The sequence below is a fragment of the Pipistrellus kuhlii genome, unplaced genomic scaffold (assembly GCF_014108245.1).
Source record: "Pipistrellus kuhlii isolate mPipKuh1 unplaced genomic scaffold, mPipKuh1.p scaffold_m20_p_1, whole genome shotgun sequence".
NCBI classification, from domain to species: Eukaryota; Metazoa; Chordata; class Mammalia; order Chiroptera; family Vespertilionidae; genus Pipistrellus; species Pipistrellus kuhlii.
This window is the reverse complement of record NW_023425404.1, coordinates 112,493,455-112,781,812: the sequence shown is the minus strand read 5'-3', so window position 1 is coordinate 112,781,812 and position 288,358 is coordinate 112,493,455. Positions and strand designations below refer to the sequence as shown.

General features: G+C 40.4%; 2 protein-coding genes across 2 annotated transcripts; one reads left to right on the top strand and one right to left on the bottom strand.

The window, feature by feature from the left end:
* Positions 1–50,599: 50,599 nt before the first annotated feature.
* On the bottom strand, positions 50,600–53,694 carry OTUD1 (OTU deubiquitinase 1). The gene has a single exon (XM_036459978.2). It carries the CDS (start codon positions 53,291–53,293, stop codon positions 51,842–51,844), a length of 1,452 nt encoding a protein of 483 aa, XP_036315871.1. The 5' UTR covers positions 53,294–53,694; the 3' UTR covers positions 50,600–51,841.
* An 82,398-nt stretch (positions 53,695–136,092) lies between these two features.
* On the top strand, positions 136,093–243,772 carry CUNH10orf67 (chromosome unknown C10orf67 homolog). The gene is made up of 14 exons (XM_045587761.1): positions 136,093–136,274; positions 149,269–149,389; positions 151,870–152,013; positions 153,880–153,954; positions 173,356–173,493; positions 182,979–183,111; positions 184,220–184,278; positions 189,357–189,422; positions 194,071–194,097; positions 213,589–213,668; positions 213,743–213,808; positions 221,335–221,422; positions 241,592–241,669; positions 243,689–243,772. Exons 1-14 carry the CDS (start codon positions 136,135–136,137, stop codon positions 243,770–243,772), a joined length of 1,299 nt encoding a protein of 432 aa, XP_045443717.1. The 5' UTR covers positions 136,093–136,134.
* Positions 243,773–288,358: the final 44,586 nt, after the last annotated feature.

Sequence of the window (288,358 nt, the reverse complement as noted above, 5' to 3'; positions counted from 1 at the left end):
TTTGTTTTGGGAATACTGAGAGGGAAACATCACATGCAGAATAACTCAGAATTTCTACTGCTCTTGCTCTGAATATACCCTTGGTCCCTGTAGGGGCTGGTTTGCTCCCAGCATTCTCCATGGAACCAGAACTGCTAATTTGTTGGAAAGGCCCTGGAATCCTGTTCTTCAGAGTTCAGTCACTACAGGTACTTTTGGTGTTAAAAACAGAAAAACCTCTTTCCTCACCTCAGCTTGCTGTCCAAGGTTCATGCTCCAGGATTGGCCACCTTTGACAGCAGGGCATCTATTTATTTCATGAAAAGCCATAACCTCAACAAAGATACCTGATTTACCAGATGTTTCTATAAAATAAAATCAACCAATAATCTCACTCATATGTGGAATCTAATGAACAAAATAAAATGAAAACAAAATAGGTCCAGAGACAAAGAAGCATGGACAGACTGATGGATCCCAGAGGGAAGGGAGGAGGAGGAGTATGAGAAGAGATTAACCAAAGAATTTCTATGCACAGGTGCATAACCCATGGACACAGATACTCATGTGGTGAAGGCCTTTGGTGGGAGCAGAATGGAAGGGGTCAATGAGGGGGGGAAAGGAGGACATCTGTAGTACTTTCAACAATAAAGATAATTTTTTAATCAACCAATAGTTGATCACCAACCAATCGCCTCACTTTAACATCAGTCCAGAGGATGCACCATCAATCGCCCAATGCAGGTCAGATATAAATCTTAGTTTAGTTTATTTCCAATTTTATCTCATCAAGGACTCAAAGTCTACTAGAGTTCAACATTGCATAGCAATCTGTTATTTGTAAGTTTAAAATAGTCTGAAAGAATGTGTACATATTTTTAGCAGTTGTGTCATCTGGCTGGTGAATTACAGGCATTTTTTGTCTTTCTTTTACATATCTGTATTTTTTAATCTTTTTACAATGAATAGTCATTTAGAGATAATAAAAAATTGTAAAAGAAAATAATATCAAAAAGAAAAAATTACTCTCTTGGCTTTACATAGGATCGTCTGGAGATGGTTGATGCTGGAAACAGGGCAAGTTAGTTAATAATAGAGAGAGAATGGGGACCTGAACTAAGACAACATGCAAGAGAATGGGATCATGAAAATGAAGGGAATGATGGCAGCCACTCTCACTTTGGGTGGGCAGGGTACTTATTTTACCCATGTTATCTGGACCATCCAACAATCCTGCATGGAGGAGATTGCTATGCTCCTTATAGAGAAGGAAACTGGCATTCCTAAAGGATAAGAAATTAGCCCAGTGTCACACAGCTATTACTCCAAACTTGGCCTTTCTGACTGAATTCCATGCCTGTCTTCACTGCCATGCTGCTTTATTAGAATACATTGTAAATGGCTATATCTGTCAACTGGCATAGATCAAGATAAAATTTAGAATCTTGGCACAGTTCTTCAAACAATAGAATGGATGAGTAGCCAGCTGGATCTTTTTGGCATAGTTACTCCACCTATTCCAGCCTCTCTCACAGGAACCCTGTCTTCCCAATCCAGCAATTTTCACCAGTTCTTAGACCAATGTCCTGTTCTTCTTGCTTGATACGCATAGACTCCAGTTATATATATATATTGTCCCTGCAAATGACTGAGTGAGCCAGCTAAACATTTACACACACACACACACACACACACACACACACACAGTATAAAACATTCACAGGAAACACCTCTAATTTCATAAAAATGATGTCTTTTGGGGAAAGTAGCTTTATTTTCTTACTTAAAAGATAAGAGTAATTAAAATTAAATTATAATTATTTTAGAGATTGTTTTAAGAGAATTACTTAAACAACCAAAGCAATATCAAAGGTACTTGATGTGTCAAGTAAGAATAGAGGCAAATACCTGCAAATGATTGAACAAGAGAGCACCAGTTAGAAATCACACAATTGGGCTACATAAAAGAAGCCAAGATCTTTAGACTTAAACATCATAGCTATTTTATGGAGCATAAAAAAATTAATAAAATGTTATGCTGGAAATAAAAAGAATTGAAGGATAGGTTTCTTGCCTGGTTTCTTAGACATTCTTCGAATTTCTCCATATTGGCAAATTGCAATGCAAGAAAAATCTCTGAAGTTTTTTATCTTTTAAGAGAGAGTAAATTTCCACTGGGGCAGTGGGGCTTACACAGGGTGGGAATGGCTTTTGGAGAGAGGGTGTCAATCGAGGAAAAAAGAGACATATGTAAAACTTTAGACAATAAAAAAAAACTATAGCAGCCGAAGCCGGTTTGGCTCAGTGGTAGAGTGTCGGTCTACGGACTGAAAGGTCCCAGGTTCGATTCCGGGCAAGGACATGTACCTTGTTTGCGGGCACATCCCTGGTAGAAGGTATGCAAGAGGCAGCTGGTCGATATTTCTCTCTCATTGTTGTTTCTAGCTCTCTATCTCTCTCTCCCTTCCTCTCTGTAAAAAAATCAATAATATATATTAAAAAAAAAACTACAGCAAAACAAAAAAGAGAGAGAAAATTTCAACATAAAGAGATTATGTAAAAAGTAAATTTCAGACATTTTTTTAAGACAATAAAGCGTTTTGAATGCAAATATGGTTATTTTTGGCTAAAAGTACAAAACCTGAATGCAAGATATTTAATTATCATATCCCCCTTAAACTGATGTATACCAATTTTCTTAGCTACTCTTTAATAAGATCGATATGGCCCTAACCGGTTTGGCTCAGTAGATAGAGCATCTGCCTGCTGACTGAGAGGTCCCGGTTCGATTCCAGTCAAGGGCATGTACCTTGGTTTCAGGCACATCACCTGTGGGAGGTGTGCAGGAGGCAGCTGATCAATGTTTCTCTCCCATCGATGTTTCTATTTATCTTTCTCCCTTTCTCTCTGTAACAAATCAATAAAATATATTTTTTTAAAAATAAGATTGATATGGGTGATTTACTATAGAAATTATGCAAATGAGACCATTGATTTTACTAACATCACAAGAAAGTGACTTAAAGATTGATTAAGAATCCTCACATCCTGGTTTATTTAGTTCTTTTCTGTATAAAAGTCATATAGTTACAAGGCATGTATAGTTTTTTAAAGAAATTAAATTATTGGCCTAGGAACCAGCCTCCTAAATAAATGTGAATATGACTAATGAAGGTATGTAAGAGAATGAGACTTTCAAAAACCAGAGATATTGAAATACCAAATAAACTTGGACCCAAACCACAATACAGTGTTGTTGCTTCTTTTTTCAAGAATTTTTTTTTTATCATCAATGAATCAAAAAACAAGTGTTGACAAGGATGTGGAGAAAGGGGAAACCTCTGCTGGGAATGTACATATGTGTAGCCACTGTGGAAAGCAATATGGAGTCACCTCAAAAAATTAAAAGTAGAACTGCCTTATGACCTAGCAATTCCACTTCTGAAATATATCCAGAGTAACCTGAAACACTAATTTGAAAGAATATATACACCCCTTTGTTCATTGCAGCGTTATTTACCAAAAGAGCACCACAAGCATCCATGAGCAGATGAGTAGATAAAAAAGCTGTGGTACATTTTTTAAAAAATATATATTTTATTGATTTTTTACAGAAAGGAAGAGAGAGGGATAGAGAGTTAGAAACATCGATGAGAGAGATCATTGATCAGCTGCCTCTTGCACACCCCCTTGGATGTGCCGGCAACCAATGTACATGCCCTTGACCAGAATAGAACCCGGGACCCTTCAGTCCGCAGGCTGACAACTCTATCCACTGAGCCAAACCGGTTTTGACAAGCTGTGGTACATTTTACAAAATAGGATACTACTTGGCCATAAAAAGATGGAAATGTTACCTTTTGCAACAGCATGGATGGATCTGGAGAGCATTATGCTTAGTGAAATAAGCCAGTCAGGCAAAAACAGGTACCATAAGATTTCGCTCATATGTGGAATCTAATGAACAAAACAAAGTAACAAATGAAATAAGAAACAGACTCATAGATAACAGAGAACTGACTGCTGTCAGTGGGGAAGGAGGTTGGGGCCTCAGTATAAAAGGTAGAGGGATTAAGTAAACAAACAAACACACAAAAACTCATAGACGCAGACAACAGTATGGTGATGACCAGAGGAAAGGGCGGTGGGAGGGAGGTAGAAGAGGGTAAAGGGAGGATAAATGGTGATGGAAGGAGACCTGACTTTGAATACAATACACAGTTGATGCGTTATAGAACTGCAACGCATCAACTGAATAGAATTTTGTCTGAAACCTATATAATTTTATTAACCAATGTCATCCCAAAATAAAAAGGTTTTTTTTATGGTACAATAAGACTCTAAGGAAAGTATTCACTGAAAATAAAAATAAAAAAGTGAATTTAGAGGTGGAAGAATAAGTGGCAGTATAGAGTATGATACTTTAAGTCACACAGGCCTGTGAGAGCAACAGGGCACATATATGCCAGGGATGTAGACAATTCACATTTCACTGCCACCATTTTATAACAAAATATTGAGAGAGAGACTAGGCAAGATTTGACAGATTAGATTAGGTATGCATTTTGTGTGTGTGTGTGTGTGTGTGTGTGTGTATGTGAGAGAGAGAGAGAGAGAGAGAGAGAGAGAGAGAGAGAGAGAGTGAGAGTGTGTGTGTGTTTTAAACCTCAAAGTAAAAATGAAAATATCCCAAGAGCTAAGTTCCATTACAAAATCAAGATGCATTCTTAAGGGAAGATATCACTATCAGCCCTTTGAAAAGTGAGGGATTGAAGAGCACTTCATGGGCATCAGTTCTGGACAGACAGGGGAATGCTGCACTTCTAGAATTCTACAACATACTTTCCCTGACTCTAAGATTTATCGTCCGTCATGTTCTTATTGGCTGACTCTTCTCACACCGCAAGAATTTGTTATTCTAAGACCGCTCCTGTCACCCTGTGCAGCTGGGAGAACCCGGCTCCCGCTGCCCCCAGAGGCTCTGTGCCATAGGCCTGTATGCTGGTTTGGCTCCAGGAAGGTTTCAGATTAGTGGGGAAAACCTGCATTTCATTGTTATTATAGAACCACGTGGAGACAAACCTAGTGTTTGATTATAAGAATAGTTTCTGTTAAGCTCTTAGAGTGACTAAATGCTTTTATTAAAATGAGATGTCACCAGCCCGGGTGGCGTGGCTCAGCAGTTGAGCATTGACCTATGAACCAGAAAATTGGATTTCCCGTCCAGGCACATGCCTGGGTTGTGGGCTCGATGCCCTGTGTGGGACATGCAGGAGGCAGGAGATAGATGACTCTCTCTCATCGTTTTAAAAGAGATGACACCAAATTAAATTCTGCATAAAAGTATTCAAGGTACATGTAAATTTACAAAGAAGATTAGCTAGCAAACTTCTATTAAACTGATATTTTATCATTTTTTTATATGTTCAATGCCAATTTTCCCAACTTTTATAAAATTATTTTTTAAAGGTCTGCCATTATCTGGTCTTTCAGAAATTTTCTCATAGCTATTTGTAGTCTAATTATGCTATAAATGGTGTTATAATTTATTAACAGTGTCTAAAACAGTGTTTCTCTTTCATGAATAATGTGGCCTCTTTTGTATTTATCTATGCAATAGGGGGAAAAAAATTCAATAAAAGGAAGTAAAAACTGACCCCGATTTCTCTACTCAGAAATAGAGCATCTTCACACTTAAAAACTCAAATTTTAAAAGTATTTTCATTTATATCACCAAACATCATAAAAATGTTTTATAGTATTTAACACACCAAGGACATTAGGCAGCCCCCTACCATCCATTTACTCAAATGAAGTAGCTATCTTTCCTTTCAATTATGGGCATCTTAGTGTGCTTCAGTGTGAAGCTCTTGAAATCGATATAGTTCCACTAAATTAAAAACAAGAGAAAACAAGGCAAGACCCAGTCATATTCCAGTATTTCCCTTGTTTCCTGAGCATTCGTTTGTTTTATCTAACATTCTAAAAGTGGAATCAGACAATGGCATATGTTCCACATATCAATTAGGAATTAATTTTAATATAATTTGAGAAGCAAACGGTAGCTTCTGGAATGCTACAAAAGAAGATCATTTTACAGAGAAGCTTTTGAAAACTGGTGAGATGTGATACAGAAAAAGAACGTGCAGGCTTTTCTTAGAGGAGCTCCAGCATCCTCTAGCCAAGCCCAGAACTCGCCTTAGTGCCATAGACTCTGGTCACGATCCCTATTCTGGGGAGCCAAATTTTAAATTTTAGAAGAAAACATTGCTGTTCTGGAAGACCTTTGGTCCGGCATCCCTATTTGAGTCTAGGAAACCTGATATTCCCAGACAGTTATTTCTTCCCCTATCTTAAAAAAAAAAAAAAAAAAAAAAAAGTGATTAACAGATCATGCCTACTGTTAAGCAACTTACCACAAGGCTCTGCAAGTCTTTTCCCAGAAGACAAATATTGCAACAATGGAAGAGTATGCTATGTTTGCAAAATGCTGGTAAAAATTTTCTCTCAGTCTAACATGTGGGCACCTCTTCAGTGAGGGTACTAATTAGAGAAAAGCTGCCTGGTGAACTTGCCTTTGATGGGGAGAGAGTGATGGCTGAATGTCTTCTCACCATCATTTCCTATTCAAGAGGAGGTGGGTAGTAAGGGGCTGGCCAACTGCCATCCTTTGCAGTAGAAATGCACTGATTGTCACAGAGCCGAGCTGTTTCTGCTGCAGACAAATTCCTTTGAATTCACTTTTGCCTACATAAATAAGAATTTAGGACTATACCAAGATTTTATGAAGAAATGTCTCATTTGTAAATGCCTGAAAACCAATCAGAGTAATGTCTAGATATTGCTTAACCTGGTTTGGGGTAGAAAACAGAGGGCAGTAGAAAAACTCTGATTTTTGGCTTTTGCTGCCCTAAGAGTTCCACTCCTTGCTAACTCTGAAGAATCAAATATATGATCTTTAAGAGAAGTCCTTCACCCCTGGTTTTTGTGTGTGTGTGTGTGTGTGTGTGTTTTTGTTGTTGTTGGGTTTTTTTGTTTGGTTTTTTTGCAAGGTCCCAAAGAAAATATATTTTAAGGTCAGATTACTTTGCAAAAACATAGTATGGTAACCAACCTCCAACCCATTAGATGCATTTATCTTGATCTTATATTCTCTGTGTCTTGAATTATGTTAATGCAAGTGAAATGAAAATAGAAGCCATACATGACTTGTCAAATACCATGTAGCTGTATTATGCACAAATTAATTTATGAGAATGTGTCAAGGGAATTTAATTATAAACCTTTATTTTTTTAATATATTTTATTGATTTTTTTACAGAGAGGAGGAGAGCTAGAAACATCAATGAGAGAGAAACATCGACCAGCTGCCTCCTGCACACCCCCTACTGGGGATGTGACCGCAACCAAGGTACATGCCCTTGACCGGAATTGAACCTGGGATTTTTCAGTCCGTAGGCCGACTCTCTATCCACTGAGCCAAACCAGTTTCAGCAACTATAAACCTTTAGTATGAACTAAAAATGGGAAGAGGAGGACACAAAAAGCAGGTGGGTAATGAGGAGGAGGAGGATGGGGAGAGGGACAAGGAGAGAAGAAAGATTTAAATAGTGCAAGTGCAGTCAATGAGGGGAAAGGACACATATGTACTACTGTTTGTAATATTTTAAACAATAAAATAAAATTAAAAAAAAAAAAAGTAAATAGTGAAGGTGATCATTACCAGTGGCTATATGGGTGTGTGCCCAGGAGGTCAAGGGCACTTAAGAAGTAAGAACTCGACCCATCCCAGACAATATTCCTGCTCACCATGACATCCAGGGATTCACAAATACCTCATGGGAGAAATGATTCCCAAAGGTAACTTAGGGCTGCCATTAAAACATGCAAAACATTTTGCAATTTAAATTAAACTTGGTGACAGTATCTTATACTGCTTCCTAAATTGTACCACTCAATGCCAAAAAATGTATGCTTATTTTATAATTAGGAACATTTTTGCCTTCTATTTAAATACTAGAGACCTGGTGCCTGGATTTGTGCATGTTGAAAGGAAATTAATTAGAAGGTGGCTGGCAGGGTAGGACTGGGCAAGAGGGCTTGACACTCCTGGAAGCCAACCTCCTGTGGTATCTCCCAGGCCAGCTACACCAGGGGTGGTGCTGGGGCTTGAAGAGTGTCTGCAGAGTGAGTGGGGTCCCTCCAGTAGGTGGGGTTCCTCCGCCTGGCCTGCAGGGATCAGTCTGAAATCGGCAGTCCGACATCCCTTTGAGGTGTCCTGGAATGTGAGAGGGCACTCTGCAAAGTTACTGTCACTCGGCAGCTCCTGCATTGAGCGTCTGCCCCCTGGTGGTCAGTGCATGTCATAGCTACCGGTCAGACAATCAGATGACTACTTAGGCTTTTATATATAGATTTAAAAAGCAACTCTACCTGAAATTATCATTGTACAGACATATACAAATTTCAAATGCCAAACCAGAAACAAAATTTTCTGCTCCATAAGGTGTGCTTATAGGTCACATAGCAAAGCATACTTAAAGGTCTTCATTGGTCCCTTGGTTTTTCTTGAATTATTATGGGAGGGGAGGGAGACAAAAGTTGGTTATAAAGTCTATTTTTTCTATATACTGATTAACATATTCTATTTTAGTTGAAGCCAAATTGGGGAACCAAGGGCACATTTAATATATCTAGTATATTGGGAAATCAGAATAGATCTTTTGTTGTTGTTGTTAATCCTCACCTAGGGTATTTTTTTCATTGATTTTTAAAGAGAGTGGAAGAGAGGGAGGGAAGAAGAAAGGACAGGGAGGAGAGGGAGAGAGAGAGAAATATGGATATGAGAGGGATACATCAATTACTTGCCTTCCACATGCACCCACTAATAGCACAGATCGATTGGGGCCAGCTCCAGCAGCAGGTGCAAGTGCTGGGTGGGACTGTGGCATGCTGGAGCAAAGAATTTTCAGTAACCATCAGAGGCTCACCCCGATGACAGCAACTGGTGTCCACCTTGGTCTGGCACACCCCCTCTCCTGCTCCACCATCTAGCCACAGTCAATGCCTGCCATGTTCTGCAATGCCCCCTGGTGGTCAGCTCCCGTTATAGTGACCAGTTGTTCCAATTGTTCCACTGTTTGGTCTATTTGCATATTAGCCATTTATTATATAAGTACTAGGTGCCTGTTGCAGGAAGATTCCTGCAAGTGGTCGCCTCTGCCACCCCGCCCCGCCCACACTTTCTCTCTGGCAGTGGCCTTGCTTTCCGCTTTTCCTCCCTCTTTCTTTTTGCTGTCTTAAGTCTTCACTCTTGCTCTGATTGGCTGTGGGCGTAGTGAAGGTACTGTCAATTAGAATTTTTCTCTTTTATTAGTGCAGATGATATATAATACTTGGAATTTTGAAAAAAGCCTTCTAAACCAAATCTCCATGAACTTTTTTTTGTGAACAAATGCAAATAGATGAGTCCACTGTATATTGGAAGTTCTCCAAATTAACTTCCATTATAATACAATGTGTAATACAGAATCAGTCATTTAGATGTGCTCACTTAAAGTTTATTCCTGATGGGGATCAGGGCAGGCCCCCCAGAATGTGCCACCTTGGCCTGTGGAATACTTTGAGCTGAAGATAATCACAGCCCAACAGACTCAAGAAGATCTTTTAACCTTGCCCTGCTGCCTAAAATAGTTTACATAGATAGAGGGTCTGTGCCAGAAGGGAGCGTTCATTACCAGAGATAGCTTTACCAGACCGCTCTTCCCATCTTCCTATCAATTGCCTTCATCCCCTTTGAAGTCCCAGATCTCCACTCCCTTCTCCTCAGCTCAAGATGGCATAAAAGCCTCAGTTGGCTTACTGAACAAGAGCCTCTCGTGCATTTGTGGAGCTCTCGTACATAAAAAATTCACTTTGTGTAGCTTTCTTTCCTGTTAATCTCTCTTATGTAACTTTTATTATACCTAACACTAGAAGAGAAGACAGAAAAATTTTTCCTCCCCTCCACTCCACAGTAACTATAGCATTTGTTCAGAACTGATTTTTTCAGAGGAGGTGTATTTTATCACTAATATTGTTTAGAATTGCCAGCACACTGAATTTTGGTTAGTCTGATTACTGTTTTTGAATCACACCCACCCCCTTGGTCTGCCACTGCAAGGATTGCTCGGCATCTGAAAACTTCTTTCACAACGTAATGGGTAAATGCCATGGCAGTTTATAAGCTAAACACAAAGTACTAATGCCTTTTTGCTTTTTAATATAAGTAAATAGCCCCTGAGAACTATACTAAGGACCTCACTCCAAATCTACTGATTAAAAATCTCAGCAGAGAAGGCTAGGAATCTGAATTTTAAGATTCCCACCTACCTCCCCTTCTCCCCCTCTTTCCTTCATGATTGTGATATTGGGAACCAGAGTTTGGGAATGGGTTACAAGAAGTCAGTGGCTCTGTTTAAGGGGACATTTATATCCAGTGGGATAAAGCCCTTTCACATCAATACTGATATCAAAATTACCTGGACTCTTGTAAGCATGCAGCTTCTTCACTCCTACTCTGGACTGTAAAGCTGGGGTATCCAGGTGACTCTAAAGTACTCAAACTTTGAAATCATTGCTTTTAGGTGATATTTTATTAGATATGACTAGAGGCTCATTGCAGGAAGATTCCTGCAATAGGGCTTCCTGCTACGGTCTTTCCGCCACCCTGCCTGCTTCTCTGCCTTCTCCCCTGCCCCACCTGCTTCGCTTCCTTCTCTGCCGCCCCGCTTGCTTGCTTCTCCTCAGCTTTGCTCCCTTCTGCAGCACTTGGCTTCTTTCTACACTGTCTTCAGTCTTCTTCTCTCTGCACCTAGATATGCAAATTAACCGCCATCTTGGTTGAGTTAATTTGCATACTCGCCCTGATTGGCTGGTGAACATGGCTTGTGGGCATAGCGAAGGTACAGTCAATTTGCATGTTTCTTTTTTATTAGATAGGATATGTGAGTTCCCTTCCTGGCACAGACCCTCTATCTATGTAAACTATTTTAGGCAGCAGGGCAAGGTTAAAAGATCTTCTTGAGACTGTTGGGCTGTGATTATCTTCAGCTCAAAGTATTCCACAAGCCAAGGTGGCACATTCTGGGGGGCCTGCCCTGATCCCCATCAGGAATAAACTTTAAGTGAGCACATTTAAATGCTGATTCTTTATTACAATTGTATTACAATGGAAGTTAATTTGGAGAACTTCCAATATATAATGGACTCACCTATTTGCATTTGTTTACAAAATAAGTTCAAGGAGATTTGGTGTCTTTGTAGCTAGTTTAGAAGGCTTTTTTTCAAAATTCCAAGTATTACATATCCTATATAATAAAAAGCTAACTGAGGTCTGATTAACATCTAACATTATATTAATTTCAAGTGTAGCATAATGATTCAATGTTTGTATCTATTGCAAAATGATTACCACAAAAAGTCTAGTTAACATCCTTCACCACATATAGTTTAAAAAATAATTTTTCTTGTGAGAACTTTTAAAATCTACTCTCTTCCCAACATTCAAAAATACAATACAGTATTATTAACTATAGTCACTATGCTGTACATTCCATCCCCAGGACTTATTTTATAACTAGGAGTTGTACCTTTTGATTAAGGTGGAATTTTCTAAACCTAACAAATCTAAAGAACTCTGAGACATTTGTTTAGCATACAGAATGTACTTCTTTCCACCTCTTCAAGACAATTGAAATTGAATCTTTGGGAAGGGATTTGGGAATATTTAAATTTAACAAGTGATTTTTGTTGTTAGGCAAATTAGGACACACTGCCTGAAGTCAATGCAAGGGAACAAAATTTGCCACTTTGGTAATTGATTGCTTTGAATTAAAGTTACTTGGGAAACAGTTGGAGGAAGAAGGACAATCACACACACACACCCGTCTCCCTTAAAACAGGAAGTAAATGTCACAAGTGAAAGGTACTCTTGTGGGCAGACATGGGAAATTCAGGGCCAACAAACAGTGTAAACTCTGCTTAGTTTCCTCTCTGTTACCGGAGCCTAAGTTTCTTTGTCTTGTCAGTTCTTTATAAATTTGTGTGTGTTTGTCTAAAAAGTATAAAAGTTGCCTGTTTTCATAATGTTTTTAGGTTCCATATCTATGAGACCTCCATCTATACAAATTTGATTTTCTCCTGTTAATGTGTCACATCAATTTAATTCTTTTTTTCCAAATTTTTATTTATTGACTTGAGAGAGAGAAATAGCAATTTATTGTTCCACTTATTTATGCCTTCATTGATTGATTCTTTTATGTGTCTGGACTGGGAATCAAATCCACAACGTTGGCGTATAGGATAACACTCTAACCACCTGAACTACCTGGCCAGGACTCAATTTAATTCTTAAACCAGCCAAAAGAACTCAAAGGTATAAGAAAAATTCTTCCTCCCTGACTTTAGTACAGCTCACACTGTGTGCTGGGTACAGGTTGTTGACATAACGCCCAAACCTGTGAAGAATTTTTATGAGTTTATTTGAGCCCAAACTGATGACAATTGCTGGAAGCAAAATTTCAAACGCTTTATAGAGTAAGAGTTTTGCTGTTTATTTTATGCATTTGAAACTAAGGAGGGAAGATAAGGATGAGTACATGAAGATGGAGAAAGCAAGGTGGGGATAGATTACAGAATAGTTGAGATTATGTGCTCTCTTGGGGTGGTCAGGCATAAAGAAAGGTCTTAAAAAAGGCATTTCAAAAGTGTGTTAACCTAGTTGCACAGAAACAATGGACATGGCTTACTTAGGGCAAAGCTAAGCTTTTTACAAAAAGTTATATGCCTGAGGTGTGACTATCCACCATGACATGACCAGTTAGAAATTTACAAGCAGATCACCCTGTGAGGTTACTTTCCATGGAATCCCTTTTTCATCTATGCATTCTAAGTGCTTTCATGTTTATTTACTCACTTAATCCAATAGCAACTCTACATAGTACTGTCTTAATTTCACAGAGTAGTTGTTCGTCTTCAATCCACTAACGGTGGATTTTTACCATTTAAATATCAGGGCAATCTCATTTCACATACCCTTAGTCATTTGAATTAACACCTGAGCTCTCTAATGCCTTGAGAGTAAGAACCCATTTATAGTTCATTTTACAAAGCATACCATAAGCTTCCTTGCATAAAATAGGAGCTCCAAACATATTGTTGCTTCTAAGGAACCAGAGTCATTCTGCCTTGTGTCCAGTGCATTTGGCAGTGTAAATCAGTCTACCTTGATTTTGAAGATGTGGAGACAGAGTTGGCAGTAGAGGCTGCTGCTAAAAGCAGAGAGAGACCTTTTGTGTTACTCTGGCTGGGAGTCAGAATCCTACAGAAACTGAACCAGGAAAAGAAAACAGAAATATCATCTGGTTTGGCTGGCTCTACTAGCCCGGATCCTGGCTGGGGAAGAGAATTTCAGTGCAGAAGAGAAAGGTAATAGATATTTCCAGCTTCCTGTCACACCCCTTCTCCCACATGCTTATCCACATTCTAATCAGCCTGCTGGGACTAATCGTTTCCAGTTTACTAAAAACCCACACTCATTTTCCCTTTCTAATTCTTTTTACACTTGCCTGTACTTCAAGATTGCACTTTCCCACCCCCTGCTTTTCTGGTCTCTGATTATTCAATAACAAAAATGCGAATACTTCCAAGATTTTCACCATTCATCTTCAACTTGGAGGCAATCAGAACAAGTGGTATGCTGTTTTCTGATCCAGTTATCCTAACTCCTCCAACTGTGAGGAAGCTTTTTCTTTCTCTGTAATTCAAAATCACTCTCCTGAAACTTAAAACATGCATTAAGTACCTATTACTGTTCAAGTTTTTCTTCTTTTTTTAAAAAATTTCCATTCAGGTTTTTCTTTTGAATCTTAACAAACTGGGGTAAAGAGGTGGGAGGGTGGGAAGTATTCATAGCTCCATTTTTTCCCCCTCAAATAAAACTAAAAAAGATTCAATGAGGTTAACAATTTGCCTAAAATCATGCAGCTGGTAGGAGAAAGAAGCAGAATTTGGAGGTAGGTCTGACTTTAAAGTCTATGTTCTTTCCACCACGTTGTGATTGTCAGCCTTCAAGCTTTTTCTGTTTGCTTGTTTCATATGCTTATGTGTTATCTTCTCAGATGAGAAGCATGCAGAAAGCATGGAGTGCTCCTCATACCGTGCTGTGCTGAGCACTCAGTAAGAATGCCATAAAAAGGAGTGATGGCTTCTCTCCTCAAACCAACCTCAATAACTCGTCTTCTGAAGCCTCCAAATCAAAAACTGCTCAACCAAATTGACTTTTCATTATTCTTCTACCAAAATCATAAATCCTTTGGGGATGTCACTAGAATAAGACAATCTCAACATCATTTGTTCTCTTAGCAGTGACAGGGCACCAGGTGTTACTGGCAGAGATGGACTGCACCTCAGTTCAACGACCTCGGTATTTGAGTTTGGCAAAGAAAGAATTCAGAGCCAAGAAATTCAAATCGAAGGAAAAAGTTTATTTAGAAAGTCATAGAGATAGAAATAAGTGGACCAGCTGGCTCAAGAAACAAGTTATAGGAACAAAAGAAGGGCCCTGGGAGCTTAAGAAAAAGAAAGAAAGAATGGACCTGGGAGAAGGATAGAGGGAAGGATAGGAGGAAGGGTCCAGGCATGCTCCCCTGGGTTCTCCATTCTGAAGCTTTTTCATCCACTCTCTAAAGATGGGAATCTTAGGGGAGATCCTGGGGGAGGATCCGGGTCGAATACCCATCAGCTTCCCAGGTGTGTTCTTTCAAGGTTGTGGTTTCTACTGATGGGTCAATCCAATGGCATGGGGTCATTAGACCATTGCAGCTGACCCTGATGTTGCCTGTTGGTCTGGTTTTGCTGCTTTTCTGGACCTGGAGCTGAAACACAACTGAGACCTAGATGTTACCTTTAGGGCTATAGATTGCTTTGGGTAGTATGAACATTTTAATGATGTTGATTCTACCAAACCATGAACATGGTATATTCTTCCACTTGTTTAATCTTCCTCTATTTCTTTTTTCAATGCCCTGTAGTTTTCTCAGTACAAGTCTTTTGCCTCCTTGATTAAGTTTATTCCTAAGTATCTTAATTTCATTTTGTTGTAATGATAAATAGGATTGTTTTTTAGTTTCTCTTTCTGAGAATTCATTATTGGTGTATAAAAATGCCATTGATTCCTGGGTGTTAATTTTGTACCCTACTACATTGCAGAATTCATTTATTAAACTAGAGGCCCAGTGCATGAAATTCATGCATGGGGGGTGGGGTGTTCCACAGCATCCCCCTTACAATCCAGGACTGCTGGCTCCCAACTGCTTGCCTGCCTGCCTTCCTGATTGCCCCTAACCACTCCACTGTCAGTCTGATTGATGCTTAACTGCTCCTGATTGGCTGGTGGGCATAGTTTGTGGGTGTAAGGGAGGTACAGTCAATTTGCATATTACTCATTTATTAGGTAGGATAGTTTTTTATGGAGTCTTTAGGGTTTTCTATGTACAGTATCATGTCATTTGCAAATAATGAGAGTTTTATTTCCTCCTTCCCAATTTGGATGCTTTTATTTTTTCTTCTTGTCTGATTGCATAGGATTTTCAGTACTATGTTAAATAAGAGTGGTGAAAATGAACATCCCTGTCTTGTTCCTGTTCTTAGGGGAAATGGTTTTAGTTTTTGCCCATTGAGTATGATGTTGGCTTTATTATTATATGTTGAAGTATGATCCCTCTATTCCAACTTTGTTGAGAATTTTTAACAAAAAATGGTGCTGGACTTTTGAATGCTCTTTCTGCATCAATTGATATGATCATGTGATTTTTGTCACCCAATCTGTTTATGTGATGTATCACATTTATTGATTTGTAAACATTCAGTACACTGCTATTGGGAATGCAAACTGGTGCAGCCACTGTAGAAAACAGTATGGAGTTTCCTCAAAAAAGAACTTCCATTTGACCAGTGATCCCACTTCGAGGAATATATCATAAGAAACCAGAAACACCAATCAGAAAGAATATATGCACCCTTAGGTTAATAGCTAAGATTTGGAAACAGCACAAGTGCCCATCAGCAAATGAATGGATAAAAAAGCTGTGGTACAGCCCCAGCCGGTAGGCTCAGTGGATAGAGTGTTGGCTTGCTGATCAAAAGGTTTGTGGACTTGATCCCCAGTGTAGAGTGTTCAGGAGGCACCTTATTGATGATTACCTCTCATCATTGATATTTCTATCTCTCTCTCCCTCTCCCTTTCCCTCTGAAATAAAAAAAAATCAAAAAATCTTGCCAAAACCGGTTTGGCTCAATGGATAGAGCGTTGGCTTGGGGACTGAAGGGTCCTGGGTTTGATTCCGGTCAAGGGCATGTACCTTGGTTGTGGGCACATCCCCAGTAGGGTTGTGCAAGAGGCAGCTGATCGATGACTCTCTCTCATCGATGTTTCTAACTCTCTATCTCTCTCCCTCCCTCTCTGTACAAAATCAATAAAATATATTTTTTAAAAAAAATCTGTGGTACACTTACAAAATGGAATACTATGCAGCCATAATAAAGAAAGAACTCTTACTATTTGCAACAGCATGGATGGACCTGGACAGTATTATACTAAGTGAAATAAGCCAGTCAGAGAAAGATAAATATCATATGATCTCACTCATATGTGGAATCTAATGAATAAAATAAACTGATGAACAAAATAGACCCAGACATATAGAAGCATGGAACAGACTGATGAATTTCAGAGGAAAGGCAGGGATAGGGCAGTGGGTGGGATAAGGCAGTGGGATTAAATGGGGAACTTATACGCATATATGGACACAGACAACAGAGTGGTGAAGTCCTGGGAGAGGCAGGTGTGGAGGGGGTCAATGGGGGAAAAAAAACAAAGGAGACATATGTAATACTTTCAACAATAAAGAAAAGAAAGTTCTGTCAGGCCCTGGCCAGTGTAGTTCAGTTGGCTGAAGCATCATCCCATGCACTGAACGGTTATGGATTCAATTTCTGGTCAGGGCACATACTCAAGTTGCAGTTTGTTCCTCAGTTAGGGTGCATGCAGAAGGCAACAGATCAATGTTTCTCTCTCATATCGATGTTTCCCTCTCTCTCTTTCTCCCTCTCCCCCTCCCTTTCCTCTCTCTCTAGAATTAATAAAAAACATCCTGGGTGAGGATTTTTTTACAAAGTTATTTCAGGACATCATTTTTAGTGTCTCATTGTCCTCTATGTTCTGTTGTATATTTTGCACACCCATAGTATACTTCTGTTCAATAACTTAACTATAGAATAGATGAGATGACATTGATTTGTACATCTTAAAAAAAAAAAAAAAAAAAAAAAAAAAAAAAAACTTTGGGTGAAAAATAAGAAGAGGTTAAAGCTTACCTTTCATGTAAGAAAAACAAACTAGGTATTAAGTGGAGTTCAAAATATCTGTTCACTCAACTGCTGATTTCCAGATTATAGAACCTAAATTATATAGGTGTACCTACTTATCTCCATGGCGTTGCCCTTACCCTAGTTCATGCTGCCACCCTTCCTTGCCTTGACTACTGCAATAACCCCCTAACTGTTACTACACTTTATTCTCTACTCAGTACAGTAATATTTTTAGAGAGTAAATTAAATATGTTGCTTACTTTCCTGTTCAAAATCCTTATATAGATTCCTTTTTTCTTACAATAAAGTCCAAACTCCTTGCCATAGTCTATGAGACTCTACAAGGCCTGGACCCTGCCTATATTTCCAACCTTCTCTATTATCTCATTGCACAAATATATGTTGAAAACATGAATACATGAATAATAATTTTCTAGAACTTTCATATATATGCCAGCTTCACAAAAACTGTAGCTCCAGAACATAACAAATTTACTGTACTTGCTCATCTGGATAGAAACTAATTTGGTAATTGATGCAAGTAAACATGTATTATCAATCTTTATTTCTTCTGTGTTCAAGAAAAGGGAGTTTAGCTCCACTCCCAACCCATCTGCACAGGTATCGTGCGAAAGGTTCTTACTTTTTTCTTTCTGGTTGACTGACACCTAACAAAGCAAAATTCTGCAACAATAACTATAATATATTAACCAAATTGTATGCTCTGTGGGAGCATCTTATTTATACTAAGGATCATCATGATATTCTAAGTTAAGATCAATCTAGTAGTAGCTGTTCTGGTAATGACAGATTTGATTGTTAATTCATCATTATGTCAATTCGAGGTTTTCTAAAATTTTTACAAATGGTACTTTTTAAAGAATTTGTTTTTTGTAGTTCTAGCAGACAACCATTGCAGAAATTTTTGCTAAGGTCTATACTCTTTGATCTATCTACAAACAACACCTAATGAGCCAATAGCTAGCAGTTAATCAAATTAAAAGACTAAGAAAGTGTCAATACAGTCCTGATCTGTGAATAGTTGACAAATATTAGGCAATTAATAGATTTCAAGTTCATGATGGGCAGGTTTATTAATATGCTGATTACATTCTTGGGATCTTCATTAGAAGATACTGCTGCTTCATCTTCAAGATGACAAACTTGCTTCCAGTGAGTAAATTTTCCTGATATAAAAATAATCTGCCCTGTATGACAGACCTACAGCCAAATTGTACTCAATGGGCAAAAACTAAAAGCATTTCCCTTAAGATCAAGAACAAAACACCACTTTCACCACTCTAATTCAACATAGTACTTGAAGTCCTAGCCACAGTGATCAGACAAGAAGAAAAAATAAAAGATATGAAAATTGGAAAGGAGGAAGTAAAATAGTCATTATTTGAAGATGACATGATATTAAACATAGAAAACCCTAAAGATTCCACAGACACTAACAGATTTAATAAATAAATATGGCAAAGTAGTAGGATAAAAAATTAAATCCAGAAATTGACAGAATTTTCTATATTAACTAGAGCCCTGATGCACAAAATTAGTGCAAGAGTAGGCCTTGCTTCCCGCAGCTGCCAGCACTAGCTTCCCTCTGGCACCCGGGACCCAGGCTTCCTTCTGGCCACTAGCAGACACCCAGGAGCTGGGCTTTGCTCTGGCCCCAGCTTCATCCAGAAGGAGGTCCAGATGACATCCAGAAAGATGTCCTGTCTAATTAGCATATTACACATTTATTATAGATAATGAACTCTCATATAGAGAAACTAAATAAATCCATTTACCATTGCAACAAAAAAGAAAAGGAAAGAAAGAAAGAAAGAAAGAAAGAAAGAAAGAAAGAAAGAAAGAAAGAAAGAAAGAAAGAGAAGAAGAAAGAAGAAAGGAAAGGAAAGGAAGGGAGGAAGAAGGAAGGAAGGAAAGGAGGAAGGGAGGAAGGAAGGAGGGGGAAGGAGGGAAGGAGGGAAGGAAGGAGTTAGTGTGAGGAAAGTGTCTTTCCTTGACGGACAGGGAAAAGAAACAAATCCTCACGACCCCAACCTCCCCGAAAAAGGCAAGCCATCCCTCCCTCCCCCCTCCTTAATCCATTCTGCCTTCCGTTCCTATCACTTCCATTCCTCCCTCCCTCCATCGTCCTTTCCTGCCTTCCTACCTCCCTATATTTCCTACACTTTAACAAGTCTCACCCCTCCCCTATCCTCTTCCCCTGTAGGCATTTAAAAAGAAATATAGCCCTCTAAATACCTGGAGTATATAGAGGTTCATGGATTGGAAGAATTAACATCATTAAAATGTTCATACTACCCAAAGTATTCTATAGATTCAATGCAATCTCTATTAAAATAGCAATGGCATATTTTACAGATCTAGAACAAATACTCCAAAAATATATTATATATGAAACCACAAAAACTCTGCATAGATGCAGCAATCTTGAGAAAGAAGAACAAAGTTGGAGGGATTACAATACAGGATATCAAGTTATACTACAAAGCCACTATTCTCAAAACTGCCTGGTACTGGCACAAGAACAGACATATAGACCAATGGAACAGAACAGAGAACCCAGAAATCAACCCAAGCCATTACACTCAATTAATATTTGACAAAGGAGGCAAGAGAATACAATGGAGTCAAGACAGTCTCTTCAATAAATGGTGTTGGCAAAATTAGACAGGTACATGCAAAAAATGAAACTAGACCACCAACTTACACCATACACAAGAATAAACTCAAAATGGATAAAATACTTAAATGTAAGTTGCAAAACTATAAAAATCCTAGAAGAAAACATAAGGCAGTACAATCAGATATATCATATAGCAATACTTTCCCTGATATATTTCTTAAGGCAAAAAAAAAAAAAAAATGGGACTACATCAAACTAAAATTTTTTTGTACAGCAAAAGAAACCATCAATAAAATTAAAAGATAGTCTACTATATGGGAGAACATATTCACCAATGACACATCTGAAAAGGGGTTAATTTTCAAAATATACAAAGAATTCATACAACTTAACACCGGGAAGAGGAACAATCCAATTAAAACATGGGCAAAGGACTTGAATAGACACTTCTCCAAAGAGGACATACCGATGGAAAATAGACACATGAAAAAATTATCATCACTAATCATCAGAGAGATCAAATTAAAATGATAGTAAGGTATTACCTCACACCTGTCAGAATGACTACCATCAATAAAACAATAAACAACAAATGCTGGCAAGGATGTGGAGAGAAGAGAACCCTAATACACTGCTTTTGGCTATGCAGACTGTAGCCACTGTGGAAAACAGTATGAGTTTCTTCAAAAAATTAAAAATGACACTGCCATTTAACCCAGTGACCCCACTTCTGGAAATATATCCTAAAAATCCAGAAACACTAATCAGAAAAAAATATATGCACACCTATGTTCAGCAGTGTTATTTACAACAGTTAAGATCTGAAAATAGCCAAGTGCCCATCAGTAGATGAGTGAATTAAAAAGCCGTGTTACATTTACACAGTGGAATACTATGTGGCTGTAAAAAAGGAGGATCTCTTACATTTTGTGACAGAATGGAGGGACCTATAGATTATTATGCTAAGTGAAATACCTCAGTTAGATAAAGACAAATATCACACGACCTCACTTATATATGTAAAATAAACTGATGAACATAAAAGGTCCAGAGGAATGAATGCATGGAATAGACTGATAGATCTCAGAGTCAGGGTGGGGGTGGGGGTGGGGCAGGAAGAGATTAATCAAAGAACATATCTGTATGTGCCTAGCCCATGATCAGAGACAATAGTGTGGAGAAGGCCTGAGGTGGGGTGGAGACTGGGTGGAGGGAGGGAGGAGGGAAATGGGGACATCTCTAATACTATAAACAATAAATAAGTATAAATATAAACATAATTATATTGTAAATAAACTACCCTCAATTTTACTCAGGAAATTCTAAGAATAAAGTAACCCATATTGTTACTTAAACTTATATTTAAAAGCTAAAAGATTGCAAGTAAGAATATTAAATTAGTTCAAAACACAGAATATTTTTCTAGATTCTGATTTTTTTTTAACATATCTTCTAACAAATACTTATTTACTCTAGATAAGGCAGGTGAAAGAGCTACCTGGCTTTTAGAAGTACTCTTGAAATCATATTTAAATCAAATTGAACTCTTACTCCATTAGACCAGTGATACACGTTCAAAATCCAGTAAGAGGCATGATCTACAACATCTGTCCTTCATTCCCATTTTGTTTACTAGATTAGCCCAAATCTCATTATGTCCCACTCAGCCAGATACTTCACTTCTACATGTAAGTCAGCTAAATTATATCTCAAAGGCAATAAATAAATAAATAAATAAAAATATGCAGAGTTCTACTTCCCAGAGATCTTCAATGGAGACTGAAAGTAAATCCAGACTGAAAGTGCTTAAATCTCTTAACATAATTAGAAAGGATCATTTCATTTGTACTTTCAAAATATAATCTTTTCAATCTAGATCTGAATAACTCAAGTGTGAAGAATTGGCAAGCACATGGAGAACAAGAAACAAATTTACATTAACAGGTTTTACTATATCAGCTGAGAGTCACAAGAGCCTCACATGCTCTAAAAAGCCCAAGGAATGCAGAAGAGCCAACCATGCCAAGGACAAATTAAAAGGGAAGTTCAGAGGTCAGATTTGGTTCATTGACATTTTTGGAAATACGAGTAGCTTATTTTCATGTTAAAAACCTGTCTTGAAGATAAATCTTAGCATTATTGAAAGGGAATTTTAAAAAATAATCACTAGCATAAGAAATGTCTTTGTTTTAACAAAAACTAAAGCCTAATGCTAACTCCAAAAAAAAAGAAAGAAAGAAATTAAAAAATGGAATATATTCTATAGTCAACAAAAAATTCAGGCACAAATTAAGTAGTTCTTATAAACTAAGGCAATAGACTGCTCAAATATAATATTTTCTCATATGGGAAAAAATTGCTCTACTACATATTCTTTACTTCATTGGTTCACAGTACAGCTTGGGCAAGAAGGAGAAATTTGTGTCAATTAACTTACATTAATATTACAATTTCCCTTCCATCAAAATCCATTCTATATTGTGTTTAAAAGTTAATATGATGAGTCTGGATGATGTGGCTCAGAGGTTGAGTGTCAACCTATAAACCAGGTCAGGGCATATGCCCTGTGTGAGGGCTCAATCCCTAATGGGGGGCATGGAGGAGCAACTGACCAAAGATTCTCTCTCATCATTCATGTTCCTATCTCTCCCTCTCCCTTCCTCTCTGAAACCAATAAAAATACATTTCTTTAAAAAGTCAGTATGATGACTTATTTCACTTAGGATAATGCTCTCACGTGATCACTCATTTGTGTGTTATAATGAACAACATAAACCAATGAACAAACACAGATCTAGAGACAGCAAAGCATCAATCAGATGCTCAAACCTCAGAGGGAAGGAAGGGGAGGGTGGGGGTAAGGGGGAGAGATCAGCCAAAGGACTTGTATGCATGCGTATAAGCATAAGCAATGGATGCAGAAAAGGGTGTGAGGGTGAGGGTAGGACTGGGAGGATGAGGGGACCATGGGGGGATAAAGACACATTTGTCTTTATTTGTAATACCTTAATCAGTAAAAAAGACATAATAAAAATTAAAATAAAAAAGTTAGTTTGATGAAATGTAAAGAAAAGTTAATCAGGTATCCAAAGTGAATTAAGAGAATCTTTCCTTCCAATTTAATTTAGTGAATTTGAAAAAATAAACAGGAATAAACTATTAAAACCTAACAAAATTGCATGCTGGCTCCTGCTGTTTTTACTCAAGCCAATATCTTTAATATAATTTTATATTTTAAATTAAACATTAATTATTTTTAAACACAACTTACAACTTAACATATTTTAACATAAATTGCTATAAAGAATCTTTTACTAAGAATTATTCTAAATCAAAAGAAAATAACCCCTATGTTGAAAAGGGAATTTGCTGTTGTTATTCATTTTATTTTCTCTAAGAATCATCATCCTACTTGATTTTTTTATAAAGTGTTTTCATTTGACAAAAATCCATATTTATACAGCACTATATCTCCCCTCCCCTTTTCTAGATTCTGAATAACCCAGAAGCAACTAGAGATTTGGCTAGAAAGCTCCCATGCAATCCAGTCCTTACTTATGACCAATCCAGAGAAACATGTTACCTAGGTCACTCTTGAGTAGCAAGGTTCATCTTGCATTAGTTGTAATTTATTTCATTGCAAACATCCCAACCAAAGAAATGTATCCCTGAGACGTACAGTTTTTCACAACACCAAAATGAGTGTGGACTTTATAAGCTTCTTACTGTTTTCTTTATTTTTATTCTAATCTCAAGCTGGAAAAATTCATATTCCTTAAAAAACATTATGTACTGCTTGGTGGTTGGTATGCGGGTAATTTTTTAACAGCAGATCTGAAAAAGACAAGGAGGAAAAAGTAATGGCTCTGATTGCCCCACTGCCAAATACCAGGTGTTAATACTCCCTCACGGCTGATTCCAGCCACCAGTGTGACAGCAGCCAAAGCAGTCAGGAATAGATGCTCAGGTGGACACCATACCTAGTCCTTCCTCCAATAAGAATCAATAGCCATAAATAAACTCAGGAGCATATATAAGAGTGAAGTGAGGTAAAATAATTAGGATGTGATGACTTAAATTCTTACCGTGTTTCCCCGAAAATAAGACATCCTCTGAAAATAAGACCTAGGGCAACTTTGAGAGAAAAAATTAATATAAGACACTGTCTTATTTTCGGGGAAACAGGGTATTACTTTTGATTTTTTTAATATTGATAGTTTGCTTATATAATGTAATTTTTAACAATGACTGTGTTTAACAACTTGAACTAATTCCTGAAAATTGGGTGAGCAGCTCTCATGAGCCAGTGATAGCAGGCACCAGTATACCTCTGTTCTCTTAGTAGTCTCTTTCCTTAAGTCTGTTTTTGCTCTTTACTCTAAACTCTTTTAAAATATATATATTTTATTGATTTTTTACAGAGAAGAAGGGAGAGAGAAACATCGATCAGCTGCCTCCTGCACACCCCTACTGGGGATGTGCCCGCAACCAAGGTACATGCCTTTGACGGGAATTGAACCTGGGACCTTTCAGTGCATAGGCCTACGCTCTATCCACTGAGCCAAACTGGTTCCGGCTACTCTAAACTCTTAAATAAATTACTCACCTTATGTATTTTTCTTTCCATGTTTATCAAGACCACTAAGGAATTTAATCCTGTGAACAGTTTTGGTTACATACCATGGAGATGTTTAAATATTACTGTTAAATTTCTACTTATTTTGTAAATTCCCTGTTGTTTGTATTATTAACCAAATGCTATTTAGAAAGGCTAGTGGGTTTTGCCTTTTGATTTTTTTTTTTATTTCCATCAGTTTAATGTCTTAAAGCTTGTTGATTTCTAGTTTTGCAGCATTGTGACTTGAGAATATGACCTTATTATTTCTATTTTTAAAGCTCATTAAGATTTAAGCAAAGGCACAGTGGTCACATGGACCCCAGTTTCGTGGCCCTTACATGAGTCACTGGGGAAACAAAGCTGGTGTTTAATCTCAATGCTCCTTGACGGTGAGTTTTCATACCACTTTAACGGTGTTCAATACTCCCTCCTTAATCCAAATAAACTGGAAGTCAGATTCTCTGCACAGAGGAATAAACGATTAACTTAATAAAATGATTAACTTTTCTTTTTAAATCTTTGTGATTACTTATGACTTAACTAACAGACCACTGAATGGGGCTCTCAAGGCCTCGGGCCTTAGTTTCTCTGTAAAGTGAGGGATAAACTATGACCTCTCAGGTCTCTTCCAGCACAACCAGCCAGTGGTTGTTACAACTGCTGGACATTGCCACATTCCAGATTAGGTTACGGGGCCCTTTGACCAGCTGCTGGAGAAGCCAGAGCCTGTGGCCCATGATTCAGTGCTTCCTTGGAGTCCAGGAGAGGTGGCAGGAGCTGTAACTTCCGGGATTCCAATCCCCAGTCACAGCTCCCGCCAGAATGGTGTGATGGGTACCACGCTGAAAGCTACTTTACAGAGGAGATGGAAGCAGCAGGTGAAAGGCGATGAGTTGATGACTGCGATTTCCATCAAGCAAGGACTGAAGTCCAAGTTTGGAGGTAGGGCCAAGTAATATGGGGCAGTATACTATTAATTGTACAGTTAGCTAGTATTACCCTCTGTGAATTAAGACTCTCAATTTGTAAGTAATGAAAAATAACTTGAATTATCTTAAGTAAGGAAAGATTAATGTATTATAAGGATGCAGGAAGGCAGCTGGGTGTAAAAAAGAAATCAATGCTGGAAAATGAAAATATCAGAATTTTCTTTCCATCTATCATTCAGATCTCTCAGCATACTTACTTCATTCTCTCTTTCTGAAAATCAGCTACTTTTCTGCTTCTGCAAAGCTCTGTGGAATAGATCACACATACAGTCTCTTAAATTCAGAAGTTACCATTCCAGGCCCACAAATATGTCAAATTTAAAATAAAAAATTTAAAAAAAGATGATGATTAGTCCAGCGTCAGTCAGTTGTATACCCAAAAAGCAATCAGCCATCAGCAGTGGGGCTGTCTGGCTTCCAACTGACTGATCCCTTGAATGGGAACAAGGGAAATTTTCTGGAGAAGGGGGGTGAGAACTGAGAAAACTCAAAGGGTGTGTACCATATCTGCCCGATTTAAGAGATAAAAAAATCAATCCAAGTTCAAGGAGAATAGGAACTTGCATCCTGTCATGGTGACACAGACTACCAGTATCAAGGTCATGACCTTAATTCGGGTCTAGTCTCAAGCTCTTTAATGCCTAACATAACTGTCCTATAGGACATACCAGAATATATCTAAGATACTTGCATTTTCTATAATTAGTATTTTCATTCTATATTAAGAAAAAAGAAACCTAAGTTATATTGAAGCCAAGTTACATCAAGAAAAATCACTCAGTTGTTTTAAAGTTTACCACCTTCATCACATCAAACACAAACTCTCCTTCCTGGCTTTTAGTATCTTCTACCCAACACTTGCCTCAGTGCTCCACAAGAACGCCCTAAGGCAATCCAGGCTTTTTTTTTTTTTTTTTTTTTTTTTACTGATGTGAATACACCATACTCATTGCCACCTCTGTGTGTGCACAGGTGTGGTCCCTCTCCTGGTCCTCCTACTATCCTATCCCATCCCTTCAAAGTCTGCTATGAGTCCTGCCTCCTCCATGAAGCTCTTTTGACAACTCAAATCTCACCAAATTTCCACTTTTCTGAATTTCAAAGGTCAACGAATTTAACCCATTTGTGTTCTCATAATTTCCTTTCTTATTTTATGCTCCCACTAGACTATTAATTCCTGAAAGGGCGCGGGGGGGAGAGGGAGATGATATCTTAGTGTGCAACTCCAGGGAAGCACTGAATCAAGCAAGGTCTGATGAAAGGGCATGAGTTTTCTAACCACCAGCTCTCAGATGCCTCAATGATTAACCAGTTTCTACCACTGCAGGAGCTTAATGACTCCAGCATGAAACTAACCTGCTGGACATGCTAGTCTCCCTTGGCTACCATTTCTCCTGTGAATTGCAGTCACTCTTATGCCCTGAGCTTATTTTTTATCTCTGCAGAACAGATTTGAATCTAGCTTCATTTAGAGACTGAACATAACTCTGTTCACTGCTTTCCCTCCTACCACACAGATCATTTATGCCATTTAAAGTCTTACACATTAGTTCCAGAATTAAAGTCTTAATCATCATACCATAGCAATAAGAATAGCAATGAACAACTAAAGAGGAACCAGAGCTTACAGGAATGTGAAATGTGTTGAATTTATTCTGTGATCATTACTTTTGTTAAATCCTATATATTTATAATTTTAAAGTCAAATAGTGCAGCACAGTTTAAAATGAAAAACAATAGTCCCCACCCAAAACTCTCCCCAGAGGTAACTAGTTTCATGCTTTTAACCTTTATCTTGATAGTAGAGGCCCAGAGCACAAAATTCATGCATAGGGATGGGGGATGGTCCCTCAGCCTAGCCTGTACCCTCTCCAATCTGGGATCCCTTGGGGATGTCCTACTGCCCATTTAGGCCTGATTCCACAATCCAAGACTGCTGGCCGCCAACTGCTCACTTGCCTGCCTGCCTGATTGCCCCTAACGGCCCTCCCCTGCTGGCCTAGACACCCTTAACTGCCCTCCCCTGCCAGCCTGGTTGCCCCAACTATCTTCCCCTGCAGGCCTGGTCCCCTCCCCCACCAACTGCCCTTCTCTGCAGACCTGGTCTCCCCCAACTGCCCTCCCCTGCCAGCCTGGGTCCCCCTCTGTAAGCCTGGTCACTCTCAACTGCACTCTTCTGCTGGCCTGGTCACCCCCAACTGCCCTCCCTTGCAAACCTGGTCACCCCTAACTTCCCTCCTCTGCCAGCCTGGTCATCTTGAACTGCCGTGCCCTGAAGACCATCTTGTGGCAGCCATCTTGTGTCCACATGGAAATGGCCATCTTGTGTGTGATGGTCAATTTGCATATTATCTCTTTTTATATAGTGTTTTCCTCCATATTTTAAAATAATGTGTTTACAGCCCAGCTAGTGTGGCTCAAGGGATGAGCATATCCACGCATGAACCAGGAGGTCACCAGTTCTAGTCTCAGTCGGGGCACATGCCCAGGATGTGCAGCAGGCAGCCAATCAATGTTTCTCTCTCATCTTATCAATGTTTTTATCTCTCTATCCCTCTCCCTTCCTCTCTCTCTAAAATCAATAAAAACATATTAAAATAAGAATGTGCTTATATTATTATTATAGTTATGTGAATTAATATAAATGTAATTTCTATTCATATTAAATACATTATAGTTATATTTTAAAATATTTTAAGCTTTTAATTTTAACTTTTAAATAATATATATTTATTTTTTTATTACATAAAATAAGAATTTAACTCTCTTACACACATGCATATACTTTCCTTCCCTTATCTTCCCAATATAACTAAATACTTCATTTTTGATAAATCAATATTCAGGCTATCCGTTATACTATTCTTGTGTAACTTGTTTGTTCCCTAAAACTAATAATAATCTTCTTTTCCTGTTTGTGTAGCTTTCTATATTCTTATCACTGATCTGTCTTAAAACTACTCAACAGTAGTGCCAGTGCCTTCACTATATCCCCCCGCGTCTGCACAGCCAGCACTCCGGAGGCCCAGAGGTCACCTGCTCCAGGCTGGGCTGGCTGCTTCCCGATCTGCTGCCAGCCCTCAACCTGGGGGTTCCTTCCATCATGAGGTTCCGTTGGTCTGGTCTAAGATGGACACCTGTTTCCTGAATCCCCTGTCTTCGTTTTCTTTGGTTCACTCCCTCATATAGATAGGAGAACTTCTTCCAGTAATTTCTGAGAAAGGTTAAGAGGGTGGTGCATTTTTTGAAACTTGAATGCCTGAAAATGGTTGTTTTACCCTCACTCAGTTTGGCTAGTTTGGTAAATATTGTTTATTTGGGGGGTCACCTAGTAATTTTTGATTACCTTTCCCTTAGTAAAGTTCCCACATCTCCACTTTTCCGAAGTCAAATCTAGAGCGTGCTCTTTGTTGCTGGGAGTGGGGGAAGGAGGCATGTTATCTAAACTTCCAGTGACTCATACCTTGTACGAGGCTTCAGTTGGGAAGTAAGCAATGTGAGAGAGAGGCTGTTTGTAGAATCCATTTTTTGTGGTAGATAACGGAGCCTCTCTTTAACATTGCTGCCAATGTGGAGTCTGTGCCAAGTGTCTTAGTGGAAATGTTTTCTCAGGTGTAGCCCCATAGTGGTTTTGAATGTGGATCCTGGCAATGAGGCATAACAGCCTGCATTCTCTCCCTTCCCAGAAAAGTTCGTGAACAACCTAAACAATGTGAGGTCAGTAAATGTATCTGCTTAAACTAACATTTTAGATTGTGCTGCTGACAATCAAGAATATTGGTAACACTGATGGTAGAATTGTAGCTTGGAAATAATTTTCCCCTGGAATTTACAAAGCATCCTTCCATGGTCTCCTGGTCCTGATGTTTCTGTTGAAAAGGCTGATACCATTCTTGTTCTGGATATGACTTATTCTTTCCCTCTGAGAGCTTGAGACTATTCCTTTTATCACTAACAGTCTGACCTGTCTATTTGAAAGGCCGCGGCGTGGGTCTCGGTGCATTCACTGGGCTGCCATGCTCGGCTGTACATGCTGCGCACAGGGCACAGGGCACAGGGCGCAGGGCGCTGGGCGCTGGGCACTCTAGGGAGCACTGCCCCCGTTTTCCTCCATGGGACACAGCCCGTGTCTGTCCACGATGGCCCTGTGCACATTATGTGGGACCTTACAATCTGGAGGCTACTGGAGTTCTGGGAAACCTTTCTTCTCAATCATTGTCTTTGTTCTATCTCTGGAACACCTATTCGTCAAATATGTGCCTTCCTAGATTAATCCCACATTTTCTTACTTTGTCGCATTTTCAATTCCATGTCTCCTTGTTCTACTTTCTGAGAGATTTCTTCCACTTTATCCTCCCAACTTCTACTGAATATTTAACTTCAACCATGCTATTTTTAATCTATAAGAGTTCTTTTCTTTTTTTTTTAATTAGCATTCTGTTCTCCAGGATCCAAGATCTGGTATCTCCGAAGATATCCGTTATAGATATACAGTTTTTTATTTTTTTGCTTTTTTGGAGTTTTCTTCCTTTGCTGCGTTGTTTTCTTTCTTTTTAACTTGCTATTTCTTTTTCTGTTCTGTTGTCATTTGTTGGTGTCTCTCTTTTGTCTTGGAGATTATGTAAAATGCCTCCTGACCCATGGCACTGACATTTCCATGGGGAAAACTGATTGGAATGTGTGCAGGCGGTATTTCTTGAGCGGTGTTTTTATTCTAGACCTTAAGCACCTATTTTACTGCCCATCCCAACTCAGAGTCTCTGTGGGTTGCTTCTCTCAGTCTAGTCTACTTCCTCAGAAAGAACCATATCTGAGGGTGGATGTGTGGAGGGGGGGGGGGGGGGGGCTTAAGCCCAGCAACCAGTATTCTCAGATCTAAGTGGGCAGAGAGTCCGGGGCTGTATCCCCAAATACCCTGTATTTTGTGTTTGTTTGCTTGTTTTTTAATCCTCACCCAATGACTTGTTCCCACTGAGGAGAGAGAGAGAGGAGAGAGAGAGAGAGAGAGAGAGAGAGAGAGAGAGAGAGAGAGAGAGAGAGAGAGAAACATGCATTGGTGTCTCTCCTACATGCCTTTCTGGGGATCAAACCTACCACCTTTTGGTATGAGGCTCCAACCAACTGAGCCACCCAAATGCACAGTTTTAACCCCACCTGTACTGTGACCACACAGGTGACTCCAATTCTTTCCTTCTCTGGGATTCTGCAGAGTGAAGCTGCTTTCCTGGAAGTTTTCAGCTCTCAAATCATCTAAACCATTTACCACCCTTCTTCTTTCAGTCTCCCACTGTGTTTTATTATTATCACCTCCTTTCCCATTTTCTTTGTCCTTATGAGATTATGAATTTTTTTCATCATTTTTCAGAAAGTATTTTAAGAGGGAGAAGTGGAAAAAATATGCTGAAGATACTATCTTTTAAACTTAGTATTTCCTCTATACTCCAAAAAACTTATGGAAGGCCAACTATATACCAGACACTTACTTCTCCTCTTCCTCAATTATAGGTAACAACAATATAGTACCTATTTCATGGAATATCCTGAGGAGTAAATGAAAAAAGCCAGGTAAATACTATAGTCATAATAAAGTATGACTATTATAGTTGTTAAAACCATGAGAACCAAGCAACACATGCCAAAGCCATGTGTGCAAAGCCAGAGGAAAGAAAAAGTTCTTCTCTGGGATTGATATACAGACCTGTGGTCCTGGGGCCAGCACATCAGTATCACCGGAAAACTTGTTAGGAACACAAATGCCAAGTCCCCACCCCAGACCTTGTGAATCAGAAACTCTGGAGGTAGCCTGCCTCTGTCCTTCATTTATTTTTTTCCTCTTTTTTAAAATTTATTTTATTATTATTTTAAATTTTTTATTTTATTGTTTAAAGTATTACAAATAGCAGTACATATGTCTCCTTTTTTTGCCCATTAACCTTCCCTCGGCCTCCCCTACCCCCGGCACATGCCCTCCTCTGCTCTTTAAACAAGCAATTCAGTGATCCCGGTGCCCATTCAAGTTTAGGACTCACTGATACAAAGGCAAGGAAATGGATTCCCTGGATCCATTGGAGGTACTACCTGGAGTCCCTGGATATGTCTCAGGTGCCAGGTAGAATGAGGCTAACATTTAAATAAAAGCAGAGACTTGTGATAAGAAAGCCAAAAGAAAAGGACAGACTTGCATATGAAAGACTGATTCAGAGCCCTGAGGACCTACTGGTCCTGCAGCTTCTCTCCTCAACTCTGAGCTCTGCCAGGATCTTGCTCAGCAACATGGATCAATGCATCCCATCCTCCTTTGTTTTTCTGAAACCAATTTGACTCAAATTTCTGGCATTTGCAACCCAAACAATCCAGACTAGTAGAAGACCCTTTCTCTTTAAGACAAGCATGTCAAACTCGCAGGCCACAATGAATATTTTTGCAGCCCAGCCAATATAACAGATGTAAGAAATGTTTTAATAAAAATTTTATAACTTAACTTTTATAATATCCTGTTATACATAACCTCACTAATAAAAGAGAAATATGTAAATTAAACATCACTTCGCAACTCCCACAGCCAATCAGGAGTAAGTATGCAAATTATCAACGCGACAAAGATAGCGGTGGTCCCCCCCAACAGCTGCTCTGAGCCTCTGGGCAGTGCACCTCCTCAGGGCCTCCCTGCCATGCTCTGCTCACACCTGTCAACCTCCCTTACAGTTTCCCTGTGGCATAGCTCCCAGCCTCAGAGGCAATCCTTTGGTGCCTGAGGTCATAGCTCCTGATGTCTGGCATCTCCCTCTACCTCACCCCTGCCCTGCTGCTCTGGTAAACAAAATCCTAGCGTTGGAGCAGCCTTCTGAGCACAGACGCATGTGGGAGCTCACTCAGTGCACATTTAGCGCTCCCAGGAGCCCCGGGCCAGCCAAGGGGCAATGGTAGCGGCTGATGGTAGAGGCCAGTGGCCGGACAGCAGTGGCAGACTGCTCAGCTTTGTTTCGAATAGAGAAAGAGGCCACCTACACAGTAACACAAATTATCAGATCTCCTCCTCCCTATCTTGCCAAATCAAGAGGGGAGGGGCAATGGGCATGGAGGGAGGGTGGGCACTCAGGAGGTGGAGGGCCACAGAGGCAGAGGATGAGGAAGGGGGCCAGTTGCACCCCTCTTTCACACTGGGAAAGTGAAATGCACTAGTGCACCAACCTCTCCAGTCCTCCCCACCTACCTCGCTCCCCCCACCTTTTCCCCTTCAAGCCTCCCAGGGAGCAGGAGCGCCAGAGCTGCACAGACGAACTCTCTGGAGAAAGAGGGCGAAGAGGAAGTGATGCAGGAGCACGTAGGGATTGCCACCGCTGCAGCCACTGCACAGGCTGCTGGAGCGAGCCCACCACCGCCAGGGGAAGGAAAGCCTATACTTGCACAAATCTTTGTGCATTGGGCTTCTATTTATTAATAACGAACTACAATGTTCACTAATGACTGATTACTATAAACGTGTTGCATTCATTTCCCTTACACGCATTGCTGGCAGGCACACCATTTCTCCCCACTAATACTAGCAGCAAATATTTTAGCGGCAGACTGCCATGTTCTTAGTCTTGGACTGACTTGCTTGGTGTGCCCAACAGAAAACATTTTGCTTTTGGAAAACAAGAAAGATAGGTTTATTTTCGTTATGCTTATTAATTTATGCAGTTATTCAGTGTCTGGTAAGTTAATGTTCAAGAAAAACTTAATAAAAATTAAATTTTTATTAAAATGTTCTATTATTTTATGTCAATGATTACTCATTTCAGCTCTTTGTGTTTAGCATGTATCTATTGAAATAAACCTACATTTCTATTAAAATTGAAGCTTTTGTTTTTTTGCAGCCCACATATACTTATACCTTGTTTATTTGGTCCGTGTTAGCCTTTGAATTTGACATGCTTGTGTGGATGAAAGGGGCCACATGCTGACCTGACAGGCTCAGGGGAAGCATGCAGGGCAGTCTTGCAAACTCAAAGACCTAAAAATACCACAAAGGATGGTCTGAAATTAAACTTTAACTAAAAGCAGTTATGGAGGGCAGTTACGCTCTAGGCCGGTATCTTCAATGACAAGGTCAACCTTTACCTTAACTGAGCATGTCTGTCTTTTTGCATCTAGGATAACATACCCTTGAAGTGTCTAGATAGCTTGTAACTTCCCTTTTTCTAAACCTCTTGGGGCACAACCAAATGTGTTGGGTGCCAGGACAGATACTACAAATTCCTTCATTATCATGATAATTGTTCCTGATAGGACCTCCATCATTTTACTTTTTATCCAATCCCAAGGGTCCCCCCCCCCCCCCGGCCTTTGCTTTATCCCACCTCCTTAATCTATCACCAATGGATTTCATATAACCCACCTTTGTCCCTCTTTTGACTACAATGTATAAATACAGATGTAACCCGTCATTCTTCATTGAGGTTCTGCTTCCTGGCATATGTGGACAGTTTGGCTGAAATAAACTTACAAAAAAGTTTTACAGGTTTGAATGGTTTTTTATGTTAACCATTAAATGGTTTTTGAATGTTTTGTTTGTTTGTTGGGTTTTTTTTTACATTAACACTTGCTTTAAGAAGCAATGGAAACCTGACCATTTTCTGTTGACCACCTACACTCTCCGAGGACTGGCAAAGGGCAGTTCCCGGAGGAAGCCAGGTCTGAGAACCTGCCAACCGTCTCTATCATTGACAAGTTCCACCATGCTCTGAATTCAGGGTCTTCTCTGCTTACCTAAGGTGGACAAATAGAGTCCATTTACATGTTCAAAAATCAAATTCTTAGTGTGGTAAAGAATTTGTCCATCCTGTTCAGAACATTCATGGTCTTATGAATTTTCATCATACTCCTTATTCTTTATCTTGTCTCTCCTAATCTTACTAAATTTCATAGAGCTCATTCACTGAGTGATTCATAAGATCTTTCTGTAGTTCAAGGGCTCCTAAACCTTTGCTGATCATCAAAATCACCTATGGAGACTTTTCAACATATAATACCCATACTCTACTACAGACCTACTGAATCTCTCTGGGCCATTTTTTACACACACACACACACACACACACACACACACAATAAAGACATATATACATCTGCATTCATATTTAAATATATATATATATATATATATATATATATATATATATATGAATACATACACACAAATCCCCTGCTGAAACTAATTTTCCCCATTTTTGTAGCTTTGCAATGCCCTGAAATTGTTTTCTGAACATTAAGAATTTTATCGTAACAGTGAAATTTGAAGCACAGAGTTTTTTGCTAAGAGTTATAAAATTAAATCTCAATTTTCCTAGGAAATCATTATAAAGCTCTCCCCAACTATGCAAAGCATTCATATAAAGGGCATGTAGACAACATGTTCTAACAACAAACAACAAATATGTGTCACATGATTTACCACTTCCTTCTGCTCCCATGGACTATGGACTCTGCTACCAAGTCTGGGCATGACTCTCAAATACAGGGCTGCTGGCAGGCACTGCAATCCACTGGGGAAAACTCATTTGCTGTAACCTAAAACTTCTGGATTTAAAATAAAGAGGCCCCACTTGGCCCTTGTGGTTCAGTCGTCTTGGGCACCTAGTAGTTGCTGGTTCAATTCCCAGTGACAGCACATGCTCCAGTTGTGGGATCAATCTCTGGTGGGGGCTGTGCAGGAAGCAGACGATCCTCTCATCTGCTGATGGGCACTTGGGCTGTTGCCAGATCTTAGCTATTGTAAATTGTGCTGCAATGAACATAGAGGTGCATACATTTTTTCTGATTAGTGTTTCAGGTTTCTTAGGATATATTCCTAGAAGTAGGATCACTGGATCAAATGACAATTCCATATTTAATTTTTTTAGGACACTCCATACTGTTTTCCATAGTGGCTGCACCAATTTGCATTCTCATCAGCAATGTACTAAGGTTCCCTTTTCTTCACATCCTCGTCAGCACTTTTCATTTGTTGATTTATTGATGGTAGACATTTTGACAAGTGTGAGATGATACCCCATTGTTGTTTTAATTTTCATCTCTCTGATGATCAGTGACACTGATAATTTTTTCATATGTATATTTGCCATCTGTATGTTGCCTTTGGAGAAGTGTCTATTTAGGTACTTAGCCCATTTTTTAATTGGATTGTTTGTCTTCCTTTAATTAAATTGTGAGTTCCTTCTATATTTTGGATATTATTTATCAGATGTATCATTGTCAAATATGTTCTACCATACTGTGGGCTCTGTTTTCATTTTGTTAATGGTTTCTTTTGCTGTGCAGAAGCTTTTTATTTTGATGTAGTCCATTTATTTATTTTCTCCTTAGTTTTCTTTGCTATAGGAGATGTATATGTAAAAATATTGCCATGAGAGATGTCTGAGATTTTACTGCTTTGGTTTCTTCTAGGATTTTTATGGTTTTGTGACTTACATTTAAGTATTTTATCCATTTTGAATTTATTCTTGTGTATGATGTAAGTTGATGGTCTAGTTTAATCATTTTGCATTTTTCTGTCCAATTTTCCTAACACCATTTATTGAAGAGACTGTCTTGACTCCATTGTATGCTCTTGCCTCCTTTGTCAAATATTAATTCAGTGTAATGGCTTGTGTTGATTTCTGGGGTCTCTGTTCTGTGCCATTGACCTATATGCCTGTTCTTGTGCTAGTACCAGGCTGTTTTGATTACAGTGGCTTTGTAATATAGTTTTATATATGGTATTGTATTCCTCCGACTTTGTTCTTCTTTCTCAAGATTGCTGCAGCTACTTGGGTTCTTATTTGGTTCCATATAAATTTTTGGAGTATTTGTTCTAGATCTGGGAAATATACTGTTGGTATTTTAATAGGGATTGCATTGAATCTGTAGATTGCTTTGGGATAATATGGACATTTTAATGATGTTAATTCTACCAAAATATGAACCCCGTATATTCTTCCACTTGTTTATATCTTCCTCTATCTCTTTTTTTAAATTCCTGTATTTTCCCAAATACAAGAGTTTTACTTCCTTTGTTAAGTTTATTCCTAAGCCTCTTTATTTTTTGTTGTTGTTGTTGTTGTTGGAATGGTAAATGGGATTGTTTGTTTAGTTTCTCTTCCTGAGAATTCATTATTGGTGTATATAAATGCCATTGATTTCTAGGTATTAATTTTATATCCTGCTACATTGCCAAATTCATTTATTAAATCTGGTAGTTTTTGGTAGAGTCTTTAGGGTTTCTAGTACAATATCATTTCATTCTCAATTAATGACAGTTTTATTTTGTCCTTTCCAAATTGGATACCTTTTATATTTTCTTCTTGTCTCATCCAGTACTATGTTGAATACAAGTAGTAAAAATGGACCATCCTGTCTTGTTCCTGTTCTTAGGAGATATGGTCTTAATTTTTGCCATTGAGTACAATGCTGTCATATATGGCTTTAATTTTGTTGAGGTATGATTCCTCTATTCCCACTTTGCTGAAAGTTTTTATCAAAAATTGGGGTTGGATTTTGTCTAATGCTTTTCCTGCATCTATTGATATGATTATGTAATTTTTGCCTTTCAATTTGTTTATGTGATATATCACATTTATTGATTTGTGAATATTGTACCAGTCTTGCATCCCTTGAATAAATATCATGTTTTGTTACCTTTTTAATATAGTGCTAGATTGGATTTGCTAATTTTTGTTGAGGATTTTAGTATCTATGTTAATCAAGGATATTGTCCTGTAATTTTTTTTTTTTCTATGTAGTTTATCTGGTTTTGGAGTTAGGATAATAATGGCCTCATAAAAAGAGCTTGGAGGTGCTCCCTCCTCTTGGGTTTTTGGGAATAGCTCGAGGATAGGTGTTAGTTTTCTTGAATGTTTGGTAAAACGCCCTTATAAAGCTATCAGGACCTTTTGTTTGCTGGGAGTTTTATTATTATTATTATCATCATCATTATTATTTCTATTTCATCAGTTATTGGCCTATTTAGGTTTTCTGATTATTCCTAATTCAGTTTTGGCAAATTGCATTTTTCTAGGAATTTGTCCATTTTATCTATATTGTCCAGAGTGTTGGCATATAGTTGCCCATAGTATTTTCTTATAACTCTTTGTATTTCTGTGGTGTCAGTTGTTACTCTCTGCTTTCATTTATGATTTATTTATTTGGGTTCTTTCTCTTCCTTTTTTGATAAGCCTGGCTAACTGTTCACCAATCTTCTTTATCTTTTCAAAGAACCAGCTCTTGATTTTACTAATTTTTTGGATTTTTCTTAGTCTCTCTGTTATTTATTTTTGCTCTAATCTTTATTATTTTCTTCCTTCTACTTATTTTGGGCTTTTCTTGTTGTTCTATTTTTAATTCTTGAAGTTGTAGGGTTAAATAGTTTGTTATTCATTTTTCATGTTTCTCTAGAGAGGATGTAGTGCTATGGACTTCTCTCTCATGACTGCTTTTGTTGTGTCCCAGAGACTTGGGATTGTTGTGTATTGATTCATTTGTTTCCAGAAAATTATTTATTTATTTATTTTATCTCATTGGTAATCCATTCATTGTTTAATAACATGCTATTTAGCCTCCATTTGTTTGCATGCTTTTTAATGTTTTTAGAGTAGTTGATTTCTAATTTAATTCCATTGTGATCTGAGAAGATGATTTCAATCTTCTTGAACTCATAGAGATTTGTTTTGTATTCCAACATGTGGTCTATCTTTGAAAGTGACACATGTGCACTTGAGAAAACTTTATAGTCTGCAGCTTTGGAGTGAAATGTTCTATAAATGTCAATTAAAGCCATCTGATCCAGTGTGTCATTTAGAGTCACTGTTTCCTTGTTAATTTTTTTTCTGAAAGATCTGCCTAGTGAAGTTATCAGGTGTTAAGCCCCCTCCTATAACTGTATTGCTGTTGATTTCTCCCTTAAAGTATTCTAGAAGTGTTTTAATATGTTTAAGTGTCCTATATTGGATGCATATATATTTACCAGGGTTATATCCTTTTGTTGGATCTGTCACTTTAGTATTAGGTAGTGACCTTTGTTGGCTCTTGTGGTAGCCTTCATTTTGAAGTCTATTCTGTTGGATATGAGTATTGCTACCCCAGCTTATTTTTCATTTCCATTTGCATGGAAATTTTTTTCCCATCGCTTCACTCTCATCCTGTGTGTATCTTTTGTTCTGTAGTGGATCTCTTGTGGACAGCATATAAAAATTGGTTCATGTTTTTGTATCTAATCAGCTAAGCTATGCCTTTTGATTGGAGCATTTAATCCATTTACATTCAAGATTATTATTGATAGGTACTTATTTATTGCCATTTTAATTCTGTATTGTCTATGTTTCTCTCATATATATTTTTTCTTCTCATTGCAGTAGTCTCTTTAACATTTCTTGCAACACTGGTTTGGTGGTGATATATTCCTTTGGCCTTTTTGTGTGTGTATTTGGGGGGAAACTCCTTATTTATTTGTATTTTATTTATTTTTTAAAATAGATTTTTATTGATTTCAGATAGGAAGGGAGAGGGAGAGAGATAGAAACATCAATGATGAAAGAGAATAATTTATCGACTGCCTCCTGCACATCCCCTACTGGGGACCACGCCTACAACATGGGGTATGTACCTTTGACTGGAATCGAACCTGTGACCCTTCAGTCTGCAGGCCGAGGCTCTATCCACTGAACCAAACCAGCTATGGCAGGAAGTTCTTTATTTTACCATCTACTTTAAATGATAGCCTTGCTGGATATAGTAATCATGGTTCCAGATCCTTGCTTTTCATTACCTTGAATACTTCATGTGTAGAGAGCCCCTGGGAAGGCACATGAGCATTTCTTTAATTATTGTCAGCTGAGTCCAGCGGCATTGGCAAAGCCATATCCTGGAAACATGCTTTGCCAGAGGCAGGAGTGTTGTCAGCTTGACCTTCAGCCCAGGTACCAGGGGGTGGGTTTTGTTATTTAAATCTAGCCAAGCACCAGAAATGAATATGACTCAGGCCTACCCAAGAATGTGCATAATCTCCTTTGTCTTGACTTGTAGTAAAACTTCCTGTTTTTTGCTGTATAAAATAAACACACTGTATTGGCTCTGGGTCCCTGTCCCTGTTCCTGTCCCTATCAGAGGACAGCGGTCCAACCTGGCCCCAGCTTTTTCCTAATTTGTCCATGTCAGTCTCTTTCTTTCATTTGCTCAATACCCAGCAGCTCCTACTCAGGAATCGCTGGCTGGCAGACAGCAACCCTGCTGCTTTTCACAGCCAGATGTTCTGTGGGCTCCTTTCTTAGTTCTGGTTCTTTGGGCTGGGGAGCCCACCCTGCTGTTGTTTGTGGGAGCCCTTTCGCTCATCCTCATTTCCTATCAATCTCTATGTAATCTCCACTTTCCACCTTTGTCATCATGGTTCTCTCTAACTTGTCTTCAGTTGATTTTTCAGGGTGGTTTTTCTGTATTTTAGTTGTAGTTCCAGTTTGGTCCTGGCAGAATGTCTGTGTAGCTTACACTTATTCTGCTGCTATTTGTAATCTCCCCATTTGTGATTATCTTTTTAACTGTAACTTCAAAGAGTAAGCCCCACCCTTAAGTTCTAAATATGACCCTTGTTGGTAGATCCTCTACCCACTATATACCCATTAAAAATGTTACCCATTAAAAATGGTGGGGTGAGGTACAGATATTTTTCTTTAAAAATAAGAATTTAGTAAAACTTAGTAAGGATCACCTAATTTTATGCAGATCAGACACATAAACTATTCTAAAAGAAAACCAAGTAGAACGATGAAAAGAAAAATAATTAGAAAATAAAGATGGAAAAATAAAACTAGCAATATCCTAAAAAAAGCATGTTGTATACTAGTAAAAATCTAAAAATAAAAATGTTTTCTATATTCTTCTTTCTGAAGAAAATGCAGGCTTGTATTGATGGCTAGATTTTCAAGATATTTCTGATACATTAAAGAGCAATTAAGCATGGAAAGAAACTTAAAAAATGGCTGCCTTCTCAAAACATGGAAGGATTAGAATATGTATATATTTAACTTGTGGCAAATACATTTTTGAGGCACTAAAAACTAACCCTATATTATGGTAACTATTAATTCTACTTTTATATTTTTGTAATGAGAATTAAGTTAATATATATTTTACTCACTTTATTCTCATATATTTCATTATAATTTTATTTTTAAAATATTTTAATCCTGAACCATTTCTAAAAAATAAAGATGGGGGCGGGGAGGGAATTGCTATAGTTTTGCCATAATCCACTTATCTTACTTCATGGGAACAGTCTGGATAATATTAGCCTGTTAAATGGGCCCATGTTGAGGCAGGGTAGTAAGAAGCCATGAAAATTCCTTGGCAATGGAGTGGGGAAACTTATACAAGATAATTAAATAAGGCCAAACAATTTGAACAATTCACAGACAGCTACTGAATCACAAGTCTTTATCTCCACTAACAAAGGACACTTGAGAGCAAATGGTTTATACCTCTCTTCCCTCGCCAGAGAATAAATAGCTTGAGTCACCTTGGTCAGGGAGATAGGTAACAGAGACCCGATTAGTGCCATTTGTCAGCCAAACCCAAGGACAGATGAAGTCATGGGAACAAATAACAGAAAACGTGATTAGAGCCAGACAGACCTATGATAAAAATAAAGTAGTGAAACTGACTTATAAAGTAGATTAAACTCCCTGATAAGCTTATTTTGACAAAACATATTTAGGGACACACTTGGAAAACTAATGACTATTCTGTTAAGACCCACTCCTGAGATCTCACCTAGGATTCCTACCCACAGAAAAGACATAAAGCCCTCAAGACAAAGGATGTAAACATGGGCTCTCTGGAGCATGCCCACACCTTTCTTTCCTCTCAGGTGTGCATCTTTACTTTTCTCTTCTAAATTCTAAGGATCCCCACAAGACTTGCAAGCAGGGGAGCAGCAGGCAGCAGTAGCTCATCCCAGGCTCACCCCCTGAACCTGTCTCCACGGCCCTTTTGCTCTGACTTTCCGTAAGCTGACAGCAGCCCTGATTTAGCTCCTTCCTGTCCCTGTGACTTTTACTTCTCAATGAATTCATGCTGCTCAGTGTGGCTCACTTCTTCCCTGTAACATTTCTAGAGCCAAAGCAGCCATGCCTAAGCTCTCTCCTGTTTCTTCTTCTACCCTAAGTCCTTCCTTTGTTTCACTGTCCCCAGCTTTAATAAGTGTACTCTCAAAATCACCTAGACTCATATTTTGAAATCTTTCCTGCACAAAGGCAAGAACCCACACACTACAGGTTGGCCAGAGGCAGACCTGCTCCAGCCAGGTCCCTTTCCAGTGAGAAGGTGAAGAAGTTTTTCAAACAGACAGCTGAAGTGAAGTATAGCACCTCAGGTGTACTTCACTTTTTTAGTCTTCCCTTTCTGTTCAGCTACAATTCAGACATGGTGATGACTCAGCTTAGATCCTGCACCTAATAAGTGTCCTGGTGAATGACTGTGGGAGCAGAGCTGCCCTTCCAACCTGAGCCATTCCCTTTGGAACACATGAGTGAGGAGAAATAAACTTCTTTTTGTTACAACAGTTTAACTATCTAAACTGTACTGTCTATTCTTGTAAGGGCAAGTTGACTTCTAAGTCAATATAGCCATCTCTTTCCAAATTACCACAATTGTGAGTAGTGTGGTCTCTGCCAACAGCCACTATCAAGAAAATGAAAAGGTGTGCCATGCCAGCACGGCCAGGGTCGGTGAGCCTGAGGAGGGGCAGTGAAGGATTAAAGAAGAAGGACAAGAGAACACAGCTGGGGCTCGGTGGATCTCCCATGCCCACATGAGAACAAAGAGAGACCCACCCTGAAAGCTGAGGCTTTATTTTATAGACAGATCAAAATAAGGGTGGTCGTTAACATGTTTACAATGTTCTTCTGCGTTTCACTTGTTTTGGCAGCAGTTGCACCTCCCACAGCCCATTAGCTACCTGGGAAGGAACTAGGGAGGACTATAAGGTGAAGCTTAATTATGCTGAGCGGGCTCTGCCCTCCACGCTGGGACTTGTCTGTGGCCCTGCCACAGGTCAGTCTGAGGCTTGGCCCTATAGCTGCTCCCTACAGAAAGGTAATGAAAAATCTATTCAGGAACTATTTTATATTGAAAAGTTTGACATACATCTGAAATCTCTTTCTTTTTTGTCTTGAAATTCTGTATAAGCAATTACTGAAGTTTCTATTTCAGTGTCTGCTGTTTGAGAGACATAAGCATTGCTTAAATGAGACATGGAAGCATGGAGCAGACTGTCAGATCTCCCTGGGCAGGGAGAAAGGAGTTGGGATGAGATTTACCAAAGAACTTATATGTCTATATGCATAGCTCATGGACACAGACTATAGTGAGGTGAAGACCTAGGGTGGGGTGGGAGCCAGGCAGAGAGGGGCAATGGGGAAAACTTGGGGACATCTGTAATACTCTGAACAATATTAAGTAATTAATTAATAAGTAAAACATAATTGTGTCCTAGGTTTGGCATTTTTCAGCAAGATGGTAAAGGCAGTGAAGTGACAGCTAAGAATTTCCTGACCAAATTCTTTCACTTCTTTCATTCCTATTACATCACCAGTAGAGCTCATATTTCACTGTAAGAAACAAAAAGTAAATGTTTCCTAATTGTCATTAAACTGAAAGCCTTATTTGAGTTTATTTTGGCTGCACACTTGTTACATGACACATTGGTATGAATTTCCTTTACAGTTACTGTTCTGTATACTACTGTTTTGTACCTTAATAATCTAAGAAATACAGCCACATTGTCCAGTCCTAAATTATTCAGATAACTTCTAAGTGGAACATTTGTGTAAATGTGATTATTACTGCATGCATACGTCACTGAGGCTACCTCTATATATATTACCAACCTACTTGGCCTCAACACTTGCTAAAATCATTCCAGTTAAAGTTAAAAGTATAAAATGCTGGGGGAGGGAGGTTCTACTTTAACTGCTTTTTTAAAATATAAAATGCACGAATACCAAGGGAATTATTTTAAGTTATTGTCTATTTGACGGCATATTAATGCAGGGTGTCTACAAACTCTATTCAACTACTCTAATCAATATGAGGGGAAAATACTCTTCTTTCATGGATAAAGAAGGGAAAGCCAGGATAAAGATGATAAACTTATTTACCCCATGTAGATGTAATACACATTCATTAAAGAAGTATGAGGTAGAAGAAATTCAAAAGAGCAGTAAAATTTGTACTGAAACTGTCTGTGTGCACTATAATTTGGAGTCTTCAATGAAAACCAGATATTTGAATTACCTCATAATTAGCACATGTTGGTGAACCAGAAAACTAACTAAAAAAATGCATAAGCAAAAGGAAAACAGTGGCAGGCACATCCTATCTAATAAAAGAGTAATATGCAAATTGAGCATCACTCAATAAACAATATGGCTGCCCCCATGTGGTCAAAGATCCTGCCCATATGTGGACACAAGATGGCCACCACAAGATGGCCAGCAGGGGAGGACAGTTGGGGGAGACCAGGCCAGAAGGGAAAGGCAGTTGGGGGTGACCAGGCTGGCAGGGAAAGGCAGTTAGGGGCAACCAGGCTGCCAGGGAAAGGCAGTTAGGGGCAACCAGGCTGCCAGGGGAGGGCAGTTAAGGGCAATCAGGTTGGCAGGGGAGCAATTAGGCATCAATCAGGCTGTAGGAGAGTGGTTTGGGATGATCAGGCTGGCAGGCAGAATTGGTTAGAGACAATCAGGCAGCCAAGCAGTCAAGCTGTTGAGAGCAAGCCATTGGATTGTGAAACGGATGTATGACTGCCCTCGAGGGGTCCCAAACTGGAGAGGGTGCAGGATGGTCTGAGGGACATACACACACACACACACACACACACACACACACACACACAAACGCACACACACACACCATGCACAAATTTCATGCACCAAGCCTCTAGTACTTGCTATAAAGGTTACAAATGGCAGAAAAGAAGCAAAACATTAACCAGACAATGACAAATCAACCCCAATTTTGACATTGTTTTGATTTAATATACCAATACACACATTCAAAGATCCCTTAATCAGACAAATTCAATATTTCCAGGAAGAGGAAAAAAATCTATACTAATAAAAGGGTAATATACTAATTAGACCAGATCGACCAGACATCTCCTGGGACCAACTTCCTTCCAGACAGTTAGGGGGTGACCAGGCCAGGAGGAGGGCAATTAGGGGGCAACCAAATTGGTAGGGGGGCAGTTAGGGGTTAATCAAGCCAGCAGGGGACCAGTTAGGGGGTGATCAGGCAGGCAGGTAGAGTGGTTAGGGACAATCAGGCAGGCCAGCAGGGGAGCAGTTAGGGGGGTGGCCAGGCTGGCAGAGGGGCAGTTAGGGTGTGACCAGGCCAGCAAGCAGAGGCAGTTAGAGGTGATCAGGCAGGCAGGCAGGCAGGCAAGCAGTTAGGAGCCAGTGGTCCTGGATTATGAGAGGGATGGGGCCTAAACCAGCAGTCGGACATCCCCCAAGGAGTCCCAGATAGAAGAGGGTGTACCAGGCCTCTAGTAAAAAATAAAGATGAAGGGAAAAAAGTTCTCAGGGTGACCAAAAATTACAGCTGAAACACTCACTGCAGGGCATTCTGAAAACCCATTCCCTTGTCAATTCTGACAAGCATGTCTGTTGGTGTCTCTAATTCAACATAGGAATTCATATGTGAATCGGGGCTAGAAAGTGACAATGAGAAAAAAAAATCAGAATGTGAAGGAGAGACAGGAAAGTATAAAATACAAAGATAAAAGTCTTAGCACTCCAAGATCCTTTAAAGTACATAGGGACTGTCACATCTCAGCAATCTACTAAGGCTTCAAGGCCCTATACCCATGTCATCAGGAGAACCCCAAGTTAGTAAGGGAACATTCAATTATATTCAGTTATGTAAAAAGGCAAATAAGTGTACCATAGATTGCTTCTTAAATAATTTTATCAAAACTATCATAGAATAATTGTCACTGACCTATTTACAGTAAGAGGAAATGCACTGATTTTCCCCCCTAATAGTTCTGTTTTGACCTGATCCATGGTACTTGTCAAAGCATATTAACTGTATAAACATGTAACCAGTACTATTAAACAAGAGTCCTAAAATATGCTTAAAATCTATACACTTTCTTCCCAACCAGGTTATAGAAAGATAACATAGCAAAACTAGGAATGGAGTAGAATGGACTTGGAATGGATGTAACCCCCTAAGCAAGTCAGAGCAACACCTTCAAAACCACTTCAGATTAATAGTATTAATACTCTTAAATAATTTTTCTTGGTTCAGTTCTTAAGATTTCTGCAAGATAACACAAAAATAAAATCAGTAAATTCTAATTTTTGGTTTCAAAACCTAGTTTTCTATTATAGAACTCAATATTTTAATATCTTTTAATTTCAGTTTAAAATGCTCAGAATTTGTCAGTTATAATCCCCAGTAATTTTATAGTAAAATCATTTTTATTTAATTTCCCATTGACCAACTAAGTATTTCCAAAGCTCTCCCTTATTTTCCTTTAACTTATTCCTTCATTCAGCAAATATTTACTAAGCATCTACTCTGCTAGGTACTGTGTTGGAACCCATGTATTCAACAGGAGACATAATAAAGTCTATACCTAGTGAGCTTAGTTTATTTGGGGAATTAAGCAACTAAATACCATCTAGTTTCTCTAATACGATTATCTGTTGTCATTCTCATTATTACCAGTGGCCTGGTTCATGGATTCATGCACATTGAAAGAAAATTAATTAGAAAAAATATTTTCATATCACTATTTGCCCTTTCTTACAATAGAAGTGTCAGAGATGAAAGAAAATTACTAAAATGTATATGAAATCTTCCCCTTGTCAGAGTCTGGGGCAAGCCGAGGGACCCAGAGTCAAGTCCCTGCCCACTCGCATGCATCTCAAAATCCTGTGAGACCCAGACTCGCTGGCCCCACCCCCATTGGGAAAGATCTAGACCTAGCTGGCCCCACCCCCCATCAAGCCCCGCTGGCTGGGGACATAGCCTAAGGTCCCCCAGCCTGGTGCTGGGTGGGGGGCACAGCCTCAGGTCCCCTGACACACCCTCAGTCCCCCAGCCTGGCACTGGGACAGGTGGTACAGCCCAAGGTCCCCAGTCAAGCCCCACCAGAAAAGGGGTGCCAGCCCTGGCCTGGCACCATGCAGCCTCAGATTCCTGCTGATCACTCGTTATGGCTCCTTACAGGAACCCTGCCTCCACTGTGGGCATAGTCATGATGGAGAGTCAATTTGCATATTACCTCTTAATTATATAGGATAAACTTGCTTATATTAGAACTGCTTTCTGATTTAGCTAAACTTTTTCCAGCCCAGTGAAGCACCCCAACTTCTCTTTCAGGTAATTTTCAGCAACACAGCAGTAAATATCAACACGAAAGATTATTATTGTAGATCACCCAGGGAGAACAGAGGGTAAAATATTTAACTGCAGCAGTGTTTGACTATATTCTATTATACATAGTGAGAAAACCTGAAGTCATTTTCAAGGTCCACCATTTCTTACTTCTTTTCAGTTGGGTCAAGTTTCTAAACTTTCTAAATCTCCATTTTTCCGGCCAATGAAAAGAAAATAGGATTCGACCAAATCTCCTATCTACCTACTCCAGGACTCCTGTGAGGATCAAATGAGATGAGGGATGGGAAAAAACTTCATATACATTTAGTTAAAGCATGAAATGTTTGCACCTGGCTATAAAGCAAGTTGTGTTCCTGGGTTGAAGAAACTCCAAGGCTGCTAGTTGCTAGGGGGAGGAAGCTGGGTGTTGCTATGTGGCATCAGTACCTAGTGCCCACAGTCATCTTTCCCAGGCTGATACGGGCTGTGGGCCACATTTTGTGCCATGGGGTCTTGGCAGCGTTGGCTGCGATTTGGTGAGGTGTCATCCTAGGGTGGTGGTGGGGCCTGTGTCCCACATGGAAAAAGCTGAGTGTTGCTTTGAGGGTGCCAGGTCCACGGTGCCATTTCTTTGTAAATGGCCAGTGCACATCATGGCAGCTCCTGCATTGAGTGTCTGCTCCCTGGTGGTCAGTGGGTGTCATAGCGACGGGTCAGATGGCCAGAGTTAGCATATTAGCCTTTTATATACATACATATATATATATATATATATATATATATATATATATATATATATATATGTGTGTGTGTGTGTGTGTGTGTGTGTGTGTTCCCAAGTATACTGTTCCCATCAACTAACAGATTAATAAAGCCACTGAGACAGTTACAGACATTCTAGAGATGTCCAAAACAATTTCATGACAAATAACTTAAATATGAACATTACACATTTGAAGTACATATATTCTTGAATTTATTCAATACATTTACCTATCAAATTATCATATATCCAAAGATTTGAAATTTTTCTTCTCTAAAGCTTTTCCTCCATATGAAAACCATGATAGAATTTACTTTTCTCATTTATTAGGAAAAATATGTAAAATAAAATTACTAAAGTAATGGGATTGAAACTGAAACGTGGGGTATTGAGTCCATTCATTGTCTTACAAAGTCAAAGAATGTGTAGTAGACAAAACCCATTAGCAGCACCAAGGCGCAGAGAGAAGCTAGTCCTGGAAAAGGGGCATCTGAGGTTCCAGAAACAAGCCAGTGTTCAAAACTTCCTTTCCATCCTACAGTTGAGAGTTCAGCATTCAAGCTAATTAAAGTCTATTAGCCCATGTGTGGAGGCCCACATGGCCATAAGCCAGGTGAGCAAGGGGGAGCATATCTCCTGCCATTAACCCAAGAATCTAGCACTCTGGGAGAGAGGAGCACCAAGCTTTGTTGTATATATGCTTGTTAGTTGCTAATTGATCCTTTCAAACAATTTTGAATTAGCAACATCCTTGGGATTAGTTTCTTTCTGTGACTGGTAATCTGCAAGCTGCCTATTTTAGCAACATTCACACATTTTAAATCTCATGTCTCCCAGGTGCACCCTTCCATCCTCGCCCAGTTGGGGTATCTTAGTAACTCCACCTAGTTAGGTTCCTGGTTTTACTTCGTTTCCTCTCTTCCCTCCCCCCCCCCCCCCCCCCCCCCCCCCGCCCAGTACAGAAATTATGAAGAAAACATTGCAACAAAAATATTTACCCAAGTTGAGGCTAATTCTGATGTTCAAGGGATATTAAGGCATTTCCTCTCTATAAAATGTGGCTTCTGATAAAAGGTTTTGTGCCTAGACCAAGCATATGAATTACAAGTACATATCACATGTATATGTCCACTTACCAATTAGTGGTTTACTGATCAATTAAATGACTAAAATGAGTAATTTTATCTTAGAGAAAAAAATTTGAGTGAAAAATGAACAAGATTCAAGAAATTAGGTTTTTGCCAAAATGTTGGAAGTACTAAGCCATTTTAGTTTTTAAATGTGAGCTATTTACTTTTAGCAAACAGAATACTTCTCTGGTAGCTAAAAGGAATAGCTCACATTTCCACCTCTTTGCTCAAGTCTTCAGTGACCCAAGACTGCTACTGCTAAAAATGTAAAACCAGTATAGCAGTAGAGAATACATATTATTCTCTACTGCTATACTGGTTTTACATTTTTCTAAGTATAAGGGAATAATGCATAGATTTCTTTTTTTTAAGTATAAGGGAATAATGCATAGATTTCTTTTTTTTAATTTATTTTTTATTTCAGAGAGGAAGAGATGGAGACAAAAACATCAATGATGAAAATCATGGATCAGCTGCTTTCCGAATGCTCCCCTTACCTCTCCCTGGCCAGGAACTGAGCCCCTACTTGGAATCAAACCATCTCCTGGCTCACTGGTCCATGAACCATGGGGCCACACCAGCCAGGCCAGGCTCATACTACATTTTTTCTTCAAAAAAATTAAGCCATAGAAAGAGGAAGGGAAAGACCATTTAGGAAAGACAACTAAAAGAACAACTAAAAGTCCATACAATATGAACTTAGGACCCATTTAATTTTATTTAAAAACATCACCTTGAGAATATAAATCAAGGACGGAGGATCCTAATTTTAAAATGAAAAAGAACAAAGTAACCTATTTAAAATACTAATGCTCTTTAGGAAATTATACCTAATTAATCTCTGGAATTTTGAAAAGTCTTGATAGACCCAGTAGTGCTGACTTTATATAGCTCTAAATAAAGTGGAGAAAAGTGTAAGAACCGTAATTAGCCAGATGACTCATGTAAAATAATTTTTCTTATTAAGTTACATAATTAGTGAAGCCATGAAGTAAACTTTATCTTCCCTAAAAAACCAAAAATGCATGATCAGTTAACATTTAAACCTTCGACAAATTATCTTCCCTTGATGATCAATGGCATCATTCCAAAAATGTGGTTAAGCAATGAACTCCAACTCTATTCAATTGTGTCTGTTACCATGACACCTAAACAATCAACTGAAAAGTAAAAACATCACAAGCTGTTTTTATTCTGCAATAACATACCCAGGATTATGTATACAGGTGCACTTCTCAACTAAATCTGATAACGTATCTTAAATTTGTAGATTCCCATGGTCTCAGAAGGCCAGACTAAATAGATTAGGGCACTGCTTTAGCTACCCTTTCAAACATTAAAACCTATGCTAAGAGTGAATGGAACACAAAACCATAATTAAACACTGTGCTGGTTAAGAATACTTGCACTTCCCTGTTCATTACTCAATAGGTACACCTAAAGTTTTAGACAGGAATTATAATTAGAAATAATGAGAGCATTTTTTTTAGTTACTGTACCTTTAAATTGTTAGACTTATTCTTTGAAATTACTAATGATTATCCTATCCTGTTTATGTGAGAACTTAAAAAAACCTCTCTTGTATCTGTGACATCTTTACACATAAAAAAAACTGTGTAGATACAAAAAAGTTTCCTACAGATATGACTTTATATAAAAACAACTGGCCAAACATTTAAGTAAAACTATGCATTTTATTCATTCATTCCACCCAGCTGAGAATTGCTCTATTGAACAAATACAGTATTGTACAAAAAAATCACAAAATGTTACAAAATAAAAAAGTACAAACTGCATTATTTAATAAATATGACTAAAAGTAGTTAAGTGGAAATGAGATAGATTTTAGTTTGGAAACATTGTTTGACCCAGCAAACTGTACAAGCTCTGTTTACAGGCATTTTTATTTGTACATAATACAGGGCAATTCTATTTTTCCTTTTGAAAGAATTTAAAGACTTAATATTCAGAATACTAAAACAACAGTCTCCTGCTATAAAATAACTGCAAAGGTTGGTTCGAGGCATCCATCCTATTGGTTTTCAAATCACAGTTGAATCCAAAAGCTATAAAAAGCAGGAGGCTTATCACAAAGTTTTACACCATGTTAAAATTCTTTTACAACAAAATGACAAATATAAATAAAAACGACTGAGAGCACCAATCTACTCTAAACATTAATCAGAATAATTTACCACTCTGCCTTCAGCAAATATCAGACTTTCATTCAAGTAAGAGCTGGCACTATCTCTTAAAGAAAAAAAGAAGGAAAAAAAAAGTCTTCCCATAATTTCCCCTTACATATTATTTCTCTTTAAAAGGTTGACCATTTCTATAAAAATAATGATTTCAAAAACAAATGTTTCATCAAAATGGAATGGGCCAATCATCTGATAACATGAACACATCAATCTCCATTTGAAAAAGTATCTAAGAATTGTAAAATTCATCAACATAAAATTACTAAATCACAAACTTGATTCGAATAAGCTTCATATAAAGCACTTTTCTGGGTTTATGCCAGAAAGCTGTCAAAACGGAACACGTCATAGATGAAGTTACACCAAATTTTTTTAAATGTTGTGCAAAAATACCTTTTTATAGAAAATAGATTACCAGGAATGAACAAATATATACACTGTGAGAAATTAGCTTGCAAATTAAGTAGTGCTGACTTTATACAGCAAATTATAAATAGCAGTAGGATCGTACAAAGCTATCATGAAGCATCATTTCGGTGCCCAGCAACCTTCAGCTCTGAGAAAACATTCAAAATTTTAAAAAAGGTTAAGGCATTTACACCTACAGTAACCTACTATTAACTTTAAAAGTGCTATTACCCTGATTAGAGTTCATGTAATTCTCCAAACACAAATCGTGTGTGCACTTTTCCCAGGGTGTAGGTTCTCAGACACTTCAAGAGCATGCGTTTTGTTCGATATACATTTTGGAGAGGGAGATGGCCATGGACTTGGCGAGTTCTTCGTCGCGTTTCCTCTGCACTTGAGTCTGTTTGCACCAGTTGTCATACTCCGGGTTGGGATAGGAGTGATCAAACACCGCATCATAATGTCCGTTGCTGAGCCAACTGAGCCAAATGCTGGGCCTGAGAGAATCCTCGGGGCCCAGGTAGTGGATCATGGTGGACACCGTGGGGCTCTCCAGCCTCCCGCCAGTCGTTAGGTGGATGTTCACGTTCAGCATCTGCCCCATGGCCAGCAGCTCGGGGTAGCCGGCCCAGGCCCCGTCCTGCGCGGCGGCGATGATGAACTCGCCCACGTCGCCCTCGATGAGGGGCCCGAAGTGGTCCAGGTGGTCGGCGATGTAGTGCACCGTCTGCTCCCGCAGCTCCTGGTGCAGGCTCTGGTGCCCGTACATGGTCTTGCTGACGGCGCGGTAGAGGCAGTTGCCGTCGGGGATGATGTGGAAGCGGTACTTGTTCCTCTGCCGCAGGTACTTGTCCTGCCGCTCCACCTCCGCCAGGTACAGGGCCAGCTTCTCGTCCCGGGCGTCCGGCCGGGAGGCGAGGGCCGCGGCCGCCTCGGGGGCGCCGTTCTGGGCGGCCTCTCCGCTCCGGGCCGCGGCGGCGGGGGTCTCGGGCTCGGGGGCCGGCCGCCGCCGCGCCTCGTCCGCGCCGGGAGGGTCGCTGCGGTCGCCGGGCCGGTCCCAGCCCCGAAGAAGACTCCTGTCCGCCGGGTGCTCCTCGCCCCACGGGCCGGGGCCGGGCTCCGCCGGGCTCCCCGGGGGCGGCGCGGCTCCACGGTGCTTGGCGGCGGCCAGGGCCTGGCGGTGCTCGCTCAGTCGGAAGTTTCGGTCCGGGGGGACCTCCCGGGCTGCGTCCGGGGGGCCCGCGGACTCGGGGCCGTCGGGCCGCAGCAGCTCCTCCAGGAGCCAAGCCGAGGAGCCGCGCCGCGGCGGGGCCGGGGCGGTGGGCGCCGGGGCCAGCAGGAGGCAGCGGCCGCGCGGGGCGGGCGCGGCGGCGGGCTCGGGCCCGGGCAGCAGGCGGCGGTCGGCGGCGCCCAGGGCCCGCACGGTGATCTGCTCCGTGGACGTGAAGTGCGGGGGCAGCGGCGGCTTGCAGGACCCGCCGGGCGGGCCGGCGGCGGCGGCGGAGGAGGGCGCGGCGGCCCCGGACACCATTTCGAAGCAGGAGAAGGCGGGCATCTTGGCGGCGGCTTCTCGGGGCTCGGCGGCCGCGGCGGGCTGGCACTCACCGGTCTCGGGCTCGGGCGCGCCGCCGGCGGGCCCCGGGGGCGGCTGCACGGAGACCCTGAAGGGGGCGGCGGCGGGCGGCGGCGCGGGCGCGGCGGCCGTGGGACCCGGGCCCCCGGCGGGGTAGTGGGTGCAGACGCTGCTGTAGAGCTGCATGTCCCTGCCCGCCGCGCCGCGGCCCCTTATAGGCGCGGCGAGCCCGGGTGCGGGGGACACACCCTCCAGGCCCGGGGGAGGGGGCCGGCCGGGCGCGATGACCCAGAGCCCCTAGAATAGAAATGATCCGAGAAGAGCCGCCGGACGCCCGCGGAGAGCCGCAAATAGCGCCCGGGTCCCCGCCAAATTCCTGCTGCGCCACAGACAGCGCGCGGTGGGGGCGGGGAGGGAACGCGCGCCCGACCCCTGCCGGTGTGCTGGGCCAGCAGGCTCGGGGCGCCGCGCCCGCTGCCGCTGCTCCGGCCCCGGCGGCCGCTGGGGACTCGGAGGAAGCCGCCCGCCCCGCAGGAGCGCGTCCCGCCCGCGAAGAGGAGCCGTGCAGGGCGCGCGGAGGGGCGGGGAGGCGGGGCCGCGGTTGTTTACCTCAGGCCGCGCGGCCGCGTCACGTGGGCCACGCTGGAATGCGCGACGGGTCCCGGCGCCCATTCAGCCGCGCGCGCTCGCCCCGCCCCCCGATCAAGCCCCGCCCCGTTTGGGCGTAGTCTGGGGCTTGGGCCGCGGCGCTAGAGAAAGCGCGTGGGCGGGGCGCCCCGGGGAGAGCGGGGAGGGAGGCTCGGGCGCCTGCGCAGTCAAGGAATTCCCGGCCCTGGCCGGCGCGCCTCCGGGTCCGCTTCCGGTTCCTCAGCCACAGGTGTCCGCTCCGCGCTGCAGCAGGGCGGGTGGCAGTCTGAGACGAGCTAGAACGCTTTGCAAGCTTGAGTTTCGGAGGAAACTTTCGGGCGCCCTAGGCCTATGGAGTCGCGGCGCTGCCTCAAAACCTGCCCGACCCACCCTTCCCTCTTGCCACCGCTGTCTTCATTTCCATTGTTAGGATCAGAAGGTTCAAGTTCTGTGACACCACCCATTGTCCCCAGCACCTTGCTGCCCTGCTAAACCGAAACTTTTGCACCCCCTAGTCTGTGTGACTGGCATACAGATGACATGGGAGGAAGCAAGCCTTTCAAACAGCCTTTAGAAATACCAAGTGTCTAACGACCTCCAGCCTTTTGAGAATAGGTTGCGGTTGTAACCTTAAATGTCATTGGCAATGTCGAGGGAGGGAGTCACAGGGTCCTGCTGCAGGCCAAGGCTTGGTCCAACTGTATTAACTGCACCTTACTGGTAAGGGAAAACCGGACTATTCATATGATCAACCATGTGTCGACTATATAGAATCGAGCAGCTTTTGTGCGGTGATCAAATGCCAAATTAGCAGGTCTTATCCTACCATGTTAGAGGTGGAGACATGGCTGTACTGTACGTCATGGCATACTCCTTTCTCCGCCCTTCAGCTGAAATGTAAATTCCACGGATTAAAAGATTTTGTCTTGTCCCCTATTATAGTTACATCTCCAAGCACAGTGCCTGGCACACATAGCTGGAGCTAATTACTATTTACTGAATGAATTAACGGAAAATGAGTTCCCAAGGTTTCTCAGACTGTGGTAGAGAAGCCAGAATGATGAATCCCAGTCTCCTGATCCTAACCAGGGCTTTTGTTTGCCTGAGGGGTGGGGTGTGAATGGCAGGATCCCACCAGCAGCCCCTTGCATAAATCACTCCAACCTGTTAGGTAAGTCAACTAAGAAGATAAAACAACTGTTATATCAACTTCTGGTGACTACCCTGTTGGGAGCTTTTTAGCCCCCTTGGCTAACTAGATAGGAATATTAGATTTCATCACTGCATTTTTGGGGGCATCTGTGGCTCTGTGATTAAGCACTGAAACGTAATTCTTTCTTTACTCTTTCTGTACCTGGTGTTCTGAAACAGAAAACAAGACAATTAACAATAAAATAATCCTCAAATATTTACTGAGTATCCATTGTGTGCCCAGCAGAGCTAGCATAACAGGAGCCTGGAAGCATAACAGGAGCCTGGAGAGAGATAAAGAAACGATTATAAATATTTAAAATCTAAAGTAAGAAGTCATTTTAACAGGAATCATCACAGAAAAAAAATTAGCATTAAATGCACATAGGACAGACTAGGTGTAATGTAAGCAATGGGTAACACAGATATAAACAAAAACGTAAAGATTCAAAACTTTAACATACTGTAAGGCTTCCCGTGCTTTTAGATTGTGTGGGGGACGTGGACTATGTAAAACTGCACGTTCACTATGAGAATCAGTGTCTACCCTATATCTTAATCTGAAGTGTCTTTCTGGAGGAAATGATAGTTCAGGAAACTCAAAGGAATGTGTCTCCATCCTTGGACATGGGAGTTGTGTCCCGCCCTTGGAGTCTAAAAGAAGACAAGACTTTACCCAGGAGAGCGAAGAGATTAGAATGAGAAAGCAAGAGAGGAAATCCGATTCTTTCATTCTCCATCTGAAAAGAATTACTAATGATCCCATTCTGGAAAATCATCTGTCCAGCATATTTTGGTGGTGTGCAGAAATCTGGCAGAACTTTAGAAAAACAGGATTCTAAACCAAAGTTGCAGTTATTGAATAGGCTAGAAAAACAGGAAATTCAGCAGTTATCAAACAAACAATAGGGCAAGACAACCAATGTTTAAAACAAAAAGGATGGCCTAGCCAGTGTGGGCCAGTGGTTGCGCCTCTACCCAGGAACCAAAAGGTCACTAGTTTGATTTCCAGTCAGGGCAGATGCCTGGATTGCAGGCTCAATCCCCAATAGGGGGCAGGATCCAATGAAGTTTTTATCCCATCAATATTTTCTATCTCTCTATCCCTAATCCTTCCTCTCTCTCTAAAACAGATTTTTTTAAAAGGACAGGCATTTGATGTATGAATATTTATTGAATAGCTGCTATGCTCCCAGCATAGTGCCTATTATAGAAAATTCAGAAGCAGATTCTGTCCTGCAGCCCAGACAGCAGAAACCTAAGACATCTTTATAAAAGACCAGCCAAGCCAGTGTTGCCCAGTGGTTAGCATAGACTTATGAACCAGGAAGTCATGGTTTGATTCCTGGTGAGGGCACATGCAAGCTCAATCCCCAGTGAGGGCTGTGCAGGCGGCATCTGATCAATGATTCTCTCTCATCATTGATGTTTCTATTGTTACGCCCAGACTTCGTGATCCCCAAGGACCACCAGGGAGCCGAGTCCGATGCAATAAACAAAAGAGCCTTCTCCATGCTAGCATGGGCACCATGGCGGAAGAGAGCGAATTTCTCCCAGTCCAGGGGTTTTACTCCGGTCAGTGGTGATGTCACTGCCTCGGCTAACCCTGATTGGTTGGGTGAGGGCTAGGGATAACTCCGCCCTGTGGGACGGAGTTGGGAGCTCATCCTCGCCCTGCCCTGCCCTCTCACTATCTCTCTTTTCCTCTCTGAAATCAATAAGAATATATTTTAAGATTGGATCAATTCTAGTATGTTTTTTGAAGGTACATTTGTCTAAATACTACTTTCTCTTTCTCTTATTTACCATCCCTTTTAAGATACTAAAATTCCAACCTTCTCACCTCTCCCAAAATAAAACTTTAAAAAATACAAACATTTCGCCAAAACCGGTTTGGCTCAGTGGATAGAGCATCAGCCTGCAGACTGAAAGGTCCTGGGTTCTATTCCGGTCAAGGGCATGTACATTGGTTGCGGGCACATCTACAGTGGGGGTGTGCAAGAGGCAGCTGATCAATGATTCTCTCTCATTAATGTTTCTAACTCTCTATCCATCTCTTTTCCTCTCTGTAAAAAATCAATAAAATATATTTTTAAAAAATACAAGCATTTATCCATATATCCATTAATTAAAGAATCATTTTCATATAAACCTAATATGAAAAACAATATTGAAAAAGAAGTATGGAGAACTCATTCTTCACAATTTCAAAACTTACTATAAAACTACAGTCATCAAGACCATGTGATACTGGCATAAAGATAAACAAAGTCAGTAGGATAGAATTGAGAGCCAAGAAATTAATCCATACAGTTATGGTCTGTTGACTTTGATAGAGTGCTGAGACAATTCAGTGGGGGAAAAGAAAAGTCTCTTCACAAATGGTGCTGGGGCAACTATATGTCTGCATACAAAAGAATGAAATATTTATACAAAATATTTCACAATTTATACAAAAACTAACTCAAAATGAGCTAAAAATTATCAAATCCTTAGAAGAAATTAGAGACAGAAATCTCAGTGCCCATGGATTAGGCAATGATTTCTTAGTTGTGACACAAAAAGCACAAATGACAAAAGAAAAAAAAGTAGATAAATTGGACTTGACTAAAATTAAAAAATTGGTGCTTCAAAGGACACTGTAAAGTGAAAAGACAAACTGAAGATTGAGAGACTATATTTAAAAATTGTGTGTGTGTGTATATATATATATATATATACACATATATATACATATATATGTATATATATATATGTTTAGGGACTTCAAAATATATAAAGACTTCATAAAGAAATCTTACAGTTAAATATAAAAAGACAACCCAATTTATAAAATGAGCAAATAATTTGAATTGACATTTCTCCAAAGAAGATATAAAAATAACCAATAAGCACAGGAAAAGATACTCAAGATCATTAGTCATTAGGGAAATGCAAATCAAAACTCATAGTGAGATACATTAGAATGGCTATAATAAAAAAGACAGACAATAGCAAGTGCTAATGAAAACCGAGATAAATTAAAAGCCTTGGACATTGCTATGGGATTTTTAAGTGATACAGATACTTTGTAAAACAATTTAGTAATTTCTCAAAAGATTGCCCTTATACTTACCATATGATCTGGCAATTCTACTCATCCTATCTAATAAAATAGTAATATGCAAATTAACCATCACTCCACTTTACGTATAAGCCATGCTCACCAGCCAATCAGGAGCAAGTATGCAAATTAACCCAAGATGGCTGCAGCCACAGAGAGAGTAGAAGGGTGCCTTGGGTTTCCCCAGCGATGGAGGAAGCCAAGCTTTCTGCACACCCTGGCTGGCCCAGGCCTCTGCTTAAGGCTACAAAGTTTCCAATTGTAGAAGATAAGTAAATCCCAGATACCAGGGCCTCCGCTTGGGTCGCTGAGGAGGCGTGGCTGGCTTGCAAACCACCACAGGCCCCTTGCCCAGGCTATCCCATGCCCCAAGGGAATTCCCCATCCTGATCTGGGACACCCTTCAGGCCCAGCTGGCCCCCACCCATACACCAGGCCTCTATTCTATCTAATCAATGAAAATTATGCAAATTGACCATCACTCCAACACACAAGATAGGTGCCCCCGTGTGGTCAAAGATCCTGCCACCATGTGGACACAAGATGGCCACCACAAGATGGCCAGCAGGGGAGGGCAGTTGTGAGGGACTAGGCCTGCAGGGGAGCAGTTAGGCATCAATCAGTCTGGCAGGGGTGTGGTTAGGGAGTGATCAGGCTGGCAGGCAGAAGCAGTGAGGGGCAATCAGGAAGGGAAGCACTTGGAAGCCAGCAGTCCTGGATTGTCTAACTGCCCAATTAGGCGCAATCCCACCAGCAGTTGGACATCCTTTGAGGGGTCCCAGATTGGAGAAGTGCAGGCTGGGCTGAGGGACACCCCCCTCCCCAGTGCATGAATTTTGTGCATCGGGCCTCTTGTAGGTATATAATCAGGAGATATTAAAGCCATGGCCATACAAAAACTTATACATCAATGTTCATAGTAGCACTATTCATAATAGTCAAAAAGGGAAACAAACAGGCTACCCTTCAATTGGTGAATGAATAAACAAATATGTGATATATCTACACAATGAAATATTAGCCATTAAAAGAATGAGGCACTGACACATTCTACATGGATGAACCTTGAAAACATTAGCCTAAGTGAAAGAAAGCAGAACCTTACTAAAAGCAAATTATTAATACCAGATGAAAGGGATATTTAAAGAGTGGGGCTAGTGAAATCTTTTTAAATTTATTATGTAATTACTTAAACTTTTTGTATAATTATAATGATATAAAAATAATTTGACATTCTGTTCAGCAAACATTTATTGAGTAAAACTATACTAAAAGCATATAAGAATGTGTTCCAGCTTAAACATATATAGAACCAACCAAATTTAAATATATAATATGTTTTGGAAAAAGGATTCTGAAAAAGGCCTCAAACATGGCAGACTCTCAATAAATATTTTCTGAATTTTACCAAGTAAAATTGAAATATAAGTAATAAAGGCAAAAATCTTGGTTAGCATTGTGGATTGACTGCTATTTAGTCTACTAAATTGACAATTTTAAGTGAACAAAATAAATAAATAAAGGCCACCACATTATGCAAACAATTCAATATTCTTTCTCTGGTACATTTACCACACTGCTGACACGTCACTGACTGGAAGTGAAATTTCCAGGCAGCAGTGAAAGCTCCTCTTAATTATTTAAATCTTATGAAAATCCTATTTTCTAAAGGTCTCTTAATTCTGGGAAATCTAAATTAATTTATGATAACCAAATCAAATAACCAGTAGTTGTAGTATTTTGTTGTTGTTTTTTGTTGTTGTTTGTTTTTTGTTTGTTTGGCTTTTGCTTTTTGTAGGAAAAAAAATAGGACAAAGAATGGAGAAAAGCCTGGGAAATAATGTGTAATCATTGACTCCTAAATGTAGGCTTAGAAAATGTTCAAATCCTTTTGATGACAAGCCTTACGGTTTCCCTAGTGACTAGAATATGATTCAAGTTCCTGCTCAAGCAATGGCATTTTTCATCGTAAGATTTAATGAACGGAGAGTAAGGAATTAAAGCTAGCGCTGCTATTCACTGGGAGGTTCAGACGACCTGATCTGAACAGAATAACCCATTCCCATACACAATTTTGAATCATTCTAGCATGAAGGGCAGGAGCCTGAAAACCTCACATGTTCCCTGAATTCTGTTCATCAGATTTGCATTATATTGAAAAAAGAGTGTGGGCAGACCAGAAACATTTTGTGCTCTGTTGCCTGCTTCTGGTTGCCTTACCAATGTGATGGATGGTCAGGTCTACTAATAAATAACTAGGCCTGCTCCTTTGCAAAGGAGCATTGAAATATAGCCTACAGCCCCTGCTATAATTTGAATGTTTGTGTCTCCCCCAAATTCAAGTATTAAAATCCTAATCTTCAACGATGATGGTATTAAGAGATGGGGGCTTTTTGAGAAGTGCTTAAGTCACAGGGGTGGGGCCCTCATGAATGGAATAGATCTCTTGCCCTCCCACCAGGTGAGATCACAAGGAGATGTCTGCAACCCCTGAGAGGGCTCCCACCAAACCCAACCCTACTGCACCCAGAGCTTGGTCTTCCAGCCTCCAGAACTGTGACAAATACATTTCTAAGCTTCCCGGTCTGTGTATTTTGTCACAGCAGCCATAATGGACTAAAACAGCCCCTGTTTATAAAGTAGGAAAATCAAAACACGCCACAGCACACACAGTCTGCCTCTCACACTAACAATGCAGTCAATGTAGTAATCTGTTGCCATGGGTGGGTCTCACGTGATTCAGCTGTCTGTGTGCCAGCATTTTAAATATCCATAATCTTCAAACATTGACATAGTAGTTAAATATCTTCAAATAAGTAAACATAACAACACAGTTACGCCTCCTAGAGACAGATAGGGTGGGAGGAGGCACTTCACCTCCTCCCCCTCTATATGGGGTAGAAGGCCAGGCCCAGAGACACACCCTTAATGACTAAAGTGTAAAAATGCCCAGCCATTATATAAATGTTTTGCCAATACTTAAGAACACCGGAAGATGGGGAATAGACATTAAGTTACTTCAAAGTCCCCCCCCGCCACGCTTTTTTTTTTAATGTGTTTTGGAAAATATTAAAGCAATGCAAACATAAAAATAAAAGTGAAATTTCCTTTCATCTCATTTCCCCATCTCTCACTTCAGAGGTAAGCCCCGTTAACAATTTATTATAAATAGTTCTAGAACTTTTATAAATATATACATTATCTATACATTATATATTTCCTGTGCATATGTGTGTATAAAAACTTTTATAATATTATACCGTGCATCTTGTCTTTGCTCTATGCTTTTTTCCTTTACTAGTATAAACTGAAATATTTTGATGTCACACTATATTGCTTAACCTCATTCTTTCAATGTCTACAAAAGAATAATACATTTTAATGAGATTTAGATTGTTTAAACTTCACTAGTCAAGCAATGTTGCAGCAAGCATCTTTGTACACATATTTTCACCTTTATGTGAGAGTACCCAAGACAATTTTTTCCAAACATTTTAGAAGATGATCTATGAAAAAGCTTACCAACTTGAGGAAGTTTTGAATACTAATGAACCTGATTTGTTTTGCAAATAGTGCATTTACAAATATCAGTGTGTTCCCCCCAAAAATGTATACACTAACAGCCAATAGCTGTAGACTCTATTATATTTTGAAATTGAAATGTATTTTAATGAACATTGCCTTCAAAGTATGCATACATTTTGGGGGACACCCTGTATTTAATCTTTTATTTATTTATTTATTTATTTATTTATTTATTTATTTTGCTGACTCCTATCCATTTCTCTATCATACCCATGAAAATCTAGCATCTCTTATATTTGACATATGAATCTTACAATTTACTAATACTAATATATGCTAGAATCAGGAGCTCTGGATTCTACTCTGAATTCCAAAACTAAATGATTGCCTTTGAGCAAATCTTTATATCTTCCTTCCTTTAATTGCTTCAACTGTAAAACGTGTTCGATCATTATAATTCTTTAAAATTTGTATTTATTGATTGATTTTAGAGAGAGAAAATAAGGCAGAGAGAGAGAGAGAGAGAGAGAGAGAGAGAGAGAGAGAGATTAGTTGTTCCACTTATTTACACAATCATTGATTTTTGTATGTGCCCTCACTGGGGATCGAACCTGCAACCTTGGTGCATTGGGACTATGCTCAACCAGCCGGGGCATACAATTTATTTCAAAATTTAAAATTATAGCCCTAGCTGGTTTGGCTCAGTGGATAGAGCATGGACTGCGGAGTGAAGGGTCCCAGGTTCGGTTCCAGTCAGGGGCACATGCCTAGGTTGTGGGCTCCATCCCCAGTTGGGGGTGTGCAGGAGGCAGCCAATCCATGATTCTCTCTCATCATTGATGTTTCTATCTTCTGTCTCTCTCTCCCTCCTTTCTTCTCTGGAATAAAAAAATAAATTAAACACACACACACACACACACACACACAAAAAAAAAAACAACCTTAAAATCATATGGCTTTATTTCATAGGAGGGAAGATGCAAAAAAAGCCTTTAAAACCTTACAGTATAAATGTAATTAAATTTATTAAAATTTAATAATTAAATTAAAATTTATAATACCCTAGCCTCCCCCCAAAATACAGTTTCTTAGACCATTTCAATACAAATGCCTGAATAGAAATGTCAGACCTGGGCTCAAAGAGTGATTAGCAAATCCATAACAGACTCGGAGGTCTCCAGAAGTGCCCTTCTGGCCTGGCCGACAAGGCTCAGTGGTTGAGCGTCCACCTATTATCCAGGAGGTCACGAATGAATTCCCAGTCAGGGCATGTGCCTGGGTTGTGGGTTTGATCTTGGTGGGGATGTGCAGGAGGCAGCCGATCAATAATTCTCTCTCATCATTGATGTCTCTATCTCTCTCCCTCTCCCTTCCTCTCTGAAATCAATGAAAATATATCTTTTAAATAAAGAAGTGCCATTCTTCTATCCACCCAGCCACAATTCCAAAAAAGATAAGGTGATTAGATAAGAGTAAGTTTCTCAGAGGAACACAGAAGACATAGAGAGAGAGAAAGGGCCTGGGATTGAAGACTATGCTAAGAGGTTAAGTGAGAGGTTAAAAACCACACTTTTGCTAACAGTTTCTGTTTAATAACATGGTTGCAAAATATGTTAATATTCATAAGTTTACTCAAGTTGAATGAAACAGCACACATTGTTTTAAGAGTTACTGACTATGGAGGGCAGGTTTCATGTTTTTCACTGCCCAGAATCTTTTAAACACCCTTTCCCTCCATGAAAAGTCCTTCCTTCCTAGCTGGAAACCTGGATTCATTCTCCCAGCCTCCCTTGAAATGAGGTCCAGGATTTGACCTAGGCTCCAGATATCAAACACTCCCACAGCCCACGACTTAAATTCTGACGAAGGCCAAAGGAACAAGCACGTGCAGAGGGAAGCCGCCATCCGCCAGGGTCCCCAGCATGTCATGCAGGCTGTGATGTTCGGTGTGAGCGCCGGTGGGGATTGACATCCTCCCCGGAAAAGCAACCCATAACAACGTCGATTATTCCAGCTCAATCTGACCCTCCTCAGGTGTTCGCTAACCCTCTTAGGCTAGTTAATGTATTTTTAAACTACTGCAAAAGCTGTTGTTTGCAACTAAGAACAGAGGGACACCAGATGTGGCGTCTACTTGCTCAAGTGAAGTTTTGTTAAGGTGATAAGGGTTAATTTTGTCTGAGACCAGGAAGACCCTATTCCGGATGTGAAATAGGGCGGAAGCGGGAGAGTTAAGGGGCTTACCGTGGGGGAAGTGGCCACTGCAGACACAGAGCAGTGAGAGGGGGCCGCCAGTGTAAGACTTTGCAACTGAAGTCTAAACACGTTTGTGATTTGGAGAGAAAAAATGAATCATTGTAGAGATTTTCTTAAATGTGAAGAGGTTAGAGTGGATTTTAGCAGCAAAGACTTGCACATTTCCACGACTGAGTTTAAACGCTTAACTTCAGTGGTCTTAACATTATCATTTCATTAGAATTCCAGAAGGATGTAGCTAGAAGGAAATAAAATAAATAATATTTTGGGAATAAAGAGGATGTTGGGAAGAAAAGCAAAAGAATTTTTAGAAATTCAGATATAGGCTATGGCATTGTGCAATTAGATCTGTGTGTAAAACTATCATGACCAAGCTGATTATTTGACTGTGTTAATAACATGTGTCATCAAATGATTATTTCAACTCTATAACTGATGTTTATGATATTACTAGGATGCCTACAACCTGGTTTACTGATCTTATACACATACTATCCATGCATGATGACTCATTATGGATGGAAAAGATAAAAGGCATACAGGAGAAAATACGTTTTGTATGCAAAATTTAATCTATTTGTTCTGAGAATGAGTTCTCAATCACAACTATCTATCAATCTATCTATCTTGGCTTATGTAACTTTCACAAGTGTTACACTCCCAGATTTATACTGAAACTTTTTTTGGGGGGAGGGGTGGAGATGTGAGGAAGTAAAACATGAACATAAACTTTTTATCCTAATAACTATTAATGATGCACCTAAAGCTGTTCTTGTTGACCAGGTAGAACACAGCTCAAGAGGACTCTGTCTGCAGCCTGTAACAAGGGTTCTTTCCCTCCCATTTATAAAAGCAAATTGGGATGAATTAAGGAAATTATGACTAACTTTTATTTTTTTAATATATTTTATTTGTTTGTTTGTTTGTTTGTTTTTACAGAGGAGGGAAGAGAGATAGAGAGTTAGAAACATCAATGAGAGAGAAACATCGATCAGCTGCCTCTTGCACAGTCCTTACTGGGTATGTGCCCGCAACCAAGGTACATGCCTTTAACCGGAATCAAACCTGGGACCCTTGAGTCCACAGGCTGACACACTATCTGCTGAGCCAAACTAGTTAGGGCTATATGACTAACTTTTAATTCACTCTAATTTATATTTTAAAATAAATAATTCCTAAGCTAAAACAATGTAATAGTATTAACAGGTGAATACAATACATCAGTGTGTATCATCTGTCAGTTGAGAACTGCTATGCACTCCACTCACCCTGACTGAAGAATAATAATGATTCACTCAAGAAAATGCATGACAGCCCTAACTGGTTTGGCTCAGTGGATAGAGCATCAGCCTGTGGACTCAAGGATCTCAGGTTTGATTCTGATCAAGGGCATGTACCTTGGTTGCGGGCACAAAACCAGTAGAGAGTTTGCAGGAGGCAGCTGATCCATGTTTCTCTCTCATCAATGTTTCTAAATCTCTATCCCTCTCCTTCCTCTCTGTAAAAAAAATAAATAAATAAAAATCAATAAAATATATATCTTTTAAAAGAAAATGCATGACAAATATAGTGAGAAAAGATTTGAGAAGAGAAATGCATTACAATCCCCCAAAATATAAAGTTCTATTGCTGTATAAAAAATGACCCCAAAACATAATGGTTTAAACCAACATTTATTGGGCCTTAAAGTGTATACAGATCATAAATTCACACACACACTAAAAAAGAAAGACAGACAACAAATAAAAAATAGATAATAAATTCAGAAATAGCTTGCTTGGCTTAGTGGTTCACGAGGTCAGAGTCAGATGTCAGTGGGGGCTGTGGTCATCTGAAGAGTGGGTTTGGAGGGTCGGCTTCTGAGTAGGCTCAACTCACAGGAGTGGCAATTGTTGCTGGCTGTTGCCACATGGGCTTTTCCCAAAAGGCTTCTGCATGTCTTTATGACACGATGGCTTGTGTCCCCCAGAGTAAGGAATCCAAAAAGAAGCAAAGCAAACACCTCAGTGCCCTTTATTACATAGCCTTGATGTCACTCACCATGACCTTTACCCTCTGGGATCACACGGATCAGCCCTGACTGACTGTGACAGTGGACTAGAGACTGAGTGCCATTAGGTAAGGATTTTGGGGGCCATCTTGAAGTCTACACACTATAAAAATAAAAGAGACAACATTGAGGTAGGCGCAGTAATTCTCCTTTAAGGCATGAGAGATGACAGAATCTTTAAGACTGGTATATTGAGACTGTTAGGAAGAGTGGAAAAATAATTATAAAGAATGTGTATCAGGAATCTACGACCTAAGTCTGGGTAGAAGAGAAAGGACGATGGCCAAAGTAGAGCCTAGCTCCTTTAAATATAATTTAGAAAAGTAGGCTGGAGTAGAAATAGCTGAAGGGCAGTAATGTAGGATTGTATTAGACTCTTGCTCAGAGCTTAGAGCCCAAAGGGACCCTTCACATTTCTTAGAGATGCTTTCTTTATGTCATTAAGCTCATTTCATTAAAATAGAAAGAGAACCAGGGGCTCAAGGAAGATACTATTTAATAGCAAAACTTGTGAACACATCTTCTTGGCTGTGGCACAGGATGAAGAGCAGTAATTGGACTGGCCCCACATGACTATTTCTTATACAGGTCTGCATTGTTACCCAGTTGGGTTCTCTATAAATAAGAATCCTGTGAACTACCCGGGCCACCACCACAATGACGACAGGGAGGGCAGAAACTAATTACTGTTGAGCATTTAACATGTGCCAGACACCAGGTGAGGTATTTACTACACATTGATCATCTAATACAATTCTCCACGTTTCACAAAAGTGAAACTGAGGCTCTCCTAATTCCCCCAAATATCCATTTTCTCCTTTTTCTCTTTTATCCTAGAACTTCCATTGTTTTTAGATGGGTGCATGGCTGGCTAAACTAGAGGCTACAATTTTCAGCTTCCCTTGCAGCTAAGTATGGCCAAGTGATTCAATAATCATCAATGGAATGTACCTAAAATTGATATGTGCAACTTGTAAGTCATACCTTTTAAAGGAGTGCCTTCTACTGCCCTATATTTTCCCCATTCCCAGCAGGCAGGAGTATAGTTGTAGTGTTGAGTCAGCTGCTACAATGCAGATAAGACAATACCTCATGGCACGGCAAAACTCAAATCATCAGGTGATCAGTGACGCTGTCTACCAGCACAGACTGCCTACCAGCTTGGACTTTTAAGTGCGAGAGAAATAAAGCAATGTATTTTATTTAAGCCCACTGTTATTTTTATCTCTGCTAAAATGATTAAACCAGTATTCTTACATGTTAATTTGTCAGAGAACATCCAGCAGCAAGTGGTAAACTTGAAAGAGCCTCACTTTCCAGCTTCCACTCTATCACCTCCCGTCATAGACTTTGACAAGGAAGATTCCTTATTAAAGGAGAATGTTATTTTTATCCTCGATGCTCTTGTGTATTCTAGGAGTTCAACTATTCAAATATTTTTTTTAAATGGCAGTTCATTCTGACAATCTTGTTCTTATTCAGTGAAGAGCCAAAACTATGGATCCCCCAATGTTGAGTACAATCTATCTCCATTATGATGAATATAATACGTTTAGTGTTGGGTTTTGTTTATGTTCTATCTTGAGGTTCTGACTCATTTTCTTTGGAACATATGGCTATTTGAGGGAAGTTAAATTTGCATTGTTTTCCAATCCAGTGTTCTCTGAACATGTTATTCCTGTACCTTATACAGATGCGAACCATCTTGCCATCTTTATATAGCTCTTCCTATATTCAGACTATAGTCTGAATATATATATATTCAGACTGAATAGGAAGAGCTATATATATATATATATAATTAAACCAGTATCTATTGGTAAGGTCATAGTGGTTGGTAATAAAATACAGAAATAGTTTCGTATTCTTTGGTAAACAGCCAACACCATATGGCCCCTGCCATCTCCTAGCGGGTCTAGCACCTGTGGTCCCTCCATTAGCATCCCTGCCTATCCCCACGGCCAGGAAACTGCTGAGGAAGCTTTCACCTCTAAGGCCTGTGCTTGTATCTTCCAGAAGCATGTCCAGCCTAGGGCTTTCAAAGTAGCTTAGTGATAGTTTATATAGCAATGCCATTGAGAAACCTATCAGTATAAATGTGCTATCCTCCTGATAGTTTTATGTCTTTTCAAAAACTTTACCTACACTTCCATAATTCAAGGCTCACATTTGTAACATTCTTTCAAGGCCTTTCCACCAAATTCCCACTTACCTCAGTATACACAAAGTATTCACACACACACACACACACACACACACACACACACACACACTTATTAAGCTAATACAAAACTGTGCTGTGGGGAAATAAATGTAATTCAAACTTTTTATTCAAAACTACTCTGCAGCTTAACCACTTCCCCAAAAAATTCTATGTTCTCTGAGTGAAAAGTATCTTGTTATTCTGCCAGATTATGTTCTCTAAAGCTGGGGTCCACATTATACACAAAGCTAGCCTTGCACTGGCAATTATGGATCAAAGCCTTGTTTAAGTAAATTAAAATGTTTTTCCTTTCCATTTTCTGACCGTCCTAACATAACGTATGTAGCTTTGATTGTCAGCTACAGTAATCATACTTGTAAAATATATTGGAAAGTGGATGATAAAAAAACATTTATAATGCTGTCTGCTGTGTTAGCAATACAATAAATATTTGAAATCAGGAGTATTATTATTATTATCAGTCTGCAAGTTATCATTCTGTTCACTTCCTCTGCTTAAGATCCTGTGTGGCTCCCATTGCTTTTCTTCACACAGTTTAGTGGGCTTGGTCGTCAGGCTTTTCTGCCCTCATCTCCCAGCACTCATGATTGGCTTCCCCTTTGTGTTCCAGTCATAGGGAACTATGCTAAGTCCCTCCCTGGACTCTGCCTCTCTAATCTCTAGGCTAGTTCCTATAATTGTTGATTAAATCTACGTTTAAAGAGGAACAAGAGGCTTGTGCACATATTGCTCCCTTTGTTTGAACACTCCCCCTAGCTAACTCTTATTCAGCCATGAGGTCTCAGTTTAGAGGATGCTTCTCCCATGCAAGTCTGAGTTCAGTGCCTCTCCCCTATGCATTCACAGTAGCCTGGGCCCCATTGCACTAATGTACTTTGTGGTTATTTACACATTTCCTGGTTTACTAGCTTTGTGAAGGTAAGGAAATAATAGGACCCTTTCCCTGTTGAATATCCATTTAGACTATTAATACTATGATTGTTGATTAAATCAATGTTTAAAGAGGAACATGGGCTTTCCTCATAAAAATGACCAATTCTTTTAGGTTGAGGAATTCACATACATCTAAAAAGACTAAAATAAAAACAGAAATCTGTACTTATATTTAATTATTATGTATAAACATATGCATGCCTCTGCATCTTAGACTACAGCCTATGTTTTAATTTCATGGCCTATAAAATGGGGAAATGATATTTATTCAACTGTAATGACTCTTAGGATTGTGGAATAAAAACGAGACTATAAATACTGTGTTATTATAATTAATTTTAATACTAGGTTTATAGGCATCTAGTTATATAAATTTTATGTCCTTTCTCTAATTAAGCACATCTTCAACAAATGTTTTTAAGATTAAAAAATACCCAAAATAGCCTGGCTGGTGTGGCTCAGTGGTTGAGCTTCAGAACATGAACCAGGAGATGGCAGTTCAATTCTGGTCTGGGCATATGCCCTGGTTTTGAGCTCAATCTCAAGTAGGGGGCATGCAGGAAACTCCTCTCATCAGTGATGTTTCTATCTCTCTCTCTCTCTCCCTTTCCTCTGAAATCAATAAAACTTATTTTTTTAAATGCCCAAAATATGACTAAATTATATTTAAAAAATGATCTCGCCGACACCGGTTTGGCTCAGTGGATAGAGCGTCTTCCTGCGGACTGAAGGGTCCCAGGTTCGATTCTGGTTAAGGGCATGTACCATGGCTGTGGGCACATCCCCAGTAGGGGGTGTGCAGGAGGCGGCTGATCGATGATTCTCTCTCATCGATGTTTTTAACTCTCTATTCCTCTCTATTCCCCTCTGTAAAGAATCAATAAAACATTGGGGGAAAAAATGATCTAGCCCTAGGCTTAGTGAATAGAATGTCAATCTGTAGACCGAAGGGTCTCTGGGTTTGATTTCAGTCAAGGGCATGTACCTCCATTGCAGGCTTCTCCCTGCCATGGCCCTGGTCAGGACTCATGAAGGAGGCAACCAATCGATGTTTCTTTCTCCCATCGATATTCCTCTCTTGTCTTTCCCTCTCTCTTCCACTCTCCCTAAAAATCAATGGAAAAAACATCCTCAGGTGAGGATTAACAAAAACAAAATAAAAGATCCATATGTAATTTACCTCTTTCCTAAATGTTATAATTATAATATACTTAATTAATTTTGATGTAGATTTTTTTAAACCAAGGAACCTATAATCAAATCTATCTTGTCATAAGAGACACATTCATATGTACATTTAGAACTAAAAGGAGCAAATGAATCTTAAATCTTAAAATAAATTCTAATAACTACATAATTAATCATGGTATATTATGTTTAATTAGAGATCTTCTTTGAATTAACTCATATATACCATACATAGAATTAGATTTCTACTTTAGAATGGTAAATATTATTGTGAATTCTTGATGAAAACAGTGTTAAAAGCACTCAAATAATGACTTATCTCGAAATTAAAGCTTGAAAAGGAGAAAGGGGCCCTCAGCCTTCTAAAAATATTTTGAACCAACATTTGGAACCCTTTCCCAAGCAGGAAGTTGAATGAATTCCTTGTTACAAATAAAGAAGTGTGTTGCCTTTAGATTATGTTTCACACTTTGATCTGAGATTACATTTTCTGAAGGAAGCTATGGTTTAGAGCAGGCAAACTGACCAGAACCACTTTCTCCTTACCTCTTTTAGTGGGGGAAAATAGGTATGGGAATGGATTATTTGACTTTCTACTTGAAAAAAAAAAAATGTGAAGGGTTGCAAGTAAAGGTGATGGAGTTAGATGAAGGAAGTGGAGTCAGGTCTACAGATGTAGTCTCAAACTGGATTGAAGACACGGAGTTTTCAGGAAGAAGGTGTGGACAAAAAAATAAGTTACTAAGTGAAAAGACAACTCACAGAATGGGAGGAAATGTTTGCAAATCACATATCTAAGAAGAGACTTACCCAGAATGTGCAAAGAACTCCTAAAACTCAACAACAAAAAAGACAACACAATTTTTTAAATAGACAAAGGAGTTTAATAACCATTTATCCAAAGGAAATAAAGGAGTGGTTAATAAACACCTGAAAAGATATCAACCCCCTTGGTCTTCAGGGAAATGTAAGTTAAAACCACAGTTAGATAAAACTTCTCACTGCCGGACAGTCTTTAATAAAAATAAACACATGTAGAGAGACAGAAAGCAGATTAGATCTGGGATCTTGGGATGAAGGGGAATGAGGAAGTGGGAGTGGCTGCTAATGAGTACAAAGTTTCCTTTGGGGATGATGAAAATATTCCAAAATGAAGTGATGGTGATGGATGCACAACTCTAAATATATTTTTAAACATTGAATGTATGCTTTAAGCTGGTGAACTTGTGGATTTATACCTCAGTAAAGCTGCTACAAAAGAATGAATTACTAGGCATATTATCAACATTGAGTTTTTATCCTCTTTACTTTTCTCTTTCAGAATGCGTTTTTATTCCTTTAATGGTTCATATTTCTTGAATAAAATGTGTTGTAGGTGGCGGGTATAGCACCTGGTGTTAGACCAGTGGGGTCATACTGAACCTGAGTTCAGCAACCTCGGTTCTTGGGTTCTGTTCAAGAAAGAATTCAGAGCCAAGACTCCAACTATAAGAGAACATTTATTTATAAAATCACAGAGGTAGACAAAGTAAACCCTAGCAGAAATGGGCTTAGGAGTTTATAGGCCAATGAAGGACCCTTGGAGCTTGGGAGTGAGGAAGCTAATGGTAACAATATGGGAGGGGGTGGGTGGAGGGGGAGGGCAGGGAGAGAAGGGAAAGGGAAAAGAACAGGGACAGGGGCAAGGACAGGGAAAGGGAAAAGGAAAGGCTCAGGCATGCTCCCACAAGGGAGAGCATGCTGAGCCCTCCATCCTAAGGGTTTTAAGGGTGGAGATTTTAGGGAAGGTCTCAGCGGAAGATCTCAATAGAATAGTCAGCAGTTTTCCAGGCAAGTTCTTTTAGGGTCTAGGTCTCCACTGATTGATTGGCTGCCCCCAGGGCAGGGGGGTCATTATTCAATGGAGCTGGTCCTAAGATCAGCCATGGGGTCACTGATCTGGTTGTGCTGCTTATCTGGACCTGGTGCTGAAACACAACTGAGGCCTGCATGTCATCTCTAGGGAGGAGAGGTCAGGGGGTCCAAACCTATGACACAGCATGGTAGAGGAGGAAAAGTCACCCTGAGGCGAGATCCTACCCTACAACTGTCCTTTGCTAGGCACCTGGGCTTTCTACCCTGGGCCTTCTGGACCTGGCCCATCATCCTTGCTCTGCTCATGTGTGTCTGCCTACCACAGTATGAACCTCATACCTGAATAAATTGAACATTTTCTATTTTTTTTTTTATCATAAAAACCAAATAACTAAATTGTCATGCTACTTCTTCCTCTTTCTGGTATCAGGAATTACCATTTTAAAATTTCACATCTAAAGGAAGCAATCTCCAGCGAGAATTTTAAGTAATCCCCCAAATATGGAGAAGTTATTCTTATGATCATTTCATAAGACTCCTTAATGTACGCTGGATTAAACTTGCTTGCACTTCAAAACTTCTGTTGTCCTTCTGTAAATCTCCCCAATGTAAGGATTTACCACTCATTAAAATAACTTCTGGTTAAACGTTTTTGGGTTGCTAAGCCTATTTTTTTAAAAGTCTGATCTCTACTTCTCATTTCCACTCATGCTCCTCCTGAGCTAAGCATAGAAGACAAAAGAACACCAGGTTAAGGAAACTGCACAATCTCAAAATAGTCGGTGGAAAATAGCAACTTCTCTTTTTCCAGAGGGCTGTGTTTAACTGTACCTTTCCTTTTTCTTTCTCTTATTTATTTATTTATTTATTTATTTATTTATTTATTTATTTTTCCAGAGAGAAAGTTTCTCTATCTCTGGCTTTTGAAGCAAGATCAGAGCCTCAAAAACTATCATTTATTTGGACATTTCCTCAGGAGAGAATTAACTTGGGGAACAGTTTGGTTGGTTACAAATGAGTTAGAGAAATAACAGATGAGCCAATTGCTAACACTGTGGGGCCTTCACTACAACCTGGATATTGGATTTCTTTGCAACTTGGCAACCATACCATACACTAATGGATTCTTTCTGAGTATGATAGTAAAAACATAGGCAGAATGTTCTTATTATAGTATATCAATAAAGTCTATCCATTATTATTTGATTTGTGCATAAAATACTAGACTCAGGAAATAAAATTTTAGACACATAGCAATTTTTGCACTACTGAAAAACCTTGTAGGAACAAGGGCACTCTTGGTTGGATCTCTGTTTACTCAATAATACACTGAAATCAAATGGTCTTTATTTTAAAAACAAACAAATTTTATAAAAACTTGGTGGGTATGAAGGCCAGTGAATTCACCTCTTCTCAAGCCACTGCTTGAGAACTTATCTGATTACCTAAACCTCACAAAACATTTTTAACAATACTTTTGAATCAAACCACATAGTAATGACTAATACTATTGGTCCTATAGTGCATTCCAGACACTATCGGGTCTAGTAATAATTAATGTCGTTTTTAAACATTCGTTTAAAATCTTGCTTGGCGTTGACTTGTATTGACATAACCTTCAAACACGTGGTATCTACAGAACGTGTGAAGTGCAATTAACAAGTTTTGCTTGAAACAGTTTGTGTTTGGTTTGGTTTTTGTTGCAAAACCAGGGCTAAGAAGATGGCAGATGAAGAGCATATTCTGCACTGCATGCTTTACGAGTTCCAATTAGGAAGAAAAGCAAGTGAGGCTGCAAAAAACATCTGTAGTGCTCTTGGTCAAGATGCAGTTAGCGCCAGAAAATGCCAGCGTTGGTTTGAGAAATTTCGCGAGGGAAATTTTTCATTAGATGACAAAGTGGTCGAGGCCGTGTGTCCAATTTTAATCAAGAAGCTCTTCAAGCTCTTTTGGTGCAAAATCCTCAAATTACCCAACAAGAGCTTGTGACAACTTTAAATTGTTCACAAAAAACAATTTTCAATCAATTGCGTGCATTTTGCAAAGTCCAAAAGTTTGGAAAATGGGTTCCTCATGAGTTGACCAACAACAACAGTAATCAAAGAGTCACAATTTGCAGTTCGCTCCTCTCTCGTCAAAACTGTTTGCCGTTTTTAGAGCAAATTGTTACCGGAGATGAAAAATGGGTGCTGTATGTTAATTTGAAAAGGCGGCCTCAATGTTGGACAAAAATGAGGCTCCGCAGCCCACGCCAAAACCTGACTTGCATGCGATAAAAGTGATGTTGTGTGTTTGGTGGAATTTTAAAGGAATTCTTCATTAAGAACTTTTACCATCTAACCCACGTGTCAAACACAAGGCCCGCGGGCCAAATCCGTCCCACCAGGCCTTGCAATGTGGCCCGCACCGCACTGTCATCACTGCACTCCGCTGCGTTTCCATCACAATGACAGTTTATGACTGTTCAGTAAACCATTTGGCCCTCGATTTAGGCTGGATTTTAGATTTTGGCCCCTTCTCTGATTGAGTTCGACACCCCTAATCTAACCAAACCATTACAAGTGCAGTGTATAGTGCCCAATTGGAAAGGTTAGCCCAAGCTTTAAGAGAAAAAGAACCCGTAATTCTTCACCACGATAACGCACGACCGCATACTGCAAGAATCACTGCTGAAAAACTGCGCCAGTTGGAATGGGAAGTTCTCCCTCAACCTGCATATTCTCCTGATATTGCCCCTTCCGATTACCATGGATTTTTAAATGTATTTGTCCATTTCAACCTCACAGTCATTTTATGAGATAGGCATATCATTTAAACCACTTTACAGGTGAGGAAATCAAGGCAGAATATACAGGGCAGAAACTTGATCCCAAGGCAGTCCCACTCCAGAGCAAACACTGCTGCTGAACCTGTTGCCTTTTAGGTCCGAAGTCATTCCTGGGGAAAAGGAAATGCCATTTGGTTCCATGAATCAATCTTTGTGACGAAGATGAATCTATTTAGTGCTGATACTGAAGTTCTTTTTTGTGCTTTTATTTATTTATTTTTATTGAAGTTCTAGGACCAGATCAACCATGACTTGATTTTGTAAGACAAAAAAAGAGACATAGAATTGAAACAAATGTTCTCCCAATGTATATGTTTAAGCAAGATGAACTCATCCAAAGGATTGCAATTCATTGGGAAAGATAATGAAAGGAATTATCAAGAGTGGAAAAGGAATCTTTGGTGGTGAAAGGTGGTAAAAATTCTGGGATGGAAATAAATAACTATACATTTATATATTATTATATATATTTATATATATAATATATATATTTATGACATAAATATATATATATTTATAAAAATATTTATAAATATTTATAAAAATATTTATAAATATTTATAAATATATTTATATGACATAAATATATATATATTTATGACATAAATATATTTATGTCAGTAAGTATATTATTAAATAGATTTATCTGTGAAATATATTTATATTCTTAAATAAATATATTTTATAATACATAATATACACTGAGTGGCCAGATTATTATGATCTCTGAATGCATGTCTCCTCTCCCTGGCCAGGCTGGCCGCGCCCCACCCATGCATGAATTCATGCATCAGGCCACTAATATATACACTAAGTAGCCAGATTATTGTAATCTCTGAATGTATAATAATCTGGCCACTCAGTGTGTGTGTATATATATGTATGTATAGATGTATGTATATATATATGTATATATATATATATATATATATATATATATATAGAGAGAGAGAGAGAGAGAGAGAGAGAGAGAGAGAGAGAGAGAGAGAGTGTTTATAAATATAAGCATATATTTCTGAGCCTGCTGGTCATCGATAACTGTTCTGAACTATAAGGCTGGTCCCAAGACTTGGAGCAAAGCCAGAGAGAGGAAGCACGGCCCACCTCCTCCTCCTCCCCTCCACCACCATTCTTGTCCCCCTCATCCCTGCACTCCTAACTGCACACTCAAACCCAGCTTTATCCAGTTTCTTCAGAGTTTAGATCCAGTAATAAAGAGAAAGCTTGTTTCCTATGGCCAATATTAAGAGTGGAAATGTTCCTGCTGTAACTAGGTGGTTAATATTAATTATAGGAAAGGAGCAAAAGGGAGGCCAGACAGTATAAACATCTGGGCTGCCTCACCAGGAAGCTGCAGCTTTTCACTCCCCAGGGAGCCACCGGCCCATTCCCTGCTGGGGGAGGGGGGGGCGGGGAAGATGGACGCATCCCAGGGAAGTCAGGGTGACACAGGGGAGATAGTAGACTGTCACTCTAGCCTGAAACAAAGATAATTGGCTAAAGGGGGTGGAGCCATTGCAAGCACAGGAAATCTTAGAAGGTTAAAATCCCCAGACAAAAGAATTTTCTCTCTTTTCCTCTGGCTTTGTTCCTGCTTCCTTGCAGACACCAGTGTTCCCTCCATGGCTGTGTGGACCTCTAAGCTGCATCATGTAGACCCCACCTGCAATGGACGGATGGACTGCAGCTGGGAACACAAGCTGACCTAGCCAGATGCTGGACGGGACTATGTAAATATGGAGTAGAGGCTGTGGGTAGTTCCTTTAATCCTAGCTCTGCTGAAGATAAAGCTGGACTTCTTCATGGCAGGATGAAGGGAGAGGGGTCTTAGAAAGTCAGGGGTTTAATTCCACGTGAATAAATGCCACTCATTCTCCCATTTGAGTCTCAGAAAATTCCTTTTCTCATGACATCCCATCGCAAGAAGCCCACTTCCACCAGCAACAGATGGGGACACAGGAGCTCCTCACCAATAAGGGGATGAGCAGAAAAGGTGATGGGCTGATTGGCAGGGCAGGACTCTGGCATTCCTGGGTCCTTTCACTAAATTTCCTTCTTAAAAAAATTCCTTTCTTTACCATCTTACATTCCCTAACTTGTATTCTCTTTAAATCACTAAATCCTTGAATATTGAGTTTCAATCTCCAAACCATGAGGTGATATAAACTGAAATTTGGGGGAAGAGAACCTGCTTGGAGAACAGGACATGGGCTTATTTTCTTCTTTGTATTTATCTACATTTTCCAAAGTTTCAAAATACCAAATTCCGTATACTGACATAGAGAGGTGTTACTTTTGTAATTAGAGAACAAAACAATACATCATTAAAAAGAAATAGACTAGAGAAGGAAGAGTAAGCAAATATCTTCATAGCAGTTCTGAGGAACAGACGAAATCCAAACTTTGGAAGATTTTCATTACCACTAAGAGTAATATTATGATAAGTATCATTTACAAAGTGCTTTTACATGCATTTTCCAGCTATGCTAGCCATTAAGAAAGGCCAGCTCCTCCCCACAGGTTTCCACCTAAATGTTGACTTCCTTGGTAAGAGAGGTCTGAGAAATCCAGGACGTCAGTCCCAATCTTCATCCATATTCATTTATTTGTTCAGCAAATACTGAGCATCTATTACATTTCAGATAAATACCAAGTACTTTGAATATACAAGAGGACAGAATAGACTCAGTTTCTGTTCCCTGGAATCCTAAAGTCTAGTGGAAGAGATAGGAGAAAAGTAAACATATAAAATAAAACAGTCCAAGCTATGGGTGGGTAGGGGGCAGGGGCGGAGGGAGTTCCAAGTCTCTCCAGCCCAAAACCACCAGGAACAGTTATTTTATTACTAATTGCAGCGAGAACACACACCACATGGAATTGTGGGCATCTCCACGAGAAGGTGTTAGGATGAGCTTGATTGGGCATTTGGAGGAGGACCTACAGAAGTGGGGTTTGCTCCATGTTGGACACTGTCAGCAAGGAGGAGGGGCAATTCTATGATCCAGTTAGGAAGCAGTAGTCACTCATTTAGTACCAGACGGGAAAGTTTGGTGCTTTGTGGCTTGTAGGTGGCCTGATTTTGTCTGTGCTTAGACAAAATGATGAAGTGGCCTTGCTTTGATTCATTTTATCATGGTCTCAGAGTAATCTTGTCTTAGTTTGATTTTTTTAATAAATATATTTTTATTGATTTCAGAGAGGAAGAGAGACTGTTAGAGAAATAGAAACAACAATGATGAGAAAGAATCATCGATCAGCTGCATCCTGTGCACCCCCTACTGGGAATCAATCCCACAATTTGGGCATGTGACCTGATTGGGAATGGAACCATTTCCTCCTGGTTTATAGGTCAATACTCAACCACTAAGCCACACTGACTGGGCTGAATTTGATGTTCTATGAAATTATTTATGTCTCAAGCAAATAACAGTCTAGCTGTGAGTGCCAGCACACCTTGTGAATGTCAGTGGCTTCTCTCTCTCACTCTTCATTTTTTCTTTTCTCAAGGAAAACAAAGAAAATACTGCAACAGCAAACAACAGGAGAGAAATCTGTATTTATTGGGAGTATTCAGAAGTTGCTATTATCTTCCTCAGAACTGTATCATGAGGAATGTGTAGAGGGGCTTCTAAAGAGACAAATTAGTCAGTGATACAATTGGGTATCTCTTCACGTGTTGTAGAAAGAGGCATTGTGTGTGTGTGTGTGTGTGTGTGTGTGTGTGTGTGTTGAAGGATCTGGGCTAGGTGATTTGAAAGTCCTTTTAGCTCAGCTAATCTGTAGTATTCTCTTCTGGGTCCTTGACAAGACAACATATGCCTCTTCAGTGACCAAGTTGTGGCCCTGTGTAACTAATCAATAAACCGTTTTAAGGTTCATCTATTAAAGCTCCCAGTAATACAGGCCTAATTAAACAGAAACAATGCCAATAGTATGACTGCCTATGATGACTGCTGTGATAATGACTGGAGTTTAAACAATGGCATTGAAGACAGTAAAAAAAAAAATGCCATGAAGTATGTTTTATTTTCTCAATATCCTACCCTGCTTAAGTTCACTGCTCTCTCAGCTTTTTTCTTTTCTTTTTATGAGAAAAACTATATTAAGATGTTTGTGTGCCGTGAATGCTGTCTTGACTGCCATGGCAACGATTTGTTCTTAGTCACAAGTTTGGATGTCTAGATTATACATTTACTAGATTTTAAAATAATGCTTAACATGATGTGTCTATCTCTAAAGTAATAAGTTTAGACATAAAATTCTTGCTCTGAGAGCAAAATTAAAAGTTAGTGAGAGATAAAGAAATGAAGATGCTTTGAAAAATAGCCGTGTCTTTCACCAGAAAAAAAAAGGTTTACAAACATCTCCTGTCACTGTCCACCGCCACCACCCCAATGTCTACAGCATACAGACGAATGGGAAACACTGGCCTGTGGGTCTGGAAACCCTGGTTCCATCCTCTAGCTCAGCTACTAAACATGTGACTAAGTGTTGTGTGCCTCAGCTTCCTGTCTGGACAGTGCGAAGGCTGGTCTAGAGATAGCTGAGGTCAATGCTCACCACTGAGCATACTGGCTGAGCTGAGTTTGACATTCTGTAAAATATCAAGCTTCATGCTTCTGTGATTAGGGAGTTTTCCTTTTTGAGGCTGTTCTCTAAGAACCTTTCCTTTGTATTTCTTCATACCAGTAGATACAGCAGCATGGCTAAGAGTTCAAGCTCAGAATGTAAACAAACCTGAGTCCAAACCCTGGCTCTGCCCACTTGCTGTGTGCTCTTGGGAAGGCTTCTTACTTGTGAAATGGATCTTATAATAGTAACTGCATCATGGGATTGTTGGAAGATTGACATGAGTTTAATATTAGCATCTACCTCATATGTTATGTGGATAATATGAGATAATATACATAAAACTTACTTAGTATTATACCCTACCCATCAAAAACAAACAGTAAATGTTAATGAATATCAATAACTCTTCAGCATTTAGAGTATCCTTCAGGCGCAGTCTGCCAGCCATGTAGAATTAAAAATATACAAACAGAAAAGCATTAGGATAAAATAATAATGTCTTGAGTTACAGAGCACTTGCAAAATTATGATGCATATTTGAATTCCTGGGACTATCTTGAAACAACTTAGCATCCATTTCCTCAAGCTAACTGATTCGTACATCTAAGCCCACCATTGGGATGATGCAGGCCCGGGTTTCAGGGTCAAATGGCTGTCTGCATAGCCACTTGACAAAACTGCTCTCTGTGCTGTATCCAAGGTCTATGCCTTTTCAAGCTAAGTCGTAAGTGAAGGTTTACCTGCCAGGCTCACCCATTCTTACTCGATATCTTAATCTTCCTGAATAGTTTTTTAAGAGCGTCCTCCTGTCTGCATCACTCTCCTGCACTAAGTTAGCTGCACACATGGATGAAGTCATACTATTTGTTTTGACCTCATTTGTATATTGCCTGTCAATCAGTTACTAGTATAACAGCACTCTGTGTTAAACTCATATTAATATCATGATTACTTTTGATCCCTCTGAATTTAATTTAAGAAGACAATTTAAAAATCTACATTAAACATATTATTTATCAAGTCACAAAATTATAAGTAATCATTTAAATTCAAAAAGTGTAGTGCTAAAGAAAAAATGTTTCATGCCACTTGTTTCATGAGATTGTAAGGCAGACTTTTTTCAAGGAGGGGGTTACTAAGATGGGACTTTATAGTAGGGAAGACTCCACTCCAACAAAGATAAGGTGGAGATTTATATGCAAGGAGCAAGCTGGTTGGAAAATTAGTAAGAGGGAACATCTAGGGTGAGGGGAATTCTTATTAGACCCAACAGAATACTTAGTGAAGACAGGACAGAATGATAAGATATTGAGGATGGTACATGAAGAATTTGATCTGATAACCAAGGGTGGATACTTTTTTAAAAAACTAACTTTAACTTTAGCCTGGCTGGTGTGGCTCAGTGCTTGAGCATCAGCCCAGGAACCAAGAGGTCACAGGTTCTATTCCCTGTCAGGGCACATGTCCTAGTTGCTGCTCAATGCCCAGTAGGAGATGTGCAGGAGGCAGCTGATTAATGATTTTCTCTCGTCGTTGATGTTTTATCTCCCTCTCCCTTCCTTTCTGCAATCATTAAAAAAATATATATATATTTTAAAATTAAATAAATAAATAAATAAATAACCTCATCAGGGTTCTTATTCAAACTGGATTCTGCAAGGACAGAGAGGAAAACCCAAGATCAGGCTTAGGTGAACAGAGGCTTAGAGGAGGCCGGATTAAATTTAAGCCAAGGAGAGGACCTTTGATAGGAGAAGTAAACATTCTAAAGTAACAGACTCCCCCCAGGGGCAAAGTCTCTGTTAATGCAGTGTACAGTCTTCTGAATTTGCTCTATGAATATTCTAACTTCATTTGGATAAAGATTAAAAAGGGCTGCTACAAAGGGATTGAGTGACTATAAAAGCACAAAAGCTTATTTTGCTCTCATCTAAAAATGCTAATGTGATAAAAGACTATCTGCTGCATGATTTCAATTACATGACATTCTGTTTAAAGAAACGAGTCAGTTGATTATATCTAACTACAAGAAAGCTGAAAAATATCTACAAAGCTGCCCAGGAAATAGGTAATAATAGGTTATGGTGAACAGTCAGCCATACACAAATACACACATATTCATATTTTATATTTTATTATGTATTATATATAACTAGAGGCCCAGTGTATAAATTTGTGCACCTCGAAAGGAACTATGGGCCGCAAGGCTACAGTGGGCACAGAATTAAGTCTTGCACCACCCTCCACACCACCACTCCCCTTCAGTAAATTGACTGTATGTACAGTAGTAATAGTAGTAATATGTTTTTTATATTAATGCTAGTGGCCCCGTGCATGAAATTTGTGTATGGGGCATGGGGGGCGGGGGTTGTCCCTCAGCCCGGCCTGCACCCTCTCCAATCTGAGACCTTTCAGGGATCAGGCCTAAACCGGCAGTTGGACATCCCTCTCACAATCTGGGACTGCTGGCTCCTAACTGCTCACCTGCCTGCCTGACTGATTGCCCCTAACCACTCTACATGCCAGCCTGATCGTCCCAAACTGCCTTCCCTTCCTGCCTGATCACCCTAACTGCCTCACCACTCCCCCCACCCCCTGCCGACCTGCTCACCCCCAACTGCCTCTGCCTCAGCTCTCCCACCATTGCTTTGTCTGGAAGGTCTCTTTGTCTAATTAGCATATTACCCTTTCATTAGTATAGATATTTAAAATACATTTGTATCTATCTACATATATTACTGTACTGGGGTTCATACTGAAGTTTTCTCCTGAATTTCCTTCATTGTTACACTGTGTACTTTAAAGACAGGTCAATAGAGACAAATAGATCTATCACGTCATGCATGGTTAAAATTAAAGTCACTGATTATCCTGCACATTCCTAGAGTTTTCCAGGTAATGAGTGCTGAAACCCAACTACGCAAGTTGTGGAAACAGCTGAGGACTCTATGTGACATGCGGTGACGCAGGATGATTCAGGTCCATGGGCTATTATTAGAGCAAGCAAATGTTAGACGTATAAACAGACTATTAAGTAATCCCCTTGGAAGAGGACGGAGAAAAGGAAAAGTGAATTGCAGTCCCTGGCACTTTCTCTCTCCAAACTGTACTAGTCACAATCCAAATGTAGTGTCAGCTGGTGTCCCCGTAGCTTCGATTCTTGGAATCTGTGTGTCTGCGGCTTGGTGCTTGGGCAGAATTCCTATGGGCTGAGTCACCCTTTGAGTGAACTCAGGATCCCTGCTCTTCAACTCTGATTGCTATCCTCTCAGGCTTTTAAAAAGTGCCAGAAATGATAACGGCATTTTTGTTTGAGTGATAGTTATCTTATGTTTGAAGGCCCAAGTATGAAAGATAAGTATCTGTCAGCAGTGTAAGTGGAATCAACGCAAAAGCTAATACCACTCTTCAGTAAAAATAAAACCAATTATATAACAACGACAAATTTAGAAAATAAGTGTCCTAAATGTCCCAAATGGTTACACACAAATTTGATTTTTCATTTGGCAAACCTTATCAGTATTCAAAATATATAAGTAACTTAGAGACATTTCCTATGAATAAAATTCAATAAAGTAATATTATGTTAATGAAATCAATATGTTTGAGGTTTGACTTTAAGAAGGTAACTTATTATGTGACAGCATTTTTTCTTTTATTTTTATTTATAGTGGGGGACACTGAGTGTCAAAGAGAGGACTTGCTCTCAATTCCATACCTGGTAGAGAGTAAGGAGACCAGAACTTAGGTCTGTTTGTCTCCCAAGGTTGCTCTCCTACATATTAGGTTCTATAAAATGATTACACAGTCTTCCAGCTCAATTATTCTACAGCCTTTGGCCCTAAAAATAGGTCAAAGACATCTGTGGACTTACAAGCCATTTGTCCCACCGCTTTCACTCTTCGTTATGTAACAGGCACAAGGCAAAACACTTTTCATGGATGCTCCTGTCTAGTTCTGTGTAGACCAGTTTCCAGGTGTGGCTTAGAGAGGTTGAGAAGCTTACCCAAGGTCAAGCAGGTAAGGGATGCTACAGTGGGGTTTGAACCCAGAATGCCAGTCTGACTCCAGACCATATGGCTTCTAAAAATGGATTTTTATGCAGATGAAGTACATCCCTCAAATGATGCCCCATCTGTCTACTTAGATGATACGTCTTTACGACAATCTAGAAGTCCAGGTTTCATTTCAGATTCTCTGGTACCTTAGTACCAGAAGCCGGAGGATGATTGCACAGTGGCTGACGCTTGCCCCTCCTGACGCACACAGTGAAGGCTCTAGTGCTGTGTTTCTGACCCCCTGGAGCGCTGTGGGCTCTGCCTCACCCACCGCGGCCCAGGAGCACACCTGGCTCACAATCTGTTCCTGAGAAATGGGACCCAAAGATGAAGCTGGGACAAGTTCTCTAAGTCAACCTGGGGCCACTTGGGCAGAGAAATCTGGAGTTCTGAGTACTTTGGAGCATGATGGAGGAGGAGGCATGGATGGGCATGTCTCTGGCCCCATCTCTTCTAGAGGCTGTAGCTGGAGATCAGAGCCAATCCCCCAATGCCTGGGACCCCTCCTGCTGGGGCCTCTGGGCAGGAGGTGCTGCTGGTTTTCAGAGCCATGTACAAAGAAGCAGCCTTCAAAGAGCCAACATTTACTTTTACAATAAATTTCAGTCATTTAACCTTATCTAAGTTCTAAAGCATTAAGGGCCACCAGTGCATAGCAATAGCTCTTTGTTTTCTCGCCATTGCAATTTTCTACCTCCTCACACTAGGCCAAGTCCCACCCACCTTCCATCCACCCAAGAAAAAAAGAAAGACAATGGCACCCCAAAACCCAACTCCATTTCTCTGGCCTCCCATCCTCTTTTCTTCCTTCCCTCTTTTCTTTTGCCCCATGCTGCCTTCTTTTTTCTTTCTTGATTCCCTTTTAACTCCCAGCTATTTATTATGTAAACTCTTAGCTTTTCTTAAGAAACATTTCTTCCTCCTTTTCCAGGTCAGGTTCCACACATTTCCAGATTTTACATCACAGATGTAAAAGAGAGGACCACTTAGTGGGGAGAGGATATGAAAAGAACGTGAGTGGACAAAAAGCAAATTCCCTGGGATAGTGAGGCTCAGAGTTAATAAGGAAAAGAAGACCAACTTTCTTGACTGGGACCTAAAAAGAAACCTGAAAGTGAGACTCGGGTATGTTTTAATTAAATTGAATATATTTTGGGTTATTTTTGGTTTGTTTTTTTTTTTTGAGGGGAAAACCCCTAACGAGTACACTGAAAATCTGATTTACAACATTAAAACTCAAGTAGACTATTAAAGATGTACAATGAGTTTCAAGTATTCTTATTTTTTTTATAGCTCAATTTGATCTCTTGTCAACTGTGTGTTTTAAAATGACATCAGATTTGTTGATGATAGCCATTTTGACAGTTGTGAGATGGTATCTCATTGTTGTTTTGATTTGCCTCTCTCGGATGATTAGTGACTTTGAGCATGTTTTCATATGTCTTTGGACTTTCTGTATGTCCTCTTTTGAAAAGTGTCTATTTAGATCCTTAGACCATTTTTTGATTGTATCTTTTATTTTCCTTTTGTTAAGTTGTATGAATTCTCTGTAAATTTTGGAAATTAAACCCTTATTGGAAATATCATTGGCAAATATGTTCTTCCATGCAGTGGGCTTTCTTTTTGTTTTGTTGATGGTTTCTTTTGCTGTGCAGAAAGATTTTATTTTGATGTAGTCCCATTTGTTTATTTTCTGCTTAGTCTCTATTGCCCTAGGAGGTGTATCTGTAAAGATATTGTTACGACATATGTCTGCAATTTTGCTGCCTATGGAGTATTGTAGGATTTTTATAGTTTCCTGTCTTACATTCAATCAACAAATGACAAGAGCTGGCAAGGATATGGAGAAAAAGGAACCCTCCTGCACTGTTGGTGGAAATGCAGACTGGTGCATCCACTGTGGGGAACAGTATATAGTTTCCTCAAAAAGTTAAAAATGGAACTCCCATTTGACCCAGTAATCCCACTTTTAGGAACATATCCCAAGAAAACAGAAACACCAATCAGAAGGGATATATGCACCCTTAGGCTAATAGCAGAACAATTTACAATAGCTAAGATTTGGAAACAGCCTAAGTGCCCATCAGCATATGAATGAATTAAAAAACCGTGGTACATCTATCGGGTCTAGTAATACTTAATGTCGTTTTTTAACATTCGTTTAAAATCTTGCTTGGCGTTGACTTGTATTGACATAACCTTCAAACACGTGGTATCTACAGAACGTGTGAAGTGCAATTAACAAGTTTTGCTTGAAAAAGTTTGTGTTTGGTTTGGTTTTTGTTGCAAAACTAGGGCTAAGAAGATGGCTGATGAAGAGCATATTTGGCACTGCATGCTTTACGAGTTCCAATTAGGAAGAAAAGCAAGTGAGGCTGCAAAAAACATCTGTAGTGCTCTTGGTCAAGATGCAGTTAGCACCAGAAAATGCCAGCGTTGGTTTGAGAAATTTCGCGAGGGAAATTTTTCGTTAGATGACAAGAGTGGTCGAGGCCGTGTGTCCAATTTTGATCAAGAAGCTCTTCAAGCTCTTTTGGTGCAAAATCCTCAAATTACCCAACAAGAGCTTGCGACAACTTTAAATTGTTCACAGAAAACAATTTCCAATCAATTGCGTGCACTTGGCAAAGTCCAAAAGTTTGGAAAATGGGTTCCTCATGAGTTGACCGACAACAACTGTAATCAAAGAGTCACAATTTGCAGTTCGCTCCTCTCTCGTCAAAACCGTTTGCCGTTTTTAGAGCAAATTGTTACTGGAGATGAAGAATGGGTGCTGTATGTTAATTTGAAAAGGCGGCCTCAATGGTTGGACAAAAATGAGGCTCCACAGCCCACGCCAAAACCTGACTTGCATGCGAAAAAAGTGATGTTGTGTGTTTGGTGGAATTTTAAAGGAATTCTTCATTATGAACTTTTACCATCTAACCAAACCATTACAAGTGCAGTGTATAGTGCCCAATTGGAAAGGTTAGCCCAAGCTTTAAGAGAAAAAGAACCCGCGCTGATTAATCGGAAGGGCGTAATTCTTCACCACGATAAGATAACGCACGACCGCATACTGCAAGAATCACTGCTGAAAAACTGCGCCAGTTGGAATGGGAAGTTCTCCCTCAACCTGCATATTCTCCTGATATTGCCCCTTCCGATTACCATTTGTTTCGTTCTTTGCAAAACTTTCTTCTTGGAAAAAAATTTAATAATGAAGAATGCCTCAAAAATGCATTGACCGAATTTTTTGCATCAAAATCACAAGAATTTTACAACAGAGGGATTAAAATGCTTCCTGAGCTTTGGGCACAAGTAGTAGAAAACAACGGCAACTATATTGTTGATTAAATTTTGTTGTATTGTTTAAATAAATTCGATTTTAAAAAGTATTAGGAAACGACATTAATTATTACTAGACCTAATACACAATGGAATACTATGCTGCTATTAAAAAGAAGGAACTTTTACCATTTGCAACAGCCTGGATGGAACTGGAGAGCATTATGTTAAGCAAAATAATCCAGTCAGTGAAAGATAAATACCACATGATATCACTCATATGTGGGATATAATGATCAACATAACTTGATGAATAAGAATAGATCAATCTAGAGACAAATGGAGGAGGAGGGGGGTAGAGAGCAACCAAAGGACTTATATGCATGCATATTATCATAACCAATGGACAAAGGCCATGGGGCAGAGGGGGTTGCCCAGGCAGGGAAAGGATGGGGGAAAGGGTCAACTGGGGGAAAAGGAGATATATGTAAAACTTTAGACAATTAAAAAAAAATAATAAAAATAATAAATAAATAAATAAACAAACAAAATAACATCAGAAAAATCATTTTCGAAAGCCAGATGTACCCCTAATTCTTCATAATGCAACACCTGGGCAACTGATGTACATATTACCAGCTACACAACAGGGAGAGAAGAAAGGTGACTAGAGGACAATAAGGTATTTTAAGAGAGACAAACCACATTCACATAACTTTTATTGTAGAATACATTGTTATAATTGTTCTATTTTATTGTTGCTATTGTTGTTAATCTCTTACTATACCAAAATTATAAATTGAACTTTATCATAGGTATGTAGGTATAGGAAAAAACAAAAACATAGTAACTATAGGGTTCAATATTATCTGTGGTTTCAGGCATCCACTGGGCAGTCTTAGAACATTTCCCCTAATATAAGAAGAGACTACTATAAAGTGACTTAAATATATATATTTTTTAATTCTCCCATAAGAGTTCCAGGTTTGTGGGGAGGGAAGGAAGGACACAGCTTCAGCCTTCATGAAGTTATTTAAGGACTTGGGCTGATAGTTGTTGCAACAGTTGAACTCCAAGGTCACCTGAGTATAGTTCCCAGCCAGTCAGCAGGGAGAAGAGCTTGGACAGGAGGGCAAATGTCACTTCAGCCCTTTTGCACCAGTGAGAGCTTAGTCACATGGCCAAAGTTAACTGTAGGAAAGGCTGCTTAATGCAAGCCTAAGAAAAAGGGGAGGAAAAGGGGAGGCGAGGTTTGGTCAGTATACTGCTGTGTCATCACATAGAGTTCTAAGTGCTACAGAGCAATGGTTTTTAAGCAAAGGTTTTTAATGGTTCCTGGCTCAGGAATCTATCTAAAAATACTGGTTCTTTCTTCTGACTTACATGTGAATGCTATACATCTTCAGAGCTTCATTTTAGAATAAAGATGAGTTCTACTTTTATAAACTATAAGATTGCTGAAATTTATTTTTTTCCATTTTTTTTATTAAGGTATTATATGTATACATATCTTACCATTGTGGCCCCCCATCCCCACCCACTCCCATACATGCCCTCAGCTCCCAGAGGTTTGTGTCCATTGGTTATGGTTATATGCATGCATACAAGTCCTTCGGTTGATCTCTTATCTCCCCCATATCTCCCTACCCTTCCCACTGTAATTTGACAGTCTGTTGCTTTACTGTCTCTGTATCTTTCTTTTTGTTCATCAATTTATAATGTTTTTTATTATCTATAAATGAGTGAGATTATGTGGTATTTTTCTTTCGTTGATTGACTTATTTCACTCAGCATAATGTTCTCCAATTCCATCCAGGTTGCTGCAAATGGTGAGAATTCCTTCTTTTTTTATGGCAGCATAGTATTCCATTGTGTAGCTGTACCATGGTTTTCTGATCCAATCATCTGCTGACAGGTACCTAGGCTGTTTCCAAATCTTAGCTGTTGTAAATTGTTCTGCTATTAGCCTAAGGGTGCATATATCCCTTCTGATTGGTGTTTCTAGTTTCTTGGGATATATTCCTAGGAGTGGGATTACTGGGTCAACTGGGTCCATTTTGAGTTTTTTGAGGAAACTCCATACTATTCTCCACAGTGGTTGCACCAGTCTGTATTCCCACCAGCAGTGCATGAGGGTTCCTTTTTCTCTGCATCCTCGCCAACACTTGTCGTTTGTTGATTTGTTAATGTTTGCCATTCTAACAGGTATGAGATGGTACCATTGTTGTTTTGATTTGCATCTCTCAGATAATTAGTGACTTTGAGCATGTTTTCATGTGTCTCTTGGCCTTCCTTCTGTCTTCTTTTGAAAATATTCTATTTAGGTCCATTTCCCATTTTTTAATTGGCTCATTTATCTTTTTTTTATTAAGTTGTATAAGCTGTCTGTAGATGTTGGAGATTAAACCTTTATCAGTGATAACATTTGCAAATATGTTCTGCCATACAGTGGGCTTTCTTGTTGTTTTGTTGAAGGTTTATTTTGCTGTGCAAAGCTTTTTATTTTGATGTAGTCCCATTTGTTTATTTTCTCTTAGCTTCCATTGCCCTAGGGGCAGTATCAGTGAAGAAGTTCTTTTGGCTTATGTCTGAGATTTTGCTGCCTGCTGATTATTATAGTATTTTTATGGTTTCCAATTGTATGTTTAATTCCTGTATCCATCTTGAGTTTATTTTTTGTATGGTGTAAGTTGGTGGTCTAGTTCATTTTTTTGCATGTATCTGTCCAATTTTCCCAACACCATTTATTGAAGAGACTCTTGACTCCATTGTATGCTCATGCCTCCTTTGTCAAATATTAAGTATAGTGGCTTGGGTCGATATCTGGATTCCCTATTTTATTCCATTGATCTATATGTCTGTTCTTGTACCAGTACCAGGCTATTTTGACAATAGTAGCTTTGTAATACAGCCTGAAATCTGGTATTGAGATCTCTCCTACTTTATTCTTCTTTCTCAGGATTGCTGTAGCTGTTTGGGGTCTTTTTTTATTCCATATGAATTCTTGGAGAGTTCTTTCTAGGTCTGTGAAATATGCCATTGGTATTTTAATGGGGAGTGCATTAAACCTGTAGATTGCTTTGGGTAGTATGGGCATTTTAATGATGTTGATTCTACCAATCCATGAACATGGTATGTTCTTCCATCTGTTTACATCTTCCTCTCTCTTTTTTCAGTGTCCTGCAGTTTTCTGCACATAGGTCTTTTACCTCCTCAGTTAAGTTTATTCCTACCATGTTTCCCCGAAAATAAAACATCCTCCGAAAATAAGACCTACTTACAGGTTTTCTTTTGCGTGAAATATAAGGCATCTCCCTGAAAATAAGGACTCCCCCCCCGCCCTTAGGCTCTGTCTCAGAATGAAAATTAATTTACCGTAAACTGGTCGCTAGGGCCACCCCAATTGGCGTCTAGCAACCAGTGACATTATGCAGAGTCCTGACGTCACTGCTGTGTGTAGGCGGAGTAGTCAGAGTGAGCAGTGAGCGCGGGGTGGGAGAGAGGAAAAGACTTTTGCAGATGTGTGTAGAAGAACAGGAGTATTAGAACAGACAGGATGCGGCAAAGGTGGTGAGTGCTGGTCTGGCTCTGGTGACACTAACTCCAGGCCGCCCTCATGATGACTGAAGGTTCTCAGTCAGTGGCAGACCCTGCTCCAGCCCAGATCCAGGCCCCAGCAAGCCTAGTGACAGTCCCCGGGCAGGCCCCAGGGGGTAAATGTCTGACAAAGGGGTAGGGGGGATGTCTGGTGAAGGTGTTCAGTGGCACAGGGGTGGGGAGAGGGGGAGTCACTTAAAATGACACAGGAGGATCAGAGGAGGCAATCAAAATGACACAGGAGGATCAAAAGGGGTTACTAAGATGGTAATCCCCCCTCTGATTCTCGTGCCATTTTGATTCCCCCTCTGATCCCCCCTGTGTCATTTTAAGTGATCCTCCTCCCCCCACCTTGATACCCCAATTCATTTTTTTTACTCCTAGAAATGAGCACAAAAAGAAAAAGCTACTCCATGGAGTACAAAAAAGGAATTGTGGAAGACTCTTGGGGCCAAAATCTTACTGCTTTCTGCAGAGAAGATGTTGAGTATCTGATTGGTCCAAAAATGGCGAGCAGAGTATGGTAACCTCATTAAACAAGTGGACAAGGGAAATGCTAAAAAGCACAAGTGTGGATCAGGTCGGCAACCATTATTTTCTGAGCTGGAAGACCTGATCTGTGAATGGGTTATTGACAGGAGAGCAGAGGCTTTGGTTGTGAATAAGGCTCAGATTCAAGAATTTGCAATGGCACCACAGTTTGACATAGCCCCTGAAGACTTCAAAGCATCACAACACTGGCTGGATAATTTCCATCAGCGAAGTGAACTGTCTTTAAGAAGATCTACAACATTGTTTAGGTTGGAAGATACTCAAGTTATTAAGCGAGCACTTGCATTCAAGTCCTTTATTGATGATGCTGACTTCTCTAAATACAATCTTTCCAACATGATTGCTGTGGATGAAACTGCAGTGTTTCTGGGCCAATCATCTCAAACAACAATTGAACAGCGGGGTGCCTCCTTAGTGTACATTCCCTCCACTGCTTACAAAAGTGCAAGTGTTTCCTGTATTTTGTTAATTCGTCTGGATGGCACTAAAATCCCACCTTTAATCATTTCTAAGAGCAAGAAGGAAAAGATTGAACGTGTTTTGGGTGTTTTTATTCTTGAAACTGAAAAAGCCTGGGCCACACAAGCAGTTATAAGGAAGTGGGTCGATTTAATGCTGCCACTTGTTATGCGAGGGAGCCAAAGAGGTCTGCTAATCTGGGATTCAGCCAGCACTCAACATGCTAAAGACATGAAGACATTTCTTCATGAAAGCAAAATAGATCAGATAATGATTCCCACAGGAATGACAGCTTATCTCCATTTTCTTGATATTGCAATAAACAAGCCATTCAAAGACAATTTTTGCATGGAAATTAATGACTACATTGAAAATACAATAGAATGTAGAATGAAAATACAATAGAATAGCGTGGAAACTTTGTAAAACCTAAACTGCAAGAAGTTGTGACTTGGGTGGAGAATTCATGGGAGAAAATCACTGACAGTGGCATTGCAAATGCACTGCGAGCAGGCTACCTTGACAAGAAGTACTCATTTAAAGACAGTGCTATTGCTAAACATGAGAGATTTGGTTCACTGATTCTGAAAGAAATGGAGTCACAAGAAATTAACCAGGAAATTCAGGAATTGGATTGTTATGATGATGTTCCAGTAGATGATAACATGATTGTCATGGTATAAATGAGTAAATCCACAGTTTGTCTGGTTTGTATTGACAACTACCGTACTACCATACCATATACAGGTAATAAATTTCCTTTATTTTCATTTAACAATAAATGTGTACCATATTCTTCTTCATGGAAAAATAAGACATCCCCTGAAAATAAGACCTAGCACATCTTTGGGAGCAAAAATTAATATAAGACACTGTCTTATTTTCGAGGAAACAGGGTAGGTATCTTAATTTTTTTGGTGCAATGGTAATTGGGATTGTTTTTTAAGTCTCTGTTTCTGTAATTACAATAGATTGCTGAAATTTAATATTTATAAGTCAGTATAACATAGTAGTAACACTTGGTCAAAAATACTTGGGTGTGAATCTTCACTCTGCCACTCACTAACCACATAATTTTGGATCTCATCGGTAAATTTGCTAAAATTATAACATGTCCCTCTCAAAGTTGATACCAATCAAAGGAGGAAATCTGTAGAGAGTGCAAAGTTGACTACCTGGCACATAGTAAGCACTCAATAAACGATAGGTTGGCTAATATTATTACAAGGAAGATTAATATAATGTTAGAGTTTTCCAAAGAAAGTCCTCAGTTAACCATGCTATGAAATGCATGGCTATGATGCAAAAGTTTCCACTGCAATATTTACTTGCAGGTAATTGGAATTTTCATGATTTTTAGATGAATTTGTTCTAAGCCATGATCAGAATTAGGAGTTACTGTGATGTTTACTTTCTCGTAATTTTCCTTCTGAATATAAAATAGTTTAGTGTAGCTTCATCAGAATAAGTGCTGTTTTTGTGGGTTGTTTGGGTAACTCTCAAGTAAGCAGAAATGTAAATTTCCATCAAATATTTTGGGCCATTACTTTGTAATAACTAAACCTGAAGACATGAATGAGAGTGACTGGATCGTATGCGGAGTCTGCGCCATCTTGAAGGGGAAAGTGGATGATGTCAGAAGCCTGAAAATTTACAACAGCTGTGGAGAATAGTATGGAGTTTCCTCAAAAAACTAAAAATGGAACTCCATTTGACCCAGTGATCCCACTCCTAGGAATGTATCCCAAGAAACCAGAAACACCAATCAGAAAGGATATATGCACCCCTATGTTCATAGCAGCACAATTCACCATAGCTAAAATTTGGAAACTGTCCAAATGCCCATCAGCAGATGAATATGAATAGAAAACTATGGTACATCTACACAATGGAATAAAATGCTACTGTAAAAAAAAGAAGGATCTTTTACCATTTGCAGCAACATGGATGGACCTGGAGATTATTATGTTAAGTGAAATAAACCAGGCAATTAAAGAAAAATACCACATGATCCCACTCATTTATATAGAAAATAAAGAACATTATAACTGATGAACAAAAAGATGGATACAGAGGCAGTAAAGCACTGAACAGACTGTCAAATTACAGCGGGAAGGCTGGGGAGAGGGGGAAAGAGATCAACTGAAGGATTTGTATGCATGCATATAAGCACAATCAATGGACATAAGACACTGAGGGGGTGGGATGAGGACAGGCGATAGGAGATAGGGGGGGCTGGGAGAAGGTGAAATGGGGTGGGGAGGAGATATATGTACTACTATATGTAACACTTTAAACAATAAAAAAAAAAAGAAAAGAAAAAAGACATGAATGCATTGTGGTTCAAATATATAATAAATTCCCTACATTTTTTTTTCTAAGCTGTTTCTGCAGTTTTGAGAACATATCCCACTAAAAGTGAGACTAGGTGAGCTTTGAGGTCTTTGTGCCTCAAGTTGACCAGTGAAAAAGAGTTTTAAAACATGAAGAGAATTATATTCAACTACGCAGAATATAATACTCAGAATCTTTGGGTTTGTTTTTTTAAGTAATAATTCTTTTTAACTATTAAATCTTAGAGTACAGAAAGTAGAAACTATGCAGCAATTGTCCTCTAAATTTGATACTAGGCATATCTCTTTAACTATTATATTTAATTTGGGGCTTTGTACTTAAAAGGAGTCTTGGAGAGAGTTTAAAGGAAATCCATACAAATGATTAAGAGCTTGGGAAACAAGGCCCATGAGGAAAGGTTGAAGAGACAGCTCTTTCTGCCCACAACACAGAGCTTGAGCCCAAAGTTGAGAAAAGATTTTCACTGAAGGACAACTACTGCCTCTAATTTACCTTACAGAAAGAACTTAAGTTAAAGGTGAAATACCCTGACACTAGAAAGGCAAAGGTAAGGTCACAAGGTCATAGAAAACCCCTGTGCAAAGGGATATTGCAAGTAGGCTATATTTTCAATTGCCAGATGGGTGAGTTTGGGCATACTAGTGATAAGAAATGTATACAACATCCTTTGGAAATTTCTTCCTGTCTCATGATCCTAGGATCATTTCTATTTCTGTAAGCAAACAGGTAGTGTTAAGTTACGGATGGTGAGATGCCAACCTTAAAATTATTTTTAAGATCTCAATCAGACCCTAATGATCTGGATGAATAATAAACTTCTTGGTAAATCAGGAAATGGGACTCAATAATTGTAATAACATTATTGATGAAGGTAGGAATCCAATTCTGTTGATGTGTAGACCAATTCATTAAGTATTAGAAGATTTAATGTTTCCAACTACAGCCTTGCTTCATTGATAACTCTAAAAATGTGTGTGTGGGGGGAGGGGGAGAGGGATCATAGAAAATTTTGCTTATTTTATATTAGGCTTAATTGTTAAGACATAACTCAAATGCACTCGCATGGCAGTTTTAATAATTGAGAAAAAATGGTTAAGATCAGAATGCCATAAGCAAACATGTACCATTATCTGTAGAGTTCTTTTTTTAAAATATTTTATTTATTGATTTGAGAGAAGGAGAGAGAAATTTCAATTTAGTATATCAGGACGACACTCTAACAAACTGAGCTACCAGCAGTGCTATAGAGTTCTTTACATGATATTTATTTTGACCTTGGACGCTCTCAAGAACTTTGTAAACTGACCCAGGTACTGATGATAAGCTGTATAAATATGCCCACAAGTATTAGGAACTATGTACACTGAGCATTTGCTTTGTATTAGGAAGGTTTAAAATGAAAGTTTGCAAGACACATCCCTTATCCTCACAAAAACAAAATATACTAAAGAAACATATGCTGTGTTGGCTAGTAAAATCATGTTATTTATTACATAAAATAATTTTTTAAACCTAACTGGTTTAAAGTATTTATACACCAGAATTTTGGAGACTTCATGATATCAAGTAAACTTAAGATTTTTTATTTTAAATATTGCTTTGACAGCAACTTAAGTATATTTGCCAAACTTCATTAGCCTAAATATAATAATGAAAAAACAAGTAAAGAAGGTGGAATATTGTTCAAGATTAATGGGGGAAAGTCATTTTTCTTTAAGGCAAGGAAATTGCTCTAAATTAAGAGCTAAAGGAGGACAACCAAATGTAATGTACAAATCTCGGTTAGAATGCAGATTAGGAAAACAAAAACCCAGCTTTAAGACATTTTTTTAAACAATTGAGGAAATTCAAATATGAACTGTATATTAAATATATGTATTTAATATATATCTTTAATATATATTTATTATATTATATTTATAATATTATATTTATATATTAAATATTATAAATATTAAAATTAAATATAATCTTATATTTATAATATAATATATTTAATATATTTAATATATAAAATATTATATATTTAATATATAAACTGTATATATTATACAGTTCATTTTCTTAAATGTGATCCTATTGTGATTAATTATATAAAAGAAGGCCTTATTCTTTTTTTAAAATTTCTTTACTGATTAAGGTATCACATTTTTTTCCTTATCCCCCCACCCCCATCCCAAACTCCTCCCCACGCATGCCCCCACTTCCCTCTTATCTGTGACCACTGGTTAGGCTTATATGCATGTATACAAATGTCATAGACTGATGAACAAGAACAGATCCAAAGATTGAGAAATATCAATCAGAACCTCAAACTTCAGGGAAGGAAGGGGTCGGTGGGAGTAAGGGGGAGAATCAACCAAGGGACTTGTGTGCATGCATATGAGCCCAATCAATGGACACAGACACCAGGGAGGTGGGATCATAGTGGGGGGTAAGGAGTAATGGAGGATAAGGACACATATGTAAAAAAATAAGGCCAAGGCCTTATTCTTTTGAGAATCTTCCTCCCTCTCTTTCACTTCATATGTGTACATATGTATGAATAGCCACCTAAAGACTTTTTTTTAGCTAAACATTAAACAAAGAATTTAATTAACAAAATAAGTTTAAAATATTCCAGATATATATTTGCAGGTATACATAGATAGATAGATTAAGCACATGTGACAAAATATTAAAAAGTGGTAAATTTAAGTAAAGAATATATATGTTTATTGCCCCATTCTTTCAACCTTTCTGTAGCTGGTTTTTTAAAAATTTGTTTTTATTTATTTCAGAGAGGAAGAGAGATAGAAACATCAATGAGAGGGAGAATTATGATCAGCTGCCTCCTGCATGTCCCCTACTGAAACCCAGGCATGTGCCCTGACGGGAATCAAATTCTGACCTGGTTCATAACTCAATGCTCCACACTGGAAGGGCAGGTTTTTTTTTTTAATTAAATTTTCAAAATAAAAATAGTGGGGAGAAGAATGGAATTGCTTCAAAACAGTGCAGTTAACTGTAGGGAGCAGCTATAGGGTCAAGCCTCAGACTGACCGGTGGCAGAGCCACATACAAGTCCCAGCTTGACCTTATAGTCCTCCCTCGTTTCTAGGTAGATAATGGGCTGTGGGAGGTGCAGCAAGTGCTGCAAAACAAAGCTTGAATAATGAAACAGATTTGAAACTCACAAGAACATTGTAAACATGTTGACCACTCCCCTTGCTTTGCTTTGTGTGCTCTGGCTATAAAATAAAACTTCAGCTTACTGGCTGGGTCACTGTTTCCTCATCCAGGCACAGTGATCCTACCTGGCCCCAACTGTATTCTCTTGTCTGTCTACTTTAATTCTTCACCGGCCCTCCTCAGGTTCACCCCTGGCCATGCTGGATGTGGTTCAGTTAACAAACCCCATTATATTTAACCCCACATAGTATTTGAAATAAAAAGAGGAAGTGAATTTTTGGTGGTCATTATTTTTTGTAGCCTCTCAATTTAATGATTGCCATTCAAGAAGTATTTGCTTTAGCTCAACCAACATGGTTCAGTGGTTGAGCATCAATCTATGAACCAGGAGATCAAGTTTGATTACCAGTCAGGGCATTTGCCCAGATTGCAGGCCTGATCTCCAGTAGAGGGTGTGCAAAAGGCAGCCCATCCATGATTCTCTCTCATCATTGATATTTCGATCTCTCTCTCTCTCCTTCTCTCTTCTTCTCTGAAATCAATAAAAAGTTAAAAAAACAAAATAGAAGTATTTGTTTTAGCCCTGGCTGGTGGTTAGAGCATCAGCCCATCACCAAAGGGTCTCAGGTTCGATTCCCAGTCAAGGGCACATATCTGGTTGCAACTTGATCCCTGGCTCCTTATCAGGGTGGGTATGGAAGGCAATTGATTGAAGTGTCTCTTTCACATCAATGATTTCTCTCTCCCTCTTCCTCCCCTCCCTTCCACTCTTTCTAAAAATCAATAAAAGTATCCTTGGATGATGATTAACAAAAATAAATAAGTAAAATAAGGTCTAAATTCGTATATAAACAAAGAAGTAGTTGATTTAGATATAAAAACTTACACAGCTAAGTAATTAAGTGTTGTAGAAATTAAATACCAAACAATAAGTACTAAATTATTTCATAATATATGTATGTCATCATTATGTGGCCTATATTCAACTTATACAGAGCTGTCAATCAATTATATCTTAATAAAATTGGAAAAAATAAGTACTATAGAAATTAAAATGTATAACCATTGTCTTGTGATTCACAATTTTCCCTATCGCCGAGTTTTCAGAAATTCCACCTGTGTTTGCCTTTGTAATCATATCTTATAGTGAAAAAAGTGAGTAATGGCATAATTATAAAAATGTTTTGAATTCCTATTCTTCAAGATATTAGACTATAGACCATAGGCTATAATTTTCTTTAATAACCTTAATGGTGCATGAAGTTTACTTAAGAAAATTATCCATTGAGTTGATTCTATTATTCTAAACTATCACAATTTTTAAATATCTTTATGTTCTGATTTTGTGAAGTATAAATAATTGATGAAACTGTAGCAAATTTGATTCAATTTGCCAACGTTAGCCTCGGTCTATTACTATATTCCCTATGTTCACTTGTGATCTGCCAGATTAGTTGTAACTTGCATATTTGATATTTTAGATGAGAAAATTCTTCTGGAATGCTACAGACATGTTTTGCTTTGCTGATTGAATTCTTTGTTGAATGTCTTGCAAAAAAAGGATTCTGCTGGATCATAAAGGGCTACACCCAGTAAATGCTTCAGAAACACAGGGTGGATGGAGCATTTTGTTTTCTGCTTTGGTAGTTGCCTGAGTCATCAGATGACTTGTTGAATCTTGAGAGCCTGGTTAAGTAGAACAGGCTTGAGGCATGAATCAGAGCAACTGTGGTGTGCTTATCTTACATCAGGCTGAATAAATGGGCTGTTGACTTTTTCCTTGTAATATTTATGTTACAAGATTTCTAATTGAAGCAATTATTATTAAAACAATTATCCAATTATTTTGTGTTATACTATAGGTTTTAAACATTTTTTAAAAATATTTTATTGATATTTTACAGAGAGGAAGAGAGAGGGATAGAGAGCTAGAAAAGTCGATGAGAGAGAAACATCGACCAGCTGCCTCTTGCACACCCCTACCAGGGATGTGCCCGCAACCAAGGTACATGCCCTTGACCAGAATCGAACCAGGGACCTTTCAGTCCACAGACCGACGCTCTACCACTGAGCCAAACCGGTTTCGGCGGTTTTAAACATTTTGAGGCATGCAACCTATTCTTGTAACAAGAGGCAAGACATTCTACAATGGCATGGAAGTGTCCTATGTTTTCTGCAAGGCAAGTTCAAAGGTCTCAGATTAATCACCAAAGAAAAACCTAGTAATTATAATGTACTTTCTTTCTGGATAAAATCAAGGTTTGTGCCATGGATATATTTGTAGCTAATCATTTGTTACATAATATATGTAATATATGATAATATGTGGCAATATCTTAATATATAAAAACCCTGGGTTATAAGGACCAGTAACAACTGAGGCTTGACCAACCAGAAGTCAGTTCTGTAGTCAGTGCTAGGTTGCCATAGTACTAAATTATTTCATAATATATGTATGTCATCATTATGTGGTCTATATTAAACTTATACAGAGCTTTCAATCAATTATTACTGCAGGCACGGTGCCCCAGCACTGACTGCTGAGAAGGTTGCCAATCAGGGCCAGAGAGAGGCCTAATGAGAGAATTAGGGACTGATCCATTGCCTCTGTGACAGCTTTTGATCAGCATTTGCCTCTCTCATTCTCTCCCAGTCTGGCCTGCAGCTGTGCCTCCATTTCTCTCCAGGCCTCCACCAGGACTGCTGATCAGCCCCACCTTTCTGATCAGGCCCAGTTGATAGATTCAGAGATGCTGACTGGCATAGAAACTGACCAATCAGAAACAAATCTGGTTCAACTGTGAGGAGCCAATGGCTGCCTAGGAGGCGGTTGATGCTGACTGGCATAGAAACCAACCAATCAGAACCAAATTGGCTGGCAGAGGAGAGCAGTTGGGGGCAAGATCAGGCTGGCTGGGGAGGGCAGTTGGGGGCGAGATCAGACCAGCAGGGGAGAGCAGTTAAAGGTGATTAGGCAGTCAGGCAGAGGCAATTAGGGGTGATCAGGCAGGCAGGCAGGTGAGCTGTTAGGAGCCAGCAGTCCCAGATTGTGAGAGGGATGCCTGATTGGAGATGGTTCAGGCTGGGCTGAGGGAACCCTCCCTCTGTATACAAATTTTGTGCACCAGGCCACTAGTATGTAATAAATGATATAAATCAGAACAATTTTGTACAGAAATATGTTCAGAAAGGGCCACTCTTGCCCACATCAGGTTTTGTTATTGCATTGAAAGTTCATTCATTTATCATTTCCCCACAAGAGTCAATTTCACAGTAGTTAAGAATAACTCAGAAGGATTCATAGCACTTGTATTTTCCCAAATTTAAGGTACATCCTCTTGTCATGTTTTATGCAATACTAGGGGCCCAGTGCATAAATTTGTGTGCCTTGAAAGGAACTGTGGGCTGCCAGGCTGCAGTAGGCACGGGCAGGTCTCAGCCCATCCTCCACACCCCTGCCCTGCCCCTCCTACAACCACCCCCGACATGGCCCCCAGTCTCCTGTCTGCTGGCAGTCCCACTCCCACCACCTGCTGCCACTGCTCCCATGTGCTGACAGCACCAGCCCTATTTGCACTTGCTGATGGCCCAGAGCGATTGGGGTCGGTGCCAACAGCAGGTGCGAGTAGGGCCAGCAGCATCAGTGGGTGCAAGCAGCAGCAGCTGCCCTAATTGCCCCTCAGAAGCAGGGGTAGGTGATGAACCTTTGAGGGGCAATCAGGGCCAGCTGCTGCCACTCGCACCTGCTGACATTGCTGAGCGTTTGGGGCCAGCACCAGGCACTGTCAGCAGGTGCAAGCACCAGGCAGTACTGCAGTGCACAGGAGCAAAGAATTTTCAGTATCCACCAGAGGCTTGCCCCAATGACAGCAACCAGTGCTCCACCTTGGTCTGGTGCCCTTGCTTACCTGCTTTACCATCCCATTGTGGCCAATGCCTGCCATATTCCGCACTCTGCTGCCTGCAGCCGACACCTGTAATGTTCCACATGCACCCCCTGGTGGTCAGCGCACATCATAGTGACCAATTGTTCAGTTGTTTGGTTGTTCTGCCATTCGGTCTATTTGCACATTAGGGTTTATATATATGTAGTCTTTATCAGAAAATCTTATACACTACCTTGTATATAGAAAGTCCTCAATAAATGTTATTGATTATTAATTATTAGGAGGAGAGGGAATGAGTGAAAGACAATTGAATTCCAAGTAAAATGTGTTGCCTGGACAACCGAGACGAAGGTAGAGCAGGATACACCCCCGGAACCACTTTCGTTTCATTGTGATTATTTATGAACAAGTGAAACACTCCTTCCTTCCCTTGCTCCCTTCACTTAGAACTTTGTATCCTGTGAAAACAGTTGGCTACTGAGTTTCTGAGGCTGCAGGAAATGCTCAGAAGTGACTCTACTGGCAATCCAAATGGGCCCACTGGAAGGCCTCTGGAGGAAATTTTTTGTCTATGTTCTTAAAAACGGGTTGTTTTCTATTTAATCAGAATTCTAAACTATGTTTTGAAACACTCTGAGCCGGATTTCTAACACAAAAACTTGCTAAAGGCATTATTGCCCCAATTCGAGTCCCCTGGTCCTGAAGCGTTTCCTGAGTGTCAGCCCTGGCCCTCTGTCTGGTTTCCTTGTGGAGTCAGGGATGAATCCAGAAAAAGGATGTAAATGAACAGAAAAGTTTCTTCCTCCTCTTCACACCTGTTCTTCCACCTTCCACCTGGATTTGCAAGAGGCCTTTTTCTGAGTCCTCAAACATTTCCCCCACACTACCACTATTGGCCCCAGACAATCCACTAAAACCTCAAGTAACCACACGCATTTTAAGATGTTATTTTTAAAAAAATAGATTTTATTGATTTTTTTTCAGAGAAGAAAGAAGAGGGATAGAGAGTTAGAAACATCAATGAGAGAGAGACATCGATCAGCTGCCTCCTGCACACCTCCTACTGGGGATGTGCCCGCAACCACGGTACATGCCCTTGACTGGAATCGAACCTGGGACCTTTCAGTCCGCAAGCTGATGCTCTATCCACTGAGCCAGTCTCGGCAAGATGTTATTTTTTTAAAACAATACCTGCCACTTAGATTAACTTTTTGGAATCAGAGGCAACATTTTACACATAAATGTAATTCATCAGGTTCCCAGAGCACCTCCAGATAATTATTAGAACAGTGCTGTTCCTCTCTTATTCTAGGACCATTCAGAGAATAATAATAATTCCAGGTTTTTTTTAAAGTATCATTTCCAAGCACTGGGGTATAGTGGATGCCACGGTGTCCTGCCCACCGTCTCAGGACTGAGTCATTTCTGGACATTGTCCTTGGTGGAAGAAAGAGAGACCTGCCCTGGAGAAGTAGTTCAGTTGTTAGAGTGTCATTCCAATATGCTAAGGTTGCAGGTTTGATCCCTGGTCAGGGCCCATACTGGTAAATAAGTGGAACAATAAATTGATCTCTCTCTCTCTCTTTTGATCTCGTTCTTGCTTTCTCCTTCTTCCTCCCTTTCTGAAATTGGAGAGCATTATGCTAAGTGAAATAAGCCAGTCAATGAAAGGAAATACCACATGATCTCACTCATTTATGGAAAATAAAAAATATTATTACCTGATTAACAAAAAGATAGATACAGAGGCAGTAAAGCATTGAACATACTGTCAAACTATAGCAGGAAGGCTGGAGAGTGTTGGGGATGGGGGGGTGGGAAGAATCAACCGAAGGACTTGTATGCATGCATATAAGCACAACCAATGGACACAAGACACTGTGGGGGTGAGATAAGGCCATGTGTCAGGAGTTAGGGGAGGCTGGGGGAAGGTCAATTGGGGGGGGGGAGGAGATATATGTACTACTATATTTAATACTTTAAACAATAAAATAAAATTTGAAAGAAAGAAAGAAAGAAAGAAAGAAAGAAAGAAAGAAAGAGAAAGAAAGGAGAAAGAAAGAACAAAGGAAAGACTAAGAGCTCAGGCCCTGATGCCAGGCTGTCTGGATTTGAATCCCATTTTCATTTTCTTATACAACTGTGTGCCTCAGTTTCCTCATCTGTTAAATGGGAATACTAAGTCTTGACCAGAAAGGGTTTTTGTAAGGATTAAGGGTCTCTATATGTAGAGCACTTGGAATCTTGTCTAATAGCATTGTTTGTCATTTTTGTTTCCCCTAAAATGTAAAGATCTTTTGTTATTAAAAAGAAAAAGTAATACAAAGTATCTTTACCTAAAAATCTGGCACACACAAAAAAATTACCTGTAATCCTAGAGATGACTGTCACTACCTTCCACTCTTTTTGTCTCTCCTAGGCATACATATGGTTCTCTTTTTTTACAAAACTGGAACTAAATATACATTTTACTGTGTAGCCTCATTTACTTTAACTCTATGATATGTGAAAGGTTAAAATTGGTCATGTGTGGGTAGGCTAAATAGCAATTTTAAATGATGAATAAAGGAAAATTGAATTTTTTGAAGAAAAGGACATGAGGACGGAGTTATCTAAAGAGAAGGGGTACATGGCACTGAGCCAAGGAGTATTAGGTCAATGATGGCAGCTCCTAGGAACTGGCGTCTTATCCTTTTCTGCAGCTCCTGTGGGAAGTTTTTGTCGTAGGTGGATTTGGGGGCTTGGTTGGTGGGCTTGACCAGATAGGGCTGTTGTAAGGATTAAGGGGTTGGATCAACAGGAAGGCAGATGTGCAACCAGGTGCTTCTTGGCAGTTTTAGTTCCTTATATGGTTTGATTTCCTGTCTGACAAGTCTCTCTTGGTCTTTGTTCCCATGTGGCAGGGCAGCTTACAAAATGGCCATTAACAATTATATTCTCTTGTAAGTCCTAACACTATGAATACTGTTTCACTGTAACAAAATCATTGTAATACATATATGTTATTCATGGGCAAGAAGTACAATGCAATTTCATTTTTTAAAACAATTGGGATTCTATGCCGAAACCAGTCTGGCTCAGTGGTAGAGCGTCAGTCTGCAGAATGAAAGGTCCCAGGTTCGATTCCGGTCAGGGGCATGTACATTGGTTGCGGACACATCCCCAGTAGGGGGTGTGCAAGAGGCAGCTGGTAGGTGTTTCTCTCTCATCGATGTTTCTAGCTCTCTATCTCTCTCCCTTCCTCTCTGTAAAAAATCAATAAAACAAAACAAAACAAAACAAAAAAACAATTGGGATTCTAGTTTTTTAATCTTATAAACAATACGCATGTAAACATCCAATTATATATGTATTTCTAATATATTAGAACTAGAGGCCCATTGCATGAAATTCATGCACAGGGAAGGGGGTCTGTGTCCCTCAGCCCAGCCTGCACCCTCTCCAATCTGGGACCCCTTGAGGGATGTCTGCCTGTCCATATAAGCCCAATCTTGAGCCTAAACGGGCAAGTGGGATCGGGCCTAAACGGGCAGTCGGACATCCCCTCTCACAATCCAGGATTTCTGGCTCCCAACTACTTGCCTGTCTCTGTCTGATTGTCCCTAATCACTTCTGCCTGCCATCCTGATCACCCCTAACCACTGCCCTGCCAGCCTGATTGATGCCTAACTGCTCCCTGGCTGGCCTGATTGCCCCCAACTGCCCTCCCCTCTTGGCCTGGTCAACCCTAACTGCCCTCCCTTGCCAGTCTCATCACCCCTAACTGTCCTACTCTGCAGGCCTGGTCACCTCCAACTGCCCTCCCCTACTGGCCCAGTCACCCCTAACTGCCCTCCCTTGCTGGCTGGTCACTCCTAACTGTCGTCCCCTGCAGGTTTGGTACCCCACCCCCAAATGCCATCCTTTGCAGGCCTGGGCACCCCTAATTGCACTCCCTGTAGTCCTGGGTTCCCCCACTCCTCTGCTGCAGGCCTGATATCCCAACTGTTTTCCCCTGCTGGCCTGGTCCCCCCAACTGCCCTCCCCTTCAGGCTTGGGTCCCTCACCAACTGCCCTCCCTTCCTGGCCTAGTATTCCCCAACTGCCCTCCCCTGCTGGCCATCTTGTGGTGGCCATCTTGTGTCCACATGGGGGCAGGATCTTTGACCACATGGGGATGACGATCTTGTGTCTTGGAGTGATGGTCAATTTTCATATAACTCTTTTATTGGATAAGATATATTAAAATATATCTAATAGATTTTCACACAATTTTCTCTATATTCTATAAAATATAGAGAATATCTTTTTTTTGTGCCTATGTTAATGTTTAATCTTTCTCCCAGGTTGTATCTGATAGCTCAAAATTTGTCAGTTTATAGACTTATGTTGAATTCTTTTCCTCTAATTGTATTACTTGTCATTTGCCCTTAATAAAGGTGATCTGTCACTTTTCTGCCTACAAATGTGTCCTTCAAAGTTTCTCCCTTTATTGATTTGTTAATTCTCTGCTCAGTGAGTTTACTATGCCCACAAACTTCAAATATACTTGCTCTTTCAAAGTATACTTGCTCTTTCAAATCCGCTATAACACTATTGAAGTTTTTAGCTAAAGAACTGAAGCGGTAGATTATTTTCTATGGCCTCTATTGAGTAAGTGCTTTCTAAAACACAAAATCCTCTGTGATGAATCCTATAGCGATAAGGCACTCTAGCTTAAGGGATTCTTACAGATCTTATCATAGGCTCCTTACTAGAGGCCCCTGGGATTTAGACAAAAGATAAATTATCTCTATCATTTCTCCTTTGTCCACACTTACTTACCATCTCAAAGAACTGCTTTAAATTATTAAGACCTGATTTTCCCTTATCTTTGCTTCAAGAGGCCAAATGCCCCTTTCCCATTTCTCAAAGTGGAGTTATCTCTGAGGACGTGACTGTGTGTGTGTGTGTGTGTGTGTGTGTGTGTGTGTGTGTGTATTTGATGTAACAAGTGGCATAAAGCATTTGCATTTCTTAAGTACTTGGAAATTCATATTTTAAACAATAAAAATATATTAATATGCCGTGATATTGTCACAGGATCTGGCTCCAAACTCAGAAGTCAGATAGACTAGTTCCTCTTCAAGTTTGTCTACCGAGGACCCTGGACTAGTTCTGTTCCCTGGGTCATAGAGAAGCTGATAAACTCACACAAAACTGTGAGCGATTCAGTATGAGGGAAGGTGTGTCAGAAAGCATGACCTCATACAAATGATGAATTGCTATACTAGAAATTGGGTCATTGGCTAGAGTAGGAGGTATTTCCAAGTTTCACATCAGTCATTAATTCAATAAGCGTTTATTGATTACCTTTATGGCTAGACACTCTACTAACTGTTGAGGATACCCAGAAGCCCTTTCATTCAAGGAACTTGTGATTTAGTAGTATTAGAGTAGGTAGCTAGCAAGACATGAGCCTGATGAAGGGACAGATAGGAAAAGGAAATATTAATATTAAACATAACTGAGGGGACAGACAGGGAAAGCAAATACCAACCTTAAACATACCGTCAGCTGACAACCAGATGGCTGATTGTGGTTTCAAGTTCCTGATATGGTCTAGGGCAGTTACACACCCATGAGGAGCATGAGGCCTAGAGGCTAACAAATAGGGTAATGACCACCATCTGACCTAACACTGGGGACGCTAGATATAAAGGGGCAAAAATGTTAAACATGCACAGGACCTCAAAACATGAATAGCCCAACCACATGACTGCCCACTACTGGCAAAGACGTTCATATTCAATGGGCAGGAACACAGGTGAGGTTAGGGGGGTAAGGAGCCAAGAGGTTGATGGGAAGTTCAAGCAAGCAGAAAACCATGCTTGTAATCCCTCTCAGTCCTCCTCTTGGAAATCTCCCAAGTGTACTTTCTCTTTGCCAATAAACCACTGCCTGCTTTGCCATCTGTGTCTCTGGTCTGAAAGTTTTCTTTCCAGAAGACAAGAGCCAGGGTCCTCAGAATACTACTGCTGTTCCAGTGACAGTAGGGCAGACAGCAAAAAGACAATTATTCTATCTAATAAAAGAGTAATATGCAAATTAAGCATTACTCTACTACACTTACAAGCCAGGCCCACCAGCCAATCAGATGCAAGTACTCAAATTAACTCAACCAAGATGGCTGTGGCCAAGAAGCAAGCAGGAGGCTTGGGTTTTCCCAGCAATGGAGGAAGCCAAGCTTTCTGCAACACCGTGGCTGGACAAGGCCTCCACTAAAGACTACAAAATTTTAATTATAGAAGATAAATAAATACCAGATACCAGGGCCTCTGCTTGGGTCACTGGGGGGCGTGGCTGGCCTGCAAACCTCAAGCCCCTCACCAGGCCACCTTATGCCCCAAGGAAACCTCAACCCTGATCCGGGACATCCTTCAGAGCAAACCAGCTGGCCCCCACCCATGCACCAGGCCTCTATCCTATCTAATAAAAGAGTAATATGCAAATTGACCATCACTTCAACACACAAGATGGCTACCCCCATGTGGTCAAAGATCCTGCCCCCATGTGGACATAAGATGGCCACCACAAGATGGCCAGCAGGGGAGGGACCAGGCCTGCAGGGGAGGGCAGTTAGGGGTCACGAGCTGGCAGAGGAGGGAAGTTAGGGGTGATCAGGCTGGCAGGGAGAAGCGGTTAGGGGCAATCAGGAAGGCAGGCAGGCGAGCAGTTGGGAGCCAACAGGCCTGGTCGGATCGGGCCTAAACAGACAGTTGGACATCCCTTCAGGGGTTCCAAATTGGAGAGAGTGCAGGTTGAGCTGAGGGACACTACCCTGTGCATGAATTTTGTGCACTGGGCCTTTAGTATATACTATCCTAGGAAAAAATCAGGTAAAAAAAAAAAAATAGGCCTAAGATATGAGATGTCAAGAAAAAAGAAGCTCAAGAATCGAAATTTTTGTAAATTGAATTTATGGCAGTGACATTGGTTAATAAAAATTATATAGGTTCTAGATATAAACTCTATAATATATAATCTGTATACTGTATTGGGTATTTACCACCTCAAATCAAGTCTTCATCCCCATTTATTCCCCCCTTACTTTCATCCACCTCCTCCACCCCAACCCTCTGGAATCACCAAACTTGTCTATGTTCTTGAGTCTTCTTTTTCTTTGCTTAATTCCTTCACACTTCTCACTCAGCCACGAACCCCCACCCCTTTAACATCTGTCAGTCAGTTCTCAGTATCCATGAGTCTGTCTCCACTTTGCTAGTTTATTTTTTTTGTTGAATTATACATAAAAATGAAATTATATGGTATTTATCTTTCTCTGACTAGCTTATTGTATTATTAGCATAATTAGAAGCTCGGTGCATGAAATTCATGCATGGGGGGGTCGTGTCCCTCAGCCCAGACTGCACCCTCTCCAATTTGGGACCCCTTGAGGGATGTCCGACTGCCTGTTTAGGCCCAATCCCAACTTTCACAATCCAGGATTACTGGCTCCCAACTGCTCGCCTGCCTGCTTTCCTGATTGCTCCTAACTGCTCTGCCTGCCAATCTGCCTCCATTAAAGACTACTAAGTTTCAATTATAGAAGATAAATAAATCCCAACAAAAATGGTTGTGGCCATGGAGTGAACAGGAGGTTTAGCTCCACTCAAGGCTACAAAGTTTCAACCACTCCCCTCCCAGCTTGATTGATGCCTAACTGCTCCTCTGCCAGCTTATTTTCCCCTAACTGCCTTCCCCTGCAAACCTGGTCCTCCCCAACTGCTCTCCCCTGCAGGCTTGGGTCCCCCCTACCCCTCCTAACTGCCCTTCCCAACAGGCCTGGTCACCCCCAACTTCCCTCCCTTGCAGGCCTGTTCCCTTCCAATTGCCCTCCCCTGCTGCCATCTTGTGTCCACATGAGGGCAGGATCTTTGACCACATGGGGACAGCCATCTTGTGTGTTGGAGTGATGGTCAATCTACATATTACTCTTTTATTAGATAGGATAAAGGCCTAATGGGTAGGAGCTGGCTGGTTAGCACACAAGACGATGTTCAACCAACTGAGCCACACCAGCCAGGTCTGAGCTATTTGTCTTTTAATTGTTGAGTTGTAAGAGTTCTTTATATATTATGGATCCCAGACCTATGATTTGAAAATGTTCTCCCCCGTCTGTGGGTTATCAGTGCTCTTTTGAGAGAACTCTTGCATGTGGCCCCCTCTCCCTCTGCTTGTGATATAACTGAGGCAGCAAGGCTATGGTCATCTTGCCACTGGCCTGAGCATGAGCTGAGAGAACTGCAGAGACATGGAGCTGGGACTACTGGATGGAGCCAGTCCTGGGAGCTCTTTGTATTTTATTTCTCAGTTCTCAAACTCATGAGCCAGGGCATTTATTTGTGATTTAATTGTGATGGTCAGTTACCTCATACTGAAAGTTTCCTAAATGACACAGGTAACAGGTACCAAATCCAGCAGAAGTCTTGGTCATTTTCTCCTCCTTCAGTCAAACCACAGACTTCAAGAATTAACCTTCAACAACAGCATCTGCCTCAAATGTCTCTACAGCTTACTTATGTATATCCACAGAATGACGAGAAGAACACTGGAATATTAATGATACTGTTGTTTATATTTGGAAAAATAATGGGTGGTTTTTATTTTCTTTCTTGAATTTTTCTGTATTTCACAAATTTTCTATGATAAATATGTGACATTATTGTCATCAAAAAAGTTTGTTTTTCAAATGTTCTATTAAATTTGATGAGGGAGACCAGAGAATAACAGCAACATCTGAGAGTTTATTCAAACATGACAAGAGTTGTGAGCAGTGTCGCCTCAGAGACGGGGAGAAGATGTTTTCTCCGAGGCAGGGTTTGTAGACGTTACTCTTCTTTTGCTCGTTAAGTATTAGCTTAATAAACTTTTACCTCTGCATCCAGTTTTCTGAGATAAAATCTGTATTTTAATGGTCTTTGGGCAGATCCATAGGGGAAAGACTGAATGGGTAATTTACCTCCCCAGTCAGGAAATCATTCTGACTGAATGGCTTTCTGAATAAAGCACAGGGCCCTAGCCAACCTCTACTTCCTTTCCCTCTGCACAAAGGAAATGCTCAGCTGCTTTGTTTCCAAAAACCTCAAATTGTATCAGTTAGCCAGTATCCTGAATGTGGCCTTACTGGTTTGTATAGTACTAGTAAACGAATCACAAAAGGAAAAAAAGAAAGAGAACGCAAAGCAACAACAAACAAACAAAGTTAAGGAGTGGAGAGAAGTGATCACAATAAAGGGACTCAAAGCACCAATGGGTGCGTTTCATTCTTATTTAGAAACTAGTGAGCGCAGAGGTCACTCAACACCTACTCAAGCTTTTCTCTTTTTCTTAAAAGAGAGCACCTCTGCTTTAGGAATCAAAACACATAATTAGTCTCACCACAGCTGTGGTCTGTGGATCTTTCTCAGTCCTTTTTCTCACAAGGATTTAGTAACAAAAGTGCTAGTTAGAGAACACATTCCCCAGACTTTGCTCTTAAAGTTGGATGATCTAAGAGCTGTTCCTGCCCCAGGGCAGCAGTGGGACCTCTAAGGGAGAGAGATGCACAGATCCTTCAGGCAAAGTGCCTGCTCAGTGAGCCTTTGCACCAAACACTAAAATAAAATAAATAAAATAAAATAATAAAATAATAAAGAAAAGAAAAGAAATAAAAGCACATTTCTTGCCAAGTCACAGGGAAAAAGAAAGCACATGAGTTGATCTGGGTGTGCATAAAATATTATATTCTATTTTTATTTTTTAATGAGTCACAGGTGCACGTAGATAGTGACACTGTATACTTTGGTTGCTGCTGCTTCTCCCCTCCTTACCCCCCTCCCCAACCACGCAGCAGGGGCTAAAGTAAGAGCAGGGCGTCTTCCGGGCTAACTTACCTCAGTGACTCCAAAGTTTACAACCACCACCATTTTGCTGTGTGAAATGACCTCCATGGTCTTTTGCTGCCTTCTCCAAGCCTGGGCTTGTAAGAAGCTTTAATAAATGCTTACTTTGAATTTTTTTCTGCTCATATCCTTTGAATTTAATTATTTAATAACTGGTGCCGAGAGCACAAATTTGTAAGGAAATTATTTAATAACTAGTGCCCAGAGCACACATTGAAAGGAAATTAATTAGAAGAAATATTTTAATATTGCTGTTTGTCCTTTCTCCATAATAGAAGTGTCAACCAAATTCACAATCGACAATGACAGATGAAAACACATGTGTGTGATTAGTGCCAGTGAGAGCTTTATATGTATTGGGCATGCATGAGGCAACTTAGCCTTTTATATATAAAGAATAAACGTGCTTATATTAGACCTGCTTTCTGATGTAACTAAACTTTTTCCAGCCCAGTGAAGCACCCTAACTTCTATTTCAGGTAATTTTCAGCACACAGCAATAAATATCAACATGAAGTGGATTATTATTGTAGATCACGCAGGAAGAACAAAGGGTAAAATATTTAACTGCAGCAGTGTTTGACTATATCCTATCAGTGAGAAAACCTGAAGTCATTTTCAAGGTCCACCATTTCTTACTTCTTTTCAGTTGGGTCAAGTTTCTAAACTTTCTAGATCTCCATTTTCAACTAAAAAAAGAAAATAGGATTCCACTGAGTTTCCTATCTACCTACTCCAGGACTTCTGTGAAGATCAAATGAGATGAGGCATGGGAAAATGCTTCACAGACATTTGGGTAAAATGTAAAATGTTTGAACCTGGCTCCTGACTGCAGCAGCATTACTGAGCGTTAACAGCACTGCTCCTCCCTGGCTGCCTGCCACTTGGCCCACTGCTATATCCCCCAAGGGGCCCCAGATTTCGGATTTTGAGAGGGCACAGGCCAGGCTGAGGGATCCGTCCCCCACTTCCACCCCCACTCCCGGCATCTATAAATCAGAGGTTCCGGCACCCCAAATAATTTGCTAAAGCAGTTCACAAAACTCAGAACAAAAAATTACTGATTTATTATCGAAGGTTATAACAGCCAGACGGAGTAGAGAGGGTAAAGCATGGGGAAAGGGATGTGGAGGCCTCATGCCCTCTTCACAATCACCCTCCTCCCGGCATCTGCACAGGTTCACCAACTCGGAAGCTCTGTACACCTTTTTCTGAGCATCTCTGAAGGCTTCATTACATGGATGTGATGGATAAGGTCAATAGAACCAAAAATTTTAAAATCAAAATATTGAGTCCTCACTTCTACCCTCTCCATGCTAAACACCCTCCTTTTTAACAAAGTCCCTTAATCCGACCACTGCTCCAACATGCAATACCCAAATCCACATTGCTATGGCAATCCCCTATGTTCCTTGACCTCTCTGTCTTGATTTCTTATTCCTACTGATCCGCAGGCCACCTTTCACTCCCTCCTGAAAGCCTCCACCATGATAACCTACTCCTTACTCAGCCACTTTCCTCTCAATATTTCCAGTTAGTCCAGCCAGCGTCCCCGTTCATGGAGCAGCTCTGACAGCTTTGATACTGTACTTCTGACCATGTTGGAAGTTGTGGGACAGTGTGTATAGAGCCGACAGTAGTGTACAGGGATGCACTGAGCCTTCACATTCTCTTACCACTCACTCACTGACTCACCCAAAGCAATTTTCGGTCCCATAAACTCCATTTACAGTAAGTGCCCCATAAAGGCACTCCAATTCCCGTCTCTTAACAGTATTTTCAGTGCTTTCTTTCTATGTTTAGAAAGATATATTTACATACACAAGTACAGGATGGGGCCAAAGTACAGTTGGTAAGTCTGTGAGACACAGTTTATTCTTGTATTACTGTTTATTAATTATTGTATTATTTTTCATATGAACAACTGTAAACCTACTTTGGCCCAGGCTGTACTTAAACATTGTGTTACAGTTGCCTGCAGTATTCAGCACAGTAACAAGCTGTGCAGGCTTGTGTCCTAGAAAAAATAGCCTCTTCCATATACTAGTAGCCTAGGTGAATGGCAGTATACACATTATAGGTTTGTGTGAGTGCATTCTGGGAGTTTCACCCAATGGAATCCCCTAACAACCCATTTCTCAGAATATATTCCTATCATTAGTCGACATCGTATTTAATAAAGAGGGAATATACAAATTGACCATCACACTGTAACAAAGATGGCTGTGCCCACAGTGGAGGCAGAGTTCTGTAGCAAGCCTTAACGAGCAATCAGCAGGGACCTGAGGCTGTACCCCCACCTGGTGGGACTTTTTAGGGACCTCAGACTGCGCCCCCTGCCTCGCAGTGCTCAACGGGAGACCTCAGGCTTCACTCCTGCCCCAGCACCTGGCAGGGGGACCTCAAATCGTGCCACCTGCCCTGGCAATGGGCCAGGGGACCTCAGGCCATGCCCAGTGGGGCTTGATGGGGGACCTCAGAGCGCACCCTTCCCTCTCCCATGTCCCCATGCACCCACCCAGCAGGAATTGACAGGGGACCTCAGCACTGGGCCCGAGGACCTTAGGCTGTGCTCCCTGCCCCAGTGCCAGGTTGGGGGACCTGAGACCGTGCCCCCCACCATGTGGGTCTTGACAGGACCTCAAGGCATGCCTCCTGCTTTGGCCAGGGCTGGGGGACCCCAGGCTGAGCACTCCACCTGGCGCTGGCCGGGGGACCTGAGGCTGCACCCCCTGGCCCAGGCCAGGAGATATCAAGGCGCGCCCCCCAGCCTAGTGCTGGGCCAGGGGACCTGAGGCCTCACCTCCCATCTGGGGAGGCCTGATGGGAGTGAAGCCAGTTGTGTCGGGATCTAGCCCAATGAGGTGGGGCCAACTGGGTCTGGGTCTCATGAAATTTTGAGGAGGACTTGGGAGGATGGGGACTTGACTCTGGATTCCACAGTGCGCCCCAGACTCTGTCAGGAGGACGATTTTCATATACATTTCACTAATTTTCTTTCATCTTTGACACTTCTATTATAGAGAAAGGGCAAATACGTAGCAATATTAAAATATTTCCTCTAATTAATTCCCTTTTAATGTGCACAAATTCCATGCACTGGGCCACTAGTGTGACTAAAAAGGCTAATGGCCCTTTGTCAGAAAGGCAAGTCCATGGAGTGGAGAAGTCAGTAGTTGTACATCATCCCTTCAATTTACCTATCACTTCAGCCATATTGAGGCAGGATAGAAAGAAGTTAGAAAAACCTGGCATGGCAACTCAGGTTGCAGGTTCAATCCCCAGTCAGGACACATACAGGGATCAACCAATAAATGTATAAAAAAGTGGAACAACAAATTGATATTATTCTCTCTTCTCTCTCTCTCTCTCTCTCTCTCTCTCTCTCTCTCTCTCTCTCTCTCTCTCTCTCTCTCTCTCTCTCTCTCTTTCCCTCTCTCTTCTCTTTCTTTCTAAAAAATCGGAGGAGGAGGAGAAGTTAGGAAAAAATCCGGACAAGTGGAATGAGGAAGTAGGAGCTGACATCCTACTTCCAGGAATGATCAAAGGGAAAGAGTTAATGGCAGGATACTCCTGCTTGGACTAGAGTGGACAACAACAATGCCCCCTCCCAAAGAGAAGGCGGAGCCAGAATTTGACACCATGTTTGGAGACCATCCCCCACCCACACCCTTGGAAACAAACTGCCTATAACTAACTGACCAGGAGCCAACTCACTCTCAGGTTGGCGCACACCCACCCTGACAGACACTCGCTGTGCTTTCCGCTCCGCTCCGTTCATAGGGTGCCCATGCCCTTGCCTCTTTCTTTTCCTCTACTTGAACAACTTGCTTTGTTCTCACTCAGATTCGTCCTTGAAATATCTTTCCTGGGTGAGTCAAGCACCTGCAGGACACCTGTCTCCCAAAAGGCCCCTGAGCAGAAGCCCTCAGTAACAACAAGGTCATTTATTTAAGGACATTTAGAGATGGGAGGTCGGAGGTCTATAGGAAAAACACACTTCTGTGTCTCCTCCATTCTCAGAACTGCCAAAGAGCACTTCCCTTCCGACACAAGTTGTGTGGATTTTCAATACATCAAACCGTTCTGCAGCTCCAGCTGTATGTCCTATGGTTTAACTCAATTCTCACACTAGGCACCCTGAGCGGGCATCAGAGCGCAGGGTGAGAGCTCAGCCCCACAGGACTACTCCCCTTCGAACGCCAAGCTTAAGACCAGGCTGCCACCTGGGCTCCTGACCAACCAACCCGTATAGATCTAAGGTTCCTGCGACCCCCACATAATTTGCTAAAGCGGTTCACAAAACTCAGAACAACAATTTATTTAGTGGATTTCTGACTTACTAGAGAAGGTTCTAACAGCCAGACGGAGTAGAGAGGACAAAGCACAGGGAAAGGGTGTGTGGAGGCCCCACACCCTCTTCACAAGCACTGTCCTCCCAGCATCTCCACAGATTCACCAGCCCGAATCTCTACACATCTTTTTCTGGGCATCTGTGAAGGCTTCCTTCCAGAGGTGTGATGGATTCATTCCCTGGCCTCGGTGATTAATTGGACCTCCAGCCCTTCTCCGCTCCTTGGAAGTTAGGGGTTGGGGCTGAGAGTTCCAGCCTTCTAATCTTGATTTGTTCCCCTGGCAACAAGCCCCCATCCTTGGGGCTTTCCAAAATCACCTCAGTCACAAACACTGGTGTGGTGGAAAGGGGCTCATTACAAATAACAAAAGGTACCTTTATGATTATCACTTAGGGAATTCCATGGGTTTTAGAAATTGCCAAAAAAAGGAGGTGAAGACCAAAATATATATATATTGACAATATCTTGGAGGTTCAGAGGGGTAGTCTGTGGCCAAGGAAGAGAGAAAGCAGCACAAACTAAGCTCATGATCTTGAACACATTTGTCTTGTTAGCTTATTCACTGAACTAAGCAGTCTGAAAAGACAAAACATAAAACAAAACTACATGCCCGGTCAGGTAGCTCAGTTGGTTGAAGCATTGCCCTGTCAATGTAAAAAACAAAAGACATAAAACAAACAAACAAAGCAGTGAAACCTGTAAAGAATTTTTGAGAGTTTATTTGAGACAAACTGTCAACATATGCCAGGAAGCAAAACCTCAACAGATTGAGATAATGCTCTGGAGATTGGTGGGTTACATCTGTATTTATACATTGCAGTCAAAGGAAGGGACGTAGGTGGGTTACATGAAATCCATTGCTGATAGCCTACAGAGGCGGGAGAAAGCAAAGCTGGGAAACCCCTGGGATTGCATAAAAAGTAAAATGATGGATACATACTTAGGTGGGTGCAGGAACAATTAACATGATAATGAAGGAATTTGTGGTATCTGTCCTGGTCCCCACCACATTTGGTTGTGCCCCAAGAGGTCCAGAAAAAGGGAAGTTACAAGCTATCTAGACACTTCAAGGGTATGTTATCCTAGATGCAAAAAGACAGACAGGCTCAGTTAAGGTAAAGGTTGGCCTTGCCAGTGAAGATACCGGCCTAGGACGTATCTGCCCTCCATGACTGCTTTTAGTTAAAGTTTAATTTCAGACCATCCTTTGTGGTTCCTTTAGGTCTCTGAGTTTGCAAGACTGCCATGCATGCCTCCCCTGAGCCTGTCAGGTTATCATGTGGCTCCTTTCGTCCACAATCCTCATACAAAAGGTTGCGGGTTCGATCCCTATGGCACATACAAGAAGCAATCAATGAGTGCTATAGGAAGTAAAACAACAAGTTAATCTTTCTCTCCCTTTCTCTCTCTAAAAAACAAAAAGGATGAAAATAAAAAAATAAAAAGGCTGAAATATTACTAAAAGCAATCAAAATACAGTAATAAAAAGGACAGTGTGGTATCAAGATAGGGAGGGATACAATTAAAATTCATTAAGACACAATAAGAAACACTTGTCCAGACTGTTGTGAGTAAAAGGGACTGTGCCGGCGCATCATTCACGGAGAAATGAGGGAATACGGTTATCCTCTCTTAATGTGGCGATAGTTCAGACTTAGTTAAAATGTTCTCCCCAGGTAATAGTGTAACAAAAAGTAACAAAGCATGTTCAGTTTTTACCTGAGTACTTACTTGCCTGCAGTACAAATGCTGGGTAACCTTAGCCCTTCTATTACAGTCTGTATCACTCATCGTGAGGCCTAGGAAAAAGAACATTAGGAATGTAATCTTTGTTTTAAAATGAATAACAAAGAGTAACAAAGAGGTTCAAGAGGAACCAATGGACACAAAACTCTGGGGAGGGGGGTATGTATGGGTGGGGGGTGGGGGCAATGTTAAATTATGTACACAGATAATAAATGAATAAAAAAAATGGGAATAAAATAAAATGAATAACAAAAAGGTTCAAGAAGAATCCTGTAGGTATTTTTTTTTCCTACTATTCTAAGCAAAAATGTTAAACTCTATCAGCTGAACAGTTTTAAGGAGCTCTTCTGTGCCAAATGCAATCAATGTCTGCTCCGCTTATACGAAGAAAAAAATAAGGCCCTTTCCTGGAGAGGACTGATAGATCCTTCCTTCCCCCAACTGGTGGGCGGAGTATGAAGTAACCTGCAGCCTGGAAATACCTGAGTGGCTATTCATGTAGCATATATGGACTATACATTGAACCACCCATCAGAACCTGCCCAATACCCTAAGCCCTTGTCCCTAAGTACCCGAGTGCCTACCTTATATGGACCATCCATTAAGCCACCAATCAGCGGGTGGAGTACCCTAAGCCCCCATTCCTTCCCATTTCTCCTCTCAAAACGAGTGCTCACCTCTGCACCAGATGCTGCTCTCCCCATGCGGGACAGCCTGGCAGGTCTCTTTCCCCTAATAAAGCCAGTAATCCTGGTTTTGGGCTCCCGACTGTTCTTTCAATGATTATGACCTGATGGGAAGGAGATACACAGCACAACTAAGGCTAATGCAGCTGGTGTGCCACAACCAGGGCGGCGCTTTTCCAGACCACAGCACACCCAGCCTCTACTCAGGCTGCTTCTGAAACGGACTCTTTCCTCTCCGTTTATCCAGATCACATTCAGGCTTCCAGTCCAGGCTCAGCTTTTTGCATGAAATATTCACTGGCTATTCCTCCTTCAGTTGCCTCCCCACTTCCTTCCGGTCTTCACATTTCCAACATCATTTGAAGTTTTCATTACAAAAAAAAATAGCTCTTTAGACAGTTTTGCAAGAACCTGTCATTTTACATTCGTTTGTTTTGTCTTCTCGACTGATGCATGTTTCCAGGAGACCAAACCATTTGATACCATTATAATAACCTGGTCATTAATGAGTAACTGGAAAGGAGCAAAGGGAAGTGCCATTCAGACACATGCCCAGTACAGTCTGGGTGACGTGGGAAGGTGCTTTTAAGTCAGTCACACCTGGGAACAAGCCAGTGGCCAGCATAGGCGTGGCCACTGCAAGCAAGGGAAGACTTGATGCTTAAACTCCTAAATGACGGGAGTTCTCTCTCTTGGCTCTCTTGCTCCCTTGGGACCCTTGTTGCAAGGGGTGTGCTCTCACGCTCTGCACTTGCCCACATGGCCTACTCAATGGAATCACGGACTACAACCAGCCTCATGCTGTGCCAGACTTGGCTCCACCACGGAATGGAAACTCTGGACACTGGCCTTGCTTTTGGCTCTGTTGAGTCCCCAGCTGCACATTTTCCCAGCCTGGGTTCGGACTTTGGAAACTGAGGGATATAATTTCATGCAAATAAAAACCATTCATGTTCCCCTGTGAGTCTTAGAAAATTCTTTTTCTCAAGGTAGCACAGGAATCCAACCCACAGCTCCTGGTGGGAAAGGGATACCCCGCTCACACTAGCATCAGAGGAGTTCCTCCATAGCACTTGCATTTGATTTCTGTCCTGCGCCTGATTTAACACGAAACACTTCTTGTGTGATTGGGTCTGCCATTCTCGTTTGGTTACCTTGTTTCTGAAATCCTAATTAATAAGTTATCCCAGACAGGGTCAACTTATCACATGATTGTCATTTATTTTTTCACATATAGATGCCTTAAATTTCTAGCCCATATATGATCATTCAAATACATACCACCTAAGACATTCTGTGAGGAACATGTGGTGTTTACATTGTTTTTACATTAATACTGTTGCCATAAGAAATGTCCAAACGTGGAGGGAACTTCTATACCAGTTTATTTGAGCCAAATTGATGAACTACTAGTATGCTGTGGGGCAAGATCTCAAAATGCTCTGCAAAGTAAGTTTTGCGGCTTCTTTTATGCATTTGAAATTAAGGAGAAATTACATGGAGGTGGGGAAAAGCAAGGTGGAGGTTGGATGACTGGAGAGCTAACAAGGTGTGCTTTCTTGAGAGTGGTTATTTCAAAGTTGTGTTATCCTAAAACCACAGAAACAATGGACAGGGCTTGTGGAAGGCCAAGATAAAGTCTTTACTAAATAGTTACATGGCTGGGCCATGACTACCTACTATGACCTGCCCAGTTAGGAATTTCTGATCAAACCCCTCTGTGAGGTTACCTTCCACAGAACTCCCCTTCCCCCCATCCACAATACAGTATCTATACTTCATGCACCAACCATGTTTTGTTGTAAAATAAAGCATGTATTTGGAATCACAACTAGAAACCAGTTGCACTGTTTTCTTTACTTTTATTAACCCTTATGCTTTAAAGCCCTTTTGCAGTGAATTCTGAGAATAGCTTTCTTATGTTGGACTGTCCCTGGGTTAGATTCCTATTTTACTTTTCTCCTCAGGTCCTCTTCAGCTGTGACTAGACTTTCAGTATCATCTCCTAGCAGAAGGGCAAGTGGCAACTGACATGACAAAGCCAAATCTCAGACCAGGACAGGGAAAAACCCAAGAAGCAAAATGGTTGTGACAGAGAGCTTGAAAAAGTTCAGGAGTTGGCAGAGCAGAGGAGGTGGGAGTGAGGAGGACAATGCTGAACATTCATTTCAGAAGCAGTTAGACCTCCAAATCTTCTGTGCTAGGCCATACCTATGGGACGTTGGCAGTTCATACTTTGTCAGAAACTGGAGATTAATTCTTGGGGAAGGTAAAAGAATGTCTGACCCAGAGGACTCCAGGCATAGTTGGGTGGTTCTTGTATTAAAAAAAATAAATAAAGGAGACTGCCATAGTGTAATGAAGGTCTGGGGAGGAGGCAGGGTGGAGAGAAGAGGGTCAATGGGGGGGTCAATAAGAGGGGGGAAATGGGGAACATCTATAATATTTTCAACAATAAAAAAAAAAACAAGGCTGTCTACACGTTTACCATACAGACTGACTAACCCTCTCCGAAGTAAGTGTTTGCATCTCCAGCGCTGCCCTGCAGCTTGGCTCTTAGCGTGCAGGCTGCTGGACTTAGAGAGAGACTCATTTGTGCAAATCACTCCATTCAATTGAACTTTCCTTGAGCTTAATTTTCTCATATAAAGAATGAAGATAATATTATTGTGCAAAGTGGAGTTCATCGTGTATATGAGAGAACGTTTTTGGACCTTAGGGACCTGTGCAGAGTTCAGATGTCATTGTTGTCATCATTGTTACTATCTACAGAGAATGGGCCTAAACCAGCAGTCGGACATCCCTCTTGTAATCCAGGACTGCTGGCTCCTAACTGCTCACCTGCCTGCCTGCCTGATCGTCCCCTGTGCCAGTGTGCTTGTCCCCAACTGCTCCCCCTGCTGGCCTGCTGGCCCCCACTTTCCCTCCCCACTAGCCTGCTCACCCCCAACTGCCCTCATGCTGGCCTGCTCACTCCAAACTGCCCCCCCTCCAGACCTGATTACCCCCAAATGACCCCCCCTGATGCCCTTCTCATCTCAGCTGGGCCCCCTGCTGGTCTGTTCATCTCCAACTGCCCTCCCCACAGGCTTGATCACCCAGAACTACCATTCCATCCTGGCCTGATCACCCACAACTGCCCTCCCCTCTTGGCCTCTAACTGGGCCCCGCCACCATGGCTTTGTCCAGAAGAACAACTGGAAGGTCTTTTGAAAGGTATCCCAGGCTAATTAGCATATTACTCTTTTATTAGTATAGATGGAGGCCTGGTGCAAGGTTGGGGGCCCGCTGGTTTGCCCTGAATGGTGTCCCAGATCAGGGTGGGGATTCCCTTGGGGCATGAAGCACTTGGGTGAAGGGCCTGTGGTGGTTTGCAGGCCAGCAATACCCACATGGGGTGAGGGTCCCCACTGGGGGACATGGCCAGCCTGGGTGAGGGGCTGAGGGTCGTTTTCAGGCTGGCCATGACCCCCAGCAACCCAGGCTCCCAGCCCCTCCTTTTTTTGCTTCAGCCCCTCCTTGAATTGCAGCCAGGGCTGGCAGGAAGCTTGGCTTTTTCCACTCAGGGGCAACCCAAGACTCCTGCTCATTCCAGCTCCATGGCTGCCACTATTTTTTGTTGGGTTAATTTGAGTACTCACTCCTGATTGGCTGGTGGGTGTAGTAGAGGGATGGTCAATTTGCATGTTTTTCTTTTATTGGTGTAGATTAACAGGTTATATTTTGCTATTAATTCACTGTTATTTTTAACAAATTTTAGCAACTAGGCCATATGTTGGAAAAAACACTGCAGTAATTTTGCTGACCTAAATATTAGATATCTACAACTGTAGCCTATTTATTTAAATGCATCATGGCTCATAAACAATGTTTGGTGAATAATTAGCATAGCCCACATGCACTAAGCCTCACCCTAGCCGTGTGCATTTGTTTACCACAGGGACTGGTGAATGCATACATTTACTAGATCTATTCAGTATAAACATAAAGTTACAGTAATACATATAGAAACCTTATCTGTGAAATTAAATTTTTCATACATACTTAATTTTAATTATACAAATGTGTCTGCAAAAGAATAAAGAGATAAACTAATTTGTCAATTTTTTGGCATACCCATTTGGAAAACCTACTTTATTATATAACAGAATTTTGGCTTTAATGGATACCCCTCACCTGAATTAGTCCATTATATCAAAGCTTTACTATATAATCATGATAAGGATATATAGGGTCCAGGTAAGAGGTTAAGAAACTTCCCTAAGATTAAAACAAATAGAGTGTAGCTATGAACTGTGTAGCTTCTGTGGGTACATATCTTTTTGCTTAATTTCTTGTTCTCACAAATGTTGCATAAAGATGAATATCCCTGATAATTGGGCTCTGTTTAGATAGTGTGGTAATGTGTTTAATTTGGTACAGCAACCACACCAATACAAATTCATAATTAAGTTGTTAATAAGTACCTGATAACTTTAAAATACTTCTTAGGCCATTGCCATAACTAACTGCAGTTTGTCTCATGACAGTTTGCTGAGGCGATGCAGTATAATGATTAAGTGTGTAGGCTCTGGCATAATAGCATGTTCTGAACCCAGTTTTATCCCTTGCCATCTGTGTGAACTTGGACACATAAGTCAATTTCTTGGTATCTGTATTTTCTCATTTGCCTAGGAATTTGTCCATTTCATCCAAATTGTCCAGCTTGTTGGCATAAAGATGTTCTTAGTATTTTCCAACAAGTACCTGCACAGGGGATGTCCAACTGCCTCTCACAATCTGAGACCACTGGCTACTAACTGCTTGCCTGTCTGCCTGCCTGACCACCCCAACCCCTCTGCCTGCCTGCCTGCCTGATACATATTAGAAGGCCTGCACACTCTTTTTATTTCTGTGGTGCTAATTGTTACTTCTCCCCTTTCATTTCTGATTTTATTTATTTGGGTCCTTGCTCCTTGTTTCTTGATGAGTCTGGATAACATTTCATCATTCTTGTTTATCTTTTTAAAGAACCAGCTCTTCGTTTCATTGATATTTTGTTTTTGTTTTTGTTTTTTAGTCTCTGTGTCATTTATTTCTACTCTAATCTTTACTATTTCCTTCCTTCTATTTACTCTGGGCTTTTATTATTGTTCTCTTTCTAATTGTTTAAGGTGAAGGGGTAGGTATTTTATTATCAATTTTTCTTGGGTTCTCCCCTCCCCCCCTCCCCCAGTACACCTGTAGTGCTATGAACTTCCGTCCCAGGACTGCTTTTGCTATGTCCCAAAGATTTTGGATTGTTGTGTGTTCATTGTCATTTGTTCCCAGGAAGTTTTGATTACTTTCTTGATCTTATTGGTAACCCATTCATTGTATAATAGCATGCTATTTAGTCTCCATGTGTTTGAATGTTTTGGGGTGTTTTTACTGAACTTTATTTCTAATTTCATTCCATTGAGGTTTGAGAAAATGCTTGATATGATTTTAATCTCCTTAAACTTATAGAGACTTATTTTGTGTCCTAACATGTGGTCTATCTTTGATAATGATCCATGTGCATTTGAGAAGAATGTATATTCTGCAGCTTTGGGGTGAAATGTTTTATAAATGTCAATTAAATCCATCTGGTCCAGGGTGTCCTTTACAGCCACTGTTTCCTTGTTAAGTTTTTGTCTGGAAGATCTACCCAGTGAAGTCAGCAGGGTGTTAAAGTCCCCTATTATGACTGTATTGCCGATCTCTCCCTTAAAGTCCTCTAGAAGCTTTATTATATTTAGGTGCTCCTGTATTGGGGATATATATATATATATATATATATACAGACACACACACACACACACACACACACACACACATATATATATATATTTACCAGGATTATAATTATATTATAATCCTTTCAGTATTATGTAGTGACCTTTGTTAGCTCTTGTGATGACCTTCATTTTTAAGTCTGTTTTATCAGATATGAGTATTGCTACTCCAGCTTATTTTGCTTTTCCATTTGTATGGGGGGGGGGGGGGAAATTCCCATCACTTCACTCTCATCCTCTGTGAGGCTTTTATTCTGAGGTGGGTCTCTTGTAGAAATTCGTGTATGGTGGGGCTGGAAGGGGAGAAGGTCTCTCAGCCTGGCCTGCACCCTCTTCAATCTGGGATCCCTCAAGGGATGTCCAACTGCCTCTCGCAATCTGGGACCACTGGCTCCTAACTGCTTGCCTGCTTGCCTGCCTGCCTGATCACCCCAACACCTCTGCCTGCCTGCCTAATTTCCCCTAACTGCTCCCATACCAGCCTGATTGCCCCTAACTGCTCCCCTGCTGATCACCCCTAAGTGCCTCTGCCTCACCCTGCACCCAGAACCCAGGCTTCCCTCCCTCTGGCAGGACCCAGGACACAGGCCAGCTTCACCCAGGCCACAACGTAGGGGACCATGGGCAGGCAGCTTTGCCCAGGCCATAGCCACAGGCGCTTAGGACTGTGGGGAGGGTGGCTTGTCCCTCTCCCAGACTGCAGTCACAGGCACAGCCGCTGTTATCCGGGACCACGGGGCAAGCAGCTTGTCACTCTCCTGGGCTGCAACCTGGCTGGTTCCCATCCCTCTCTCGCAAGCTCATCTGCGCCTGGCTGGTCCTCATACCTCTCTTCCCAGTGTTGAGCTCTACCTTGGCTCACTTCTGTCACTCTGACTTATTTTTCAGTGAGCCAAAGCAGCCCCACCTAGGCTCCCTCCTGTTGCTTCTTCTCTCCTAAGCCCTTTTCTTGTTTCATTGATTCCAACTTTAATAAACATACTCTCAAAATCACCTGGATTCAAGTTGTAAAATCTTTGCTGCATGAAGTCAAGATCCCACACACAACCAGCCAGCCCAAAGCAGACCCAGACTGGGCCAATCCCTGTCTAGTAGCATGCTTGAATGAAGAAAAGTCAAGAGAAAAGGAAACTGAAGAAGAAAAATAACTCCCAAGAAAATACATAGTGAAGGGTTTAGCAGCAACTTTGGAAATCTTAACAAGGTCTTTGAAAAATTAGAAAACATGGACCCTCAATACAGAAAGCTTTACATTAACAGAGAGAAATATTCACGGTGCATCTGCTTACAAGCACATCTATGATTTTTTGGAAGAAAAGAAGAAAAGGAAGGAAGGAAGGAAGGAAGGAAGGAAGGAAGGAAGGAAGGAAGGAAGGAAGGAAGGAAGGAAGGAGGGAGGAAGGGAGGGAAAAAGGGAGGGAGGGAGGGAGAGAGGAGGGAGGAACAAGTCAAGCAAATCATGTGACATATTTCTGAAAGGAGTGACACCTCCTCAGGGCCTCAGGCAGGTCTGTGAGGAGGTATTCTGGAAGAAGGCATTGTTATCATGGGACACGACAGCTTCATGTGTGTTACTACCCTTGAATACTTTCCAATGGGAAAAATATGGATGTGAAAGGCCACAATGATATTGACCACCCTCACCCTGTGTAGGCTTAGGCTAATGTGTGTATTTTTGTCCTTGATTGTAACAAAAACGAAACAAAACAAAAAACATTATAAACAATTTTTAATGGGAAAAAATGTTATAGAATAAAGATATAAAGAAAAGTAATATTTATGTACAGCTTTACAAGGTCTTTGTGTCGTAACTAGTTGGTATTACAAGACTCAAAAGTTTTTAGAGCTGGGACCGGTTTGGCTCAGTGAATAGAGCGTCAGCCTGCTTACTGAAAGGTCCCGGGTTCGATTCCGGGCAAGGGCATGTACCTTGGTTGCAGGCACATCCCCAGTAGGGGGTGTTCAAGAGGCAGCTGATCGATGATTCTCTTTCATCAATGTTTCTAACTCTCTAACCCTCTCTCTTCCTTTCTGTGAAAAATCAATAAAATATATTTTTTAAAATGTTTTTAGTTAGAAAATTAAAAAGTTTATAAGTTAAATTCTAGTAAGCTAAGGTCAAATTATTGAAGAAATAAACTTTAAAATAAATTTAGTGAAACCTAAGTGTACAGTGTGTATAAAATCTATAGTAGTGAATGATAATATCCTTGGCCTTCACGGTCACTTCCAACTCACTCACTGATTCACTCAATACAATTTCCAGTCCTGCCGGTTCCATTTTTGGTAAATGTCCTCCCCATACATGTGTACCATTAAAAAAAAATATTTTAAAAATATATATATTTTATTAATTTTTTACAGAGAGGAAGAGAGAGGGATAGAGAGTTACAAACATCGATAAGAGAGAATCATCGACCAGTTGCCTCTTGCATATCCCCACTGGGGATGTGCCCGCAACCAAGGTACATGCCTTTGACCTGAGTCTAACCTGGGACCTTTCAGTCTGCAGGCTGACGCTCTACCCACTGAGCCAAACCGGTTTCGGCTAAAAAATCTTTTAACAGTATTTATACTATACCTTTTCTATGTTTAGATGTGTTTAGATACACAAGTACTTACCATTGTGTTGCAAATGCCTACAGTATGCACTACAGCAACATGCTGTACAGGTTTACAACCTTAGAGTCGTACAGGCTCCTCTCATAGACACCAGGCAGTCAGTAACCTGAGTCAGAGGGAAATGACAACCCCACAAATCTTGTCTTCTCATGCAAATGAATTCAAATGAATGGCTCCAGATGACTGTTGTGGTAAAGCCAATTTATTTAAACAAAAAACAAAAAACTGAAGCATGCACATTTATTAAAGAAGCAAAGCGAGGAACTTTATCATCTGGCATAACATGCGGATGGGCTCTCTTGGCTAATCTGAGAAGCAAGTGGAGTAGGGTTGTAGCTAGCATTTATATACTTTTCTGTCTATACATTTAAAAATTCCTTTGCAAGATATCCTGGTACAGGTTAACTCTGAAGGTCTCTCTCCCTCTTACTTTGTTACGGCCTTTCCAGAATTTCTGAGAAACACATGGCAATTAAATCGCTAGACTGCTGGCTTCTCTGTTTAAACAGTGGGATGAGATAGACTCCTCCTTGCCCCTCCTCCCTCCTCTCTGCTGTCTTTTAGTTTTAGGGTGGTTTATGCTATGTATTCTCTAGTTGCATTAAGATTCCTTTTCCCCTTTCTCCTCCTCTCCTGCTGTCTTTGGAGAGACATTAACCATTTGCTCTCAAGTGACCTTGGCTGGGGGAATTGGGGGTTCCTATATATGAACTGGCTGCAGTCTGCCAAACTGACCTTGTTTAATTTTCTTATCTCAGTTTCCCTTATTCTCCTGCCCTGGAATTTTTCCTAGCATCTTACTATCCTATAACAGGACCAATAGACTAGACCAGTGGTGGGCAAACTCATTTAGTCAACAGAGCCAAATATCAACAGTACAATGATTGAAATTTCTTTTTGAGAGCCAAATTTTTTAAACGTAAACTTCTTCTAACTCCACTTCTTCAAAATAGACTCTCTCAGGCTGTGGTGTTTTGTGGAAGAGCCACATTCAAGGGGCCAAAGAGCCACAGTTTGCCGACCACTGGACTATACCATATAATCAATCTGTGTACTAGGCTACACATCTAGGTTTGGGTAATGACATTTCCATACTGATGAAATTGCCTAATTATGCCTTTTTACAGAGTATGTTTCTGTCCTTAAGCAGTGCTATTACTGTATAGCATTCAACAGATTGGAAGAGGCTCATTCACATTATAGATGGTTATCTGCTTTACTCAGAATTCACCCATTGAAAAGTTAATCCTGCTTTCTTTCTCCACCATCATGGTGCATGAGGTTGACTCTTCTTAACCATGTCTCTTCACAAGGCTTTCAGGATCAAGAGGTTCCTGGACAACCTGGCTGAACAGGTCAGTTGGTTAGACCTTCTTCCCTATATGCTAGGGCTGCGGGTTTGATCCTCCAGTTAGGGCACCTACAAGATCAGCCAATGGCCCTGGCCAGAGTAGTTCAGTGGCCAGAGTGTCAGTTCATGCTCCAAAGGGTCATCCATAGATTTGATTATGTACTTGGGTTGTAGGTTAGATCCTCAACCCCAATTGGGTCTTGTTCAGGAGGCAACCAATCGATATGACTCTCTCATATAAATGTTTCTCTCTCTTTCTCCCCCCTCTTCCTCCTCCTCCTTCCTTCCCTTCCATTCTCTCTAAAAATCAATGGAAAATATATCCTTGGGCAAGGATTTAAAAAAAATTTTTAAAGGAATATACCAATGAATGCATAAATAGGTGAAACAAAAAATAATCATGTTTTCCCAAAATTAATCAATCAATAATAAAAAAGAAGAAGAAGAAGAAACAAGGCCGACTAGTGTGGCTCAGTGACTGAACTTTGACCTATAAGCCAGGAGGTCATGGTTTGATTCTCAGTCAGGGCACAAGGCTGGATTGTGGGCTCAGTTCTGATGGGGGATGTGCAGGAGGCAGCTGATCAATGATTCTCTCTCATCTTTGATGTTTCTATCTCTCTCTCCCCCATAACTCTCTGAAATCAATAAAAATATATTTAAAAAAATAAAAATTGAAACAAGTGCAGAATCAGCCCATTCCCCAATGGATTTGGATGAAAACAAGTAATAAAGTCAGAGGAGACATTGGAGAAGCATAAGCTGGGTCAGAAATCACACATGAAATGGCTCACATATTAATGCAGTATCTTGGTTTCCTGCATCTTATATCACAGAAAATATCACTATCTGGACAGTTGGATTTTTTTAATTTGTAAATTATTGAAAGAATTATTTTTGTAAATATTTTTTATTGATTCAGAGAGGAAGGGAAAGAGATAGATAGATAGAAACATCAATGATGAGAGAGAATCATTGATTGGCTGCCTCCTGCATGCCCTCTACTGGGGGGGATCGAGCTCACAACCTGGGCATGTGCTGTTGGCCAGAGTTGAACCTAGGATCCTTTAGTCCGAAGGCTGACCCTCTATCCACTAAGCCAAACTGGCTAGGGCTGATTTTTATCTTTGTAGATATTTTTCTACAGTAGTAGGTTAGTTCAGTAATAAGTAAGTGAGGCCTTTTAAAAATAAACAAAAGTTAATCTGAACCAAAAAAAATACTCCCACAGAAACATCTAGACTAACATTTGCTCACATGTCTGGGCACCATGGTCCAGCCTAGTTGACACATAAAATTAGCCACCTCAGGCACATAAACTTCCTAACTAGGTAAATATCTTCTTCGGTTGGTGGCTTGAAACTAGATCCAGAATATCCTAATGGGAAATTCTTACATGTACTCCTTCTCACTTCATTGATGGAAGATTCCTTCTTCAGAAATAATGTGACAGCAGAGCATTAAAGTCTGAAATATCTGCCTCTTCCCTGGAAGACATGGTTTCCCGAAGCATCAAGTAATGACAGCATGGATTACTCTCTCAGTCTCCCCTCTAGTAAACACACAGAATTTTCTTTCGTAGTTCTCTAGTTCTAACTGCTGAGGCCCACGGCTCCTTAGGAATAGCTCTTTTAAAGAACTTATTTAAGGCTAGTCGTTGACTCACTTGATAATTATTTATTGAACACCTACTATGTGGGTGACATGAGTGGGGCTGGGGATACACGGATTAATAAAACAGATACAGATTTTGTACATCCAAGTCAGTTATTATTATGGAAGCTTTTATTATTTATTCTGGCTTCTCAGAAAACTGACCTAATTGGCCAAACACAATTCTTAGGTTTCTTTGAATCAATGTTGTATCCTTTAAAGAAGTTTGATGAAGATGGAGATGAGCTATTTCCCCCACAATCTTGCTCTCAGCTTATAATGAAAGCAAGTCTCAGACATTTATTTTAAAAAATACTCATTAGCAAGCAGGCCCCATTTTATGCAGCCTATTCAGTGAGGTAGACAAGATCCCACCTCTCTATCTTTTCAGGTGTCTGACTACCAGCAGGAGTGAGAGGTTCTTTTAAAGCAGATGTAATAACATGTCAGAAGCCAGACCCTAGGTCCTTTCAGTAGGCATCAGGCAACTATAAAGCAAAAAACTGAACAGAGGAGTGTTAGGGGTCAAGTCCCAAGCCCTGTCCCTCGAGGTTTATGTTACAGCCATTATGGGAATTTTTACTGTTTCTGCAATGGTGGGAGGATTTCTGAGCTAATTTAGATGACCAACTTATCTTTTAAAAAATATATTTTTAAGTTGATTTTTAAGAGAGAGGAAGGGAGAGGGATAGCCAGAGAGAAATGTCCATGAGAGAGAAACATCATCTATCAGCTGTCTCCTGCATGCCCCCTGCTCAGGATCGAGCCTGCAACTGGGCATGTGCCCCGACTGGGAATGGAACCAGGGACCCCTTGGTTCATGAGTTGATGCTCAAGCACTGATCCACATCGGCCAGGCTGATTTACATGTATTGAACAGCTTTAAATGTACCCATTCGAGTCCATGTCTAATACTGAGTCAACAGGCCACTACATTCACCAATAAAAACTCATTGCTAACATTCAGTATATTAACTGACACAGTGTGGCTGTTGACCTAGAACCATTAACAGCAGAGATTGGAGTAAGTAGCCTCTCCTGTGTTTGGACTTTGATTTGAGCAATGAGGGGGGACCATCTCTGGACTGTGTACTCCTGATCAGCACCTTGGCCATATGCTTGGTTCTCGTATAAGCTCTGAAACATACCCGTAATAATTCTCAGTGTACACTGAGGTAATACCACGTAAATAAACCTAATACCAATAAACCTAGTTTTCACACTACCATATTCCCCTATGTGGAATACTCCCCATTAGTTCTCCAAATGGCTACAGTAGAATATTTTTGTCTCACATTTCCAGGATCAGATTTGAAGCTGAAGGACAATGAAAGCTGCCTAATATTTCAGCTACAGAATATTAAAGAGAGCTGAGCTGTCTGCCCAGGCCAAGCCTGAGTTGGTGACTCTGTGGGGAATACCTTGCCTCTCAGTCTAGTCCTCTACAGGCAGGTCTAAATGTTGTATTTATTAATTTGTTTACATAAGGCTGCAGGATAATTCTCACACTAACCAAAGCCTCACATTTGCTGTCTATCGTAGATCAAGACTTACTTGGGGATCTGTAAACCTGAGAATTTGAATTAGTTATTGACAATCTGCCTTGCGACACTGGAAAAAGAACAAAGAGAGTCAGATGGTCCTATGTGAGCACTTTGTGCAAGTTATGGAAAAGCCTAAGATATCTCTATGGTCTGATGAAATGGAAAACCCCCGAAAAGGTTTTTGTCTGATAATTTTTTTTTTTTTTTTTTTTTTTTTTACCCTCACCTGAGAATATGAGAGAGAGAAACATTGGTTGCCTCCCCCACAAACTCCAACGGGGGATCAAGCCCCAAACCCAGAGCATTTGAACCAGCACCTTTCAGGGCATGGGACAATATCCAACCAACCACACTGGCCAGGGCTAATTAATTCTTATTATCTACCTTATTTCACTGATCGTTAGATTCACATTTTTAACATTATTGGATGAAATCTTAGATGGCGTGAAATATGGTAATTGCCCTTTTATTACTGTCAGGGCTGTGTTTTTCCTGAGCCACCTCACTATGCATTGAAATGTATGTGTTACAGATTTCCTATGTATGTGTTTCATGTTCCCCGCATGAAGATTCATTCTGGTCACTTGACCGGACCTGGGAAGTTCCCAAATTTCCCTTAGCAGCAGGCTCATAAGCCTTCCCCTGGTGGACTCACTTTTGCACATGGGTAAGCTGTACCATTTTCTTCCCATTTTTACTGTCTCCCTTTTAAAGATCTAAAATTCAATTCCAAATAGATGAAACCCCCTATTACAGCATTCAAAGACATTTGGCAGTAAGACTCAAATTCTATATCAAGGGTGCTCCTGACCAAATTCCCTGTTGAGCTTATCTTGATTTTCAGCTTTAGCCGAGTGACAAATACTTGCAGATGGACTTTTCTTTTCTTTCTTTTTCTTTTCTTCTTCTCCTTTTTTTTTTTTTTTCTTACAAGAATGGATACGTAATCTCATTGCAGCAAAATGTAAGATATTAAAATAATCTAATCTCAGGAGTTTTTCCATAAAGGATTTAGTAATGTAATATTGTCCTGTCTAAGGGCCTTGCATCTCCTTTTCCAACCCTTTATTTAGGAACTTTGGTTATGGATAAAGTATGGCATAAAACAAGTTTACATAACAGAGCCTGCACCACATAATCATAGATTACAGCTGGTGATAAAATAAAAATAAGCACTTTACATATGATGACTCTAAAAAGAATTTAAATTACAAACCTAAACGGAAACCTCTTGGCTTTTATTAGACTACAGAACTGATAATATCCAAGTGGGATATATAAATTACTGTTTAGAGTCATCACTTGACTCTTAATCAAATCTTCATGCTATTTAATCTAAGATGTTATCATTTTTTAATAATTGGTAGGTGATATTTTCATGTAAACACATACTACACACCACACACACACACACACACACACACACACACACACGAGTGGTTTCAGAGAAGCATTTGAAATTTTAAAATTGTGCCCTAAGTCCTATTAATTTACCCAGTAAAAAACATTTTAGCTTCTGAAATATTTGAATTTTTTAAAATAGAAAATTTCCAACAATGTATTCTTTAGTGGAGGTTTAGAAGTGAGGAACACAGTCCTCGAAGGCCTGGTTAGTATGTGTCTCCAGTATGCTGCTTGCTGTTCTCACAGTGTAGCGTGCTCCTCCCAACCGCCCTGAAAGGTTCATTATCCAGTGTTTACTGGTGAGAAAAGAGAAGCTCAGAAATGTTTCCCCAAAGTTCTAAAGCAGCGATTTGCAACCGGTGTGCCACAAGAATTTTTACAACATGCAGTACCTGACTATTTAGTCAGGGTTCTGACCTGTTTAACCTTAGATTGTCAAATAAAAAATAAAAAAAAATGGAAACTGCCAACAATAGCCATCCAGTGTGAATGAATCAAAATTATACCTATTTTTTTGTCATATAAACTAATGACTGTATGTGCCATGAGATGAAAAAGTTTGAAAATTGCTGTTCTAAAGTAAGCAAGTTTCAAAGTAAGCTGTGTTTTTTTATTGTTGTTGTTTTTTTAAATTAACTCCAGCCAGGACCGGTTTGGCTCAGTGGATAGAGCGTCGGCCAGCAGACTGAAAGGTCCCAGGTTTGATTCCGGTCAAGGGCATGTACCTTGGTTGCCGGCACATCCCCAGTAGGGGGTGTGCAAGAGGCAGCTGATCAATGATTCTCTCTCATTGATGTTTCTAACTCTCTATCCCTCTCTCTTCCTCTCTGTGAAAAATCAATAAAATATATTTTTTTAAAAATTAACTCTAAAGCTCATGAGGTTACCACTAAAAACCACCAATTTATTCAACATGTCATACGAGATGCTTGGATGGAAATACTCTGACAAATGCTTTGGCAGTGCCAACCCCACTTTTTATAGCTGACAATATGATCTGAAATGAACAAGTTTATAAGGAATATACCTGAGCAATAACTATAGGTAACTGACAAAAAGAGAAGAATTATGGAGTTAATACTCTCAAAAACAGGTATGCCCTGCCTCCCCCTTTCCCCCACCCTGCCTAGATATTCTCTCTCTTTCTCTCTCTCTCTCTCTCTCTCTCTCTCTCTCTCTCTCTCTCTCTCTCTCTCCTTTCCCCCCTCTCCTTCTCTATGGCAGGTTTTCCTTGTTTTTCTTTCTTCTAAGCTACAAAGGCCCTTCTTTTGCCTCTGTAACTTGTTTTCTGAGCCCAAAAAGCACAACTGGCTCAGTTTCTACTTCTGTAAATAAACTTTTGCAAAACAACAACAACAAAACAATCATCCTCATTACGTGGTCTCCTAGACACTGAAATCTGACCTTCTTGATATGCTATAGCAAGGTTTCAAACAAAGAGGCTTTGTTCAGTACCTGTTTTTGTGGGATGGTGTAACTATGCAGTCCATACCGGTCAACAAACACCGCACAGCGCTGACCAATGACTCATGAAACATACTGTGAGATCTTCCTGCTCAGTTTCAAAAAATTCATTTATTGATAGCATTGCATTAGTAAAATATCACAGTCTTTTCACTATCTTGGCATGATTCTAAACAGGTCAGATTTTTAATTTTAACTTGGAATGTTACTCTTTAAATTTAAAATTTTATCGCCAAAACCAATATGGCTCAGTGGATAGTCAGCCTGCGGACTGAAAGGTCCCAGGTACGATTCCGGTCAAGGGCATGTACCTTGGTTGCGGGCACATCCCCAGTAGAGGGTGTGCAAGAGGCAACTGATCAATGATTCTCTCTCCTCGATGTTTCTAACTCTCTATCCCTCTCTCTTCCTCTCTGTAAAAAAATCAATAAAATATTTTAAAATAAATAAATAAATAAATAAATAAATAAAATTTTATCTGCATTGTTGTATAAAAAAAGCACTTATGGAAAGACAATGCCTGGCTGATGTGCTCAGTGGTTGAGCATTGACCTATGAACCAGGAAGTCACTGTTCCATTCCTGGTCAGGGCACATGCCTGGATTTCAGGCTAAATCCCCAGTAGGGGGCATGGAGGAGGCAGCCGGTCAATGATTCTCTTATCATGATGTTTCTCTGAAGTCAATAAAAATATATTTTTAAAAAAGAAAATAATATATTATAGGTATATTCATTTTCTTTTTAAAAATATCCCTTTTAAAAATATTTTTAAAAATTTATTTCAGAGAGGGTGGGAGAGTGAAACATCAATAATGAGAGAAAATTATTGATTGGCTACCTCCTACATGCTCCTCACAGGGGATCCAGCCCAGAACCCAGGCATCAAACCAGAATTGATCCTGGGACACTTATTTGCAGTTTGGCGCTCTATCCACTGGGCTTAAATATACTTTCTGATTAAATAATAAAATTTTCCAAAGTAATTTTAGAAGTTAGATTTAAAAAATAAAAACCTCTGTGGAGTGGAAGTAACTTCTCTGTTCATCTCTTTAAAGGAAAACAATTCTTCAGAAAGATTATTTAGATATTGATTATAATTTTTGTTTGCTACTTGTGGCTTTTTCTCTCTGTATTTAAATGTGAATGGTGATGATTGCTTCAATGATTTCCTTTTTCTACTTTGGGCTTCTCATATAAAAATAACTTCTTTTTCATATATATATATATATATATATATATATATATATATACACACACACACACACATATATAAAAGCCTAAGTAACCATGGCAACCAAACAGACAACTGAACAGGCTGCCTGGGAGGACGAGGCTGGCAGAGGGGTTAGTAAGGGATGACCAGACAACTGAGCAGCAGGCTGTGTGGGGCAACTGGCCAGCAGGGGGATCAGTGAAGGGTGACCAAATGACCAAGCAGCAGCTGCGTGGGGGCAGTTGGGGGTGACCAGGTCAGTGTGGAGAGACAGTTGGGGGTGACCAGGCCAGCATGGGGGAGGGGGCAGTAAGGGACGACCAGGCCAGCGGGAGGGGGCATTTGGGGCTACCAGGCTGGCTGGGGTGGAGCAGTTGGGGGCAACTAGGCCAGCATGGGGAGGGCAGTAAAGAGCGATCAGGCAGGCAGGCAGGTGAGCAGTTAGGAGCAGTGGTTCCGGATTGTGAGAGGAATGTAGGACTGCAGGCTAGGCTGAGGGGACTCCTCCTCCTTGCCCTGTGCATGAATTTCGTGCACCAGGCCTCTAGTGGATATTATAAGGAAGAAAATATTTTGTTTTCCTATAGACAGCATACTGAAATGGAAGTGCAGTATACTTAGTTCTAAAACCAGGCAATGATATTAGGTTCAATGTCTCTTATTATCTGTCAATGAGTGATACATAATTTAAATCAAAGATACTAGCCCCAGTGGTGTGGTTCAGTGATTGGGCTCTATCTATGAACCAGGTGGTCGCAGTTGATTCTGGTGGACACATGTCTGGGTTGTGGCCCAGTCCCCAGTGGAGCATGCAGGAGTAAGCCAATCAAGGATTCTCTCTCATCATTGATGTTTCTGTCTCTTCCTCTCCCTTCCTTTCCTGAATCAATAAAACTTAAAAAAAAGGCTTACCAATAGTTTTCCGTTTTAAAATATCTCTTATTGTACACACAGTAAAAAATGAATTACACACTGCACACGGTACTGCTTAAAACCTATCATTTTAGTTCCAACCTTAATGTTTAGGAATGTAGGCCTATTTAATCTCTGCAAATAATTTTTTTTTGGTCCACAGACACTTATGTCTGTGGTCCAGTGGCAAGTGTAGGCAATTCAGCAGACATCCTGCTTCCTTCTTAAGAGGGCCTTGATCTGAGAGCCCAGGGCCCAGTATGGCATGAGCATCCTTACTAGATGGGTGCACTATTTTCCATTCTCCCAGAGGGTGACTTTTAGCCGAGGGCAGGGGCCAGAAAAGCAAGGGCCAACCAACTATAGGTGTTGTAGAAAGACAGCAGGAATCCACACCCGCCCAGAGGCTGAGCTCCCAGCCTCAGGGGGAGAGAAGGCAAGGAGAGTTGGGGAGGTGAGATTATATTTCCGCGATGGCCTGGCTCGGGGCGTCCACGGAAGGCAGCGCCTTGTGGGAAAGCCCTGAGGGTGGCGGGCAGCGGAGGCGACTCCAGAGGCCGCCCAGCCGCCCCCTCCACACCTCGCCCCCCGCCCCCCCGCCCAACAATTCCCACGCCCGCCGGTTGCCTAGGAGTCGCCATGGCAACGGACGCCGGCTCTGGCCTCCCAGACCCTCCAGCGGGAATGGCGCAGGAGGCGCGCCCCCCAACGGCAAGCTCCTGGGCTCTGATGGAGAACTGGGTGGACACGTCCGAGGTCGAGGAGTGCTGGAAGAACCTGGAGAACCTCGAGTCCGCCATCCAGCAATTCCAGACCAACCCCAGGTGACTGCGCCCCGCCGCCCTCCCCGCCGCCGGGGCCGCGGCCGCTGCCCCGCCCCGCCCCGCCCCGCCCCGCCCCGCCCCGCCCCGCCCGCCTCGGGGCTGTGTGTTGGTTTCTTAAATCTATCGCGGGCTGCGGAGCCGGAACGCCTGGCTTCAATCCTGACGACCCTCCCGCAGGGCCCGGGGGTTGGGCCAATGACTCCCCTGAGCCTCGGTCCCCCATGGGAAGGAGCGCCGCCTGGTGGCGATGAGCGGGGTCTGTCTGCTGCCTGGCTCACGGTGAGCGTGTAATGAGCCCACCTGGTGAATGTATTTAGACGAGCACCTTATATATAGATAGCTCCATCTGTTATTCTTTGATCCTTTTTTTTTTTTTTTTTTTTTTTTTTTTTTAGTTTTGATCCTTCACATCTTTTTGCCTCCTCTCATAACAGTTTCGTTTGTTTGGATGATGCAGAGCTGATGTTTCTGGGGAAATATATATATATATTTTTCTCTTTTTAAATCGGCAGGTGGCCATCAATAGGTTACCCTCTATGTGAATACCTACAATTCTCTAAGACAAGGGCCACATGGTGTCAGATACAAAAGGGAGAGAGAAAGAGAGAGAGAGATGAGAGAGAGAGAGAGAGAGAGAGAGAGAGAGAGAGAGGGGGGGGGGCACTGTACTGGCCACCCAAACCTGGGGGCTGATCCAGTGAGGAGGACGGCGCTGCCAGGTCAGTCCTCCCAGCTCAGCTGTGTAAGTGGGTGCGCTTGTTTGGATGAGTCAGGCTGCAGGCGGGACCTGGTTTATGGGTGGTTGCGAAAGGCTCAGGTAGGCGGTAGTGCTGTAAGCACCCTCGGCTCACAGTGTCTAACCTGTTCCAGCTGTTCACTGATAGGAATGACACCCTGCCCTGGACTCCCTGGCATTCTGTGGTGGGTAGTTCTCCCACAAAACGCACCTGCTGGGCTCGGTGGACAGACGGACGATGCCAGGTGCTCAGTGAGTGCATGTTGCCTGAACAAAGGAGCCACTGATGGGCATGTTCGTTTCCCGTCACCCACAGCGCTAGGGACACGGTGCCCGTGCCCTGGTTGGTATGAGTGTGTGAGTGAGCTAGGCTCCGGTACTGACTGCAGTCCTGGGATTAAGGCAGAGTTAGGCCCTGGGAGACAGCAGTCTACCCATGGACAAAAGGCCTGCCTTTGTGAAGTTCACACTCCATTCAGGAAACCAATGACAAACAAGCAAACTATATAACGAGTAAGTTAGATAAGAGTGGTAACTGCTAAGGAAGAAACAGCTGAAGGGAGCGGAGGGAATTGAGTGTAGAGTGTACTCTCAGATACGTGGTCAAGGAAGATTTGGCGGAGATGACATTGAGGTGAAGACTGCTGGTTTGGGAGGGAACCAGGCGGATATATTGGGACAGAGTGTTCCAGACAGAGGGCAGGAAGTGGGAAGGCTTGGGCCTGGGTATTCCGGGACCATCGAGGAGGTCAGTGTGGCTGGAGCAGAGGGAGAGGGGAGAGCAGTGGCGGTGAGGGCAGAGGTAAGAGGCTGGGACCAGATGGTGTGGATCCCAGATTACTGAAAGGACTTCAGCTTTGACTTTGAATGAGATGATTCTGTTTTCAGTGGGGGGCTCCCCGTGTCCCACCGGTTGCCGGAGGAGGTGGGCTTCTTGTGATGTCAGGGGAAAAGGAATTTTGTGAAACTCGCACAGGACAATGAGTGGTATTTATTTGCATGGGATGAAATCCCTGAGTTTCCAAGGTCCCCTCTCCGTCCTATTAATAGGAGAATCATTTCCTATTAATAATAACTAGCCAATTATAACCATGGAAGAAGCCCAGATGTGGCTTCAGCAGAGCGAGGATTAGAACTGTTGCCCAGAGTTTCTGTTCCATATTCCCACAGTCCAGTCCAGCATCAGACTATCTTAGCTCGTGTTCCCAGCTACAGTCCATTACATGCGGGGGTTTCTAGGGCCACGTGGCTATGGAGGGAACACGGGCAAGTGCAAGGAAACAGGAGCAAAGCCAGGAGAACAAGAGAGAGAAATTTTTTTTTTTTTTGTCTGAGAATTTTAACTCTCTCAAATTCCATGTGCTTGCAGGGCTCCACCCCCTCTTGTCAATTGTCTTTGTTCCAGGCTAGACTGACAGGCAAGCATTTTCCCTACCTCACCCCAACTTACTGCCCATGTGTTCGTCTTTCCTTTGTTGGGCCCCTCCCCGTAGTGATCTGCAGGGCATGGGCCAGTGGTTCCCTGGCGAGGGTGAAGTTGCAGCTTTCTAGTAAAGCTGCCCTGATGGCCATGCTTATAATGTCTGGCCTTTTGCCCCTTTCTTGTTAATAATAACTAGCCAATTATAACAGTAACAATACAATGTGTTTTTTCAATACCACCAAGCAATTCTCCAAATTCTCAGTGGACCCTGACTGGGTGTTCTACAGGTTAGTTCAATCCTGACACTGGCTACCTGGAGGTGGCATCAGATCCCACAGGTGAGGGTCTCAATCCCACAGGACTGTCTTTCTTCTTCGTCTTCAGATGCCAATTGCAAGCCCAGGTTGTCAGCTATGCTTCTGACCACCAGCTATAAATTGGAGGTTTCCACGACCCCTTCCACAGGTTTGATTAACGTGCTGGAACAGCTCCCATAAATCAGGAAACAAGTTTTCTTACTGGGTTATTTGCTTATCAGAAAGAATACTAAAGGATACATAGGAATAGCCAGATGAAAAGACACATAGGGCGAGGTCGAGAAGGTTCCCTGACACAGGAGCTTCTGTCCCTGTGGAGTTTGAGGTGTACCACCCTCTCTGCACATGAATACGTTCTTTTTTTTTTAATTTTAAAAATATATTTTTATTTATTTCAAAGAGAAAGGGAGAGAGAGAGATAGAAACATCGAAGATGAGAGAATCATTTATTGGTTGCCTCCTGCGCACCCTCTACTGGGGATCGAGCCCACAACCTTGACTGAAATTGAACTTGGGACCTTTCAGTCTGCAGGCTGACGCTCTATCCACTGAGCCAAATCGGCTAGGGCATGGATATGTTCTTGTTGACCAATCTGTAAGCTCTCTAAACTCCTTACATTAGAGATTCTATGGAAGCTTCATTATGTAGGCAAGATTGAGTAAATCATTCCCTCTTGGTGATTAATTCATCCTCTACCGCCTTTCTGGAAGTGAAAGTGGGGCATGGGATTGAAAGGTTCACCCTTCTTATGGTGGCTGGTTCCTCTGATAATTGCCCCCATCCTCAAGGTCTTTCCAAAAGTCACCTCACTAACAAGCTCAGGTGAGTTGAAGAGAGTTTGTTATGAACGACAAAAAAACTCGTTCACCTTTTCCATGCTGACACTATTTAGGAACTGAGGACCAACGTACATGCTCAGTGGTAGAGCATCAGATATTAAGTGAAAGAAGGCAGTTAGAACAGATCACATTTTTGAATGTTTGTACATGTGCATGCACACATATATGTACATATATGTATACATATAATTTGTTTTTCTTGATGCTTTTAACATTTTTTCTTTAAAAACTTTTTTTAAAAGAGACATGGAAGACATCTCAGTGCAGGAACACGAGCACCTTCCAGCCCATCTTTTGTTGGTTCATGAGAACCTTTCTGGAGTCTTCCCCAAGCAACAGGGCTCCAAGCTATAGTAGTTTTGATGTAACATGGAACGCAGTGCAGCCTGCTCCATCTAAAAATAGGCAGAAGAAGTAAATAAATAAATAAATAAATAAATAAATAAATAAATAAATTTAATTAAATAAAAGGAAGTAAGATGGTAAAAGAAGACTTACTCAGTATTGTAGTTTGCAAATGCAGAATGTAGTTGTGACCCCAAGAAGCTGAGATTAAGACCTCTTGAAAGAGTGTTACCAGGCAGAGGACCTAACCTTGAGTGGGTCTGTCTACAGGACTGGTAGTGTGTGGGTTCCTGACTTTGTGCAGGAAAAATTTCACAACAAGAGTCCAGGTGACTATGAGGAAAAGTTTATTAAAACCAGAGCCAGCCGAAACCGGTTTGGCTCAGTGGTAGAGCATCGGTCTGCGGACTGAAGGGTCCCAGGTTCGATTCCGGTCAGGGGCATGTACGTTGGTTGTGGGCACATCCCCTGTAGGGGGTGTGCAAGAGGCAGCTAGCTGGTCGGTGTTTCTCTCCCATCGACGTTTCTTGCTCTCTATCTGTCTCCCTTCCTCTCTGTAAAAAAATCAATAAAAATATATATTTAAAAAAAAAACAGAGCCAGCAAAACAAGGAATTGTTAGCATGGAAGAAGCACCAGGAGAGCCTATGCTGGGCAGCCCTACCTCTTCGGGAAGTCTTAGGAACAAGTTCAGGGGATTCGCCTGGGACAAGCTGCCGAGCTGCCGCTGACCATTGTTCCCCTCATTGCAAATGTCCTGGGGATTCTTAGAGTTTAGGAGATGTATGCCTGTGAGGGAAGAAGGGAGGGAAGAAGAAAAGGGGGATGGAGTGGGCTGCTCCCCAGAGGGAGAGCACATGCTGGGAACTTTGTCTGAGGCTTTTATCTCTTGTTAGCTGGTGGGGGTCTTATGGGAGGTCTTAGGGGAAGGTTGACCAGAATATTCATCAGTTTTCTAGGTGTGTTTCTTCTGGATCATGGTCTCCACTGATCGGTCAGAATCAGGGGGTTGTTAGTCCTTGGAACTGGTCCTGGTGTCACATGCTTTTCTGGGCTTGGGGCTGAAATACAACTGAGGCCCAGATGTTATTTCTAGGAAGGTGACCTTCTGTATCTGCTGTAAGTTGCTCTGCTTAAGTTCCTGTTGTTTGAAAAAAAATTTAAAACATATATACCTTCTCTATACTGGTACATGGGCAATACTCAGGAAAACTAAGTAATTCCTGAAAATAGTTCAACTCAACACCTTCAATTCCATTTGCAGCTAAAGACTAAAGAAGATGTTGGGGGAAGTGGGGAGCCAGTTATGGGAGGTAATTAGGTATGGTGGTTTTTCAGATTTTAGCCTGAGGCTTTTCTATTGGTGAGTTTCTAGATATTGAATCACCCTTTTCCACGTGGTATCTAGAAATACCCTGGTGGATTGAGATTTTCTAACAAATGCAAATGTCCTTTACAAAAGGGCAACTTCTACCCAGTTAGCAGAGCTTCTCCTGTGCCTGCTGTTTCTTAAAACAACTAACTCAAGATAATGCCCAACAGTTATGCCTAAGAGTCATATTTGGGGGGCAGAACATTGTGTTTCCCTTCAGCATGGACATGACTGGAGGCATTCCAGAGTCTATCCTGGGTTCCCAGCATCCTTCCCTGACTCTCCTGGCTACCAGCCACCCACTGGCCCCTGGGTAAGAGGAAGCACTCACTTCAGCCCTTTGAGTGACCACTTTCTCTGCCTTTGGTTAAGTGTTTCTGAGAGGAAGCATTCTTCCCTCGAGAATTAAGGCCTCCAAACCAGCAGACCATAAAGATGCCGGGACAGAAACACCTGCTCTGATTACTGGGACCTATAATGTGGGTCCATGAATCATTTATTGGCTACCTCCTGCATGCCCCACACTAGGGATCGAGTCTACAACAAGGTAGGTGCCTTGAACATTAATTGAAACTTGGCCTCCAGTTTATAGACTGATGCTCAACCACTGAGACACAATGTCACGTCTAGCTGACATTTTAGAAACTGATAGCTATGGTAAGTTTGACCAACCTCTAAAAGAGAGGTTGCATCCAGAATATTGGCCTTCTGGTTATTGTTTGAGATGCCTGTTGTTACAGCTCTGTAGGAGGAGTGTACAAATACTTGCTTCTGCCCTGCTCAGATTTTTCAAGAATTGAGTTTGAAAATCAAATACAGTACAGTAACTTGATCATTGCAAAGAAGCAGTTCTCAAAGTTTTGGTTTCAGGACCTCTTTATGATCTTAAAAATTATTAGGGACCTCGAAGAGCTTTAAAATGTAGGTTCTTTCTTTTCAGTTATCATATTACACATCTAAAAGGAGAAATTTATTTAAAATAATGATAAGTCAATTCTGTGTTAATAAAGTAACACATTTTATTTTTTATTTTTTTATTTAATAAATCTTTATTGTTCAGATTATTACAATTGTCCCTCTTTTTTTTTTTACCACCACCCCCCATAGCTCTTCTCCACCAGGTTCTTACCCCACCTTCTGCCCTTACCTGCCCCCCACTGTGCTCATCCATAGGTGTCCAATTTTTAAAAAAATATATTTTATTGATTTTTTACAGAGAGAAAGGGAGAGAGATAGAGAGCTAGAAACGTCGATGAGTAAGAAACATCAACCAGCTGCCTCTTGCACACCTCCTACTGGGGATGTGCCCGCAACCAATGTACATGCCCTTGACCAGAATTGAACCTGGGACCTTTCAGTCCACAGACGGATGCTCTACCGCTGAGTCAAACCGGTTTCGGCGATAGGTGTCCAATTTTTATCCAGTCTCTTCCTGCACCACCCTTACTCCCCCCCATCCCCAAGAATTGTCAGTCTACTCCCTTTCTATGACCCTGATTCTATTATATTCACCAGTTTATTCAGATTTTTAATTCACTTGACTTTTAGTTTCACTTGTTGATAGATATGTATTTGTTGTTGATAATTCTTAATAAATTTTTATTGTTCATATTATTTAAAAAGTTCCTCATTTTTTCCCCCCCTCGACCAGGTTCCCACCCCACCCTGTGTCCTTTCCCCACCCCCCATTGTCCTCATCCATAGGTGCACAGTTTATGTTCAGTCTCTTCCCACACCCCCCACTACTCTTTTCCCCGAGAATCATCAGTCCACTTCCCTTCCAAACCTCTGAATCTATTATATTCACCAGTTAGTATTGTTCATCAGGTTTTTTAATTCCTTGGGTTTTTAGATTCACTTGTTGATAGTTACATATTTGTTGTTCATAATTTTTATCTTTATTTTCTTCCTCTTCCTAAAGAACCCCCTTCAGCAATTCATATAATTCTGGTTTGGCAGTGATGAACTCCTTTAGCTTTTTTTTTTATTTGTGAAGCTCTTTATCTGGCCTTTGATTCTGAGTGATAGCTTTGATGGGTGGAGTATTTTTGGCTGTAGGTTCTTGTTATTCATCACCTTAAATATTTCTTTCCATTTCCGTCTGGCCTGCATGGTTTCTGTTGAGAAATCAGCTGACAATCGTATGGGTGCTCCTTTATAGGTAACCTGCTTTTCTCTTTTTGCTTTAATATTCTCTCTTTGTCTTTTGCTCTTGGAATTTTGATTATGATGTGTCTTGGTGTGGTCCTCTTTGGGTTCCTTTTGTTTGGGGTTCTGTGTGCTTCCTGGACTTGTAAGTCTATTTCTTTCCCCAGATGGGGGAAATTTTCTTTCACTATTTCTTTCAATATGTTTTCGGTATCTTGCTCTCTCTCATCTTCTGGGACCCCCATAATTCTGATGTTGGTTTGCTTGAAGTTGTCCCAGAGGTTTCTTATACTATCTTCAACTTTCTGGATTCTCTTATCTTCTTGCTTCTGCGGAGGAGTGTCCTCTGGCTCTTTGTGTTCCAAATCTTTGACTTGATTCTTGCAATCTTCCATTCTGTTTTTAGGACTCTGTATAATATTTTTTATTTCAGACAATGTATTCTAGTTGATCCCTTTTCATATCCTCATAGGTCTCATTTATTTTATTGGCCTTTTCTAGGAAATTCTTGAAAAGCCTTATAAGCATGGTTTTGAACTCTATATCCAGCTGCTTTTTGTCCTCCATTACTTTCATTTGTGATCTGTTTCCTTTTCTTGGCATTTTCGCTGCTTTCCTAAGTTGGTAGGGTGGCTTTGTGTGTTAAGGTGTCCTATATGGTTCAGTGGGTCAGCCTCCCAGTTATCTTGGTGCATCCCTTTGAGGACTATGTGTACAGCCTTTTGTAGTTAAGTCTTAATTGTTGTTGGTATCACTGGGAGGAATTGACCTCCAGGCCAATTGGCTGTGAGGATCAGTTGTGTCTATGCCGAGAGACAGCCTTATTCAAGAGCCTCTGTGCTCAGCTTGGATGAGGCGGAGTTTCAGGGTGGAGCCTATAGCCTTGGCTTTCTGTCAGCCCCGCCCTATGAGGTTTTTTCTCAGTGTTCCTCAGTGTCCTTTGGTACTCACTGCTTTGGTACTCACTGCAAGCACCTCTGAGAGAAAGGTGCCCTTGAGTTTCACCCACCACCAGACAGTCTAGTCTCTCCCCCAATGAGCCCGGAACTGGGATTCAGTGCAGTTGGAAGTGGGGTTCAGTGCAGTCCAGAGCTTTTGTCTACTTCCTGCTAGGGCAATCCAGCGGCACAGTCAACAGACCATCCTCAGAGCGCAATGTGCGTGACTCCGGGGCTCTGCTTTTCGCCGCTCTCCTGAGTTTCCACCTTACAGCTTAGAATCCTGTATGAGCCTGGGACCCCAGGGTCTCACCCAGAACTGGGGTTCAATGCAGTCGGAACTGGGGCTCAGCACAGTCCGGAGCTTTTATCTCCTTCCCACTAGGGAATGCCAACCAGGCACTCAGCCGCCCCTCCTCTCTGGCTCCGTCCTCTCCCCACGTGTGCACCGTGTCTTCGAACCTTAGGCTTTTACAGCTCCTCTGATTTTCCTTCTGGTATTCTCTTTCTTTCTAGTTGTAGAATTTCCAGTCAGTCAACTTTCCTGTAGTTCTGGATGATGTCCACTTTATATTTTAGTTGTATATTTTGAAATTGTTGTGTGAGGCTGCAGTTAGGCGTTTACCTATGCTGCCATCTTGGTTTCTCTCCTCTCTTTCTGTTGTTGATAATTTTTATTTTTACCTTTTTGTTCTTCTTCCTCTTCTTAAAGAATAGCTTTCAGCATCCTAACTAATAATAGAGTAATATGCAAATTAACCATCACTCTGCTACACTCACAAGCCACAACCACCAGCCAATCAGAGTGAGTTTGCAAATTAACCCAACATAGGTGGCAGTTAATTTGCATACACGGAGGGAGGGAGGAGTGTAGACTGAAGACAGCATAGAAGGAAGAGAGAGGGAAAGTGGAAAGCAAGGTGGCTGTGGCTGCTGGAGGAAAAGCACTGGCAGTGCTTGTGGGGCGGGGTGTGGTGAGGCATGCAGAGGTGGGCATGCAGCTGAGGAGGTGACAGTGGTGGTGGGCAGGTCAGGTGGGAGGGGTGGGGCGTGCAGCAGCAGTGGCGGCAGTAGTTCCAGGGCATCAGGGACTGCAGTGGCGGTGGTGGGTGTGGCAAGTCTGGCGTGTGGGGAGAGGTGCACAGCAGAGGTGGCAGCAGTGAACACGGACCTGTCCCAGCCCACCCCACCCAGCCCTGCCGGCCGCAGCCAGAGAAGTGGGGGGGACGGGAGAGGTGGCAATGGCTGGAGGGAAGCCCACTGGAAGTCTTGCAAGAATATTTCTGCAGCAGGTCCCTAGTTTCATATAATTCTGGTTTGGTGGTGATGAACTCTAGCTTTTTCTTATCTATGAAACTCTTCATCTGACCTTCAACTCTGAATGATAGCTTTGCTCGGTCGAGTAATCTTGGTTGTAGTTTCTTGCTATTCATCACTTTGAATATTTTTGCCATTCTCGTCTGTCTGCATGGTTTCTGTTGAGAAATCAGCTGACAATCGTATGGGTGCTCCCTTGTAGGTAGGTAACTGTTTTTCTCTTGCTGCTTTTAATATTCTCTCTTTGTCTTTTGCTCTTGGCATTTTAATTATGATGTGTCTTGGTGTGGTCTTCTTTGGATTTCTTTTGTTTGGGGTTCTGTGCACTTCCTGGACTTGTAAGTATATTTCTTTCACCAGGTGGGGAGAAGTTTTCTGTCACTATTTCTTCAAATAAGTTTTCAGTATCTTGCTCTTTCTCTTTTTCCGGGACCCCCATAATTCTGATGTTGGTATGGTTGAAGATGTCCCAGAGGCTCCTTACACTGTCTTCACATTTTTTTTAATTCTTTTTTCTTTTTCCTTTTCCAGTTGAGTGTTTTTTGCTTCTTTGTATTCCAAATATTTGACTTGATTCTTGCGATCCTCTCATCTGCTTTTAGGTCTCAATATAATATTTTTTATTTTAGTCAGTGTATGCTTAATTTCTAGTTGATCCTTTTTCGAATCCTCAAGGGTCTCATTAAATTTATCATCTTTTTCTAGGAAATTCTTGAAAAACCTGTAACTGTGGTTTTGAACTCTATATCCATTCATTTTCTTTCCTCCATTTCCTTAATTTGTGACCTGCCTGTTTGTCTCTGCATTTCAGCTGCTTCCCAGAGTTGATAGAGTAGCTTTGTGTGCTAGATTTCCTAGCAGGGCCCAGTGGCTTAGCCTCCCCAATTACCTGAGGTGGACACTATTGGTGTGCCCTTTTGTGGGCTGTGTGTGCAATCTTATTGTAGGTAAGCCTAGATTGTTGTTAGTATCAGTAGGAGGAATTGACCTCCAGGCCGATTGGCTGTGAGGATCACCTGTGTCTCTGCTGGGAGAGCTTCTGTGCTCAGCAGAATCTAAGGGCGGAGCAGACAGCCTTGGATGTGGGACACAAGACAAATTGTCAAAAATCAGGACTGTCCTGCCAAAAGCGGGACGTCTGGTCACCTTAAGAGGCCCCTGGCAATGGCTGCACACACCTCTGAGAGAAGGCTGCTCTTGAATTTTGCCCGTTGATAGACAGTCGAGTTTCTCCCCCAATGAGTCTGAGTATCCAAAAATCTCACCTGGAACTGGATTTCAGTGCAGTCGGGAGGTTTTGTTTTCCTCCCAAACAAGAAAGCTAGCCATGCACTTGCTGCACGCCCTCTCCGCATGCCGCGAGTAAGGCAGTTGCGTATTCAGCCGCCTGCCCTTTTCTCGTGCGGTCTCTGCATCTCTGTCCTCCACAGCTCCTGAGTCTCAGTGTCATTTTCTCTTTCCTTCTAGTTGTAGAATTTTCACTCAGCCAGCTTTCTGGTGATGCTGGACAATGTTCGATTTGTCTTCCAGTTGCAGTTTTGAAATTGTTATGCGAGGCAGCAGTATAGGTGTTTACCTATGCCACCATCTTCATTTCTCGGCCTAAATATGATAACACATTTTGAAGGAAAACAAACTGTATTTTTCAAAACAAGACTTTAATGAAACTAGTGTCAGTTTTTTTTTGTTTTTTACATTTTTGCAAGTCTTTTCAATATCTGGCTTAAGGAAAGATTGCTTAATTCATCATTCAATCTGCCATGCAGTCACATAACCTATAGTCTGGGAAACTCCAACCACCACTTGTGAGAGAATAAAAGTGGAAGAAGCAAACAAAATCTTAATGTTTTTTATGAAAATAATTTTGAACTTATGCATTCTCTGAGTGTATTGGAGCCTCGGGGGACTTTAGACCACAGAACCACTGCCCTAAAGTATTTTCACTTGATATTCCTGTGCATAATTTATAATTACTTCAAGTGGTAGCACACACAAAACAGTAGATGATATACTAAAATGGGGCTTTTAAATCGAAATTGTTATCATTGGAAGTGGAGTTCTTAGAGTGCTGCAAATAAAATACTGTCCTGAGGCTGCCACAACAGGATGGGGTTTCATGTAAAGCTTTACTGATGATGTAAAGTTAAGGGGTTCCCTTCCAAGGTCCTATCTCAGTCCCTCTCACCATGGAGGAAGTCCAACTGTGTCTTTAGCAGGGCTGGAATAAAGGCCACTGCCCATAGTTTCTGCTCCATATTAAAGTCCAGTCCAGTGCAGCATTCTTTGGGTGGGGTCTGCATGGCCCTGGGTCATGTGGCTACATAAGGCCACATGGCTATGGAGGAACAACGGGCGAGCCAATGGAAAGTACAGGTCACAGAGCAAGCAAGAACAAGAACCAACCCAAGAGAGAGGGAATTCTTTGGGGATTTTAACTAGTTTTCATAACTTCTTATGGGGTCTACCCCCTAGCCAATTCATTGTTCCTCAGGCTAGACTAACAAACAAGCCCCTTTGCTGGACCCCTTTCCCCAGTGATCTGCAAGGAGTGGACCAGGGGGTTCCCTGGGGAGTGTGAAGCCACAGCTTCCTGGTGAAGCTGCCCAGATGGCCATGTTTATAATTCTAGCCTCCCCTTTGCTCTGTTCCTATTATTAATATTAATAAACTAGAAACCCAGTGCATGAAATTCGTGCACAGAGGGGTGGGTCTCCTCAGCCCAGCCTGCACCCTCTCCAATCCTGGGGATTGAGCCTAAACCAGCAGCCAGACATCCCTCTCATAATCCTGGACTGCTGGCTCCTAATCACTCACATGCCTGCCTTCCTGGTTGCCCCTAACTGCCCCCCCCCCCCCAACTCCTGCTAGCCTGATCACCCCTCACTGGCTCTGCATTCCAGCCTGGTCACTCCTAACTGCTTTTTGCTGACAGCCAGGTCGCCCCCAACTGCCCCCCTGACATTCAGTTGTTTCTCACTGCCCCCCTGCCAGCCTAATTGCCCCCAACTGCCTCTCCTGCTGGCCTGGTCACCCCTAACTGCTTCCCCCCCACTGGCCTGGTCACCTCTTACTGTGCTCACTGTTGGCCTGGTTGCCCCCAACTACCCCCATCTGCCAGCCTGATCACCCCTAACTGCCCCCCACCCCTGCTGGCCTGGTCACCCCAATGCAGCCTGCTGTTGTTCAGTTATTTGGTCAACCCTCACTAACCACCCTGCTGGCCTGGTTGTAGGCAGCCATCTTGTGAGAGTGTGAGAGTCAATTTGCATATTACCTCTTATTATATAGGATTAGTTAATTACAATTATAACAATATCTCAGAAAATAAAAATTAGTATCAGTGGAGCAAAATGCCACAGTCCAGAGAATTGGATAATCCAGCAGAGTCCTGGTGAAACCTCAAATTTTCAATAGATAATTCAGAGGTTTCCTCACTTTATCAACCCTTTGAATCTTTAAAACATAATGTGATTTATACAAAAATATACTCACTAATATATGTTTTAAGCAAATATCTACTACATAAAACAGATTTAATATTCTTTCTTTTTTTTTCAGACGTAACATATCAGATGATTTGAACGTTGGCTTTTTTAGCACAGACCATGCTACTCAGACGGATTACAGTGAAATTTTGCCATTAAAAGAGCTAAGCTTATCTACACAAAAACTAGTGCAGGTAATATGGATTAATTCTAAACTAGAGGGAAGAAGAGTTACATGCCAGTCCTGGGTGACCTGCCAGCCACCCCACCAGATAGAAGCAGCCGTGCTCCTTTACCCCTTCTGCCTTGTCCACGTTGGAGACACAGCAGCTGAGTGTGGGAGGAGAGGCGAGGGAGAGCTCAAGACTGAATCACACTCTTCTCCTTGAAGACAGGCAGCTGCCAATGACTGTTTAGCTTGGAGTACAGGGAGAAAGAAGCCTTACCTATGAGTGAAGTTGAAGTGGTCATGTTAACTCATAGTGGTCATATTCCAAAAGCTTCTTCGAGACTGTGATTTGGGTGAAGGTAGGACTTTCTGTCCCCAAGGATGAACAAAAAGTCATGGACTTGCCTAAAGTTTTCATTCAGGGGCAGGTAACCTAGGAATATATTTAAATGGATGGTGGAAAACAAAAATACATTGTGTTTTGATGATTACATATCAAAATTAGCCATAACTGGTTTTGCGCAGTGGTAAGAACATCGTCTGTCCCCCTTTCCCTCAGTCACATATCTGGGTTGCAGTTTCAATCCCTGGCCCCATCAGGGCAGGATGCAGCCAATCAATGTTTCTCTTTGTATGTCTCTCCCCTTTTCCCCACTCTCTCTAAAAAAGAAATCAATGGGAAAAAATATCCTCGGGTGAGGATTAACAGTCAAACACCCAAACAACAACAACAACAAAACCCAAATGGAAACTAATCAATATACTGGTTATATATTTAAGTAGTTGGCTAGTGAATTCATAACAAATGTGGTTTTCTAATACAAAAATCACATAGTGAGAATTATACCTTTGAGGTATATTCTGTATGAGAGTAAATTACTAGTGTTACCTGTGGGACATGAAGACTTTTGTCCTAGTCTTTTTATTTTTCTGTTAATCCTCACCCAAGGATATTTTTCCATTGATTTTTAGAGAGAGTGAAAGGGAAAGACAGAAACATGGAGATACTTTGATTGGTTGCCTCCCACTAATGCCCAGAACAGGACTAGAGCCAGGGATTGAGCCTGCAACTGAGGAAGGACCCCTCAGTCCACAGTTCTATCCACTGAGCTAAACTGGCTAGAGGGGTTCTAGCCTTCTAGCTACATACAAATACTGAAGGAAAGATTTCAATTAAGAGACAAAGTATAGAAAAGCAAGCATGAATTTACTGACCACAGCAAAAATACACTTAAGACAGTGAAAGAAGGAAGGACTATAGGAGAGCCTAGGCTAGGCTGCCTTGGCTCACTGGGAAGTCTGAGAAAAGGGCACCTTGGAAACAGGTTCAGTGGATTAGTGTGGGATGAGCTGCTGCTGCCCATTGCTCCTCTGACTGCAAGTCTTGTGGGGTCCCTTGGAGTTTAGGAGATACATGCCTGTGGGGGAAGGAGAGGGGAAGGTTGCCAGAAGCCAATTTCAGCATGTCAAAACTGCAAGAGTTTCATTGAATAGTTGATGGAACTTGGGGACTCAACAAGGGCTGAGTCACATATGTTATTGACTGCTGGGATGGCTAAAGGCATTTCCCCAAACCTGAAAATGATGCATTAAATTGATTGTTTGCTGCCAGACAGCTCAGGGCATCTTAATCTACATGTTATTGTCTCCTGTTGGCCAAACACCTGAACAGCCACAGGTAATTCTTCCAATCTGACAGTAGATTCTGTAGATGAAACCCTACCCTTTAAAGTGTATATCTCCACCTTGCCTTAGAACAAATTGTGTTAATAAAAAGCTAGGGGTCCTGAGACAAGGAGAACTTAGTTTCTTTAGCTAGGCTCCTCTGACCCCCTATGTCTTTCAAAATTTTCTTTCATCTCTGGACTCTTAAGTTACACATAGCCTTTCTACAGATTCCTGAACCCTTCTGGATGTCAAAATAAGAACCCCAGCAGGAGGGGAATGACACAGAGTATTCTCCTGAGAGAGAGCACACTGGGACCTTCATTTTCAGGGATTTGAAAGGCTGTGTTTAGGGGAGGTCCTAGGGGTGGAGCAATGTAACATTCATCAGCTTTATGCTATTGTACCAATAGGAGATTTATTCTCTTAATTTGCTTGTCCTTGGTGTGGGTGACAAATGGCACTTAATTGGATTTCTGTTATTGAGTTTCCCTGAGTAGGGTGATTTGACCCTCTGGTTGGGGAGAAGTATCCTTGGTTTAGGGAAGATAGGATTTACTAGGTGGCTGCAAACTGCTGTTTAATTATCTTAGTTTCCCTATTCCACTTGTCCCAGAATTTTCCTAGTCTCTTATTATAACACTAGGAACTTCTTCTAGTTTATTCCATTAGTTTATATTCCTTTAGCAGATTAATTGGAATTCCCGATATAAGGAGTATTTGACAGATAATCTTAAAATGCAGGACAATCTCCTGACCAGATCAGATACCCAGGTTATATGCCCAGAACCCGGCATGGTGTCACAATCTCTATGATAATGTATGTTTTTCTATTTTTAGACTATTAGATCTCTTCAGGTAGATTTTGGGTTCCTAAAAGAATTGCTTCAGTTGAAGTTTGAGGACCGGATTAAAGAGGAGTCTTTCAATCTCTTTGCTGTTCTACATGACAGGATTCTAACAGTTGAAAGACATTATCAACAGGTAGTATGTCTCTAATTTTCTTTGTGGGTTTTTTTGTTGTTGTTTGTTTCATTACCTTTGTTTTGTGTGTAGACTGATCTTGTGCTTAGACACATATGTACTACAAGTTTGAACTTAGCAATTTTTGACAGCAACATAATTTGTATATGTTGTGTCCCATATAACAGCTTCATACATGTAGCTTTACCATGTGTTTGGAACTTTTCTAAGCACTCTGAATACAAATTTATTTAATCCTCACATTAATATTATGAAATAGGTATTATTATTATTATTATTATTATTCATTTTTTATAGATGAGGAAACTGAGGCACAGAAATGTTAATTAACTTGCTCAGATCACCAGTCTGGATTCTAGGACAGAAAGCTTGATGATTGAGATTTGACTCTTAGACACAATTTTATATGATCTTGTTTGTGCTTTAATGGCTCGTTTGGAGGTAAAGGCATGGAAACTCTGCTGCTTTGAGGAATTTCTTAAAACCTATGGTCAGATTCATCTGCATACTTATCTATCATTATCAATAGGCATTCCTCTTATTTATCTGTTATAAAACAAAAATTCCATCTCCATCTATTGTTTTGTGGTGTGTTATTTAAATTTTCTGATAATAATTTTATTTACTTTTTAAATTTTTTATCTTTATTGTTGAAATTATTACAGATGTTCTCCTTTATACCCCCTCTACCCCCTCCCTCTAACCTCTCAGGCCTTCACTCACTGCTCTCCATCTATTGGTGACCACACCATTCTAAGTTCCATACTAAGCCTTTTCAGCACAAGTCCCTTAACAATCCTAACATGGAAATACTTTTATCCCTGATCTATTGTACAAATATGGAAACTGGGCTACCAAGGTGAAGTAACTTGCTTAAGGGCAGACAGATAATAGTAAATGGCACAATGATAGTGAAATCTAAATCTGCCCGATTCTAAACTCTATTGTTGTTTACATTCCATGCTGGAATCAGAGTTGATATCTTTCATTGTTATCCTAAAAAGATCTGTTAAACTATTTGATCAGAAAATAAGTAGTTTATGAGTTAGCGTCTCTAGATTTTATTTTCATGAGTTTTTTATCATTCAAAAAGTAGAAGGAGCAAAAGAGGATATGAATTGATAATAGATTTCACTACTTTTAAAAAGTGCTTTTTATTGATTTTTAGAGAGAGAGAGGGAGAGGAATAGAGAGATAAAACATCGTGAGGTGAGACACATCATCATTCAGTTGCCTCCAGGGAATAGAGCCTGCATCTTGGCTTGTGCCCTGACAGGTAATCAAATCCATGACCTCTTGCTTCCTGGTTCAAGGCTCAACTGCTGACTCACACTGGCTGGGCAGATTTCACTACTTTTTTTTTTTTTTTTTTTTTTTTTTTTTTTTAAGAGAGGAAGGGAGAGAGATAGAGAGTTAGAAACATCGATGAGAGAGAGTCATTGATCAGCTGCCTCTTGCACACCCCCTACTGGGGATGTGCCCGCAACCAAGGTACATGCCCTTGACCGGGATCGAACCCGGGACCCTTCAGTCCCCAAGCAGACACTCTATCCATTGAGCCAAACTGGTCCCGGCAGATTTCACTACTTTTAAAAGCAGTTCCAGGAAGATAAGAAAAAGACTTTGATATGTAAAATGAAATAAAATCTTCAAATTATCCAGAGGGACACTATTGCTTTTGGTTAAGTGTAAGTAAAAATGGAATGTGCTGTAAGAGCTATACCATAAGAGAAATAATAATAAAATGAATTTCTCAAGAGATTGTGGTGATTTGAATGATTTTCTACTGAGCTCCTCCCTAGTAGGTGTGAGAGTTGTTTTTGGAAATACATTATGATGCTCCTTGTGCTTATTTCTGGCTTGCAGAATGAAGAATTAATAAGAAAATGCTGCCATCAGCAGTTGGCAGATGCCATAGCTGTAGTCCGAGGAATGTACAAGGTGGGTCTTAGTGCTATCCTGGGCAAGACCAGCTTCATAACCAGCTTTATATCTTGGAAGTGCATAGAGTGGGGCTCACTTTGGCTTCCTAGCCTGAATTATGTCAACGTAAAAAAGTTCAAGCCTAGAGATAGTTTTTATAAGGGTTTATTTGAGCAAAATTGATGACATATGCTGGTGAGCAAGATCTAAAATGCTCTGCAGCATAATAGTTTTGCAACTTCATTTGTGCATTTATTGGAGGTGGGGAAAAGCAAGGTGGAGATGAATTGCAGTATAGTTAACGAGATCATGTGCTTTCTTGAGGGTGATTAAAGTTTACTTGAAAGGAGTGTTAACCAAGATGCATAGAAACAATGGACAGGGCAAAGATAAACACTTTACTAAAAAGTTATAAAAGCCTGGGTCATGACTACCCCTATGACCTGCCCAGTTAGGAATTTATGATTAGATCACCCTTTGAGGTTACTTTCCATAAAACCCCTTTTGTTGTTCAGTTTTTACCTTTGAAGATCTGTTTTCTCAGTTTTCAGGCCCCTGAAGAGGAATTAGGCCTAAGATTGTTCATGCTCACATTAAATTTAACTAAACAACACTTTATGGTAGCAGATAAAACTTTTCAGAGACTGGAGAATCCCAACCTGTTATCCAAAGTGCCAGGACAGCTGATGAAGTAATCCAGATTGCATGGTGAGCATGCAGTTGGATCGAAGCAGGTCAGATGGTCTTAAGAGAGAGTTCATCTGTTCATAGTAAATCCCAGTGAACAGTCTCTGACTCTTGATAGAGTGACTTTTCTAATGACAAGGACACTGTCTGCCACACTAATGCTTCACTCCCCTGCGTAATGGAAAAATCATGATCTTCAGTGATTACTCTTTAGGCTTAATAAAGATCTTGTTCCTCTTATAGTAGTTATTAATCTTTTCTTTCATTTCAATATGATTCTATAAAGAAACATTTATTTACAGCAAAGTGGGCATTTCTTATAGCACAACACATTTGTGTTTAACTATATAATTGCTTGTTATAAATCTCTTTTCTGTTCCAGGCTGTAAGCCCTATGAGGGCCAGATGTTGTCTATCTTATTCACTGCTATGCCCTGCCTCTTAGCAGTGTGCTTGGTACATAATTAGCAATCAGCTCAAAATGGCATATAAGCCTTAATTACCGAATTTGCCCTCTGGTCTCATACTCTTATGGAACTTCCATATGTACATATATAATAAACCTGGCTATTTTCTCTTAAATAACTTAAGAAGAACTGCACAATGTATGTACAGGTGCCTATATTTGTGACAGATGCTGGTCACTCAATAGTCATTTTCCCTCCTCCATATATATATTTATATATTTATTTATTTATTTATTTATTATTAATTCACTTAAATCTTTATTGTTGAAAATAATACATATGTCCCCCATTTCTCCCCATTGATCCCCCCTCATCCCCCCTCAGGCCTTCACCACTCTATTCTCTGTGTCCCTGGGTTATGCATATATGCATACAAGTTCTTTATCCCCCCTCCCCTCTTTCCCTCTTAGATTCTGCACTCTGAATCTCCTTTTTTTTTTTTTACTTAGCAGAAGCCCTTCTTCCTGTATAAGACAAAATGCTAAATAATTTCTTTCTCAACTTCCTTTTCAGCTATGGTATGCGCATGGACGAGGTCGCTTTTCCACATCATCTGAACAATGGGACCTGACGGTAAGTTGGCTGTGACATTTGGGAGCAGGTTTTCTCTCATTAAAGGGGACTCATGGAAGGAAATACCTTTCTTTTTTCTTTGTGTGACCTTGTTACATCTCCTTCTGATGCTTGGAATGGATGCAGCCAACCTAAAACCAAGGACTGAGACACTCACACCAACAAGCAATTTCTTTTTATTTATTTATTTATTTATTATTTATTTATTATTTATTTTTTTAAATAAGTTTTTATTGTTCATATTATTACAAATGTTCCTTCCCCCACCACCACCATTGCTCTCCTCCACCAGGTTCCCACCCTACCCTCTGCCCTTTCCCCACCCCCCATTGTGCTCATCCATAGGTGCACAGTTTATGTTCAGTCTCTTCCCCCTCTCCCCTTTTCCCCAAGAATCGTCAGTTCACTTCCCTTCCATACCTCTGATTCTATTATATTCAACAGTTACTATTGTTCATCAGATTTATTTTTTAATTTCCTTGGTTTTTAGATTCACTTGTTGATAGCTACGTATTTGTTGTTCATAATTTTTATCTTTGTTTACTTTCTCTTCTGAAAGAACCCCCTTTAGCAATTCATATAATTCTGGTTTGGTGGTGATGAACTCCTTTAGCTTTTTTTTATTAGTGAAGCTCTTTATCTGACCTTCGATTCTGAGTGATAGCTTTGCTGGATAGACTATCTTTGGCTGTAGGTTCTTACTATTCATCACCTTGAATATTTCTTGCCATTCCCTTCTGGCCTGCATGGTTTCTGTTGAGAAGTCAGCTGACAATCGTATTCAGGGGTCCTCAGACTTTTTAAAGTGGGGGCCAGATCACGGTCCCTCAGAGAGCTGGGGGGCCGGACTATATGAACTACTAATTCCTACTGTAACACCTCGGCTGCGCTCACTGCCCAAAAAACCTGGCGGGCCGGATCAGACTCCTCTGCAGGCCGCATGTGGCCCGAGGGCCGTAGTTTGAAGACGCCTGGTAGGTGCTCCTTTATAGGTAACTACCTGCTTTGCTCTTGCTGCTTTTAATATTCTCTCTTTGTCTTTTGCTCTTGGAATTTTAACTATGATGTGTCTTGGTGTGGTCCTCTTTGGATTCCTTTTGTTTGGAGTTCTGTGCGCTTCCTGGACTTGTAAGTCTAATTTTTTCACCAGGTGGGGGAAGTTTTCTGTCACTATTTCTTTCAGTATGTTTTCCATATTTTGCTCTCTCTCATCTTCTGGGACCCCCATAATTCTGATGTTGGTTCGCTTGAAGTTGTCCCAGAGGTTTCTTACATTATCTTCAATTTTCTGGATTCTCTTGCCTTCTAGCTTCTGTGGAGAAGTGTCTTCTGGCTCTTTATGTTCCAAATCTTTGACTTGATTCTTGCAATCTTCCCTTCTGTTTTTAGGACTCTGTAAAATATTTTTTATTTCAGACAGTGTATTCTTTATTTCTTGTTGATCCCTTATCATTTCTTGATGACTCCTTATTAATTCTAGTTGATCTCTTTTCATATCCTCATAGGTCTTATCCATCTTTTCTAGAAAATTCTTGAAAAACCTTATAAGCGTAGATTTGAACTCTATATCCAGACGCTTTTTGTCCTCCATTTCTTTTGTTTGTGATCTATTTTGTTGTCGCATTTCTCAGTTACAAATGGGACGGGGTTTCAGGGTGGAGCCTGCAGCTTTGGCTTCCGTCAGCCCCGCCCTATGCGGGTCCTTCAGTGCTTGCTGCCGGCACTTCTGAGAGAAAGGTGCCCTCGATTTTCGCCTGCTGCCAAACAATCTATGCTCTCCCACAATGAGCCCAGTATTGGGGTTCAGTTCAGTTGGAAGTGGAGTTGGAGGTAGCGTTCAGAGCAGTCTGGAGCCCCAGTCTCCTTCCCGTCAGGGCAATTCCGCGGCACAGCCGACCGTCCCTTCTCTGCGCGCAGTGTGCGCGCCTCCGGGACCTCCTTTCGCTGCTCCCCGGGGTTCCGCCTTACAGCCCGGCTCCCTATGGCTGAGCCTGAGTCTCCGGGGTCTGGCCTAGAACTGGGGTTCAGAGCAGTCGGGGGCCCAGCACAGTCGGAGTTTTATCTCCTTTCCGCTAGGGAACGCCTGCCAGGCACTCCGCCTCCCCCTCCTCTCTGGCTCCGTCCTCTCTGCGCGTGCCGCGTCTCCGTACCTTGGGCTTTTCCAGCTCCTCCGCGCCTCCTTCTGGTTTTCTCCTTGCTTCTCGCTGTAGAATTTCCAGTCAGTCAACCTTCCTGTAGTTCTGGGCAATATCCATTTTATATTTTAGTTGTATTTTATTGAAATTGTTGTGTGTGGCTGCGGCTAGGTGTTCACCTGGGCGCAGCCATCTTGGATTCTCCTCAAGCAATTTCTTAAATACATTTGTGGGATAGATTACTTCTCTGGCTGTGCTAAGGATGGCAGAGTGGAAGACTGCTCTGTCAACATTCTCTGAGTCCATGCCCAAATGTGTTTCCAAAGATGGCCTTGACACTATCTTCCAGCACCTGCTCTTCTGCAATGCTACCTCGCTCCTCTCCCACCAGAGGTGGGGCATAATTCCCCTCCCCAGAATCCCGCTGGTCCCAGTGACTTGCCATAAGCACAGAGAGTGGAGAAAGTGATGCTGCCTGACTCCGAGGCCAGGTTGCAAGAAGCCTTGCAAATGCATCCTTATACCTTCGGAATGTTTGCTCTCTGGATTCCCCTCTCTGATTCCAGCTGCCATGGTGTGAGAATCTCTAGCTGTGTTGAAGGTCTACATGGGGTACTGGGTGCACAGGCCTAGCTGAGTCCAGCCTTTAAGTCATCCAGTCTCCAACCATTCATTCTTCCCATCCAGACATTATGAATCAGGGAGAAGCCATCTGCGATGCCTGCCCTAATCCCCTGACCCACAGTGTTCATGAACATAATGAATAGTTGCTGTTTAAGCTGATGGGTTTGTGGAAATGTGTTATGCAGCACTAAATAGATAGTTGGAACAGTATCCCTATACTCATACCAACAAGCAATGTCTTAAGTACATTTGTTGGGTAGGTTATTCTCTAATGATTCTGGCAGAACAGTTACAGCATGGTTTAAGTTTTAGAGAAAGAACTCCAGAGTCAGACCATATGGGTTCAAATCCTGGCACTGCACTTAATTGCTATGTGACCTCAGGCAAAGTATTGACTCTCTGCCTCAGTTTCTTTATCTGTCAAATGAGGATCACACAAGTACCTGCCACATAGGCCTGTTCTGAGGATGAAATTAATTGATCTTTGTGAAGCGCTTAAAGAGTGCCTGGCACAGGATATTGCAATTATTAGCGCTTGTTAAATAAACATTTTCACCTATTCATAGTACTTCTTGGTGTTGGTAACTTTTTCTGTCCCTTAATTATCTTATCTTAGTATTTAAGTGTATAGCTTTCTGTCTCTTGATTTCAGATTTCAGATATGATAAAGTGCCCTAAGACATCTGTCATTATTATCAAATTTTATTATGTTGAACCTTATGATATTGACAATTTGGGAGCCGAAAAGGTCAAATGTTAGCAATTTCATAAAAGTGATGACAGCAAGCACACTTATTTTATATCTACTCTTACAGGGGATGAATACAATGTTTCAACATTATGCATAGTACTTGCTGTAGATACTCTGGCTATTTCTTTTGTTAAGAGAATTTTAAAGAAAAATCACGACTACATTTCTGTTTTATAAAATGTGAGTTTTATGCATCTACTGAATGGCCATATGATTTTTTAAACCTATTTATAATTAATAATGTGGTGAAATGAATTGGTTTTTTAATGTTAAATCAACCTTTCTTTGTATAAGCCCAACTTGGTCATAATATGCCTATTGTATTAATTTTTAAAATTGATTTTAAAGGGAGAGGAAATAAAGGGAGAGGAAGAGAGAGAGAAAAACATCAGTTTGGTGTGCCACTTATTTATGCATTCATTGGTTGCTAATTGTAGGTGCCCTGACTCCAAAACCTTGGTGTATGGGCACAGTGCTCTAACTAACTGAGCTACCTGGCCAGGGCTTCGCGCGCGCGCGCGCACACACACACACACACACACACACACACACACACACACCTTTGTCGTTGCTTAGGATAATTTTAATCTACATTTATCAGTGAGGTCACCTCACTCTCCCCACCCCCACCCCCGCCCCCACTGTCTTTATTGGGTTTGTTGTCAGGGTTCTGGAAGCTTCACAAATGAGTTGGGAATGTTGTTCTTTAGGAGCATTTTGTCCCTTAGGAGCATTTGTGTAAGATTAGAAATTTTTCTGCCAGAGGAGCCAGCTGGGCCTGGAGAGATTGATTGATTGACATATTTTGGACTTATTCAATTTCCTTAAAGGTTATAAGACTATTTGGGTTTTCTATTCCTTTTGATTTAGATATAGTGAGACATTTGTCCAGGGCCTTGTCTGTTTCATTTAAACTCAAGAATTTGTTGGAATAAAGGCTTAATAATATATGCCTTGTTGCTGTCCTGTATTTTATTTTATTTTATTTATTTATTTTTTAGGTCTTTTTTTTATTTCTTTATTGATTAAGGTGTCACATATTTGTCCTCATTCCCCCATTCCCATCCCCCACCCCTACCCACTGATGTTCCCATCCCCCTGTTGTCTTTGACCACTGGTTAGGCTCATATGTATGCACACAGTCCTTTGGCTGATCTCTCCCTTTTATCCCCACTCTCCCTCTGAGGTCCAACAGTCTGATCCATGCCTCCTTGTCTCTGGGTCTGTTCTTGTTCATCAGTCTATGTTGTTCACCATTTCCCCTAGATGAGTGAGATCATGTCCTACTGGAAATACATTTATAAGAACCGAAAATGAGACAAGCAATAATGGTTACGCTGAAAGGCAAATGAATCGGTCTGTAGTGAAGTTCTTTCTGGGCCAACAGTTCTTTTGAGGCCCAATTTCAATGTCAAATAGTTCCTTATGTGTATATGTCAGCAATGATATTTTAGTTCTGGATGGTGGGCAAATGGTGGTAATGTTGGTCCTGGTTTGGTCCTGGGTAACCTATAGTGATGCAATTATGGCAAGGCGATGTCAGTTGTTTTCCATCTCTGGACTGCTTCTCTTCTGTCTTCGTGGCTGGAGTAGTCCTGTCAATTCCTCTCTGTTGCCAGAATCCACATGGTCGGAATTGTTTTCTGAAAATATACAAACATATTCTCGACCAAAAGTTAATAAAGGAATATTTTCTATAAATTTGACTTGGGATCCTTTTTCATTTTTTTCCCAAATGATTTTCCTCTGGCTTGTTTTGACATCATGTGTATTTTTCATGGGTATCTTGCTGTTAGCATTATAATTAATTTTCTAAAGTACAAATCTTCTAGATGTAATTTACTTACAGGATATTTTTCCTTATATGATATTCTTCTATGACCTATATTTTAAACCCACTTCATATTTTTATTACTATAATATCTTATCCATTTTCACTGAGTTTTTAAATATCACTTATGTTTTTTATGACTAGGAATTCTATTTGACTCTCTGTGCTTAGTTGTTTAATTTTTGTTTTTATGACTCATATTCTTTGCTCATAATTTCAGTGTGGTTATTTCTACAAACATTTTTAAATATTTTTATTTATATTCTGTGTTTCACAATTTCCATAACTTCCATCTTTGAGTGTCTGATAAGTGCTGGCTGTCATTCATATGTCTTTTACTTTTGGGTTTCATGATTTTTGTGAACTCATATTTTTGTGGAAATTTCTTGGAGGCCTGGAATAGAAGTGAGTTATAGTTTAGAGAATATTTATATTTGCCTTTGTGAGACTCCTGAATCTGTAACCATTTTAATCTAATCCTCAGCCTGAGGTATTTTAAACCACCTAGAGGTATGAAGTTGAACTGCAAAACTGTGTGGACCATCTTATGTTTATAAAACACAAGAGATTTTTTTCCTCCCTATATTTGGACCCAAGTTTCCAAAAGAGGCAATTTCACTTTCAGTGGAGGAGGAGGGGTACAGCATTCAAAGTGGTTACTTCTAGTTAGTTTTTATCTCAAAGAATAGCCTTTAGGTGTCTCAATCTTACTTAGAACTGACATGCTGAGGAGGACCTGGGTAATTTATCTTCCCTGTGCCTGTAAAGAGGTGTAAACCAAAGTTGAAATTTACCTAGTTTAGCAATGCTCTAGAGCAGTGTTTCCCAAAATGTGGTACGCGTACCCCCAAGGGTACGGGAAGAGTTTGGTGGGGGTACACGTTGCACCAGAGTTTGGTGGGGATATGCACTGCACTGTTCTTAGCTGCACCTAATTCTACATTCTCATGAGTACGAGGGGTATTCAGCGTTACAGAAATTATAGAAGGGGTACACATATGTCAAAAGTTTGGGTAACACTGCTCTAGAGTGAAGGCCAGTTTCTGTCAATGTTGTTCATACTTCCCTAGATTTCTACATTCACTTAATTTTGGCCCAAGCATCCCTTACTTTGTCAGCTTCTAGGTGCATTTTACTTATCTTATCCAGAAGTTTTGTTGTTTACAGTTGGAGGGTAAGTTAGAGTTCCATGAATTTTTGAACATGCTTTCATAATCTTTTGCCTTCAACAATTTCTGAGATACTGATATACTTCTAATGTGAATGAAATGTTCTAAAAATGTGGCTACATGACTTTGGTTCTTTATTTATACTTATAGGAGTAGAAAGTCCTAAAATGATGTAAGTGCTTTATAGTCATCAGTTTTTCATACTAATGTGTGCTGGTTAAGCATGCTTAGCCAACAGTATATTAGTTATGGTTAGTAGGCTTATCTACTTTAAGAATTGGTTTAATGACACAAAAGTGATTATTTGAATCTTTGCTTTGGCTTTTTGGCATGACCTCAGACAACCTTCCTAATCCTGGCCACCCAGTGTGTTAATTAAGGCTTAGTCATAAGAAAGAGCAGAAGAGCATTGAAAAGAATAACCAAAGTGTACATTTTTGGTTAAGATGCAGCTTTGGGGTGCAGGCTAGAAAAGGTCAATGTGGGGAAAGGAGGGACGTCTGTAATACTTTCAACAATAAAGGTAAGTTTTTTTTAAAAAAAAGATGTACCTTTTGATTGTGTGAATAAATCTCTGCTGCCCCCTAGTGTCCAGTTATGGCTACAAGTACGCTTTTTTTCAGCTAGGGAGCAAGTATCTAAATATATTTATTTAATTTTAAAAGCAATTTCTTGTGTGGTGTTATAATATTTACACTTACAGATAAAAGAAGATATTTGCCTAGAAAGGTATTAATTTAGATTCAAATAAGAAAACAGGAAATACTCCAAGTATTTCAAACAAGGATTTAATAAAGGGATTTAAGAGCTTATAAAAATCTCTTGGAAAGAAGGAGTAAAAGTCAGGGAAAACGTTGCTAGCTTTCAAATTAGTAACCAACTTTCCAACATCATTTAGTGAATATATTTTCGTTTTTTGTTGATTTATGATGTTTTTCTCACTCTTAAAGACAAGTTGAGTTGGGCATATTAAAACTTTTAAGAGTTCACTAAGCACAAAGCTATCTGAATGTGGCAGTGCCCAGTGGGAAGTGGCTAGAAGTGCTCCACAAATAGGAGCGATGGGAAGGACCTGCATAGAGAAAAGGCGGGAGCAAGTCAAGGGAACTTTGTCAAGAACGTGAGTATTTGTCTTATTTGGAAAAGCCTAGTTGCCTGTTTGTGACTGGTTGCCCTTAGTTTTTTATTTCTTAACTTTAAGGTATTTGCTGTCTTTGGTTTGGTTAGGCTGCTAAGGTACTAGAACCACCTCAGTCTAATGGCCTCCTCATCATATATCAACAATAAGGTCTATCTCCAGGCTACGTGTGCTATTTTGTTGCTCTATATTAACATTATCTATGCAGTGTTTTGACCCTCCATTGCATTTTTGTATTTAATATTTTCAAAATTATCTTTTTCTATAGAATTATTACATTTTAATATCTAATAAGTTTTTTTATGTCTCTCAAAAATATCTTTGCTATATATATATATATATATATATATATATATATATATATATATATATATATATAGATTGATTTCAGAGAGGAAGGGAAAAGGAGAATCATTGAACGACTGCCTCCTGCACAACAACTACTGGATATTGAGTCCACAACCTGAACATGTTCTCTGACCAGGAATCAAATTGTGACCTCCTGGTTCATAGGTCAAAACACAGCCACTGAGCCACACCAGCCTGGCATATCTTTGCTCTTTTATTCTTCCAGATAAAATTTATCTTGTTACTTCTACTTAAAATATCCCTTCCTTGGCATTATATATAAATAGACCCAGTGCATGAAATTCATGCATTGGGGGGGGGGGGTGGCCCTCAGCCTGGCCTGCACCCTCTCCAATGTGGGGCCCCTCGGGGGATAATTGGCAGTCAGACATCCCTCTCACAATCCAGAACTGCTGACTTCTAATCACTCGCCTTCCTGCCTATTGCCTATCTGATTCTGCCTGCCAGCCTGATTGACCCTAACTGCTCCCTTGCTGGCTTGATTGCCCCTAACCACCTTTGCCTCGGCTCGACACCCGGGACCCGGGATTTCCTCCCTCTGGTCAGCCATAGGTGTCCAAGCCAACTGCAGCCACAGGGGATGGTGGGCAGGTGGCTTCACCTGGGCTGCAGCTGCAAGTGCTGGCTCCCAGGCCATGGGGTGGGAGGCATCTCCACCTCCTAGCCACAGCCAGCCCCAGGTACTGGTGCTTGGGACTGTGGAGTGGGCTGCTTCTCCATCTACCGGGCTGTAGCCAGCTGTAGGTGCTGGCACCCGGACTGCAGGTGGGAAGCTTCTCTGTCTTCCCTGGGATGCAGTGTGAGTGACTTCTCTGGCTGGCTTGTGGCCTGGGATCATGGGTAGGCTGCTTCTTCATCTCTCGGGCTACAGCCAGCCTCAAGCGCTGGGGCCCAGTTTGTCTGTCTTCCCCAGGAAGGGGCGGAAGTTTCTCCAGCGGCTGCAGCCTGGGATCACGGGAAAGGCAGCTTCTTGGTCTCCCTGGCCACAGCCAGCCTAAGGTGCTGGCTCTGGACTTCTCCAACTCCCACAGGCTCCAAGCGGCTGGGGTGCAGTGCCGATGCCTTCTTTTCAGGTTAATTTGCATACTCACTCCTGATTGGCTGGTGGGTGGAGCATATGGTCAATTTGCATCTATCTCTTTTATTAGTGTAGGTTAATTTCTTAGAGAGAGAGGAAGGCAGATGAATATTTGGTGAGCTGAAGGAAGATGGGAGGAAGATAAGAAAGTGTCCTATTTGACAGTATAGAGAGGCATAAAATGCAAGGTCAAGTCAGGCAACTGTAAATGGTTGGGTATGTTTGGAAGACGAGAGGGCTGGAGAAAGTGGTGAGAAGTGACACAGGAACATGAAGCTAAGGAATTAATATTTTATCTTGAAGACATCAAAAACTTCTAAGCAGCTTTCACAACATGCTCAGATTTACAAACTTGAAAGATAAATATTTGGAGAGGTGATGACACTTGATAAATTACTCCCCGCTTTCCCACCCAGGTCCTGGGCCAGTTGAAAAATAAAATCTATATATATAACAACCTAAGCAATTGAATGGACGATTGAACAGGCTGCTTGGGGCAACCAGGCCCACAGGGAGGGGAGTTGGGGGCAACCAGGCAGGCGGCAGGGGATGGGAGGGAGCATTTAGGGGTGACCAAACCAGTGGGGAAGGCAGTTGAGGGCCACCAGGCTGGCAGAGGGGGCAGTAAGGGGTGGCCAGGCTGGTGGAGGGTTGGCAATTGGGGGCAAGTAGGCCAGCAGGGGGTGCAGTTAGGGGCAATCAGGCAGGCAGGCAGGTGAGCAGTTAGGAGCCAGTGGTCCCAGATTGTGAGAGGGATGTCTAAATGTTGGTTTAGGCCCTATCCACAGAATCAGAATAAAACTAGCAGTCGGAAATCTCCTGAGGGGTCCCAGATTGGAGAGGGTGTGGGCGGGGCTGAGGGACCCCTCCTCCCCTGGGCACAAAGTTCATGCACCAGGCCTCTGATAAAATAAATAAAGATCATCTGTTTCACTGATAAAACAGGCTCCCGGTACTCAGTGCCAAACCCCACAATCGGGCTGACTTTGCTCCCATCACAGGCAGCAGTGGCTGGGTAGATCTCCTGCCAGTGCAGGGCGTATGCTCCTGCAATGCTTATTCCAAAGAGAAGGGAAAAGAAGGGGATGACCAGTATGTGACCAACTTTCTTCTTTCAAGATCATAATCAGATAATTGAGTGAAAGATATCACTCCACATGGAAGAAAAATAGTATTCCTGGATTTTTCTTTTTCTCTTAATTCACTGACTTTAACCATTTAGCCTATGATCAACTATGTGTGTGTCTGAGGGAAAGGAAGCCTGCTTGTACCTTCATGATGTAGCCCTCAAAAACCAACCACTTCTCTGGTAATCCTTGGTGCCCCAGAGGGCTCAGCCTGGGGTTAAGAGTATGGTATTGACATTTAACAACTGTCACTTTGAATCCAACACAGAATTTACTTCCTAGTCGATTTCTCACCTCATGTCCAGCTATGTTGTCTGATATTATACCAAGAATATTTCCTAGTAGAATGAGATGGTCCAAAATAACTGTGGTTTGTGGGTTGTTTTTTTCAATCAGGAGGGATATCTCAGCTGGAGGCAAGGAATCGCAGTCCCACTCCAGATCCCCAGCCCAGGGTTCCAGAACTGGGAAGAGAAATCCCTGAAACTCTGGGCTGTAAAAACCTGCAGGGATATTGGCTGAGTGACACAGAGGCTGCTGGAGACTCAGGAAGTCCCTCTTAAAGGTCCAGCTCCCGCTGAATTTCAGTCAGCACTGGAGGCACTAGGGGAATCAGGGACTTATGAGGAAAAACTGGATTGTCTGACATCGGGGCAGGAACTCAGGGGAGGCTTTCTCCCAGATGCAGGTGCTTGCAGATGTCTTGTTCCTGTGCTGAAACCTCCTCTGTCCCAGAGCTGACCGGCAGCCATACCTGAGTTTACATCAGTGTGCCTCATACTGTTTGCTCTATCCTGGTGATTCCTTGAGACCTTACCCCATCCAACTTTCAGTCCTACCCAAGCTGCTTGCAGCTACTTTTCCATATGAATGGCCTCTCCTGACTCAGGCTTCAGACTTTTCTAAAATGTCTTAAACAAGCAGCAGCTGGCATCAGCATGCCATATACCTATTAATAAGAGGCCCAAGACCCAGCGCTAGATCCAGCCTGCCTTGCTTCACAGCTTGGCCTTGCTGGGCACTTCTAAGCCCAATATATATAGCAGCCATCTGCAGATAACTTGGCATCTCCTGACAGGTGGCCCCAAGCAGTGGCTGACTTTGTATCTCTCTCAGGAGGCCCCAGAGCCAGTGCACCTGGTAGACAGTTTCAGAACATACCAGATTACAACTCTGCACATTCACAAGTGACACTCTCAAGGGGAAGACTCAGTGAGCACCAAAGCCCCACTGAAACAAGTCCTGCTCTATAGGGGTATCTCCTGCACAGCCACTCTTCCAATGTATTCACAGCTGGTCCTCACAGCCAATTGGCCTGTAGGTCAACTCCTCCCAGTGGAACCAACAGCAATCAAAGCTCAACTATAACAAGATGATGCACATAACCTACATAGGGGTGCACCTAGAGTGCCCAGATCAGGTGACTGGGAAGGCTGAGTCCCTGGGCCCTACTACATAAGGCCACTCTACTAATTCCAGGAGACATAACAGCTCTACATAATATATGGGAACAAACACAGGGAAGCAGCAAAAATGCAGACACAAAGAAACATGTCACAAATGAAAGAACAGAAGAAATCTCCAGAAAGAGATAAATGAAATGGAAGCAAGCAAGCTACTGGATACAGAGTTCAAAACAATGGTTATAAGAATGCTTAAGGAACTTAATAAGAGCTCCAAGGGACTCAAAGTGAGCTTCAAGGGACTTTGTGAGACTTTTAAGGATCTTAGAATTTCAAAGACATAAAAAAGGACCAGTCAGAAATTAAGTATACACTAACTGAAATAAATAATATTTTACAGAGATTCAACAGTACAGTAGAGGATTCCAAGAATTAAATCAACAATATAGAATATGAGGAAGCAAAAAATATCCAATCTTTAACAGCAAAAAGAAACAATATAACAAAAATATGAAAATAGTGTAAGGAGCCTTTGGGACATGTTCGAGGGTACCAGCATTCACATTATGGGGGTGCCAGAAGGAGAAGAGAGAAAGCAAGATATTGAAAACCTCTTTGAATAAATAATAACAGCAAATTTTTCCCCTACCTGATGAAAGAAATAGTCTCATAAGTTCAGGAAGCACGGAGAGTCCCAAACACAAGGAACCCAAAGAGGCTACACCAAGACACATCATAATTATAATACCAAGAATTAAAGACAAAGATAGAAACTTAAAAGCAGCAAGAGAAAAGCAGTTAGTAACCTATAAAGGAGTACCCATACCAATGTCAGCTCATTTCTCAACAGAAACTTTAAAGGCCAGAAGGGATTGGCAAGAAATATTTAAAGTGATGAGTAGCAAGGACCTACAACCAAGATTACTCGACCCAGCAAAGCTATCATTAAAAATTGAAGGTCATATAAAGAGCTACACAGATAAAAAAAAAAAAAAAAAGTTAAAGGAGTTGACCACCACCAAATCAGTATTACATGAAATGTTAAAGGGTATTTTTTTTTTTATATATTTTCCCCCTTTATTTTATTTATTTATTTTTTAAATCAATCTTTATTATTCATATTATTACAAAGGTTCCTCATTTCTTCCCCCCTCCACCAGGTTCCCATCCCACCCACCCTACCCCCCCCTCCCCACCCCCATTGTCCTCATCCATAGGTGCACAGTTTATGTTCAGTCTCTTCCCGCATCCACCACTCCCCCTTTCCCCGAGAATTATCAGTCCACTCCCCTCCCGTATTCCCGACTCTACTACAATCAACAGCTAATATTGTTCATCAGGTTTTTCAATCTCCTTTGTTGTTGTTGTTGTTGTTTTTTAATTAATAAACTTTTACACTTCTAAGAATAAATTTTAAAATCTAATAATTTTAAACCTTGTTTTTTTCTGCCCTGGGAATTGAGAAGCAAACTTGTTTACATGTAAACTTGCCCTTAGGCTATCAAAAGGTGTAGCCATTCAAATGTAAATGAACATATTGTTTAAAGATAGCTGCTGGTTGGAATTGGATTACCTGTTCTGGCTGGGAAGGGCTTGTCTTCCAAAGGGTATTTTTTTAAAAAAGCTTTAGGCAGATCCCCACAGGCCAGGCTGAGGGACCCCACCAGTGAATGAATCCATCTGCTCCCTGGTGGTCTCAACTACCTGTCGAAAATTCGGACAGTTGAACAGTCAGACTCTTAACATATTAGGCTTTTATATATACAGATATGCATTACATATGGACACAGGTAATACGGTGGTGAAGGCCTGGGGTGGGATGGGAACTGAGTGGAGGGAGGCAATGGGGAGGAAAGGGGTTTATCTGTAATACTTTCAACAATAAATATTTTTTTAAAGAGATTTTGCCCATAATATCAAAAGACAGCCCAAAATTATTATAATAAAAAAAAGTTGACAGTTATGCAGCAGATGGGGATATTAACCCCTTCTCATTTTGAAATGCCAAAGGCAAAAATTAAAAGATAAATATTAATTCTTCTTGCAAGACTAAAGGAATTGAAGTCCAAGATAAATATTCTTGCTATTGTGAATGAAAAGACCAAAGATATGCTCATGCCTCCTTTCTCTTCTCCTGTATTCTAGCCATGCTGTCAGTAGCAGAGTGTGGTCAAGAGATCAGTTACATGAAGGCGTTGAGCATAACAGGAGCCAGTTTACTATGGAAAGGAGATAGGCCATACTAAACACTATGGCCAGCCATGTGGCTCAGTGGTTGAGTGTTGACCTATGAACCAAGAGGTCACTGTTCAATTCCTGGTTAGGGCATATGCTCAGTTCCCAGTGTGGAGTGTGCAGGTGGCAGCCAATCAATTATTCTCTCTCATTATTGATGTTTCTATCTCTCTCTCCCCCTTTCTCCCTGAAATCAATAAAAATATATTTTTAAAATCCTATATAATAAAAGCCCAATATGCTAAATGTCTGGTTGTCCATTCAACCAAATCAAAGCATGATATGCTAATGATATGCTAAGGTAGATCAACTGCTCATTATGACGAGCACTGACCACCAAGGGGCAGATGCTCCACCTGGCAGGTTAGATTGCTCCTGGGACTGAGTGAGACAGGGCTGGAACCTTCCCATGGTCCCTTCCCAGCTGGCCAACCTCCTGTGTCCCTCCCCAGCCCTGATTGTGCACCAGTGGGGTCCTTTGACCTGGCCTAATCCCTCTCACAATCAGGGACCCCTCAGGGGGGCACATTGACTGTCAGGTAGTTCCATCCTATATAATAAAAGTCTAATATGCAAATCAAATGGCAGAACAACTGGTTGCTGTGATACACACTGTCCATCAGAGGGCAGATGCTCAACACAGGAGATAGCCTCTGGTGGTCTGTGCACTCCCACATGGTGAGGCTCACTCAGCCAGAAGCCCTGAGCTGGGCTTACGACTGGTGAGTGCAGAGGTGGTGGCAGGAGCCTCTCCCACCTCCGAGGCAGTGCTAACGATGTCTGATTGCTAGCTTAGGCCTGCTCCCCGCTAGGCCTCCTGGACAGCAAGAGGGCGCAGGCTGGACTGAGAGACCAACCCTCCTGCCCCCAAGTACAAGAATTTCGTGCACAGGGCTTCTAGTAAGTAAGTAAACACTGTGGTCTTGGCTTGGAATTGAAAGTATAGGTGTGAATTTAGGATATTTAGATATAGGTATTGTTAGTTAGGATTCTCCAAAGAAACAGAACCAAAAGGACAGGAGAGATAGAGAGACAGAGAAAGAGAGAGAGAGGGAAATTTTAATAAATTGGCTCATGTGATTCTAGGGGCTGACAAATCAGAAATCTGTAAGGTAGGCCAGCAGGCTAAAGACTAATGAAAGAGTTGATGGTTACCGCTCAAATTTGCTGACAGCAACCCCTCTTCCTCTGGGGAACTAAGTCTCTCTCTGAAGGCTTTAAACCGATTGATTGAGGCCCCCCACTCCCACCCCATTATGGAAGGTAATCTGCTTTAGTCAGTCTACTCATTTAAATGTTTATTTCATATTAAAACAAACAAACAAACAAACAAACAAACAAAAAAACCTTCACAGCCACATTTAGATTTAACCAAATTTCTGGATACTAGAAAAACCAGGCTCAACCCCTTATCTCCTCCCAGAGGCTGCCAACTAATTGTAAGGGAGGCCAGAGCTGGGTAAAGCCAGGAGCTTTTATGGGTAGGAGTAAGCTGGATAGGGATTTTTTGTTTGTTTTTGTTTCTGCTTGTGCTTTCTTTCCATCTTCATTTCCTTTATAAATTTATTTGTTGTTGTTGTCTAAAAGTTATAAAAAAAATTAAAAAAAAAAAAAAAAAAAAAAAAAAAAAAGGAAAAAAAGCCAGAGCACATTCCTGAGAATTTTTTGAAGAGTTAAGGGACAGGAGACTGGCCACCTGATTTGAAGAGGTGGGAAGGAAAATAGAACTGTTTTCCATTCATCTTGTCTTGAGTCCAGATGGTTGCATAAACACCAGTACAGCATCAGAAACATTCCTGGAGAGGAAGCGAAATGAAGCCAATGTGTCTGGGCCTTACAGTTACTTTATGAAATGTCAGAAGTAAAACTCTTTGTTCTGAAGAACTGTGACCCTCTCTGTCCTGAAGTCCACAGAGGCCGGGCACAGCCGAAAGGCAGGCTGGCTGAGCTGAGCAGTAGCTCCTGGTGGGATTTTAAATGCGCTCCCCGGGGTGGTGTGTGCTGCGTTTTGAAAATGACTCGGCCAGCCTGTCGGAACACCGCGGAGGAAGGCTGATGGGCAGGAGAGAGGTGTTAAGGTTTTCCAGAGCAGGTAACATCTGGGTTGGAATGATAAACAATAACAAAATGCTAAGGTATAAAACTTATTGGGAGCTGAGTGTGTTATAGACACTGTTCATTACCTTTTAAAATTCTTAATGATTCAGGTACTATTAATATTACAAATGATAACACCGAGATAAAGAGAGTCTGAGAAACTTGTTCAGGGTCACAAAGCTGCTAAGTGACTGCAGAGCTGGTCTGCAGACTCAGGCTAGCCTACTCTAATGTATTTCTGTTTGATTGACAAGTAGAAATTGTTGAGTGGGTTAAGACCTCCAAGAGCAAGGGCATGGAGACCTGGCAGCATGGTGTGCATGAGAACTTGCATGCTGAGTATCGGTACTGGTAAAACGCCCAGTTTGGATGGGAGAGAGGGAAGAGAAGACTCACATGAGTTAGTGGCCCGGTAAGCTGGCAGCAGATCGTGCAATGGGAGTTGGATTTTAGCCTGTTGGAGATGGGGAATTGCAATTTAGAAATATCATTTTGATCACAGTGTGGAGATTGGTTGGAGAGCACAAAAGGGGAGGGAGGGAGGCACGTTAACAGGCTATTACAATAGCCCAGGCAAGCAAGGGAGTGGGACAGAGAAGGAGAGGGCAGGCTTAGGAGACATTTAGGAGTGGACTGAATAGATTTGGTAAAATGGTGAGGGAGCAGAAGGGCTTAAAATGACAGAAAATAAGTTTCAGGTTTGTGCTGCTGTTAGTGGGGGAGACAGAATGGGAGACTGTGAAGATGGAGAACTGTGGAATTTGAGATGCCTTTGTAACACCCAGGGCATATGGGGGTAATGTGTTGTGGCCTCTGCAGAGTATTTTATTTGTAGGCTTAGCTACGAATAGATGGGAAGAATAGATTACAAAATCAATGCTGTTCTTTAAAAGTCACCAATTTAGTCCTGGACAGTGTTTCTCAGTAATTAGAGCGTCAGCCCACACACAGAAGGGTTGCAGGTTCAATTTTTGGGATGCAGATTAGCTCCTTACCCAGAGTTGGGGTGAGTGTGGGAGGTGGCCAGTTGTGTGTGTGTGTCTCTCACATCCATGTTTCTGTCTCTCCCTCCTCCCCTCCCTTCTACTCTCTCTGAAAAGCAATGGAAAAAATATCCTCAGGTGGAGATTAAAAAAAAAATCGCCTAATTAAAAAAGCTGTTATTACCATATAGGTTATTGTTTTTACTTTTTTTTTTTTAAATGTCTACTGCATATTTATATACTGATTTTTTTTTATTTTTATTAGTGGCTGTATAGACTATGTCAGTGTTTTGTTCCTGGCAGGACTCTTAATTCCACCTCAAAATATTCTTCTTATCAGTCTACTGGTATTCATAATATAGAGCAATTTATTTATTTATTTGTTTCAATCCTCACCCAATGACATGTTCTTATTGTTTTCAGGGAGAGGGAAGGAAGGAGGAAGGAAAGAAGAGAGAGAGGGAAGAAGGAAGAGAGATATGTGAGAGAGAAAAATCAATTACTTGCCTTCCATACATACCTGACTGGGGATTGAACCCACAACCTGGGTATGTGCCCTGACCAGAATAATACTCTGCTATAGGCCACGATACTTCAGCATATCAATCAATATAAATATTGTTACTAAAAATTGTGTAAACATTACAAAAATAAAATAACTTACAAGGAAGTAACTTAAATAAAACATAAAATAGTTTCTGGTGGTAGATGTCTGATTTTTAATTTCTGCTTATTCCCCTTTCTCCCTGCAGCAATTCTTTGAAGCAGAAGAAGAGTATCATCCTTCTATGCAAGACTTAACTACTGACAAAGTAAATATTTTGGCACTAAAACTGAAGGACCAGGAAGAAGTGATTAAGAAATTAAAAAAACAATTGCAAGATTATGAAGTAAGTTTCAAAGCAAAAAATAATTAATTTAAATATATGTAAGTAAAGTTATAACTTTCTAAAAGCTAGGCTTAACAATCAAGGAAAGACAGGTAATGTATCTTGGGCATCTCTCCACAACATAAGCCAGTCCAACCCTTTTCTGCTCAATGACACATTCTAGAAAACCCATAATAGTTATAAATAAGAGCAATAAGATTGTTCTCGATTTTTAAAATAATGGTAATAAAATAGATTGTCTCCCACTGCAGAAAAACAAAACACAAAAACAAAAACAAAAAAAACTATCTCCCAAGTCAGAGGCTTCCAGGAAGCCAGCTAGGAACGGGATGACCTTAGGGAGAAAGGTCGAGAACAAACTTCTCCGAGGGTTTCCCCCCAGTTCTTTCTGTCCAAGTGGGAACCAAGAGCTGCTTTACTGCTCAAAAGACTGATGGGAACAAACAGGAAAGAGAGAGCGAGCAGAAAAAGATAGACTATTTTCCTGTCAAGGAGAAGACATTTAAGGGCTGTGGAAAAGTGTGGACCCTGAAGATGAATTCATTTTCATCTCAAGTCAGCTCTGAGCCACTGGGTTATCCTGGCTCAACCACAGTCCAGGCCATAGAGAGGTTTTATTCTTACGTCTAAGAGCAAGAAGCTGATCAGATGGGTAGGAGAGGCTTGCAGGGAGGCTGGAGGAATCACAATCTATTTATTTATTTATTTATTTGTTTGTTTGTTTGTTTGTTTATTTATTTTTGGAATAACAATCTCTTGATTATCAACTAGCAGATGCTAGATGCCTCATTCATGGTACCTCTTTTTTTTTTTTTTCCCAATTGAATTTGTTGGGATGAATTGATTCACAAAATCATACAAGGCTTCAAGTGTACAACTCAACAAAGCATCATGTGCACAGGGAATCATGTGCCCATGGCCCCAAGCAAACTCTTTTTCTGTCCCAATTCCCATCCCCCTTTTCACACCTCCACCTGCCGAGCCTCCTTCCCCACTGGCTATCACCACACTGTTGTCTGTGTCTATGTGTTATATTTTGCTTAATCCTTTCTCCTTTCATCCAGTTCCCCAAACCCCTTCCCCTCTGATAGCTGTCACTCTGTTCCATGTGTCCTCGCTTCTGTTTCTATTTTGTTCATTATTTTATTTTGTTTATTATGTCTTTCTCTGACTGGCTTATTTCACTTAGCATAATAATCTCCAGGTGTATCCATGCTGTCACAAAAGGTAAGATTTTTTTTTTTTTTTTTTTTTTTTTTTTTACAGCTCAGTAGTATTTTATTGAATAAATGTACCACAGTTTTCCTATCCACTCATCTATTGATAGGCACTTGGGCTGTTGCCATATCTTGGCTATCCTATATAATAAAAAGCTAATATGCAAATTGTCCCCTTGACTGATAGGGGTGGGCTGGCTGGACCCCACCCATGCACAAATTCATGCACCAGGCCTCTAGTTATACTAAATAATGCTGCTAAGAACATAGGGGGAGATATATTCTTTTAAATTAATATTTTGGGTTACTTTGGGTATTTTTCAGAAGTGGGATCACTGGATCAAAAGGCAATTCCATTTTTAGATTTTTGAGCTAACACCATACTGTTTTCCTCAGTGGCTGCACCAGTCTGCATTCCCACTAATAATGTACAAGGGTTCCCTTTTCTTCACATCATTGCAGCACTTGTTTGTTGATTTATTGATAGGCATTATGACAGGTGTGAGGAGATGTCTTACTGTATTGTGGTTTCAATTTGCTTCTCTCTGATGATAGTGATGTTGAGCACTTTTTTTCATATGTCTCTTGGCCATCTGTATGTCCTCTTTAGAGAAGTGTCTATTCAGGTCCCTTGCTCATTTTTTAATTGGGTTGTTTGTCCACTTGGTGTTGAGTTGTATAGTTTATTATACATTTTGGAAATTAACTGCCTTATTGATCTGCCATTAGTAAATATGGTCTCCCATTTAGTGGGATTCCTTTTCATTTTGTTGATTGTTTCTTCTGCTATACAAAAGCTTTTTAGCTTGATATAGTACTGTTGTTTATTTTTTCTTTTGTTTTTCTTGCCTAAGGAAATATATCTGCAAAAATATTGCTACTAGAAATTTCTGAGATTTTACTGCCTCTGGCTTCTTCTAGATTTTTATGGTTTTGTGACTTACATTTCACTCTTTAGTCCAATTTGAGTTTATTCTTATGTATGTTATAAGTTGGTGGTCTAGTTTCATTTTTTTTTTTTTGCATGTATTTGTCTGATTTTTCCAATACCATTTATTGAAGAGACTGAGATTCCACCAAGAATTACTAAACCTAATAAATGAATTTGGCAAAGTAGTAAGATATAAAGTTAATATTCAGAAATTGGGAGGAGTAAGCTGGGAGAGATCAATAGCAGAAAAGGAGATATATGTAATACTTTCAACAATAAAGAATTAAAAAAAAATCAGTGGCATTTTTATACATCAATAATAAACTATTACAGAGAGAAATTAAGAAAACAATCTCATTTACTATTGCAACAACAACAACAAAAATGGTACCTCCGAATAAATTTAGCCAAGGAGGTAAAAGATCTGTACTTGGAAAATTATAAGATACTGAAGAAAGAAATTGAGAAAGATACAAATAAGTTGAAGCATATACCATATTCATGGATAGGAAAAATTAACACCATTAAAATTTCCAGACTATCTAACAAAATCTACAAATTTAACACAATTGCTATTAAAATACCAATGGCACAGCTCACAGATCTAGAACAAATATTTCAAAAATTTATACAGAACAGCAAAAACCCCCAAATTGCCTCAGTAGTCTTGAGAAAGAAAAACAAAGTTGGAGGTATCACACTACCTGATAATCAAACTATACTACAAAGCCATAGTACTCAAAACAACATGGTACTGGCATAACAACAGACATATAGATCAATGGAACAGAATATAGAACAGAGGAATAAACCCATGCTTTTTTGGTCAATTAATATTTGACAAGGGAGGCAGGAACATGGAGTGGGGTAAACTGGTATCTCTTCTTATCTCACAGATCAGTTTACAAATGAAGCAGAGGCAGGTGGTTAAGTAACTTCCCACTAGACATACAGATAGTAAATGGTAAGGATGGCGTATGAGCCTGAGGTCCAGCTGAATACTCAGCCTACAGAAGGAATTGGAGCTCTGTGCTCTACAGTAAGGATTAAAGGTTGTTTTATATATACATATATCTCTCTATATAAAAGCCTATACAAATTGTCCCTTCGGGAGTTCGACTGGGAGACCGATCCCTCACTATGACATCTGCTGACCACCACGGAATGAAGGAAGGCCCCAGCCGGCACCTGAAAAGACCCAAACAGCCCTGACCTGCCAGGCCTAGGGACCCTACCCATGCACAAATTTCATGCACGGGGCCTCTAGTATAAACACATACTAGTGTGATTATATTATTACTAGAGGCTTGGTGCAAGAATTTGTGCACAGGTGGGGTCTGGCCATCCAGCCCCACTCTGGGTCGATCAGATCAGGCTGGCCCAAAGGAGGAGATGCAGGAGGTTGGCTGGCCAGCCCCACCCCCGATCAGGGTGGGGGGACCAATCGAGGGCAGGGCCAGCTGGTGGGAGGAGCCACAGGCAGTTGGCAAGTTGGCCCTGCCCCCTGGTCGAACTCCCAGTCAAGGGGACAATTTGCATATTAGCCTTTTATTATATAGGATAATGTATATTTTTATTATAATGTATATTATTATAATTAATATGTCACATGTGTATATACATGTAAATATTAACACAATGATAAAAATATGAGAAGTTACAAATAAAATCACTAGGGAGAAACACTTATGAGCTGGTGGTCCCTTTAGGTATAATCTTAAATTCCACACTTAAAACTTTGAAGTTAGAAGAGACAAGGAATTGAACATGTATCCTTCTAAAGGACTTTCCTTACTAACTGGCTCAGGTTGATGAAGAAATGTTTGCTTTATTTAATCTATTAGAGTTAATGCTCTAAAACGAAAATAAAAATGAAAGTCTTCTAGGTAACGCAGTGTTGTTAATTAACACAGATCAAATAAAATTGAATATTAAGTCTTTTTACATGTTCTGATGGCCTTGCAGGTGAAGGAAGATCCAGTTTTTGCATTTACTTTTCTGAACCTTTTAATGGGTTTATATTACCCCTATTTTTTAGGTAAAATTATTCAATATAAAAGGCTAAAAAAAAAATGTTTGGGTTTTGGCTTTTAGTTTTGCCTTGGCCAAAGAAATGCAGCATCAATTAGCAAGGCCATTTTGTTTCATTTATTTTCCACTTGTGAACTGGAAAGTGATACCTGCCTGGCTAAGAGACAGTTATGAGAAGGTTGTAATAATTAATATCCTGTTGTACTGGATATGAATTGCTTTGAGTTCTTTGAACAAAGATAAGCCCATGAATTCTAGTTATCATTATTAGGAAGCTCTAAGTTTGTATGTCCTTTTGTTTGACCTTTCTTGAAATGCACTGAACAGGCTTCTGGACTGTTGATAAGGTCCCAACTTGCTAATTGAACTCATTCCACTAAAACATGAGGTCTAACTGGGAGTGTTTGCATCTCTGAGTGTTGTCAGCTGGTTGCCTGGTGTGTCTGGATGTCCTGGACAAGGATGGACAAGGATGGAGGTGGCTTTGTGAGCGCAGGAGGTGGGAGTTTCCACCCTGCTGCCCTATAAGCAGGGTGTTCTTTGGCTCAGGTTGGCATCCCCAGGACCTGGCTAATCTTCTGCAGTTTTCCCTCAAGGAGGCCACATCCATTTTCAGGTAAACAGCCTAAGATTTGAGGAAGATGAGATAAATCTGATTAACGGGGTCCATACATTTCTCCCAGCTTCACCAGGACTAGTGTGCATTTCAAGAACACAGAATAAATGCCATTAAAAAATCACATACTATGGAACATAACTCTCTGGAAAAATACTTTTCAAGTAATCCTCTAAAAACTACATTTCCTAAAACTCCACGCCACTTAAATTCTGGATGATACATCTTTTTATTTAAAATTTCATCTTATACACCTGCTCCCTCTAGTGGTATAAAAAAGTTTGAGTTGCCAAGGATCTGAAAATAGATTTGGAAAACAGAATTAAGAGAAACAATTAGAAAGTTCCAAAGTGGCAATGGAAATATCTTGGGGGGCGGGGGGGACGACTTGAAACAAAGAAATTGAATAAACAGTGGGAAAACATTCTAATTAATTCTTACTGATAGTCAAATCACATAGATAGCTTGCTTTACAGTTAATAAGTAGTCCTAATCTCTCTCCAGGGATGTTTTTGAGAGACATCTATCCAAAAATGTAGTATTAGGACCTTAGAAGAGTGAAAAATGAAAGTTTAATAAACAGTTTTACATATATATATATATATATATATATATATATATATATATATATATATATATAATGAAAATTAGAAAAGGAAGCTCTTCAAGTTACAGAAGCCTCTTTTCTCCAGGTCACACGTCCTTAATGTTGAATTTTCCTGAGAACAACTTCACTCAAGAACTGAGCTTCTTTTCAGGTTTAGTTCTGTAGGAAACCATTGTGACAACTGCATGCCTTTGGTGTTACCAGGTTGCCAAGCTGTACATTGATAAATCCCCTTGAAAACTACAGCAGGCCAGTTTGTCAAAGTATTTGTGCAGGTGCATGGATATGTGTGCATGCGCACATATGTTTTAAAAAATATATTTTTATTAAAAACTGTGGTACATTAACACAATGGAATACTATGCTGCTGTAAAAAAAAAAAAAAAAAGAATGAACTCCTACCATTTGCAACAGCATGAATGGAGCTAGAGAGCATTATGCTAAGTGAAATAAGCCAATCAAAGAAAGATAAATACCACACGATCTCATTCATTTGTGGATTATTCATTTGTGGATTATAATGAACAACATAAACTGATGAACAAAAACAGATCCAGAGACAGAAAAGCATCGATCAGATGCTCAAACCTCAGAGGGAAGGTAAGGGAGGGTGGGGGTAAGGAGGAGAGATCAACCAAAGGAATTATATGCATGCATATAAGCCTAACCAGTGGATGCAGACAACAGGGGAAGAGGGTGAGGCTGAGGGCAGGATTAGGGAGGGGGGGGGGGGCAATGGGAGGATATGGACACATATGTAATACCTTAATCAATAACAAAAATATTTTTTTATTGATTTCAGAGAGGAAGAGAGAGGTAGAGAGATAGAAACATCAATGATGAGAGAGAATGATTGATCGGCTGCACCTGCACACCCCCCACTAGGGATGGAACCCGCAACCCGGGCATATGGACTGACTGAGAATTTAACCCTGACTTCCTAGTTCATAGGTCGTTGCTCAACCACTGAGCCACCCCAGCCCAGCCACATATGTGTTTTAATTGCAATTGAGTTTCCTTTTTTTTCTCTTATTCTAACACATATGAGCTGTGCAACCACCACTCAGGCACCACCACCACCACCCTGACTCCCGTAGGTGAACATAACTGCTTGTTGCTGACAGTTCTGAAACAGCTGTCACTCAAGAGTGGCAGCTCAGCAGGGCCTCGCTGCCCCAGCATGCCACTTTCCGGCTGTCACTCACCGGGAAAGCACCTGCTTTGCTCTGTGGCTGTCATGCAGCCTGGGCGTGCATCAGAGCGTACTCCACCCCCAGCACAAATTGAGATGTCCAGGTAGTGTATATGGATCCTGCAGAATCGAGGCACCAACATGGCAAAAGGGAGATTGCTGCGAAGGTACAGGCGGTGCTCTAAACAGCGCTTCCCAGACTTCATTGTGCATATGGATCGCCTGCAGCAATTGTTAGCATACAGCTTCCAATAGTCGGGCTGGGCTGGGGCCTGAGATTCTGCATTTCCAATAAGCTCTCGGATAATGTTTCAGCTCCTGGTCCATGGACTACACTCTGAGTAGCAAGGCACTAGAGTATACCAGTTTTCAGAAACTATTCTTTCAGAAAATAGTTTGGAATTAAAAAACCTGGGAACAGTGAATCTGCACATCTTGCGACTGTTTACAAGCAAAATAGTGCATAAGCCACCACCAGAAGTCCTGCTTTTCACATGATAGGAACATTTTAAATTGGCGAGTTCCTGTATAAACTTAAAATTTCAGGATGGTCATGAGTCACAATTTCTCATCTATTACCATATGGCTTTAAATTAGCAACATCTAGTTAACCACCTTTTAATGATCTTCCTAACCCTGGTTTATTAATGGAGTATATTTTAAATAAGTCTCATGGTTTAAGAAACCAAAACTAGTGGTGTGGGCAGATGGTAGAAGGAACACCATCACAAAACCTGCCACTCAGTGTAACAGATGAGCGGTGCAGCCCAGAACTATCCCTTTGTTCATTTTGCTAATGAGTGTCCTCATTGCTGTGAGAGTCTGAATAGTTAATTACTTGCAGTTCCTACAGCTAACAGATGGTGGGGACAGAGCTAAAGGTGAACCTTCTAAGAACAGGAGCTGTGGATGGCCATGTGGAGAAAACAAGTCTGAGTTAAATGTGTTTCCTACTTTTAAACAAGATTTTTTAGAAAATGAATTTAGTTATTAGCTGCTACTAGTTACAAATTTTAGATGTCACCTGATTAATTCAAATAGTTCTTGTTTATTTAAAGGTAGCGGCACTCGTAATCCACTGTGGATGTTCATATTTTGTCACTGTATGCGTAAACCTAGCAAGGCAAATATTGTTTGTTATTTAAATGCCTTTTCAGTCAAATAAATAAATAATAAATAAGTAAATAAATGCCTTTTTAGCCTATAAATACATTCTGTAATCATTTCAAATTTAACCCTGTGGGACAAGACATTAATAACTGGATTTCTTAGCTAATAAAACATAGTAACTATTAGATATGTTAATTAAGAATTAATTGAGCTCAAATAATTTAAATGAAATGGTGACTCAAACTCATGAAAATTTGTAAGTGTGCTTAGGGAAAAAGTTAACATTATTTTAAATATTAACTCTGACCTAACTACTTTACTAAGTCGCTTGATTTTTAAGAAATTATTGTTATGCAAAACATTATATCCACTTATTCTTCTTTTAGGCCATTATGATCACAGAGGAAAATATTTTTTGAAACTATTTTAATAATTTACTTCCAGATATCTCTAAAGCCAAGTCAAAATACAATTGCAAAAGGAAAGCAGCACATTGGAAGGGATGATTTTGGTTTTGAGGGGAAACTTTATTCTTGTGTATCTGCAACCATGACATTGCTACGGAAAGATAGGTTAGGATTCATCTAAAGATTACTTTAAAGTTCAAAAGTCTTTCTAGTGTCTATCAATTTTGAAGCAAAGCATACAGGAACTTCTGTCTCTTTTAGCCTGATATAATGACCTTTAAGCATACTCTTTAACATTTTGAGATGGCACAATCAGTTTAATGTTTTACCACCGTGAAGCATAAAGTTCTGCACCAACTTCCCCAATCCATCCCATCTTAATTTTTAAAATAACGTGTGGCAGTAAAATGTAATAGACACAATCCACAGTGGATTACGAGTATGTTCAGATGTTTCCAGTAGCTTTGAAACAGACACGAAGAAGAAGAAAAGAAGAGTCGCTGTCCCAATAAGCTTCTATTGCGTAAGAAAAAGACTCTCCCACAATGGACGTGGCAAGATTTAAACAAAAGGCTCACATAATAAAAATGTAAATGAGTTTGCTTTGCTAAAACTATAACTTTAAAGTCTTTTGTTGTACATTATCCTGAAACCTTCTTACAAGGTAATCACTGTTTGCATAGAGATTTAAACCGAGGTCTACAATAGCATTAACCGCCTGCACAGCCCCAGTGTGACAGGCATGCAAAGCCACGTTAATGTTCAGAATATGAATTGCCTCTGGGTGGCTCCTCCACCAAGCAGAGAACCAACTGTGTGGATATCCGAGAGCCTGATGGACGCCATGCGGCTCCCAGCCTGAAAACGTCACCGCTTTGACATGTGATGTGCTCCTCATGACACTGGCGGCACTGACACTGGGAAACGCCACAAAGGCAGCGAGCCCCCTCCTCCTCGGTGCACGTTGCCACCCCCTGCCGCTGCCCGTCCACGGTCCCCCCAGCCTGCCTAGTTACAGGCAGACAGCACTTCAGACACACACAGGGGGAAATGTGGGTGAGGGGCCCCAGCTGCCTCCCCGGACATAGCCTCCGTAATGAATTGACCTGAATGATGAGGGCACACAAACAGTATGATATGCATTATTCCTGTCAATAAAATGTCCCCATGTGCCGTGGTCTTTGTACAGAATGTACTGCAGCCTTTCTTCCAGCAAGCTCTATTTAATCCCCTTCCTTTTTTGCTATTCATATTGTAAGTGTGTAATAGAATTCAGAAAATTATATGATAGCCCTTCTGTATCTGTCTTGTCTTGTGTTGCATATTTAAATTCTTGGCTCCCTGCTTAGAAATGTGGACTTGCCCATCTTTCAGGAAGCTTTGGTATTAGAGGCCGGCCCTGAAAAGGAATGTTTGGAGTCCAAAGTGGAAAATGAGAGGCTGCTTCAAGTCATTGCAGATCTCGAAGAAGCAGCCCAACTCAGTCAAAAAGAAAATGCATTATTAGGTAATATTTTAAAGTCATTTTGGAGGGAAATCTATATATTGGGCACTTTGTAAAATTCATAGCTATGTTTGTCTTTTCCAAACACACATTTGTCTGGTTGGTTACATTTTAAAGATAGCCATCTTCGATTTTCATTTAAAATGGCATTTCTTGCTTGGGACAGGGAATATACGTAAGTATTATAAGTATACTCCTGAGCCATATCATTTTAACTCAGGGGTTTTATAAGTTTTTCCTTTCAAGCCAAGCATTGACCTTGGGGGGGGGGGGGGAGTGCTAATCCATGCCCTATTTTACTTAGAAATATTATAAAACAAACTGTTGCCAATTTCTGTTTCTTAAGCTTAATTAGTTATGTAAAATTTATAACCTTTACCACTTGTAAATGCATATTGAGATATGGTTTGTGGAGAAACAGGGTTAGCCCTTGAGTAACATATGCTCTGACTTACTACTTAATTATCTTCAATTTTTGGTACAGATTTTAAGTACAAACATTCATTTGTATTCCCCTTTTTTACATACCGTAAACATTGGTAAGAGTTTCATTTTAATCTCCAAAGTTATATTGCCGTAACTATTTTTTTCACTTACTGTTATCTTTGTATTCATGTTCATTATGTAATGTTGCTCTTAATCTGCAGTATGAAGGGTAACAAGTAAGCAATCAGGAATTCACAAAATACTGACAACATCATTTCTCTTACACTGTCCCTTGAATATGCAGTTTGGCTTTTCTCCTGATGTGGTATAATGGTGCCCTTTCAGGGTTTGGTAGTTCTGACCGAGTCAGAAAGTGCCACCTGCTGAAGACCTTGTATGGGCTGTGCTTCACAGCAGAGTGTCCATTGCGAGTATTGATGCAAAGCTTTCAGCCCTTGGCCACACTTGGGTCTTGAACTTAGTTCTTAATCCCTATCTGACCAGCCTTCTTAACAGCAGGAAGAAGGCTGTGAATGTCAAGGGCAGTTGTGAAGGTCACAGTCCTGCTAGGACTTGCGCCCACTATGCCTGCCAGTGGTGCACAGCCTGCCTGGAAGCAGGAAGCTTGAATGCAGGGCATAAACTCGTAATTTCATGGTTGGTCTCTCTCCCCTTTTGTTTATAGAAGAAGAAGTTATGAATCTGAAAGAGATGGCAGAAAAGGATCGTAGCACCATTCAAAGGGTACTGTAACTTTTTCACATTGATGAATGACTCTTTTAAATTAAAATATCAGCCCAATTGGTGAAATAACGCTGTGCCCCGCTTGTCCTGTGATGCCAGGTCCACTTCTCATTATTTGGGTAAGGTCTTAGCGATGCATAAGGATTCTGTCTTGGAATTGAATTAATGTATAGGTACTTCTTTTATCTGAGATAACGAAGAGCCTCTCTTGTTGATTGTAAGGAATTGAAAACTTACATGACAGGGAGGGCAGAGGTGTGTCTGTGGAAAAACTTTAGAGTGAGCAGGCGTATTCTCAGGTCAGATGGTGGTTTATGTTCATTTTTCTGTACGAGAATTAACTGGGCTTATGTTACCCAGGAAATTTGCATTGGAACAGGGAACTTTTTGGTGTCACAAAGATCAAGATTTCCTAGTGCATTCAATGCAGCAGGACCCGGGTCAGGGGCTCTGCTCAGGGCTTTCTTAGCCCAATTACCGCCCCTACTGCAGCTCCCGAAACACCTTTCTGTGAGGTCCGTCCTCCCTGTGGTTCCATGGCCCCACGCGGGCAGAGACTGTGGGCGCTCATCGCTGGCACAGTCCCGGTGCTGAGCACAGCGCATGGCACACTTACAAATACTCCTGGGGCCATTCATTCATAGAGTGAGAATGTACTTAGAATCCATACAATTTACAGAATTTACAGGTGAAAAGCGGGTTTACCTCCCTGAATTATTCTAAATAAACATACCTGCTTTCTATGAACCAAATCAAGCATCAGTTTCTAATTAAAAATTAATTAAAATTAGATAAAGTTAAAACTCAGTTCTTCAATCACATTAACCCCATTTCCAGGGCTCATGGGCCTACATTTATTTATTTTAAAAAATATATATTTTATTGATTTTTTACAGAGAGGAAGAGAGAGGGATAGAGAGTTAGAAACATCGATGAGAGAGAAACATCGATCAGCTGCCTCCTGCACACCTCCTACTGGGGATGTGCCCCAAACAAAGGTACATGCCCTTGACCGGAATTGAACCCGGGACCTTTCCGTCCGCAGACCGACACTCTATCCACTGAGCCAAACCGGTGCCGGCACATGGGCCCCCATTTAGATTCAGATTTCAATCTGATTTTGTGGTTTATGGTATTCTTATGTTTTAGGTTCAATTACTTCAAAGAACTCTATTTTAAAGACCTGGCTGCCCTGACAGGTCAGATTTGGGAGTTGTTTTCTCTGATAACTGAATGTGTCAGGCCTTTTCACACAGTGCTTTCCTGTTCTTGTGCTTCACTGGTGAAATCCCCTTCTTACAGAGAGAGCAGACACAGACCACTCTAATCTTAGCATCAGGCTCGGAGAATAAAATCTCAGCTTGCCACTGTCCCCTAAGAACCTGCAAGGGAACCATCCCAGGTCATTTAAATGTTCCCCAAAGCTGTTCCGTCCGCCTGTCCCGTAGAGATAGGGACTGTACTAGAAGTCTGCATGTGGAGAAGGGATGCCTGGGAGGTTGTAGGAAGGGTTTGCAAACAGCTCCACAGCCATCTCACTCTCTTTTACTTGAGCTGGATTTTCCAGGAGGTAAGAGGGTAGAAGAACTGGGTACAGAGTGTGATTACATCACAGGTGAGAGGAGTTTGTGGGCCTGTCTGTGATTCGCCTGGGCTAGGTATGAGGTGGGAATCTGGTGAGAATTTGTGTTGGGGCAGGAAGAGGGGAAACTGGAGTGTGGGGGAGAGATACGCAGGGAATGGAAAAATGGGAAAAACTGGACAAGTCACATGACCCCTTTTTCATCACGGTTGCAGCTAAATGCAAGTTGAAAATGGATGTTGGGAGGCTGACCTCTTACCATCTGTCTGAGCAAAAAATGATCAATGATGTAGCTTCTCTGTTTTGGTTCCAATACTCTAATAACAGCTGGAGCTGTGTTCCAGCTATGGCCACAATAAGGACTGCATTCTGGGAGGGAGACAGACCAGCAGTCACGGCCCAGGGTGTGATCAGCTTCAGGAGGCAGGCGGCACAGAGTGCTGAGTGGGCACTCCCAGCCTGAGGAGGAAGGGCCAGGGAAGGTTGGGGGAAGGGCACTGACTCCTGAAAGAGAGGTTAGAATTCCAGGGGGAGAAGGGAGAGAAGCAGGCGGGGCAACAGAGACTGCAGCAGGAAAGCCTTATTGCAGGAATCTTCCTGCAAGGGGCCTTTAGTCTTTAAATAATGTCAATGGAAAGGAGAAGGAGGGTAAAAATACAATAAACAGGAGATCATTGATGAGGAGAGATCAAGGGGTTAGGCAGGATTGGGGTTAATGTCTTTGATGTTGGCTGGTAATTGATACCCACTGGAAACTTGATGGCTAAGTTATGAAGACTCAACACAATCTTTGCCTTCCATCCTTCTCCTTCTTTTATTTTCTCTAAATCTGCTGTCAACCCCCACATCTTCAACTGCACCTCTCACCTCCCTCCTGAGCCGCTCATCGAGCCAGTCCCCAGTGTTCTCCAGCTCTGTCTGGGGACCGCCCTGTGCTACTGGAGACAACCGGATCCTTGCCTTTGGGCGACATTACAAATAGATGAGGCTTTAATCCAGAGTAGCTGCACCCTTCCTCTGTCTGTCATTTCACATGGATCTGATTAGTACCCTTTCTTACTACCTACCTACTTCAGCTCTTGCAATTTTCACCACTTTTCTCAATTCCAGTTAAAAGAAAATCTGCCTCTTCTCCCCTTCCCCACTGCTATTTTTCCTGTTGATCAGGTCACAATGAGATCCTATTGCCTTTAATACTTTCCTATCTTTTTCTTCCTTAAATTTTCTACTGTATGTGATGGGACTATGCCTCACGTCACAGGTGTCTTCTGCAGTAATGCTGTTTGTTGGCTGTTTCCTCCACCTTCCTCCTCCTCCAGCTTGATGATTTCTGCATCTTCTTCAAGACCTTTGTCAGTGGTACTACTCCTGTGAAGTTACAACCTGGAATGACAGGCCTTGTTATAATTACAGTTGCTGTGTTGTGTGGATTTTTATGCTTTTAGACTACCTGAAGGTTGCTGTAACATTTGTCCTTATGTTCTAGAGGGGTTCACATCACTCTTCTACCATACTGGATGCTGCAGGAGAAGGGATCTGCTCTAGCTCATTTTCATACTTCCATAGCCAAATGAAATGTTAGGCATCTAAAGGGTGTTCCCTACATGTTTATTAAATTAGTGGATATATGAATTAATTGAATTGAATGGATATCAAAACCAGTGGTCAGCCTGCACAATGAAGGGTTTCAGGTTCAATCTCAGACTCGGTCCAGGCTCATGGGGGAGGCAACGAATTTATCTTTCACATTAATGTTTCTTGCTTTCTTGCTTTTTTGTTTTTAATATATTTTTATTGATTTCAGAGAGGAAGGGAGAGGGAGAGAGAGATAGGAGCATCAATGATGGGAGAGAATCATTGATTGGCTGCCTTTGCTTGCCCCACACTGGGGATCAAACCCACAATCCGGGCATGTGCTTGGATCCTTAATCAAACCGTGCCCTTCTGGTTCATAGGTTGGTACTCAACCACTGAGCCACACTGGCTGTTTTTAATTGGTATGAAATATGGCTATATATGTCTATAATCATAAAAGCACAATGTGGTAATTAGATCATACATGTGGTAATTAGATCATACATATATGATGATGTGTGATCATACATGTGGTAATTAGATCATACATCCTTCTGAATGTCCTTCCAGATGAAGCCAGGGCTTCGAGGGAAACTTGGGTTCCAGGTGCTGGCAGCCGGGGGAAGAAAGGTCTACTCTTGCATGAATTTTGTGCATTGGGCCTCTACTACACATATATATCACAAAAACTTAAAATAAGAAATGGGTTATAGAAAGAGTAAATGGCTTTTTGACTAATTAAGACTTGCTTTATTATGTATTGATATTACATTTTTGGAGATGAAGAAGGTTGTAACTAAACTGATATTTCCTCTGTATATTTTGCTTGCTTATATAATAGATATCTATACTAATAAAAGGGTAATATGCTAATTAGACTGGGCATCTTCCGGATAACCTTCTGGATGTTCTTCTGAACAAAGCCATGGTGGCAGGGTCAGGCAGAGGTCGTTAGGTTTGATCAGGTCTGTAAGAGGAACTGTTAGGGGGATCAGATAGCAAGGGAGAGCAGTTAGGGGTGATTAGGCAGGCCGGCAGAGGCAGTTAAGTACAATCAGGCAGGCAGGGGAGCAGTTAGGGGCATCAGCAGGCAGAGTGGTTAGGCAGACAGGCAGGTGAGTGGTTAGGCATCAGCAGTCCCAGATTGCATGAGGGATGTCCGACTGACAGTTTAGGCCCAATCCCACAATGATAAGGCCTAAACTGGCAGTTGGACATCCCTGAGTTATACAGGATTGGAGAGAGTGCAGGCCTCCACTGAGGGACTCCCACCTTCCCCAGTGCAGATTTTTGTGCACGGGGCTTCTAGTAATAATTATATGGTAATATGTTATTAGTACATGGTAATCTATAGACATTTAATTTTTTATTGAACTTATAGGGGTTATATTGGTTAATAAAATTATATTAACCAATCTAAATAAAAGTATATAGATTTCAGGTGTACAATTCTATAATACATCATATATATTATGTAGTATGTTCACCACACCAAGTTATATCTCTTCCCATCACCATTTATCCCCCCTTTTACCCTCTTCTGCCTCTCCCACCCCCATTTCCGTCTGGTCATCACCATACTGTTATCTGTCTATGAGGTTGTATTTTTTTTTTTTTCTTAATTCCTTCACCTTTCTCACCCAGGCCTCCTATGCTCTTCTCTCCGACATCTATGAATATGTTTCTATTTTGTTTGTTAGTTTATTTTGTTCATTAGATTCCACATATAAGTGAAATCATATGGTGTTTGTCTTTCTCTGATTGACTTATTTCACTTAGCATTAGACATTTAATTTTTTTCTTTAATTATATTAGGGTCTGTTTTTCTCATATTCAGAAACAAAATATATTTCACTAAATTCTTTTGAGGATTAAATTCAGGTGTTCTGTTTTATAATAAAAATGTAATGTTCTCTTTCAGTTAACTGAGGGTAGAGATAAATTAAAGGCTGACCTTGATGCTGAAAAAGTGTTAGTTCAAGAAATGGTAAGGTGATTTATATTATTTCCTAATAAATTTGAATTCAGGAATTTTATTTAATCATGAAAGTTTTATAAACTGTCTTTGTACCTGTTTATTGTGAACTATTCATTTTCCCTTTATCAATAATTTAAGTGCATGCATAATTATAAACATTTTAAAATGATCATTAGAGTAGTATTATAACAAATACACTTATTATGTAGAAGAGTTTTACATAAGAAATAGTATTATAATTTAAAGTAGGGTATGAAATTTTTGAATTTTATTATGGAGAGCTCAGTGTTTTTAAGAATTTTCTATTTTTAGTTACAAATTGCCCTAAGTGACAACAACAACAAAAGAGAACTCAGCTAGATATTTTGGCATTCTGTGTTAGTTCCATAAGAAAACACTGCCTTTTTATGTTCTTTTAAGAGAACTTTCCAGACGGCTGGTCTTTTATTTTATCAGTTGACTACCCACCCCCAGGTCCCCCCATTCTACCCCCCGCCCAGCTTATGGGGTTGTATTTTGGCTTTCAACGGATCACCACTAGTATGTCTTTGTTATAGTAAACTGACTGTGTTTATTATAATCAAAAATAAAACACAGCTTGACTTGCGTTCTAAATGTGCCTGAAAAGAATATGATACTGTTTAGAAGAGAAAAGGTTGTTCATAGGAAATCCACACCACTTCAGATATTGAAACATTCCCCTTTTTACAGCTTGTCACACTTTGTGCCAAGTCATGACTGTTTTCCTAACTCCGTTTTGTTACTCTCGGCACCATGTGTTTTGGGTTCCTTGTCATAGAAATTAATGCAAAACAATGCTCCCGGACTACAATAAAGCCTTCTATGAAACCAACTTGTGAATGCAGGCAAGGAAAAAAAAAAAAAATGATGGTTAGCTAGTCACAGAAACCATGTGTTAACAAATATGTTATCCTGAACTCTTTACCTTTAAATACCTGCGTATAAAAAGTGGCTTAGTTATTTGCGTATACCAGTACTTGGTGAATCTCTTCTTGCCCCACCCCACCCTCTTCTTTCCAAAGTCCAGGAGTTGCTTCTGAAAACAACTAAACGTGCATGTTGCCATTGAAACGGAAAGTGCCATTGTAGAGTGGGAAGCAGAGGTTATAGTGCCCGTTTGTTAGCAACGTTAGACAAGAAATTAAACTGCTCAATCAGGAAGTTTATGTTTATATTAAGAACAGACCCCATCGTTTTTGAATCACTTTTCCTCTTTATTTGAACTGTATGCCGTTAACCGGTGCTATTCTGCTGCCCACGGGGGAACCAATCACCTTTTATTTCGTTGTTTAGAAGTTTGTTGAGCACCCGCTTGTTGCCAAGCAGCAAGATTTTTTTTTTTTTTTTTTTTTTTATCACAAACCCCACAACTGCACAAGAGCCTCAGTCCCTCAGAACTGGTTTGAGGATCCATGTCTGCAGGGAAGCAGGGAGCTTGCAGTTCTGGTGACCAAGCTTTCCCTGGCACACCGCTGGGCCCAGCAAGGCCACTGTTCCGGCACCCTCACCCCCTCCAGGCGTTCTGTTATTCCCTGGGAGTGAGGCTGGCTCTGTGGCTCCTTGGGCTTCCTTTGTTTCTTGCCAGAGTGCTTCTTTTCCAGAAATGAAGATTTGTGATTGCGCCCAGGTGGAAGAGAGGGAGAAGGTAGAGGGACCAGAGTCAATTTGTAAAACTTAGAAAACCTTCTCACTGAAGGGTTTGGTTCCATGCGTTGCCTGTACAGTTTATTTTCTGGCCTATTAAAAAACCCCATTTAAAAAGTCATAGAGCTGGTAGTGAAAAGGCCTGATCAGTAAGTCTAAGCAATAAAATATGGAGTGATAGTATCCTTAGATTGGCTTTAAGGAAAGCATATGAAAAAATGTTATATTTTTCCTGTAATGCCTACACTTAGTGGCATTCTTTCACTTTTATTTTTAGACGTAATTGTCCTGTAACATTGCAGTTTGGGTGTACAACAAATGATTCAATACATGTATATATTGCAAAATATTACCAGGATGAGTTTAGTTAACATCTATCGCCACACAGTTATAAACTTCATTTCATGATGAGAACTTTTAAGATTTATTCTCTTAGCAGCTTTAAATATATAATGCACTGTCGTTAACTGTAATCACCATGCTGTACATCACACCCCCAGCACTGAAGCGCTGAAGTTGTTTCATAACTGATGTTTGTCCCTGTTGGCCGCCCTCACCATTTCGCCTCTCCATTCCTTGCCTCTGGCAACCAGCAATCTGCTCCTTGTATCGATGAGGTCTTTTCTTTTTCTTTAAAAATATATATTTATTGACTTCAGAGAGGAAGGGAAAGGGAGAGAAAGAAATCAATGGTGAGAGGAAATCATTGATTGGCTGTCTCCTGCAAGCCCCCCACCGGACATCAAGCCTGATCCCGGGCATGTGCCCTGAAGGGTAATTGAACTGTGACCTCCTGGTTCATAGGCAGACACTCAACCACTGTGCCACGCTTGCTGGGCTATGGAGTATGGGCTTTCTTTTGTTTTTTTAAACATTTTACTATAAATAAGATGATATGCATGGGGTTTTTTTTCTACCTGACTTACTTCACTTGGCATACTGCCCTTAAATTTCATCCATGTTGTCACAAATAGCAAGATTTCATTCCTTTATATGGCTGAGTAATATTCCATTGCATATGTATATACCATCTCATCTTTATCCATTTGTCTATTGATGCTCCAACCAACTGAGCCACCCGGCCAGGCAATATGAATGTGATTTTATATAATAACTTAGTAATTAGTAACTTATTACTTATATCTTGGCTGTTGTAACTAATGCTGCAGTGAACATGGTAGTGCACATATCTTTTCAAGTGAGTGCTTTTTTATTTCTTTAGATAAATACCCAGAGATGGAATTGCTGGGTCACATTGCAGTTCTATTTTTAACTTTTTGAGGAATCTCCGTAGTGTGTCCAGTAGTGACGGCACCAATTTACATTCCCACCAACAGTGTGCAACAGTTCCCTTTTCTTCACATCCATGTCAACAGTTGTTATCACTTGTTCCTTCCTGGTGATAGCCATTCTAACAAGTGTGGTTCGGTGCACATTTCCCTGGGGATGTGTGATGTTGAGAACCGTTGGCCATTTGAATATCTTCTGGGAAAATGTCAGATCATCTGCCTATTTTTAATTGGACTGATAGTTGTTTTTTTTGCTATTGAGCTGTTGTTTGTTGATTGTTTTTGTTTTTTGCTGTTGAGCTGTGTATTTTGGTTATTAACTCCTTATGAAATATATAATTTCCAAGTATTTTCTCCTAGTCTATAGGTGCTTTTTCATTCTGTTGCAGAAGCTTTTTAGTTTGATATAGTCCTACTTGTTTATTTTTGCTTTTGTTGTGTTTTGAGCATTATATTAAAAAAATATATTACTAGCACCCATGTCAAAAAGATTTTTCTTAATGTCTTCTTCTAGGAGTTTTATGGTTTCAGGTGTTACATTTAAGTCTTTAATTCATTCAATTTAATTTTTTGTGTGGTATAAAGCAGGGGTTTAGTTTCATTCTTTTAAAATTAAAATCACATTCATATGGCCTGGCCAGGTGGCTCAGTGGGTTGGAATGTCATCCACTACACCTACAGGTTGCAGGCTCAATTCCTGGTCAGGGCACATACCTAGGTTTCAGGTTTGACTCCTGGTCATGGTGCACGTGGGAGGCAACTGATCCATGTTTCTCTCTCACATGAACATTTCTCCCCCCCATCCCCCTCTCTCTCTAAAATCAATAAACATATCCTCAGGTGAGGATTAAAAAGAAGAATAATTAAAATAAATAAAATTACATTCATTACATTATTGAAGTTTGACTACTAAATTATCTGAATTTTCTCAAAAAAATCTTATAAGGCTTGAGATCTATAGCTAGTTTAATAACATATGAAACAAATTATGACCACACCAGCAAACAGTGCATGCTTCTATATAATCTCTGTTATGCTTAAAGCCATAGATAAATGCTAATGATTATAAATATTTACAATTTTATCTATTTCTGTTCACTTTTTAAAATGTTTTTCTTTCTAGGTACAACTTTATTTTCTCTTCTAATTCATATTCAACATTTTAACTTTATTTTCCCATAATAGTTTTGGCAGTCAAATGGTTTATGATGCTACTCTTTCATTGCTAAAGGTAGTTTTATAGAAAATTCTCCGTTTTAATCTTTGCAAACAATAACAAATGACATGGGCCTTTAATTTCACAGGTTAGTAAACATAAAGAAGAAAAGGAAATGAGAAGGCTTGACATAAGTGGCAAGGTTTGCATTTAAGTCCTTTCCCCCACTCCCACCCCCTCTTTTATTCTGTGCTTCTCTTGTTTTGGCATCTTGAGTTTGAAGGAGAAGATGCTTATCAGTGAGGCAAGAAGTGTGAATGGGAGTCCTGGAGACTGACGTGGAGAGAGGTGAGAAGGGAAGATTGAGTGTGAGCCTTGGAGAAAGCAAGCCTGGCGTAAGGAGAGTGCAAGGTGTCGTCCTGGCATACTGATGCGCAGTCTCAATGCCTTGTCTCCTCATCCCTGTCCCTTCACTCCTACCTTCTATTCCCCTGCCTTCCTACTACGTACAATCCTCCAGCTGTACCATGCCCCACTCCTTTTCCAGGTGCCTTCAGAAGGCTTTGACCTGAAGGTATGTTTTTCTTCGTGCAACAGCATCAATGGGGGGGGGGGGGGGGGGGGGGAGTCCAACTTGCAAATTAAATTAGGCCTGAGCAGGGGTTGTGCAAGAACAGGTCCAGGTCCTCAGGGACTGAACACTTGAGCTCTGCTATCTCAGCTCAGGGCGAGGGAGGGAAGTAAAGGGACATGATTCTGAAGAAGGAAGTGAGAATAACAAAGTTGGTTCTTTCTGTATGCCAGACCTCGAGGTCAGCGAAGGGGAAAGAGTCGCCATGGACCCCACAACACAGGAGGGAGCAATCTTCCCTCTCCTCCATTGGGTCTAAGCCAAGAAAAGGGAAGACAAGGAGGTCTTTAAAGCAAAAGCACGCTGAGGTAAGCACCGCTCAAATGGCCACACTCTGTGACACCTTCATCTGCACAGGGGCTCCTGTGTTGTTAGCAATATCGAAACCACAATCATACCTCACAACCCTGCACCAACAAGGTTGCTGGTCTCATTGATTCTCCTGACTCCCTGCGCACAACTGGACAGGGGCTCTGGCACTTTTCTCAGCACCAGTATGTCTTTGTTAGGTCCCTTAACTTACCCAAGAAGATGCCACCGCTGCCCCCAGCTCAATGGTTTATATAGCTTAGTCCGTAAGCCTTGGTAGATCTCTATTAAGTTAGCAAGATAGAGAATCCATATTCCAAGTACTTTCTAGGCTGTATAATCGCTAACTCATTACTGCCCAATAGCTATCAGTAGCTTTACCGAAGCTTCCCTACAGGACACGCAAGTCTACAGAGCATTTGCTGGTAGTATTCTCAGTAGACACCTGGACTAACTCACACTATCAGAAGCGTGCACGCAGGGATTATCTGCTTTTGCTGTCTGTTTCCGCAGCCTCCTTCCCCAATGATCAGAATCATTTTGCTGGATCTGCAGCAGCACAATTCATCTACATAAAGGGCATGTCCAGAAGTAGCTCTGTGATGTTCAGTTCGACGTTGGCTTGTTATGTGAACATTGCTGAGGCACTTGCTCATGGCATTACACAATGCCTCCCTTTGTGTGGTCTCCTGGGGAACTTTCTTCTGCCCTTCGTTATGGGGCTGGTTGTATTTCTCCGAGCGATTGGTCTTTTCCTATGTGCACTGTGAATTGTGTAACTAGTCAAGGCTCAGGAAACTTAGAAGTCACTTGGTGAGTCACCTAGCCAGCGCATAGCGCTTCATGAAGAGTCTCTCCCCGTGTTCTCCCTCCTCCTCCCACAGGGCTGCTTCCCCGGCACTCAAGGCCCGGAGGCACAGAGCAGAACCCTGCTCCTGCGTCATCCTTGCTCCACTGGGCACAGAAAGATCTGGGCATCTCATGCCAACTCCCAGGCAGATGGCTTCCTGCTTGTGGCCAGCAGAGGAGTGAGACAACAGGTAGAGAGAGACGAGGGGTTGAGAAAAAGCATTGTCTTTTAAAAATATTTTCACTTTGCAGAAAGTTAGGAAATCTAGTCAGCTGGAAAACAATGTAATTTCTCAAGGAGGAGAATGACATTTGGGGGGAAATTTGACACATGACTGGCCAGTGTTTGGGTTCCAGAAGTAAGATTTTTAGAATCCAGGTCTTGGGAAGCTTTTGATTTTTGAGTCACAAAAGAGCAACAAAACAAAGACACAAACAAGAAAGAACGCTGCCTGAGTAGGAGATGCTGCCTGCTGACTGGGCAGGAAGACCAGCCATCCTGGGTGAGGGGCTCAAGTCCACGCCTTGGACTTAGTCAGCCTGTGGTCAAGCCAGTATCGCGTTCCAGAAGGCTCTGCCAGCTGCCAGAAATCAGGCTGAAGGGCCGGCTCTGTGCGTCAAGGCACTGAGATGAATGCGGACAGGGCTGCCCAGCAGAGTTAGCAGCTGGACAGAGTGACGGGTCCGGAGCCAGGGATGACAGCAGCAGGGGGAGCTGCTCCCATTCCCACAGCAAGCCCAGGCTGTCAGTCAGCCCCAGAATTCCAGCTTAGAAACTCCTCACTTTACAGATCAAAATTGAGCTTCCAAAATCGCAGCCACAAGGGACAGGCATGCTGTCCTCACAGAACATACACAGTGAAGGCGAGACAGAGGTAGACAGGATCTCTGAGAAGGCATTTCAATAGGATTTTCTCTCAGTGTGACAGTTTTTCCTTCTGGCTGCTAGTACGGTTATCTTGCTGCTGCCAACCCATAACAGTACGTTTTGTTAGCTGGATAGACTCTGAAGTTAATGTGTAACAATAAGTGAAAACTGGACCGGGGGAGGGGAGAGATGGCGTAACCTGGTATTCCATCTTTATATTAATTAACTTGATTTTACAGCGTAATGTAGTTTTCTAGTTCACCGTTATTACTAGCATATGTACTTTTGTTGTTAATAATAATTCTGTTATTATAAGGGCTCCCTTATATCACCTTCCCATGTGGTCTATTCTTCACCATAGGTTAACTATAGGCACTCTGGTTATAATTTTTCTGTTTCTCTCTTTTAAATATTTTATTAGGTTGAGATAGTTGGACACCTTAACAATGACCTCTAAAGGTTTGATAATACTACCACGTGTAAACGGCCAAACGCAGAGCTTGCTGCAGGAACTTTTAAATCAGTCATTTCACTTATCCAATTAATCATACTTATTTTTGAAATCTGTGTCATTCGGTGGGAACAGCACACATGTTTCACTCTGGAGTACACAGCGATAAACTGAGTGTTTAGCCAGTCTGAAAAACGCGATATGAACATCGCTGTCTGATTTCTATTTATGAGCGATTTCACAACTTAAAATTTGTATTTGTACAGTGTTTTGTGCAAAGTTTATTTTTTGATAGCTGTAAAGCATTTCAAATATTAAGGTTTCTCAGAACAAGGTTAAATTGGATTTCCAGGTCCCCCTTCCCCACCCCCACAGCCAGGGTAATTCGTTAATTGAGGTTGCGCCCAGTGAATGCTTCCCTGGAAGATTTCTGAGCGTCCGTGGGGTAACCTGGTCTATGCTGGCGGAACATATGGTGTGTGCTCCGATCCGCAGAAAGCAGTAGGAGCCTTCTGTGTGGGAAATGGGACATGGGACAAGGTCAGTTATGTTCCCGTTCTTAAAGTGCGTGCAACACAAAGCAATTTGTACTTGATCCAAGACTTTAATTAAAACTCTAGAACATTCTTCTTTTCATTCCAGAATCGTTCAGTGAAACATTTTTTTGCAATAGTTTTGCAATTGTGACCATAGTCAGCCTTCAGGCTAGTATTTTTTAAAAGGTTATTATTATAGATATAGAATTACTGTTATTATAGGTATATATTACCACAGGCGATATGGGTGAAGGAAAAATCTTTCTTTCTGAAACTTCCCATTCCTTCCCTCTACAACCTGTTTATTTCACTCATTTGCACATGAAGTTTAAAATAAATGCCATCTGAGAAGAAAATTGTTTCATTATTTTATTCTTTTTCCCCCCTTGGCTTGGTTTGATAAAGTAGACATTTAATAGTTCGCAGAGCATTGCCGCAAAGTCAGCATTTTGCTCATTGTTGATCTGGCCCCAGAGGCTGGTGCAGAAATACATACAGAGTTAGGGACACAGAGATAGGGCAATTCTGGACACGTGTGTGGTCTTCAGATGTTGTCAAAGAATATTCACTGTATTTTGATAGGTTGTGTTGACACAGAACTCCCCTTATGCTGTATCTTTATCTCATATTATGAATCACTTTAAAATATTGAGGTACTTGAAGTAATATACTACAATTACTTGCTTTATTTAAAAAAAAAATTCATTTACCATTAAAATGAGTTCAACTTTAGGTTCTGTTCTCAGAGAACTGAAATAGAAAAATCTCCTATTTAAAATTCAACTGAAAGGTGGCTATTACTTTCTACAGCATTTTAAAGGGATTATAACTTTATTAGGTCATCTGGAAAACCAGATGGGCTAAGCTCCAAAATGGCACCAACACCTACAGCATTTTATTCTGAATAGTTTGGTGACAAATTGAATACTTTTCCATTTGTATTTGTAACTAAAATATTTTAGTGAAAATAATATTTAATACTTGTTGCACAAATAAGAAATTTTATTGCTAAAATCACTTGAGGGGTTTTATGCTTTGTCTCTTCTTGGGTATTTGTTGGGAAATGCTTATAAAATTTTATTTGTAGAATTTGTATTTCAGTATCATTTGACTTATGGACCTAAGATATTACCATGAAGATCAGGAAAAGATGAATTTGATATTTGCATCAATTTCTAGTCTTCCTTAGACATTTTCAGTTCTGGGGTCAGATGGTAGGTCCTGACCATGTGTAACATCATCCTTGACTTTGGGAGCACACAAAGCAGCCATCGTACTCCCGACTGCTTGGTGTTGCTTCCATCTGCCTGGCTTTAGCTGTGGTCTTCTCTCCAGTTCCCATTGGAAGCTGAGGCCAGTCTGGAGTACCACGTAATTCGGCCAGTGTCCTGACACTCCCCAGACCTGGGTCTTACTCCCGGAAGACTGAACAATTTGAACTGCTGTCACTCATCCTAATTGCCATTATTAATTCTGTTGCTTGGTGCTATGAGTTATATTATAGTACTACTGCTTCAGTACTGATACTCAAGGCCAAAATCAAACCCAAGGTACCTACACTCTTTTGGACACTAGCATTGAACTGTTATCTACCCTTTTTGGATCCAACACTAGCACCTTGTTAGTTTCTCCAGCCCTGGTTTCTTTGTATCCTGGTAATAGGTTCTTCTCTCCCTTTTTGTGTGTCTCATAATTTTTTTTGAATGCCAGACATCATGTGTAGACTAGTAGAGCCTGAATAGTGAATAGTGTTCATACCTAGAAATGGCATGCCTCTTCTCTTTTTTCTTTTCTTTTTTATCCTCACCCAAGGATATGTTTATTGATTATAGAGACAAAAAAAAAAAAAAACATGTGAGAGAGAAACATCAATAAATTGACTCCCATATGCTCTCCAACTGGGCTCAAACCCATAACCTAGCTGTGTGCCTCTCCAGAATCAAACCCACAACCTTTTGGTGTACAGGATGATGCTCTGACCCACTGAGCCATCTAACAAGGATGGCACACCTCTTCTTATATCAGGCTATAAAGAACTGAGCCATTTAGTCAGAAGTTGTGTTAAGTTTGGTGGTTGCTGTGGTTCATTTTAGGGGACCACTGCCTAGATATTCCTTTTGTGATAGGCAAGTGTTTAGAGTGGGAGTGTGTGCTCTTCCACCTTTAGCTTTCAGCAGAACCTGTCCACCTGTGCCATAGCGTTGTTCTCTCTTTGTGTATCTATTCCTTCCTTGGTAATGGACTGCTATTGCCTGGTACTTCATGAGTGAGGGTAGAGATGTTTTTTCCTTGTTCTAATCACAGTCTCTGGGAAGTGTTATATGCTTGACCCTTAGAGGTGATCTTTCTCGGGATTCCTGTCCCACTTCTCAGTGGCAGTCAGCCTTGGTCTTGTGCATAAACTTGACGTTGGTTAGGTGTTCCTGTCCTTGCTGCAATGATAGGAAACGCCATTTGGTGTTAGTACCAAAGGCATAAGACCAACCCCTCACCCAGAGGAGGAGAGTGTTTCTTTTGCTTTGCCTTTGCCATAGGTGTTCATCTGCTCTGTGTAAGTAAGAGCTCTGATGTTTTCCCAGCCTTTTGTGAATTGGATAGGGCTTGGTGCCCAACACGTCTCCACTGATCACCTTCTTTGAGTCTGATTGGCCAGAGAGTTTGCTTTCCCTCTTCCAGGAACTTCGGTCTTTTGTTTCCTAGGATAAAAGGGCTTGGGAAGATACTTTTCTCTTAGCAGCAGCTGATCCCCTCCCCAAGCCTGCACCATCATAAGTCTCCTGCCCTGCCCTCAGTTTTTCTCAAGAGCATCTTGTAGGAGACGGTGAATAAAGCTGTGGACTCTTCTACAGCATGTACCCCCAGCTACTTCAGACTGCTCTGTTAACCCATAATGCTCTTCGGTAGTTCTTTATATTGTAGCTTGTTATTTTTGTATCTGCTTGTGTTACTACTGGCATGGTAGTGCTTCTGCTATAGGTAAGACTGTTCATAGATCATAACTCTCCTTGGAAAGACTCACTCTTCTGGAATGCAGGTTACCTGGTTGTGACTTCAATTCTCTGATAGGTTCAAGAAAAGTTGCCATTTTGTAGTCTATCTGAATTTTTCTTGTTGTTAATCTTGGGATGGCATTTTTTTTTCATCCCATGTGAAAGCAAGAAGTCTGGATTTGTTATATAAAACAGGTTTATACTTATACAAAATTTGCTCAATAGAGTAAGAAAGAATCTGCCACCTTGAGGTAATCATTGAAATCTTTTGTGAACAAGATCAGACAAAACTTGATGAAGATTTGCATGTACAACAAGATATGGGAGCTTCATTCAATGACACTGAATATATATATTCACTCATGTTCAGTATTTCACTCCATAGAAGTAGCACAATTCAGTTAACCAATTTCTATCAATGTGCTGGTGCCTTCCTGAAATATTGTTTCTCTTCTATTGTTGTTATAAACAATGGCTTCGTAACCTTTAATAGAGGCATTTCCATCACGGAAGTGTTTTGATTACAAATTTTTTATATTGAATAATTTCATAGAAGATGTGAAGCTGCTTCTATATACTGATTTCCTGCAGTGGACATAAAGTCTGGGATAATCTGGAGCCAGGTGAAGAGGCCAAGCCCCACATTGACTTTGATGGGCTTCGAGGCCTTTGAGAAGATACGCCTGAAGTTTGCATATGGCCTGGATCAACCTGGATTCCATAAGGCTTCATAGCTCAGGCACCTGCCAAAATGTTTCTGAGGCCCTGGGCAGGCATGGAGTGGCACCCATGGGGCACATCAAATGAGGAAAGTCTTGTCCTATTTTTTTTATTTTATTTTTTTAGGTTCTCTAGCTTAATGTTCTTGTTAGAAGCAAATTTACTAGTGTTACATGTAGACAAATACTTCATTTTGACTTTTGGCCTACACAATGCTTAGTGCTTGCTTGCATAAAGCCTATGTTTTAGTCTCAATGTTCCTAGTTCTCAAGTCTCTTCTCTCCAGGCTATAAGGCGTAAGTCTGGTTCTCCTCTCTTCATGTGGCTTTGTCACTTCCTTCGCCCACTAACCACCACCCACTGGCACAATACTGGTGTTCAAAAAGAGTTGTTTGCTTAGGGATTGAAAATTTTAAAAATATGTTAGTTAAAAGTCAAGCTAAATGAAGTTTTAGAGACAAGATCACCTTCAGAATGCATTAGGAAGATTGTTTTAATAGTAACATAATTGATGATTTGAAGGAGAAAGAGGCATTTAGGCCAGAAAGAATGGTCCAAGTTTAAGAAGAGGTATGTTTGCGGAAATTAGAAGAAATTACAGAAGGTAATGACTCTTTCATTGACAAGGAAAAGGAGAAAGAAGACATCATAAAGAATGTGGTTTCTCTGTGTTAGTTAATATGCATCATTGTACTTCTTTTGTTATTACAAACCGTCGCTGTTCATTCCTAATTTATACGATTATATTTATGAAATGTTTCCTTTTAAAACAATTTTAAGTGCTTAAAATGGAAAACAAGTTTAAGAATTATAACTTCTGTTATAAAGAAATGTCATTTCTTAATTTTATGAATTTTTTAGTTATAAATATATATAAATTTAAAAGAAAGCGAGAAATATTTGTAAGAAATTATTTCTAATCACAGCTTTTGATTACCTTTATAATTGTTAATTTACATTTCCCTACTTAGAAAGCTATCTACTTTTATATTAATATTACCATTCATTTTCACCTCTAGCTATTGTTCAGCAATCCAATATTTGTACCTGTCAATGCAGTAACCACATAAAGACCAGCATGTGTATTCCAGAGAAAGTGGAATGTCAGCAGCTGACAAAACAGAAGGACAGTTTAATGTGGACAGAGCCACTATCCAATATAACATGCTGTAGCAAAGTTGAAAGTTCAAGTCAAACTAGAGAGCAAACACCCTAGTCTACTATGGTGCTTTTTTTTTTTTTTTCCCCCCCTGAAAAGAGAAGCTATCTTTGTCACTATCACTATCAAGAGTGTTGTCTTTTGGAGAGATTGAATAATTGTTTGCTTTACAGAAAATATGCTTTAGCACAGTCTTATCTCTAGCATAGCAGCCACCATTTTATGAGAGTCAGGAAAAGCGAGCCTTGAAATTTTTTACTATATGTGAATTTAAACACAGAGTCGTTTTTGATAAACTTTCAATTGCTGATAGGGCTTTGGATATAGTGAAATAAATAAATATAAATGTCTTTCCACATGGAAGCTTATTTTGCTTTACCAATTTGTTTTTCTAACTTTCCATGGATTAATTTTTAAAATTTGAGGTTTTTTTTTCTCTCTGTTACCATATTGGCAAATGCCCTCCAAAGCTTGTGGCTCTTTACCCAGTGATTTCCTAGGTTCAGATTAACCAAGTGAACTCACTCTCAGCTTGTGCCCTGGGAGAGAGGCATGTGAAGTGGATCATGCCCTTAGGTGGAATGACCCCCAAAAGCACATGTCTTCAGTGACCTTGGTGACCCCACGTTTTTGAAGCCAACAAAGGCTATTTCTATTATTTTTTCTTAACATAGTGAATAATACCATTCTCCATCTAGTTGCTCAAATAAAAATTATAGGCAGTTCTCTTCTCACTAAAAGGTGCCCTAAATTTCACCTTTTTCATAATTTCTCTCAAATATATTTTCACTGTTTCAGTCCTGTTTTGTTTTCTATTGTATCTTCAGTACTTCGAATGTTTCCTGGCACAAAGTAGGAATTCAGCAAATATTTAGTGAGTTGAAGAACAAAGAAAATAAAGCCATTAGCCCTGTAGGAAACAGTTAATTTAGGAAGCAGGTACAACCTTAAGAGACATTTTAAAATAAATATATTTTGGGAAACATTCAAGGGAAACTTTTATCCATTAATCAGGACAGGCTGCTATGATAAAATAACAACAATCTGAGGAAAATAATAATTTATTTGAAATAACAATTTTTAAAAAATGACAATGGGCAGGGTGAATAAGAAAACTGACACAGCTGAAGATCTAATTAATTAAAGTGGGGGAAAAGTCTCAGAAATAGTGTAAAATAACAGACATAAATTATGAGAAAAGTTAAACAGTAGTTGGTACAAGAAAATAAAGCAAAGTATTCAAAAGAAAAAAAATGGTTGAACCCTGATTCTTATATTCATCTAAAATCTCAATTGAGTATTTAAAAAAATAAGATATGCAGGATGATATGGACACAATAAAAATGAGAAACTAGTTATTTCTCAGAAGTGAGGGAAGCTAGAAAAAAATTAAAAGTTGAAACATTAAACTAACACTTGGAAGAGACTTTTTTCAGTGGCAAAGTTTAGTAACAGGTTTAAGCTTTCTTCTCTATGGATAGTTACAAGTTCTTAGGCCTGTAATAACTGGTATCTGCATAAACACACTGTTAATGTTATTTACTAGATCTCAGTTTTTTAGAGTCAGTGTGTAGAAGAAGCATGGAGGACTTAATTATAGTTAGGGAACAATCTTACAGACATTGACAATATAAAAATAACATTCCTTCTAAAAGCTTGGAAATCAGGTGAGTAAATATGTTGGAAAACATAAAAGTCTAAATAAATTTTCCGTTTGTCATAGGGTGGAATTAATATACCAAGTATACAAGTTTAGATATATTGAAATCATAACCAAAGCAACAACAGGCAGGTGGGGGAGAAGGTGGAAGATAATGTGAATGCTCTAAAATCTTAATATTTATTTGTGGGGACCCCAAATCAATAAAGGCTATTTTCCTATATAATAAAAGCCTAATATGCTAAGTGCCTTACCATTTGTTCAACCATTTGACCAGTTGCTATGATGTGCACTGACCATCAAAGGGCAGATGCTCCAACTGGTAGGTTAGCTTGCTGCTGGGATCCAGCCAATTGGGACTGGGCCAGATGGGCCTGACATGCCATGGAGCCCTCCTATGGTCCCTCCCCAGTCCCAATCGTGCATCAGTGAGGTCCCTCAGCTTGGCCTGTGCCCACTCGCAATCTGTGACCCTTTGGGGGATGTCAGAGAGCCGGCTTCAGCCCGATCCCTGCAGATCAGGCTGAAGGATCGCACTGGTGCACGAATTTGTGCACCAGGCCTCTAGTTTATTTATAATGATAATGATAAGGAAAAACAACAACAATAACAACAATACCTTAGGTTCTGGGAAATAATAGTTATATATTCATGTATACTATTCTATTTGCAGTTTGTTTTTTAATACGTGCATACATTACCATTTAAAAATCTAAGGTAATATGGAGGGGAAACGAAGATGGTGGCATAGGGTAGACAGCCGAATGCAGCCTACCACAACAAATTTGACTTTAGAACTGGAAAACAGCCGAGACCGGTTTGGCTCAATGGATAGAGCATTGGCTTGGGGACTGAAGGGTCTCGGGTTTGATTCCGGTAAAGGGTATGTACCTTGGTTGCGGGCACATCCCCAGTAGGGGGTGTGCAAGAGGCAGCTGATTGATGTTTCTCTCTCATTAATGTTTCTAACTCTCTACCCCTCTCTCTTCCTCTCTGTAAAAAATCAATAAAATATATATATTTTTTAAAAAGATATAATGGTAAAATTTGACCACTATATAATGGCAGAGTAATGTATTGTTAAAAAACTATAGTGGGAAAGTTGGTTTTAATGGACTATAATTGCCCAATTGCAAATCTATATATATAAAAGCCTAAGTGACTGAACAACCAATTGGCCGGCTGCTGTGATGCACACTGACTGCAAGGGGGCAGACGCTCAACGCAGGAGCTGCCCCTGGTGGTCAGTGTGCTCCCGCAATGGAAGCACCACTCAGCAGTGGCCCACCAGCCTTGCAGCAGCCACTTACTCACTCAGTAGGCCTGCAGGTCCAGTCTTCAGAGAATGGTCCAGGCACTGATGGACCAGCACTACTGGCATGATCCTGACAGTGCCACAGTTCTCCTGGAAGCCGGCCTTGGGCATCACTGCCATTTCCCCTCTCTAGATGCTTCACAATGAAGAAACGATATAAAAGTGGCTGCCAGGTGGATCCCAACAAACTGTGCAAACGTCAGCAGCACAGATCTGAACCCCAGGCTGGCAAGGGCACCCCACCGCCCACCCAGAGGGCCAATTGTTTCCCAGCTCCCCTCTCTCCCCCAAATGAGCACCAGATGCAAGGCTTATGGCTGGCGAGTACTGCTGATGCAGTGCAAGCCTCTCCCAATTGGGACTGACTGAGTGCAAGTCCATAGCAGGCACAGCGGGGCTGGGATGAGTGGGAGTGGCAGGCAGGAGCAGCAAGCAGGAGCGGCAGGCAGCATTGGAGTGCTGGTTTCAGCTTGATCCCTGCAGGCCACCCCAAAGGAACCCACCTGTGCACGAATTCGTGCACCAGGCTTCTAGTGCAATATTTAAACACCAAACTTAATAAATTGGATAAGGCAGAGAAGATCCCTGTGGGACTCTGGTTGACATATTTGTCTGTTTCCTTTCTCTAAGCTGCAGAGAAGCCACATCTTTATGCATTATTTTAAAATGTTATACAGGGTAGTGCAAAGATAGGTTTATAGTTCATATAGAAAGTAATAAAATCATTAATAAGTAATAACGTAAGAATAAACTTTCATGTACTCACAACTATAAATCTGCTTTGTCCCTCTCTATATTTATTTCCTTTCCAGTATGTACGTGACACGTCTATTGAGCCACATGATCATGAAGAGGTAAAAATGTCAGATGACCAGGTATAAGATGACTATTATGACCGTTATTATTACTCTAATTCTTCATATTGATGCTGGCTATTCTTAGAAAGTAGCAATGACTTTGATAGAGAATTAGTTTTATTTGCTGTTTTTCCTCTTTAAAAAAAAATCTTCATTGTTGAGAGTATTACAAATTTCCCCCTCATTGTCCCCCTCCACCCACTTCCCCCTCTACCTCAGGCCTTCACCATCCTACTGCCTATGTTTATAGGTAAGATCTTTGGTTAATCTCCTTCTGACCCCCCTACACCCTTCCCTCTGAGATTTGTCAGTCTGTGCCATGCCTCTAATTCTACTTTACTCACCAGTTTATTTTGTTTATTATATTTCTTGTTCACTTATATTGATTTTTAGATTCAATTATTGATAGATATGTATTTATTGTCATTTTACTCATATTTTTATCTTTTTTTCTTCTTCTTCTCCTTCTTCTCCTCCTCCTCCTCCTCCTCCTCCTCCTCCTTCTTCTCTTCTTCTCTTTTTAAAGAGTGCCCTTCAACATTTTATGTAATACTGGGTTGGTAGTGATGAACTCCTTTAGCTTTTTCCTGTTTGTGAAGCTCTTTATATGACCCTCAATTCTAAATGAGATCTTTGCTGGGTAGAGTAATCTTGGTTAGAGGCCTTTGCTATTCACCATTTTGAATATTTCTTGCCACTCCCTTCTGGCCTTCAAAAGTTTCTGTTTGAGAAATCAGCTGACAGTCATATGGGTACATAGTAGGTAACTAACTGCTTTTCTCTTGCTTCTTTTAAGATTCTCTCTTTATCTTTAATCCTTGGCATTTTAATTATGATGTGTCCTGGTGTGGGCCTCTTTGGGTTCCTCTTCTTTAAGGTTCCCTGTGCTTCCTGGACTTGTAAGTCTATTTCTTTCACCAGGCAGGGGAAGTTTTTTGTAATTATTTCTTCAAATAGATTTTCTTGCTCTCTCTCTGTCTTCTTGTCTGATACCCCATAATGTAAATATTGGATTGCTTGAAGTTATCCCAGAGGCTTCTTATACTATCTTCATATTTTTTTAATTCTTTTTTCTTTTTGCTCTTTTGCTTGAGTGTTTTTTGCTTTCTCATATTCCAAATCATTGATTTGATTCTCTGAATCCTCTATTGTTGATTCCCTACAAATTATTCTTTTTTTTTTTTTTTAATAATTCTTTCTTGTAGAAAGTCCCACTATTTCCCCATTGCCCCTACTCCTACACCCCCCCTCCCCTTACCACCCCATTGTCTGTGTCCATGGGCCATGCATACATGCATACAAATCCTTTGGTTGGTTACCACCCAACCTTCTCTCCCTCCTTCCCTCCAAGTTTCCACACTTTGATCCATGCTTCCATATCTCTGGATCCATTCCATTCATCAGTTTATTTTGTGACTTAGATTCCACATATGAGTGAGATCATGTGATACTTATTTTTCTCTGATTAACTTATTTCACTTAGCATGATACTCTCCAGGTCCCTCCATGCTATCTCAAAGAGTAAGATATTGTTTTTTACTGCTGCATAGTAATCCAGGGTATAAATGTACCACAACATTTTTATCTACTCATCTATTGATAGGCACTTGGCTGTTTCAAGATCTTTGCTGTTGTGAATTGTGCTGCTATGAACATAGTGGTGCATACAGTCTTTCTGATTAGTATTTCATGTTTCTTAGGATATATGGCAGTTCCATATTTAATTTTTTGAGGAAACTCCATATTGTTTTCTATAATGAATGTACCAGTCTGCATTTCCACTAACAGTGTATTAGGGTTCCCTTTTCTTCATATCCTCTCCAACACTTGTCATTTATTGATTTGATAGTAAATATTTTGACAGGTCTGAGGTGATATGTCATTGTCATTTTACTATACACCTCTCTGATGATCAGTGAATTTGAACATTTTTTTTTATATTTCTCTTGGCCATCTGTATGTCCTCTTTGGAGAAGTGTCTATTTAGATCCTTTGCCCATTTTTAATTAGATTGTTTGTCTTCTTTCTGTTAAGTTATATGAGGTCCTTATATATTTTGGATATTAATCCTTTATCAGATGTATCATTGCCAAATACGTTCTCCCATACAGGACTCCCTTATGGTTTTGTTGATGGTTTCTTTTGCTGTACAGAAACTTTTTATTGTTTGTGTGTGTTTTTGTTTGTTTGTTTGTTTGTTTTAAATATTGCTATTGATTTCAGAGGGGAAGAGAGGAGAGATAGAAAAATCAATGAGGAGAATCATTGATTGGCTATCTTCTGCACACCTACTGGAGATCAAGCCTGCAACCCAGGCATGTGCCCTGACTGGAAATCGAACCATGACTTTCTGGTTCATAGATCAATGTTCATTCACTAAGACATCATGACCAGGCCAGAAGCTCTTTATTTTGATGTAGTCCCATTCGTTCATTTTCCCCTTAGTTTTCTTTGCTCTAGGACAGTGGTTGGCAAACTGTGGCTTGCAAACCACATGCGGCTCTTTGGCCCCTTGAGTGTGGCTCTTCCACAAAATACCACTGCCTGGGTGAGTCTATTTTGAAGAAGTGGCGTGCCATTAGAAGAAGTTTAAGTTTAAAAAATTTGGCTCTCAAAAATAATTTCAATCATTGTACTGTTGATATTTAGCTCTGTTGACTAATGAGTTTGCCGACCACTGCTCTAAGAGATGTATCTATAAACATATTGCTATGCGGGATGTCTGAAATTTTGCTGCTTATGGTTTCTTCTAGGGTTTTTCTGGTTTTACAACTTATATTTAAGTCTTTTATCCATTTTGTGTTTATTCTTGTGCAAGGTGTACGTTGGTGCTCTAGTTTCATTTTTTTGCATGTATCTATCAAATTTTCCCAGTACCATTTATTGAAGAGACTGTCTTGAATCTATTGTATGCTCTTGCCTCTTTTGTAAAATGTTAATTGAGCATTATGGCTTGGGTTGATTTCTGGGTTCTCTGTTCTATTCCGTTGATCTATATGCCTATTTCTTGTGCCAGTACCAGACTGTTTTGATTGCAATGGCTTTATAGTATAACTTGAATATTGGTATTGTGATCCCTCCAACTTTGTTCTTCTTTCTAAAGATTGCTGCAGCTATTTTTTTTATTCCATATACATTTTTGGATTATTTGTTCTAGATCTGTAAAATATGATATTGGCATTTTAATAGGGATCACATTGAACCTGTAGGTTGCCTTGGGTAGTATGGACATTTTAATGATGTTAATTGTACCAATTCATAAGCACAGTATATTTATACACTTGTTTATATCTTCTTCAATCTCTTTTTTCAACATCCTGTAGTTTTTTGAATATAGGTTTTTTGCCTTCTTAATTAAGTTTATTCCTAAGTATTTTAATTTTTTGTTCCAATGGTAAATAAGATTGCTTGTTTAGTTTCTTATTCTGAGAATTCATTATTGGAGAAAAAAATGCCATTGATTTTTGGGTGTTGATTTTGTATCCTGCTACATTGCCAAATTCATTTATTAAATCTAGAAGTTTTTTGGTGAAGTCTTTAGGGTTTTCAATGTACAATATCATGTCATCTGTGAATAATGAGATTTTTACTTCCTTCTTTCAAATTTGGATGCCTTTTATATCTTATCTGAAGGACCAAGACTTCCAGTACAATGATGAATGAGAATGGTGAAAACCATTCCTGTCTTGTTCCTGTTCTTACTTAAAATGGTTTTACTTTTTGTCCATTGAGTATGATGTTTGCTGTAGGTTTGTCACATGTGGTCTTTATCATATGCTCCCTCTATTCCCAATTTTCTTAGAGATTTTGTTTGTTTGTTTGTTTTTGTTTGTTTGTTTGTTTTTATTGCTTGGAGTTTTTAATAAAAAATGGGTGCTGGATTTTGTCAAATGTTTTTTCTACATTTATTGATATGATCATGTGATTTTTGTCTTTCAATTTGTTTATGTGATATAACTCATTTATTGATTTGTGAATATTGTACCAGCCTTGCATCTCTGAAATAAATACCATTTGGTAATGGTGTATGATCTTTTTAACATATTGCTGGATGTTATTTGCTAGTATTTTTTTTTAGCCTTTTAGCATCTATGTTCATCAGAGAAATTGGCCTATAATTCTCTTTCTTTGTAGTGTCTTTATCTGGTTTTGGAATTAGGGTAATGCTGGCCTAATAAAAGGAGCTTGGAAATATTCCTGCCTCTTGGGTTTTTTGGAATAGTCTGAGGAGGATAGGTTTTAGTTCTTGAAATGTTTGCTAAACTTCTTGGTGAAGCCATGTGGACCTGAGCTTTTATTTGGTAGGAGTTTTATTTATTTATTATTATTACTGCTTCTATTTCATCAGTTATTATTGACCTGTTCAGATTTTCTGATTCTTTCTGATTCAGTTTTGGGAGATTGTATTTTTTTAGGAATTTGTCCATTTCATCCACATTGTCCAGCTTGTTGGCTTATAATTGTTCATGGTATTTGTAAGAATCCTTTGTATTTCTGTGATGTCAGTGGTTTCTACTCTGCTTTCATTTCTGGTTTTATTTTTTGGGGGGGGTTCTCTCTCTCTTTTTCTTGATGAGTCTGGTTAACAGCCAATTTTGTTTATTTTATTTATTTATTTTTTCAGAAAAACAGCTTTTGATTTAATTGATTTTTTTGTATTTTTTTTTTTAGTCTCATGTCATTTATTTCTACTCTAATCTTTATTATTTTCTTCCTTCTATTTACTCTGGGCTTTTCTTGTTCTCTTTCTAATTCTTTAAGTTGAAGAGTTAAATAGTTGTTTTTTTTAGGTCAGCCTTGTAGTGTTATGAACTTCCCTTTCAGAAAATTCATTTTAATTATGATGTGTTTGGGTGTGGACCTACTTGGGTTCTTCTTGCTTGAGGTTCTCTGTTACTCCTGAACTTGTTTGACTTTTTCCTTTACGAGGTTAAGGGAGTTTTCTGCCATTATTTCTTCAAACACATTGTCTATCCCTTTTGTCCTCTTCTGGCACACCTGTTATTCAAATACTGTTATGTTTCATGTTGTCCCACAGCTCCCTAAAGCTGTCTTCCTATTAATTGTTTTTTCTTTTTGGTTCTCTGATTGAGTGATTTTTTTGCATTCTGTCTTTGATTCACTGCTACCATCCTTAGTTTCCCCTAATCTGCTGAGTATTCCTTCCAATGTGCTCTTTATGCTATGTCATTATTTCTGTTTTTATAGTTATTATATCTTTTTTCATGCTGTTGAGTATCTCTACCATCATTATTCTGAACTCAATATTGGGTAAATTTTCTTATCTCCATTTCATTTATCTCTTATTCTGTAGAATTTGCTTATTCTTTCATTTGGAGGCTGTTTCTTTGCCACCTCATTTTGGCTGCCTGTTTGGGTTTGTGACTATATATATTAAGTAGATTTGCTACACCTCTCAACCTTTTATGTAGGACAGTGTCAAATGCTGTTTCTGACTAATTAGGTCAGGCAAAGATTCAAAGCATCCAGAGACCACCTCTATCTACAGACTGATAGGATTTTGTCTTGAGTTGCTTTCAGGCAATCATTCACAGGTGTGGCAAGAGTTTTTTTTTCAACAGGATGGGGCAATTTCATGTGCCTGGAGGCTAATTGTTATTCCCAGTCTTTTAATGGTCCTGAGCAACTCTGCACCTTAGGGCAAGATGTTTTCCAATAGGATGTCTTCCCCCCAGGCAAGGCCACCTGTATAGCAAATATCTGCATGAGAAAGGTGACCTCTGCAGTGTGAGGGAATGACACAGCACAGGAAACTAGGGTGTTTGTCTTCTGAGCGCTATCCCCAAAGCTCCTAATCCTGGCTTCTGCTCACACTGCTTCAGTCCGCTCTTGCCCTCCTTCTGTGGATGGCTCAACAGAGAATTCTGTGCTTTGGCCCTTTAAGAGGCCTGAATTTCCAGTGGTCTCTCCCTGGCAACAGCAACCTTGTAACTTTTCATAGCCAGATGCTATGTGGGTATCCTTCTTAGCTGAGATATCTCTCCAGAACTTCAGTTGCCATCTGTGGGAGCCCGCCAGCCCTTTTGTGATTCTGCCCCTCTTACCAGTCTCTATGCAATCTCTATTATTGGTCCTCGGTGATCATGGTTCTCTCCATTGAATCTCTTGATTATTCAGGAAGTTTTTCTGTATTTTAATTGTAATTCCAGTTTGGTCCTTGGAGTGTCTTTGTGCAGCATCCATTTAGTCTGCTGCCATTCTTAATCTCCTATAAATTATTCTTTATTCCAGTTAGCATATGCTTAATTTCTGACTGGTCCTTTTTCATGTCTTTGACATTCTCATTAAGATCCTTGAAAGTCTGATGAAAATCCTTGAGTAACCTTATAACCATGGTTTTGAACTCTGTATCCAGTAGTTTGCTTGCTTCCATTTTTTCATTTGTGACGTTTGTCTGCACATTTTTGCTGCTTCCTTGTGTTTGTTTCTATGTATTGGGTAGAGATGCTATGTTTCCTTCAATTGGTAGAATACCTTGTGTAGTAGGTGTCCTATAGGCCCCAGTGGCTAAGCCTCCCCAGTCACCTGAGCTGGGTCATGGGCCTTTTATTGGTAGGTTTGGGCCATTGTCACCAGCTGCAGTTTGAGAGATTTTAGCAAAGTCTGAAGCCTGAGCCAGAACAAGCCATTAATATGGAAAACTTCCTGCAAACAGCTTAGGTGGGACTATACATGGAATGGGGCAGGGCCTCAGGGGATCCCCAGAACAGAACAAATTATGTCACCCAGGCTGATGGAGACTCAGATATGGTTGCCAGTCAGCCCTGTGACAGGGATGGTCAAGCATAGGAACAATGGCCCCTGTGAACATCCCCGATGGGAGAAAGCTGCTGATAATTTCCTGCCCCGATGCCAGACAATCCAGTGCTTCCCTCTATGTGTCTGTGTCCCCCAAAGCTGCCTCATGTTATAAGTCTGAGACATTTGTGGGCTGGTCTTTTAAATGGAATTCCTGGGTCTTCACAAGCTTCTGTGTCACTCAGCCACAATCCCTGATGGTTTTTACAGCCCGTAGTTATGGGGACTTCTTTTCCCAGCTCTGGAAAACTGTGCTAGGGTTCTTGTCTGGGGCCATGTTTCTTACCAGCAGCCCCCATAGAGACAACTCACTCCCAATTAAAACAAACAAACAAACAAACAAACAAACAAAAACAGCACATGTGGGTGTTAGACCAACCTGTTTCATGTTGGTGACAATATGGTCCAAACTTATCAATAAAAAGCCCATGACCCAGCTCAGGTGACTGGGGAGGCTGACCCACTGGGCCCTATAGGACACCTAATACACCAGGCATTTTACCAATTGAAGGAAACATAGCATCTCTACCTAATACATAGAAACAAACACAGAGAAGCAGCAAAACTGGCTGTCTCCACCCTCCTACCAGTCTCAGTGTGCTTTCTCCTTAACTTATCTAGTTGTAGTTCTTCCATTTATCCAGCTTCAGGTGGTTCTGTATAATGGTTGCTATGTATTTTAAGTGTAATTTTGATGTGGTTGTGGGAAGCAGTGAGTATAGGTGTTTACCTATGCCGCCATCTTCGAGAATTAGTTTTATGAAGAGACAGAGGACATGATTGCCTCCATAATATGATTCTGGGATATAACCCTGACATACTCAAAGAAATCCTTCAGCTTTATGGAGAAAAGGGTATATTGTTCATGTAGTTAACCTTGTGATGTGTTTTCTATTGAAAGGGTGAAGAGAAACATAATATGGAGAAGGAACTAGAAATGTTAAAGGAAAATTTAGAGATTGAAAAAAAGTTGGCAGAAAGGTACTGGAAATAATGATTCATAACTACTCATTTGTAGCTAGTACAAAATTTAACTATCTATAAATTTATTACAGGTTTAGGAGGGAATCAGACCGGATAAACAAATCATGGGAAAAGAAATTCCTTATTCTCAAGAACAGGTATAGTGTGGTGATATATAAAAATTCTAGTTATAGAAATGTGACCTATCATCTTCTAAAGAAACAAGAGAGAATTTTTTCTGTATATATTAATTAATATTAACAAGAAGTTCAAAATAATTGGCCTAAAATAGAATGGTAGTTAAAGTCATTTCAAAGAAAAAATAATTTAAAACTTTCCAATGTCGATGTTTCAACTTTTAAAGGATCAATAGGTTAGACAATACCTATTATGCCTGGTTTAATCAGACCTGCATAGTCATCTCTCTTCATAGGGCATTAAAATGTTTTCCTTCTCATTTGCACATATTCATATTTAACTGATCTATATCTGCCTGGTAAAACTGCTTTAAATACTAGATCCCCTTTTCATTTTCAGACAGACAATGACAACTCCTTAATTCTCAGGTCTAATTTTTATTCAGATAATTCTTTTAATTTCTCTTCCCTGTATCATCTTTGTCTTTTTAAAGATGGAGAAAGTAAAAAGAAATGGAGAAAGTGACACTAAAATTCTAAAAAGCTGAGAGCAATGCCTACTGTAAAAAGATACTTATTTTTATCGTGTCCTAACATATTAGTATTAAAACTCTATGTTCTGTTCTCTTGGTTTCTGTCATAATTTCCACTAGAGTCTCTTTGCATGTTGGAAATTTCTTTGCAAGATTTTCTCACAGTGAAGCATCTGCAGTATAGATCCAATGTTGGTCTGATGTCCTAGATCACACTTGAGGCTCATACCTAACACTTCATGAGATGATAATGCCATACATTTGCACTGCACTTCATAAACATACAGTGTGTGTGTGTGTTTGTGTGTGTGTGTGTGTGTGTGTGTGTAAAATTCTGAATATTTCTGTATTATTGGCACTGAAAACTCCCAGGTGGCATGTTGAGAATCTACATAATAGAAATACCACCAGATGACGAGTGAAGGATCCCCTTCTTATAGTAAAACATTCTCTTTCCACCCTGGCTTGTGTTTCACAACTGTGATGATAATTATTTTATGCTCTGAAAAAAAATGCATATTCATGCTTTCCTTGACCCCTCACAGAGTTATCATAAGGATAACATATAGATACAAGTGAAACTAGAGGATGAGAACAAAGGAAAGTTTAAACACCCACTTAATTTCATTTCCCCACATATGGAATTGGAGCTATCTCTGAAACCGAGTAGAATGACTTTCTTTTACTTATTTCTGAAGGGTTCACTTTCATCCTTAAGATTTAACATGTATCTGCCCATATAGAATTCATTCTCTACTCAGTGACCATTTACAAGAATATCTCAGTTTTATTTCAAATTGATTTGTTGTTAACCAAGATGTTGACAACCATATTCATCAATTTGGTCTCTGCAGATTTCATGTTGTTATCTAAATATTTAGGACAATAGGAAGTATTATTACACACTTTCTATATGTTTTCTCATTTAACTAACTAACTAGAGCATAATGTTGGGACATAATGCATTTGTCCATCATGGTTCAGTTGCATCACCAAGTGCTAATTCAAGGTAATACATGCAACAACATAGCAAGTTCTGTGTCATGGTGTGGTATGGAGATTAAGTGTGCTAAAATGGTTATTTTATTTCACAGTAACAGGTCGAAGATCAGGAACAATCATTTTTGTTTAGTAGAAGAAAAACTTCACCTTAGTCCAGGTGACAGTTTATTCCAATGATTTATCAGCCAATTCATGATTTATATTCAGTCCCAGTTGAATTCAGAGCTTCTTCTCCAAGCTCCTTTTTTGTCTCTGCTGAATTAGCTCTATTTTTGGGAACATCAAACTTAAGCAGTGCTGACAAGAGCAAGGACTAGTCCTTCTTAACAAGGCATCCCTGGCTCTGCTGCTGATGTCATCATTGCCTTTTCTCTCGACACAATGGTGCACAGGTGTGCCACATCAGCTCAGAAATAGATCACTACCTGGGCGTTGCCACTGTGATGAAGCCGCTCCCACCTCATCTCCAGGAATTGGATACAAAATCAATATACAAAAATCTGTTACTTTTCTTTCTTTTAGTTTTTGAAATCATCTTTCTATACATTAATAACAAATTATCAAAATTTAAAAAAAAAAACAATCCCATTTACAGTTGCATCAAAAAGAGTGAAATACTGCCTGGCTGGTGTGGCTCCATGGTTGAGCATCAACCTGTGATTCTCGGTCAGGGCACGTGCTTGGATTATGGACTTGATCCCCAGTAGGGAGCATGCAGGAGACAGCCAACTGATGTTTCTCTATCATTGATATTTCTCTCTTACAATCTCCCTTCCTCTCTTTCCAAGACCAATTAAAATATATTTAAAAACAAAAACTACCGTATTTTTCAGACCATAAGACGCTCAGGACCATAAGACGCACCAATTTTTAGAGAAGGGAAATGAAGAAAAAAAGATTCTGAAACAAATAGTGTCCTAAAATATTTTATGTGCATTAAAACCCAACATCACAGTCATAAACACATGTAATCAACCCTGTAAACAGTAAACGGCAGCATTTAGAACCATTTTAGAGCCGGGCAAGCACACAGAGACCACACAGAGCTGGGCAAGTAAAAAAACTTTTTTTTAAAACTATATGTGTAGGCTATATTTGGACCATAAGACGCAGGGACTTTTTTCCCCCACTTCTGAGGGAAAAAAAGTGCGTCTTATGGTCTGAAAAATACGGTATGTAAAAAACAGAATGAAATACTTATGAATAAATGTACCAAAGAAGTAAAAGATCTATATAGTGAACATTATTTCATTGATGAATAAAATTGCAGAAGATGAAAATAAATGGAAAAATCCTCTGTGCTCATGGATTGGAAGATTTGATGTTCTTAAAATGTCCATTACTACCCAAAGATTCAATGCAATCCCTATCAAAATTCCAATGGAATTTTTCAAATAAATAGGAAAAACAATTCTAAAATGTGTGTAGAAACACACACACACACAAACAAAAAAAAACAAACAAACAAAACACACACACACACAAAAAAAACCCACATACCCACAAATAGCCAAAACAGTCTTGAAAAAGAACAAAACTAGAGGCATCATGCTTCCTGATTTCAAACTATAGTACAAAGCCATAATAATCAAAACAATAGAGTATTGGCATAAAAATGGACATGCAGATCAATGGAAAAAAAGAGAAAACCCAGAAGTAAATCCACATATATGGTCAATTAATCTATGACAAAGAAGCCAAGAATACTTAGAAGGGAAAGGATAGTCTCCTCAATGAATTGTGCTGGGAAAATTGAACAACTACACCCAAAAGAATGAAACTGGAACCCTGTGTTACCCTGTACACAAAAGTTAACTCAAATGGTTTAGGTCTTAAATCTAAGATCTGAAACTAAAATTCCTAGAAGGAAACCTAAAGTAAACTTCTTGACATTAGTCTTGCCAATGATATTTTGGATTTGAAACAAAGAGCAAAGGCCACAATACCAAAATTGAACAAATGAGACTACATCAAACTAAAAAGCTCCTGCACATCAAAGAAAATCATCATCAAAAGTAAATGACAACTTACAGAATGGGAGAAAATACTTGGAAATCATATAGATGATAAAGGGTTAATAACCAAAAGTATAGAAAGAACTCACATAGCACTAGCTAGTTTTTCTCAGTAGTTAGAGCACATGTGTCAAACACAAGGCCCTCGGGCCAAATCCGTCCCACCAGGCCTTGCAATGTGGCCCGCACTGCGCTGTCATCACTGCACTCCGCTGCGTTTCCATCACAATGACAGTTTATGACTGTTCAGTAAACCATTCGGCCCGAGATTTAGGCTGGATTTTAGATTTTGGCCCCTTCTCTGATTGAGTTCGACACCCCTAAGTTAGAGCATCAGCCTAAGCCTAAAGGGCAGGGAGTTCAATTTCAGTCAAGGGTTTCAGGCTCCATCCTCAGGCACGTGCTGGAGGCAACCAATCTCTGAGTATCTCCCATCAATCTATCTCTCTTTGTGTCTCTCCCTCTTTCTTCCACTCTCTCTAGAACAATCATTGGAAAAGTAGCCTCAGGTGAGGATTAACAAAAGCAAAGAAAATTCACCCAACACAATAGCAAAACAACAACAAATGACAAAATCTAACAATCCTATATAATACCGTATTTTTCAGACCATAAGACGCTCCAGACCATAAGACGCACCAGTTTTTAGAGAAGGGAAATGAAGAAAAAAAGATTCTGAAACAAATAGTGTCCTAAAATATTTTATGTGCATTAAAACCCAACATCACAGTCATAAACACATGTAATCAACCCTGTAAAGTAAACAGCAGCATTTAGAACCATTTTAGAGCCGGGCAAGCACACAGAGACCACACAGAGTCGGGCAAGTAAAAAAAACTTTTTTTTTAAAGTATATGTGTAGGCTATATTTGGACCATAAGACGCAGGGACTTTTTTCCCCCACTTCTGGGGGGAAAAAAGTGCGTCTTATGGTCTGAAAAATATGGTAGAAGCCCACTATGCAAATTGTGCCCTCAACCACAGTTCGACTGGGTGCTAGACCACTCGAACAGTTGCTATGACATGCACTGACCACCAGGAGGCAGACGTTCTGACTGATAGGTTAGCTTGCTGTGGGAGCTTGTGGGCTGGATTGAAAAGTGAGGTGTGAGGTGAAAGCTGTCTGGAAGCTCCCAGGCTTTGGCCCAAGCTCTGGGTGGAGACCCAGCAGGGGCAGAAGCCAGGAGGCACTGGGTGGTGCAGGAGGATGCTTGATCCCAGAGCTGTAGACTGCACAGCTCTCTACAGCCTGTGGCACCCTCAGTACACAATTTGTAATCTTCAGAGCTGTTTCTCTTTATTTGTTAAATTTCACTAACTACTCCAGGAGAATGGGTAGCACCATTATGGGGAGACGGGCCAGGCGCCCCTGCTTGAGGCCAAGGCGTGGCTTCGGGCTCCCAGGGATGCAGCAGAGAGGGGGCATGGAGCTGAGTTGGAGAAACTGAGTCCAAAATTTGAAAGGAAGCAGGAGGCAGCGAGGGGCGGAGGGTGACAGCTGCGCAAGGGCCTAGAAAAGCTGCTGGGTGGGAGCAGCCAAGGAGCCCGGTGCCTCTCACAGGGCAGGCTCCACGTCCCTCCCTTCTCCCTGTGACTTGTCACCTCAGCTCTCCTCCAAGGCCCATCTGGGCTCTCCCCGCACAGCCTTTGGGAAGCTTCACCCCTGGAGGAGAAAGGGGGAGGCTGCAAACAGGAAGTCAAAGGAGGAGGGTGCAGAGCAGAGCCCACCAAGTTAGATGGAGGAGAGGAAGGAAGAGACCCCACAGGACTGGGGACAGAGATGGGCAGAAAAGGAGGGCTGTGCGGAAGCATGGCCCTTGGTTGAAGTAGAAATCCTGACCCCATTTTACAGACCCCAGCAGAGTGTGTATGTGTTGGGGAGACAAAGACAAACGAGGTTGTGAGGGGACTGGGTGGATGGAGAGCAGCGATGTTTGATTGATGACCTATTTGTTTTTATTTTTGTTAATGTATTTTTATTGATTTCAAAGAGGAAGGCAGAGGGAGGGAGAGATAGAAACATCAATGATGAGAGAGAATCAATCTGCTGCCTCCTGCACACGCCCTATTGGGGATTGACCCCACAACCCAAAAATGTGCCCTTGACCAGAATCAAACCCAGGACCCTTCAGTCTGCAGGCTGTGGCTCTATCCACTGAGCACATGGGGGCAGCCATCTTGTGTGTTGGAGTGATGGTCAATTTGCATATTATTCTTATTAGATAGGATTAGGGGCCCGTTGCATGAAGATTCTTGCAAGAACAGGGCATCCGGTGGGCTTCCCTCCCGCCACTGCTACCTCTCCCGTACCCCCTACCCCACATCTCCTGCTGTGGTGGGCGGGGCTGGGCAGGCAGGGTGGGTGGGGCACTCTTTCTCTCCAGCAGCCATCTTACTTTCAACTTTCCCTCCCTCTTCCTTCTATGCTATCTTCAATCTTTACTCCTCCCTCCCTCAGTGTATGCAAATTAAACACCATATTTGTTGGGTTAATTTGCATACTCACTCTGATTGGCTGTGGGTGGAGCAAAGGTATGGTCAATTATTGTAGCATTTTTCTCTCCTATTGGTGTAGATTATTAGATAGGATAAGATCCTATTTTTAGCATACACAGTAACTTAATGTATAATAACTATTGATTCATAGTTTACTTCCATAAAATTACCTTTCTAAAATTGGATTTGGTGTATTTAGAGTTGGGCAACCATTACCACTTTCTAAATAAGAACATTTTTATCAACCCAAAAAGGAACCCCATACCCATTAGCAGTTGCCTCCCATCCCCTTCCTGTCAACCACTAACAACCATTAATCTGTTTTCTGTTGCTAAGGATTTGCCTATTCTGGACATTTCATATAAGTGGAATCATAAAATATGTGGACTTTTATGGCTAGCTTCTTTCACTTGGCATGTTTCCAAGTTCCTCTATGTTGTAGAATACATCAGTACTCTGCTACTTTGGACTGCCAAATAATATTTTATTGTATGATTATACCACATTTTTATGCATTCTTTATTAGACATTTGAATTATTTCCACTTTTTGGCTACTATAAATAATGCTGCTATTAACATTTATGTGAACATATGTTTTAAATTCTCTTGTGTATACACATAGGAAGGAATTACTGGGTCTCATGATAATTCTGTTTACCATTTTTGAGGAACTACCAAACTGTTTCCCAAAGTGGCTACACCATTTTACAATTCCACAATAAATGAGGGTTCCAATTTCTCTTGGTCCTTTTTAACATTTGTTGTCTGTCTTTTGGCTTTAGTCAACCTTATAATTCTGTAGTGGTTTTGATCCATGAGTCACAAACCAAAATCTCTTCTAAGAGTGCCTTGTGTGACTAAATACTGTAATTTTTTTCTTCCTACTAGCTTGCCAAAGGTTTTCCAGCATACACTTGACTTTCTCTACACAGCATTCTTTCTTGATAGTGAATCTCCTAATTTTAGCATTATTTGCAATATAGATAGACTGAGAATTTTTTAAAGATTTAATGTATGTTTGCTTCAATACATTATAGTCATTATTTTTATGCTTAATTTCTCCAATCTTAACTTTATTGGAGCCCTTTAAAAATAACAACTCTGTGGTGTGTGTTTTACGTAATTTTTTATGACTCCCTTAACAATAAAATGCTCCAGACTTATCCTGTATATTTATTGCTTTAGTTCTAGAAAGAGCTATTTCTGAAATATGCATTTTGGGAGAAATGTTTTAAAATGTTTAAAATGTTTTAGCCTAGAGGACCTCAGGTGGTTCATTGAAATGGTGTTGCCATTGCTTCAGTGTCTCTCAAAGCTGGAAAATACGTAATTTTAAAAATAAAAGAAGAAATCAGTTCATACTCATATTTTAAATTTTTTATTCCTATGTTTTTTACTCTAACATTGAGAATTTTAGTTCCTAACTACATAAACATCATACTGATTTGCTTTATCCTATGATTTCTATATATCCTAATTTTACTGTTGCTTCCCCCCCAGTTTTCATGTCCTTAAGAATGAGATGTTTACTAGGCACACATTGTACCGTCAGTTTGCAGTGGTCGCTGATACATCCTTTAATTATGTGGTGAGTACATATGATGTTTAGATGGTATCTTTCTTTGATATCTGCATATGTCTTTCTGTTCTCATTTAACATTTATTGAACCCCTGCCCTTACAAGCTTACAGGTAGTACCTGACAGTCATTCTTCTGCCTACTAAGGGCATAAGATGAGAGCCTGAACCCAAATAGCTCAATCTAGTGTGAGATACAGATGTGTAAATAAATTGTTACAATGCAATATAGTTAAGCTATAATAAAGTAAAGTGAAAATTTCAGAAGAGTGATGACTCATTCTAGTAAAGAAGTAACTCAGTCTGACCATTTGTGGGCATGGAAGACTGTTGGGAAATATCAAAGCTCAAGATCTAAGTAGTCAGTCATTTCCAAAGGGAAAAAGGAGAGTAAGAAATTTGTCCCTAGTACCATGGAATTCATTTTTATACTAAAAGTCACTTGTAAATAAAGCCCAATTCTAGCATAGACTAATTTTTAACCTGTTATCTTAATGATTCCATTTGAGGATTATAATTATAAAGGTAAATGATGCCCAGTATAGAAATATGTTTAATAAGTTTCAAATAATAACTAAATTACCATGCTATAAATACTATGAATATAAAGTTTTCTGGGGACAAGTAAAGTTTCTGTGAAAGAACAAAAAACAACAACAAAAAACCACACATATAAAATATGATCTCTTGCTTCAAGATACTTACAATATAAAACCACTATCTTAAAATTTTTCAATTTTTTTTTTCATTTTACGACTATTTTCTAAACTTATGTGACTGCAAGAGAACAAAGAACTTAGAGCCATTGGAGCGGTAACATTGAAGTAATTTGAGTTTTTTAATTTTTAAATTATAGCTGACACAATTTATTAGTTCAAGGTATACAATCTCAAGATTAGACATTTATATATCTTATGAAGTAATCACCCCAATAAACCTTGTACTCATCTGACACCATATGTAGTTATTAAAATATTTTAACTTATTCCCTATGCTGTTCTTTATATCCCCATGATTATTCTGTAGCTTTCAATTTGTACTTCTTAATCCCTTCACCTTTTTCACCCATCCCACCCATTTCACAAACCCTTTCTCATCAGGCAACCACTTATCAAAAACGTTCTCTATATCTATGAAACTGTTTTTTGTTCTGCTTGTTTATTTTGTTTTTATATTCCATATATAAGTGAAATCATCTGACATTTATCTTTCTCTGACTGACTTATTTCACTAAGCATAATACTCTTAGGTCTATCTATATTGTTACAGATATATGTCATTCTTTTTTATGCTGAGTAATATTTAATTGTATATATGCACTGAAAACTTCTTCTTTATCCCTTAATTTATTGATAGACACTTAGGTTGTTTCCATATCTATATCTATATCTATCTATCTTTCTATCTATCTATCTATCTATCTATCTATCTATCTATATGCCTAAGCAACCAAATGACCAGTAGCTATGACTGGCACTAACCACCAGGAGGCAGATGCTCAATGCAGGAGTTACCTCCTGGTGGTCAGTGTGCTCCCACAGCAGAAGCACTGCTCAGCTGACCGACCCATCCTGGCGGCCCACCAGCTCTGCAGCAGCCACTCACTCCCTCAGTAGTCCCACAGGTCCACTCTCCAGAGAACGATCCAGGCACTGATGGGCAGGCGCCACCAACATGATCCCAACAGGGCCACTGGCCACCTGCAAGGAAGAAATGGCGTAAGAGCGATGGCTGCTAGGTGGCTCCTGAGAACCAGCCCGAATGTTGACAGGACAGGTCCGGATCTCTGCTTGGCAAGGTCATCCCACAGCCTGTCCAGAGGGTTGGTTACATCTCAGCTCTCCCTACCACCCTTGAGATCAACGACAGATGCAGGGCTAAGGGCTTGCGACAATGGTGCAAGTCCACAGCAGGTGCAGCAGGGCCAGGATGAGCAGGAGCAGCAGGCAGGAGTGGAAGACAACATTGAACCACAGGTTTCAGCTCGATCCCCATAGGCCACTGAGAGACCCCACATGTGCATGAATTCATGCACCAGCCGCTAGTTATAAATAATTCTGCAATAAACATATACATGTATATATCTTTTTCTATTTAGTTTTTTAGGTTTATTCAGATAAATACCACGAAAGTGGAGTTGCTGGGTCCTTCTTCACCTTTCTTTAAAAAAAAAAAATTAATTCGCCGAAACCAGTTTGGCTCAGTGGATAGAGCATCGGCCTAAGGACTGAAGGGTCCCAGGTTTGATTCCAGTCAGGGGCATGTACCTTGGCTGCAGACACATCCCTAGTGGGGGGTGTGCAGGAGGCAGCTGACTGATGTTCCTCTCTCATCGATGTTTCTAACTTTCTATCCCTCTCCCTTCCTCTCTGCAAAAAATCAGTAAAATATATATTTTTTAAAATTATTTCATAGAGGAAGAGGAAGAGAGAGAGAGAGAGATATGATGATGATGATGATGATGATGATGATGATAATGATGACGACAGAGAATCATTGATCAACCGTCACCTCCATGCCCCACACTGGGGATCAAGCCCACACCTGGGCATATGCCCTGACCACAGGAATTGAACCATGACTTCCTGGTTCATAGGTCAACATGCAACCACTGAGCCACATTGGCTGGGTCTTATTTATCTTTTGTTAGGCGAACATGATAAGCACTACACTACAGACACTGGCCTTTATTCATCTTTTGTTATAGCCAGTCCCAGCCCCTGGTCAGCCCACTAGTCACCTCCCACTGAGGGAAGCCACTGGTGGCATCAGTAGGGTGATGGGGGGCAAGGCCAGAGCTGACACCTAGTGATCAGTGCACCCTCACAGGGGTAGCACCGCTCAGTCACAAGCCAAGCTGATGGCTGGCGAGCACAGCAGTGGTGGTGGGAACCTCTCCTGCCTCTGCAGCAGTGCTAAGGATGTCCGACTGCCATCAGAAATCCCCCAAGGGCTCCTGGACTGTGAGAGGGTGAAAACCAGGCTGAGACACCACCACCCCTGCCCCGCCCTCCCACAGTGCAGAGTGCATGAATTTTCATGCACCAGGACTCTTAGATTTATATATATATATATATATATATATATATATATATATATATATATATATATATATATATATATAAATCTAAGCAACTGAATGACCAACCAATCGCTATGACAAGCACTGACCACAGGGAGCAGAAGTTCAATGCAGGAGCTGCCTCCTGGTGGTCAGTGTGATTCCACAGCCTACTTCCCATGGCAGCCAACCTCCTGTGGTCCCTCCCCCAGATGACTAACCCTGATCAGCCCTGATTAGAGCAGGCTGGCCAGCCAAACTCCCTCAGTTATTTCCCCAGTCCGGCCAGGGTGGGCTCAGGCCAAGGGACCCCACCCATGCACAAATTCATGCACCAAGCCTCTAGTATGCATAGAAGATCTTTGATAATATATTTCCACACCTCACCACCCCAAGATTCGTCAGTTTGTTCCATGTTTCTATTGTCTGTTTTATTGTATTTATTAGCTTGTGTTAATTAGATTTCTTTTTCATTTATTTTTATTTTTAGTTTCAATTGTTGATAGATATGTATTTATTGCCATTTTATTGTTCACATTTTGATCCTTTCCCCTCCTCCTCCTCCTCCTCCTCCTCCTCCTCCTCCTCCTCCTCCTCCTCCTCCTCCTCCTTCTTCTTCTTCTTCTTCTTCTTCTTCTTCTTCTTCTTCTTCTTCTTCAATAAGACCCTTTAATAATTCACAGAATATTGTTTTTGTGGTAATGAACCCCTTTAGCTTTTTTTTTTTCTTTCTTTCTTTTTTTGTCTGTGAAGCTCTTTATGATGGCTTTCCTGAGTAGAGTAATCTTGGCTGTAGATCTTTGCTTTTCATCACTTTAAATATTTCTGGTCAGTCCCTTCTGGACTACAAAGTTTCTGTTGAGAAATCAACTGACAGTCTTATGGGAGCTCTCTTATAGGTAACTAACTGCTTTTCTCTTATTGCTTTTAAGATTCCCTCTTTATTTTTAACCTTTGGTATTTTAATTATGCTTTGTATTATTGTGGGCCTCTTTTGGGTTCATCTTGTTGGAACTCTCTGCACTTCCTGAACTTGTATGTGTATTTGTTTTACCAGGTAAGGGGAGTTTTCTGTCATTTTTTAAAATAGGTTTTCAATTTATTTCTCCCTCTCTTACTCTTCTAGCACCCCTATTATGTGAATGTTGGTATACTTAAAGTTGTCCCAGAGCAGGGGTGTCGAACTCAATCAGAGAAGGGGCCAAAATCTAAAATCCAGCCTAAATCGCGGGCCGAATGGTTTACTGAACAGTCATAAACTGACAATGTTAACCAGAAATGTGAATTTAAAATGAGTGGAACAATCTTTTTCTTAACAGTGCTGTTAACCAACTCACATGCTATCAAGCAAAACAGTAATATTGGTATCAAGCAAAACAGTAATATTGGAATGTACCTAAAATGCTCATTGTTTTGTTTTCTGGCTAGATGTCTGACACCGTTTTCCCCGGATCAATGAGTCAATGTTCGGTTTTATTTCTTGGGCTGTAGCAACTGCAAAACAGCATGGAGGTTGTCATCGGTAATGCGTGATCTGTGCTTGTTTTTGTTCAGATTCATTATTGAAAACATCTGTTCACAAAGATAGGTGCTCCCGAACATGGCTAGAATACGGGCAGCATGAAGTCGGAGCTCTGGCATTGAGTCAGGGGGCAGTAGAGGGTAGAAGTCCTCAATTTCAACATCCTGAAACCTTGATTTCAGGCCACTGTCAGACTGAAGCTCGATTATCTCCATCTGAAGGTGATGGGGCACATTGTTGACATCAACTGTAAAAGGATTGGCAAAGATGTCAAAGCCTGAGTGCTGTGTTCTAAAGTCAGAGAAGCGCTGCTCAAATTCACTTAGTAAACGGCTAACTTTGGTAGCCAGCCGACTGCAAGGAAAAGTACCAGAAATAGTGGTTGAGATACTCAAACAAACGGGAAAGTGGGCAAGATTGTCCTGTTCCAGTTGGGACTTCCATAGTTGAAGTTTACGCTGAAATGCTGTGATCATGTCAGACATCTTCGTGATGACTTGTTTGCGTCCCTGCAGCTTCAGATTCAGTTGGGCGAGATGCTCGCATATGTCACACATCATAGCAAAATCACATAGCTAGGCGGGATCCGATAGTTCAGGCAAGGGCTTTCCTTTACTTTCCATGAAAAGAGCAATTTGTTCTCTGAGCTCAAAAAATCTTTTGAGGACTGCGCTCTTGCTCAGCCATCTTACTTCTGTGTGGTATGGCACGTCTCCATGCTCTGCACCCACCTCCTGTAAAAACTGCTGGAACTGGCGATGATTCAGGCCACGTGCCCGTATAAAGTTAATAGTTTTAATGACTGTGGTCATTATGTCATTCATGTCCAGAACTTTTCCACACATAGCCTCTTGGTGGATAATGCAATGATAAGTAATCAAGGGTGTGTGGCAGTGACTTTTTTGCATTCTTTCCTTCATTAGTCCAACCAAGCCTTTCTTTTCTCTGCGCCATCGGTAGTTAGCCCCACCAACTTTTCCCAGGGTAATTTAAAATTATTTATAGATTTCTCCACAGCCTCAAATATATCTCTACCAGTCATCGTCCCATGCATGGCAGCTACATCCAAAAGTTCCTCAGTGACAGAGAGGTCGGTCTTCGTAGCACGTATAAAGATGGACAGCTGCGCTGTATCAGTGTTGTCTGTGCTTTCATCGATAGCAAGTGAAAAAGCGAGATAACTGCATGCCTGTTCGGCCAGCTGTGATGATAGATTTCCTGAGAGTTCTTGAACTCTATCTGCAATGGTGTTTCTTGACAAACTGACATTTTGAAAACTCTGTATCTGGTCTGGGCATACTTGCTCACACACTTTTAGCATTCATTGCTTCAAAAAGGCACCCTCTGAAAAACACCTTGAAGTACGGGCAATTTCTTCAGCCACTATAAAGCTTGCTTTCACTGCAGCATCATTTTTCGCTGTAGCCTTTGTAAACATTTGCTGCTGTGATTGTAGTTTGCCTTTTAGTTCTTTAACAATTTTATGCTTTTCTTCCAAAGTATATTTGCCATACTTAACATTATGTTTGGTGTCAAAATGACGACGTTTATTGTACTCTTTCATCACCGACACTGTCTCATAACACAATATACACACTGGTTTGCCCTCTCTAAGCACAAACAAGTATTCATTTTCCCATTTGTCATTAAATTGTCTGCCTTCACCATCAACTTTTCTTTTCCTGGACATTTTGGGATCAATATTGGCAGTAAAAGATGTAGTTTATTGGAAATCTGCGTTAGAAGGAAAAAGTTGAAAACTGCACAGGGATAGCTTGATTTGGCAGATGGAGTGGAGAAAAAAAAAAGTCAGTCAATAAATGCCTGGCTGGGTACAGATAGCAGATTCTGTTGTGATTTTTATGCCTGCACTTTATGCCAGGAACTGGCAGCTTCTGCTGTGTATTTTTTATGCCCACACACTCACTCTCTCCTCTGCTCTGCCACCCGCACAACCACATTGGATGCCGGATTATAGGTCACGCCTCCTGAATCTCGTGTGACTTGTTATCTATGCGCATGCGTAATAGATAGCAAGTACGGCAGCCGGCTAGGCGGCCGGTGAGATCACAAGCCTCCTATGTCACCGCGCGCGTCATTGTGATGGAACGCAGCGGAGTGCAGTGATGACAGCGCGGTGCGGGCCACATTGCAAGGCCTGGCGGGCTGGATTTGGCCCGCAGGCCTTGTGTTTGACATGTGTGTCCCAGAGGCTCCTTACATTATCTTCATATTTTTGGATAATTTTTTTCTTTTTACTCTTATGATTGGGTGATTTTTTGTTTTGTTTTGCTTCCTCATAGTCCAAGTCACTGATTTGTCAGTATTCTCTCTTCTACTATTGATCCCTGTAAATTAGTCTTCATTTCAGTTAGTGTATCCATCATTTCTAGCTAGAATTTTTTTTTTTATTCATTTTTTACAGAGAGGAAGGGAGAGAGATAGAGAGCTAGAAACATCGATGAGAGAGAAACATCGACCAGCTGCCTCTTGCACACCCCCCACCCGGGATGCGCCTGCAACCAAGGTACATGCCCTTGACCGGAATCGAACCTGGGACCTTTCAGTCCGCAGGCCGATGCTCTACCACTGAGCCAAACCGGTTTTGGCTTAGCTAGAACTTTTTTATATTGTAAATGTTCTCACTAGGTTCCTTAAATTCTCATTAAGTTCCTTGAGCATACTTATACCCATTGTTTTGAACTCAGTATCTGGTATTTTGCTTGTTGCCATTTCATTTAGTTCTGTTCTGGAGATTTCTTTTTTGCTTGTTTGTTTTTTGTTTGTTCTTCATTTGTGACATGTTTCTTTGTTTGCATATTGACTGCTTCCCTGTGTTTACTTCTATCTATTAAATAAAGCTGCTATGTCTCCTGGAATTAATAAAGTGACCTTATTTAGTAGATGTCCTGTAGAGCCCACTGGCTCAACATCTGGAAACTCTATGTATGCCCCTGTGTGCCCTACACTATGGTAATTGAGCCCTGATTAATGTTGGCATCACTGGGAGGGACAGACCAATCATCTGTACAGACCAGCTACAATTACAGAAGAGCTGCCATGCTGGAGACAACCCTATGCAGCAGGACTTGCTTCATTGAGACTTTAATGCTCACTAAGTATTCCCCTTGAGTTTGCCACTTGTGTATGTGGTACGGTTGTAATCTGATATTGTCTGAAACTGACTGCCAGATGTACTGTCTCTGGGGTCTCCCTGGAGGTGCAAAGTCAGCTATTGCCTATGCTCTGCCTGGGGCCACCCCACATAAGCTACAGAGTGATCTGCAGATGGCTGCTATTTTTGTTGGGCTTGGAAGTGCCCAGAAAAGTCAAAGCTGTGAATCAACACAGGCTGCTGTTAGTGCTGGGCCTGGGACCAGTTAACAAAAGGTATGAACACACTGAGGCCAGATTCTCCTTTTCTAATACATTTTAGGAAAGTATGAAGCCTGAGCCAGGACAGGCTGTAGGGGGCCACCTGGAAAGCACATGGGCATTTCTTGTAATTGTTGCCAGCTGAGACTGAGACGATTGGCAGAGCCGCGTCTAAAATACGCATTTTTCCAACATAGTGGAAAGTGTAATCAGCTTGGCCTTTGTATTAGCCCCAGTGTCGGCAAGGGTGGGATTAGATATGTAAATCAAGGCATGCTAAGGCAACTTGAGAATGCAAATAAGTTGGTGATAACTTCCTGGTATCAAGGGTATAAAATAAATGCGCTGGGAGGAGTCGTCGTCATGCAGCCTCTGATGCTCCTGTATTTTGTACATATATATTTACCAGAGTTATTTCTCCTTGTTGGATTGCTTTCTTTAGTATTATGATGTGGCCTTCCTTATCTCTTGTTATGTCCTTCACTTTGGGATCTAATTTGTCAGATATAAGTAGCTACCCCTGTGGTCCCTCCCCATTCCTATTTGCCTGAAAAACCATTTTTCATCCCTTCACCCTCAGTCTGAGAGTGTCTTTTTTTCTGAGGTAGGTTTCTTGTAGACACCTCATATATGGGTATTGTTTTCTTATCCAATCCTTTACCCTATGTCTTTTGATTGGAGCATTTAATCCATTTATATTTAAAGTTATTATTGATAGGTACTTATTTGTCACCATTCTTATTCTTTAACCCTGTGTTCCTTCTTCACTTCCTATATTCTTTTTTACAGCAGACCCTTTAACATTTCTTCTATGCTGATTTAGTGGTGATAAAGTCCCTTAGTCCTTATTTGTCCATGAAGCTCCTGATTTCACCTTCAATTTTGATTGATAGCCTTGCTGGGTACAGTATTCTTTGATTCAGACACTTCCTTTGCATGACTTTATATATTTCATCCCATTCCCTTCTGGCTTGATGAGTTTTTGTTGAGAAATCAGTTGCTAGTCTGATGGGAGTTCCTTTGTATATAACTTTCTGTTTCTCCCTGAATGCTTTTAAGATTCTTAGTTTGTCATTGGTGTTTGCCAATTTAATTATAATGTGCCTTGGCATCAGTCTTGTGGGGCCCATTTTGCTTGGAACTCTGTGAGATTCTTGGATTTGTGTGTGTGTGTTTTTTTTTCTTCCCTATATCAGGGAAGTTTTCTGTCATTATTTCTTCAAACAGGTTTTCTGTTCCTTACTCAGTTTCCTCTCCTGGAACCCCTATTTTGCAGATGTTGTTTTGTTTCGCATTGTCTCAAAGTTCCCTTAGGCTCTCCTCCTGCTTTTTAAAATTTTTTTTCTAGAAGCTGCTTTAATTGGGTATTTTTTTTTCCCTATCTTGTCTTCTAGCTTACTAATGTGGTCCTCTGCTTCTTCTAGTCTACTCTTGATGCTTTCAATTAAGTTTTTTATAGTAGCGATGTCATTTTTCTTTCTTTTCTTTCTTTCTTTTTTTTTGTTGTTGTTGTTCTTCATTTCCTTTTGGTTCTTACTCATAGTGTCAAATTTGTCTTCCATTCTTTTCAGCCACCTTATGACCATTTCTCTGAATTCTTGCTCTGATAGGTTGCTTGCCTCTATTTCTTTTACTTCCTTTTCCGGTGATGCCTGCTTTTCTTTCACATGTGGGCTGTTTCTTTGTCTCCCCATGGTCTCTCTTCTCTGAATGTCTGGTTATATAGTTCTCTCTCTCCTGTGTTGATTTAAAGGCACAAAATACAACACAACCAGGTACAAAGAACAAGGCACTGAACAGAAATGTATTCATGCTATTGATAACCCCCAATAAAGGTGACCACCAGAGAAAGGCAAATTAGGGGATGGGAGAGAAAATAGAAGCAGAAGGGGGTGGGGGGGTTGTGCCAAAATATAATTGGGAAAGGGGGGGGGAAAGTAAGAGTGACAAGAAAGAGACTAAGGAAACTGGTCTGGCTCAGTGGATGGAGCATCAGTCTGCAGACTGAAAGGTCCCAGGAGGAGACAAAATGGTGGAAGAATAGATGGGCGGATTCTGAGCCCTGTCCCAAAGCAGAAAGAGAGAGCAGCTGACGGTCTTGTGCTGTGAGTGTTTATTAGCAAGCTGGGAGACAGCGAACACCAGAAGAAACTGCTGGGGGGCCGCTGACAGGGGTACTCCTTGTAGGGGTGTCGAACTCAATCAGAGAAGGGGCCAAAATCTAAAATCCAGCCTAAATCGCGGGCCAAATGGTTTACTGAACAGTCATAAACTGTCATTGTGATGGAAACGCAGTGGAGTGCAGTGATGACAGCGCGGTGCGGGCCACATTGCAAGGCCTGGTGGGACGGATTTGGCCCGCGGGCCTTGTGTTTGACACATGTGCCTTAGAGGGAAGCACCCATGTGGGGCTACGTCCCTTCCCAGAGCTACCTACTGGCTTGGATGGGATAATCTCACCATCTTGATAGGAAGATTGGATTGTGTCAGAGGCCTGAATATCCACAGCCACAGCAACCACCAAGCAGCTGTGACCCCCAGAACGCTGATCCCAGGCGGTGCAAACACTTGGACTCACAGGAGTGCCCCACCGCACAGCGAAAAGGTCAGACTTTGCGGGGAGAGGGTGAGTGAGTGCTGGCAGCGAAGACAAAGGCCGGCATGCAAAGAGCGTGCGGAAACTGGAGGACAGGGGCGATGATTACAAGTAGAAGCCCCGGCTGTTGGGCGGGTGTCACCCGTGAAAGTGGACGGGGCTCCTAACAGGGGAGATATCTAAAGAACAACACATTTGGATCTGGCTCGGAAGGATTTCAGAGAGTTGCGGGAGATTGCAGTTGGCTCAGACTTGCCCCCTCCCCCCATCCATAGATCAGTGCCGCAGAGAGTGGGGGGGAAATCTGGAGAGGCTTTAGAGCCTGGAAAGTCAACCTAGAAACACTGCCACCAAGAGGCTAATTCCAAACTTGATTCTAGTGTAATAAAAGCAAAGCAAAACGTGCTTAAAAATCAGGACTGGATCACAACAATAGAGGAAGTGAATGAACTTCATTACTGCAAATTTTATTTAAATTTTTAAAATTTTATTTTTTTTATTTTTGTTTTTTATTTTTGTTTTCATTATTTGCAATGTTTACTCAAGAAACTATATTTTTCTTTTTCCTCCCTTGATTTTATCTTTATAATTATTACATTGTATACATAATCAACATTATTACTACTACTACTTTACCTTTTTTATCTTATTTTCTTTTGTTTCTTTTTATTATTTTTATTTTATTTTATTATTATTTTTTATTTCAGGATTACTGTTCTACAGTCTTTATCTATCTTTCCTCCTCCAACGCTTTATTCTATCTCAACTCTACCTTTATGCCTTCACTCTCTTTCTAACCTTTTCCTTTGGTGCCCTGTTTATCTTAGCCCTTTCCTGCTCTAGATTTTCCCCATTCTTCCTGTTTACCCCCTCCTAAAATTTCACCCTACTTGTATATATCTAATTTCCAACCCCCTGCTCCAAGCCCATTCACACCTCCCTCGCCGCTGTCCTAAAAACAAAACAACAACAAAAAAAAACAGTCTTTCTCTCTATCTATGTGAAGTTTTATGTTGAATGTTAACTATACTGAAGTTGTATGCTTTTTTTATAAGATTAATTTGCCTATTCTTTTTGTTTGATGGTATGTTTTTGTTAGCTGGGTTCTAGTCACCTTTATTGGTGGTTATTAATATCGCAAACACATTTCTATTCAGTGCCTTGTGTGTTGTACCTGGTTGTGTTGTATTTTGTGCCCTTAAATCAAAGCAGGAGAGAGAGAACTACACAACCAGACATCCTAAAAAGAGAGATCATGGGGAGACAAAGAAACAGCCCACATGTGAAAGAAAAGCAGGTATCACCAGAAAAGAAAGTAAATAAGATAGAGGCAAGCAACCTAACAGAGCAAGAATTCAGAGTAATGATCATAAGATGGCTAAAAAGAATTGAAGACAAATTTGACAATATGAGTAAGAACCAAGAGGAAATGAAGAAGAACCAAGAAGAAATGAAAAATTACATCGCTACTGTAAAGAACTCAATAGAAAGCATCATGAGTAGACTACAAGAAGCAGAGGACCACATCAGTGAGCTAGAAGACAAGATGGAAAAAATACCCAATTAGAACAGCTTCTGGGAAAAAAAAGTTAAAAAGCAGGAGGAAAGTCTAAGGGAACTTTGGGACAATACAAAACAAAACAATATTAGAATAATAAGGGTTCCAAAAGGAAAGGAAACTGAGGAAGACATGGAAAACGTATTTCAAGAAATAATGACGGAAAACTTTCCTGAGATAGAGAAGAAAAAAACCACACAAATCCAAGATGCTCAGAGTCCTAAGCAAAATGAACCCCAGAAGACTGACCCCAAGGCACATTATAATTAAACTGGCAAACACCAATGACAAAGTAAGAATCTTAAAAGCAGCCAGAGAGAGACAGAAAGTTACATATAAAGGAAACCCATCAGACAAGCAACTGATTTCTCCACAGAAACTTATCAGGCTAGAAAAGAATGGGATGAAATATACAAAGGAAGGGTCTGAATCCAAGAATACTGTTCCCAGCAAGGCTATCAATCAAAATTGAAGGTGAAATCAGGAGCTTCACAGACAAAAACAGACTAAGGGAATTTATCTCCACCAAACCAGCAATGCAAGAAATGCTAAAGAGTCTACTGTAAAATTAAAGAAATAGAAAGCAAAGAAGGAACACAGAGGAATAGAATAAAAATGGTGTCAAATAAGTACATATCAATAATAACTTTAAATGTAAATGGACTAAATGCTCCAATCAAAAGACATAGGGTAATGAATTGAATAAGAAAACAAGACCCATATATCTGTTGTCTACAAGAAACCGACTTCAGAAAAAAAGATGCACACAGACTGAGGGTGAAGAGATGGAAAAAGGTTTTCCAGGCGAATGGAAATGAAAAAAAAAAAAGCTGGGGCAGCAATACTTACAATATATCTGACAAATTAGATCTCAGAGTGAAGGACATAATAAGAGATAATGAAGGCCACTTCATAATACTAAAGGGAGCAATCCAACAAGAAGAAATAACCCTGGTAAATATATATGCACCCAATATAGGAGCACCCAAATGCACTAAAAAAAACACAACTGCTTGAGGACATTAAGGGAGAGATTAATAGCAATACAATGATAGTAGGAGATTTTAATACCCCACTGTCACCCTTTGACAAATCATCTAAACAAAAAATCAGCAAAGAAATATCAATCCTAAATGACTCACTAGACCAGATGGAATTAATCGACATCTTCTGAACATTCCACCCCAAAGCCACAGAATATATTGTACATTCTTCTCAAGCACACATGGGACATTCTCAAACATAGACCCATTTTGGGACATAGGCAAAGTCTCTACAAATTTAAGAAGATAGGAATCATATCAAGCATTTTCTCAGATCATAGTGGCATAAAACTGGAAATTAACTACAATAAAAATAATCCAAAGAAATCAAACACATGGAGACTAAACAGCATGCTATTAAACAAGGACTGGGTTACCAAAGAAATCAAGAAAGAAATTAAAAACATCCTGAAAACAAATGACAATGAAAACACAACTATCCAAAATCTATGGGACACAGCAAAAGCAGTTTTGAGAGGGAAGTTTATATCTCTACAAGCCTATTGCAAAAAACAAGAAAAAATGGTAACAAATTATCTAACTCTACAACTCAAAGAGTTAGAAAAAGAGCAACAAGAAAAGTCCAGTGTAAGCAGAAGGAAGCAAATAACAAAAATCAGAGCAAAGATAAAGGACATAGAGACCAAAGGAACACTACATAAGATCAACAAAACCAAGAGCTGGTTCTTTGAAAGGATAAACAAGATAGATGAACCTCTAGCCAGGCTAACCAAGAAACAAAGAGAGAGGACTCAAATAAACAAAATCAGAAATGAAAGAGGTAAAATAACAACAGACCCCGCCAAAATACAAAGGATTGTTACAAAATACTATGAACAACTCTATTCTAACAAACTGAACAACCTATAGGAAATGGACATATTCCTAGAAAAATACAAACTTCCAAAACTCAATCAGGAAGAATCTAAAATTCTCAATAGAGCAGTGACTTGGGAAGAAATTGAAACAGTCATCAAAAAGCTTCCAGCAAACAAAAGCCTAAGGCCAGATGTCTTCACAGAAGAGTTTTACCAAACATTCAAGGAAGAACTAAAACCTACCCTCCTCAGACTATTCAAAAAAATTCAAGAAGAAGGAACACTTTCAAACTCCTTCTATGAAGCCAGCATCACCCTAATACCAAAACCAGATAAGGACAACTCAGTGAAAGAGAATTACAGGCCAATATCCCTCATGAACATAGATGCCAAAATCCTCAACAAAATTCTAGCAAATCGGCTCCAGCAGAGCATCACAAAGAACACACACCATGACCAAGTAGGATTTAATTCCAGGAATGCAAGGATGGTACAATATCCGCAAATCAATAAATATGATACATCACATAAACAAATTGAAAGATAAAAATCAGATAGTCATATCAATTGATGCAGAAAAAGCATTTGATAAAATCCAACACCCTTTCCTGATAAAAACTCTCAACAAGGTGGGAGTACAAGGATCATACCTCAACATAATAAAAGCTATATATGATAAACCCACAGCCAACATTACACTCAATGGGCAAAAACTAAAACCATTCCCTCTAAGAACAGGAACAAGACAGGGATGCCCACTCTCGCCACTTGTGTTTGACATAGTACTGGAAGTACTAGCCATCGCAATTAGACAAGAAGAGGAAATAAAAGGCATCCAAATTGGAAAAGAAGAAGTAAAGTTATCCTTATTTGCAGATGACATGATATTGTACATAAAAAAACCAAAAGATTCCATTAAAAAACTAATTGGCTTAATAAATGAATTTGGAAATGTAGCAAGATACAAAATTAACGCCAAGAAATCTATGGCATTTCTATACACCAACAGTGAACTTATAGAAACAGAGACTAACAATGCAATTCCATTTACCATCACACCAAAAAAATTAAGATACCTAGGAATAAACTTAACTAAGGAAGTAAAGGACCTATATGCAGAAAACTACACGACACTGAAAAAAGAGATAGAGGAAGATGTAAACAGATGGAAGAATATACCATGTTCATGGATTGGTAGAACAACATCATCAAAATGTCCATACTTCCTAAAGCAATCTATAGGTTCAATGCACTCCCTATTAAAATACCAATGGCATATTTCACTGACCTAGAAAGAACTCTCCAAAAGTTCATTTGGAACAATAAAAGAACCCAAATAGCCACAGCAATCCTGAGAAAGAAGAGTAAAGTAGGAGGGATCTCAATACCAGACTTCAAGCTGTATTACAAAGCCACTGTTCTCAAAACAGCCTGGTACTGGCATAAGAACAGACGTATAGATCAATGGAATAGAATTGAGAACCCAGATATCAACCCAAATCACTATGCTCAGTTAATATTTGACAAAGGAGGCACGAATATACAGTGGAGTTAAGAAAGTCTCTTCAATACTGTAAATGGTGTTGGGAAAATTGGGTAGACACATGCAAAAGAATGAAACTAGATCACCAACTTACACCATACACAAAAATAAACTCAAGATGGATACAGGACTTAAACATAAGACAGAAAACCATAAAAATACTAGAAGCATCCAAAGGCAGCAAAATCTCAGACATATGCCAAAAGAACTTCTTCACTGATACTGCCCCTAAGGCAATGGAAGCTAAAGAGAAAATAAACAAATGGGACTACATCAAAATAAAAAGCTTTTTTTTTTTTTTTTTTTTTTTTTTTACAGCAAAAGAAACCATCAACAAAACAAGAAAGCCCACTATATGGGAGAACATATTTGCAAATGTTATCACTGATAAAGGTTTAATCTCCAACATCTACAGACAGCTTATACAACTAAATAAAAGGAAAATGAATGATCCAAGTAAAAAATGGGCAATGGACCTAAATAAAATATTTTCAAAAAAAGACAGAAGGAAGGCTAAGAGGCACATGAAAACATGCTCAAAGTCACTAATTATCCAAGAGATGCAAATCAAAACAACAATGCGGTACCATCTCACACCTGTCAGAATAGCCAACATCAACAAATCAACAAACGACAAGTGTTGTAGAGGTTGCAGAGAAAAAGGAACCCTCTTGCACTACTGGTGGGAATACAGACTGGTGCAACCACTGTGGAGAACAGTATGGTGTTTCCTCAAAAAACTGAAAATGGAACTCCCATTTGATCCAGTAATCCCACTCCTAGGAATATATCCCAAGAAACCAGAAACACCAATCAGAAAGAATATATGCACCCCTATGTTCATAACAGCACAATCTGCAATAGCTAGAATCTGGAAACAGCCTAGGTGCCCGTCAGCAGATGATTGGATCAAAAAACCATGGTACATCTACACAATGGAATACTATGCTGTCATAAAAAAAGAAGGAATTCTCATCATTTGAAGCAACCTGGATAGAACTAGAGAGCATCATGCTGAGTGAAATAAGCCAGTCAATGAAAGAGAAATTCCACATGACCTCACTCATTTATGGATATTAAAGAACATTATAAACTGATGAACCAAAAGACAGATATAAAGACAGTAAAGCAACAAGCAGACTGTCAAATTACAGCCGGGAGGGTAGGGAGATCTGGGGGAGATAAGAGATCAACCAAAGGACTTGTATACATGCATATAAGTACAACCAATGGACACAAATCTCTGGGGGGTGGGGAGGGTATATATTGGAGGGGGGGCAATGTTAAAATATGTACATAGATAATTTAATTTAAAAAATTTTTAAAAGTAAAAATCAACAAAAACATCTTCAGGTGAAGATTAAAAGAAAAGAAAAAAGAAAGACTAAGAAAGAAAAAGGGGAACAAACTATATAGATGGGGAGAAAACTCCAATAGAACAACCACTGATCCCAACAAATGCCAGCAACAAGTACCTGGAGATTAATACAAACTACAAACAACAACTAATATCAAGCGAGGTGAGGAAAAACAGAAGCAAAAAACTCACAAAAACAAAGCAAACAAAAAACAAACAAAAAAAGAATAAGCAAAAAATCTCACAAAAAAAGCATAAAGAATCGATGTAGTCAACATTCAAGGAAACTACAGCAGAAGGAGAGAGAGAAAAACAATTGTTGATAGTTAAGACAGAGAAGAGAAAGCTGTATATGGACTTGAAACAGGGGATTGGAAATTAGATATGTAAGTAGGGTGAAATTTTAACAGGGGTTAAATAGAAAGAATAGAAAAAAATTAAAGCAGGCAAAGGGTAAGAGAAACAGGTTACCAAAAGGAGAAAGGTTAGGAAGAGAGTGATGGCATAAAGTTAGAGTTGAGATAGAGTAAAATGATGCAAAAAGAAAGACGAAAATAGAATGTGGAACACTAATTCCAAAGTAAAATAAAGTGAAAATAAGATGACACTTAAAAATAATAATAATTAAATACTAATAGTAATAATACTGATTGAAAATAAAAATATAATAATTAAAAATGTAAAATCAAGTGAGGAAAAAACATTAGTTTCTTAAGTAAAAAAATCAAGAAAATAAAAATAAAAAACAATAAAAAATGAAATGTGCAGTAGTGAAGGTCATTCACTTCACCTATTGTTCTATTTGGCACACCTGTTTCCCAGTTGGTTCAGTGTTGCAGATTCCTGTATTCCACTGCTCCTCAGTGTTGTAAGCCAGTCCTGGTTTTTAAGCAGGCAGTGTCTTAATTTCTTGTATTCCTTTATATTTGATTACACAAAAGTCAATTTGTGATTCAGCCCCTGGGTGGCAGTGTTTCTCGACTGATTTCCAGGTCTATATGGCCTCTCTAGCCTTCTTTCCCTGTGCACTCAATACCAGTTTGTGAGAGTGGGCTGCCCAGAGCCAGCTCTCCGAAAGTCTGATTCCCAGGTTCCAGAAAAACAACTTTCCCCTGCAGTCTCCCCGAGTGGCCCCAACTGAGTGATCTTTTATGTATTGGGCTTAGTAATGAGAAGCAAGGATTTGAAGAGGAAAAGTCCCAAGTGTGCAAACAGGGCTGCAGGCAAGTCTGCACAGTCCTCCTTTCCCCCTTGAGTCTAAGCAGCTGGCACACTTTTAAGATCCTTAGGCTTTTCTTTTGCCTCAGAACAAAATGGGTTGTTTTTTAGAGATCCTTTCTATTAGCAGCTCTCAGGACCCCTTTTCACATTCATGGATCACGCCAACCCCAACAGCCACGGACTTTTCTAGGCACTGACCTTCTCCAGTCCTCCAGCTCCCACAGTAAGCATGTTTCTCTCTCAAGCAGGAATCAGAGACCTCACCTTACCCCAGGCAAAATCTGACCTGTGTAGACCTCTGATATTGCATGTTTGGGCCAGTTGAGGACCGGTATTCTGGGGCTTGCAGCCGTTCGGTGGTTGCCGCAGGTGCAACTTTTCAAGCTTCCAATAAGATCCACTTTTCCCTTCAAGATTGCGTGTTCTGCGTCTGAGCCAGTTGCTCTGAGTGGGAACCCAGCCTCAGTGAGGCTGCCCGAACAGGGGAACCAGCAGTCCCCCACCTTCTCCTGGAGTTTAGCTGCCCTTTGACTCGCCAACAAATACTCCCATGTGACCCTCAGCTATTCCTTCTTTCTGCTCCGGGACAAGGCTCGGGACCTGCCTGTCTATTCCACTGCCACTTCCCCCCCCCCCCCCCCCCCCCAATGTGTATTCTTTTATGTCTCTTATTTTATTCATATAGTGCTTTTAAGATTCATCCATGCTATTGTATGTATCTTTAGCAACTATTTCTTTGTAATGCTGAATAGTATTCTATTGAGTAAATAAACCATACTTTGTTTTCCCATTCTCTTATTATGGGTACCTGGGCTGTTTCCAGTTAATGGCTATTTTGAAGAGGAAAAAAAAAAAATTGCCGAAACCGGTTTGGCTCAGTGGATAGAGCATCAGCCTGCGAACTGAAGGGTCCCCGGTTCGATTCCGGTCAGGGGCATGTACCTTGGTTGCTGGCACATCCCCAGTAGGGGATGTGCAAGAGGCAGCTGATCGATGATTCTCTCTCATCGATATTTCTAACTCTCTATCCCTCTCTCTTCCTCTCTGTAAAAATAATAATAATAATAAAATAAAAATTAAAAAATTTAAAAAATCAATAAAAAATATATTTAAAAATTTTTTTTTAAATAAACATACTTGTACTAATAATTTGGGGAAATGTGTTTTTGTAACTCTCAGGCTGGGACATAAGAGTGTGTATATTTAACTTTATAAGAAATTGCAATATTCCAAAGTGGTTGTATCATTTTGCTCTCCCCCCAGCAATGTTTAAGAGTTTATTTTGCTCCACATTGATACCAACTTGACATTATCAGTTTTTAAATTTTAGCCATGTTAAAATACTATCTTACTGAATTTTTAACTTGTATTTCCCTGATAATTAATGTTCTTGGGCATATTTTCATGTGCTTATTGGCCATTCTTAGATATTCTTCTGTAAAAAGCCTATTCAAGATTTTTTTTAAATTGTAGTAAAATGCACATAACACAAAATTTGCCATCTTAACCATTTTTAAGTGTGCAGCTCAGTAATTTTAAGAATTTTCACATTGTTGCTTATAAAACTGAAATTCTGTGCCCATTAAACAACAAATTTCAACCCCCATCAATTTGTCTGTTCTTAATTATTTTTGAGTTTTTAAATATTTTCTTGAATTTTCTCTTAGAGGACCCTGAATAAGGAAAAGGTCTATTCCATGGGTTTAAAATAAAGGATTCTAGCCCAAACTGGTTTGGCTAAGTGGATGAGAATGTCGGCCTGCAGACTGAAAGGTCCCAGGTTAAATTCCGGTCAAAGGCATGTACCTTGGTTGCGGGCACATCCCCAGTAGGGGCTGTGTAGGCGGCAGCTGATCGATGTTTCTAACTCTCTATCCCCCTCTCTTTCTCTCTGGAAAAAATAAATAAAATATATTTTAAAAAATAAAATAAAATAAAGGATTCTCTCACCCAACTTATTGAGCAAATAAGTTATGAACATAGTTTTCATATCTTTGTTAACTAAGAGCTGCAGGACACTTTACAGTCATTTTATTTTATAATTATTTCCCTTTGACAGCATAGTACATACCTTTGTGTCTTTCAGAAATTAAAGCCTTTATTTGTGCAGTCTAAAACGAACTTGGCAATAGATTCTACATCTTCTGGAAGTGATAATCCTTCGGTAGGTAGATTATTTCTTCCCCTATTAAACATTTAATCAGTTGATATTCAGCTGCAATAATGAAACTTTTTGGTTTAATATTCTTCAGATAGAAAACATGGACATGGGCCATTGTCAGAGGTCCTTTGTGAGATTACCAAGAGGTAAAAATCTTTATTGTTGGAAAATGTTTCACACATAGAATGAATATCTACTTAGTCTAGAATAATATTCCTTTTCTTTGTTAACTTGAGGTGTTTGGTATTCTGGGTGAATGTATGATTTTTTAGATAACTTATAAAACTAATACATAGATATGCTGAATGAAAAATGCTAGTATGTACCATATTTTTCGGACCATAAGGCGCACTTTTTTTCCCCCAGAAGTGGGGGGAAAAAGTCCCTGCGTCTTATGGTCCAAATATAGCCTACACATATACTTTTTAAAAAAAGTTTTTTTACTTGCCCGGCTCTGTGTGGTCTCTGTGTGCTTGCCCGGCTCTAAAATGGTTCTAAATGCTGCTGTTTACTTTACAGGGTTGATTACATGTGTTTATGACTGTGATGTTGGGTTTTAATGCACATAAAATATTTTAGGATACTATTTGTTTCAGAATCTTTTTTTCTTCATTTCCCTTCTCTAAAAACTGGTGCGTCTTATGGTCCTGAGCATCTTATGGTCCGAAAAATACGGTATTTCTGAATATTGATTGCTCTTTCTTGAAAATAGATTGTCATATTTTAAAACTAGAAACTGTCTCAATTGGAATCCTATTTCTTTTTTTATTAGTTAACTTCCCAACAACCTAATGCTCTTGTTAAATTTCTATTTTTCCAACTTAATAACTAAAAAAATATATGACTATTTCTAGCATACTTTATCTCCCCCCAGTCTTTATAGGGTTCAAATTGGAGTCTTTTAAAAATGGAAGTATGTTTTGTCCATAACTTTATATAGGTCTTTGAGGGTACAATCATACTTCCTTTTATTAAACTTGGAAACCAAAATACAAACCCTAATATTACATATTTCCTTAGTATATGTTATAAGCAATCCAGCTGAGGGTGTTAAGTGGCAGGATGATTAAGTTAGATTAACAAAATATGGCTTTATTAGTCTGTATATAAATAATTATTATTTTAAATATATTTTTATTAATTTCAGAGAGGAAGGGAGAAGAAGAGAGAGATAGAAACATCAGTGTTGAAAAAGAATCATTGGCCAGCTATCCCCTGCACACCCCAAGGGGAGGCAAAAGCCTGGGCGTATGCCCTGAATGGAACGATGACCTCCTGGTTCATATGTTGACGCTCTGAGCCATACCAGCTGGGCTTTAATAGTAAATCTCTATGCAAGGTAGAAGTGTGTGGTATGAGTTTAAATCATGGACACCAATTTTAAAATCTTCTGTTTTTTGTACGCTAAATTATTTTTTAGCAGAGAGAAACTTCTGCTAGAGATTAATTCTGGGCCTCGATGCAATGGAGAGGCTATTTCTGTAGTGCTTATATAGTATCTGCAGTATCTGTTCCAGAGGTGCCTGCTCCGGTTACATAGGACTCTCTCAGCAATCACTGGTTGCCTCCTGGGCTGGCATTTAAATTACAGTAAGGCTCAGCCTGGACTCTATAGTGCCTGACTACTACCTTTTAAAGTTATTGGCATGTAAATAAATTATTACTAGATCTGTTGAGTTATTGGAAATTCCAATCATACAGTAAACTTCTATGGTTGCCCTGAAATTTTAATTACAAAGTTTCATTAAATGCAGCATTTCATCCCACAAAAATCTCAATTGAGGAGTTTGCATCCAAAATTGATTTTCTTCAGCCAAGCAAACCATTTTTCAAAGGTTCATTTGAAGTAGTACAAATCGATAGTTGAAACAAGTATCACTCCCTTATCTCAGTCCTGAAAATGCAAATGTGGACTTATTTCTACCTGGTACACTCAAAACCCTCCTAAAATTCATTTGTCCACTTTTTTGCCTTACCACTTAAACTGACTGTAAACATTTTCTATGATTCATATTTTTGCAGTATGCCACAAAGCTCATCATTCTGAATATGAATCAGCATTGCACAGAAGGCATAGGTGACAATGTTCAGACCAATGGCCTCTGAACATATTTCTTTTTACCAAATCTCACATACAACTTTGACAGGTCTTATTTTTCCATTTGAAACTAGAGGAAATAACTCAGTTAAAAGTTTCTGGTTCATTGGGTTCCCAGTTAATCCAAAGTTTACTAGAAATGAAATTTTTTTTGTTATTAATAAATATAAACAAATAAATGAATTCCAGAGGGCATTTTTATTATAAATTTACCAATGTGGGGAATAAATGAATTATAAATTTACTAATTTGTGTAGAAATGAATATTTTCACTAGAAAGCACAGCTTTTAGTGGTTATGCCTACTGAATGGTAGTCACACTAGACATTCAAAGAACCAAATTATCTTAACTACAGGTTCACTGGAAGGTTCTCAGATATTTGGGAAGATTGAGTACCCTCTTTGGGCCCCTAGAAAACAGTTTGATACATTATTGCTGTTTTTAAGCACTAATTCACAAATGCATTATTAAAGAGGTATTTAGTTATGTGGATAGTATGTACCTGACTCATAGACAAATCTTCATTACATTCTATCACAAGACAGGGGTGAGGGGCATGGTTTACTATAACCCATCTCGTGGCAGAAGCAATTGAGCACTTTAAAGTCACTATTGTATTAAGTTGCATTTTTTGAATATGTAAATAGAATATTAATATTTTATTCTATTTTTTTAAATCCTCATCCAAGGATAAGTTTTTATTGATGGGGAGAGAAAGAGAGAGAGAGAGAGAGAGAGAGAGAGAGAGAGAGAGAGAGAGAGAGAGAGAGAGAGAGAGAGATTGGTTGCCTCCTGTATCTATCCTTACCGGGATCGAGCCAAAAACCTTGGAATATTGGGATGATGCTCTAATTAACTGAGCTACCCAGCCAGGGCCTCACAAAATACTTTTATTAAGTGTGGTCCTATTCTAAATGCCTTTCAGGCTGTAGCTTCAACCCTCTAGGCTAGGGGTGTCGAACTCAATCAGAGAAGGGGCCAAAATCTAAAATCCATTCTAAATCGCGGGCCGAATGGTTTACTGAACAGTCATAAACTCATTGTGATGGAAACGCAGTGGAGTGCAGTGATGACAGTGCGGTGCGGGCCACATTGCAAGGCCTATCGGGACGGATTTGGCCCGCGGGCCTTGTGTTTGACACATGTGCTAAGCGGTTGGTACTCTTGCTTTTCCCCAATTTAGAGAGGAGACAACTGGCTAAAAGGGGATTTAGTAAACTGCCAGGATTACACCACTAATAAGTGGAGCAGCTTGAACTCAAATCCAGGATTTGCCTTGCTGTCCCATTTCTAGCAATGCAGTGGGAGGTGTGATATAGCAGGAAGGCTTTGGCAGTGGACAGTTTTAGTTCCCATCTCAGTTCCAGTCACTCACTGGGTGACTTCAGCTCAATTTTCTCTGCTACGTAAAATGGAGATGGTGATTTCACCCCAGCTTTGTGATGAGGATTAAGTGAGATAATACGTGATGTGCCTAGCTAATCCCTTACCTTTCCTCCTAAACTAGTGGGTGGCAAACTCATTAGTCAACAGAGCCAAATATCAACAGTACAACAATTGAAATTTTTTTGAGAGCTAAATTTTTTAAACTTAAACTTCTTCTAACGCTATTTCTTCAAAATAGACTCTCCCAGGCCATGGTATTTTGTGGAAGAGCCACACTCAAGGGGCCAAATAGCCGCCTGTGGCTTGCGAGCTGAGGTTTTCCAACCACAGCCCCAAGCTATTGATAATAGAAACCTGGGTGCCCAAAATAAAGTCTATTTTTTTACCTAAGCAGTAAATTAATGATTTAAAGGAGCTACTCTCTCTGTTAGTTCTTCAGTAACTAATTTTCTATCAGACATAAGTATAAAAATAAAATCCATCATTAGTATTAATACATATAGTAGCTACGCAAAAATGAACTAAAACATAAATATATTTTAAAATAACCTTATACCGGCTAATATATCTTTCCGAAGCAGATTGACAATAACTTTGTATGTTATTAAGTTTTAATTCAATAATCTTTAAAGAGAACAACAGAGAAGTCATGCAACATAGAAAAGGAGATAAAGCGATAGATAAACCTTTGTTAATCACAGGGAATAAAAAATGAGGTACAATACTATCTGCAAAATTTCAAAGCAGTTTTTTACTCAGTCGTAATTATCCCAAAAGAGCCCAGGTAACATTATTAATTTGTTTGCTACTTAAGCGTGATAAAATTTGGGATCTGAGCTGCCCATTGTGTGCTGTGCACAGCCACAGATTCTATGTACTCAAGAAGACCTTTCTCACAGTCCAGAAATTAGGTGCTATTGACATTGTAATCTTTGTAAATGTCCTTAATGAGCCCCAAAGACACAAATCTCATAGATAAAACCTCAAAGTAACAGTGACTCTTTACGGGGCTTGGCTGTGAGGGAAAGCTCAAACATAAATATCTTAAATACAGGAGGAACCCAAATTCAAACCTAGATTACATTGTGTTGTTAATTCTCTGAGATATTAGGGAAGAAACATCCAAGAGGTGATTCAAAAGCTTTTAAATTCTTTCTTTTCATCCTTTGAAATTTGGGACCTGAAAATTTTTGTTTTGTTTTTACTAAGTGTAGTTAAAAATGTATAAATATAAATATTGATTGAAAGTGTTTTTGTTTTAAATACAAAAATAATTTTAACAGTAACAGGAAATTGGGATTTAGCAGATAAAAAGAAAAAGAATATTTTTGGCACACAGTTAGCATTGTTTTACATATTGCATCTACACTTCAACTATAATCAATATAATGTAGTAAGGTTTTCAAATTCATATCCAAATGCATATTTAATAATATCACTATATATACTATATATAACATTATTTAGTATGTAATTGATGGTATAAAAATGATAGAAGAAGAAATTAATCAATGAATTATGAGTTAAGTTCCAGGACTAACCTGATTGACTAAATATAATTTATTAAGGTGTTTGTAAATGTTAATATTACTGCCACCATCTTGTCTACTACCTTTTTTATTGTCACCAACTACCTATTATTCAAATGGTATATTTCTAAGCTATATATGTCATTTTTGTCTTTGAAACTTAAAATGATTCTCAACCAACTTTTCCTAAGAATTTCCTTGTTCTTTGTATCTATACTACTAGCTCTGCACAGGAATCCCTGTCAGTAGCTCGCCAGTAGCTTGCTGCTGCCTTCCAGTAGCTTTGCACCCTCTGCCCCACCCTCCTGTAGGTCCCCTTGTCCCCCCTCTCAGTCTTCCCTTCCCCCTGTTCCCTCCTAACCTACTGCCCTGTTCCCTTCTGTAGTTCTCCACCACCTATTTGTAGCTCACTGCCCCACCCTCCTGCTGATCCGTGATCTGGTTGTTATATGATCAGTCGTTATACTTCACGGCATAAAGACCATTTGCATATAACATCTTATTATATAGGATTCTAAAAATATTTTCTTTTTCAATATTTTCCAACATTTGATTATGAAATTTAAGTTAAATTTATTAGGATGATATTGGTTAATAACATTATATAAGTTTCAAATATACATTCTATAATATATTGTCTGTATAATTGCATTGTATGATCACCACTGAAAGTCTAGTCTCTTTCTATGTTTCTCAGGTAACCACCATACTATATTGTCTGCGTCTACGAAGTTTGTTTTGCTTGTTTGTTTACTGCTTTCTGTTTCAAATCTCACAGATGAATGAAATCATATGGTTTTTATGCTTTTCTATAATACTTACTTTGCTTAGTATAATACTGTCAATATTCAAGCATGTTGTTGCAAATAGCAGCATTTTATTCTCCCTTATGGCTGAATAGTATTCCATTGTATATATGTACCACGTCTTCTTTATCCAATTTTCCATCATAAGACACGTTAATTCCATGTCTTGGCTACCATGAATAATGCTGCAGTGAACACAGGGATATGTTTATCTCTAAAGATTTTTTTCTACTCGAGGCATGGAATTTACAGTATTAGATGTAAATATTAGATGGTAAAACCTGGAAGATCAGCACCATATCTCACGGTATGCCTTTCCAATTACAGGGAGTATTCAATGGTTAAGAAAAAGTTCAAGTTTACTACCTGAGGTCCAGATGAGGAGGAAACTTATATCCAGGAAGGAGAGAAACTACCTGGAGACTGGTAAGAAGGGTGAGGTGGTGAGAGGGGCTGACCCAGCTTGCACAGGCCGCAGGCCAAGAGTGAGGACGGAACTCTTGGCCACGGGAAGATCTTTTCCCTCAGAAGTTTGAGGCCTAAAATCCAGCCTGGGCACCACATTTATCTGTGAGATATGAAACCAAAGCTGAGACCAGCAGCGCACATAACATCCAGCCGTGAAAAGTGGCAGGGTGGTTTGCCATCAGGTAGTCTGGAGCCAGTAGACTGGAGCTGGTTGGAAATAAAGCCTCAGATTCTGGTGTGTGTGTGTGTGTGTGTGTGTGTGTGTGTGTGTGTGTGTGTGTGTTGTTTTTTTAACTCAGGACACAGGAGTTTCACTTGCAGCTACTCACCTTCAGGGAGGTTGGTGTGGACTCGAGGTGCCTAAGGAGAGGCTGGGGTGGGAAGTATTGGAGGAAGATGTGGAGAAGCAGCAGCTGGGAGTCCTGGGTTCAGCTGGATACCTCTAAATTAACTTAAATGGCCATTTTTCCTGAGAGGACCTACCCGTTCCCAGAAGCCACAGCTCAGGAAAAGGAAAAAAATCTGCCCTCAGTAATACAGACCATCGCACCCTCAGGAGCCCTGCCTGCCCACCCTGCATCTTGACCTTTGCAAAGGATTCAGCCAGAGGCCAACCCGCCCCTTTGAAGAGTCTCAGAGAGCGTCTGAGTTGGGGGTGGGACTGTCTGTCCCACTATCCTGGGAACCTGACCAGTGCCTCCCTTGCACCAGGAGAGCTGATAGAAACTCCAGGTTTCCAGCTGATCCCACTGGATTGCATATGAGGATCTCCGCCCAGCTGTGGGCAGAGTAATATTCTGGGCCATTCACAGAGGAGTAGCTCCAGGAAGGGAAACTCACCCACCACCTTCCCTGAAATCTGAACAGCACCTCTCCCTCATGAAGACACAGGGGTCTAGTCTCCAGATTCTACCTAAAGCCCTCTCAGAAACAGACTTTTGAGTGATTAATATTGACATCTGACTGGCAAGTAAAGACCATGGAGGCAGAGCCCAGGGAACCTGGGGAAGCTTACTGACCCAGCCCAGGGCCCTCCCACATGCAGTCAAGTCCTGTGGAGAAAACCATAAACTGTTGATCACTTGGAACTTCAAGCAGATTGCTGAAAGCCAAAGGAGGACAGTGTCTAAGAGTGATTAGCAGCCAGGTACCTCATAGGAAGCCCAGAACTGGCAGACAGAACAGTCAGCCACACTCATCAGAAAAGCAGGATCCAAATGGAGCTCCCATGAGGCACTAAATTCTGCTGAGACAAATGGCATTTCACTGTATTCTTTCCTTTTTTATTCTTCCCTTTCTTTTGTTCATTTATCTTCATCAATCTGCTTTGTTTATCTATTATTTTAATCTCTACTGTTTTATTCATATATCTAATTTTATCACTCCTGTTTTCCTTTGTCTCATTTTTTTTTCTTTGTCTCTTGCTTTCTCATATTTTTTCCCTTTTATTATTTTGGGTCTATTTGCTTTCTCCTCTATTCTCCTTTATAAATAGTTTCTTCCTCTTTTATTTTAAACTGGCTGGAAACTGGAGTTCAGATCAGTAGGGAGCTTGTATCTCCTTCCCGATTGAACAGCACCTCTGTTCAGTGCACCCAGTACCTCTGCTTTTCTGCACCTCTGCACTTCCTACCCTGTCTCAATGTGCTTTTTTCTTTCCTTCTAGTTGTAGAACTTCTACTCAGCCATCTTTCCTGTGGTTCTGGGTGATAGTTGTTTTGTCTTTTAGTTGTAGTTTTAATGTGGTTGTGAGAGGCAGCACATATGGTGTATACATTATGCCACCATCTTGGTTTCTCTTTGTTGCCATTTTAATTCTCTATGCTTGTGTGTCTTACTCTCTTGCTCTGTTTCTTTATAGCTGATAAACAGAATAAACAGGTAAATATAATTGAATCAGGGGCATAGAGATGGAATGGACTGACAATTCTCGAGGGAAAGGGGGTATGAGGGGTGCGGAAAGAGATAGAACAAAAATCTTACACCTATGGATAAGGACAGTGGTGGGGTAAGGGCATGGGGTGGGGGGAGGAGAGGAAATCAGGTGGAGGGAGCTATGGAGGGGAATAGGAACATCTCTAATAATCTGAACAATAAATATTTATTTTTTAAATAAATAAATAAATAAATAAATAAGTACCTGTCGATAATAATTTTAAATGTAAATGGATTAAATGCTCCCATCAGAAACCAAGATGGTGGCATAGGGTAGACACCTGAATGCAGCCTACCACAACAATTTTGAATTTAGAACTGGAAAACAGGGGAGACATCACCCTGAAGCACCAGCTGGCTGGCTGAGAGGAGGCTCTACCATCTGGGAGGGAGAAAGAAGGCACGCTGAGCCTCAGGAGCTGTAAAGGTGCGATGAACTGCATGTGCGAAAAGGTGGCCGCCCGAGTGCGCTGATGGCTTACTCCTGGCACTCAGAGAGGGCAGACAGCTATTGCACGGCTGGCTTTCTTGTTCGGGAGGAAAACAGAACCACCCTATTGCTCTGATAGACGGCCCCATTCAGGGAGAGGCCAGACTGTCAGGCAGTGGACAGAGATCTCTCGGAGGTGTGTGTGAAGCCAGCGGCCATTACTGTGGAACTCAGAAACCAGACCCTCATAGAGAGGGGCTGACCAAAGGTTGTCTGCATCACCCCGAGACTCCACCCCATTCAAGCAGAGCACAGAAGCCCTGCCGGAGGCTGGCTTTCTCATTCCCCATGAATAGTACTTTCCTAGGGAGGGACTGAGGGGAATCCAAAGTTTGTCTGTGCCACCCTGAGACTCCGCCCCATCCAAGCAGAGTACAGAAGCCCTCCTATCTGAGACACTGTAGATCACATGTGTCAAACACAAGGCCCGCGGGCCAAATCCGTCCCGCCAGGCCTTGCAATGTGGCCCGCACCGCGCTGTCATCACTGCACTCCGCTGCGTTTCCATCACAATGACAGTTTATGACTGTTCAGTAAACCATTCAGCCCGCGATTTAGGCTGGATTTTAGATTTTGGCCCCTTCTCTGATTGAGTTCGACACCCCTACTGTAGATCCTCACAGCCAATTGGTTGTAAATCAACTCTTCCCAGTGATACCAACAACAAGCAAGGCTTAACAACGAGACTGCACACACAGCCCACAAAGGGCTGCACCAAGAATGTCCACCTCAGGTAACTGGGAAGGCTGTGCTACTGGGCCCTGCTAGGACACCTAGCACACAAAGCTACTCCATCAACTCAGGGAAGCAGCTAAAATGCAGAGAAGAGGCAGGACACAAAGAAAGGAGATGAAGGAAAGCAAAAGAATGGACATAGAGTTCAAAACCACAGTTATAAGATTTTTCAAGAATTTCCTAGAAAAGGCCAATAAAATAAATGAGACCTATAAGGATATGAAAAAAGGATCAACTAGAAATAAAAAGGGATCAACTAGAAATAAAGAAAACATTCTCTGAAATAAAAAATATTATACAGAGGAGTCCTAAAAACAGACTGGAAGATCACAGGAATCAAAACAAAGATTTGGACAAAAAGAGCCAGAGGACACTTCTCTTCAGAAGCAAGAAGATAAAGAGAATCCAGAAAGTTGAAGAAAGTGTATTAAACCTCTGAGACAATTTCAAACAAACCAACATCAGAATTATAGGGGGTCCCAGAAGAAGAGAGAGAGCAAGATACTGAAAACCTATTGGAAGAAATAGTGACAGAAAACTTCCCTTACCTGGTGAAAGAAATAGACTTACAAGTCCAGGAAGCACACAGAACCCCAAACAAAAGGAATCCAAAGAGGACCACACCAAGAAACATCATAATTAAAATTCCAACAGCAAAAGACAAAGAGAGAATCTTATAAGCAGCAAGAGAAATAGACTTACAAGTCCAGGAAGCACACAGAACCCCAAACAAAAAGAATCCAAACAGGACCACACCAAGATACATCATAATTAAAATTCCAAAAGCAAAAGACAAAGAGAGAATCTTACAAGCAGCAAGAGAAATAGACTTACAAGTCCAGGAAGCACACAGAACCCCAAACAAAAAGAATCCAAACAGGACCACACCAAGATACATCATAATTAAAATTCCAAGAGCAAAAGACAAAGAGAGAATCTTACAAGCAGCAAGAGAAATAGACTTACAAGTCCAGGAAGCACACAGAACCCCAAACAAAAGGAATCCAAAGAGAACCACACCAAGATACATCATAATTAAAATTCCAAGAGCAAAAGACAAAGAGAGAATATTAAAAGCAGAAAGAGAAAAGCAGGTTACCTATAAAGAAGCACCCACACGATTGTCAGCTGATTTCTCAACAGAAACCATGCAGGCCAGATGGGAATGGCAAGAAATATTCAAGGTGATGAATAACAAGCACCTACTGCCAAAAATACTCTACCCAGCAAAGCTATCACTCAGAATCGAAGGCCAGATAAAGATCTTCACAAATAATAATTTTTTTAAAAAAGCTAAAGGAGTACATCACCGCCAAACCAGAATTATATGAATTGCTGAAGAGGGTTCTGTAGGAAGAGGAAGAAGATAAAGATAAAAATTATGAACAACAGATATGTAACTATCAACAAGTGAAACTAAAAGCCAAGGGAATTAAAAAATCTGATGAACAATATTAACTGGTGAATTTAATAGGATCAGAGATATGGTAGGGGAGTGGACTGACGATTCTTGGGGAAAAGGAGAGTCTGGGGTGTGGGAAGAGACTGAACAAAAACTGTGCACCTATGGATGAAGACAATGGGGGTGGGGAAAGGGCAGAGGGTGGAGTGGGAACCTAGTGGAGGGGAACAATTTGGGGGGGGGGACATTTGTAATAATCTGAACAATAAAGATTTATTTTTTTAAAATAAATTCTCCTATCAAAAGATATAATGTAGCTGAATGGATAAGAAAACATGACCTATATATATGCTGCCTACAGGAGACCAACCTTAAAACAAAAGACTCTCACAGAATGAGAGTGTAGGGAATGAAAAAAATTTTTCCAAGCAAATGGAAATGAAAAAGAAAAGCTGGGGTAGCAATATTCATAACTAATACTTAGAGCGTTCCAAAGTATGAAGCATGAGATAAAAATGCTTTCTAGTGTGTTGTTATTTGATTGTTGGGCCATGAGTTGGACTCTAGTAAACTCTCTGAATCTTGCAGCCACTGATTTCTTCCTAGACATTAGCTTCCCTGTTGTTGCCCACTCATTTAAGAGGCACCATAAACCATATAAGCCTTTATGGTGATAACAAAATATTGAGAGAAGTTTTAGTTATTGTAGAGACAAGAAGGTATTAATTTTTAAATTTAGCAATGGTTCTGTTTTAGAAATGGCAGGATGTCACAATTCATTGTGTATGGATTCATGCAAATTCATGGACATATCAAGTGCATCCTTAATTGAGCTGGAAATGACATCCTTGTGTATAAAAGATACCATATATTTATTTCTTTCAACTGGAGGAATCCCAACTTTGGAACCTGGGGGAATAAAATGAGATTCTAAAAGTGGGTTTATAAATTTCAGTGTGCAGAAATGTCACTGGACTTTAATCCTCTAACCTATCATGTTCCTGGCTAGTTCAATTTCTTTAATGTAGGTTTCTTAACTTGAAATAAACAATCACATAGAAAAAGTAGGTCATTGGAAGAACTACATTGTCTACTACTAAATTCTACACAAATGGAAGCTAGAAGTGGCCAAAAAAATAAAATAATTTTATTATTTGTGTTTTTAAATCAGTAATAGTGAATTGAGAAAAGGTTAATTTCCTTAAAGACATTTTTACTGTAGAAACTATTTTTATTATGAAATATTTCAAAATATATAATTAACTTTTGAATACCACTTGGCTCTGTTAGATTTTGTCATGCATGAGTCTTAAAAAAGTAAATCAGTGAAGCTAGAGTTGAAGCTTCCTAATAACCATATATTTCCCTCCCTCCCAGAGGTAACCACTGTCCTGATTTTAGTGTTTGTCAGTCTTACATATTTTAAATATTTCCATAAACACATACACACATATACACTGCATACATATAGAAATATGTATATCCTATCTAATAAAAGAGTAATATGCAAATTGACTATCACTCCAACACACAATACGACCGCCCTTATGTGGTCAAAGATGGCCACCCACATGTGAACACAAGATAGCTGCCTTAAGATGGCTAACAGGGGAAGGCAGTTGTGGGCAATCAGGCCAGCAGCAAGGGCAGTTGTGGGGGGGGGGGGGGGCAGGCCTGCAGGGGAGAGCAGTTGGGGGTGACCAGGCCTGCAGGGGAGGGCAGTTGGGGGTGACCAGGTCTACAGGGGAGGACCGTTGGCGATGACCAGGCCTGCAGGGGAGGGTTGTTGGGGGTAACCAGGCCTGCAGTTGAGGGCAATTGGGGGCGACCAGGTTGGCAAGGAGAGGACAGTAGGGGAGCAGTTGGGCATTGATCATGTTGGCAAGGGAATGGTTAAGGGGTGATCAGGCTGGGCAGGCAAGTGGTTGGGAGTCAGCAGTCCTGAGTTGTGAAAAGGATGTCTGACTGATGTGGGGGAGATGTTTCTCTCTTTCCCATGTCGATCACAGAAAAGGAAACAGGCCATGTTCCTGAGTGGAGGAGCTGGGGATTAAGCAATTAAAGAAAGAGAGGAAAACCAAGATGGCGGCATAAGGTAAACACCTAAATGCAGCCTACCACAACAATTTTAAAATTACAACTGGAAAACAGAGCAAACATCGCCCTGAACCACCAGAAGGCTGGCTGAGTGGAAGCTCTACCATCTAGGAAGGGAAGAGAAAGGATGCTAGACTCAGGAGCTGTGGAAGTGTGGAGATCTGTGCCTGCAGAAAGGGCGGCCAGTTGAGTACCCTGCTGGCTTACTCGCGGTGCGCACGCAGAGAGGGTGGGCAGCTAACGCATGGCTAGCTTGCTTATTCTAGAGGAAAACAAAACCTCCCTATTGCACAGATAGCCAGCTCCAGTCAGAAAGAAATTGGACTGTCAGGCAGTGGGCAAAACTCTCTCAAAGGTGCGTGTGGCCAGCAGCCATTACTGCAGGACTCAGGAACAGGACCCTCTTAGGGCGAGGCTGAGGGGAAACCAAAGTTTGTCTGCACCACCCTGAGACTCCACCCCATCCAAGCAGAGCACAAAAGCCCTCCCAGTGGCTAGCTAGCCTTCTCATTTGGGAGAAAAACAAAACCTTCCAATGGCACTGATAGCCAGCTCTGGTCTGGGAAGAAACTGACAGTTAGGGAACAGACAAAACTCGAGAACAGCCTTCCCCCAAGTGGTGCACACGCCAGCAGCCAGCGTTGCGGGACTTGGCAAATAGGACCCTCTTAAGGCGGGGCTGAAGGGAAACCAAAGCTTGTCTGTGCCACCCTGAGACTCCACCCCATCCAAGCGGAGCACAGAAGCCCTCCAATCTGAGAGACTGCTGATCCTCATAGCCAATTGGCTTGGAGATCAACACTCCCCAGTGATACCAACAACAAGCAAGGCTTAACAACGAGACTGCACACACAGCCCACAAAGGGCTGCACCAAGAATGTCCACCTCAGGTAACTGGAAAAGCTGTGCTACTGGGCCCTGCTAGGACACCTGGCACACAAAGCTACTCCATTAACTCAGGAAAGCAGCTAAAATGCAGAGAAGAGGCAGGACACAAAGAAAGGAGATGAAGGAAAGCAAAAGAATGGACATAGAGTTCAAAACCACAGTTATAAGATTTTTCAAGAATTTCCTAGAAAAGGCCAATAAATGAGACCTATAAGGATATGAAAAGGGATCAACTAGAAATAAAGAAAACTCTGTCTGTAATTAAAAAAAAAATTATACAGAGTCCTAAAAACAGACTGGAAGATAGCAAGAATCAAGACAAAGATTTAGAATACAAAGAGCCAGAGGACACTTCTCTGCAGAAGCAAGAAAAGAAGAGAATCCAGAAAGTTGAAGATAATGGAAGAAGCCTCTGGGACAACTTCAAGCATACCAACATCGGAATTATGGGGGTCCCAGAAGAAGAGAGAGAGCAAGATACTGAAAACCTATTGGAAGAAATAGTGACAGAAAACTTTCCCCACCTGGTGAAAGAAATAAACTTACAAGTCCAGGAAGCACACAGAACCCCAAACAAAAGGAATCCAAAGAGGACCACACCAAGATACATCATAATTAAAATTCCAAGAGCAAAAGACAAAGAGAGAATCTTACAAGCAGTGAGAGAAAAGCAGTTACCTATTAAAGGAGCACCCAAACGATTGTCAGCTGATTTCTCAACAGAACCTATGCAGGCCAGATAGGAATGGCAGGAAATATTCAAAGTGATGAATAGCAAAACCTACAACCAAGATTACTCTACCCAGCAAAGCTATCACTCAGAATTGAAGACCAGATAAAGAGCTTCACAAATCAAAAAAAGCTAGAGTTCATCACTGCCAAACCAGAATTATATGAAATTCTGAAAAGTATTCTTTAAGAAGAAGATAAAGATAAAAATTACGAACAAAAAATACATAACTATCAACAAGTGAATGTAAAAACCAAGGGAATTAAAAAATCTGATGAACAGTATTAACTGGTGAATATAATAGAATCAGATATATAGAAAGGGAGTGGACTGACGATTGTCAGGGAAAAGAGGAGTGGGGGTGCGGGAAGAGACTGAACAAAATTGTACACCTATGGATGAGGACAGTGGCAAGTGGGGTGGGAAAAGAGCAGAGGGTGGGGTGGGAACCTGGTGAAGGGGAGCAAAGGAGGGTAAAAAGAGGAACAATTGTAGTAATCTAAACAGTAAAGATTTATTTAAAAAAATAAATTAAAATTAAAAATTAAAAAAAAGAAATTAAAGAAATAAAAATAGAAAGGTGATACAGAGATGGATTTAACAAGCTGGGAGCTAGATGGTCCAGCATTCTCTCTGATGGAGAGGCAGCAAGCACCCTGAGCCATGCAGCAGGTTTATTTTATAAGATCAAAGGAGCTTATTTGCATTCTTAACTAGGCCCTAGCATTACTACAATAGATTTACATATTTAGACCTGCCCCTGCTGACACCTGAATAAAGGTAAGTCAGAAACTGATAACACCCCCTGCCTTCTTGGGGGGTGGGGGTGGGGGCTGTAACCCTGACATGACTCTGCCAGTGCCTCAGGCTCAGATGACAATTTAAAGAAGGTCCATATGCCTTCCCAGGTGGCCCTTTACAGACTGCCCATTTAGGCCTGATCCCGGTGTGCCTAAACGGACAGACATCCCTCAAGGGGTCCTAGATTAGAGAGAGTGCAGGCTTGCCTGAGGGATGCACCCCCCTCCACACTAATTTCATGCCCTGAGCCTCTAGTGTGTGTGTGTGTGTGTGTGTGTGTGTGTGTGTATATATATATAACATATATATATATGTGTGTGTGTGTGTATACATATATATACACATATGTTATATATGTGTTATATAGCATAATTATATATAATTACATATATATAAAACACATATATAACATCATAAGGCATGTTTCAAGCATAATATCAATGATAGTGGAATGCAATGTATATATTCATTTTCCCATAAATATTGCATCTTAAAGTTTAATTACAGTATTTTGCTATATATAGCATGAGTTCACTTATTTTGCCTGTTTTATATTATATTCCTTTGCATGAATATACTATAGTGTATTTATTCTCCTGTTGATGGGAACTTAGAATATTTTTAAATTTTTGCAGTCATAAACACAGCTTCTATAAACATCCCTGTATGTTTCTCATAGTCATATGTGCAAGTGTTTCACTAGTAAATACCAACAAATGAAATTGCTGAGTTGAAGAGTATATAAATCTTTAACTTTGGTAGATATTGTAAAATTGTGCTACTAAATATTACACTAACTTACACTCAGATTAGTTTATGAATTTGAATTGTTCCATATTCTTATTAACACTTGAAGTAGCCAAACTTTTACTTTTTTCCAATCTGGTGGGTATAAAATTCCACCTCATTTTCATATTTAAAATTTCTTGGTACCAAGTGAAATAATTTTTTAATATATATTCATCATTTTGGTTTACTTTTCTGTGAATAGCTTATTATTAGCAATTGATGATTTTTATATTATTTAGTTGTTCTTTTTTTTTATCAATTTGTAGGAATTTTTATAAGTTCAGGATATTAATCCTTTGTCAGTTATACATTTCACAGGTATCTTTTCACTGCCTGCAGATTGTCTTTGCTTCTGATGTCTTTTGTTCAACCAAACATAAAATCATTGCATACAGTTATGTTTCTCAATATTTTAATTTATGAATTATTCTTTTATTATCCTTTTTAGATGAATTTTCCTACTCTAAGCTTATAAAAATCATCCTACATTGTCTTTATTACCAATTTGATTTTCATACTTAGCTACTTTGTGTAAGCATCAGAATTTAGTTTTAATATGTTATATGCTTTTTTGGAGCCTAACTTTTTTTCTCTTTAGAACAGCCAATTATCCTATCACCATTAATGTCTCCCACCTCATGATTTAAAATGCTATCTCTGTCATATGCCAAGATTCCATGCCAGTATGGACTTTTTCTAGGCTCTTCATTTTCATTGTATGACAACTAATCTATTTGTCATTTCTGCTCTAATACCAGAGTTTTAATTACTTTTGTTTTAAAATAAAACTTGTTGGCCAACAGACACATGAAAACATTATCACCATTTTTGAATAATAAGTAAAATGCAAATCAAAACAACAATAAGGTCACCTCAAACCTGTCAGTGTGGCTATTATAAAAAATTTAACATAGAATAAGTGTTGCCAACAATATGGAGAAAATGGAATCCTTGTGCACTTTTGGTGAGATTGCAAAGATGATATATCCATTATCAAAAACTGTAAAGAGGTTTCTCAAAAAATTAGAATAGAACATCCATATAACCTAGAAATCCCACCTCTGAGTGTTTATTTGAAGAAATAAAAATAATTTGAAAAGATGTATGCATCCCTGTGTTCACTGTAGCATTATTTACAACATCCAAGATGTGCAAACAACCTAAGTGTCCATCTATCGTTAAAGAGGAAGTGATACATATATGCAGTGGAATATTACTCAGCCATAAAAAAGAATTAAATATTGCCACATAAGAAGGATTAGAGGGTATTATACTAAAACAAATACCATATGATTTCACTTATATGTGGAATAAAAAAAAAACACACAAAACAAAACATACACAAACTCATAGAAAACAGAAAAAAAAAAAAACTTGTGGTTGCCAAATGGGACTGCGGAGATGAGTGAAAAAGATGGGGGACACTATAAAGTACAAAATGCCAGTTACAGAGTAAATCAAGGAAATGTAATGTACAGCATAGAGAAGATAGAATAACTATGTATGGTATCAAAAAGTTACTAGACTTAGAGTGGTGATCACTTCATAAAGTACATCAATGTCATTACTATATTGTACACCTGAAACTAAAATATTGTATGTCAACTATAATTTTAAATTTTTATTTTTTATTATTTTTTTCCTCTTACTAATCTGTCTTTTGTCAGTTTCTTTTTTTTCTTTTTTTATTAAGGTATTATATGTGTACATATCTTACCATTGCCCCCCCACTCCACTCCCATACATGCCCTCACCCCCCAATGTTTTGCATGCCTTGGTTATTCTAACAAACATGCATATAAGTCCTTCGGTTGATCTCTTATCTCCCCCACCTCTCCCTAATCTTCCTGCTTTAATTTGATAGTCTGTTGGATGCTTTACTGCCTCTGTATCTATTTTTTTATATATATATTTTTATTGATTTTGTACGGAGAGGAAGGGAGAGAGATAGAGAGTTAGAAACATCGATGAGAGAGAGTCATCGATCAGCTGCCTCCTGCACACTCCCTACTGGGGATATGCCCGCAACCAAGGTACATGCCCTTGACCGGAATCGAACCCTGGACCCTTCAGTCCCCAAGCCGACGCTCTATCCATTGAGCCAAACCATGTCTTGGCTGTATCTATTTTTTGTTATCAGTTCATAATGTTCTTTATTATCCACATATGTGTGAGAACGTGTGGAATTTTTCTTTCATTGACAGGCTTATTTTACTTAACATAATGTTCTCCAATTCCATCCAGGTTGCTGCAAATGTTAAGAATTCCTTCTTTTTATGGCAGCATAGAATTCCATTGTGTAGATGTACCATAGTTGTCTGATCCAGTCATCTGCTGACAGGCACCTAGGCTGTTTCCAAATCTTAGCAATTATAAATTACGAAGCTATGAATATAGGATACATACATCCTTTGTGATTGGTATTTCTAGTTCCTTAGGATATATTCCTACAAATGGGGTCACTGAGTCAAATGGAAGTTCCATTTTTAGGTTTTTTTTAAGGAAAATACATACTGTTCTCCAGTGGCTGCACCAGTCTGCATTCCCACCAGCAGTGCACGAGGGTTCCTTTTTCTCTGCATCCTCACCAACACTTATTGTTTGTTGATTTCTTTTTTTTTTTTTAATATATTTTATTGATTTTGTACAGAGAGGAAGGGAGAGAGATAGAGAGTTAGAAACATCGATGAGAGAGAGTCATCGATCAGCTGCCTCTTGCACACCCCATACTGGGGATATGCCCGCAACCAAGGTACATGCCCTTAACCGGAATCGAACCCGGGACCCTTCAGTCCCCAAGCCGATGCTCTATCCATTGAGCCAAACCAGTCTCGGCTGTTTGTTGATTTCTTGATAGCCATTCTGACAGGTGTGAGATGGTACCACATTGTTGTTTCGATTTGCATTTCTCGGATTAGTGACTTTGAGCATGTTTTTCATGTGTCTCTTGGCCTTCTTTCTATTGTCTTTCAAAAAGGTTCTATTTAGGTCCATTGTCCATTTTTTTATTGGATAATTTATCTTCCTTTTATTTAGTTGTATAAGCTGCCTGTAGGTGTTGGAGATTAAACCTTTATCAGTGATAACATTTGGAAATATGTTCTCCCATACAGTAGGCTTTCTTGTTGTTTTGTTAATGGTTTATTTTGCTGTGAAAAAGCTTTTTATTTTGATGTAGTCCCATCTGTATATTTTCTCTTTAGCTTCCATTGCCTTAGGGGCAGTATCAGTGAAGATGTTCTTTCAGCATATGTCTGAGATTTTGCTGCCTTTGGATGCCTCTAGTATTTTTATGGTTTCCCATCTATGTTTATGTCTTGCATCCATTTTGAGTTTATTTTTGTTTATGGTGTAAGTTGGTGATCTAGTTTCTTTTATTCTTTATTTTATTTATTTATTTATTTATTTATTTATTTATTTATTTATGTATCTGTCCAATTTTCCCAATACCATTTATTGAAGAGACTGTCTTGGCTCCATTGTATGTTCATGTCTCCTTTGTCAAATATTAATTGAGCATAGTAGTTTGGGTCAATAGCTAGACTCTCTATTCTATTCCATTGATCTATATGTCTGTTCTTATGCCAGTACCAAGCTGTTTTGAGAACCATGGCTTTGTAATACAGCTTGAAATCTGGTCTCGAGATTCCTCCTACTTTATTCTTCTTTCTCAGGATTGTTGTGGCTACTCAGGGTCTTTTTTTCTTCCAGATAAATTCTTGAGAGTTCTTTCTAGTTCTGTGAGATATGCCATTGGTATTTTAATGGGGAGTGCATTGAATCTATAGATTGCTTTGGGTAGTATGGACATTTTAACGATGTTGATTCTACTAATCCATGAACATGATATGTTCTTCCATCTGCTTATGTCTCCCTCTATCACTTTTTTCAGTGTCCTGTAGTTTTCTGAGTATAGATCTTTTACCTCCTTAGTTAAGTTTATTCCTAGGTATCTTAAATTTTTTGGTGCGATGATAAATGGGATTGCTTTTTAAGTCTCTGGTTCTATAAGTTCACTATTGGTATATATAAATGCCATAGATTTCTTGGCATTGATTTTGTGCCCTGCTAACATTGCAGAATTTATTAAGTCTATTAGTTTTTTATGGAGTCTTTTTATGTACAATATTGTATCATCTGCAAATAAGTACAGCTTTACTTCTTTTCCAATGTGTATGCCTTTTATTTCTTCTTCTTGTCTGATCACAATGGCTAGTACTTCCAGTACTATGTCAAACAGGAGTGGTAAGAGTGAGCATCTCTGTCTTGTTCCTGTTCTTAGAGGAAATGGTTTTAGTTTTTGCCCATTGAGTATGATGTTAGCTGTGGGTTTATCACATATAGATTTTATTGTGTTGAGGTATGATCCTTCTATTCCCACCTTGTTGAGAGTTTTTATCAAGAAAGTATATTGGAGCTGAAACCGGTTTGGCTCAGTGGTAGAGCATCGGTCTGCGGACTGAAAGGTCCCAGGTTCGATTCCAGTCAAGGGCATGTACCTGGGTTGCGGGCACATCCCCACTAGGGGGTATGCAAGAGGCAGCTGGTGGATGTTTCTCTCTCATTGACGTTTCTAGCTCTCTATCTCTCTCCCTTCCTCTCTGTGAAAAATCAATAAAATATATTTTTTTAAAAAAGAAAGTATGTTGGATTTTGTCAAATGCTTTTTCTGCATCAATTGATATGATTATGTGATTTTTATCTCTCAATTTGTTTATGTGATGTATCATGTTTATTGATTTGTGAATATTGTACTATCCTTGCATTTCTGGGATAAATTCTACTTGGTCATGGTATATGAGCTTTCTGATGTACTGCTGAATCCGATTTGCTAGAATTTTGTTGAGGATTTTGGCATCTATGTTCATGACGGATATTAGTCTGTAATTTTCTTTCATTGTGTTGACTTTGGTATTCGAGTGATGCTGGCTTCATAGAAGGAGCTTGGAAGTGTTCCTTCCTCTTGAATTGTTTGGAATAGTCTTAGGAGGATAGGTTTTAGTTCTTCCTTGAATATTTGGTAAAACTCTCCTGTGAACGAGTCTGGCCCCAGGCTTTTCTTTGTTGGAAGTTTTTGATGGCTGCTTCAATTTCTTCCAGAGTTACTGGCATATTTAACTGTTTAGATTCTTCCTAGTTGAGTTGTGGAAGGTTATATTTTTCTAGGAATAAGTCCATTTCTTTCAGGTTGTCCAGTGTTGGAATAAAGTTGCTCGTAGTGTTTTCTAACAGTCCTTTGTATTTCTGTGGGGTCAGTTGTTACTTCATCTCTTTCATTTCTGATTTTGTTTTATTTGGGTTCTCTCTCTTTGCTTCTTGGTGAGCCTGGCTAGAGGTTCATCCATCTTGTTTATCCTTTCAAAGAACAGCTCTTGGTTTTGTTGATCTTTTGTAATGTTTCTTTGGTCTCTCTGTGTTTATCTCCACTCTGATATTTATTATTTCCTTCCCTCTGCTTACACTGGGCTTTTCTTGTTGCTCTTTTTCCAACTCTTTGAATTGTAGGTTTAGGTAATTTATTATCATTGTTTCTTGTTTTTTTGTTTTGTTTTGTTTTGTTTTTGTATTTGCAGTATGCCTGTAGAGCTATGAACTTACCTCTCAAGATTGCTTTTGGTGTGTCCCATAGATTTTGGATTGTTGTGTTTTCATTGTCATTTGTTGCCATGATGTTTTTTATTTCTTCCTTGATCTCTCTGGTAACCTAGTCATTGTTTAATAGCACACTGTTTAGTCTCAATGTGTTAGATTTTTTTGGATTGTTTTCATTGTATTTGGGTTCCAGTTTTATGTCGCTGTGGTCTGAGAAGATGCTTGATATGATTTCTATCTTCTCAAATTTGAAGAAACTGTGCCTATATTCCAACATATGGTCTGTCTTTGAAAATGACCCATGTGCACTTCAGAAGAATGTATATTCTGTGTCTTTGGGTTAAAATGTTCTGAAGATGTCATTTAATTCCATATGGTTTAATGAGTCATTTAGGATTGATGTTTCTTTGCTGATTTTTTTGTTTAGAGGATTTTTCCAATGCTGATACTGGGGTAATAAAGTCTCCTACTATGATTGTATTGCTGTTAATCTCTCCCTTGATATCCTCCAGGAGTATTTTTATATATTTGGGTGCTCCTGTGTTGGATGCATATATGTTTATCAGAGTTACAGTATTTCTTCTTGATGGATAGCTCCCTTTAGTATTAGGAAGTGGCCTTCCTTATGTCTTTTACTTTGAGATCTAATTTGTCAGATATAAGTATTGCTACTCCAGCTTTTTTATTCATTTCCATTCGCCTGGAAAATCTTTTTCCCTCCCTTCACTCTCAGTCCGTGTACTTCTTTTTTTCTGAGGTGGGTTTCTTTTATACAGCAGGTATATGTGTCTTGTTTTCTTATCCAATCTGTCACCCTATGTCTTTTGATTGGGCCATTTAATCCATTTACATCTAAACTTATTATTGATAGGTACTTATTTGTTTTAATTTTTATTATTTACCCCTTTATTCTTTTTTTTACAGCAGACCCTTTAACATTTTTTTGCATTGCTGGTTTGGTGGTAATACATTCCCTTAGTCCTTTTTTGTCTGTGAAGCTCCTGATTTCACCTTCAATTTTGATTGATAGCCTTGCTGAGTACAGTATTCTTTGATTCAGACACTTTATTTGCATGACTTTATATATTTCTTTTCATTCCCTTCTGGCCTGATGAGTTTCTGTTGAAAAATCAGTTGCTAGTCTGATGGGTGTTTCTTTGTATGTAACTTTCTCTCTCTCTCTGGCCGCTTTTAAGATTCTTACTTTGTCACTGGTGTTTGCTAATTTAATTATAATGTGCCTTGGCATCGGTCTTTTGGGGTTCATTTACCTTGGGACTCTGTGAGCTTCTTGGATTTGTGTGGGGTTTTTCTTCCCTATATCAAAGTTTTCTGTCATTATTTCTTCAAACAGGTTTTCTATTCCTTGATCAGTTTCCTTTCCTTCTGGGACCCCTATTATGTGATGTTGTTTTGTTCTATGTTGTCCCAATGTTCCCTTAGGCTCTCCTTTTGCTTTTTAATTTTTTTTCTAGAAGCTGCTCTAATTGTGTATTTATCCCCAACTTGCCTTCTAGCTCAATGATGCTTTTTCTAGTCTACTCTTGATTCTTTCAATTGAGTTCTTTACAGCAATAATGTCATTTTTCATTTCTTCTTGGTTCTTCATTTCCTCTTGGTTCTTTCTCATATTGTTAAATTTGTCTTCCATTCTTTTCAGCCACTTTATGACCATTTCTCTGAATTCTTTCTCTGATAGGTTGCTTGCCTCCTTTTCTGATGATGTTTGCCTTTCTTTCACATGCAGGCTGTTCCTTTGTCTCCCAATAGTCTCTCTTCTCCTGATATCTGGTTATGTAGTTCTCTTTCTCCTGCATTGATTTAAAGGCACAAAATATAATACAACCAGGTTCAACACACAAAGCACTGAATAGAAATGTATTCATGATATTAAGAACTTCCAATAAAGGTGACCACCAGAGAAAGGCAAATTAGGGGATAGGAGAGAAAGAAGAAGAGAAAGAAAGAAAGAAAGAAAGAAAGAAAGGGAGAAAGAAAGAAAGAAAGAAAGAAAGAAAGAAAGAAAGAAAGAAAGAAAGAAAGAAAGAAAGAAAGGGAGAGAGAGAGAGGGAGGGAGGGAGGGAGGGAGGGAGGGAGGGAAGGAGGGAGGGAGGAAGGAAGGAAGGAAGGAAGGAAGGAAGGAAGGAAGGAAGGAAGGAAGGAAGAAGGGAAGGAAGGGAGTCAAAATAAATTTGGGAAAAGGGAAAAAAAAACAAGAGTTACAAGAAAGGGTCTAAGAAAGAAAAAGGGGAACAAACTATATAGATGGGGAGAAAACTCCAATAGAACAACCACTGATCCCAACAAATGCCAGCAATAAGTACCTGGAGATTAATACAAACTACAACACCAACTAATATCAAGTGAGGCAAGGGAAAACAAAAGCGAAAAACAAACAAACAAAAACAAAGCAAACAAACAAAAAACTAAGCAAAACAATCACACAAAAAAAGCATAAAATTCGATATAATCAACATTCAAGCAAACAACAACAAAAGACCAGAGATAATAACAATTGTTGGACAGTTAAGACAGTGAAGAGAGAGGTGTTTATGGACTTGGAGCAGGGGATTGGAAATCAGATATATAAGTAGGGTGAAATTTTAGCAGGGGGTAAGCAGAAAATAAATGTAATAATTAAAAAGGTAAATCAAGTGAGGAAAAAAGAAAAAATTAGTTTCTTAAGTAGAAGATGCAAAAAATGAAAATAAAAAATAAATAAAATGTGCAGTAATGAGGGTCATTTACTTCCTCTATTGTTCTCTTTGGCATGCCTGTTTCCAAGTCTGGACAGTATTGCAGTTCCCTGTATTCCAGTGCTCCTCAGTATTGTAAGCCAGTTCTGATTTTAAGCAGGCAGTGTCTTAATTTCTTGTATTCCTTTATTTTTTTATTACACGAGAGTCAATTTATGATTCAGCCCCTGGATGGCATTGTTTCTGGATTGACTTCCACATCTATTTGGCCTCTCTAGCCTGTATTTAGATCCTTCTTTCCCTGTGGCACTCAATGTTGGTTTGTGGGAGTGGGCTGCCTCAGAGCTTGCTCTCCAATGGTCACTCCCTGCTCTGATCCCTAGGTTCCAGAAAACAACTTTCCCCTTTAGCCTCCCATGGTGTCCCTAACTGGCTGATTTTATGTATTGGGCTTAGTAATGAGAAGCAAGGATTTGAACAGGAAAAAGCCCAAGTGCACCAATAATGGGTGTGTGTGCCAGTCTAAGCAGCTGGCACACCTTTGAAAGTTTTAGATTGTCCCTTCGTGTCAGATCAAAATTGGTTGCTTTTTAGAGATCCCTTCTGTTAGCAGCTCTGAGGACCACCTTCCACATTCAGGGATCAAGCCAGCCCCAACAGCCACAGATTTTTCTAGGCTCAGACTTCCCCCATCCTCCAGCTCTTGCAAAGCACATGTTTCTCTCTCCGGCTGGGATGAGACCTCACCTTATCGCAGGCGAAATATGATCTTTCTGTGGTGGAGTGAAGTGCTCCTTTGAATCCAATTGGGGACTAGTGTTCTGGGGCTTACGGCTGTTCAGTGGTTGCCACAGTTGTGGATTTTTCAGCCTTCCAATGAGATCCACTCTCCTCTTCGAGGTGGCATGGCATCCACCTCTGAGCCTGTAGCTTTGGAAGGGGGCCCAGCAGCCGTAGGGGCTGCCCGGTCAGGGGAACCCCGTCCAGCAGGCCTTCACCTTCTCCTGGAGTTTAGCTGACCCTTAACTTGCCAACAAACATTCCCCATGCAACCCTCACCTATTCTATCTTTCTGCTCTGGGACAAGGCTTGGAACATGTCTGTCTATTCCTCTGCCATTTTCTGAATCCTGTCTTTTTTCTAATTTAAAATTTTTAAAGATAAAATAAAACTTGATATCTGGCATAGAAAGTCCTTCCATCTTGTTTTTCAAAATTGTGTTAGCCCCTCTTGGTTCTGTACTTTTCCATATAAATTTTAAAGTTTATCATTTCAAGATCCATGGAAAAATCTGTAGTATTTTGTTTTAAAGATTGATCTAGAAAGAATTAAAAATTTTAAGTCATTGAGTCCTCACATCTACGAATATAACATTCCATTGATTTGGAGATTCTTATACCTTCTTTAACAATGTTTTGTAATATCTTTATGAAGGTCTTGCACATGTTTTATTAGATTTGTTTCTAAGTAATTTTAGGTATAAGTAACATAGTTTTGCACTATTATGAATGTGATGTGTTTCTATGATATTCTAAATATCTATTACTGTGGACTTTGTATTTTTAATCTTGGTTACAGCAAACTTCCTGAGGTCTATTGGTTCTAATAGCTTGTCTGAAAAGTCTCTTTTCATTTCTATAATTAAAAACACTTGTCTCTTCCGGTCTATAAGTACATCTTATTTTTTCTTTTCTTGTTGCACTGGCTTACCATTGTCAGTAGAATGCTGAATAGAGCAGTCAGTGGCACCTTGTCTTTCTTCTCTCATAGTAGGGCAGTTTCTAAAGTGTCACTGTTAAATATAATATAGGAATGTCAGTCCTTCTTTATCAAGTCAACAAAGATATCTTCGATTTGCAGATATGAATTTGATAATCTCTGCAATTATGACCCCCTTTCTGTTCCTAACATAATTTTTTAATTTGTTTTATATTTTTTAAAATCTTCATTATTGAAATTATTACAGATGTTACTCTTACCCCCATTATTCCCTCCACCCAGTTCCCACCCCACCCCAGGCCTTCACCACCCTATGTCTGTGTCTATAGGTAATGCATATATGCACATAAATTCTTTGTTTAGTCTCTTCCTGCCTCCCCACACCCCATCCCTCTGAGAATCTTTAATTTGTTCCATTTATATGCCTCTGATTCTATTTTATTTATCAGTTTATTCTGTTAATCAGAGTTCCTATTCATTTATTTTTATTTTTAGATTCAATTGTTGATAAGTATATATTTGTTGGCATTTTGTTCATATTTTTAATCTTTTTTTCTTCTTCTTTCTCTTCTTAAAGAATACCATTCAAATTTTAATGGTATTCTTCTTAAAGAATACCATTCAAAGTTTAGTGGTGATGAATTCTGTTAGCTCTTTCTTGTTTGGGAAGCTTTTTATCTGACTTTCAATTCTAAATGATAACTTTTCTGGGTAGAGTAATCTTGGTTATAGGTCCTTGCTATTTGTCACTTTGAATATTTCTTGCCACTCCCTTCTGGCTTGCATAACTTCTGTTGAGAAATCAGGTGACAGTGATATGAGCATTCCCTTGTAGGTAACTAACTACTTTTCTCTTGCTGCTTTGAAGATTCTCTCTTTGTCGTTAGCTCTTGGTATTTTAATTTTGATGTGTCTTGGTAGAGGTCTCTTTGGGTTCCTCTTGTTTGGGACTCTCTGTGCTTCCTGGACTTGTAAGTCTATTTCTTTCACCAGGTAGGGAAATTTTTCTGTCATTGTTTCTTCAAGTAGGTTTTCAATATCTTACTCTCTCTCTTCTTCAGGAAGCCCCATAATGCAAATGTTGGCATACTTAAAGTTGTCCCAAAGACACCTTACACTATCTTTATTTTTTATTTTTTATTTTTGCTCTTCTGATTGGGTGTTTTTTGTTTCCTCATATTTCAAATCATTGATTTGATTCTCAGAATCCTCTACTCTATTGTTAAATTCCTGTATATTATTCTTTATTTCAGTCAGTGTATGTTTAATTTCTGACTGGTCCTTTTCCATTTTATTGGGAGATTTCTAGAAGATTCTTGAGTAACCTTATAACCGTGGTTTTGCACTCTATATCCAGTAGTTTGCTTTCTTCTATTTCTTTAATTTGTGGCATGTTTCTTTGTCTCCACGTTTTGGCTGCTTCCCTGTGTTTGTTTCTATGTATTGGGTAGAGTTGCTATGTCTCCTTACATTGGTAGAGTGGCCTTGTGTAGTATATGTTTTATAGGGCCTGTGGCTCAGCCTCTCTAGTCACTAGAGCTAGGAGCTCTAAGTGCACCCCTTCTTGAGCTATAAACACAGTCTTGTTGTAGATGAGACTTGATTGCTGTTGGTATCACTAGAAGGAATTGACCTCCAGGCTAATTGGCTGTGAGGACCAACTGCAAATACAGTGGGAGAGCTGCTATGCAAAAGACATCCCTATGGAGCAGGACTTGCTTCAGTGGAGCTTTGTTTCTCACTGAGTCTTCCCCCTGAGTGTGTCAATTATGACTGTCTAGAGTTGTATTCTGGAATGATCTGACACTGACCACTGGGTACACTGGTTCTTGGGTCTCCAAGAATATGCAAAGTCAACCACTGCCTTGACCACCCAGTAGGAGCTACAAAGAGATCTTCAGATTCCTCCTCTTTGTATTATGTTTGGAGGTGCCAAGATAAGGCCCTGCAATGAAGCAAGGCAGGCTGGTGCTAGTGTTGAGTCTTGGGTCTTTTATTGATAGGTTTGTGGCTCCCTGACCCAGCTGCAGCTTGTTTGAGATATTTTAGCCTGATCAAGAACAGGCTATTCATATGCAAAATCAATTGCACACAGCTTGGGGGAAGTTGTATTATAAATTGGATGAGGTAGGGTCTTAGGGAATCCCTGAGGCAGAGCAAACAGAAATGGCTGCTAGTCACCCCTGTGACTGGGGAGATCCCATCATAGGAACAATGATCCCTTCAAGCACCTCCATCTGGGAGAAAGCTGCCTATGAATTCATGCCCCGATGCCAGACAATCCAGTCCCTCCTTGTATGTGTCTGTGTTACCTGGTGCTGGAGCTCAGAGGAAGTGGGACCGTGTAAATTCAGTTCCTGGTACTAGCTAGCCTTTTAAGAGGAACAGCTAAGTCTCTAGCAGCCTCTGTGTCACTGAGCCCCAATTTGAACTGGTTTTTATAGCCCGTAGTTCTTACTGCCTGTAGGACTTCTTTTCCCAGCTCTGGGACCCTGGGCTGGGGGTCTGGTGTGGGGCTGGGACCCCTTGCTCCTCCAGGCAGCTTCCAAAGAGATGCTATCCCTCCAGGTTAAAAAAGTGTCACACCCCAGTGCTGGACCAGCCAGTTCCATGCCTCTGCACTTCCTCCCAGTCTCAGTGTGCTTTCTTCTTTCCTTCTCTAGTTGGAAGACTTCCAGTCAGCCAGCTTTCAGGCAGTTCTGAATGATAATTGTTCTGTATTTTAGTTGTAATTTTGATGTGGTTGTGGGAGGCAGTGGGTACAGGCATTTACCTACACCACTATCTTGGTTACTCTCCTAACATTATTTTATATATTTATCACTTGTTGTTCTTATGCCAGCTAGAGATTTTATAAATTTTAGTTTTTCTAAAATTATATTTTTTTGTTTTATGGTTTAATTTATGTATTTTATCTATTATTTCCTATTTTGAAAGACTTTTCTGTTCTTTTTGTCTATTTTACTTTTTGTTTTTACTATATTTTAATAAATGCATTTATGACTATAAAAATTATTGTAGTCATACCATATATTTTGACATATGGTATTTCAATTGTTGCTTAGTTCTGAATATTTTATTACCATCATGATTGCCTGTTTAACATGTGAGCTTTTAAACTGTCTTTATTAAAGACATAGATTTTGCCCTAACTGGTTTGGCTCAGTGGATAGAGCGTCGGCCTGAGGACTGAAGGGTCCCAGGTTTGATTTTGGTCAAGGGCATATACCTTGGTTGCGGGCACATTCCCAGTAGGGGGTATACAGGAGGCAGCTGATCAATGTTTCTCTCTCATCAATGTTTCTAACTCTCTATCCCTTTCCCTTCCTCTCTGTAAAAAATCAGTAAAATATATATTTTTTAAAAAGAGAGATATATTTACTTTTTAAAGTGTATTTTATTTCTTTTTATTTTATATTTAATTTATTGGAGCAACATTGGTTAATAAAATTATAAAGGTTTCAGGTGTACAATTCTATAATACATTATCTTTATACTGTATTGTGTGCTCACCAAGTCAAGTCTTCTTCCATCACCATTTACTCCCCTTTTATCCTCTTCTACCTCCCCCATCCTCTTTCCCTGTGGTAATCACCAGTGTACTATTTTCTGTGCCTATGAGAGTTTTTTTTCTTTTCCTTAATACCTTCACCTTTTCCACTTGGACCCCCACAACTCCCTTCCCTTCTGACAGCTGTCAGTCTGTTCTCTGTCTCTATGAGTCTGTTTCTATTTTACTTGTTAGCTTATTTTGTTCATTAAAATCATATGGTACTTTTCTTCCTCTGAATGGCTTACTCAGAGAAAGCAGAATACTATGTGGGTCTATTCGATTGCTTTACTTTTAACAACTTCTAATTTAATTGCATTTAAGTCAGAGACTGTGATTTGTAAGACATTGAAAATTTGTACAGACTTCCTTTGTGAAGTATTTTGTAAGTATTTATATTACCTTGAAAATTGTTTTATTTTCTATTTTTTCAGTGCATATTTTCACATCTATTAGGTCATCATATTAATTTGAGTATTTTCTATTATTCTAATCTATTTTGTCTTAATATCTTATTTTCTGAAAGAATGTAAAAATATCTCACTATGTGTAAGAATTTATCAGCTCCTCTTAGTAAACTGTTAATAATGTTTTACCTATTTTAAGGTTATAAATGCATCCTAATTTATTATATTTCCCTTGGTTAATCATTGCATGAAGTGTCCCTCTTTATTTCTAGTAATTCCTCAATGCTTTAAATTCTGCTGTAAACAACCTTTGCCCTGACCCCAAAAAAACCTACAACCTTTTTTGATATATAGATTAAAACTCCAAACAACTAACCCACTTGGCCAGACTATTTTCAATCTTTTTATGATTTTTTTATATTTGTTTTCTCTCTTTTAAGCAACTTAAAACTAGATATTTTTATTTTATTCTATTATATATGAATTTATTTTATTTACAACATTATAATTATTGATAACTTTAGACTTATTTCTATCATCTTTTTTATTTCCTGATATTTTGCTTTACTTCCTTTTTTTTTCATGCTTTCTTTTGGACTGTTAGTTCTGTATTTCTTTATTTTTCCCTTTGCTGAATTGAAAGCTACAAGTTTTATTTCCTTTAGTGCATATGTATAAATATATATATATACATATATATATGTGTTTTAATATATATGTGTGTTAAAAACATTGTTACTTTGATAATATACTTAGTGAGGATCAAATTTTTACCACACTTTTGTGGTAGTTTAGCAAGATATGAAATTATAAATTGGCAATTATTTTTTTCCTCTATATTTTGTTATTGTACCATTAAGTGAGCCTCTGCTCATGATTATGTGAAGTTTATTATCATTTTTTCAATCATTTGTGAACATTTTATGTTTCCTTTACAGTAGCTTTTAAAGTAGTAGTAGTTTAGTTTTCATTCTTGATGATCTGTAGTCTTATTACAGTGAATTCAATGGTATATTTATCTTTATTAATATTCAGTGTGTAATTTGCATCTAATGATTAGTTTACTCCTAGAAGTCTTTCAGCTACTGCCTTTGTAGTATTTATTGTGCAACATTCTCAATAAATACTCAAAACATTCTCAATAAATACATTCTACATTATTTTTTTCTTTTTTGGCAGCTTTTTCTCTAGGTCTCTAATCTAAATTTTCTAAATCCTCAAATACTACCTTCTAATTTTCTAATTTTCTTTTCAATTGTACCCACTTTATCTTATGTTTTAGTGTTTTACTTTAGTGATTTTTTTAGTTAATTCTCTTTCATAGCCGCTAGTCTTTATTTTATTCTGGCCTGTTTTGTATAATAATTTATGTTTCTTTTTTTAATGGAGTTTATTAATTATTTATTAAAGTACTAAACACAGACATTTAAAAATTTTAGTGAGACTATTTCATCAACTTACATTTATTTGGAGTGAATTCATGTTCTAGTGGCTTATCTTGTTGTGTTTCCAAGCTTTCTATTATTTTGTTTATATTAAAACTTTGTTTTACAGGCTCAAATATCTCTCATTATATATGTTTTAGTATATTTGTATGTTAAATACCTCCCTCTCTCTCTCTCTCTCTCTCTCTCTCTCTCTCTCTCTCTCTCTGTCTCTCTCTCTCCTCTTTCTCTCTTTACCTGAATACACTATGTGACTGCTTCTATTTGTGTCAGTCACACTCCCAATCCACAATCCATTCTTGTAAGCTTGAAGGTGCCTGATCTGCTATAACATTAGGGTCTTGAAGTCCTCACACCATCAAGGGGCTTGGCTCAGTTCCTAAATATAAAGTAAGTTTTTGCCCTAGAGCCTCCCTAGTCTCATAGCTTTTTATAAAACCATAGCCCCATATTAGAAACTGTTCTTGTTACCCCTATCTCAGTTTCCTTTAATTTTAGCTTCTGGTTTCAAATAGTGAATTTGTTCTTCACCCAACATGAAGCATGCTTAGCCTCTGTTATCAAAGAGCTTTATTCCTGGCTCTCAGTATGAATTTCTGAAACAAACCAAACAGCCTATGGTTTCAGCCTGTGGGAGGGAATGTATAACAAGGGGCCACAATACGTAACCTCTGGTTTCACCTTTTCTTTATTAATTCATCCACTCGTTCAACAGACTTTATGAACACCTACCAGAAGCAAAGCCCTGCACTAGGCACTGCAGATAGACTTCTCAGTTCTTGGAAATTATTTTCTAAGATGGAACCTCAAAGACCAGCACATTCAATAAAAGTAATGCCAGGATTTACAGAGGTCCCCAAGTAGGGTGGGCCTGAGGCCTTTCTGCATTGTTCACATTACTGCAGAAATTACTACTCAGGATTATCTTTTAATAGCCTTTTTCCCTATAAGAAGGTGGGGGAATTGGCTGAAGGTGGTCAAAATATACAAACTTCCAGTTACCTAAGTAATGTTATATACAACACGATGACTACAGGTAACACTGCCGTATGGTATGTTTGAAAGTTGTTAAGAGAGCAGATAGTAGTTCTTATCACAATAGGAAAAAAATTCTTTTTTTGTAAGAATGTATGTTAACTAAATTTATTATGGTAACCATGTCACATGTATGTAAATCAAGTTATATTTTATATTTAAATTTACACAGTGCTGCATACCAATTATAGCTTAATAAAACTGGTAAAGATCCATCAAAAATGAAAATGTAGAAACAAAAATCGAAAATGTTTTGAGTGTGTATATTTTAAAAATTATACCTGAAAAATTACTGTATTTCTTTGGTAACATATAAACTCAAACATGAAATTATATAAAAACAGCACTTCTACAAAATATTCAAACATCAAAGGTAGGTTATAGTAGCAGTTAAAACTTTAATCATTAGGACACAAGTTGTTTGTTTGCTTATAAGAATGTTTAGGTGCTGTGACTTCAAATTCATCCTTGTGCAAATTACATAGATCAAATGAAAATCCCCTTAAGAATAACTATCTGAAGCTTTCATATTAAAGTCTATTTATTTTTCCTTAGGATTAAAAAGATTGCATTGGGAGCCCAGCCTTTCATAGAGAAGGGGGTAGGGAACAGAGTTGGGCCTTCATTTTCTCACAAAAGGCACAATGTGAAACGCATCTGTGAACATTGCATAATTTATTATGTTCTACAAAGAGGTGGGTTTTTGTTATACACATACCAAAGCTATTTGGTAGTGTTTCACCAATGATCTCTATTCAGGTCTAGAAAAGAAATTGGCCTCAGAAGAGTGAAAGGAGAGTAAATTTTTCTTTAAAATTAGATACAGATTATCACTTCAAAATACAGGAGGGAATTTTACAAGTGATGGTGCACTGATTAGCTTTCCAATGGACATCCAGTCCTTTATGAAACACATACTAGCTGTGGTCAGCTGTGACCAATGTGCTTTATTACTCTCCAGAAGAGCTTCACTGAGAATACCCATCTAATTTAATTGAGAAATGTTGGGTGAACTTGAACTACTTCATGGACATGAATAACCAGAGAATTTATTTGATAAGACATTAAAGGCTGACTATGGTAACTGTCTCTTTGATGGTTTGATACAATCATTTATTTAGTTAATTAGCATGTCTTTCATATTTTTGTTATTACTATTCCAGTGATTACATGAACAGTTTAAGAAAGGGAAAACATTTCAGTACAACATCATTATGACAGATTATAACCATTATTTTTTTGGTTAACATTCATGACAATTTTTATGTAGTTCAATCTTTAAAAAGTGACATCAATTTTCAGGTAAAGAAGCCTAACAATAATTAAACTGTGGGAAATTAATAAATCCATTTTTTTCTTCATTTAATAGTCTCTAAATTATTTTTAAACATTGTTTTATGATTTCATTAAGAAAAAAATGCCAGGAAGTTGACATGCTATTCACTAATCTCTTCCATTTTTTATTTACTTTTTTTTTTTTTTTTTTTTTTTGTAAACTGGGCAGTGGGAACAATCATAGTAACTTTATCAATAGTATGGTACTCAAGGTGGCATTAGATGATAAAGTATTTTCCTTCATATGTCTGCCAACATTTAAGAGAAAGTCTGTTGTATCCCCATGACTAATGCTAAGGTCTCATTTTCTTACTGTATTTAAGTAGTATACCTTTTAAACTAGTCACAGAAATGCAGAGGCAGAAATTCTAAAAGGAAATTACAAAATCACACTTCATGTACTAGTGACTCTACATGGAATTTTTCATTAAAACTTTGTCATTAAAATAGAAAGGCCTTTTGGTTGTGCCCATACAAGCATAATAAATTGTATATGTTTGTGATACTGAATGACTCTTGCCCATATGCTGCACTGCAAAGCTACATGAATAAGGCATTTACCAAATCAGGCCCACCACATTAAACAGAAAAACAATCTTTATTCATGGTAACTTATCAGTTTCAATTAATCAACCTTAACAATGGAAATTCTGATGTGTTCAAGCAACTTGAAAGCAATAGGTCATCTCCAGGGCAGCCATGTTGTGTCTTTGTGCCTCAGGTTTCAAACAAAGCAACATCTTCAATAAATAGACATACATATACATATATACGTGTGCATATATATATATATATATATACATACCAGTGGTTGGCTACAGCTATGCCGTGCGCTGTCAATAAAAAAGCATGTTTCTTGTTGATTTTGATCATAGCAAATGTAATTGTTTTCCTTCAAGTATTACTTTTTTGAGCTTGCAAGTTTAGACAAAAGGAAAGAAATTTCCATTGGATGACCATCCTTTCAGTTTCTGTGCTGCTATGTGAATAGCATTGTGCAAACCATTCCAATGGTTTTGAAAAGGGGTAACCATTGGTTTGATTTGGTTACACGGTTTAGTAAAGAGCTCCCTCCCACTGCCTTAGGGTCTGTGAAAGGTCTGTGACCTGTTTAGAACAGCCAAGTGAAATGTCATGTCGCCCCTCCCAAATGGGAGTATCTGCATTCATTTGATCAGTATAAAAAATGATTGGGGATGGCGAGATCAGTGCTTTTGAATTGCAATTTATAGCAGTTTACAAAAATGCACATTGTTGGAAAAGAAAACATGGAAGTGTTTCTTTCTAAATTGCATTACCTGTGAAATGTCATTAGTCTTTTAAGGATATTTACATCCTTTTTAAAAAATATATTTAGGAGACTTATTTCAACTAAGAAAAACTAGAATTTTATAACGTTATGATTTTATAAATTTTATTTTGGTTTTAATAGCAGAAATTAAGGGAAACAATGTGTCTGAGTTCTTGGGATAAACATGGTTTGTCATTTCCCTCTATTAATTCTCTAAGAGAGTCTTCGCTAATCAGTTTCATTAGCAGAAGATTTCCAGTTATCTTTTCCAGATTATAAAGGAGTTTCATTTGCAGGTAAATGCCTTGTCTGCTGATTTCTGTTAGTGAGTCTGAAATCACTGGCATAATGAATCTTACCAGGTTTCCATTATTCTTTCAACTTCTTTGCCAGATGAATATATTCTAAATCAAGGTGCCATTAGACTCATCTATATGTAGGCATCATTTCATAAAAGGGAAAGGTTACTTCTTATTCATTTCATGTGTAAATAATTCATAGACTTTATCCAAAAAGTCGAGGCAGGCTGCCCAAGTTCATAAAGGCTTAATGCAGTCACCTGGGTCTCTGGGGTCCAGAAAACAATGCCTCTGATACTATATCCAGAATCTTCAAAGCTCCATCGCTTCACCTTAGGCAGTGGGTGGAACAGGAATTCTTTTCGTAAGAAAAGTTACCTGAGAAAAGGCCTTCAAAACGTCCCTGGTTGATCCTTGACTAGGAAAAGAAAGTCCCTGCTTCAGAAAACACTTGACCCAGATAGACTCCGAGCATCCCACTTTGAACCTCCCAACCATTGAAAGCCGAGGTTGTCACGTTTTTATCTTTGTTCATGTTAAGCCTGGAAATGACAGCCTGGCTCTGTGTTCCTCCCTCCACTACCCAGGCTGTAAGTGCCCACATTGACACCTACCGGTGACCGCAGGCTGCAATGCTTTGTCGCCTTCTCCACGCCTCTGGCTTTCACTGGGATTAGCTCAGGGCCTTTGTTCCCCTTCAAAGCTGGAACATCACACCCCATGTTGTGGCTTTCCTGTCTCAGACCCCCAACGCTTTCCTCACAATTTACACACCAGGTAAATGTTCCACCCCACGGAGCAGAGGGCCCAGCCTATGGGGATGGGGGGAGGGCCAAACCTCCCTCCCCCCTCCTCAACTCAGAACTCTGCCAATCTGATCTCTCTCCTTCTCATTCATAATTTTCTATTTCATATGAAGGGAAGATTGAGGACACAGATGGAAATTTAAATCTTAGATTCCTGGACCCCAACATAAGACAACCCCTCCCCTTTAAAAAAAATAAATAAATCTGTTACAGTGGCCCCTAATTCTAGGGAGGGTGCTCTCAGCAGAAGTTACGTACAGGCACCTAAGACCATGTCTATGGCCTGGGGCCGGGGAAACTGCCTCAGAAAACTTGACTGACACATGCTGTGTGGAAGGCAGTGGTGGATCTGAGCACCTGACCTCCCGCCCCCAATCCCACCCCCCACCCCCTTCACACACACACACACACACACACACACACACACACACACACAGTGATGTACAAAGCAAAGGGTGAGACGTGGGGAGTGGCTTGTGTGTAGTAATTAAAACAAATTAAATGTCTCTTCCTCTTTCCCTATTTTTAGCGAGGTTGTCACAGAGAGAAGAGGATTTTTGGAGGCCTTTGGTATCCCAGGACAAGGAGCCTTTGACATCGGAGGACTCCCTCTTGCAGGGGACTCCCCGCTCTTTGATATCCAGGAGTGCCCCAGTTGCAAGGGCAAAGGCAAGGCCATCAACAGCCAGAAAACCCCTGTGAAGGTCATGGCTGCTACTGAGTAGATCCCTGGGCTGCCCAGAGCAGAACCACAGAAAGAGGCCCCTCCCGGTCCTGGCCTGAGGGCTGTCTTCCTGGCAAAGGATACTACCTCCACGATGTTTCTAAAATTACTGTCTCTCGGGATTATGTCTACTAACTGGAAGAGAATTCGAAGTGCTCCGGCTAGGCTCGCCTTTCCAAGCCCTTGAAGGAGACTGCTCACTGGTGTTGGAGCGGTAGACAGACTTGGGGGGCTGGCAATTTTCTGTTCTTTTTTTAATGTTTGCTGGGCTCAGTGGAGTGCCCAGACACCTAAGGGTGGGAAGGAATGAACTTCAATTAAAAACTTTGGGGCATTAAACTGTTGAACCCCTCCAGTCTTTCTGAAACACCAGGCAAACGGATACGCTGCGTCCCCTGTCCACTCATCCCCAGGAAGGCGAAGGGTAAAGACTGGAAAGGGATTTAGAACGTTCTCTAAAGAGGTCTTCTCTTGTCTTACATGGCACAGGCTCCTGGCTTTGTCTTAAAAGCCACAAACAAGCCTTCAGTAAGTGGGAAAACTCTTTGGAGTTTTGCTTCCTGGAAGGCTTCAAGATGAAGATTCAGGTATCTGTTCTTTCTGGAATGTCGGATACCCATTTCCTGAAAGGCAGCTTCCTTTTCTTCCAGGCGTACTTGCGTAAAGTTCAGCTCCCTCAAGTTCCCCCAACTGCAAGTCAGGTCCTCTCTGTAGACTGGTTTCAGCATCATAGGTCCCGGGTTACAGATTTCTAAAGCTATTTGTTAAGTCCCAAGAAATGTATTCGTGGTAGCTGTCACATAAAGTTGTTACACTCTGGTGCAAAAGAAAGCTGGAGGGGCGATTTATTTGTGCGTAAAAGACACAAGATTTAATTGGAGAGAGACGCGCTATATTCACTGCCAGTACACGGGGTGGCATGGCGCCCTGCAGCATTATTCGAGCTTCATCTACTATGCACTATATGCCACCGCCTCTAAAGGAGTGTTGCCCTAGAAACTTGTTTTAAATCTGCTGCTATATATCAACACCTTGTTTTAGCAGTCCTTGGCTGAATTACAGTTACACAGTTTGGCGCTTCTTTCAAATTTCCTCCCATCAGTTTGGCTAAAGAAAGGAATTTTTCTCCTTTAGAAATGAATTGGCTTAATTAGTAAGTAGATTAATGGCAATTGCTGGTGAGTTGGTTTCCAGCAGAGTTTCACCAGAGAGGGTTAATCGGAGTCAGGTCTGGAATCTTTCCCAGAACTGGCTGCCAGCCATTTCCACCAACCAATCACTCCTACCAGAAACAGAGGAAGTGAAATAGAATTTATATTCTCTGTGCTCTTATCCTACACAGAAGTCCCTTAGAAGCAGCATCCTGTTTGGGTGCAGGACAGGCAGTTTCATTTCAAAAATTCCACACAAACCTTGAAAGGCTCCACCTTCAAGATGCCTCTGGGTACCAAAGCAGAATTGCAAATGACACAATAGTGTCATTGGAAACGCCTGGGGCTCTTAGTCGATTTCAGGTTTTTGAAAGGTTGCAAAAATCTTGCGAGTCTCTCACTAAGTCTATCATCTACCAGAAGCCTTTAAAAGGCTTAGTTGTATGTTTTTCAGCCTTTTCACTAATTTTTTCCATAGTGATAAAAATGCATTCATAGTTTAACTTGCAGCTGCATTTAGTCTTGCAAAAAAAAAAAAAAAAAATCCCTGCTGAGAAATGCATATAATAGGAAAAACAGATCGGCTGGACAGCAGTGTAATTAATGCCAGAAAGGGCTGAGGCCGGTTTCATAGTTTGTCTTTTGAGGATATCAAGACGGAGACCTGGTGAAAAATGACGCATGCTTTAGCATTTTAGAAAGCTGGCAACTGGCAGTGCTTTTCCTTTTTTCTTTGACTTTCTGCCTCGGAACAAAGAGGTCGGCAGAACTAGCTAGGTTGTAATGAGTTCTATGTCCCTAGCACATTAAGTGCATCATGGAAACATATTGTATCGAAATAGTTTGGAGGAGAATACCGGGGATGAAAGAGAATGGGTGCTTTGATCAGCTCCCTGGGGTCCTGAGCACGCACAGACTGACTTGCAAGGAGTTATTCAGCTCCAGCTAGACACACTTACAACACCATTCAAAGGAATTTGCATATCTGTAATTTATCACATTGGTCCAGAACATTTTTGCAAGGTAAATAAAAGTTGGCTGAATTAAAAAAAATCAATCATCGCAGATATAGAGGAAACTGTGAAGCCAGTCTTTCCATTAGAAACTTAAATAAATACATCCAGGAAACATGACGACTTAGAGGCTGACCTTATTTTGAAAAGTGTCCTTAGAGCAACAGGTTAAAAGCACCGACAAAGACAACAGTGACTATTTCTTTGTACTTCTGCTTTAGGGGAGTGTCTTTGCAGCTTCCCACTGGAATAAAGGCTTCCCACTGGAATAAATGAGAAGCATGGGCTATAACCAGCCCGTGACATGCAGAGAAAAATTAGTACACACTCTGAGGAGATGATGTGAAGATGGCTTAATCTCCTTGGCATCCGCAAGTGCTGAGGTTAAATCTCATTTCTTCTCCTGTGGGTTTCATCGCCACGTCCTGGTTGCCGAAGCTCACTAGGATGAAACACCCTCATCCCTGGTCAATAGGAAAACTTGCTTTCCAATGCCCATGAGAACGAGTGAAAATTTAACAGGCAGGCATTGTTCAGAGTTTTTAAACAACCCAGTTAAACAGCAAACAGGAATCTTCAACTTGACCTTGGAAAAGGCTGTGTGCCTACAGATAATCTATCAAACAACCCCGGATGACAATGATATATTTCAAAGTATTGTCAGATGAAAAGATTGATAAATTTGCCGCTGCAAAGAGAGAACGTTGGAAACAGGCAATGGACAATTTAGCGCGCTGCTGCCTCCACCACCACCTTCTCTGTCCTCGCTGCCCCATCCCCACCCCTCCACCCTGGGCCTTGGGGCCAACTCGGTGGAAGAGGCCAGTAAATCAGCTCTGTAATATTTCTTCAGGAGCACAGAAAAGCTGTGAACAGTACTTCTCATATTAAACGCAATATTTCTTGGCTTTCGTGGGGAACAAAAGTCATAGCAAGACGTCTTTATGGCTAATTCAGTCAAAGGCACGTCGCGGCTCCCCTCGCAGAAAGGTCAGTGTCGTTGTGTTTGGTCCGCCGAGGGGGTGTTTTCACAGCGAAAACCGAGCCAGCTGTCCCTGTCATACCCGCGCCATTGGGGAGCGCGCCCTAGCCATGGCTATTAGGCACACTCTACACCTGCAAAATATACCGATTTCCAAGACTTTTCAAGGCCCCCTCCCTGTTCTCATGCCCCCTCCTTTCTCGGCTACTAAACTTTGACAACACAATTCAAGCCCTGGATGAAAGCGCTGCGCGGGAGAGGAGAGCTTGGGGAGGGGGCGGCTCAGCTAGCTTCTCATGGTGTCTATTGAGCAGCCATCAAAGAAATGAGGCGTCAAGTGTGTTTTCAAAAGTAAAGAAAAACTCCCAAGTAATTGCTTAGAGGTATCCCACACTGGCTGTGGCCACGAATGAGAATTGTTGAACCCTAATATTTAATTTTATGCGCCCGTGTTAAGAGGTGGGGCCGCAGCCAGGCCCCCTTCGTTTTTGGAAGCGGCTCTTCAAACTTTTCTTTGTACTGACCAACATCAGAGGGTCATTTTTTTTTCTGAGTTGTTCCACATCTCTTTTTTAAAAATCTAAATACCAACACGCCGTTGTTATCCATGTCACAACTTTTGTCCAACTGGATTTCATTATAAAAACTCCTTTGGGGAACATCCACTAGTTAGCCTCATCACCACTCGCAGGCCAAAGGCTTGCATTCCAAGTTAGGTGACAGCCTAGCTGTCTGCCGGGTGTTTAGTAGCCCAGACAAGAAAGGAGCTGTGCAATCACTGAGAAGAAATTGTAAAATTAGAAAAAAGAAGAAAAAAAAAACAGGAAAAAATGCTTTAAGAGTGATCATTGCCCCACAGCCAGTCCCTCTAAGACAGGAGTGCAAAAGTAACTAGCTTTCTCTAGGAACACTTGAAAGTGGGGGTGGGGTGGGGGAGGACTAAGGATGTCTATGGGGTTGGTACTAGAAGGAGAAGAGAGCATTTAATTCGGCTGTGGTGGCACTAATCCCCATCTTTGTTCAGTCCCTTCACCCAACGTGCGAGCGAGTAGCTACACGAGAGAAGGCCCCAGAAGTGGGCAAAGTGCAGGAGTGCCCAGGACGCCTGGGGTCCCTGCGACTTAGGCACGGGGTGGAGCACACTGCCCGCCACAGGAGATGTGGAGGGTTGCCTCCTACAAGTAGGGAATCCTAAACATTTTTTTTTTCCTGGCGCCTGGGGGTCTCCACACAGCCCGCCGGCAGCAAGCAAAGCGCCCGAGCCTCTCCAAATCGGTGTCCGCGCAACCTGTTGTTGGAACAGGTGCTGATCGCCCAAGGAAGAGGTTGGCGTGAAGTTGCCAAGGGGCCTAGAAGCCAGGGTAGATGGCCCTCCTTCCCCCGGAGAAACAAGGATAGATCCCCAAAAGCCCGAAACTAGGGGAGAGCTGGAAACCTGTGCCCCAGCCATGGCCACTGCTAGCGCTGGCGCCTCAGCCCAGAGGCGAAACTAGCTCGCCACAGCTTGCGCCCCGGGCGACGGGGCCCTCTGTGGGCAGCCGTCCGAGGGCTACCTGACCAGCCAGGGGACGTAGTCGCCCCGGGCCTCCCCAGAGGAAGCTCTGGGTTCCATCTGCTGCCCTTGTTCAGGCCGTTTTCCCTCCTCTCTGCTCGCCGCTTCCTGGAGCCCCTCTTGGAGACTTCCATGCGCAAAAACAGCAAACTGCGGAGAGCCCGGCGCCAGGCAGCCACTTCCAGCTTCCAGGAGGACAGACAGCACCCGAGCCCCGAGAGCCCGGGGAGCTGGGGATAGGCGGGCCTCCGGGGAGACTCGACCGACTCCGCTCCGGCTCCCGGGAGCCCTGGGAACGCGGAGCAGCGGGCGGGGCGCATGCGCGCCTCCAGCCGGGATCCCTCCCCAGGCCGCCGAGTTTGGGGAAAGTTTGGCGAGGTTTGCCTTGGCGGTAGCGGGTGTCCCAAAGGCCAGGCTGCCCTGGAGATACGGCCAGGAGCCCCCCTAGGGTCCCCAGAGCCAGCTCGGCGGGGGCCAAGAGCTGAAAAGCGGCAGAAGGTGGGGAGGAGAGGCCTTTTGTGTGTGGCACAGGAGAGTCACTTGCGCACAAACGCAGCAGCGCGCTCCGCCGCCGCCTGAGCCGCCTCCGCTGCACCTCCGCCTCCGAGGCGCTTCGTAGCAGCCAAGCCCTTCCCCCGCCTGCCCCCTGGCCCCGGCCTTTGTTCGGTTTGAAAGTAATGCTGTGAATTAAAAGAAATGACAATATTTTCTGTCCGCTTGAAAGTCCAAGAGAAGAGCCCTTGAGCTTGGCAAAAATCAGGCAAATCATTCATCGTGCCACCCCGCACCTGTGGTCTTGGCATTGAAAACCCTCCAGACCTATTCCTATTAAACTTAATTATTCCCTCAAAGCGCACAATGGCTGAAATGGAGCAGGTTGGAGTCTGTTTATTGGTGGTAAATGTTTTTCTGAAGATCTTCTGAATCTCATTGTTAGCTCGTTGTTTGAGGCTGCCCTCTTTCTTTCAGACGAGAGGAGCCTTGGACTTTTCAATTTTCAATCGTAACATCTGCTTAATCGTACGGATCAAAATATGGAGACACAAAACATATGCAATGGTTGATTTGTTAAATCCTGGTAATGAGTTATTAACAAGGGAAAACAATGGGCCTGGATGGTGAGAGCCTGATGGTAACAGAGTCACTTTATATAGCGCCTGACGTTTCCCTTCTTGATAAATGGAACGAAGGCCTGAGCGCCAGGTGATAGCAAGAAAATCAATGTCTGTGGGGGCCAGCACGGAGACGTTTTCTATGTGAAAAATTAGGAGACATAAAATTTAATTGGCTGATCAGGAGGAGTGGGGAGACAGTGGTCTTAAGTTTAATTGCCAGTAGGCTTAGCCAGGGAGACAAAACAAGGTTTGGGCCTGTTTGTTTGCAGCACCCCAGCCCCGAGTCCAAGTGTATCATTGAAAATGTGTTTTATTATAACACATGTCATGCTTTACAGTTCCCATATTGTGTAAAGACAATGGTTAATGGTACATTAAAGACGGGCAAACCATGCCAACACGTCTTGGAGACATTGTAAGGGCCTCTCTCTTTGCTTGCTGTAGGCAGCTGCAGCCCAGGACCCAGAAGCACAAAAAGAACAAGTTTGAAATACCAGGTGCATCCTAGAGAACCACGACAGGGATTGATATGTTATAGCCCAGGACATGAACCTAGCAATAAAGATATCATTTCGATTGTCTGCCGCTTCCACGGCCTGTAAAGCCGGGAGGCCCTGGGCAGCCTGCTTTCTGGCAGGCCCGTCTCCCTCCCTGGGTTTCCCCATCTCCCTGGGCCAAATCCGAACACCTGTTGGCCAGACCCCGCATCCCATCGTGGGAATCGCTCCCTACCAGGGACTCCAGATCTCAAAGACGCAATTGGCTGTGGAATTATTTAGGACCATTCCCACAGGCTGCAGGCAGGAGGCTTTGGAAAGGCTGTGAAGGGGAGGGCTAGGGAGCGAGGGAGGTTCGCCAGGGAGTGCTCAACTGGTGTTTGTTCAACCTTGCAGCTGGTACTCGGTGCCACTGCAAAGGCCCATTAATAGACACGGGATGAGTTTATGGATTTAAGAGGCTTCACACCCTCTCCACCGAGGGGCGTTAATCCGGGTGCTGGCAGATGAGCAGTCCTGGGAATGCCCCGAAGCCCGGTTCACAGGAGCTCCCAGGAGCTGCTTTATGCGCGCTGCTCTCAGCCTGGGGTGGGAAGCCCATTCTCTTTCCCACCTACTTTTTCTGCCTTACAGGACCCCCCAGGCTTCAGGATTAATCTTTTATGAGGGTTTTCCCTTAATCCATAGTGTTTCCTCGGGAAGGAAGAGGCTCCTCAAGCAGGCTCCATCCCAGGGGCCACCCAGCTCAGGATGGGAAACTGGCTCCCCTCTCCTCTTCACACCCACCTTCTCCCCTCGCCTCAGGTGCTGCTCCACCCACTCTCACCTCCCGATTGAGAATTCCCCGAGGAAACAAAAGGGAGAGGTGTGGTGCCTCAGGTGCCCAGCCTCTGAAAATAGGAAGAAGCCACCTTTTGGTGGCACCTAACATCTTTTAAGGCAGCAATGAGAGGACCCTAACCCTAATGCTCATCAGAAATGTAGGGGAGAGCTGATATCGGTTTGGCTCAGTGGATAGAGCGCTGGCCTGTGGACTGAAAGGTCCCAGGTTCGATTCTCGTCAAGGACATGTACCTTGGTTGTGGGCACATCCCCAGTAAGGGGTGTGCAAGAGGCAGCTGATCTATGATTCTCTCTCATCAATGTTTCTAACTCTCTATCCCTCTCTGTAAAAAATGAACAAAATATATATATTTTTTAAAGAAATGTATGGGAGAGATGGATGGGGAAAGGGGGCGTTTGTTTATTTTAAAATATATTTTATTGATTTTTTTTTGTATGAGAGAAAGAGAGAGGGATAGAGAGTTAGCATACCTCCTACTGAGGATGTGCCCCCAACCAAAGTACATGCCCTTGACCAGAATTGAACCTGGGACCTTTCCGTCTGCAGGCGGACGCTCTATCCACTGAGCCAATCCGGCTAGGGCGAGAAGGGGCTTTTAATAAGTAGTCATTGGCACTCTGACACCAAGGCAGAATGGCACAGTAACCTGGGATGGGCTGGAATTAAAGAAGTATATCTTATGGGAGGAAGGGGCGAATTGTAGGAGGAGAGGGGGCATTCTACCCAAACTTTCTTCACTCTTCCGTCTCTCCCCCTATCCTTGGTAACAGTGAAGGGTAAGTGACCATTAGCGAATGATTTTTTTAAAAAAATATATTTTATTGATTTTTTACAGAGAAGAAGAGAGAGGGATAAAGAGTTAGAAATATCAATGAGAGAGAAACATCGACCAGCTGCCTCTTGCACACCCGCTACCAGGGATGTGCCCGCAACCAAGGTACATGCCCTTGACCGGAATCGAACCCGGGACCTTTCAGTCCGCAGGCTGACACTCTATCCATTGAGCCAAACCGGTTTTGGCTGACCATTAGCGAATGATTTAGCCAGCTCACAGGGTTGCGTTCATAAAATGCACCAGTTCTGGGATTGCAGCTTCTTTATTATGCTAAATGGACCAACGCTGCCATGGAGGACTTTAAACTCTTTGCTCTGATAGTTTGCTGGGTTTTTAGCAGGAGCTGATGGGTTTTCGGAAGAGCAGGGCTCACCAAAGGGTCTCTGTAGCCATTGAGGATAACTGATAAATATCAATTCTTTTCATACACTATTTTTGTTAAGTTGAAAGAAACATGTTGACTTAGAAGGACCCTGAATCAACCTGCCACTCAAAGAAAGTGCCCCCATACCGGTCCTCCCAGGGCCAGGCTGCGGCTCTGGCTGGCCAGGGATGCCCCAGTCTGGAGGCTCCTCAGCCTGGAGCTGCTGCGAGGAGAGCAGTTCCTTCACCAGGAGCAGCTCAGGCCCCTCTGACACCAAAGGAGACTCTGAAATGATACGTTTGTTCTGCTTTTACTGCCACATTTTTGTTTAAAGAACTGCTACACTAGAATGAATGGATTATGAGTAAATAAAAAGAAGCTGTCAGTCTCTTTGAAGGTTGTGTTTAAAGGGACTTGCCAAGTCAGGACAGAAGAGTGACAAGATAGAGACCCTGGTGTTTTACAAGCTCAGCCCGGCTCTTCCGCTTCATCTGCACCGCACTAAAGGATGTGTTGAAGCATTGAATCACGAAAAAAGTGGCACGCAAAAGAAAAGGTGCCACATCACAATGGTTGTAGTGTTTTAACTTCAGAGTGCCACATTGCCCATGCTAATGGAAACGCAGGTCTACTCCGTCCAAGGAAAAGTACAATACTTACATAACTTATAATTAAGTGGAAGTCTGCCTAACATTTGACTTTCTAATGAGTGTAATGAGATTACATGCCTGATAGAAGCGTTTGTGCAAAAGCAACTTTTATGTTTAACGAGACCCTAATACAGGACAAAATCGAATTATTTTCTCTGGTTTCCAAATTCGGACTCCAGTGTGAAATCTCCATCTTTCAGGGGGAGGGACGGGAGAGGCTGCGATGGCCGGAAGGAGTGTCCACCGTCAAGGGCCTCCTGGGATTCTGCATCTCTTGGGATTCAGCATCTCCCGGTGTCTGGCTGGGCCGCGCTGCGGGGGTCGAACTCGCAGCCTCTTTTTAATTGCTCTTGGACGATGTCCATAGCACCCTCGGCGCGGGGAAGCCCTAGGTGGGTCTGAAACTATGTTAAAGCAATTAGCATGTTGTCGACAGGGCCGGGGTACCGGGAAAATTCCTGTTTATACCCTGGAAGACCAGGCTGGTCCTGGTGGTAGAGCAACAACCTCCTTGGTCTGGCTTTAGCTGCGCTGAGGCGGCGGGACCGCGGAACGGTGCGCATGTGCCGCGCGCGGTCCTCTCCGCACTTTCCCTTCGCGCCCGTGGTGTCCGAGCGCGCCGGCCCCGGGTCAGC

Coding starts and splice junctions, on each gene's coding strand:
- CUNH10orf67 (XM_045587761.1), top strand. CDS start 136,135: ATGGCGCAGGAGGCGCGCCCCCCAACGGCAAGCTCCTGGGCTCTGATG. Junction 136,275..149,268: donor CAATTCCAGACCAACCCCAG/GTGACTGCGCCC, acceptor TTTTTTTTTCAG/ACGTAACATATCAGATGATT. Junction 152,014..153,879: donor TTGAAAGACATTATCAACAG/GTAGTATGTCTC, acceptor TCTGGCTTGCAG/AATGAAGAATTAATAAGAAA.
- OTUD1 (XM_036459978.2), bottom strand. CDS start 53,293: ATGCAGCTCTACAGCAGCGTCTGCACCCACTACCCCGCCGGGGGCCCG.